Source organism: Asterias amurensis, chromosome 2, assembly GCF_032118995.1.
Source record: "Asterias amurensis chromosome 2, ASM3211899v1".
Lineage (NCBI taxonomy): Eukaryota > Metazoa > Echinodermata > Asteroidea > Forcipulatida > Asteriidae > Asterias > Asterias amurensis.
Window position 1 is genome coordinate 16676991 of NC_092649.1, and position 211419 is coordinate 16888409.

General features: G+C 38.5%; 1 protein-coding gene across 2 annotated transcripts; it reads right to left on the bottom strand.

Moving 5' to 3' along the window:
- Positions 1-267: 267 nt before the first annotated feature.
- On the bottom strand, positions 268-208222 carry LOC139953379 (E3 ubiquitin-protein ligase PDZRN3-like). Of its 2 annotated transcripts, XM_071952891.1 has the most exons (10): positions 207361-208222; positions 202733-202813; positions 193881-193976; positions 44768-45018; positions 43904-44042; positions 40582-40674; positions 28288-28350; positions 25287-25385; positions 14986-15105; positions 268-6784 (listed from the first exon to the last, which is right to left on the bottom strand). In XM_071952891.1, exons 1-10 carry the CDS (start codon positions 208063-208065, stop codon positions 5036-5038), a joined length of 3396 nt encoding a protein of 1131 aa, XP_071808992.1. In that variant the 5' UTR covers positions 208066-208222; the 3' UTR covers positions 268-5035. The 2 variants fall into 2 exon arrangements, with proteins under 2 accessions (XP_071808992.1, XP_071809000.1); XM_071952899.1 differs by lacking the exons at positions 193881-193976; positions 202733-202813; positions 207361-208222 and adding an exon at positions 70546-71340.
- Between the last annotated feature and the right edge of the window lie 3197 nt (positions 208223-211419).

Below are 211419 nucleotides of genomic sequence, written 5' to 3' on the forward strand. Positions count from 1 at the left end.
ATGAAATTGGGACCCAGCTCTTTCGAAATGTCCTTCTGGTTGATTCATTCCAAGTTCCACACAAAGAAACACAATAACCCAAACCAAAATGTCGAATTCCGTGGTTGTTGGACGATAACAGCTCATCCAAACTTCCAAAATGGCGCACACAAAGACCAAAGCCCAAACACGTTTCTTCCCAGTCGGCAAAAAAGTGCCATGTCTGGCAATCAAATACAACCCCCCCCCCAAAAAAAAAACACACTTCAGCCAGAGTAATTTCTCGTTCATATCTGGTATTATTTATTTTGTGAAGTTTATATACAAACAATACAGGGCTTGTTTCATAATAATAAGAAGAACTTATGGCCACTGTGTAGTTTTGTGTTGTATTTTGACAATACTTTTTCTTTACAGTGCTTTTCCATAGTTTTTCTACAGTCATTTACATCACATACATTTTTTATACAAGTGCTTTATTGACTTGGTAAGGGATGGATTGGAGTTGGAGGAAGGAGTGGGTGAATGAGGCTGGAGGGAGAGGCTACAATTTGCAGTGATAAGGTGTCTATATTTAAATACCAAAGCTGAACCATAGACAGCAAGTACACATCAACAACAGCTTGACTGAACTTCATACATAGTTATTGACTTTATTTTCTGCCCCCCAAGTATTACCAACACACTGGAAGTAAAGGGTAAAGTGAATAGACCATTATCATCATGCTGCCATCTTGGTCATGATCCTTGTATCCAACAACATCAATGAATGCTAATATTCTGTGTACAAAAAGGAACCAGACTGTTTCTCCTTCCAGCCTCGGTTTGGTTACATTGAGTTGAACGGATAAAAAGATCAAGATGGCGGCAGCATGATGAAGGTCTATAGCTTGCAGGCAATCATACAGGCACATTGCAGGTATTTTTTTTTTTACCAAACAGTTACAACACTGTTTCAGAATATTCTAAACAAACAGGTATTTTTGGAGGATAATACCTATGTAGAATTATTTGTTTTTGAGAAATAAGACAAATCCCATTCATAAAAAAATTGAAATTTCAAATCAATGACTAAACAACATCAGCTGTTGATAGAAGTAAAGTCACAAAGATATTATTACCCAATAGAAACGAGTAAATTTATGAAGTGACAGAATGTCAAAGAATGCAATTTTTTATTTAGGAAATATAAATGAGTACCTGAAAGCTCAACTGGGTGCGAGTGATGTTCCTATACAAGGAACAAGTTTTTTAACTCATCAATTAATCAAATTTTTGACATTAACCTTTAACTGGTTAAACACCCGAACCTTGTGGAGACTTAGGACATGTCTGAAACAGCGACTTCGGCTACAGCTACGGCTAGATCAGCCTGTTACAATGTTTAAGAATAGGCAGATGCGCAGTAGAATTACCATAGATGCCGTTTCGGACACGGCCTAATATACCAATAAGTGTAGATATCTGCAGCCAATGTAAAAGCTTCACTTTTCAGACAGAATGCACTAGGCTCGCACATGTACTGCCCTTATGTAACTGTGGGTTAAAACATCTACAACAATTACAGAAGCTGTAACACATGTATATAAATATGGCATATAATTCCAGGTTTGTTATTTATGTTTGTTCGAATTTAACTTTTTATTTTTGTCACACTAAAACAAAGCTGTAAATTCAGTTTCACTTCAACGTGATAATGCATAGTACTATATCAAATACTCTGTCAACTGGGTCTTTTAGTGAAACTTTTTGAAAGCATTATAGCTTTGGCCATTGCCCTTTCCCATAATATAGCACCAGAGTTGATTCTGTGGAAACAGAATGTCGTCACACAAAGATACCAGCAGTATGTGAGCCAGATCAAGACAGCCCTGCTCATCTCTACAAACTAAAATATCATCAGGCCCTTCAATAACTTTAATAGATCTGCAAAGACAAAACAAAACTAACCAGTGATAAATGTTGTTGAAGACTTTTAAAACCAAAACAAGGGTTAAACCCAATGGTTGAACTCAAGTGGACTTGCAAAAGAAAAAACTAATTCCAAATATCTGGAATCGGTTATTGTTGATGTTATTCTTTTAAAGTCGAATTTACTTTGAAATTTAGCATATTTATGCTGACCTGGTTCTTATCTCATAAAGCAATGCTAAGCAAGTTTTTCACTAAGCAAAAACCTTAAGGGCACCTGTCACAACAATGTTAAATATATGGCATTTTTTGTGGTACCGGTTTCTGTGGTTAGTGAATGTTTGTGCTTAGCTGCATTATAAAGTCTTGCTAAGTATACAAGCAATATAGGATTTGAGGCATTGCATGGTGAGGTATCAATGTATATTATAAGAACAACTCTACCAGGCATGTAGATACACACATGGTGTTACCGCAAACCAAATATACATTTATACAAGCAATGTTGTTAGGCAAAACATACTTTTCATTAGAATTCAGGTTTTCTTTGCCTTTTCTTTTATTCATTTAATTTAGTTTTTGTTGCTTTGCAGATCTATGAAAATTGGTCCATGAATGTTTACATTTCAAAAAAGGCTCAACTTATTAAACCATATACTTAAATACAGAGATAGCTCATAATATATTTCTTATGTGGTTTACTTACAATTTACAATTTACAGAGAATGCTTGACAACAATGCAAGCATTAGTTCTTTTGAAATAAGTGAAATTGTTTACATAAAATATCACAATGTTAACGGACAAAATAACAGACAATAGCTTGAATAGTAGCAGCTTTCATTCAAGTCAAACTTTGATTGGTGTCAAGTCTTCCCTAAAAAAAACTTAACAATGTAGATATAAATTTCAAATTCTGAAACCAGAGGGAAACTCGTTGAGTCACCATTTACTTGGCAATTGTACAAAAAAACAGACTCAGTTTCAAAACCGGTCATAATGAACAAACCTTTGTTTGAAGTGCAGATGAAGAATTTAGAAAAGGTACTTAGATAATTTATAATTTGTGAAAGAATGATATCATAAATAAAAATAACAATAGAAACAATTTGATGCTTAAAAGAAATCTTTCTTCAAATCCACAATTCCGATTGACCATGTTTACTTCATCAATGTCAAATTGCTGCATCACAAGCTAAACAAGCATTTGGAAACATTTAACCTACAAATCAATGTCTTCAGCAGTATTGTAAAAGAACTCCCAACACTATTTCCTCTCTTCAGGAGTTTTATTATGAAGTGTTTGTACGGAGCACCCCCCCCCCAAAAAAAAAAAAGAACGGGTAACGAAGGGAATTTATCCAAATGATATTTTTCATGAAACTAATTTACCATGTAGAAACCGTTCAAAAAGACACGACCATGAACTGATTTCATGACTCTGCATATATCACACACAAATTTGTGAAGAGCAGAAACAAATTGTTGATAATTTGAAGAAGTTAAGTAACAGCTACTTCTCAACAATACTTTGACAATGGGCCATAGGGACAACTTAAGGGCATTGTGGATAATTAAGTTATGGAGAGCAAATATTTGAGATCAATTTTGTGTGCGAATTACAAGAAGCGTTTGATCTGTCCGCCACTTTAACACTAAACAAAAATCAACTTGGCCGCCTCCGTTTCCGCACTCCATTTTCCCAAACGAATGTTTGCATATAAATGACAACATACAAACTTGTGTGAATTTCTCGTATCAATTTCAGTTTAAATGCATCCAAGAGCTTCTCTGTCGATCCCCTCAACAGACTACTTGACTTTGCCTCATAAACAAACACAACAATGTTGATTTGATCATCAAGCTATTTGCCTTATGCCATTCAACGCTTTCTGTTTAAAACGAGAATCATTTCCCCTTGCTTCATGGATCAACTGACTTAAAATAGCTCTTGTAACGGAAAGACAGCATGGAAAGGCAGCACATATGGCCTGTACCAGGAAAAGGAGAACAGATAAACCATGGGGGGGGGGGGGCAATCATTCCAATGTCATGATGGCAGAGCCTAACTTTGGTATTTTAAAGCTGTTTGGTTGCGGGAGAAAGATCATAAGTTTATCGTAAAGGAATGCAAGTCTTGTGGGAGGCCAAGCAGAGCCCCTTGAGAAAGTTCCCTTCAGATAAACACAAGATTGATAGTATCTTGTCAAAGCATAAGAACCAGAGGTATTTCATCAGATAAAGTCCAAACAAAATTCATTGAACATTCGTGGTGTCCGTCTGAGATAGTCTATATTCTTTCCGGAAAAATACCATTCCCTGCATGACATACTTATCTAGGTGTTTGAAGTTTCCTACCATTGATATTCGTCTTTTGAAACAAAGTTCTTTCTTGTCCCCCTTTTTCCGGTTTTACAGATACCTTGCGTACAGACATTCTCTAAACTTATACTTACTCCAAATATTGTAAAGTTGTGCTGAACCAGCTTGAGAACTTTTATCTCTGTTTCTGGGTCCCAAAACAGTTTTGTAAAATATTGTTAGAAACATTCCCATAATATTTCATTTGGCAATCCATAATGAATAGTTGGTCTTTCAAATTGTCTGCAATTTTTGTGGTGACTATAGCGGTGAGTTTCTTCAAAGTAATAGCTTAGACTGGAATACAAAGCTAAACTTGTACTTAAAAAAACACCCAAAATGAACAGAGATGCAAGTAATGAAAATGAAATGGAAAAATAAAATGAAGAAATAAAATAACAATAAATAAATAAATGCATTACAGAGCAACCCTGTTTGCATTTACACTTTTCCTCCGTGAGAGGCATCCAACATAAGATCAGTTTTATTCCTCCAAAACTGGCAAGAGTGAGGAAGGAGAAAAGACCATTCGTCTTAATTAAAATGATAGTGATAATAAAAAACAATAATAATAATAATAACCCCATATTATTTACAAGTATCTAGACCAGCATTACATACTGCTGATTAGCAGCATGACAAACACATCACAACCGCTATGTGATCACATCAACATTTTCTTTTTGCACTTTAAGTAATAAATATCTTATTTTGGCTTCATCACTTGTTTTTGTTATTATGCTGTAAATTGCGTTTAAAAAAAGAGAGGGTATATTATTAAGGTGTCATACTGTTGTGACGTTAAGGAGAGGGTTACTACAGAATGTTTTAGCAGTTTCTGGGCTGACTCTCGTACCGTGAACAAGCATCTCTTCAACTGTAGTGAAGTCGTCGAGCATCATTTTGCGAGCGCTTTTCTTCCTCAGCATCTTGCGTTGGCTTAGTTCTACAATGTTCGGTTCTTTCTTGCCATCCTCTTCCATTTGCTCCTGTAGGCATTCCATGCGGGACTGCATCATGTACTCGCGCCGAAGACGCTGGTCCCGAGCTCTCTCTAGATGTCGCTTACGGTCCTCTTTGCTCCAGTACTTGCCCAGTTTCATCTCACTCACCGCCTCGTCGTCCGTCGTCAGCCCGCCACGTTCCTCCTGGATCTTATTCGCACGATCCTTCAGGATCTTACCTCTGGTGTTCTTTTTTGTGATGTAGCGTGTCCCGTCGCTTCTGATCTTCACCTTCCACTCGTCGCGGTTGATGATTTTCTTGTTGGGTTGACTGGTACCGAGGGAGTTCTCCTCATTCTGGTTCACCAGATGTAGATAGCTGCGATAGTGTTTGGCATGGCTTGGGATGGACATGATGGACTGGCATGAGTGCAGCTTCTGGTTAGGGCCCAGAGATTCTAGGCTCTTCTTGAGTTGCAGGTTCTGCTGTTGAAGCTTCCAGTTCTGGGTGATGAGATGAGCTGCTGCCTCTTCCTGTTGCAGGAAGTATGGATTGCGGTGTACAAACTGCTGTGAACGCATGTGAGGATTGGTTGCTGGTCGCCGCTGGTACGGTATTGATGGATGCGGGGGTGGGGTTTGCCTAACAGGACAGTCTTTCCTACTTGTTGCTACTTTCACTGGACTTGTCTTTTCTTTACTAGATCCCGATGAGCTTGAGCTCTTTGATCGGTCTCTTGAACCGGAAGAAGACTTGCTCCTACTAGGGCTGCCAGGGACTGTGCGTGGAGCACGATGCTGTCTTGTTGAACCTGAAGAGCTCGATGTCATGGTTTTGGTGTCTTGTTCATGGGGGCTGATCTGAGGGAGGTGAGTATCAGAGTTTCTTAGGGAATCCAGACCAAGGTCAGTTGGTCTGTGTGTCGGACTACCAACCTGTCCGTTCTCAACAATCATTTCCAGTTTCCTGGACTCCTGCTCACAACCGTGGTACTCTGGTTCCTCCGGGCTACCCTGTGGCTTTCCGTTGGGTATCAGACCCTTCTGCCCATTTTGTTGCGTCACCCATACATTACTCTTTGAGGCATCCCTGTGGTTTGTGCCCTCATCCTGATCACTGGCCCCAGAGCGATTGCGGCTGGTGCGACTGAGTGAATCACCACTCAGACTGGTAGTCTCCATCGAGTCTGATCCCAGCCTCATCACTTTGGACTCCTTCCCCCTCATACTCTCGTCCGTGTCACTCCTCATGTGCTTATCGCATTTGCTCTCGAGAGCGGCCTGAAATTTCATACAGTCTTCCAGGGAGATCTCATGCCCTGGGAACTCTGGGTCTCCAACACCGTTTGATATGAAGCTGTCGTTGCTGTACCTCAGGTCTCTGCTGCCTAGGCTCGGCTGCTGCGCTGGGTATTTCTGATGTGTGCTGCTACAGTCATCGGGGATGTTCTCCTGCCCGGAGCTTTCATCGTTGCGGACGCTCTCGTCTGTAGCGCGGCCAACCCCGCTGTCCTTTTCATGGTGGAGGGAAGTTGTTTCAGTGGTTCCTGTTGTGTCTGTTTTGCTGTCGTCATCAAGTTGTGTGCTGTCCTGCAAGGAGAAAAGAAAAAAACAGAAAGGAAAAATAAATGAACTGATTTCAATTTGTATGTTAAACATCATCAAAATGTCTATTCAAAACCAGAACTGGAAACAATGCAAACTTCAACTTATCACACATTAACATTATGTAACCATCACTGATTGAGTTGCTTTTTAAGAATAAGACAAATGTTGCACTGCATGTAAATAAAGCTCTTTACAAAACAGTACAAGGAAGATATTCTGAAATATTTTTTTAAGACTGAATTCAACCTTTGACAAGTTGATTTCATAATCAATTTTCTTCAGTAATTTGCTTTTTTAATTTTATTTAACAGAAAACAAATAATAAAAGGAGATCTGCTGTACATAAATACAAAGAAGAACACCTTTCTCAGTGGCTCACAAGAATCTCATTTTTATCTGACAAGGACTAGTCCAAGAAATTAGGATTTTGTTATATAATGAACTCCTACTTCTACATAAAGGTATTGGTTTATTATTATTTCCTTTCCATTTCGCAGGCAGTTCCCACCTGTCCCCAACGGAGCCAGTTCTCCTTCCCAAAGTTTGCACAAACTTCACAAGAATCATTTTTTCCACACACCATGACAAAGACACCCACTCAACACTATTGACGCAGCCTCAGAAACACTACTATCAATTGCAAATTGCTGCCTAAGTGAAGCGCTTTACGGTTGCTGTGTGCATGCTCTGTGGCGGCCACAGCACGGTGTTCTTTTGAGGACTGTGTGTTTGACATTGTGCAGTACGAGCAATCGGTTTGTTTTGTCAAGCATTGTAGCCGTGATGTCTACCACGCTCGCTGCGCCACTTTATTTAGTTTACACTGAAAACCAATATTTACACCACCCTTTAAAAAAAAAAAAATTCTCTCCTTGAATGGATCCAATCCTTGTTTCAAACTGTTTTCAACACCCCTTTTTCTCGAAATAACACAATTAAAGGGATCAACCAAATGTACACAAAATATATTCAATTGTCTACGCGGTGGCATTGACCTAGGATCATGGGTTATGTGTATTACAAGATCTGTTTTTACAAAGCCTACACAAATTAAAAACACAATATATGTGTCATTATTACAGCGGGTTATGGCCGAGCGGTTAAAAGCACCGAACTCAAGTTCCTGTGTTTCTAATCCGCAGAGTGGGTTCACGTCAGGACACTTGTGTCCCCGAGCAAGATACTTTAGCATAATTGCTTTGTCCTTCGAATGGGACATTTAAGCGATAGGTCCTGTGTACTAGTATTGGTAAAATACCCAGAAAACTATTTTGGAAGAGTAGGGGTTAGCCCCAGTGTTTCTGTTCCACATAGCAAGCACCCCTGTTTACAGGTTTCCTCAGGATTGCGAGCTCAATTAAGTTCACTTATGAGGCATCCTTAGATTTGTTAACAGAAATATATGCCAACATCAATGTATATATTCAGCTTCACTTAACTGGTACACTAGAGAAAAGGGGTCAGTTTCCAAAAGTGGTCAGTATTTCTATGGGACTATTTTAAAAGAGAGCAACAGCCTCTGTGATCTCCATGTAACCAAAGCCTAGCAAGAAAGACAAAAATATCCTAACCCAACAACCACTGGCTGGTAATCCATCTTGTTGATGTATCATCACTACACACATGTTGACTAGAGGCAGCAGCTACTAAAACAGGGATACCGGTGAAGAAATGAGCACTATTGATGGAGAATCGGTCCGCAGTATTATGGCCCTCTCTCTGACTGATGCGTTTAGTAATGAGCCATGTCAGAGTGAGATCTACATTTCATGAGCAAAACGCTCCTTGATTGACTAAGGCAACTCCGTGGTCGTTTCCTTCACAACAAAATCATGGGCTGGAGAAAGTAATTAGCTTTACATTGTGATCTTGTTCTGTGTGGCACCAACTTGTTCATTTGTTCACCAAACGGCCGGGTACACAACATCAATTCTGTGGTGTTTGTTTTTGAGGAGGAAAAAAAGCGGACTTGGAGATGCAGCTAGGTCAAAGTGAATGGGAGTGTAAATTAAACAGGCACGCATAGCGGAAACCCATCCATCTTTAAATGTATGGGAAGCTTGTACCCACTCCATCTCAGAAACGGTCTAGGATTCCCCTACTCAAACTAACCCATCTCTGGATACACAGACAGTCTGGTTCCGGTGATGAGAAAATATCTGTCTTCTGGATGTTTATAGTGAGTCACTGTTTACTCTCTCCAAAAAAACCTCTTATTTTCTTTGGTTCTTCTCACCATCCTCCTGGGGACAAGATGGCTGACCGATTTCTGCTCTTCGATCATTAGAAACCCCTTTCTTCAAGTTGGTCACACTGGTGACAAATTAACTGGGGATCCATGTTTTCAACGCCATTGGAGGATGAAGCCTTTTCACTGTGGATTGCCAGAAATGTTTGATTTTTTTCAAGTTGGGTGCATTTCCAGACTAATGTATATCCAGACCTTTTGTCTATTCAACACAAAATCTTTGGAAAGTTCATTGGAGGGCAAAATCAATAGGTCCAATTCTGATCCTGAATCACATCTGATTCTTCCCCTGTGTCCAGGTTTAGTAGGTGTGTTTATTGTAGTGTAAAAAGCTCACACTATGATGGTGTAAAAGCTTCATAACCAACAAATTGGGGGAGGGAGGTGAAGTGACGAAGAAGAAAAGCTGTAAAGGCAAGCTCTGCTTGTGTTGCTTGTTAACCATGATAGTTATTTAACAATCTTCCACAGCCAATGACATGCAAATTGTATGGGTATATGACTTGAAACCTGAACCCGAAACCCACAAAACTTGTACAAAGACAAATTTTAAAAGTTGGCTACTGTAAGACTTAAGCTCCAGTACAGTTTTTGTTTTGATTTTATATTTTGATGACTTGCCAAGCTGGACCAGTCAGTTTGATAACCCACCAGCATATTCACTGGTCCAAACGAGTGGTTTCTTTTTAACATTAACATGATGGCCTTTAACAAGTAAAGGTTAATTGCTGGAAACGTTGAACTAGCCAGAGAAAATATTTGTACTGGTCTGTTCGCTCTTTTGTTTACTAGTGTTTGGCCAGTGGACCACTTGAGAGAGGGCAGCATCTACTAAATGGTCTTGCATCCCGCCTTCATCCTATGCTGTCTCAATGCCTTAATGAAGTGATGATCCAAACCTGGTGACAGCCTGGATCCCCTTTCTGGGATCAACCCTGCCTTGATGCGATTCCCAATAAATACCTTTATGTGTCATCGCACCGCGACCTGCTTGTATGAGACATGATGTCGTGTCAGATGGCAACCGGTTAGAAAAATAGAGGACAGTGCACCGGCTAATGATTGGTACACTTGTCTTTGGTTACATTTCCCAGCCAGACAGATACAAATCATGAATTTCAACCATAGATGTAAAGAGTTTTTTGAAGAAGAGAAAAAATGTGACTTCTTTGTAATTTGTACCAGAACAATAATGGCTATCTCATATGTCTGAGAAAATAATTACAAAATTCCTTTCCCACAAACAAATTTGGTACAAATTGTCTGTGCCATTTTTCAAATAAGACGGTCTACTACAGTTTTACAAGAAAGTAATCAAACTGGATATGCACACGCATAGGATAGGCACTTTTGCTTGTCACAATTTCTTTTGGTGTATAAAAACAAAAGTAAAGTTGGTTTTAAATTTTGGAGGAAAAAACAGAAGGTGACTAAGGTAATTATTACTGGTAACCAGCTTCAAGAACCCTGCAAAAACTACTAGAACCAGGAGTAACTTCCTCATGCTGAACTACAGATATGAAAATTTAAGAGTAAAGAGAAAAACTGTGAGCTTCCATAGTTTTACCCTTTTTAAATAAAAAGGGCTGTCCAGTGAGGGTCTGTATATCATGACTGACTGCTGCAGTCACCTTTTTGTCAGCTCTCCATAAACTAATATTGCACATAATGTATCAGCCAGCATAACCAACTCCATTTAAAGCCATTGGACACTTTCGGAACAGAAAAAAAATTTAAGTTCACAGATTTACAAATAACTTACAGGGTTTACAGAAGGTAATGGTGAAAGACTTCTCATAAAATATTATTCCATGATATGCTTTACTTTTTGAGAAAACATTAAAACAATATCAATTCTCGATATCGAGAATCACGGATTTATTTTAAACACATGTCATGACACGGCAAAACATGCGGAAACAAGGGTGGGTTTTCCCGTTATTTTCTCCCGACTCCGATGACCGATTGTTCCTAAATTTTCACAGGTTTGTTATTTTATATATAAGTTGTGATACACGAAGTGTGGGCCTTGGATAATACTGTTTACCGAAAGAGTCCAATGGCTTTAAAACCCTTTTATGAAAAGCTGTCCATACAAACACATGTTCATTTTACTCAAATGCAGCTTCCAGTATAATTAAACAATTACAACATTGATGTTGTGTTGAACCAGAGCAGGGCACGAAAAAAAAGACATCCAGCTGCCAACGCATTTAGGTAGATATTTCTTGCACATAATACACTTCAAATCCTGTATAATTGGGACAGATGTACAGTGTAAACCACCCGGGATAACAAAAGAAGCCTCATTAGCTCTAATCTACAATATTATTTCCGGACAATGAAGATGATTATTTATTTAATTAGAATGACAGATTAGCATGTCACTAGTGATGAAGATGAATAATTGGGGATGGTGAGATTACTCGGTACAAACCAAACATCAATCAATCCTTTAGAACTCTGCAGAGTTCTCACAAGCCTGACGATGACTAGAGATAGTCAGTTCTTAAATTGGTCTCAACCTTTCGACTAGCTTGCTCTGAGCAAGCTAGTCGAAAGGTTAAGACCAATTTACGAACTGACTCCGTGGTAGTACAGTTAATTACAATCCTATGAGCATAAGTAGTAGTCCCAGACTATTTTCTATACCATCCGCCCGGGTAATAGTTAAAAAAGCAGGACAGTTCAGAACTGAAAAGCCTCCCAAACCCCCAAACATCTACTCCGCGGTAGTAGAATAAAGCAAGACAGTTCTGTTCTGAACAAACTCTACCTGGCAAGTAGATACACACGTGGTGTTACCGCAAACCAAATATATATTGATACCTCACCATGCAACGCCTCAAATCCTACATATTCATGATGCAATAAAATTTGTTTGAGAAAATGTAATGTCTCTTGATATATCCAGAATACTAAAAACTAGTTCAGTTGATAGTAGTCTTTAAAAAAACCTTAATACAAAATATTGAAATGAAAAGAAATTTCTTGTTGTTGTGTCTCCTTGGATTATTTGAAATATTAGTAGATAAGTCTGACTGACAAACTGCATGACACACATCTTGCGTCAAACATTGATGGGCCATAATCCGCAATGTTTCAAGTGGATGACTCAATTCAGTCAGACCTTGAACAGAAAAATATATGTGGCTGTCCTTGTGATAACAATCAGATAAAAGAGCAGAATGTTTGTCTCTTTGGTTTTTGACTTCAAGGTTTTCCCCGCCGATTGCTGTTTTTATTTACATATTTTGTTTGTGGCAGCTTTATAGACAACGCAACCCATATATATCAAGGTCTGATTGCTATCTTATGATGTCAACAACAGATTCAAAATGTCATACTCTAGTGCTGTGGCCTCTGCCTTTAATGTAAATTTTCAAAGTTTTCTGTAGTAGAGCTCCGTCCGCAATGTTGTGCACAATGTTTGCGCGGACTTGTGCGTGTATGCGCATGCAGGGTTCTGATAATGCTCTATTTTAGGTTGTCCGGGGCCTTCTACTTAAAGTATAGCAACAGATATCTGATCTTGTGTAATCGAAGGAGCAGATCGATGAAAATTGCTTGAGTTCTCATTAGGGCTGGGATGCACTCATCAGGTGCTGATGTTATAATGGTATTCCAATATGATCAGCCCAGCATTGTTGAGCGAAAAACCGGCTCGCAATGTTCAGCGGCGGGCGTTGGCAGCGGTGGGCACTATATCTATGCAAATCATACCCAATGGATCATTGAGAAGTCATAATTCTTTTGACAGTGGGCACTAATTTGCTGGCAGACACAGTAATGAGTTTTTAAGATATAGCACGGGTAGACTTTAAGTGGAGGGACTGACGATACTGTTCAATTAGGGATGTTGGACTCGTGTGCCGACAAAGAAGGCGGAATAAGTTTGAAATTGCGGACAATGATAACAATTATCCTCCCGACAAATACAATTTGATACCAGTATCAAATGAGTCATGAAAGGCTTGGTCTGATCATCATCATCAAAAACGGCAAAATGCATTATCCAGAAAAAAGGAGATAGTTTAAGTTGTAACTAGGTCAGGCCTGTATGCCTCGTTTTTGAAAGGCCAAGGGCACCAAGGCATCTTCACCTTGGTAAAGGCTCCCTAGGACATTAATTAAGGAAATTGTCAATTTCTAATGGAGCATTTCAAGGGCACCAAGGCAATGAATGGCCAGGGGGCATGGAGGCAGTCGGGCCTGTATCAGACCTGTATATAATCTGATACCAAACAAACCGACAAATCCATTATTTTATATTTTCCCATTTGCATTTTGGCTAGATGTTCATTGTTGTCAGAAACTAAAATTTTGCATACTTGTAGTTCATCAATTTAATAAATTGATTGGACAGTTTGGTCACTAATTCTTTGAGTTTTTAAAGATTTCTACCTAAATTTACTGTAAGGTTATCATCAAGGTCATAAAAAGGATATACACAAATATAAACATTACATTTCTGCCACTCTTTTTTTCAAGTAAAACAAACATTTAGCTCTGTGCTGGCCCCACTGAAAAATTCTCCATAAACATGTCTTCCCTCTGGTCACGATTTACTGTTGTCATTTTCTTCCTTCACTTTTTTCAACTTCTTTTTTTCTTCACTTGTGAATCAGCAAAGAACGGGGATGAATCAACAACGCAATTTGCAGGCAACAGTTTGAATTTCAAGCGTATCCACAGCAACCCTGCTGTTAATTACTCCCCTGCGGGATGCAGCCTCTCAGAAAAAAAAATTGGCCAGAATTGGCGGAGCACATGATTTCCCAAATGTCAATTCCAAATGTCCTACACCGAATTCTTCCCCGAAAAAAAGGGAACAAAAAACAATTCGTGTGGCTATAATTGGAGATATCTAGTTTCGTCCAGGAAGGCAAGAGCTGCAAACACAGCCGCGTGGAATCAACAAGCATTTTCTACTAGATGAAAAAAGAGCGAGCAGAAAAAAATAAAAAAGGAACCTGAGAGAGGGGAACAGAATATGAATACACAAACAAAAAAATGGCAGCCACACAATTTCTGTAGCAGATTGTTACATCGCCGCATTGTCCACCAAAAAGCCCACTGGCAACTGCCAGGGAAACTAGAGCCGCATTTATTTAAACCTGTCTGTTCAGGATTCTGGCGATTGCCATGATAAAAAGGGCCTGAAGGGCTTTAGAAGCACTGAAAGCTTACCGTCCCTCCAAATGTAGCCGTGATATTTAGAGATACACGTACACCGGAGATATATAAGAGACTTATGGAGATATTCTCTGCAGATACGGAGCAGTGTAGAGGGAGGTCGTGTGAACCTCTAAGAACCTTTAAGGAAAGGCTCTTACTCTTACTTATAATTATAAGCTACTTGAGGAGTTTTTCATTACTGCTTATAAGACCAGCAGGAACTCGAGACGACATATTTTGTGGATAATTGGCTTGCCTTTGGGTTTAAAGCAGATTGTGTTTCAAGAAATTTAATGACGGATGATATGGTTGTAATTCTTTTCAAGAATTTACTAAGAGGGCTTCACGGAATCAAGTCAAATAATTGATGTGGATGTTGATTTTTTAACATGAATTTAATGCTACTTTGTTAAAGAGAAATTGTCTCTAAAAAAATGCACAACAATTAACAGTACTTCATGATTAGAGATGGTAAACCACCATGCTTATCAAAACAAATAACCAGCCAGAAATTGCAATAAAGTTTGTGATTACAAAAACAGTTGCAGATAGTAAACAGTGCAAACAAGTCTCAGTCAATTTATAAAAACAATCAAATGAGGTTTCAAAAATAATGTCACCCCTTTTCTCTATCAGTGTGGTTACAAATGTTGTGTCTTTTACCTCCAAATGTTATCATTTTGATATATGTTTCTGACCGGTGTCGTTGTGTCTTTCCTTAATAATAAACAATAATTTTATTGTTATTTATACTTACATGTTCTGCTAGTAAGCAAGACGTAAACTGCATGGCCTCTTGGTGTGTTTGTTCAAGCATGTCTAGCTGTATGTCCTCCAGTAAGGAGTTCTCGTCAAAAAGACACTCGTCATACTGTAGCTAAAAAAAAAAAAACAGAAAGAAGTTTTGAGTTATGACATGTAAATGTGGCTGGCAGCAATGTCATTTAAATACTTAATTTATCCTTTATCGCCCTCTCCCCACCCTTACTCTCTTAATGTAAAAGAGTGAAAAAACACTTGTTTTGTCCGCTATCAACTCTTGCAAAGAGCCATATGGCGGACAACTCTTTTAAGAGTGAAAGATGGGTACTTTCAACTCGATTTTAAGTGAAGTTCGTTCCAATTTCACTCAAAAAGAGTGACACAGGTTGACTTTCACTCTCAAAAGAGCAAAACTGACACCACTCGGACAAGAGAGTGAAATTTTCACTCTTTTACATTATTAGAGAGTACCATTCCCTCACCATACCCTCCCTCCCCCACCATACCCAACCCATACCTTCACCACACCCTCACACAACCCTACCAGCGCCCCAACCTCACCCAATCACCCCTCAAAACATCAAACCAAACTTTCTCCAGTATGAGAAGCTTTCCAACTGTTGGAACATCAGAGGGGAATATATCAAACTCTCTCTATAAATCAAAGTTAATTACTTGCATGATACAGAGTTGTTACACACACCTGCAATGTTTCTATCACAAGTAGGCACTGGATATAATCAGAACAACATGGTAATATTTCTCGTTTTGAAGTTGTTATCTATCATAGCAGTGACATTTGGGGTGGGGGGAGGGTATGTGATGATTCTCAGCCCTGGCGTGCCGTGGGAGAATGCTTTTGAACCACCTGTACACCTTGGTGCTTCTTGAGTCACTCCGAGTGTGGGAAGTGATTGATGTGTTATGAAGAAAACCACACACAGAAAAGTGGTATTTTTAGGATTGTTTTCTCTTCTGTTGTGGGGTAAGGGGGAAGGGTGGGGAGTGGGTTTGGGGGCGTGGCATGGGGCGTGGCATGAGGAGGGGCATCCCCTACAGGAAGCATGTTTGAGCAACAATTTTGTTTTATTAACAATTTGTTGTTTGAGAGAACTAGAGAAAAAGGATGTGTATGTTTGATGTGTAGACCCCAGAAAACGAGTCAACGATTACCCCAGAAAACGAGTCAACGATTGCTTATTATTAAGGTAGAAATGGTGGGGGTTTGAGGTCTCTTTTAAAATGTGAATGAGAATGTTGGCCACAAAATTTTTGTCAAGAACTGACTCAAAGTGTACAAAAAAATAGTTCACCATGTACATGTATGATTTTGATTAATAAATCCGATACTACTGGCCACTCGACCTAATGGTTCCCCCTACACTACCATCTGCCCCTGATAATCTCTAGAGACTCCAAAACAATTTTTGTCACACTTTGTCCAATTGACCTTAAACAAGTCACAAGTCAGCAAGTCAGGTCAGAGTTCAGCCCTAATCAACTGACCCAGGGTTTCTAAACACATTTGATGACAGACATAATAAAAAACCTTGCTTTAGTTATGCTGTGTTTCTAACAACAACCCCCCCCCCCAAAAAAAACCAAAAAAACAACAACAATACTTCAGGTATACAGGTTTGATTCATTGAGAAAATGCTTTGTATGTCAAAACTAGAGTGAGAAAAATAGTCTCTAACTTAAAGTCTTGCTTGGTTTAAGTTGAACTTGCAGGGTTCACAACTTAATTGTGTTTTTTTTTTTTTCTCTTTTTTTTTTTCAAAAACAAGTTGTACAGCTTTACCGGTGCTTTCTATTTGCAACAGCAGCGCGGCGCCTCACAGCCACCCAACTCATCCACAACAATGACTGAAAAACATATCAGTTGCAAACTTCCGCCGCAAAAACATCTCACCGCCCTAAAAATATAACCTCACTTTCATTGAGAAGATTAAGAGGGAAAACAGGGCTGATAGTGTTAACCTGTTCAAAAGCTTAAGAAAAATCTTTTTTTAAATTTTAATTTTCAACAGGAAAATCAAAGAAGAAATTCTGTCTGAGGTAGAGGATTATAGACTTGACATTTTGATTGTCAGTTTTTTATGGTGAGCTGAAACCTTGTAAGGTATCATAATATCACATCCTTTTGTGGAGGTAAATCCATAACCGAGGCTCCAGGATTCTGTAAAAAAAAGTCTCCCCACTCAATGGCACAAGACTATCTGCGCTACAGTTTCAGAGTGTAACATGAGACCGTTCCGCTATCAATCCTCGATAGTTATTAGAGGTGTTTATTAAACGGGGGATGCTTTATAAGATAGACGCTATCAGTTTCTCGCACGGCTGCTACCTGTTCACCATCTCTTGTATATCGGCTAGGGAAATCCTATTAACAGATCGCTGACAGTATCGGGGCTGGCTGGCTTTAAGTTCAACGACATCCCCTTCTACTGCTGCTATACTTAGGGAGTTTTTGTTTACACAAACTGTAATTACTTGATGTTCAATTTTGATTTTTTTTTCTTTTCCCCCCTCAACCCAGGAAATATCAACTTTCATAGGGTATGGGGTCGCCAGGATTGAGCTGTTGATACAGGGAGCGTATTCTGTGATTATGTGATGCGTAAAATGTAATTAGGTTTTTATAGGTTTGACTAATGGCATGTTCTCGGTGGATAATTTGTGTTTGTTACGAGCATGAACTGATGTACACATTTGGTGTTTTTTTTTTTGCTTCACGGTACAAGGTCTAATCCACATACACCTTACCGCATTTTTTTTTTTTTTACAGCATTGGGCAAAAGGAAACAAATTATAATGTACTAAAAATGAATTTTTTTTTCTCAGAACAAACTATAAAATGTAAAATAATCAGCAACAAATAACTAATTTAGTCTTCAGAGTGAATCTACAATTGTTTGAATTAAAAAATGAAACTAGCTCCAAACGACTTCCTGACCGCTTTGATCTTTTGAATAAATAATTTTTTTTTTGCGAGCGGTACAAATCTGATGTCTGTTAACAAACCACAATGATTTCCATCTCCCACAAATGTTGACTGAACTAATACATTATGCAAGTAAAATGCAAAAATAAAATCGAAGACGTTTTTGACAAAAATCCTTGGGAAAATCCAAACAGTATCCGATAGCAATTTGTTCTACCATGTGCACCAACATTGGATCTGATCATATTTTGGTTTAAGTAGTAAAAGCCAGACTAAGTAGGTTTCAATGTCACCTTATCTCCCCAAACACACTGCCAATTTTAAGGGTTTTATCTCTGCTAGTTTAAAGAAAACAAAATCAATCCATCCAAGCATCAAATAAAAACACAGTAAAAAAGAAAACGCTGTTTTTTTCCCCCCACTCCATGTTCCTTTTTTGTTATCCTGCCACAATGACTCATCCCAACATGTGACTCAAGGTTTCTTGGATTTTGGAACATTATTAGCAATTTGAAGTTTCCTGTTCCGCAGAGCAGTGTTTTTTCTCTGAGCGACACAAAGTGCAATTTTATCCAATTAATTAGGCTCCTGTATGACGTCAATAAAGCCACACTACTTCTCTCTCATGTACCCCATCTTGCGATTGTTTTGTTGTTTCACTAACGAGAAGACTGATTACAAGCTACCAAAGGTTTTATTTCTTTTCCAGCTGATATTGTGATGGCTTTGTAGAACATGACTGCTGTCTAAATGTTAATCCGATTGGATTTTGTAATTCAGAGAAAATTAATATGTCACACAGGACTACATCTGTCTGATGAAGATTTAACACAAGGAAATATTTCTAATTATTTTAGTACTTCAAAAGAACACTTTTCATGTACAGCAGTTGTGCAGAACTTAATACAGTCAAGTATACTCTTAGAACTTAAACTCAAAAGGGGCCTACAAGGCTTAAAAAGATGTGTCAATCAGTTTAGTATTCTACACCTTGTGCAAGATATTATTACCAACATTTGAAAAAAAAATATTGAATAAAAAATGTTAATAATTATTTGTGAAGATTAGTTTGTTAATAAAATACAAACAAATACTCAAGAACCTCAACATTTAATTGAATAAAGTACAATGGGTTATTCATCCATGAACCATCATGAAAGTGAAATATGACAGTATATATTTTGTTTGCAGGAATACATGTCACAGAACTGAGTTACACCAAAACAGGTCACTATTATTACCAGTATATGAATTTGTACAAAACATACAAAACATACGGAACCTAAAGGAAAATGTCTGCAGCTTGTCTAAGTCAACACTTGTACTCATCATCAAGTACCGACACACAATATTAAACCCATGGAGAAAACGGACCAACCAATTCCCTGACCAGATAAAACATAAATAAAAGGACTAGATCTAAACTGGAAAATACAAATGAAAAAACCTAAAAGCTCCCGATTTCTACATGGTTCCCAATTACCTGTCCAATTCCACTTATCCAATCACACTAGTGAGAAGCGAACCATCAGATCAGGAGCCTACACCAATAAGCTTTGCATCGCGACAGTGGCGCCTTTGGAAATGAAAACATGATTGCCAAACGAAAAGAAAAAAAACCGTGGGGGTCAAGAAACGCTCTTCTGCGACAGTTTACGCCTCCGGCAAGAATGTACGGCACATTCTCTCTGGAGGCTTGAGGTATCATCAGTCCCTAGGATTGGCACACCTGTACAAAGAAGCTCAGCATTCACATCCAGAAGGCTGACATTAACAGTCGATATATTAACACAGTCGCAGAGGATGATGATTCAAGATATAATGAAGTGTGGCTAATTATCTGAAATACTGATTGATGATTTCTGATCGAAATGTTTGCTTGGTATCGAGGTCTGTAATGGTTTCGAAGTTTATCCTGGAAACTATCGGTAATTACTCAAAATAATTGTTAGCATAAAAACTTACTTGGTAACGAGCAATAGAGAGCTGTTGATAGTATAAAACATTGTGAGAAACAGCTCCCTCTGAAGTAATACAGTTTTACAGAAAGAAGTAATTTCTCACTAAAATATTTGAATTGAATTCGATACCTCAGCTGAGGTCTCGAACTCAAGCATCTGGAAGCACACAAGTTGTGCGACAAGGGTGTTTTTTCTTCCATTATTCTCTCGCAACTTAAACGACCAATTGATTTCAAATTTTCACAGGTTTGTTATTTTATGCATATGTTGAGATACACACTTGTCTTTGACAACTGCCAAAGGTGTCCAGTGCCTTAAAACTGTTTCTGTCAAATGCTCCTAAGATAAAATTCTAAGATTAATCATATTGATGGTGCCCTCATGGAGCAAGAGTCAAAATCATTTAGCAGTTGATAAAAATGAGCATTTTATATACAGACATCTATTTAAATGTAGGCTCTCTGGGAAATTATGTTTCTAGGCATCTGTAAAATGCTCTTGGCAATCTTCTTGGACAGTGTTACCATGGTAATTGGAAGTTTGAGAGAAACCTGTTTCACTCGAATCATCATCAGATAACATGTTTAGCCACATTTTCCTCGCAGCCCCATTTTTAAAAGCTGCATATTTTGATCTGTTTTCCCCCATATTTTGTTCATCTAACAAATACTTTAGGGAGAGGCTGATTTGGTTTTACTAAAATTACCTTAAAAAAAGAAGCAGATTTTTAGGAAAAATGTTCAATGGAGAAACTCTCTGTGTCTATTATTGTTTTCTTATAAATGTACAGAAAGTGCCTGCAAACCAACAACAACAGCGTGGAGTTTATTATAATAATTGCATTCAGCGTATCATGTGTTATTGCCTAGTACTACAATCGTACCTTGAAATCTACTCAGAGTTCAGGAAAAAAAAGAAAAAAAAGAAAAAAAAAACGATACAAGGGATCGGAAGTGGATAAAGAGCTGAAGCAAAGTGGGCATAATAAAAAAACGAATAAAGTATCTTAGCGACGAGGGAGGACAAATAGAAGAGACAGAAACGGCCTCAGAATCCCATCATGTGGAAACTGATTCCCCCACTCTTTGATCAAAGCGTCGCACATGAGACGTCAGCTTAACTCACAAATAAGCCGATATCTGGGAATCGTATAGTAATTCAGATGCCGATGCCTCAGTGCAAGTTTTCCTTGCATGCTTGCATGCATGGCCACGGGGCGGGTAGCTAAGGTCAACGGCGGCATACCGTCCCACATCAAAGGAGCCCCTAATGAAGATCTATCAAAGGGATAGAGAACATTATTGGCAAAGCTCAGGCTAAAAAAAAATCTCTGCAGTGGCAGTGAGTTTCATTAAATGATGTGAACATGTACAAGACGAGAAAAAGCTTTTTGTGCGACATACACAAGCTGAGAGACTCACCATCACGTCGTTTTATAATTCATGGACATAAAAGGAAAAAGCTCCGTATTAATTAAGTTTAGCTATACACTCGTATCTCTCGAAGATAAGTACTCTCAAACAAAAGAGAATTCTTTAGTGTATTGTCGCTTGAACACAACAGCCTTCCCTTTTTTTCCTACAGTCGATGACAATCGTCTAAACCGTACAACAGAAATAACAAAGGAACATGAATTTCTTTAGCATTTCCTGAATAGGTGACAAAGGAACATGAATTTCTTTAGCATTTCCTGAATAGGTGAGCTGTATGCTTTTATTTCACCACTTCCATTTCAAGAGTTGCGGGGATACCTTTTCCAAGAGAGAGAGACAGAGAGAGAGAGGGAAAAGTCTTTTCGCATCCATCTAATAACGATATGGCTGAATGGAGTCTTCCGAACATCCGAGGAAGATTCGTTTAGCCTGACCGCATCATCAAGCCATTGCTCTTGAACGACAAGGCCAACTTTTGATGTAAATAACTTGGGTCGGGCGTTAATGGAGTGTTCGGGGAAAGAGGTAGGGGACAGCGGGAGGGAGAACTAGTTGAGCGCTTAATGCTACATCCTTCCAAAGTCATTTGTTACACTTGCCTTGATCCGATGGAAGTTGGGATGAGACTTGAATGCCCGGCTAATGTGAGACCCGTCTTAAAGAGGGATACGTGCATTTAAATCTCTTTCCAATGCCGTAATTCAGGTAGAAAATTGCAGAGATTTGAAGGTATACATGTACAGATTAGCCAATGAAATGCTCTGTCTAAGCTCGCCCGCTGACTCAAGTTTCCTTTCAGTGCCCAATTTCAGCAAACCTGTAAGCACAACAACTTACTAAGAACAGAATACTCTTGCTGAGCAAAATTAGGTTACCGACCAAAATACTGTTCCCTTAATGTTGCTGTGACTGGTTTCCAACTCATTTCATGCTTAGCAAAGAATTTTGCCAAGCAGAATTTTCTGCTTGACAGCTTTACAAAATTTGGCCCTGGTGTGAGCCAATGAGATTGTTGCTTTTCTTTCAGCCAGTTATTCTCAAAGGAATGTGAAAATCAAATTTTCTGTACACCATTGGTTAAAACTTTGAAAAGTCACAGATGTTTCAATGATGGTTGTCTTTTTGATGATGATGAATATTTTGATACCCTACTCCATCTGGCAGGTTGTCACTTTCAAGAAATTTAGTAGAAGACGAACTTGAACTTGACTCTCTGTTGCATTGACAAGTTGTTTGGTAATCGTTTCAGGACTGTAAAAGAGATACTGATATGAGAGAACTTTGGAGGAGCTGTAAGAAATACAACAAAACAAAAATCCCAACTTGACGGAAATGACTTTTCAAAATGAATCTCCTGGTTAATTTTAAAATGACTCCAGATGGGGATTAAACATGGCACACTTCAGGAGAGGGGAATGGACGCAAAATATTTGATTTAACCCAAACTGACAATTGGAACTTAAAAGATGCACAATCCTCTAAATATAACAGCCGTTTCGATCTTATTTAGGAATTCACCGGAAACAAACTTGCAATCTTAAAGACCCAACTGATCGAGGAGTGCTTATTTTAACAAACAGATCACACACAATCATTCTTATTATTATCTGTTTTTGACATCATTAGAAAGCATTTCAATGATGAGCATTTCCCAAATCAACAAACTGACAATTTTATCTCAAGAACTCTTGAGAATTTAAGATTTGTGAATTAAACATCACTGACAATCCATAAGATGTCATTGCTATGAACTGAAAGATAAATACTTTTTTTCTTTCTTTTCTTATAAGTTCTGATGATGTATTTAAAGAGGAAAGTAACCAAGATGCTTGTTTAACTTTGGAATATCAATCAGTCGAAGTGTCCTTGCGATTTGGCTACTTATCCACTATCTCATATCAGTCAGTATCTTTTAAATACTTCCAGGCCTGAAACTTCACAGAGGCAACAAAGGCGATTGCCACCATACCCCCTATCATTGCCTTGGTGCCCTTGAAATGCTCCAGTAGAAATTTACAATTTCCTCATAGGGTGCCCTTTACCAAGGAGAAAAACCTTGGTGCCCTTGCCCTTTCAAAAACCAAGCATACAGGACTGTACTTGCCTGGCCTCAAACCATCTTTAATTAGTTTAGCTTCATATTTATATCATAGAGCAAGGACTTTTATAAGCAGAACTAAATCCATCAAATTCTGGAAAATTGGGGGTTTGTAGATTTTTGTGCTGGTCTGGATTTTTTAATGTTATATTGAATAATTTAACTACAACTGTTGTAATTCAAAAATATGATGTTGTGTTGATAATATTTATTAAAACTTAATATATTTATTTAAAACTTAACAAACATTACAGCAGTTGTCAATCTTTTTTGAACAAAAAAATCCTCATGACAAAAAAAACAAAAATGCCTACTATTCGTAAGGTTCTTTTAGTGTGTTTTTGAAATGTTCTCCGGATAATAATAGCAAGCTTTGCAAATTGAAGAGGTTAGTGTCCCTTGATGCAGGCTTTCCATCTTACAAAAGATCTTCTCCTTGATTTGCATCTACGGATGTGAAGTTAGTAAGTGCGCTACCCTGTCTTATTAGCTCTCTGTAATGTTCTCCCAGTCGATTGTTATCAGCCAAAAGAGAAAATGGAACTACAAAATATTCCCCTCTCGTTGAAAGTGCAGTGGCGATCCCTTGATAGTTGAGTGAAACTATTCAACCTCTAATGTCTAGGGATCCCGAACAAAAATTACATCTAAGCGTATTGGCGAGTTGTATAGTTTTCATTCAGCAGTGATAGTAATTTCGCGTGTTTTGTTTTTGAGGTATGAATGACTTATTTCCCAGTGAAACGACACTGTAAAAACATTCCCTCTATAATCAACTGATAATTTTTGTTCAACGACATCGAGCCAACGAGTGTTTCTCTCAGGTTAATGCCCATCCATGTTCATTAACTCTTCCTCCTTTATTTTTGTAGAAAATAAAAAAACAACAACCGTGGTCTCTTTTCTCTTTCTTGACTGTTTACCAGAAGCACCAAGCTTCATTGAACACGGTCGTTTGATGCTGCCGACAAAAGCATTCTGCAGCCAAGCGACTGATTCTTTCGGAACAGCGATTGATTACCGACCAAACGAGGCACTTCCCTCGTAGGAGATGCAGTCTTGCTGAAGATGATCTTCATTCCAACCCCCCCCCCCTCAACAAACCCCTACTCTAAAAATGAACATGTAGCAACTAGACGGTTGGATGACTCTCCCCTCACCGTACCATCAAGGACGTATCCTCTTGAGCTTTGTATTCAGGACGTAGCAAACATCTTTTGAAGTCGCAAGACGCGCTGTCTTTGAACTCGCTCTCTCTCTCTCTATTTCTCTTTTAATAAATGTTGGGAAGGAAGGGATGCCGACTATTTGGCATCCCCCCATCTTGATTGCTATCTCCTTGAATTTCGGACTCATTTGCAATCAGCTGTAAACTGCTGACCCTTTTTTTTATCTGTTAATTTTCCCCAATCTGCTTTCTGGATTGGTGACCCACTTTTTGAGTTCATTTTCAGAAGGGAACTTTGGGGAAGTTTTCATTCGTTTGTTTGTAATGGAAACCTTTCTGAAAGAAATGCTCAGGTTTTAGAAGAACTTTTCCCTTCCAAGAATAAAGTCTTTCAATGCATTGCATGTGTACAAAAAATAAGTCTAGATGTTACAGCCCAATAGACCCCTTGCATGCACGTCACACGCGGCGACTGTGCCAAGCTCACCATGTTGGTGGTCAATAGGTTTACTAGTAAGCGCAGCGTCGCCTAAAATGCGTACTTCACTGAATAATGCACAATGACATTGCCCACCAATATGCCACATCCAAGATTTATTTTGATGTTGACGTCAGGTGAATTGAGTCAATAGACAAAAGGTAGTAACACAGTGAGATTTGGTCAAAGGTATCAAAATAAAATGGTGACTTACTTGCAACTGCGATCTACAGACTATTATTGAGGTAGTATCAGACTTCTGTGCAAATAATGACAAGGCTTGGTCGTTGTTGAGTACATCTTCACCATTGATCTGTAAAGAAAAAGAAAAAAATGAAAAAAACTCAACATCCATGAACTCCGACCTTGGTGATAAATGAGATTTTTTTGAAATATTTAAATAAATGAAACAGCAGACTGCATACTCAGAGTAAACATTTTGAAAAACCAATCGAAACGATTTGATTATGACAAATGAAAAAACTATGATTGAAATGATGTTTTTTCATATATGACTGGTTTCCTGAAGAAGAAAAAATCAGTAAACATTTGATAACATTTTTTTGTAGGTTGATTTTTTGTTGGTACAGTGTATGCTCAGTGCAGGCCAGCTAACACAAAGTGAAACCTATAGAACAAGAAGCATATTCCTGCAAGTCGTTGTTTAGAAGATACTTAAAAAGTACACCATACGCAGAAATCGTGTCCCGTTGCAAAGCGAATTAAACTGAATCTTTGTGCACCATATAGGAATTTCAACTTCTCGCTGAAAGGATTTTGCATCTCAACATTCTTTTATTGCCATTACTCCAGAGTGCACAAGTCTGGGAATGCATCCACTAGGAACACAGTTCTCTTATTCTGGAGGAGTTCCAGGGAACGATGTCATCCAGCAATTATGCATAGCAAAATATTTTGACCGAAAAGATTTTGTGCACACTGAATGCTAATATTGAGTAGCCAAAAATGTTTTTTTTTGAGCAGCAACTGACACATTTTGCTTAGCATTTTACTCTGCTTTACATGAAAAATCGTTCACCGAGTTCACCTGAAAGTTAAGGCTTGTAAGCAGAGGGTTTCGCTCAAATTAGGTTTTTTATTATTATTGCTTCATTTCAATTTCTTTTCACTAAAGCTAGTATCTAAGTCACAAAGTTCTGAGCAAGCGTGTCCAGGGCCCAATTTCATAGAGCTGCTAAGCACAAAAATTTGCTGAGCATGAAATTTCTTCTTTGATAAAAACAGGATTACCAACCAAATATCCACTTGATTTTCAGGATAAGCAAACAGCTGAGTACTGGTAACAAGCAATATGTAACAAAAGGAAATTTGGTTGGTAATCCTGTTTTTATCAAAGCAAAAGTTTCATGCTTAGCAAAATTTTGTGCTAAGCAGTTCTATGTAATTGGGCCCAGATTGGAAAAGCCTTGAAAACACTGAATACATGATGCAAAAGTTGAATGGTTTGTGTGAGTATGGCCACTTCTCATATGGTTACATAAAAGCTTTCATTTAGTTATGCGACAAACAGGCAGAAACAGTTTTCTTCAGTTCGAAAAATTTCAGTTTGAGATTCACTTAAAATTGTATGAGACATTCTAGTAACATTACTCATACCACTTTGCTAATTGTAAACAGTATGTAAAATATTGAAGAAGTTGTCCGGAAGAATTTCAAAAACCTCAAAGAACTTTGCTATTGAATGTGATGAATGAAAAATTCCAACATGACATTATTTCTTGAAAACAATCACTGGACTGGGGGATAAACGTGTACGTCTTAAACAAAGCAATAAATTGACTTTTTCTGTTTAATCCAAGCAAGCGCAGCCGTCTTTGTGGACTTTGATAAACTAGCCCCCAACCAGGCAGACAAAGACCTGATCCACAATCGGGGAAGCTCTCATTAATCTTCCATTCAGTATTTTTTACCCCAAAACAACAAAGCCTCGGTGGCTTTGCCTAGAGTGTCTTAACGTAAAAACTCAAGTAGTATAAATGAGGCGATATAGAGCATTCATCTCTAGAACTGTTTTTCTTAGGTCTGTTTGACTTTGGCTGAACTTTGGAATTTTCCCCCACATTTTCAGTCCGTCCGTCTAATTTTGTGGACTTAACGAATGATTCTGTCATTGATTCAACCAACAATGTCATAATGCGTGCGAATGACTTGAGTCACTATTTATTTAAGAGTCATCCATTTGAGGTTTTGTTTGTTAATGCGTACCTAACAGCCAGGCTTTTATAGTAGGGGATCTCTATGTGATCATGTTTGTTCCTAATTAACTGCTCAGGATGGTATAGGACAACACGGTATCACCACGGAGGGACCGGGGGTTGCTACGTGCTTCTGCCAGTAATGCTTGGCCTAAATCAAATTATTGCACAGCTTACATAATGCGTTTGTTACACAAGCAATGAGCAAAAACCCAGATTTACTGCTCAAATACTACAACCAGTATCACGATCACAAGGTGTGGTATTTCTGACTTGAGATGTATTTTTGACAACCATTTTCTTTTCTAGTGCAATAATGTTTGAACAATGACTAGCTTTATTCAGTTATGATGCGTTTCTTTCATTGTTGTGCTTTGAAAAATACTTCTTTGAATCTCTTTGAAAAGATTACAAAATAATTTATTGCGACACACATTTGAGAAGTTCATTGGAACAGCAAAAATTAACATCTTTTGAATGGTTTCGATCCCCACTGGTAAAACATAGGATTCTAACTGCATATAGCCACCAAGATAGCTCAATGGTCTTGCGGTAGTTAAGAAACCTGCTCTAGCAATGCAAAGGTTGCAGCTTCGAATCCCACCTGAGTGATTTGCCTGTGGATTTTGAATTCACACAGCTCGGGAAAGTATACAGTGCTTCATCTGTTCCTTGCTCTATGTTACAAAACATCAGTGTTTAAGGGTAAACAACAATTTATATTCTTTGGAAAGGTTATGAAAAACTTAACCTGACCTGGGGTCGATTTCACAAAGAGTTAGGACTAAGTTAGTCTTAACTTAGGAGATACCAAAAACTAAGGCTAGTCCCAACTGGAGATAAGACTATCCTTAACTCTTTCTGAAATCCACCCCAGAGCGAATAGAAATAAACCAATGTTAAATGAACATTCAACCATTGAAAGACCTCTAACCTCTGACCTGACCCCTGGCTTGACCCAATTCCCTGAATTCTTTTGACCTTATGACCTTTACTTACTTGTAGTATCTGGTCCCCTGCTCTGATTCTGCCATCATCACCTGCTATGCTGTTGGGATCAACCTGCAGCAAACACAAAGAACAAAAGGACACAGTAAATACCACAAGTTTTCAAGAAACAGAGAAAACAAACACACCCTTGCTTCAGTCACCGTGGTCAGACTGCAGGACTTCACTCACAAGGTTGTGGGTTTGAATCCCTCAGCTAACCGCTGACTTCACAATGACTAGAATAAATATTGTTGTCTAGTTACTGAATCTCACTTTCTTGATTTGTGCAATTCATAATCTTAGACGTTAAACCGATGTTTGTATGATGAGAGAGATTGGCTGTTGCCAGCTTGGTGTTTATATCCCCTTGTGGGAGTGCCGAGTTCCCTTGATGGAAGATTATCTAAACAAACTAACAATCAGGTGGATTTTGCAGGATTCTTGATGTTCTGCAATATATTGACACTGAAAAAAATTACTTAACAAATTTAACATCACGATTCTTCAATTAAACAAAACTCAAGCTTCAAAAGAAAAGTCTGCCAAGTAATAAATTTGGACAGCAAGATATACAACAGATCATTTCTCAGCCCACCGATAGAATGGAAATTAATAAGGCAAACATGTTGTTGAATAAAGACGAAGATCAGAACGTATGGTTACACTCTGTGTAGGGGTGTTTGCATGGAATGATTAAGTATGGTTAGCCACTTGAGAGCTTCAGGAAGAATGGAGCCCAAGGAATGATGGCTCAACTCAAGGCGTAGTTCACGATATTAATCAGAGTGATTAGACACACATTTAATCATGTGGTCTCAACTACATGGTAAACAAAAAAAAACAGCACATTGAACCCGAGAATGATCACAAGTTTGTTTGGTTTTGGTTAAAGGCGCTTCATTGACATACATACTTGGTAATGTATTTATACTTTCAGGAAAGTCACTTCCTTGGTTTTCTTTTTTTCTTTTTAGGAAGAGCATTTTTTTTTTTTCCCCTTTCCTTCCTCTGCTGTTGTTTTTAACAATCATACAGAGTTTGATTGTAAATGCTGTCTTAGTTTTGAAACCTTCTTCCAAAGTTCCCTAATAAAACCTGCAGAGAAGCAAGCTATCCCAGACTCACCAGAAAACTTGACGCTCAATTCATTGTGTGTGTGTGGAAGTTTTTTTCTCTTAGTGCAGTTCATAATTGTTGCTATATATCACCACTTATGTCTCCAACCGTAAACAGGCCGGACGGATGAAACCCATTATCAGATTGTAACACTTCAAATAATTGACAATTTGAGAAGATTACATTATAACCCTAATGTTACAAACAACATGAACTATGAATGCATTTATAAAATGTGGCAGCACTATATTTCAGTCCTTTCATTATAGCACGCAGCACCCATTTGTCATATTTGCAGTAAAGTGTTCGCATCGGCACCAGTACAGCTTCATCCCTGTGGACCCACACACTCCATTTTTTTTTTCCTTCGCCCTTCCTCTCTGCTCTTTATATCGAGCTGAGATTTGGCCAAATTGAAATAGTGCGGAAGATGATTTATGGCAATGGAGCTGTTTCCATGGCTCATTACACCTGGCTATCAGAGACTGGAGGTGTTGAAGCTAGCAGTGTGCCTCAATCATAACCCTTAAAATCAGACTTGTAGATTGAGTTACACGCATTGCACAGAGAGAGCTTAGCACACCCCTGCCAGTACAAAGGGTTTGTATGTTTATAACATTTTACACAGGCTGGTATTCGTTACCACGATTGCCCGCAGGGAATTTATGATGATTGAACTTGTAGGTTTATTATTAAGTTTTCTTTTTTTGGCTATTTGTTTTCAATTAAAAAAATGCATAACTGTGTAAGGACAACCACTTATGGAGAAAAAAAATTCCTGTTACAAGAATGGGAAACGCTTCTTGTGAAATTTCCATCCATTAAAAAATTGTTGTTATATTTTTTCTTGCTTTTTAGTTCCAAGATGAAGGCATGCTCTTTGAAAGAAACATTTCCAAAGAAGCAGGTTACCATTTTGGGGATAAGGCCATAGTTCCATGTGCACGTGTTCAATGACTCTTAAATGTAATTTTAAATATTGAAAACATAGTTTGACACATTTTTGCTTTGTATCATCATAGTTCCATGTGTACGTGTTCAATAAGTCTTAAATGTAATTTCAAATATTGAAAACATAGTTTGACGCATTTTTGCTGCGTATCATCACCTCACCATCTCCACGCACGCTAGGCTAACCAAAGTATTGACACAAGCACTACACAATGTTCACAAGTATCGACCACTTTCCTTATTCATCTATAAAATGATGCCGTGTGGATGCAACCCCCATATCAGCTCCTGGAAGCAGGTGGTGAAACAACCAATCAGGGCAATAAGAGAAAATCACCTGTAACTATTCACTGCGGTATTGACTCTCAAACTGCCTTCAGGTGAATCCATGACAACATTGGCATCCCTAGTCTAATTCAATTTCTCCTCTGTAGCCCAAGCCTTAACATCCTTCCGGCCTTGTAGTCGTACCTCTCCCCAAACCAGTAATTGCACCGCATTGTCCGTTGATGAAACAGCCCAGGGATTCACAACTTCGCCTTCCTGACTCTTCCATCTCATTTTTATCTCCCCTCCTTTCCTTATTTAAAGACGAGATTGGATTTACTGCAAACCTCCCTACTACTACTGTATCCCAACAACTCTTCTTAGTCATTTACCTTCCAGTTCATTGGCACCAAACCAGACTGACTCAAAAACTGATGCGGACTGGATACACAAAATGGCCTCAGGGTGCAAGCAAGAAACATTCAAGACAACATTCAAATAACAAATACGTCAACTATCTTGTACTGATTTGTTTTCTTTTTCTTGACGTATTAAGACAATCTTCCCTGACTTCATGCGATAAATTGAAACTTCTCTAAAAGGGTTCATGATGTGTTCTAAATGAGTTCTGAATGATTCAATACAGTGCCCTTTTTGTTGAAGTGAATATGCAAAATTCTCTTTCTTAAAGACACTGGACACCTTTTGTAGTTGTCAAAGACCAGTCTTCTCACTTGGTGTATCCCAACATGCTTTAAAGACATTGGACACTATTGGTAACTGTCAAAGACTAGTCTTCACAGTTGGCGTATCTCAACATATATATGCATAAAATAACAAACCTGTGAAAATTTCAGTTTAATCGGTCGTCGAAGTTGCGAAATATTAATGAGAGAAAAATCACCCTTGTCTCACCATGGTCACACGAAGTTGTGTGCTTTCATGCTTGATTTTGAGACCTCAAATTCTAAATCTGAGGTCTTGAAATCAAATTCGTGAAAAACTACTTCTTTCTCGAAAACTACATCACTTCAGAGGGAGCTGTTTCTCTCAATGTTTTATACTATCAAACATTCCCCATTACTCGTAATCAAGAAAGGTTTTATGCTAATAATTATTTTAAATAGTTACCAATAGTGTCCACTGTCTTTAACTTAATTAGTTTTTCAGTACATCCCTCCACAAAGGGTATCACTAAGGCACGCTGCCAAAGGTAGCACACTCCTTTACCAGCACAACCAGCCATTTTTGAGATACACATCAGAATCACAAGCCTCCCGATCTCTCAACAGCCCCCACCCCCACCCCCCCCCCCAATCTATTCATTCTTAACACTTCCACTTCATTAGCAGCACACCTACGGCTGACCCAAGCACCCCCCTATGTGCAATGCAAAGAAAGGCCTCAGGGCAGACAACGGGGATGGCTGGGGACCTGGGACAGAGAATGATTTCTCAATTCCACCTATCCTCTGGTCTTCTGGTTTAGAGCCCAACAGATTAAAAACTAATAACATTTTGTGGAGGATCTCAGGTGGAATTCGGTGATGGAGATTGGAATTGGTCAACGCTGGCCGGTCCTCCTTGTTTGATTTCCTGGGGGTGTGTGAGCGTAAATTGTGCCAATTGAATAATTTGAGGGATGTTTTTATTTGTTTGGGGCTTGCCCGGACACTCACTGTTTCATCAGTAATTGGACGCCACAATTCAGGACACATGTTGCCTAATATTACACCTATATTTCAGGCCGAAAACAACATTTCAGATGAGACGAAAAAATGGCACAGCTTGCATGCTTGTCAAAAACAAATTAAGTGGACATTATTCATCTGAAAAAATGTATATAATTATTTCCTCTTCTTTTATTAGAGAATAGGTGCTTGTAAACAAATATTTCACTGAAGCTACCAAAGCGGTAAGCAAATACCTTATGTGCAGAAATTTGTCTTCTGGCTAAACATATTTTCAAATACCTTTACTATTTTTCTCAAAACAAACGGCATGTTAACAAAACTCCCAACCCAACAAAACGATACTGAAAACATCTCTTCAAAACCTGCATCGACAAAACTGGAGAAGATATCCCAATCGAAAAGTCACTCCTTAAATACCCCCTCAAGACTGTTACCGGATAGTCCTCAATAGTTAAGGTAGAAACACGCGACACGAGAAAGTCAGTGTGTTCCATTTCCTTCTGAGCAGAGTGAAAGGACACGGTCCGCCCCGGAGCACCTCCCAAAACCATCCTCAGATTTATCTAATTACACTTTTCTGCCCTGCAACCCTCGATTGCAAAATGCTGGGCTTCTTTCTCCTGGATGCCTTCCGTACACACTTCGGGATTCATTTTCTTTACGAAGCGCCGATTTATGATTTCATTAGAGGGGAGTTTGTTCCTCTCTTGGTCTTTCTTAGAGGCAAACAGCCAGTCCGGAAGGGAAGGAGAGAAAAAACGCAACATATCTTGTGTTGATTTTAAAAACGTTTATTTGGTTATTTTGGCAGGGAGATTTCTAGTTTGATTTCATTCTTTTAACAATCCACTTACAGCGCAAACAGTCTTTAGGTGCAGCAGCAACTGGGCATTTCAAAAAGATCATAAAGTAGATATGTTATTACTACTGTGCCATTAAAAGACTTACGGTAGATAAATTAACCCAAATTTTAGTGCTATCTAGACATCGAGAAGCTGTATGAGAAAGCTGACAACAATTCCATCTTGCAATCAGGGAGATCTTGTACAACAATCAGGGAATTTTAAGAATTACATTCAACATAAAAGAGGTGGGGGGGGGAGATTTTCAAATGTGTTCAACAAAACCTGGGGTCGATTTCACAAAACTCTTCCTAACTTAGGACTAGTCCTAGGCAATGCTAAGAGATAGGACTAGTCCTAAGTTAGGATGAGTTACTTAAGACCAGTCCTATCTCTTAGCATTGCCTAGGACTAGTCCTAAGTTAGGAAGAGTTTTGTGAAATCGACCCCTGGAGAGATTGGTTTATTTTCTATCTGCAGAAACGGGAAGGGTTTGCCGCTTTGGATGGTAAGAGTTAGAAAGGGCATCCATGCTGGTCACAGTGTCTGCTAAACAGAGGGCCCAATTTCTAAGAGCTGCTTAAGCAGAATTCCCTGCTTAGCAGAAATGAGCAGGATACCAGTCACAAATTGTACATGTGACATGGCATTTTGGCTGGTAACCTGGTAAGCATAATGCTGCTGTGCTTAGCTACTTTTAGTGCTTAAGCAGCTCTATGAAATTGGGCACTGGTGTATGCTTCCTAGCTTTAAGGCCCTATTCGAAACCACAGGCTCGGCTGGAGCTCCAGCTTGGAATCCATCCACCTAATGAAGTCCCTAAAGGAAAGTGCACGTCTTCTAAATATCTGATGTCTTCTAAATATCTGATAACGCCTAACCCAAGCCCAAATCATGGTTTAAAAAAGTTCCTATAAAACTGACCATTTCCAAAACACAGCTGTTTTGTTTTTCGTTTTTTTTTCATCAGACAGCGAGAAAGTCCTTTATTTCAACAGGTGATTCAGTACTACTGAAATAAACTTGATTGATATTCAGCCAAGACAATGACACGGTGTGATTAATCTTATACTGCCGGCCAGCAAACACGCTTTGTGATTTTCAATTCACTCTCTCCTTGCACCAGAATTGATGTGAAGTTGCTGCATTATCTATCTGCATCAAATGATTCATTACAGGTGTGCTGGATTTCTGTGAATCACAGCAAATGTCACCTTTTTGAAAAAAATTCAAAATCAAAGGGACAGTTGGTATAAGCAGCTTTGAAAATTGTACTCATGCAGAATGAAGGACACAATACTGAGAGGCATTTGATAATGAATGATCTTGTCTTTTCAATTATTCAATTGCATTTGATGCAAAATATGTTTGCACTGAGTTTTACTGCTCACTACTATTCCACACTGCTAGGCAGAAGCATGTTCTGTGAATTATGCGTCAACTAATTCAGGTATTTCACTACATGTATAGTCATCTAAAGGCACTGGACACATTTGATAATTTTCATTCAAAGACCAGTATTCTCACTTGGTGTGTATCCCAACATATGCATAAAAACTAATCTGTGAAAATTGAATTTCAATTGGTCACCAAAGTTGCAAGAGAATAATGAAAGGAAACAAACGCCCTTGTTGTACAAATTTGAGTAATTACCTACAGTGTCCAAGGCTTTTAATAATCTTTTATTGTGAGAATTAGGTTAATTTCGCTGAGAGAATTTAAAAATTGGAAAAAACCTCAACCGATTACAACAGTTATAAAAGCTTGGTTTGATAGTTGAATATTTAACGGCTGTATAATTGTGCCTCAATGTGTTCGTAAACCACCAAACCACACCCCCCTCAAAATGATGATTCAACCATCGAGATGAATTCTCAATCGTTCAGTCTGGTGCTAGAATCGATGCCTTTCCCCCAGACTCGAGAACCCAAATGCCTAAAGGCAACCATAAGCAGATGTTACCCCGAATGGCCCAAGCTCGATTCCGCACAAAGTAGCGATCCCTCACAAACTCACACATTGAGTATACCGGACGATACATCAATCCTGATGAGTCAATCCATTCCAAGCATTGGATCTGAATGCAATGCAGCTACCTTTTAACATAGTTTGGCGAGGGTCATCAATCTGTTTAGTCACATACCTTTTTTATCCAGTAGTTTTGTTTTTGCTTTTCCCATAAAATAAAGCACCGCCGTCAAGATAGCAACAACTGCAGCTTATTTTGGCCTTTTTGTGTTATAGTCTTGATAGATTGTGTTTGTTTTCAGACCTGTATGTTTCGTTTTTGAAAGGGCAAGGGCAGCAAGGCCTTTTCTTTTCGGTAAAGGGCACTCTATGACTAAGTTTTAATTTTAATTTTACTATAGCATTTCAAGGGCACCAAGACATTGATCGGGGGCATATAGGTAATCACCTCTCTTGCCTCCGTAGTATCAGGCCTGTGTTTAAATTAAAAAAAAAAACACTGTGAACTAGTTTTTTTTTTTTTTCCATTGCTAAATGATGAGCAAACATTGAAATAATTAAGGACTCTAGTGTAAAACATGACGGAATGAAACAGCTCTTCACACGATCTTCTTTGGAAGTGTTTTCATCAAACGTTAAGACAATTTCTCAAGGAACGTTCCCTTCTTTTTCCTTATGTGAAAAGGCTTAAAAGGCAGTGGACAATGTTGGCAATTGTTAAAGACTAGCCTTCACAGTTGGTGTATCTCAACATATGCATAAAAAAACAAACCTGTGAAAATTTGAGCTCAGTCAGTCATCGAACTTGCGAGATAATAATGAAAGAAAAAACACCCTTGTCACACAAAGTTGTGTCGTTTAGATGGTTGATTTCGATACCTCAAGTTCTAAACCCGAGGTCTTAAAATCAAATTCGTTGAAAATTACTTCTTTCTCGAAAACTATGGCACATCAGAGGGAGCCGTGTTTTATACCATCAACCTCTCCCATTACTCGTCACCAAGAAAGGTTTTATGCTGATAATTATTTTGAGTAATTACCAATAGTGTCCACTGCCTTTAAGACAATTTCTCAAGGAATGTTCCCTTCTTTTTCCTTCATGTGAAAAGGCATAATGAATAAAAAAAAAAATGAAATACTTTTAAATGTTTTATGGGGGAGGGGGTCCAACGTGACAAAGAAATTGAACTTGGCCATTCTAAATCTGTACATCTCTACATACCCTGCAAGGTTTAATGAGGACAATGAAATGTTTTAAAGGTTTTTGGGGGGGTCACAGTGTGAAAAAACAAACTGAACTTGGCACTTCTACATCTGTACATCTGTGCCTCCCTGCTGAAGGCTCAATAAGATATCCATTCAGTAAGAGGCGCTGTCAATTCTGAATGCTGAGGTACAATGTAACCCTGTGGTTACTGCCATCCAGGGTCAATAACGCTCAACCTCCCAAATGTCTCTAGTAAGCCTCTAAATCCCCTCAAATAAGACATTTCCACCATTAACACTGACCCCTGTGGTACCCAAGAATGTTCCTACATCAACTAACCCTGCCATTGGGGGCTCGGAAGGACTTAAAGTCTACATCTACTGGTTGGTATCTTGGCCCTCGGGCCCTGGCTGAGCTCCTGCATCAAACCAATGGAGGAAGGAAAATACAGCTCTTCTGTTCTATTTCATAGAATCGTGACACAATCCTCGTCCGAGGTCTACTGTGCACGCCCTCTATGTCGGCTGTTGACAATGAGTACCAATCAAATACAATGTGACATGCACGTTCATTGCCAATGGTACCAAACTATCTAGGGTTGTTACTTGGTCATTTGTACACGACCTAGTTAGTCAACTCCCTGTGTGCCTGTCAAGATGCTGATGAAACTGAGGCTAACCGAAGAACAGACTGGTACCTTTACACATAGACTACCTGATGACCATACTGGCACACAGGGAGCCTATCCACACTTTTTTTCTATAATGGAGAATGCTGGATTTTTTTCTCAGGGAAGACAACCTCATATTGGAAGTAAATAGGGAACAAATAAGGTCAAATTAACCCCCATTTCCCACTCGGCATGTATACCCAATCCAACACTGTGGGGGCGAGGATGGAGAAACTAAAGGGGTTAGGGTTGAAACAAGATGCTTCAGTAAAAACCACAAAAATTCACTACTAAAATCTTCATCTTACCAAGTCTCCTTTAACATTTTCATTAATCATTTCATATTTTGTAAATTGGAAAGGCAAAGATAATTGTATCAATACATACACAACAAGTCTTTCCTAAAAACGGAAGAAAGCGAATGGTTGTCCTCATCAATTCCGACTCATTTATCAACAACAAAAAGAAGGCTTGATAATTCACTTCCTGCTCCCCTAACCTGAATACCGACCTCGCCTCCTTCAAATTTTAATTGCAAAGAAACGACCCCAGAAAGAAAAGCACTTGGGGAAAATTGCTATCCAGGGACACAGAAGCTGTAATTAATAATCGAGTGTGGTTTATGCGTTATGTGTAATTATTGAAGACCCTCGCTGGTTTGTACAATCTGTACACGAGCAGGATGATAGTGTTGGAGTGCATGCCAAGGTATTCAATGTAGTAGTTAAAACTCATCATATTAAAGGTACTTGACACCTTTGGTAATAGTCAAAGACCAGTATTCTCATTTGGTGTATCTCAACATATGCATAACAAATTTGTATAAATTTGGGCTCAATTGATCGCCAAAGTTGCAAGAGAATAATGAACGAACAAACACCCTTGTTGCACAAACTTAAGCATTTCGGATGCATAACAAAGACTTCAGGCCTTACTTGAGTGAGAAATGACCTCTTACTAAAAAAATACGTTACTTCAGAGGGAGCATATACTCTTACACTATCAACAGCTCTCCGTTGCTCGTTACCAAATAAGTTTCGATGCTATAACTATTTTAAGTAATTACCAATCGTGTCCAGTGCCTTTAAAAGGAGGGTTGTTTGTTTGAAGTGTGAATACAAAAAAAACATAAAAAATTCAGAAGGAAGATGTTGTTCCCTTTAAAGCAAAAGCAATTAAGTAGTGTGTGTATTGGTCAGGATAATGGCCGCTGATCACCAGGCTCCTGTCAGAAGGCGAGATTGAGTTAACTGCAGGTGTCCAGTGCTGATATTGGGGCCACCGATATTCAGGGATTAATAAGAGGCAAATTAGATCAAGTCTTGTGGTGAGACCTGTAAGCTGGGTACAAGGTTGGCATACCCGACCCATAACTCAATAGCGAAAGTACATTCAAAACGATTGCAAAAGGGAATGACAACTACAACTGCTATGAAACTGAATCCGATCTCCATCTCAACAAAATATAGTTCCCTGAAAAATTAATTTCCCCCCTAAAAACGTTGACGAAAACAAGTCTTGAATGGGAAGATCTTGTTCATGTCCAATTTCATTTGTATACCAATCCGGCGCAGAATGAAGCCCGAAGATTACCTGTCATATCCGACTGGAGTAAAATGCAATTTCCATTTCAAGTGATTCAGATTTCCATAGCGATGGGCGGACAGGTAGACCGAGGGGGGGGGGGGGGGGCTTTCTTCTCTTTATTAAATGCGGATTACCTAGGTAACTAGATCGTTCCAGCGCCCTTCCCATTCCTTCCCTCAAAAAAAAACCACACAACGAAGAAACACCATAGCATATCAAGCAATCTGGCAATGGATGATGCAAAACCTGACTTGGCAACCTGCTGCCGACCCCTTGTGTAAGACAATGCCGTCAAATCCCGCTCTGATCCGCAGCATCTTTCGTCTGCAATCAGTTAAGGATAAAGAACTCTTTACCTGTCGACCGACCGCAGCTTCTCTCTTGTCAATTGCAATACTTCTCTCCTCCGCTCCCCTCCTCCTTGTGGAAACAGAATTCCTCCGTGAAGTAATCTCAAGAATATAATGCGTACCATCATCATTTCTTTTAGGATAATCTAGCGGGCGGGGGAGATTCACTCAGTATGCATGAAACACGAGATGGGGGAAGGGGGTGGGGAGAGAGAATGTATACCTGAATTCATCAACAGGGTTTTATGGCGTTTTGGGACAAATGGAATTCTATAGCTAGGTTAAGCTTGATGCATAAATGCGGACAACAAGTGATGTCATAGACCAAGCATAGTCATCCCAAGTAATCAAAATGCCTCCATTTCAAAAGATGTTCGGCCGAGGTCTCTGTTTCACTAGATTTAACAGCAATTCCAAAGTTGGGAATCAAGACAGTTGGAAAGAAACAAACAACCCTCTTGTTTAAAAAAAATATCAACAAGATTAAAGACAGGATTCTGGTGTGCATTCTATGGTCTCCATCACATACTCTTATAAAGACATATTACTACACTTTGGGTGAAAATTGGGGAGAAATTTGTCAAGTTGTAAAAAGAAAATGATCTCAGCCGTCATCGGCCATCTTGAGACCTGTGCATGTTTGAAAAATCTTCACCTATTGAAAAATTACATAACAATGTTGAATTGTTTTTATTTAGTTGAATACAATGATAAACTCCTTATGGCAGTCTATCCATCCTTGAAAGCCACACTGAAAGGGAAGGTACACGTTTGGTAATTACTCAAAACAAATATTAACTTAAAATCTGAACGAGCATTGGAGAGCTGTTGATGGTATAAAACATTGTGAGAAACGGCTCCCTCTGAATAATAACAATAATAATAATAATAATAATAATAGTATGAATAATGAAGTAGCATAGATTTTGAGAAAGAGGTAATTTCTCACTAAAATAATGAAAGACTTCTAGCCTGAAGTCTTTTATTCCTATCTAAAAGCACACAAACTTCGATGACCAATTTAGCTCAAATTTTGGCAGGTTTGTTATTTTATGCTTATGTTGGGATACACCAAGTGAGAAGACTGGTCTTTGACAATTACCAAACGTGTACCTTCCCTTTAAAGGACAAATGGTTGGAATTGCACAACAACCCAAGGAAAAAGAGGGATTAGGAGCACGAATTCCAGTACCTTCTCTCCCTCTTTGTACAAAAAAAAACCCAAAGCGTAGCATGTTAGTTGAATGTCTGTGCACTCTACACAATGGACTGTCCACATAAACATACATGACAGCTGTCCAACAGACTGCAAAAATAAAGGGCACTCAGAAGTTATTCCGGACATTAAACAAAATGACCGCCGAAAGCCAGTCTGGAAAAGTTTCGCGGCATATGGCCACATCTGACGTCAAGTGGTTAAAAAGCTCAGAAAAAGTTCATAGAACTGTGACTGGAAAATAAATAAAAATAAGGCTTGATAAACACAGTTTTATGATATGGGATTTGAGGCATTGCATGGTGAGGTATCAATATATATTTGGTTTGCGGTAACACCATGTGTGTATCTACTAGCCAGGTAGATTTTATTCTTTCAAGAACTGTCTTGCTATATGCTCTACTTTTCAGGTTTTATGATAACTTGTAAAACGTACCTCACTGATGATGACCCCAGCGTCCTCTTCTCTAAAACAACAAAGTGTCAAACCCAGTTTGGTTCCATCACTGCCTCTCGTTAATGTAATATCCTGCGTGATGAAAGATAATAACAACATGAAAATAACACATTGGACAAAGAGCCAGACAACAGATTTTTTTTTATCACATTTTGCCTATCTTAAAGAGTAGAAGTTTTTAAATTCATTCGTGAATCATGACACCATTAAAAAATATGGTTGGAGCTATAGGCCGTATCCGAATTGGCGTCTTCGGCTACAGCTACGGCTGTTGCTAAGGGTGTCCTACACTTCAACGCATGATGACGCCGTAGCCGTAGCTGTAGTGGCCAATTCATATACTGCCTTACAAACATCTTCTTTCTTTCTCTAAGAACTGCAACTACACAAGATTTTAAGGATAAATTCCCTGATTAAAGTAACAGTTCAAACCCTGGTTTTCAGTACAGCCTAGAATTATTTTATTATTAGCTTCCAACTGTGAGTCACAACTAATTTCACATTCACATTGTAGAAGTACCAATCGGTCTTTAATTATGAATGTTGATGAGAATAACATGTATTGACGTCACGGATCACTCTTGACATTTTCATCATAAAACTGCGTTTTTAAATCACACACTTTACAAAAAAATGAAGAAACTTTGTTCATGTTTCAAAATCGAGGTGAGGAAGTTCCTATATTCAGAGGCCATGGTAAGACCGGTACCAATTGAGAATGGTGAATAGTCTTTCTAATTGACCACTTGCATTCAATTGAACTTCACCATTGATTGCATATTGTGGCATCCGGCATGCGAGCAATATCGTCCGCCAACAACAACAGATGCACTTCAATGAATTTTTTTCTTTCTGATTGAGCATTGTACGCTAGAGATGTTTTGCATCTCGTGGTTTTTTTTTCTCTGCTTCTTACTGGTTTGCATAATTGCATAGATTCTGAAAAGCATTCAACTGAAATTTAATGCAATTTTCAATCTTTCGCTTCGTTTTTTTGTGTTGTGTACTTTCAGCCATCGCCATGGTGATCACCATGGAGATGACATCCTGAGAAAAGAAGAGGAAAAAAAAATCAAACGTGCATACAATGATCACACACTAGCACTCACTTTACACACCTTGCTGATATAATAAACCTTGGCTGAAAAAAAAATCTTTATGACATCGCTGCCGTGCTTGCTGCGGCAAGTTAAGGCAGCAGCCAGTAATAAAAGCTGGCAACGACAGAAACTTAAACGCCGTGAAAATATATGACAACTATCAAAACTGGCAGAGTGGAAAGCAGAGTCTTACAACCGAGGCTCTGAAAATGCCTTTTAGTCTAGGACCTTAAGGGAAAAAAAGGTAATTCTGATATTGAGTATGCTCCTTTTAATAAAGGGAAGCTGAAATGTAGGATCAGAATGAATTTAAAGGTATAAAAATAAGCAGTTGAAGATCAAAAAGAGTTCAGCACCAGTCTTCCTGTAAATTAATTTTCCTCACAACACATTGCAGTGACACCAAATGCAGAAGTCAATATAAAATCAAAAAAGGTTCCTGATTTTGCCATAACAAAACCTCAAATTCGGAGTATCTGCACACTTTAAAAAGTCAAATTGAAGACTTTTCAGACCCTTTTAGTGATACCTTAACACAAACTTAAGCCTAAAAATAAGTGAACAAAAAAGCAGGGGAGAAACAGGTACACCCACACACTCTTTTTTTTAAATACAAGTATCGTAATTCGGTTCTTTACCAGCGGATGTAACAATTCATTACACACTTCATCAATTTCTTACGAACTCAAATAACAAAATTTATTATACTTTTCAATGCTTCTTAAGGATCTGTAGAAACCCTGAAATTACTGTGAAAACAAGTCTATTGGAATTGGCGTACTTTTCTCAAAACTAGTACTGCAACTTCCCTTTATAACAGCAGATTTTATTTTATATTCTACTCATTACGAATGCTGAGCACTCTCCCATATTGAGTTTCTTTTTCCAAATTGAGCTTCAATCTACATCTAAGAGTCCAATTTGAGTCGAGTTGGACGAGGGCACGTAGACCGTAATTCCCTTCCCTGACCACAATTTTCTCTCAGGTTCAGTTTTAAAGCTCTTTGGTACATCAGCCTCTTACGAATTCACTCAGTTTTTTTTTTATTGTAAGTGCACCATCAGACATTTCAGTCATGTTTGAGCAGGACTGCTAAACTGATTTCAACAACAGCCCACTCGGTTATTTTCTTCCTCTTGGAAATTATGACTTGAGATGGGTGAGCACGGGGATTGGAAGAGAAAGCTGTGCAAGCAGTATCATGTCAAGTAATTTTATCTAGACGTAGGGAAAATTACTAACAGGCTGTTTTATGAGAAGTGTGTGATTTGGTTATCTCTTAAAACATGGGAGCAGCACAAACATTCTTGGAGCCAGTCCAATGAATTGTCCTCTTTAACCCTCAACTCAAAAGTGTAAGTAAAGGGTTCACTTTGGACTCTTTATTTCTCCCCTGTGTCAGCACTTTTCCTCTTTCAAATAAATTTGAATGCTCAAGAAGAAATGTGTTTAAATCATGAAACCAAGGGGGAAAATGAGAAACCACACTCCTGAATTAAAGGGTCTATGTAACTTTTGTAGGACAAAAAACACAATGTCCACAGATTTACACTAAGCTTACACAGTTTGAAGATAATGATAGTAGAAAGCTTCCCTGAAAATATTACGTGCTGAGGTGCTGGAGTTTTTGGGAAATGAGTAGTAAAACAATGTCATTATTTTAATCAGTTACAAACGTATTTTCATGACATTGTTTTACTCTTTTCTCATAAACGACAGCACTTCAGTAAGTAATATTTGAAGGGAAGCTTTCCACTATCATTATCTTCAAACCCTGTAAGTTTAATGTAAATCTAAGGACATTTTGAAAAAGTACCCAAATCCTTCAAACAGAAACCTTGCTAAGGTTATTAAAAAACAACTTTGACAAAGTTTCTCAAAAACCAAGCCCTGCCGTCGATATTACCAAAGTCTTCTTAATTTAGGATAAGTCCTAGGACTTGGGATAAGTTAAGTTGGGTATCCAAAGATGTAGGACAAATTGAACCCATCCTAAGTTAGGACAGGTTAATCGTCCTAACTCGAGATAGGATTAATCCTAGCGTTTCGGCTGCTGGAATTGCTTTTGTTCCTCACTCTCTAGCTACCACTTTCCCTGGACAGACGTGTTCTCTGTATGAGTTTAGAGGCTTTTGCATGAGGCGCTTTCCAAATGTCTTTTATTATTATCATTATTATACAAACTTCAAAGAAAACTCACCTCATACTCCATTTCATAAGCTTTGTCCATTCCGTCCTCATCTATGATGGGAATGTCCAAATTGTCCATAGCGTTCAGGTCATGCATGAGGTCGTCGTCAATGACTGTCATTTGCTCCTGTGGGGATATCTCACAAAGCCTGTGGAGATAACAAACGATATTGTATAAACAATAGATTATTATATATCGCTGCGGTACCCGCTGCCAAAACATAGAATTCAAACTGCATCTAGCCACCGGGCAATCTCGGTAGTCTAGTTGGTAAGACACTGCTCTAGAATTGCAAGGGTCATGGGTTCGAATCCCACCCAAGTAATATGCCTGTGATATTTTTTCACAGGGCTCAGGAAAGTACTGAGTATACAGTGCTAACACACATCGGTGTATGGGTAAAAATCCACATTGATATTGTACAAGAATAAACTCTATAATAATAGTAAACTAGCGGATACCACCACGTGTAAATCTCTTTTGAGGGAGTGTTGGCTCTGAAAAGAGATGGTTTGGTCTTGACGTTTTGTACAGTTTCTTGAAGTTTGGAAGTTTCGTACAGTATGCTCGTCCTCTTGAGAAAGTTGTATTCACATTGTACATGTGTATTACTCCAATATGGATACACCTTTTTCTGGTGCCCTGATTACCATAAATGAATTGCAATGGTACCTAAAAAAAAATTGAACTTTCTGCCTCTTCTAGGAGAGTTTGCAGCTCTGTATTAAGAAGTGTGCAGTGTGGATTGAACAGATTATACACATTAGTTGGAGATTCACACACACAAGTTTATTCCACAATACAAATTTGCACAAGAAAGAAAAGAACAGTGAAATTATAAAAGATGACGAAATTCATAAAATTCGAACTGACCCGTCGATGACGATTCCGCCATTACTGGTATCCAGTGGGCTTGGGCATCTCTGTAGGACCTTCCACAATAAGTCTTCACTCTGTAGATCTGTCTGTGTGCCGACGTTACATAGTGTGGCGCAGTCTTTGTCCCCCGTCGCCTTGTTCCTAGTCGCCCTCCGTAGGACCTGGACGATGATGGGCTCATCGGCGTTCTTGAAGGCCTCCACCGCTTCTTCATGAGTTGCCTTCGAGAGGTCCACGCCGTTTACCTGCAGGAAAGACAAATCATATTTGAATTGTTTAATATGTTTTAATTTTTAAAAGAGAAGTAAACAAGAACAAAAGTATGCCGCCAGAAGAGAAAGAGATGAATGTAATCCACGAGAACCAAGTGCCAAATCTATCGATGGGAAATATAACCTTAAACAATTTACGTAATGGGTGATTTTTTTGCGGAGGACCTACTTCGTGATGGCATTCATTTCCATCTCCGCCATGAAAAAACCAAAGAGGAAAAACAATAAAAACAAAAGCACATTCAACTTCAAAAAACATTCAACTTCAAAAAACAAAAAACACAAGCACTGTTAAGTGTTTTCGTGTTTGGAAATGGGCATGATTTAAATGCCACTAAAAGCTGAAATGGGTGAATGGTAAACATCACTTTAATGGAAGTAACAAGCTCGCACACACAAAATTACTACAAATGCAAGGAATTTAGAACCGTTCTTTCATCATTAATTTATACTTTAAGGAAACAAAATGACTGAAGTACTGCCTGCCCTGGCAAGGCCATGTTAATATGAGGGGGTTACATTTCATATCCAGGCAACAGTTTAAGAGATGGCAATTTGAAAGCTTTTACACCGGTTTCCCGCTCATAGCAACCAGCAAAGTAAAGTCACTGACAGAGTCTTGAGGTATGTGTTAATGGGGCAAGTGGGAGGGGTCACCGGGGAAACAAATGCAGACACTTGTGCCGAGAAAAGAAAGCACTTGTCATCAAGTTTTGTTTATATGCTAGCAATTGCAGGTAATTAATAACAGTTTGTAGTCGGCAATGGACTGCAAGGATGGACAAAAAAGCAAGTTACCAGGGTCTTATTTTAGCCCTTTTGATTAGGCATGATATTTGGTCCTTTTTGGGAAAAAAAAGTAGGACTGTTTTATCCAGTACAGGATCTAACCTACACACAGGTTGTATAGGCTTTAACAAACTTTTCAGGCCTTATTATTAAACCATTTTGCTGATTTTGCAAAAAGAAATCGGAAAACAGACTGAAGTAGGAAGAATATCAGGCCTGTTTTATACAGCAGGACATTCCAGGGAATGTCTGATAGGCCTTCTTATGCACATTATAACTAGCAAATTCCCAGGGCCTAATTTCATAATAGCCTGTACAATTTCTTTTGCTAAGCACTGAATAGTATTGCTTAACATAAAGAGGTAACATGCCAAAAGTACATTAAGTTTACATTGTTTGTGGCTGGTGCCCCACTCAATTTTTGCTTAGCAAAGAAATTTGTCAAGCAATATTTTCTGCTAAGCACCTTTATGAAATTGGACCCAGGTAATGGCTGTTCCATGGGACTTGGTTACTTCAGCTAACAAAATGAGATAACAAAATGTAAGAAACATACATGGGACAGTGGTGAGCTAAAAAAAATGCTACTCTAACATAACATGAAACAAATATTTTGATTTGGTATGTTGCCTAATCACCATAGAAGTGAAAAGAAAAAACCCCATGGCAACATTAAACTTGATTATAACAAGACGGTGTGGAGAGAAATACTAATTGCTGCAGGCAAAACACATCACGCTTCTCTTCACTACTGAAACATGGCAAATTAATCATGTAATAATATTTGCGCACTCGCCACACACCTCGTTAACCATCACAAGTCATGTACGCGAAAAAATGTAGCCAGGCGCACCTGTTAATGTACACACAAACATCACAATGAGCCATGTCCCATGAGGTAATTCCCACGAGGTAGTTCCGAATGTACCGAAGTGTAACATTCACAAGAACAGCTCCAAATGATACATCAATGAGGTTTGTTTCTTGATACAGATTGATGTCACCCTATAGGTTGTCTGTTGTGACATTAGTTTTCTTTATATCAATAAATTGTGTGCTTCCCGGGGAGCGCTAAATTTAATTTACGATCCTGATATGATGAACTGCGCGATTTGAGATGAGTTAAAACGGTCTCAATGTGAAACACAGGTGAGATTGTTCGAAAAAGAAAAATCTTGAAACTCCGAGATGAAGTCCCTGAATTTACAGGAAGTTTTATTTCAGAGATTAACAGACCCTACAAGGATGTATCGTTTCAAACAAGGCCTAATTTGATAGAGCTGCAAAAGATAGAATATTGCTTAATAAGTTCATGCTTAGCAGAAATGATCAGAATACCAATGGTCACAAATTGTACACGTGACATGGGATTTTGGCTGGTCAACCCGTTTTGGTCAGCATAATTTTGCTGTGCTTAGCTACTTTTTGTGCTTAAGCAGCTCTATGAAATTTGGCCCACATCATCAGTAGGCCTAGGTTGTTTATAATTTCATCTCAGTGAGGTGGAATTTTGCTGCTTCAAAGAGAATCAAAAAGGTGAAGAAAATCAATGACAAATCCTGACAAATCTTATGTCTGAATGAATCATGCACAAATTTTGACCAAGACTGAACACACTTTATACCTCCAGGTACACAGTGGTTTCCCACTCTCTCTTTCTAGTCGACCGAGGTCCGAATCAATGGTCTAAATTCAACCCCATCTTCCCCGAATGAAAAACTCTACCCTTATATAAGCGGTCATAATAATTCATTTATATTGTACGCATGGAATAATCTTTAAGTTGGTCGACGAACTTTATATTAAATATGCATTCATACTACATTAAGCACACAGAAGTTAAACAATTCACGCGCACATCCGGGACGAGAGAAAGATAGAAAAAAAAACGTATCTGTTTTTACAAAGACCTACTTTATCGTGATAGTTCAAGCCTGCCCTGTAGTTAGTTTAGAAGGCAACATCATTTTCTATATATCCTTTCTCTCTTCATCAAACGAACCATCATATCTTGTTAATTTCAAAGTCACAAATCACAATGTCTGCAAGGGTCCAGACAACAATAGACCCTCCATCTAAACGAGTTCTCGTCAGAACAAAAATGAAACTGTTTGAATTTTGTTTTTTTACATTTTAAGGTCCTGGAGGGTTCAAATCAGGTGTGATTTAGGTCAGAGGAATATTAGTTTCATAGCGTAACTAAAGGCACCTCTAATCTTCTAGGCACCTTGGTGTCCACAGTCATTCCAAATGAATAGAAATATTGTTAGTGGGGATTATCGCCGTCCGGCCTCGGCAGCGAATGTGGATTTACGTGAAGATCCCTCCAAGCTATTTATCTACAATGGATCAAAGTCGGGTGAAATTCCTCCCGCGTTTTCCTTCTCAAAAGGGAGTGTTGTTCCTTTTGATGTGTTCAGACATTATGTCTGGTTGAAATATTGAATGTATATATTTGGTAAAACATTAATTCCCAATTTGTGGTCATCCAGAAACTGGAGCAAGAGAACTGCCACAGGAAATTATCAAAATTTATAGTACAATTTTCCATGTGTATTCCATTTCCTCACGTCTGTATCTAAATGCTTTGAGGTTCTTTCTTTTGCAAGAACCTAAGTAAAGTAGAAGGAGTGTTAGCTTTCACAGGATTGTTTGTTAAAAGATGGGTATACCTTTTGTATTAACTCAAAAATTAAAAAACTTACTTGGTAAAGAGCAGTAGAAAGCTCTTAAAACATTGATAGAAACGACATCCTTTGCAGTAGAGAAACAGGTAATATTTTCCAACCAAATTTTTACTCTTTTCAGGCATCTGAAAACAATGGTTGATTTTTTCTTTCATTCTTTTTTCTTGCAACTTCAATGACCAATTAATTGAACCCAAACTTTACAGGTTTGCTACTTTATGCATATGTTGGGATACACAAATTATTGCAGGTGTAGCCAATTCAGGCATTAATTGATTAATCAACGGTTACGTGTTCCACAATTTTGTTTATATTTTTATTACAACATTATCTCTCCTCTTTCATACTAAAAATATCTCAGCTCATCATTTGAATAAAACCTTGATTCAAAGAACAGTTGCAATGCCCTTCAAGCAACATTCTCACCCCCCCCCCCAACTATGAAAGTCACAGACACACCCCACACCACCCGAATAATACCTTAAGACCACTTCAATAAAATAATCGGCTCTCATTTTCTCTTTTCCCTTCCCCCTCCGACAAGAAGCGAGGGAGCGCTTTCGTCAGGAAGTCATTACCATTCATACGGGAAAATCTGGCTATTGATTGGCCGCCCTGGGGGTGGTAACGTAAGCCGAGCTGTGGATGGCATATCAGCTGTAGCATGCATTCATTCAGTGTTTTTCCATATTTTTTCTGTGGGCAAGCTTTCAATTTGATGGTGGTTATTTTTCTAAAATATGGTCCAGAATGAGAAAAGTTCTGACTTTTTTACGAGGAAACTAAAAAAGAGAGCATCTGCGATTTCCCACTCCCATAAATGACAAATGTCAGACACATTTATAACATAATTGTGTGCACAGAACTTACAGCAAGCATGACGGATTCACTCTTTCTGCCCAGCATCAATTCAAAGCAAATATCGCAGAAGACATTTTACAAGTTCAACGTCATCATTTTTATTTGGTTCCATGAATCACACACAGAGCTTTGATATCAAAACAAAATAGGAACCAGACCGATTTCCAGCCAGCCGCTATTTCAACCCATCACACTATGATTGGGGAGAAAAATATCAGCTTTGTGGTGATTCCAACTCAGTCATACTTCAATTGTATATACGCAGATACTTTCAATACAACGAAATATCAACTAACATTAAAATTTACAGCATACTATAAATATTGAGACAATTTTGGATCGCAGATATAACTGACGTATCAAAAACAATATTTGCGCCAATTCTCTTGCTCTCCATTTTTGAATCTCTCTACCCGTCCTAATATCCACACGGATCAAGTTTGCTACAAATATTGAACATCGTTCTCCTTCATTACTGCAGCAGTTTACTGACTGACTGCATTTGGTCATAAAAAAAAAACCCTTGTCTGATTGTTTTGAGCCATCTGTGGCAATGCATATCAATAGCCCATTCCACGCAATTTTGTCGTGCAAATATAACCAGCATTTACGGCGATGTGTGCTCTCCCCACACCGCAAACTCCAGCCCTCCAATATATCCTCGCCAGTCTTTTTATTTTAAATCTCGCCTCCCGAGATGAGAAAACTGGGGGGGGGGGGGGGGGGTGACGACCGACGACATACACACACACCACACGACTCACGATTGGCAAATTAACAGTGTAATCACACGGGTAACAATTTATGACACGAACGCTGCTTCATACAGCTACGGTCGTCAAAATTTTGCCAGCAATGCATCAACATGTGACAAGGAAAAGGAGGGGAGTGGGGAGGGGGGGGGGGTGGCATTGTTGAATTCAGAACGTTATGTCTCCATATCACAACAGAGCCCCTGAGTTCTTCAACAGGAGGAGAGATGGCACAGTGTTTACTGTACGCAAAGTGGGGACAGCTAGATTGGTTATCATAGCATGGACTGGAAACACACGCACAACATACAGAGGGCGGAGGGTGGATATTACTGACGTACATTATTGTCAACACGCTCTGATTATTGCCTCCACTTGCATGCCATCAAATTCTCCTTGACAGTTACTCATCACTTGACAAAGTGCTTATATGAGAGAAAAATGTTCGTGGGGGAGAGACCTGTTCGCATCTGGATTAGAGTTGTAGACTTGCAATTTAGAGAGGTATTGCAGCGACAGAAACAACTACACAGACATTTTATGTGCATACAGAAACATGCATTTGATCACACATTCTAGATTTTCATCCATGTGGGGACATCTTTCATTCTTTCTTTTGTCTCCTGTATGTTTTGCTCTTGATATCCGTAAGGTAACAATATGAAATCACAGAATTTTGAATAACTAAAATATACACTCAATCAAAACTATCATCACACGAAGTTAAGCAAACATGCCACTTTATAATTGCAAAAAAGAGAGGACATGACACTTAAATTTTGTACAGTATTTTTCAGTTTTCTATGGCACTGTTTTGAACAGAAATAGAGGAAATCAGCTGGTCAGCTAAAAAGTTGCATGCCTGTAAGTTAATAACAAGACAAACAAGCAATTTGTTGACAAGCAGAAAAGAAGAGCTGCTCATTCTGAGTCTTGCTAATGCATTTTATATAGCTCAAGTACGTGAGTTGCAAAAAGATCGAGGGCAAGAGACGAAAATAATATAAAAAACTAAGGAAGGTTAGAAATGCAATTTGTCCGCCACAATCAGCCCCATATAAAGAGAGATAGAAACAGACTCTCTCTCAAGGCCAGATGTAAAAGCTGCTGGGAGATTGCAATGCCATGGATAGAAAGAAGCTGTGATGGAACTAATAATACTCCAACAATGGTTCAAATCATAATAATGTTTGAGATGTCATGCATTGTGTTTCTTATGGTTGCCTTGGGAACGGGACTAAGTAATGGGTAGTTGTTGTGTTATTTACAGACTCTGCAAGGACGAGATAATAGCAGGGAAATTTTCACTACAAGTTAGAAGTCCAGTGAGTTCAGCACTGTGTACAAAGATTATTTAAAATCCCCAACAAAATACAATAAAAATAAATAAAAAAATATATATATATATATTTTTTTTTTAAGAAACAATTTTGTTCTTCATGAATCATTACAGAAAAAATTGGAACAAATGGTGAAACAATTGTTTACCTTACAAAAAAAAGAAAATTGTAAACGAAGAACAAAAATAACTCTTTTTATGAATGGAATATATGGAGGGGAAATGCTTTTAGATGAACAAAATGAGCACAAAGGCTCAGTGTCTTTTTACTAGGTAAACGTATCCACAAGTTGAAAACCATAAGAGAAATTTAAGAGATGTTTAATTTGCATCAGGGATAAAGAGACATGACAATTATTTTGTTAGTGGCAGGGTGTCATTCTTCCCATCAGCTAAGTGTCTAATCTGCCATTCCGAGCACTGACTACCAACACAACACAAATCACCCTCTCAGTTTAAATGAGAAATGTTACGTCAATACAAAGATCAATAGGACCGTCTGGTAACCCCACAATAAATTGTTTTCTATTATGGATATGTTCTTTCCCCTTCTAATTTTATTACAATTGAGAGAAAATAAATGTGGTCACGGCGCATATTAAAACGAGTACACCGATCGATTCTGTAAAGGTTGTTACACTATGGAAGTAGTGTCATTTTGCATAGCAAAATATTAAGACTGGAAAGTTTAGTGCACCCTGAATGCTACAGTTGAGTACTTGAAAAATAGCAACAGAGACATTTTGCAGAGCAATGCTCTGCTTCATGAGGGAAATCGTCACTGCTATATATTTAGAGTAGGTGAAACACAATCCTAAGCACCAAAATTTCATAAAACTCAAGTGGAAAGATAAAATGCCACACTTTCAAGCTTCAATCAATGAAATAACAGCTTGTACGTGTCAGAATTTCTCCAAGCTGTCAGGAATATCCCGTTTGACCTTAAATAAGATTGGTTAGAAAGTCGGCTTTGGTGTTTGATGCTGGAGACAGTTTCATGGCACGAAGCAAGTGCCGTTGCAAGAGATACTTCAGTGCGTGCACAACGTGTGCGTATGTGCGTGAGCCATTGACTGTAGCTGGACTGGAAAAACACTTCAGTATTAGTTCTATTTAACAGTTTGTGAAGTTTGGATGTGGATACCTAAATGAATCCAAACATATCACAAATTGAAGGGAGACGAAATTACTCTAAATATACTTTGCCATTATACTTTGCCATATATGCAACTCTGTAATTGCAAAAATAAGACGCAGAGGCCAGGTAAACAGTTACACACACCTATGTTCCAACACCCCTAGTGTATTTTCCTATTCCTTACCCTAGAGTGTAAATCACAAAGCTTTCTACCCCTCCCCCCACCGCAACTATGTAGTATATGGAGTATCAAACAAAAGTTTGCAGCGTGTTTTTTTTGTTTTTTTTTGTTTTTCCCCATGCAAGTAAAGTGAACGATTTCTCTTGTTTAGCAGAGCAAAATGCTATGAAAAATGTGTCGGTTGTTACTAAAAAAATTACCATTTGCTACACAATATAAGCATTCATTGTGCACAAAATCTGCTCAGTCTAAATATTTTGCTTAGCAAAACTGCCGAAAAAGAAATCTTTCCCTGAAGTATCATGTTTGTCGAGACCATGATACCAGGTGATGCTGAAAGTCGCGAGTCTGTAACATCAAGGCCTACTAAAATCTTGTCAAGCGTCTAATGCAATTGAGCTCAAGTTGCTCTATTCTTGTAGCTATTAACAGTATTGTTTTGTTATGTGTGGTGTACATGGTAGAATAAGCCCCCCTCCGCCACGCTTGCCACAACTGTTAAAATATTCCCAATATTTCACAATTTCTCCGCTGACCCCGTTAAAGTTCATTATAATTCTAAACTTACCAACCTATTGTTCGACAGTGTCTTTAATAGATTCCCCACTATGTGTGGTTTGTGATTAAGTGCCAATGAATTAAAACCCTTTCACCTCTAAACTGCCCAAACTATTAGGCACATTCCAGAACTTCATGACATGATTGAGCTGATCGCAATTCTCTTCCAGAACAGTTAAACAATTTTGTTTAAAAACCTCAGGCCTCCAGCGCTATCAAATTGTCCTGACAATGTCAATTACTATAGCATTTTTCTATGTGTGATTCATGACCTTACGCCAGAAATAAATATATAAAAAAAAACTCAAAATGTACCAAGCTGAACTGACCGGCCAACAAAAGACTCCTCAAGTAACTCCACAACAAAAAACCTGTCTCTTTGTCAGTTTTTTTTTCTCTCACGGTTTGATCCTAAACAAACGTCGGGTTCTTTTTTTCACCCGTGTACAATTCCAGTCTTAATCTAACCACAACAACACAGAGAGATTTTCTTGTACCCAAGCTGAGTTCTATAGAATCGCCAGCTTTGATCTCCCCGCTCAATCTTTGTCAGAAACTTCTGAGTAAACGTCAATACAGGTTTTTGTTTTTTCCTTATGTTTTTTTTTTCTCCTCCCGGTTGCCAAGTCCAAATAGACGCTTGATCTGACCTTGTGTTATAAGGTGTCAATCCAGGTTGACAATATAATCTGTGGTTGTGTTTGAGCGACCGTATGGGTATAAAAGTGCGATAGGAGGAAGGGCAGCTACCAAGATTGGGAGTGTAGTTTGGGTTTTGATGCCACATTGGGGTAGAAGTGACTGTGGTTTTTAAATTAACTTGAAGCCATGTTCACTTTCCTGTCAGTTTGTCAAAAGAACTTCACATCAATATTATACCAGTCAAGAATTAGGCTGAGAACAATATGTGACAGTAAAGGCTCAAATTTTGAAAAGTGTCCATTTGAGAGGTTTTTTTTTTTATGTGAAATTTACTGAACAATATCAACCTCACACAGATCGTTTTAATGGCACAGTCTCTTTTTGTTGTAAATAGTTTTAAAGCCATTGGACCCTTTCGGTACAGAAAAAAAAAAAAAAGTTCACAGATTTACAAATAATTCACAGGGTTTACAGAAGGTAATGGTGAAAGACTTCTCTTGAAATATTAGTCCATGAAATGCTTTACTTTTTGAGAAAACGGTAAAACAATATAAATTCTCGTTAACGAGAATTACGGATTTGTTATAAACACATGTCATGACACGGCGAAACGCGCGAAAACAGGAGTAAGTTTTCCCGTTATTTTCTCCCGACTTTGATGTCCGATTGAGCCTTGATTTCCACAGGTTTGTTATTTGATATAGAAGTTGTGATACACGAAGTGTGGGCCTTGGACAATACTGTTTACCGAAAGGGTCCAATGGCTTTAACAAGAAGAAAAATACACATCTTACTTTATGTGAGTGTGTATGTTAAAATTACTTACAAGTAATTTCTAGTCACCTTATTTCAATGCTCAGATCATGCAGTATTTTTTCACTGTGTGAAAGCATGTGTGAACAATGGCACAATGGACTGTGTTTTCCATTACTTGCCCATTGAAAAATGGATAAAATTGTAACAGTGATGCAAGTAAATTTGCCGTTGAAAACGCCATCTTGCCATGAAAAAGTCGGGCCAATTGAATGCATGCGAACCATGGTTCAGTTGACAAACGACAACAAGATAGTAATTCCATCAGCACTCATTCATAAAAAGATAAAACGAGTTGGTAAACAAAATTGGGTTCATCAGTTGAGTGACTTCCATTCGGCACAAAATAGAAATCTCAGTGAACTCTTCCGAATGTTATGTCAATACCAGAGACGATCAATCCTACTTTTGAGTGTAATCCACTCAACCATCTGTTAGAATTTGTCAAGGTGCAAGTAAGTATGGAAAGTAAGGCTATGGGTATTGGCTACAGCTACAGCTGACAATGTTGCTAAGGGTATTGGCTACATATTCAGCTGGCAATGTTGCTATGGATATTAGCTACAGCTTCAGCTGGCAATGTTGCTAAGGGTATTGGCTACAGCTTCAGCTGACAATGTTGCTATGGGTTATGGCTTCAGCTACAGTTGGCAATGTTGCTATGGGTCTTGGCTAACAGCTGCCGCTGTTGCCATGGGTATTGGCTACAGCTTCAGCTGGCAATGTTGCTATGGGTATTGGCTTCAGCTACAGTTGGCAATGTTGCTATGGGTCTTGGCTAACAGCTGCCACTGTTGCTAGGGGTATTGGCTACAGCTACATCAGTTGCTATGCCAATCTACGCTTCAATGTATGTTGGCTTGATGATCACGTCACAAGCTGTAGCCACCAAGTCAGCCACAACCTTTTCTAGTTTTCAAGAAATCTTTGACATTTGACAGATTTTATTGAAAGACAGAATCCCATATTGAAAATCTTAAAATAGAAGTAACTTTTCATTGCACTTTTAACCTCTGGACATTGTTTTGTTTTCTGGTGTTTTTTAAGCTTACTTTCAGCATTATTTACATTTGGTTTCAAGTTCAAGCAAAATGTTCAGACAGATAATGACGATGAGGTTATAACTTTAACTCATGTATGTCAAAACACTCCCTATGTCTAATAATGTAAAACCGTATGGTTTATTTAACAAGTACAATCTTTCCTTACAAAGCGATTTCAACTGGAGCTTGAAATAGAACCAGCTTGGAAAATTAACGGCATGGGAGTATCTTTAATCATTACGTAGAGAAAGGTGGTCCTTTCTCTACGCTTCACTGGCACTTGGCTAGGTAATGATGATCACAATAATGATCGTTTAGGGTTTTGGCAACAATGATCACTCATGCATCGTACATACATTGGGATGCAACAGGGAGGGTAGACAGTTTGGTTTGCCAACCCCACGGCTACCAGCTGCTGATGAGTTCTTCTCCTCATCATCATTATCCACGCTTTTACAAATTAGAGAGAAGCGAAATATGAAGCCAAACGCAGGAAACATTATTTTGTTACCTACCATAATATGATAACCATTCATCCATGCATCAGTAAAGACTATTACTACAGAAATTAAGTGGCAATGACACATTTTATGGCCTTTGTTAAAAACAGTGTAATATGTGTGCAGATGGATTAGTCATCGACGACTTCAAATAAAATTGTTGGGGAGAACTGGGGTTTTTTGCCTTCTTTTTTTTCGGCAAAAGCAATTATTGGATCAGCTACAGGTGTCATCATGATGCCATTGGTACAACAGTAAAAGAAATAAAGAAATAAAACAATACATTACTATTGTACAAAGACATAATATTTATATTGTTGATTTTCCTGAAATGCTCCAACTAAATATTCATTACAGCAGGGTTTCAATAAACGTATACATTTTACTCCAAAGAATACGACTGAGTGGAAACATTTCAGCCAAACATTTAGAAAACAACTTGTTATCCTTGAACAACAACCCCAGCTTCCCTAAGCCAGACTGTATTGAGCAATACCCTGTCCCCTGATGGAAGCATTCACTCCTAATTCTTAGTGACAAGTTAAGCCTCTGACGGCATCCCAAGCCTGTTGTGCCTAATGTGTTAATCTACGGTGTTAGTCGTCTCCTTGATCCATCCAATCCATCCATCATCAGCATCGTCCTCATATCTTAACTTCCTTCCTTGATTCCTCCTTAAGACCCTCACCTTGACGACCGATGTCCTACTGGGAGAGGACAATTGGTGCTTTCAAGTAAAGACATGGCCCTCCTACAGGGTGACTTCAAAACCTCCCCAACTGGCAAACTGGACCTTATTGAGGAAGTAGTTACAACACCCAGCTTCCACATTGAAGGGGTTTGTATACTGTGTGGTGTACAAACTGACCAGGGCCCAATTTCATAAAGCTTGTAGGCACACAAACTTGCTAAGTACAGAAAAGTATTGCTTAGCAGAAACAGGTTACCAGCCAAGAGCACACCGACCAGGGCCCAATTTAATAAAGCTTGTAAGTACACAAACTTGCTAAGCACAGAAAAGTATTGCTAAGCAAAAAAAGGTTCCAGCCGAGATTACATGAAGTATACATTGTTATGACTGGTGCCCCGCCCCACTCAATTGTTGTTAAGCAAAGAAATTTGTATTAATTAAGTATTAAAACAGTATTAATTTCTGCTTAACAGCTTTATGAAATTGGGCCCGGATGAGAAATTTTATGAGGCCAGGGGTAAAAAATCTGAAACCATGCTCCAAAATTTAGGAAGTACGTTGATGACATTTCTACCTTTTGATAATCTCTGGAGTAAATTTCAAGGAGATTTCGGAAAACTGTATTCACATCTCGAAAGAAGCAGATAAAAGTCTTGCACATATCGAAACATTGGCTCTGTTAAACTTTGTGACTGATCACTTCAAAATATAACAATCGTACAAACCCAAGGCTACCCTAAATATTCAAAAATATGCAACCCTCTCTCACAGATAAACTCAGCAATATATATTTCTTTCACTAAGAAGTGTGGAGCATGCAATTTCTAACCCCAAGTACTTCTTGAAGTTCCGCAGTCTATTTTCACCACCATTTGGTGAACTATTGTGACCCTGCCATGGAGCTTTGACAACACTCAGTCTAGGAGATATTTTATGACCAATGTTCACACTTACAAATGAAGTGACCCTCGGGTTATCCGCGACCCCAATGCTCTATAGTATGACAGGGGTCACGTATTTTTCAAGTCTTTATTACTGAAAATTATAGCTGGTAGTAAAATGTAGGTCTATGGTGTATATTGCTAGGTGTATCTGTAAGGAATAAAATGCTGTAGAGGTGCAGCTCAAAATATACTTAATAGTATAACATTTTTAGAATATAAATAGTTTGTATACAAAGTTATCCAGGGAATAGGGAATGCTTTTTAATATTTCTCCTTAGAATAGTTTATAGCTTATATTACTTTGGAACAATGTAGGCCTACAATTTTCCCTTATCAACAAAAAAAAGCACATTGTATAAAACTTCACATACATAGCGATTTTGATAGACAGAAACCAAACTCTAATAAAGCTATTACTATGTATAATAATAACCATAACTTTCCCATAAAGTGAGACATTCACACCAATGCTGTTAAACAACCAGCCCTCGCCTACGATTCCTCTGGGCCAACGACAACTCCCCCCCCCCCCCCCCACACACACACACACACACGACAACTAGAGCTTTAGCCGATATTACATTAATTAGCAATCCCTGCAGGTAAACATGTCCCAAGGCGGATCGATAGCAAGACATCGTTTCAACTAATTCCATTAAGATTCCAACTTCGTGTTTGTCCCAAGTAAATACACCCTGAATAGTCAACACACTTCCACTTTGCTGTCAGTATTAGCAGTTTGACAAGGAGAAAAAACGCAGCGGTCCGAAATATTTTTTTCCCCGCACATGAAGTTTTTTTAAAAAAACTGCAACTAAACGTATCTGCGTGACTGGCATCCCTCCACATGAACTTGCTCGTTGAAGTGCTTGCACAAAAGATTAAATTTAATAGAGATACTGAACATGCCCTTGGGTCCAGACCAAAAACAAATAATGTGGAGTTTTCAGGGAAACTTGAAGGAATGTCTTTCTACAAGCGTGGAGACGAGGGGGGGGGCACACCAGCTGACAATTTGGAGAGCAATAAATGCGCAAAAATGCTTCCAATAATGCATGAGACTTGGCAGTTCGGTCTCAACATTCCTGACAGTGACTCAGTTTAAAGTGTTGGGTTGCACTTAACAGGTCATCTTCCTTGCTTGAAATTACAAATTTCGCCCCGGATTCTTGGGCCGAATCGGTTAAAAGTATAAATAAAAAGAAAAAAAAGCAGGAGGCAGACGGACTGGCGCCAGCACAGGAAGACAGGTGAATATATGCATGTCTCTCTCTGCAAACCCGCACAGTGGCAGGCGATGATGGTGGCGGGCGGCAGGCGCAAACATGCAGATTGTAATGGGCAGCTGTGTTGTGGTCATTGGAACAGCTTTTAGACTCGGGGAGCTGGCTGTGTCAGCTTGCGTTTCAGTAGCGGGTCAATGAGAAGGTTTTTTTTTTCCCCTTGAAGGACCTTCAATATATTATAAAGGCAGCAAAGCTTATGGGCCTTGCCTTGTGTACTTGGACTACTCCAGAGGAAATGTACTTAGTATTCAGACCATTGGGTTGAGGATATGCGTGTTCACATTGCTTCAAGAACGCAGGGTCTTGCTCGCTGCTGGTTTGATTTCGATTTGAAGACGCAGAGAGAACATTCCTGAGGATGTTTTGGTTCACCTAGAGAGATTCTCTCATATTAAGGATCATTTCTTTATGCCTAAAGGAATGAAAGTAAAGATAGGGGGTCGTTTTTTAAATTCAGAGATGAATATCTTATATATATATATATCATTTTATTATTTATGTTGCAGGATGATATGTTCGCAAAGAAAGTTAAATCAGAGTTGCTGTCAATTTTCAGTAAAAAAAAATAAAAAAAAAATACGAAATACAAAAAAAAAAAATACAAAACCGGGCAGATGAAACAAAACACACAAAAACTGATCAAAAACTCTCCATCCGCAAACAAAATTGATATTGGCGGGAAACCCAAAGCTCTTCTGATGATCCAGCTCCCAATACAGCACTGTACCAATCCAGCCATGACTACACAATTTACCAACTTAATCATTATTGACTTAAAGCGAACAGCAACTGCCTAACGTTGTCCTCTTTCACTTTGGACTTTTCAAAAGACAGTAATTTCTATCCAGGGGCATCTTCAATTGGCGTGAATTCTTTTTTGATTGTGATAAAGCATACACTAGGCACGACCTGATTTCTGCTGGCGAGGTTCCATGGCGATGGCAAAATTTCTTGGGGATAGTAAGTGAGTGGAAAAAGAAATCAAAAACTCATAAACGTCGACATCTAGTGGAGGGATGAGCTGAGACACTGGAAAATAATGTTCCACGTTGAATGTTCTATGTGTCAAGTAATAATACATTTTCATGATATGTTGAAGTGAAAAAGCATTTCTTAACCTGTTTCAAGAAAATGAAATCAAGAACATGTATATATAAACCCTTAAAAAAAACTAATCTTTTTAAGATTATCACATTTGAAAATCAAATCATAAATCACTATAAATTTTAGTATACTGATATCCATTGCTTCAAGGTGAGGCAGAAAGGAGTTAGTATACCCAGAAAACAAAAATCAAGAAAATGTATATGCCCTGTGAAAACTGACATTTTAAGAGTTATCACATTTGAAATTCATGTCGTAACGATCACTTTAATGATGTCTATTGCTTCAAGGCGGAGCAGAAAGGAGTCTTATTTCTCAATAAAAAACAACCCCTCATGTTGCATTTCTTTTGGTTTTTTCTTGAACAGTGTTCCCATGACTCATTTTCACATCATCTATCCATCTATTTCAAGAATCCCATATGTCTTTTCAACAGCCTTGGTTAGTCATTAAACCATCCCCAAAATGATGTTTATAAATCAAGGTATCACATCATAAACATACTTTTTCTCATTTCCTGGCTGTGCCATTAGGCCCCATTGCAGACGTGTCATTCCCCATTTGGACAACAGGTGTTTGTTCCACAGTGAAATGTCACCTATAGAATCTCACACTATATCAGTTTGCATTTAGATGATGCATAATTTTCATATTTTTAGCCAGCAAACACCTGTGTAATAGTGCAGAAAGAAATAATGCAAAATAAAGAAGTTGGCAACCTTCCATTTTATCAGTTCATCGTTGACAAAATAGAATATTATCATCAGAGAATTCTGGGTTTTATTTTTTAGTACAAAAGACAGGAAGTTAAAATCTTGGTTAATATTAATTTGTCTTCTCTAAAAAGAAACCTTCAACTGTAGAAACTCTACATCAGTCAAATGTATAAACCTGACATAGGTATTTTTTTAAAGGACTATTTTTACAAAGTTATTGCGGCACAAAGGGACATAATCTCAAAGTACACATGACACCTTGAGCAACCAAGCATGGCTGTGAAAACCTTTTTTTCATAACTCCCAAACACAAGTGAATCTGTTTTTTAATAACACTATTGAGCCAAAAGTGCAACTCTAGCCAAAACAAGTTTCCAATTGTATTCTCGTAAAAAATAAACAGGCGGTATTTTTCTTTGTAACGATTGTAACCTAATATTTATTTTAAACACCTCAGGCTAGTGAGTGTTCATGGACCATTCATAAAAGTTAAATGCATTTCTAGATTCCGAATATGGTATTTGATTTTGAAGTACACAGAACTTGCTTAAAAATGTTCCATAGCAATAGGATATGTTTGAATATGAATCAAGCTCAATGATAATTTCACTAGCCATCCGTGGCGTGTTATGCCCGAGTGGTCAACTGGACTCACGCTCTGGTGTTTCTGATCAGCCGAGTATGGGTTCGAATCCCGATCTTGATACTCGTGTCCTGCATTGGACGTAAAATGATACTTCCTGTGTGTTGTGTAAGGCATGTAGAAGCAGTGAACGACTTTCCTTGTATTGTAGAGCAAATTTCCTACGTAAAAATCTGATACTCAAAACCATTCAGTGTGCACAAAAACAAGTTAAAAGGCTAGATATTTTGCTATGAAAAATTGCAGGACGAAATCATTCCCTGAAAAGAACTCGGTACACTTCTGCTACCAAGGTTCACCTCAGTGTTTATGGTGTGGTTGGCTTCAAACTATTAAGCCTATACAGTGCTATTATATGTAAATATATGGGTCTTAAAATTCTAACAAAGTTCAGCATTCCTTGTAGTAACTAATACTATTATTATCATGCTCCAACACTCTCTGAAACTTGCGATAAAACACACAAGAGTTTAGATGCATTGTTCCAGTATTTCAATGAAAGTACAAAAACAAGGTCTTGAGAAAAAAACAGGTCTCTGATTTTGTGAAACTGGCAAGAAATATGGATTAAAGCAATCAGTACAAATTTAGAGTACCCCACAAATTTTAATGAGTGTCTCATGTCTAACCAAGCTTGTACAATCATATAAAGGGTGGTCTTTGCCTATCCGGGCCCGATTTCATAGAGCTGCTAAGCACAAAAATTGGCTTAGCATGAAACTTAATCTTTGATAAAAACAGGATTACCAACCAAATTTCCACTTGATTTTCAGGATTACAGCTGAACACCAGTAACAAGCAATATGCAACAAACAGAAATTTGGTTGGTAATCCTGTTTTTATCAAGGCAGAAATTTCATCCTAAGCAAATTTTTGTGCTTAGCAGCTCTATGAAATTGGGTCCTGGTCTAGACATTGATTCATTGCTTTCATGATCAAAGGCAACCCAAGAAAAGGGACACAGCAAATGGCTAGCGACACTCCGAGGGAGTGATGTAAGAAACGATCTAACCCATTTCAGCCACCGCAGTAGCTTCCTGACGCTTGAGGCTGGACAAAAGATCTCACAGCTTGACCCAAGACTAGAAACTGAAAATGGACTAAATATTTATACAGGCCTTACAGGGATTCAGTGATGACCCAATGGAAAAAAAAGAAGAAGAGGTAACTGATGAAGTGGCGACAGAGAAAAATACAGCCATCAACGATAAATGCTTCTAGGAAATTACCATGGGATAAAAATTAAGACTGATTTTTATTCACCTTATTATAAGCTTTGGGAGCTTTTGGGAGCTGTGAAAATGGAGCAGTTCTGGTGGCAATATTTTAAAAGCATGAGTTGATTATAAAAGAACCTCATGATGCTAAATATCTTATTTTGGTCTCCCGGGCAAGGCTTTCAGGTTTCTTTTCCTTCCTCCCTCTCCCAAAAGCCTCTTGAAAAACAGCACTTTTGCATGATTATCGTATCTAGGTTAAAGGAATCAAGTAATCTGTGTTATCGTAGCCTTTCAATTTGCCTGAATATATTAAAGCAGTGTCAGAAAATTCTGCCTGCATTTTTATTTCTATTGAAAAAAAAAGAAATTAAAAAATTAAATTAATACACAATAACAAGTTGGCCTACTTTGTTATTCTACACAGAGGAATATTCACAATTAATTTTACTGCATGCAAACAAATAAATAAAGGCCAGCCTGAGTTTCGACCCTAGCAGTGCCTTCCTCGAAGGCTAACGACTATGCTAGGGTAGAAACGTCAGACAATTTAGTATTTGTTGCATTTAAAACCAAAGATTATTTTGGTTGGTAAGCAGTTTGCAACAGCTAATTCTAATTTCATTTGTTTTTCCCATTACAACCTGGGTTTAAGACTCATTAAACTTCTTGAAAATAACCACCACCCATGGAAAAAGAAGAGAAAAAAGAGAAAAAAAGATGGTCCGAAATGATGCTCAAGCAACCCAGTGGTTATTTGTACAATTCATTGGTACCAGGTACGCATCTAATGAAACCAGCATGTCACCTCTATATCTCTCACCATATGGGATCAACCAACCCAACCCCCATCATCAACCACCCTCCACTTCCAAAGTTGTTAAAGTTAATCAAATCTCTTATTGCCGAACCTCTCAAAAATCTAATACAATAGTTACAACTTTCCATGATTTGCTCTACACATGTGGTGGTCGAGGAATGGGTAAAGTAATGAAATGGCCTCCGAATGAGGAGTGGGTTGTTTCTTACCATTACCCCTTCTAATACAGAGTTTCAATCAGTCACCTTGGGACAGACGACATTCTACTTTGGAATTGGAAAGCAACAGGGGGTTATTGTACTCTCTCCGTCCAATCCAAAAATATGGGAAAAGGATTTGCTTTGTTCTGGTCCATTTGCATGGAATTCTACTTTAACCGTAGACAGTTTAACAGGTTCCCTTTGTAAAACATTATAATATAACTCCTGCAATATTATTTATATGGTGCTACCATCCATTTACACATGTGCAGGGTTACAACAAGTACGTGTTTTATCATTTATTTCACTACATTGTTAGACTGAACAGTGTGAAGCATTCACACTTAGCAACTTCATCTTAATGTGCAAGTTACGTCTACTGTCGTCGTACTTTTATTTGTTAATTTTTTATGACCAGGTCTAGCACATAACTAAAATATGACATCACCTTTTCCGTATCTGTTTGAAGTTGTACTGTACGCCGCCAACTCGCAACACACTAAATGTTAGTAAAACTGTGTACATTTTTATTTCTTTTCATGGCATTTACGAACAGAGGTTTCTAAAGTATTAGATGAAACTTGCTCCTGGGCTTTTTGGGGGGGCTTTCTAGGGGGGTATCGAAAAGAGAGGAAAAAACCCACAAGTGATTAAACCCGTTCTCTTTAATCACTGGGTTGAATACAGTTGTGCTTTACGTCACCATCTCTAAACACAATGTCACTAAAACTGTGTACATTTTTATTTCTTTTCATGGCAGTTTATGAACATAAACTTTAGAGGATCTTTAAAGTTCAGAAACTTGATCCTGTGCTTTTTTTATTCCAGTTTTTGTTTTCATCTTTTTTTTCCCCCAAGTTCCCCCCCTTTTTTTAGGGGGGGGGGGGGGAGTATCGAAAAAGGGATAAAAACCCACACATGATTAAACCTGTTCCCTCGAATCACTAGCTGGAAATACTGATGTTTCGAGTCAAGCTCTGGCAGCTTTCATTCCCAGATTGATCAGTCACAGTCAGTAACTTTTCTGGCTTCCATGTTACTTAGCGTAAAAGGTCAGGGCTAATGGAAGATTTAATCGAAACCGTTGAATCCCCCGGTAGAATTATAGAGAGGGGCCAACAGTGACTGACTTTGTGAAATCAAGCTCACAAAATGAAAACAACTCCCTCTGGGCTTTTGAGTGACATTAGTAGAAGGGAATTGTTAAAGTACCTGATGAAGAAACTGAACCACTCTGGAGGTAGAACCTTTTAATACTGATTGACTCCCCATTTACAAATGTATAAAGACCCTTTCTCGTGTTGAAGTCAATTTTGTGAAGTTAGAGACGCACAGCATTTAATTGAAGTCACAATTCCCCATGCATTTTTCATTAAAGATTAAGCGATTTGACCTTGCTCTGACCTATGCAATGAAACAAAGATAATACTTTAAAATAGTCTTTAATCTCACCCCAATAAGAACACTTTGACAAGGCCAGTAAAAAAAACACCAGTTGGTCGTCTTGTTTTTTTGTTTATTTGTTTGTTTGTTTGTTTGTTTGTTTGTTTGTTTGTTTGTTTGTTTGTTTGTTTGTTTGTTTGTTTGTTTGTTTGTTTGTTTGTTTGTTTGTTTGTTTGTTTGTTCGTTCGTTTGTTTGTGGATTTTTTCAAGGAGGAAAGAGGCAGACAAGAAATAGTGCCAAAATGTAGCAAAAATTCATGAAGGCCTACATTTAATTTTAGTCTAAACTAAGTATTTTTTGGAGGACAACAAGTCTTTTTCCTTCCCCCCCCCCCCCTCCAATTTTAACATCTTCTTTATGAACAAAAAAAGGATGAGGGTTAGGGAATACAAACTGATGAACTATCTTTTAAAATGATGTGGCTTTAAAAAAAAGGAGGATAAGGGTTAGGGAATACCAACTGGTGAACAAAAAGGAGAAAAAGGTAGTGCACATCCTTATTAGAATCTCTGGTATCGTCATATAGACCAAGATTGCATACAAAACAAAATCACCTCAGGATTATCTCCTACCCTCTATATTTCCTTACTACGACAGACCTTATTATAGATTTGCGAAATGATGGCAACAAGTTAAGTAGAAATGCAGACCGGAGTGAAATACAGCCACTGGTATGATTTTACAACCACCGTCCAACCTTGAAGACCATTTAGAATACGAGTCAATGATTTTGACATGCTTCTCAAAATACAAATACCATATCACTGGGGAGTATCTGTTTCAACAGGTTGCTGCTGAGATCAGAAAAATCGCTAAGCAAAGACAAATCTTGACTTGCAGATTGTGTAAGCAGAATATAGTTGCAGTGGAATGTAGTGCACAACTTTGATATGCTTCCATGAACAAACACCTATAACTTCTCTTCGAGTTATCGTTAAGGACTTAAAACTAGGCCATACTTCTTGTAAAACGTTTTTGGTGTTTAGAGGGGCTGGCAACTGCGAGTAACAACTCGACAAATTTTCCTCAAAAAGTGTGAACACCCGAAAAAGGTAAACTTAGTCTGGGAAAAAAGTGCAGGGAAAATCTAATAAATGGCCTAGTGTTTAGTAATATAATATTGATCTACACAGCACAGACTGTGTCAAGCCCTCCATGGACTCTTTGCATTCAAGGGCAACGCCAGATTCAATAACACTTTGATCAAATCTCATTTCAACATGTCAGGTTTTTTATACACTAATGTGTAACAGGTCCTGACAGCTTCTTGATGGAGAGGGACATAAGTGTCAAGGTGAATTTACACACACACTCTACAACAAAAAAAGAACTTCTGGAAAGTTAAGTTCCTGAAATGATTATGGGTTTTTATAAGTACAAGTCTTTCAAACTATTATCTCCCTCTAAAATGCCCTACTCCTTGTTAACTTTAGACTAGTAATTAATATGTTGACAAAAATAAATTTTGCATTGTTTGACATTGAACTGTTCCTGTGGTGTAACACGTGGAACTTTGTTAGGCAACCCAACTGAGAGAGGGGATGGGTCTGTACAGTGATGGGGGGGGGATTAAAAAATAACAGCCAAAATTTAAAGCTCTTCAAAAGATCCTTTTACCGCCATCGCTGAACTCAATCAATGGAAATGTGCATGCACATACGCGCTGCGCACAGCTCACAGGTATTCATTGACCTCAGAGAGGGCGCTGTCTTGAGCTGAGACATCATACGCAAGAGGTCTACATTGTCAGATATATATCATGACATTTATCTTCACATATCCAAACAACCACACAAGACAGAGCCAGCACGCTCGGCAAACATTCCAACATTATGCGATATCGGACAATTGTCTTTTAATAGCTCATGCGCATACAAGCACTGGATCAATTCAACTATTTCCTCCCTGGTAATTAGCAGGTCGTTAACGTCCCGGCATCCCCACTTGGTTGCGTCATTTCTTTTATCAAGGCTGCCTCGCCAGACTGAGTACTTTCAACGTGTCATCGATTTCTTCATGTGATTTCCCACTCAGTAGTAAACGGCTGCTAATTAAGCTATTTTTCAATCACCCACTGCAAGGTGGACAGTGATGTAATCTCTTAGTCTTGGTATCTGATGGGATAGTGGGACTATGCTAATCACGTAAGACGCTGTATTATCTACTCTCGTCTCAATCCTTCCATGTCTTCTGTACTTTCTGTAATCTTATAAAATTCCCTTTCTCTATGGGACATTTCACTCGAAACCTTTTATTTTTTTTTAAAAATCTGAATTGATGTGTGAATATTAAGCCATGCCGAATTCATAGCTCCAGCTTTTGCTAAGGCGTCCTTTTTACTAAATGCATATTCATGACTATGGCTGTTGCTAAGGGTGATGCTATAGCCACCCTATCATTCAGGGCATGTTCACGGCTGTGACTGTTTCTAAGGGTGCTGCTGTTGGCATCCTATTATTTAATACATGTTCATGTCTGTGGCTGTTGCTAAAGGTGCTGTTATAGGCATACTATCATTCAATGCATGTTTACGGCTATGGCTGTTTCTAAGGGTGGTGCTCTTGGCATCCCATAATTCAATGCATGTTCATGGGAGTCATGGCTACGGCTGTTGCCAAGGGTGGTGCTAATGTTCATGTGATGTGAAAGCCAGAGCCACAACTGCTAATTCAGATACAGCCATAATCACTCATCAAACATTCTATATCGTATGATATTGTATACAAAACTGAATACCAACAAACAGCAATTTGGGGATACATTACACAACAATTTCCTTTCCTTTCTTAGTATATAATTGGTCTTTGATCCAACTTGACATCTAATTTACAATTGCATTAATTTCAGCCCTTTCTAGACCTTTTCAAAGTCAAATAGCAGTTTTCTTATCACCCTGGAGTTGGGAAACTACCAGACCTTATCTCTACTGCATTAGAAAAGAAAAAAAGTTGGAAACAAGTTCTAGCAGATTCTTAGCAATCCGAAGAAAGTTTCTGGTTTCTAAAGATAAACCACCTCGTATTTTTCCTTGACAAACACATTCCTTCTGCTGAAACTTATCTTTGCAGCTGCCGTTTCGGTGCTTAATTAGAAATCGTAGTCTGGCGTTGTCTCGTTAGGAAACGTCTCGTGTCCTGATAACGACAAATTCCAAAACCGAGGACAGATAGGAAACAAGTTCACAGGTTCCCCTGAAGAAAACCTTATTTGGAATTATGGTTCTATGATAAATAAGGCCAAGTAAAAAGGTCTACAAGTTGATCGTCCAGGTTTTTCAAAAAAGAGGAGAATGAGGGATTTTTTATTTTTTATTTCTTTCAAAGTTGGTCGCCAAGCATTTTAATAGCTGACAACAGTTCTTCAGTTTAAAGTCACCACCTACTTTATGTAGTTTCAAGTTCTCAAATGATAAGTAAGTTCAATGAGAAATACACAGAAAATTTGTCTTTTTGAAGAAAAAAAAGTTAAATAAAAAAAGATAAAAAAAAGATGCGGCCTCAAAAAAGGATCAGGGAGAGGACAATCAACTGGTTTTTTTTAAGTGCATGTAATTCAGTACTCCCTATGATAAAAAAGTAGGTCTTGGTATCACACCTTTCACAGCTGACCGTTTGGTTGGTAAGCAGTTTGCAACAGATAATTACTCAAAATAACTTTTAGCATAAAAACTTACTAGGTAACAAGCAATGGAGAGCTGTTGATAGTGTAAAACATTGTGAGAAACAGCTCCCTCTGAAGTAACAGAATTTTCGAGACAGAAGTAATTTTCCACAAATTTGATTTTGAGACCTCACATTTAGATTTTGAGGTTTCAAAATCAAGCATCTGAAAGCACACAACTTCGTGTGGCAAGGGTGTTTTTTTCTTCCATTATTATCTCGCAACTTTGACAACCAATTGAGTTCAAATTTTCACAAGTTGTTTCTTTATGCATAGGTTGAGATACAACAAGTGGGAAGACTTTTGAAGGTCTTTGACAGTTACCAAAGGTGTCCAGTGGCTTTAACACAAGATTCAAGACAACACCTGTATTTGTACACAATACATGGCAATCTCTAATTATGTAAACATAATCAGCAATAAAATGCATGATTCTTAATGTACAAATACATGTTTATTGTTCCTCCACCACCACAACGGTGTAACCTTGGAAAGTACAGTCAGTGAGCACGGCCCATTGGTGAATAGGGGGGGTGTCAAACACAGGGCCATCATGTGTGTTGTTATTCCGTGGCAGTGACCCAAAACATTGACAATATATCAATTCTTAAATGCCAACCCTCCGGGCAACGAGAAGGGTGGGATTACTGCTTCAAAAAAGGTAAACATTCTGACTGCATTCCTCGCTGTGCATTCCGTTTTCCACATTCTTTTGGTTCTATTTTGTCACTTTTTTTTTAAAAACTGAAGTTTGCTGTTGAACTGAGAAGAACAAACAACTGAACTTCAGTTAAGAGTGGCTTTATGATAAAGTACACTCTCGGTCACAGGTTTTGGAATGTTACAATTTATTTAATGTGAAAGTCGACAGGACTATTCAATAATACTAAAAAATGTGATTTGTATGGTAAAGCACCATGCAACCCTTTCAACTCGATACTGTGGGGTCAAACATACCTGAACAACTTTCTAGTGACTGCTATTCACATTGACTGTTATTCAAAAATGTACCACTCTGGAACCGGCTTCATCGAGAAATGAGCAAAACAAATGTCACAAAAATAATTTCAGTTTCAAGCTTTAACATGTAAAAACAGATTATCAAGTTATGGTATTTTACCATAAAAACTGGTTAATATGTTTTACATGTTAAAATAATTTTCGTCTCACCGAGACTAAAAATACTTTTTGACTTGTTTAACTCATTTCTCAAAAAACTACAGCACCTCAGCAAGTAAAATTTCAAGGGAAGCTTTCTACCATCACTATCTTTCAAACTGAGTAAGTTTAATGTAAATCTGTGGACATTAAGTTTTGTGTAACAAAAAAACAAAAGAATTACCCAAATCCTTTAATGTGAGATTCCACCTGACTATTCATTAATACTAAAGACAGTCTCACAGGCTATCCAAAATGAGGAAAACATCACATTTATAGAAAAGATAATAATCATAATACATATTGATACGTACATTGAGTATGATGAAATCCATGGCTGCAAACGAGCCATAGGACAGGTCACCCTGAACCGGATCCGACTGAAGATCTTCGTCCTCGCTCATCGGTATATTTGTCGCTGTCGCCATAAGATTTGTCTGTTTTTTTTACTCCGACCCAAATTCCCGATCAAGCATTTCTCAACGTAGCGATGTAATAGAAGACCAACACAACTAACAGCCAGTCCTCGAAGGCTATTCACAGCAAATCAGGTACAGAAAGTAGCGTTAACTTCAAAAAGGATTGACACAGAATCCTGAGAGGGCAATAGACTAATGGGGGGGAGAAATTGCTCCCATTCATAAAGTTGCTTGTCACCGACGACGTCGTACTTGTAGACAGACCAACACAGCACATAAAAATGGATAAGGACCACCACAATTAAACCCCCAATGAAATGTAGCTCCACTCCACTGCACAACCCTAGCTCTCCTCTACTCAGATAGAAAGTGCCAAATTATGTGTAGATAATCGGCTCCACTTGAGGGGGTCAACACCAAGTGCCTGATGCAGACTCCAGCTATGTGCCCTGGTTAAGTGGTGGGCGATGTCAGTATTTACCAGGTGTTAAGATATGATTTGTGCTTGGGTAACCACGTTCCATGAGAGATGAGAAAAAGAGTAGAATCGACAGTCCGAGGTGCCAGATTTCCAAAAAATGCCAGACAGACCATTGACAGTCAAAATATGGAGCAAGTGAACAGAGCAACTGAAGTTACTGGTTTTCAAGTTCTAGCTTTTCTCACTCACCCATCTAGAGTTTATAAGCCAACCACCTGAGAAGCATTATGCAGACAGCCCACGTGCCAAGCTTTTTTCCATTTACTCAACTTATAAACTGCTATCTGGATCCATAGAGCTAAACTAAAGTCACTTTTCCCCATCTGCACACGGGCACTACTAGCCTTGGTTAATACACTATGAAAGAGAACTCCCAAAACACTTGCAGACCAATGATCACTCTTTATGTAAATGAACCACTCACCTGCCAGTCACCACTGACCAATCAGTGAGTAGAGTGGCTTCTGGGCTGTTCTACTTTGCTATAGGGTTCATAAATAATTCAGCAGTGTGTGGCTGTGCATATTACTAACTGTAGCTGCATGCATTGAGCACAACACACATCTTTTGTACAAGGTTGGCTTTCTACATTGAATATAACAAATTGGATTTAATTGTTGTCCATGAAATCCAAGATCAATCCCATTCAAAAAACATGTTTATATTTCTCCAATCAGGTGCTAAAAAAAACCCAAATAAACCAATCAAATAAAACCATCCTGTTCGTTATGTATCAAAGACTTCAAGGAAATTGCACATACATAAACAAAAAGGGACAATTAGTAACTAGACTGTTATCTTTGGCAGTATCACCGTTAAGTCAACCTATTATACAGCACTGATTAATTCTTATATCAACGATATTGTATCTGTGCATACATCATTAAAGGTTCCGACAGCTATTTATAAACGCTGTGTTTGAACATCGCATAAAACATGTGTGTCAATTAAAATGTATGCGTAAAAGAATAGTTGAGAAGTGTCTGATTGGTTTTTTTTCTTTCTAGGGAAGATATTGAAGTCAGGGAAAGTATCCAGTCATATATTTAATACAGTGACTGCTTTCCTATGGAGGAATGCAATTATGTCTGTTCTAAAAGCGGTGCTTACAAAACAGAGCCCATTGGCAGTGGAAAAAAAAAGTAGCACGATGACAGGGTTATTAATAATACGCCTTCAGCATCACGGCATGATGCTGTTATTGAAAAAAATAGACACAGCTATTTGTATCACTTGCTCAATGCATGTGACGGTGGCACATCGGACAACTATAGCCAATAGAAATTACTTTGATTAATTGTTAATTCATTACTTCATTTGCATCAAATTGCGTTTTGCCAGACAGTGTTTTTTTGATGAGCTTAATTTATGCATAGCTCGGTACACAAAAGAATGGAGTTGTGGTTCCCGTATCTTAAAAAAAAAAAGGCAAGAGAAGGGATGGCCTCAGGATTCATGTACTTTTTGATGTACCCTAATTCAGACCATTGTACATGCAATGTCAGGGCTACACAAACAACTTGTTAAGCACAGAAAAAAAGTTGTGCTTAACATAAATAGTTTCCAGCCAAAACTAAATCAAGTTTACAATGTTGTGACTGGTGCCCCACTCAATTTTTGCTCAGCAGAACAAAATTGCTAAGCGGTATGTCTGCCTTGTTACATCAACCACTAAGAATGCTCCCCTTCCTCCCATGTGACACATTAAGATTCAGCAAACCACGACCCAATTTCATAGAGCTGCTTAAGCACAAAAAACAGCTGAGCACAACAAATGAAGCTTATCAGAACAGGGTTACCAGCCAAACTACCATGTCACATGTACACTCTATGACTGGTATCCTTCTTATTTTTCCTAAGCAGAACATTGTTAAGCAATATTTTCTGCTTAAGCAACTCTATGAAATTGCACCCAGGTATTTAAAAAACAAACACGTCAAGAAGATTGTCCGAGAGCTCCAATAAAGTTTCTTCTCTGATAACAGCTGCTGACACTCCCCGAGAGCCCCACAGATACTTCCTGATGCTAACACAAGGATGCAGCCAAAACACACAGGGACCTAGAGTAGCATAAAATGTCTTTGCTTTGTACAACAGGGTAGTGAATTTGCCAGAAGGGGGGAGGGGGGCGACCTAGAAACAACACAACCCATACTAAAACCTTCCGGGGCTGCTCCTGGAAAGAATCACAGATGACAAGAAAAAGTAGAAGAAGAAGAAAAAAGAGTCGGTCCTTCACATTACGGATGCCCGAGTCACATTAGGTATGCATTTATTACCGTGTTCCTCTATGCGTAAAGCAGTAGAGCCAGGCAAACACAATTGTACTTTTATCACCGGTAAGATTACAATGTGAACATTTGCCAAAGCCTCGTAATTTATCTCCCTTTTTTTTTTCGTCGCCGGGTTTTCTTGCAACATGAGCCTAAAGTGCAGAGGGCCCCCCTTTCTAACAAGTACAGTTATAAGTAACGGAATGTTTGCACGCGGCAAATATAATATGAGAAGAAGATTTATCAAGTGTAGCTTGAGTCCGGATAAGTGTACAACGCAGAAACTGAAGAAGCCCAAGATGTTTGACTGTGTATCAGAGTTCAGCCACTGACCTAACTGAATAAGAAGACTTCCAATGTTTGGAGCTGCCTTCCATGTTGGGAAGAGAAAACATAAACTAATAACGGCACCTCTGGCAAACCATGGCCAACCAATTTAGCATGCAGGGTAATCCTAATGGTCTAACACACATGCATCGTTGGATATTACATGCACAGGAAAAGGTGACTTATGTGGTACGTACTTGTGCGCAGTTTCAGTTCATTTTACACACATACGTAATGCTTATGATAATTAAGTCAAAGCGCTGAGTCTACCACATCAGCATTCTAATCACAGCAGCACAATTGCTGCCACATAAGATTTGAAGATTTTTTTTTTTTTTTGCAGAAATTGTGACACAGCAAATCGTGGAATGAGCTTTGGCTCAAATAATAATGATGATCAATGGCAAATCTTTGCCACTGGTAACCAAGAAATGATTTTGCATTTATATCTATCGTCACTCCCTGCAGAGAAGAAAATCTGTAAATCGGATTACGTCTCCAGAAATTACCGATGGAAGTATCTTAAATTTATGGAATTCTTAAGAGAACGGCATCAATTATTTACTGTCAAGACATCTCTTTAAAGGCACTGGACACGTTTGGTAATTGTCAAAAACCAGTATTGTCACTTGGTGCATCCCAACATATGCATAAAATAACAAATCTGTGAAAATTTGGACTCCATTGGTCATCGAAGTTGCAAGAGACTAATGAAAGAAAGAAAACCCCTGTTGCACAAATTTGGCCTGAAGTCTTTTAAATATTTGAGTGACAAATAACCTCAAAAACTGCGCTACCTCAGAGGGAGCTGTTTCTCACAATGTTTTAAACTACCAACAGCTCTCCATTGCTCATTACCAAGTAAGTTGTTATGCTAACAAATATTTTGCGTATTACCAATAGTGTCCATTACATTTTAACCATCCAGGTCATCTTTGAGAAGCATTTTTGGAAACAGTCAATTCTTCATTTCCTACAAACAAATTTCATAATATGGGTAACATTTTGGAAAGCAAATGCACACCACACACCTCTTAAAAGCCGAACTGTTGTGGCAAGGTGGTTGTGAAGCCAGGAGTTTTGTTTTCATTGTGTACACTTTTTGTTTATCTATCAAGAAATGAACATTTTTGACATATATTAGAATTTCTAAGGGAGAATTTAAAAAGCATCTCAGAAATTCAATAGATTTGTTACTTTAGACTAATATTAAATAAGGGCAGCGATAGACAGTCAAATCTTCAGCATGGACCAAATAACTCAATATCCCATTTGCAATTGCAGAGAGCCAACAATTCTGTTCTTGCTTTCTTTCTTTTTTTCCCCTCTTCAGTCCAGGTCATATTTAAGCAGGCTTTCATTCCCTCTAATTTCTTGCGGGTTGCCATGACAACCTTCCAACCACAATGACAAAGGGGGAAGCTGGAGCTTGAATGGCTGGGAGATTTTACACACATTGAGAATGCCAAGGCCGAGACGTGATGAGGCTCTCCGACTTGTGCAATGTGATGGAAATTATTTTCTAAGGCACAAATTTCCTACATGTAGATGGCGATGAAATATCTCAGGCATATATAAAATATAGGGTCCCTATAGAGTCAAGTGCACCATGATATGTCCATATGTTGTATACTAACAATTGTTTAAAGGCAGTGGACACTATTGGTAATTAGTCAAAATAATTATTAGCATAAAACCTTACTTGGTGACGAGTAATAGGGAGATGTTGATAGTATAAAACATTGTGAGAAAAGGCTCCCTCTGAAGTAATGTAGTTTTCGAGAAGGTAGTAATTTTCCACGAATTTGATTTCGAGAGACTCAGATTTAGAATTTGTTTCCACAGCCTTTAAAGACACTAGACACTATTGGTACTTGTCAAAGAACAGTCATCTCACTTTTTGTATCTCAATTATGCATAAAATAACAAACCTGTGAAAATTTGAGCTCAAAATTGGTCGTTGAAGTTGCAAGAGAGTAATGGAAGAAAAAACGCCCCTGTCGCACAAGTTGTGTGCTTTTGGATGCTTGATTTTGATACCTCAAAATCTAGTTCTGAGGTTTCAAAATCAAATTCAAATATTTCAGTGAGAAATTACCTATTTCTCAAAAACTACATTACTTCAGAGCGCACTGCTTCAGGGGGAGTGATATTCAAAGAAATACTGACACTGTTTTCATACACAAGGGCAAATTCATTTTACATCACTACAGCCTAACGCTATGAATATTGGAGACCATTAATATCTGATTGTCTGTACCTCATTTCTCACAAGTTATAACACTGTTCAGAGATATTATAAATACATATATCATTAATAATTTCTACCATTCATCAGCATCCTGTCTTCTGGAATGAAAGGACAAAATCAAACATTTTACTCTTTTTTTTTTACCCCCTTGAAAACAACAACCAACTAACCAACCAGCGTCACAATTGACAGCTCCTTTAAATAATTCTGTCATTTTTCTCAGATTGTACATAACAGTGGTCATCTTTCGCGTTTAATATTTTATGTTTTTGCGCTCCCCTGGAGGCAAGAACAGAGTGTCTTGGCTTGAGATGATGGATGAGACATCATCTCACAGGTAAGAATCGGTTTAAAGATGCATGATCCACATCAGCTTTGATGACAGGTGGACAGAAAGACAGAGAGAGAGATGGGAGAAGGGTGCGGGAGAAGACAGGAGCTTGTGAGAACCCAAGATGGAGGAATACAAGCCAAAGGGATGAGTGGGAGGTTACTACGTAAGCCTGGCCGACTAGTGCGACTAGTGTCATAGTCGCGACTATCAATTCCTTAGTCTTAGACTAGTCGCGACTACCGTTTCTCAACTACTCAATCGTGTCAATCGTGCCATCACAACTACTACAAAAGATTGCCTTCATTGCCTTGGTGCCCTTGAAATGCTCAAGTAGAAATTTACAATTTCCTCATATGGGTGCCCTTTACAAGGAGAAATTGCCCTGGTGCCCTTGCCCTTACAGGCATGTTTACATAATTTTTACATAATTTTAAACTACCATCATAATTAATTTTGTATGCAACTGGATAAGGACCCGAACGTGGGTCTCTTGTACTTAAAAATTGTGTACTTAAAAATTCTGTATGAAAACACCACTCTTCAAATTTGCTGAGATCACGCTTTTAAGTGTGTCGAGGTTGTTCACAAATTGGTATGCCTTGCCAAACACTTACAGTGTTGGCCATCATGAAGCTATGCCAGGTCTAATAGTCAGTTCATACATACAACAAACACAATAGGGCACTCTCCAGTATTATACTCTATTTTATCAACACTCAGTTCCATTATTTGTGCACTTTGATTTGAGAATGAATTGTGAAATCAAACACAAACGACGAATGAAATGGAATGATTTGCACGACTGGAGAGCTCCATTGAGGACTGCATCATATAAAACCTTATTAATCCAGCCTTTATTAAGAACTTCCACTACTTATCCTACTCACCTCAGTCAGGGACAAAGTACAGTGGAATTCTTGAAAGGTACATCAAATTATAGAACTATGAATTGGGTTAGATTTAAGTGTGAATGGTTGATGGCATTCACAGTGCATGTATGACCTTTGAATTACAGTCGACAACGAAGACACAACTGGTTTTACTCAAGTAGGCAAAAAAATGTTACATTGTTAAAAAATTACATCTTTTACAGGCCTGTATGCTTTGTTTTTGAAAGGGCAAGGGCACCAAGGCATTTTCTCCTTTGTGGAGGGCACCCTATGATGACATTGTATATTTGTATTGTAGCATTTCAAGGGCACCAAGGCAATGATCAGGGGGCATGGAGGCAATCGCCTTTGTTGCCTCCATGTGAAGTATCAGGCCTGCTTTTAACCAACGGGAACTTGGGCCAACTTCTAGCTACACACAGAAAGCTTTGACGGATTTGAGACGAAATGCTACAATTGTCACAAGACCATTTCTTACATTTCATTCAATACTTACAGCTTTTAGAAATTGGACTCTTGTGAACAGAATGGTTACAAAGACATACATTGGTTTAACAAGATGTTAAAGAAGACATCATCAAACTATCTTACATGTAAAAGAATTTTTTTTTGGGGGGGGGGTTGATCAAAAAATTGACTAAAGTGGGATTCGAACCAACGATCTCCGGATTAACGTGCCGGCGCTCTACCAATTGAGCTATCTAGCCCTATATTGGCGGTGTCCCAACATAGGGCTAGATAGCTCAGTTGGTAGAGCGCCGGCACGTTAATCCGGAGGTCGTTGGTTCGAATCACACTCTGGTCAATTCTTTGTTCAACCCCAAAAATCATTTCATAATTTACCCAGTCAGTTTCCCTTGTGTGATAAAAGAAAACTTGTTGAGACTCACAATTATTTTTATACAAATAATAAAACAAATTCTTGCACGACGTAATCATTTAAGTTTAAAAAAAAAAAGACACTCAAGGTTTGTAAAATCACTTTTTGTTTGCACAATCATGCATACTTAAACAATGACTTCCCTTTAAAATGTGATGTCGCATCCGACAAATATTACCAAAAAAAGGAAACTAATACCTGTCAGCTCTTAGTGAACTAAATCATTAAAAACTACAAATTGGGGGCCATATCATTGCCACGATGGACATGGACGTGGTGTCACCTAAGATAGGTTTTAATTTCTGGATACAATTTGCCATCAATCATTTTGTAAATCAATACGTTTGGAGTCACCCCGAGGTGTTAGTGACGGGTTCACTGAACCGGGCTGTAAAGGAGGAACGGGTTAATGTGGGCAGGGGGGTTAAGGAATAAAACGATTGGATTAACAATAATTTGGGGAATAAATCAAACTGGGTTTTTTGATGCAAATTCAAGGGATGAATGATACATAATTTCTGTCGGATCGAATTATGTGATAACTTGATTAATTTGGGGGATAAATATTTTGTCCTTTACTAATATTTGTTTTCCATCTTTTTCCTGGTTAGCTGGGGGATGAAAGGGATTTCGAATGGATTTTATTGATGGTTGGCGACATTATAAACAACAGAAATGAACATCACCACTTGAGAACTGTGTGTACAGTGTGACTCAATGAGAACGGACCGCACCAGGATTTGATAACCGGTAGTCCGTCTCAGTGATGGGAGGACTCCCAGCAGTCAAGCCTATGTAAACCAGTGAACACAATGAGGAAGTCTCGTATAATATAGGTTTACCCAGCCAGTGGGCTTTGCAAAGACACTAACACCCGACAATATCTCCTGGCCAAATTGGGCTCCAAACAATGTCAACCCTGGTTTCTTTGATGGTGATCATGCTCCACAAATTTACACACGGCTTTTATTACAAGTGCGGAGTTTGAATGGGATGAAATGAAAACCACTGGATCTATCTCTGTCAAAAAAACACAGGGAAAAAAACACGGAACGGAATTGAAGTCGGAGAATGAAGAATTGTTAAAGGCAGTGGACACTATTGGTAGTTGCTCAAAATAATTATTACGAATAAAACCCAACTTGGTAACAAGTAATGGGGAGAGGTTGGTAGTAAATGAGAAACGGCTCCCTCTGAAGTATTGTAGTTTTTCCCTCTGAAGTATTGTAGTTTTCAAGAAAGAAGTAATTTTCCACGAATTTGATTTTGAGACCTCCGATTTAGTATTTGAGGTCTCGAAACCAAGCAACTGAAAACACACAACTTCATGTGACAAGGGTGTTTTTTCTTTCATTATTATCTCGCAACTTCGATGACTGATTAAGCTCAAATTTTCACAGGCTTGTTATTTTATGCATATGTTGGGATACAGCAAGTGAGAAGACAGATCTTTGACAATTACCAATAGTGTCCAGTGTCTTTAAGTTCCACTTCTTCTCAATGGATGTAGTGAAAGAGATGGGATCCGCAGCGAGGGATGGTTTAATGACTCGGAGGCTTTGCTCTTTAAAATTGACCGAATCAGATGCGAGCTTGTAACATGACCTTAAAGTCTTTGTTTAGCGTCTTCGCTGTATCAAATCACAGACCCTAAAGGCAAACTGTGTACAATACATGTACATGGGCCTCACTGTTTAAGAGGACAAGACTACTTGATTGAAGACAACACGGCCGCTTCTCTTATGAAAACAAATTGCTTTAAAAAGAAGAAAACAATTTCTTTTATGCGAGTCCAATTCAAACTGTATGCAAATTGCAAAAGTGAGGTGAAGTTCACTGCATGGAACAAAGAGAAATCATCATGACTAGTGTTTGATAATAATTCGCTCTGTATTTATGAGTTCAAATTTGCCTTTGTGAGAAGTCCCGCCATCCAAACATTGAAAACAATCAAATCGAATCGGAATAAAAACACACCCTTTTGTCCCTTCCTACAAGGTGGTTTCACAAAAATTTCATCCTACTCCGACTGACCACAATTCTGTTTCGGAGGATTGGCCATGCATATTGACTTGTACAATGAATCATGGGTGAAAAGCAGTCAGGAACTCCACAACAAGGAACAGCCGAAAAAAAACGGTCGTTTGCTCAAGAATACGGTGTAAGTTGACTTAGCAATCGGACACCACACAAATGGCCAGTCGGCTCTTTTTCCATGAATCTTTTAATGGTGGTCTTTTTTTCTTTTGGCGTGCCCTTTGTACTGGGTGGCTTTCCACATCAAGCTGAAAAGGGAAAAGTGTTTCCGCCGAGTTGCCTTTGAAGTGGAGACCTGAGCATTGAGTAATAGTCAAGGACTTGAATAACATGAACATGGTCAGCGGAGACCTGAAAAGAATGAACTTTAACCATGAAACATAAAACCTGCCAGAATTTAAAGGCTGAACCATAAACACACAATTATAATGATGAAACAATTTATTGCATAAAAGTTGACCGGTATTTTGATCAAATTTGTGTGCTTACGAAATAATTGAATTGCTTTTTAAAAACACAAATAAATGGCCCTTTTTAAAGAAATAAAAACAGAAATCCACTCTCCAAAAACCAAAACCATTTAGAAACATCAAGACAAATGTCATAAATCTATAACCAGACACCAAACCGCAACAAATGAGTTGACTAGTTGATGTTTTTTGACAACTGCTCCTTTTCTTGTCAAAGCTTTATTTTCCAGTCGATAGATTCTAACATTCCCCCTTTATCATAGATCGAGGCACCGATCAATTATTCCCACGAATTGATCGCTGCCCAAGTCTGTTAAAAAAAAAAAAAAAAAGGATTCCAACCAAAAAATGCAACCGACAAAAATACAAATAAAAAGGATAGAAAAAACTACATACAAACGTACATGCCAGCCTGAAGCCTGAACACTATAAGCCTTTCCTTAAATGTCAATGGCTCAGTTTGCAACTCTATGCTATAATGAAGGGACAAGGAAAGACAGGAAGGGGGAAAAAAGAAAAAAAAAAAAACCTTCTCAACTAAACCAAGAAAATGGATCAGAGCCACTGGCATCAGAAGCATTGGACTGGAATTCCAATATCATTTTGCCATGAGCTGGCAAAGCCTTGAGGCGGCTCAGAACTGCCCATTTAACTTCAATTACCAGCAAAGTTCTCTTTTCATATTCATGATGGCAGAACGTGCCTGGCAAAGGCCAGAATTCTTCTTTTCTTTTTGGCTCGGCCGTTTTTTTTCTTCTTCTTTCTTCCTCTCTAACCGAGCCTGCGTGTGCCTGAGCGAACACAGCTCAAGCTCTTTAAGAAACACCGTCTTCCCTTTCTGTTTTCAGTTGGATAATTTCAAGTCTTTGGAATCGAGAGGTTATAAATTGAATGTTTAATAATTAATGAAGAAGAAAATTAAACTAACACCGAGCATTTCAAAAGGTATTAACTATGTCATCCAGCACGCAAAATGTACCAGTGAAAAAGGACACATTGCAGTATATTTGTTTTTAATAGAGACAACAAATATAATGACATGCAATTCTCTTATTGTGAATTTTTGTTATTTATTAGTCTCTGCATTTTTGGGTTGTTTTAAAATCTTCCTGTATACATATTTGGCAGATCTATTCATGGAAACATTTACATTTAAAATTTTAAAAACCTGCGTGTATCTGGTTAACTATACCTTACTGAAAAATTAGACTCAAAAAATAAACCTGAATACAAAAACAACCCAGATGCAAGAACAATTTAGAACAAAATAACAATTCCAGAAAAGCGCACTTAAGAAATAAATGTAAGTCATCATTGCAACTGGGCCAGATCCCACTCTGAGAGTTTTAAATCATTTTTTTCTGGTTCAAAGCTATAATATTTCTCCCCTGAATGACATGGTCAAACTGATAAAGTGGCAATAAATTCCTGGATCATTGACTCCTTGGGTCAAGTGAGATCATTGCAGATGAGCGCATACGTTCAGATTGTCATCTTACATCTAAGTCAAGATCTTCTTCAGTATATGGTCAGACTTGTTGAGGACTTTAAAAATGCTGGTCGGTGCTGATGAACATAATTGTTATGGACAGTAGAGGGCAATGCCATTTCATTTTGCAAAGGGCACTTCCATTTGGGAACCGATCTATGTGAAAACTCTGAAGGGGCACCGTGGCCAAGACTAGGGCAACAGATAACATGGGCTCCTGGGCCTCTGTATAATTCTAGGCCAGCTAAGGCCACATGAAAAAAAACCTGTTGATCGTCCTTTTTTTGCGGATGGGGGAGGGAGGGAGGTGTTTTTATTATAGTTTTTTTTTTTAGTTTTGTTGACATGCCAAATATGAAATCGAGAATAAAGAAATCATCACAATCAGAAAATATCAGCTGAAAAGGTTGTTTTTTATAATAAAACTAACTTAAAAAAATTACAAATGGGGTCGGGGTTTTGAATGGTCGAGCGGGGACAATCTTTTTGTTTTTATGTGGCCTCATTGGAAATAACTTTGATCAGAATTGAAGGTAGAGAAACAGGATTCTTGTAAACATTGAAAGTTAATAAAAAATAAGGGATGAGAGCGTATACCAAATTTACTATGTTCACTATCCTACATCACAGACAATTTGAGGTGGAATATTTTTTCTACATTCAATCGAAAGTCCTACTTTACGTGTATTGCAGGCTTGATTAGAATTGGGTTCAATGAACTCTGGTTGATGCATCTCCTTTCTTAACACGTCTTGCCTATAGAGAGAGGATTTTAATAACCATATTCCTAATCAAGCCCTGTCCTATTACTCAATCTCTCGTAATAATTCAAGTTTGATACAAAGATTTGTCCAAATTATCCAGAAGGCAGACTTCTGTCAGGTGAAATATATCCCACAGGTCAAACACCTCACTTAAAAAACCAAAAACAAAATCCTTTCAAAAATGCAGCGTCAATTTACTGCTTATCGTTTCATGGCAATCTTTATCAGATATTTCCCTCCAAAAAAAGCTTCATCAAAAGAATCTTGGCTCCGACATCATTTTGTAATCTCCCCTCTCTACATGACTAGATTCCACCAGCAGCAGGCAACGGTTTCCCGCCAAAAAACAGAAAAGCTTTTTCAGGAGGGCTCCCCACTATTAGCATTTTATCTTCCTGTCGGCATCTCCACTGTAAAGAACTGACCTACTAATTTAGAATCCATTTACGCTGCCAGCCAGCCAGCCACATTTTATATATATATTTTTAATATAGCACAGCAACATTAGGCGGAATCTCGGCTCGCTCGGCGTTATTGGTGAATAGCTTTCGACTGTCACAATGAATACAGCTGATGTGCAAATTGGTTTGAAATTTTTAACAGGTAGTGTTTATCTGTCGATGATGAATAGTAATGACTTAATGTACTGGAATTCTTTGTGGGAAAAAAAGTAAAGGAGGGAAGTAGGAAAAGAGATAAATTTACTGGAAAAGGAACGACGCATCAGTAAATCCAGATGTGAAAAACAGGAAACTATGTGTGACAATTTTTAATACGCAGTTAGGTCATTATCTGCAACAGTGTAACCAGAAGTGCTGAGTATTGAGGTTTGTATTTTTAAGGTATTCTAATATTGCGCAGTTTTACTTAGAAACCAATCAACTGGGAAAAAACCCAAGTAGGATCTTATTATGGATCGGGTTTTGTTTCTTATTAATTATATTTATGGACACTTTTGTGCTCCAATTCTATTGTGCACATATAGATGGGTTGCAATACGCGTCATTGACCGACATATTTGATAAATTTGACACATGAAAGAGGCACGAGAGTCACGCACAGCGCGTACACACGTGCACTATTCACGTGTAAAATATATCAAATAGGGCGATCAATGACGCGTATTGCAACCCATCTTTACATGTAGTCAACCTCGTTCTCATGGGTGTGCCAATCTCAACCTCTTCCCCCAAGAGCTTGCGTTTTTTTTTTTTTGTGTGTATTTTACTTTAGTTACTAAAAATAAAACGACACACTTAAGCTAATGTGAGTGTGGGGGATGTTGGCACACCTCTTGTACCTTTTGCGTTCAAAGTGCAAGTTAGTTTTTACAAGCTTGGGCGGAAAAGCAGTCACTTTCAGGAGCCTACATCAGGAAACTGACTTTCTTTTTTTTTTTTCAATGCCAAATAATTAAAACAGAAGGGGAGAAAAATCTATACACGAGGTTATTTCTCTCCGATGAAAAATTCCCAAGACGTCTAAATTTAATTCAATTTTTTTTTAAAGATAACAAAACATTGATGGTGGGAGGTTGTTAAACTCCAGTAACTGAGAACATTAATGCAACACTTTCAGAGGAGGAAAAGGATGATATTAAAGATAGCTGTTTTTTATTCTAGTATGGGGCCATTATATGGGATAGACTTTCCAGAGGTGAAACCGGATCGCTCATAACGAGACATTTTATCAAATTTGTCTGAAAGATTTTTTCTCAAACTCTTGAGGTTAGCTCAGACTGTTATGATAAGTGGTCAATTTGTTAATTAAGTTTGAAGACTCTTACCTGTTGTTTGTACGTCAGTGGATTGGAGAGAAGCCAGACGGGTTGGATCAAGTTGACAAATCATGAAAGAAAGAGAGAATAAAAATAATAAAAACATGAATACTTTTACTCATTTCTAGAAAGGACATCAAAGATGTGGATAATAAATGAAAAGGTAATACTACAAAAAAGAATCAAACTGCTGGCACTTGAAACTATTGGTAATTACCAAAACAATAGTTAGCATAAAAACTTACTCGGCTACAAGCAATCGTGAGCTGTGTTGGTTTGATAGTAAAAACATTGTGAGAAATGGCTCCCCCTGAAGTAACATGGTTTTGGGGAAAGAGGTCATTTCTAAATAAAAATAAAAAACATTAAAATACTTCAGGCCAGAAGCCTTTTTAATGTGTGCAACAACGATGGTTTATCTTTCACTACTCTCTTGCATCTTTGATGACTAACCGAGTCTCAATTTTTGTATGCATATGTTTGGATACACCAAGTGAGAATACTAGTCTTTTACAATTACCAAACGTGTTCAGTGCCTTTGTATTGAGCACAACTTGATGTACTCTATTATTCCAAAGTAGCTCCTAACCTTGTCTCAGATAAAAATATAAAAAAATTATAATAACAAATTCATCGCTCAAAACAGAAACATCTGCTAGTAATTAACGGAGCTGTCACTTTTCTGAGGATTTTCCGGGGATTTTCTAAGCCATCCATCTGAATCTAAGGGCAAAATCCAATTTTCATTTTGGGAAGGAAGGTGTTGAAATCCCGGAGGCAAAATCAAAAGGTCTACCCTCCATATTCTTTTTTTTTCTTTTTGAATTAAAACAATAACAGGTACCCGACCAACACATGATACGACTGAGACATGAATGTGTTGCTCCCTATATGAAGGACTGCTGTTAAAACCGGGCGTTATGAAAGCATCTCACGGCTATGCCCGGTTTGACATCTGCTGTCTACTTTGTCTGAGAATTGGCAAAATTAAAACAATAACAGGTACCCGACCAACACATGATATGACTGAGACACGAATGTGTTGCTCCCTTGCTAGAAAAGGACTGCAGTTAAACCCGGCCGTTATGTTTTTAGCATCTCACGGCTATACCCGTTTGGCATCTGCGGTCTACTTTGTCTGAGAATTGGCGAAATTTCACACGCTTTTGAGGACGGGAACACTTGACCTTCACACAGTGGCCAATGTCAATTTAATGGTCGACAGGAGCTTTAATTTTGCCATCAACACATGTCTACCTTTAAAGGGAAGTTGTATCAGTGTTTTATGGAGGAGAAAATTCATTATAACCATCAAGCTGATTTAAAATATACAAAATAAACATTACCTTTATAGGATTTGGGTGACTTGTTTTACTCATTTCTCAAAAACTACAGCACCTCAGCAAGTGATATGTTAAGGGAAGCTTTCTACCAACATTGTCTTCAAACTGTGTGAGTTTAATGTAAATCTGTGGACATTGTGTTTTGTTTCCTACAAAAAGTACCCAGACCCTTTAAGTGGTGTTTATGGTTACATGTTTTGTAGTGAAATAAGTCATCAAAAGGAAACACCATTTCATGTAAACAGAGTTTACTATCACAGAGAAAGGCCAAACTTATAGCAACCTTATTGAAATATTTATTGTGTTTTCCTATTTCTGACTTAATAGAAGGGAATTTATGCCGCAGACTGCCTCTCCCAGGCTGGCCCACCCTCATGACCCTTGACCCCTACTCTCTCTCTCTTCTATGAGAGAGACAAACACTAAGATGTTTGCCAAATACACAATTTCCTTCAAGACATCAATACATCCGGCTTTGCATCTTCATCTGGGGAGACGAAGAAAAGTCTTCATGGAGGAATAATCTCGGGGAGTGCAGGTGGTTTGGGATCGATGGATTCACTCAGAGCCGGAGACGGGCGAAGACAGCTGAAGGATTCTGAGGGATGGCTTCAGTGATTTGAAGTAGCATTTATTTAATATGTTTTCCAGCATGTCCGATGTCATTCTGTTGATTTTTTTGGTCATCCTATTATATGTAATTCGGCACATTTTCATTTATTAGTTCAGAGGAGGGTCTGAGGGTGGTCATGTGATGAATTCAATTTAGCACACCTTGAAAGAGTTTCCACATCAGATAATCTTAGAAGGGGGCAAAAATACCTGCCAGCATATTCAGATTTATTTTTTACTTCCACAGAAAATGTAGGCCTTCGAGAATGGAAATAGTCTGATCCCATTTTTTAAAGTGAATCAGCATTTATACATACTAGTGAGTATACAGGGAACCTGACAAAGATGCCTACTGCAAGATAGAGTTTTAAAGTCTTCATCTACTCTACATCAGATAGTAATAGAAGGGGAAAATATAGCTGCCATATTTCATTTTTTGCTTCCATACAAAATGTACACCACCGTGATGTTGTTGAATGAGGAAATAGTCTGTTCCCATTTTTGGATGCGAATCAGCATCTATACATACTAGTGGGTATACAGGGAACCTGACAAAGACGCCTAGACCGCAAGATAGAGTTTTTAAAATCTACTCTACATCTCTGAATCTATTCCCCTCTTGACTCCTCCACACATTATATCTACAATCTCTCTGGATACATACGGAGAGAACGACGAGCTAATCTAATAGAGTCCGCACTCACTGAACAAATGTTGGGCCAAATGGGAGAAAAATTACGCCGGTTTGTTCAAGGCACTGTTTCCATCTCCCGAGAATGAAGAAACTAGCAAATTTGATACAGGCTTGTCGTGACTCACTGGTTTAAGGAGAGAGACGTCTTCAAATAAAATCTGCATCTACGATGTGACCCAGGGGAAGATTTGTTATCAGGGTGTGTGCTTGGCCTTCTTCCAGGTTCCACTTCCTCTAATATGCACATTTATTTTCCCCACTAACAGTTACATATTAAGGAAATATCTAGAAAAACACATGCCTTGAAATGTGACTATAAATTGGGTAATAACAGAGGCAAACAGCAGTTCCATGTTTTGTAATATTATAATGCTTTTGAAATATTTGTTTCACTCTTAGAGAACATTTTGGGATGTTTACCGTCCATTCACAATAGACCGTGCAAGTCTCGCGCACAATGGAACATTTTTCATGTACATTGCTTTACTGATTAATTGAAAAAAACTTGTGCGCTTTATTACTGAGTCTCAATGTTCGAATAACTGAAGACTTCCAAAGTCTGTTTAAGTCTATGGTAACTAACTTCTTATTTTCTGTTGTTCTCCCTAAAACTCTTAAGCACCACTCCCAAGCGAAGCCATCAGAATATATATTTGTTATTTATCCTTACTATTCAACATCAACAAATATTAAAAAACAAATCCCACCTTGTCAAAACATTCGCAGCATATGAAATACCATATCTGCATCAAACCCATTTTCCAATAATCAAAAATAAACAAATCGTTCCAACAATACAACAGGCAAAGTAAGCACGTCCATATAAAAGAGAATTCACTCACTGGAACAAATCAATGTATCGCGTCACAAATCAGATTAACTCTTATAATAAGAATGTCAGAGCAATTTCCACTGCAGAGATGCGCTGACCCGTGATGTCATAAAATGAACATACTTCATTTCCGGTTTCTCTGGCGTACCCCCCCCCCCCTCTCTTTCTCAATCCTTAGGAGTCAATATCATAAAAGGTCTACAATCTAACAGTAAGCAGTTATTGAGTCTCAAGGACAATGGAGCTCCCCCAATTAGGGATTAGCCCTAATGTCTGGATCAATAATCAGCCATTGCTTCCCTTCATAATCCTATTAAATGTACTTCACAGAGGGAGAGGAGAGGGGGGGCGCGAGCCTTGCTTTTTTTTTCAAATCATCAGGATCTGAAATAGCTGGTTCAACCTCGCAGATCAATACAGACAGAGTGCACAACCTCAGTGCAGTACACTCCAACATGGAAGAAGAGTTCAGGATATTCCTCCTTCTGTCCATTTTATCTGTTAAGTTTCTTTCTTCTGTGATATTTATTGAGCAGACTGGTGACTTGTCTATTAAAGGCACTTGACACTATTGATAATAACGGTTAGCATAAAAATTGACTTAGTAACGAGCAATTGAGAGCTGTTGATAGTATTTTTCTTCCATTATACTCTCGCAACTTTGACGACCAATCGAGTTCAAATTTTCACAGGTTTGTTATTTTATGCATATGTTGAGATACACCAAGTGAAAAGACTGGCATTTTAACAATTACCACTAGATTCCAGTGCCTTTAAGTGCCAGTGCCTTTAAGGTTGTAGCATGGTATATTGGAACTGAACAAACATCACATATCTTTTTATGAAAATATGGAATATATTATCCTCTTAAGCCATGTCAACCAAAAAGACTTTCCTCAATAAATATCTTCTTTTTTTTCTTCAAAATAAATTTGCCACGTCCATCTCTTATTTTCTTGCAACTTAGATAACCAATTAAGCCCAAATTTTCACAGGTTTGTTATTCAATGCATGTTGGGATACACCAAGTGAGGATACTCATTTTGTGACAAGTACCAACAGTGTCCCCAACCTTTAACGCTGATTGTTTTATTGTACTGTTTGCCTGTTTCTAAATTTGCACAACCATGAACTAAGTATCACACCCCATTGATCAGATCTGAACAGTCAATGACTGAAGTGCAAACATCATCACCACATCGGAATCAACACCCTGCCTGTCTGTCATGAAGTAAAATTATTATCTTGTTTGGTTACAAGGCTATGGTGTGCTCTGGGGACTTCATTGGCCTTGCCCTGGTTCCAGGGTTAGATTTGACATCATTTCAAATAAAGGACATGATGGGTCTTTATTAATATCATCACAACTGTGCCACCGCAACTGGCGTCGTCGTCGCAGCCTCGTCGCCGTCATTATCATAATCATCATCATCATCATCATCATCATCATCATCATGATCTCAATTCTCAATGTCCTTTTAATGTTATAACTTTTTCCCAACACATACTTATGTAATCATTCAACTCACATGGGAATAAAATCCAGTCAATGCTGTGTGAGTCATTTATACATACCACTCAAATGTGGGAACATTTACGCAAAGTTTGTCCGCATTTGCGGTATAATTATATAGTGCAAAAGTTTGCTATACAGCCACGTCATTTAGACCAACCAAAACAAAATGTAGAAAAACATTCAATGGGCGATGCCATTTATGCAATACATAGTTGTCACATTATGTGAATTTGCCATCTCTGCGTGTAAAAAGCTATCAGTAATACTAGGTACACCGCAGGGCACAGAGTGGTATCAAGCTCATCATTATCTGAGAACCCAGGCCTTGAATTTCATCTTCGAGAGGACAAGGCCATTTTCATCTTTGCAAAGGGCATTTCCATAATAAGTCTATGAAAACCTTTTGGGCACCAATGCCAAGATCTATATCCGGCTTCATAAGTTCACGAACAAAAACATGAGATTGCCTTTTCTGATTTTTCACCCCCCTCAAAATAAACTCATCCATGCAATTGTACAACCTTGGGTGGAGCAGTGCGTGGATTAGGGTTGTCCGTTGAGTACAATGTGAGCAAATCCCTTCTATTACCCACCACAATGTCAGGCAGACAGTATTTTAATGCAATCATTCTTCTCATATTTACCTTGGTGGTCTGTGGGTGGTTGAAGAAAACGAAAAACAGCCCCAGTCAACCTTCATCTTAATGAAATCTCAGTGAAATACTCGGCCAAAAGGATTAAGGAACAAATATTTTCTTTAAAGTTAACGGCCGGGCAGGCATGATGGTAATGTTTCATTTGGCGTAAATGTGTCTGCGAGTCGACCATGAGAGATGTAGAAAAAAAAGAAGAAAAAAAGGGCTTATCAAATCACAACACTGCTGGCTCTGTCCAATTGTATTCTTTCAAATTGAGATAACCATCATGCTTACTTAGGTCTTTCAGATTTTCTCTTTTTAGTATTTCATTGGTAGATCATTAATATACCCAAGGGTGAGTACAAAAGGTTTGTTTTCTCAATTTAAAGATTCTCTGTAGAACCATTACATGCGCCTGTCCCATCTGCCATTTTGCGAGTATGAACAAAGGAACTTACTCCCAAAATGGCAGAAACGGTAGACGCGCATTCAGCTGAAGATAGTGACCGTAAGGGCAGTAATCATTACCAAGTGTCTCAGCTTACGCCATACAGTTTAATGGAACAAACCCATTGCCGAAGTCGCAGGACGGTTTTAAGCTTCGTTTTTAAAAGGGCAAGGGCAACCAAGGAACTTTCTCCTTAGTAAAGGGCACCCTATGAGGAAAATTGTTAATTTCTATTGGAGCATTTCAAGCGCACCGAGGCAATGACCAGGGGCATGTAGGCAATCACCTCCATTGCCTCCGTGAAGAATCAGGCCTGTTAGTCGTATCATAGAGCACAGAGGATCGAAATGGAAGTATAATGAAAACCAGAGAGTTACAAGCCCACTCTATGTATGAACAAACCTCTACCAATCTATCCCTTCCACCCCCATACACCCCTCCCACCGAGCCTCAGCAGTGTCTATTGTCCGCTCCGTTCCTCATCACACAATTAACACTAATGACAATCCGTCTGAGTTTAATGAAGCCCAATGGTATTCTGTATGGATCAAGGCTCCGCACAGTTGCACTGGACTAACACAGGAAAACCACCCACGGGTTGGGTCTGGTCAGCCACCGGACTCCTGGGGACTTTTTCTTTTTGATGTGACAAATGTAAGCTTTGTCTACAAGCATCTCCAAATCCATGTAATCCCCTTAGCCTGTTTATACTGTTTTAAAGCGGATCAATGATTGAGCTGATCTGAAGATCCTCTCTTAATCTAAAACCTGAAAAGAGATTTTCATCTTGTACACACTGTTTTCATGAAAGTACAAATCCATCAAAATAATCTTCAAAATATTTGTGTACACAATCTTGTTCCATTCTTTGTTTATTAGTTATGACTGCTGAATTTTTTTTTTAGATATCAGATCTATCACAATTTTTTTTTCTTTCTCCTCAACAGCTTTTTGAAATTTCATCAAGACAAAATAACCAATAATCATCTTTTCCTATAGATTATGAAAAGAATGGTCGGGGGTTTGGGTGGTGTACATAGATTGCAACTAGGTCACTCGGCTAGAAAGACCCTCAAATGGTCAACTTGACCAACCAAGCACTGAGAGAACAACCTTCTAGGAGTGGCAGAGAGTTCAACATCCTACATTTGACCAGCTGTGGTCACTCGCTGCTTAATGATGCAAAAGTGAGTGAGTATCAAGAGTGTACATGTACCTCTGTCTAGTTCAAGTCTCACTCACCTCTTAATTTCTTGATGTGAACAAATTTCATTTTGATCTTAAAGTCAATCTTTATCATGATAAAGTCACTCCAAATAATTTGTTGGTGAAATCATTATCTTTGATATAACCATTGCCACCAAAAAACCAAAACCAAAATCTTGTCAATAAAGACTATTCAATAGGAGACTTTCCAACGTTAAGTGGCAGCAGACTTACCGGGTAAATTTCCATTGTTTACGTAGTTCTGAACATGCGCATACTTCTGAGAACAATGGATTTACCCGGTAAGTCTGCTGCCCTCGTCCAAGAAAGTCTCCTATTGGTAAATGATACCTTTATAACAAAATATGGACACTTAAACCTGGTCTGTAATAGCTTAAGGCAACACCCTGTGCAGTCATTATGCAGTCTTTACTTCATACAAAATAAATTGAACAATTGAATTTGTTTTGTTGTAAATACAAAATGGAAACGCAGAAATGAAAAACTACACAGTACGTACTTAAGAGACTGAACAAACAGCGGACCAGTTTCCATTAATTGTCCATTTCCTACCTAACACTGGTACATCTTATCACCCCTCCCCTTGTGCCCAACCCCCTCCCTTAGGCCAAACCCCCTCCCCACATCCCATGTTATTTACCAAATAGGTAAATTACCAAATAGGTAAATAAGTAGCACAAGGTTGCAGCACTTTCATAGTGAACTATGAAAAGTCTTGAACCAGATGAGTAAAGCTAATAAAACTCCAGCAACAAGTCGTTTAACAAGCCATAAACAGTTTATTGCTGTTTTCCTAATATGCTTTGGCCTTAAGCTGTATGGTCATGTCTGATTCATCCAAATCCATCGGAACAGACCTACCATCAGACATGTATGCATCGATCTTGAAAGGGCAAGGGCACCAAGGCATTTTCTCCTTTGTAAAGGAGGAAATTGTAAATTTCTACCGGAGCATTTCAAGGGCAACAAGGCGATGACTGCATCCACAGAATGGAACATCCCTTCTTTCATAAAAAGCCGCTAAACCACAGACCAATTTAAAAAAGAAATTCTGAAAGCACATCTCTTCCCTGTTTAAACTTTTCTCTTTTTCTCATTCTTTTCGAACATTGTGTATGTAGCTTCTCGGATAAGATTTTGTTGTTTATTGTGCATTTTCAGTTTTTGTAAGCGCTGTGATATAGTTTTATGGGGAGTGTTTCTAAATACCTGTTATTGTTATTATTAATGACCTTGGGGTGTGGAGGCAATCGTCTTCTTTGCCTCTGTAAAGTATCAAGCCTGTACCATTAACTATAGGCATGACATTGAGATTACTTCCTTTTTCAAACAATTTTGGAGCAAAAAAATGTGTTATTGGCAAATCTACTCCTATCAAGCAATGCTATAAGCTACATGTCATTTAAACTAAGATTTCCTCTACGATTTTTCGTTTGTTTCAAATAATATTTCCTTTGCGATTGTTTACATTGAAGCCAAAATGCTTAATGTGTAGTGGCTAGGAAATAGAGGGAGGGTGCAAATTCATGATAGCGTGTCAATATCTTGCGAAGGATTTCAGTCTGAAACACCACAGCCAGCATACCTGCTAAATACAGAATAGGTCATTCAGCATGCTATTAAGAAGTCTGCAAACATGTGGTTATCATAGCCCAGTTAGTCCAGTACCATCAACAACAAGGAGTTTGTCACCTTTGTAAAGGAGTTCAATTAAACATTTTATTTTATTTTAAGAATTTCAGTTGAAGATGCTGGTTCTTTTTTTTAATGAATCTCCTTAACATTCCAGCAGAAGAGTCATAAACTTGTTGTAGATTTTCAACATTCCTCCCACCAGATAAACAAAACAATAGATAAATGTAACACTTGCACTTTTTGACTCAGAGTCAAATTTGTATTTCAATTACCGACCAGGTGCATTGCTGCATACCACACCACAGTACAGCTATTCATAGATTCAGGCTCAGATTCAACCTCACACAAGTGTCTCAGATACTTCAAAAGAAGTTCAAACGTTACTTCCTTAGTTCTTCCTCATCTAGGTAGAGACTCTTCTTCAAATTGAAAACAAAATAACTAAAGATTTTTGTTTGTCTAAAAGGTCACAGACTTGGAGACTTCTGTGTATGAAAAGCTACCTTCTGCTCAATAAACTCTCTAAAAACAGAATTGAGCAGCCTTTGATTTCTAAGATCTGTTCTATACAAGAGGGAGCGAGATGGCGACACTGTGACTAGAGTCCGTCGTATAAGAACCCAGTCGAGAAGAGCAGCAACATCTCAATAACGCTCCCTTGATTCTTGATCCCATTCGTGCATTTATACATCAGACACTGACGTCAAAGGCAGTCACAATTTCAAACCCGATCTATCCCTATACGTATTATAGATATTACACATTCTGTTGGTCTACAAATTCTTTTCTGATAATCTTCATTATTGTTTCGAGAAGCTTTTTGGATTTGTTGTCATGATAAGTTGATTAGTTACTATGTTTTTAACGTGGACAAATAAATAAATCTATCTAAAATCTAAGTAAATATATAATTGAGTTATAACTTTAAGCAAGATTATCTCAGTGTTTGAATCGTATGAATCTATCAGAAGAAACTTGTGCCATTTTCCAACCTGTACCCAATCAGCTTTTAATTTCAAAGTACTGCATTGTTTGGACAAGAGTTCAAACTAAACTGTTTTAATTCTTTCTAAGAAGATAGAACTGTATATAATATGCAGTACAGTTATACTTTAATATTTATATAATGCCCACCTCTGACCATCATCTCTTTCACACCATTTGGAAATACAGAATGAAAAACTAAACCGATTCTTTAAATTCTTTCTAAAAAGATGAAATTGACCTTTTAATATTTCCCAGGTACATTGATAATCACAAACACTAGACAAAATTGATCATTTATATTTAAAAAAAAGTTGAGACTCTCTACCTTGTCTTTAAGTTGGGGACTTTTTCACAGCACAAAATAGTCATCAACATGAATGTACGCTATAATTAGATCAATGACCTCTCGCGTACGAGGAGAAACAAGCTAAGCGTTTAGCGTTTCAATAACAGAACTATACCTGACCACTTGGGAATGGTCTGGGCGGCATAAAGACTGACGACAGAAGCAAGAGAAGACGCCAGAGTGAGATCTCCTACTTCTTCCTCCCCCTTGTCCACCTTCGACCATCATCTCTCTTTCATGCAGTTTGTTTCCCAACAATGGGAATATTTCTCAAGCTTCTTTTTTTTTTTTCCTTTGTTTTTTTTCCCCATCCCAATATCATTAGGTTTCAGAAGTTGCAATAACAAACAATTACAATTATCCCTTTACATAATGAAGACTCTTTAACAAGAAACACTAGTGACGTTTTCATGACGTTTTCATAAAATCAGCAATTTTTTTTCTCTTCACATTTTGAGGTTGTTCATGCAATTGTACAAAATCCATGACAGTAGACCCTAAAAAAATTAAACCAAGCTTACAATCCTAGCGCTGGAACTTCTAGATCACAGAACGGAGTAAGCATGGAATGCAAAAAATATCCAACACACACAGTTTTACTAATGACATGTGCATTCGTGCATGGTTGGCAGCCCGTACTTGTCTCTGTCTTTTGGGTAGCTCTTCAAGTATCTATCAAGACTTTACGGAGGAGAGTCAAGTGAAATTTCCTTCTTAACATTCAGACCGCGGGAAGCCATCGGCCTTAGGGGAGGGTATCTTTAGAAGTTATGCCTGCGTCTCATGTCCGCACGGAGAGAGTGTCTGTGACTCAAAGAGGGTCACTTGAGAGGGACGAAATCTAGTCAGATGGTTTCATCATCTGTCCTGATGAATATTCATGACTTTCGACCGCCCAGGAGTGTGTAGTGAATCATTGTGTGTCTTACACAGGCTAATTTGAATGCCATGAGGAACTATTACAAAACGTAGCTCAACCCTAGGTTAGGATTTTGGCTGCTCCTTTGGAGGAGTTAGTTTTTGTTAGATTAAGACTCCATTTTATTAATGCAGTATGTTTAAGGGAACTGTTTATTGCTTTGATTATATGAATATTCATGACTTTCGATCACCCATTGTGTTTCTAACAAACGGGCTAATTTGAATACCATGAGGAATTAGTATAACTGTAACCGGCATGACAAATAGCTATCTAAATACAGCGGGTAACGATCTATACTTTATAGTTCTTGTTGGGATGACGACAGATGTTTTTTCACCACGTTCATGTTCTCAATAATTATTGCGACGATTGCTTTCATTAATATCATCATGAGACATGGTAAAAATTTGTTTTTAGATTGAATAAATATTAATCACTTTACATGTAGGATCCGGTCATTAAATCCAATACAATCCTACAAATGAATCATTTGCATCTGAGGAAACATAATGGAAATATACCATTGCAGAACAGATTAATAAAGCAAGCAATGCATCAATCTCTATATCTAATGCAGAGACAAATAGCAAATGAAAATGATAGGCAAATTTTCAAAATGTCAGCCAAAAAAAACCTTGAGTTTTGAATTTTTAAGGGTAGGTATTCACATAAACAGCAGCGTCAAACTAAGCTTCGAATTCTAGGTTGATTTTGTTCTAATGGAAAAGAGGAAACAACCATTAGAAGTACATCAACTAAAAGTACACCATACATGTTGACACTATGTTAACCGTTCCGTTGAGTCATACTTATTATGTGTTAAATTACACCATGCCTGACAATCAATGCACATCCGCCAATGTAACTTAAATTACCAAATTTTGTTAAGCAAAATCCATACAAATCTCACATACAAATTGGGTATTATCATTCCAATAACAAACCCCCAAAATACTGAGTCATCACATCAACTTGAAGAAAAAAAAACCTGAACCAAGACGGAGGAAGGAAACAAGAAATCTAACAAAGGCGGACTTATCGGCCGCAGGGAAAATAACATCTTTGTAATCCAGGTGAGAGCGATGGAACTTCAGGAGTAGTAGCCAAGCCACCTGACGGTCATGGAGCCATGCAGCTTCTCAAGAGGACAACACGCAATAGAAACTCGTGCCTATCCATGTTTAATTACAACACATGTCGGCGACACGTTTTTTTTCTTGTGTTCGTTTTTCCTTTTTTTTTTTCTTCAGATCACTGTATTATGTCCAGTGCTTGTAGGCAAGATGGGACACGGCTGGCAACAGTTTGAAGAAAGAAAATAGTCTCTTTACAAATCGTCAAGGGATAAGCAACAGTGGCTTCGGAGAAGGCGAGAAAATGACGGAATTCAAAACATGTTTTATACATGTCTCGTCACCTGGGATGTTATCTTCTCTCTTCTTCAGGTCTCTTAATATCGGTTACGAAAATAGTAGCGGAGCCTGCTCTTAGGAAATCGTCTGTGATACGCTTGATTCAAATTCCCCGTGTTTACTTTGCCGAATGAGCCGTCGTGCGTTTGTTTCTAGAATTTCAGATTGGGATTGGGGGCTAATGAGTTGCCACGGTTATTGTCGTTCTCGTGGCCTTAGTGTTTTTTCTTTGAAATACTCAGAGAAACATGAGCTAAACACTCCAGAAGAGGATCGTTTTCACCTGGGAAGTCTGTTTATCTTACGCTACATCGCCACCTGAACTTAAGTAACATTAGAGTTCTTCCCAAATCAGTTCCTTAGGTGTCATTTTGAGAAGTATAAGAAGAAATTTCCAACCGCCCCTACTCCCGACAAAAAAAACAATAAAAAACTAGAAAACACATCAGAGGCAATGTTGTATATGCTTGTATTGCAGTCTGTCAAAACATGTGCTGGGAGTGTCCAAGAGCAGGAACAATTAAGAATAGATTGACTTTCACAAAACATACTTTTAACTGAATCGCAGTACTTCAAAACTACCTGAAATAATAATATTATTATAATAATGGGAAACTTGTGTAGCGCCGGTATCCGCCGCAAGCGGCGCTCATGGCGCTGCTCTACTAAAAAACAACCATTAAGCAATACAAGTAGCATAACAAAATAAGAAAAATAAACTTAACAAAATGCTTCTCTATGTAGGTGAGTTGTAGATGAGAGCATAGAAGTGAGCATCCAGATTATTAGTGCAAGGCTTACTACCACAATTTATCTGTCTTGAATCATGACTGCTCTTAGTGGCAACCTCGTGACCATGGACAGCGCCGTATCGATACCTCTCATCACTAACCCCTGGCAGGGAAGCACTGAAAAGTAACTGCTCTGCCTGCACACTTGTTGCAACTTCCGAGTGTTTAAAAATGCATGGTTTTTGATGCAAAACACTTCAAATGAGTCACATTTTTACGTGGTCACCCTAAACTGCATACAGTATGATGTACCACAAGTTTTTAAACAAAAGAACGAGAGAAGACCAGTTGCTCAATGACTTAATGCCTCTTTTGACAGCACGCTCTACGTAGTCTCTATCACAGAGCGGATCAACCACAGGACTAAGTAACAAATATTTGGATATTTCCAAGTCACACGTAACATAACAACAACATAACAATTAAAATTTATAAGGCGCTATTCCATCAAGATCATAGCGCACTAGAAAGAAATTAACATGGAAAAAGGTGAGTCTTCAGGACTTTATGAAAAGCAGATATGGTATTAGATTCCCTAATGGCAGTTGGGAGATCGTTCCAAATCATGGGCCCAGCCACACTGAAAGCCTTCTGACCTAAAACTTTGTTTGCTCGGGGAACATTAAAGCGAGTGATGTCAAGTGTGGACCGAAGAAATCGTGGAGGAGTGTAATGTGACAGTAAAGTTGTAATATAATGAGGTGTAGTTTTGTTAAAGCCTTTAAAAACGAGAAGAGCAATCTTAAAATGGATTCGTTCTCAAATTGGTAGCCAATGAAGTCCAGGGGTTATAAATCGAGCAAGGCATTCTTGAAATGAAACAAAAATGGTGCGTGGCGAGATGTGCACCCGTGGGAACGAGGTTGTTCTGCAGGTCAACCCTAACCCCTCCTCTGACTGGAATCGACTTTGAACCATCAGTATCACAGTAATGCATTCAAACCTGTAGTTGTTATGAAAACAAACACATATCAGTGAAGGTGTTTGAACACGTGTATTCAAAAAGAAATTTGGACCACTTTGGTCCCAAGTTGGTTCCACGCTTTAACGCGTGAAGAAGTTCTCCATATTGCTTAGTGATGCATCTATACAAATCTAAACTAAACATCCATGATAAAACATCCAATAATATCTGGCATTTCAAGGTGTCAAACGCTTCAGGTAAAACTTGTTCAGTTTGCTTTCGGCAAACTGAACAAGCGGAAGCACACCTTAAACAGCCCTCCTGCTTTATAACAACACGTCCTGACTTTCTCTTTACAAGCGGCGGCATAGTTGAATGATTTTGAATCACAATCAGACGGTGTTGTTTTTGCATCAGGAATGAAACAGGAATACAAACCAAAAACCACAAGATCCTATGCATAAATGGAAATAAGGGAGATTCATTACTTTGGAAGTCAACTCCAGGCTATACGATCCTCTGATGGAATTAAAGGATTGGAATTCAAATGCTATGAATTTTGAATGGCAATCTAATGACATTTTGAAGTTTACATTTCATTTGTGAATCAAAACTGGGTGTGTTTTTTTCCTTCTTTCTACTGAGAAAGTTCCCTAGGCCTCTTATACGAAATGCTTAATTATGTCATTGAACTGAAGAATAAGCAAAAGCAAAGAGATTTCCCTTTTTCCTCCTTGGTTTAACATCATTCATTATTCAATACACCCAGAGGAAATTACATTTAAATAAATATTTGATTTTGGTCTGCAAAAACAGCTACAGGTCTATATCTATGAATTTCTGAAATAGGATTTGAAAAAGGAATAGAACACAGAGGCTTAGAGTTTGGACAAAAACCAATGAGGTTTGCTTAGTGTACATGAAACCAAAATTTAGAATGCTTAATGCTACCCTCGCACAAGAACCTTTCACCAACCGCATCTCTTTCTGCAATAGACCTTTACCATGGTGCAGCCATCTTAAATTTCCCCCATTGATATCAATGTAATCAAACCAGCCGTCGATTTCACAAAGAGTTAGGACTCGTCTTATCTCGAGTTAGGACGAGTAACTCGTCCTAACTTAGGATTAATCTTAAGGTCTGCATGCTACAGTGCAGGGTTGGGACTCGTCCTAAGTCCTAAGATTAGTCTTAAGTTAAGAAGAGTTTTGTGAAATCGACGGCTGGGCTGGAAGAAAAAAAATAGTCTGGTTCCTATTTGCAAAATAATTACTAGCATTCATTATTGTTATTCAATACAAGGAACATGACAAAGATAAAGGCAGCATGATAATGGTCTATCAGACACCAACCCTCAGAAATATGAGAAACGTTTCACGCATAAATCGTTTAAAATATTTTTGGGTTAAATTTTTTCAAAACCCTCTTCAGGGAAAGGGAATCCTTTGTCAAAATAGTATGTACTATCAACAGCTGCAGTGCTTCTCACAAAGTTGGTTTTTATGGTAATAAATTTGTGGAGTATTTACATATCTATGACTCCACTTTTACATCTATCTCTACCGAGTCTCTAGTTGAAGGCGTGCACTGCAGTTAGAGAGGCCAGTGCCAGGCACACTTTTAGTTAATTGTTTTCAACCATTAATGGTTTAAAGGCACTGGACACTTTTGGTAATTACTCAAAATAATTGTTAGCTTAAAAACTTACTTGGTAACGAGTAATGGAGAGCTGTTGATAGCATAACACATTGTGAAAACTGGCTCCCTCTAAAGTAACAAAGTTTTTGAGAAAGAGGTAATATCTCACTCAAATGTCAACAAACTTCAGGCCTGAAGTCCTTTTTTAGGCATCTGAAAGCACACAATTATTCTCTTGCAACTTCGATGACCAACTGAGTCCAAATTTTCATAGGTTTGTTACTTTTATGCAAAGATACACCAAGTGAGAATACTGGTTGGTCTTTAACTATTCCCAAAAGTTGTCCAGACTGTGCCTTTAACTGATAAACCAAAAAACAAGAAAACCAGCCGATAGTCTCCAAAGCTGCATGTTTATATAGTGGAACTAAACTATTCACAAAAATTCTTGTTCTATCTATACAAATTATTACCACCTGACACGGCTCACTTCATCTGCACTCATCCAAAACCTACCGCCCCTCAAATAGACCAACAGTACAGGCACCTCTACCACAATAGTCTGATTACAGATGAAGTGTTTGCAAACAATAATCAAAACTATAGAACGCCATCAATGAACCATGGAAGAGCACTCCTGCTGCTGGCTAAACTCTGCCCCCCCCCCCCCTTCCCTCTCCTTGGACAATACCACGAGAAGTTTGACAGGTGACAAACTGATGATTATTAAGTTACTCAAACATTCACTACAGAATGAATGAAAAAAAATCTTGTACGAGTTTTCTGTCAGCCAACAGGTTCATCTTAAGTTCAGAAATCTATTTCACTATGGAAATATTGATGTTGTGGTTGGGGGTAAAACGACGAGTGCATGAATATTTTTTTTGTATGAAAAACTGCATTCAACGCTAGCCCTATTTCATTGAAAAAATGTATATGACACCATGCCAATCTTCAAATATCACAAACCACTACCGTTCAATTACCATTCCAAGCCCATTTCCGATGATAAACTAGCACACACCGAGCAGCAGATCATATAGATAATTAATTCTTAACCTCATGTACAAAATTTCACTTGAAAGTTCCACCTCTTTATTTGCTTGCCCTTTTCGCCTTCCCACTCCTGTGTTTTCTTAAATCCCAAGGACAAAACTTATTAATTTTCACAAATGAAGCAAGTCCCTGTGACAACAAGAACTGAGGCTTGGCATAGAGGTGGCTGTTTGTGTACCGGTGTGGTGGTTTTACGATTCACTGAGTTAAAGACAATGGACACTATTGGTAATTGTCAAAGACCAGTCTTTTCACTAGGTGTATCTCAACATATGCATAAAATAACAAACCTGTGAAAATTTGAGCTCGATTGGTCGTCGGAGTTGCGAGACAACTATGAAAGAAAAAAATATGCTTGTCACATGAAGTTGTGTGCTTTCAGATGCTTGATTTCGAGACCTCAAATTCTAAATCCGAGGTCTCAAAATCAAATTTGAGGAAAATTACTCCTTTCTTGAAAACTACTCAACTTCAGAGGGAGCCGTTTCTCACAATGTTTTATACTATCAACCTCTCCCCATTACTCGTTACCAAGTAAGGTTTTATGCCGATAGTTATTTTGAGTAATTACCAATAGTGTCCACTGCCTTTAATGACAGTAGTAAGTTAGATTTCCTTCTATCAGGAAGTAACACAATGATAGTAGGCGTAATACCACAGAGAAAAGGACCAACATGCATGGTCAATGGTCAAGACAAAGACTATAGTATTGATACGAGATGAAATCACACAATAGACACAATGCAAAAAGTATAGTGGCTTTGTGTGAAGGTTTTCTCCATATTCCAACTCCGATATAATCTAATGTAAAGACATGAATGCACTTTTGTCAGAGTATAGAATACTCAGGCAGATGCTTTGGATGTTTAAGTTATAAGTCCGTATTCAGTATATCACTTTGACTTTGAATATTGATCGCACATTATGTTACAGTGGTTTTTTTTTATATAGTTCAAAGCAATGCAAAGAAACCTTAGTATAGGTTGCTTTCTTCATGCAACTGCAAAGCAATTTCAATTGCAAGTCAGGGAAATTGACTTTGTATTTAATTTCACATGATGAATCAGGCAGGCCCGAGTCTGGCAGTCATGATACAGACAGGTTCTGCAGCAATGAGGTTTTAGCCAAAGGTTTTTCTGGGGGCGGTCCGATTGGTGTCGTGGTATCTTTCCTTGCCTTTCACTTCTAGGACCCAGGTTCGAATCATGTTGAGGGCACTACATAATGTGGATTAGGTTTTCAGTCCCTAATGTCCATCTAATGTCCTTTATTATTGTCTGTTCATAAATTGTGGCATCAGGAGATTAACTCGATAGTAATTTAGTTTACTTTAAAAAAAAAAAATCCATCAGGAGTGCTACTTTTTGGTTTGTTCTCTCTCCTATTTGTATGTATATGTTTCTTTTACCGCTCTTATTTTCTGTACTTTGCATTTTTACCTGTGAAATAAATAAATAAATGAAAATGAAGACTGATTCTTCACATTGTCTCAGGACAGACTGTCTTCAGGTTATCCCCGACAGGTCATTGCACTCTCACGTCTTACAATGCATCATGTTTAGTGAGCAGACCACAGGGATTTCTTTCTCCATACAAAATCGTTCTCTCCAAAGGGAGATACATGTCTAGATGAAAACACTCAACGTAAAGCAAAACTCTCCTTTATTTGTTTAGTTGAGAATTCAAAGCTTCCAGCCCTTCATGATTTCTGCATCCCCTTCCCCATAGGCCAGTTTTTTATCCTTGTTTTTCCCTCGCTTCTCGATTGTTTATTTATCAAACAACTTGCAATGGGCGGCATCCTGTGTTGTAAAACAGGGAAGAAAAAAAACCTCTCTCATGAATAAAAAGTAAACCGCGAAAACTGCCCTCACCGAAAACTTAGCAAGATTGCAATTGTCTGGCATCATGTCTGGATTATCCGAATGTTAATATCTTTGTAGGTACCTCAGTGTTATTTGCAAGTTGTTGTTTGTATTTTTTTTTGCCATGGAGTAGCTGTGGTTACCAGCAAATACTCAAACTAATTGAGGTATCAGTGGGGATTAGGGTTGCCAATTTGGTGTGAGGAGTCAAGGCCGTGTCACAAACAGAGACAGTGCCTCCTAGCCTACTACAAATCCCTTTTTAAAGGCACTGGACACGTTTGGTAATTGTCAAAGACCAGTATTCTCACATGGTGTACCACAACACATGCATAAAATAATATACTGTGAAAATTTGGACTCAATTGGTCATCGCTGCTTGTTGCACAAATTTGTGTGCTTTTAGATGACTAAAAAAAGGCTTCAAGACTGAAACCTTTAAATATTTGGAGAGAAAATCTTTTGTTACTTCAGCAGCAGCCGTTTCTCACCTGGACTTGCAATCACAAGGTTGTGGGTTCAAATCCTACCAAGCTAACCGCTGATTTCACAAGGACTAGAATAAATCTTGTCGTCTAGTTACTGAATCACAATTTCTTGATTTGTGCAATTTATAATCATAGACGTTAAACCAATGTTTGTATGAGAGAGATTGACTGTTGCCAGCTTGGTGTTTATATCCCTTTGTGGGAGTTTGCCGAGGTTCCTTGATGGGAAGATCATTAATACAAACAAACATTGTTTTATACTATCGACAGCTCTCCGTTGCTCACTACCAGGTAAGTTTTTATGCTAACAATTATTTTGAGTAATTACCAATAGTGTCCATTCCCTTTAATGCTGAACACATTTCCCTTCCAATAGACATCCACTTCTACACCACGGATTTTCCATCATAAATCGCATTAGTTTTTGTGAACGAGAGCCAGAAGAAAGAGAAACCTTGCGTGTAGCTTAATTTCCTGTGTACTTCTTTCCAATAATGATAAGATGCCAGAAGTTTTTTTTAAATATCCAATTCACCCTTACAACGTGATAACATCTTAATACAAATTAGAATTCTAATAAATGAAAAACTCGTCCAGTGAACTAATTTCCAGCTGGGGTCGATCCTTTCAGCTAGCTGACAGCCACCATATTACTTCTCTGGGCCATTATGACAGACTCCCCTCCCACCCCTAAACAGATCCCTTTTAAGACTCTTTACAATGTCAGCCCTAATACATTCAGACCATCACTCACTCCCGATGAAACAAATTTTGTGATAATTATCACAGCCAAGAATGGCACTGGCGAATATGACCGACTCCCAACCACAAGTCCGTCCACCCCCCCCCCCCCCCCTTAAAGGCACTGGACACCTTCGTAATTGTCAAAACCAATATTCTCACTGGAGTATCCACACATACGCACAAATTAAAAAGTCTGAGAAAATTTGGGCTCAATTGGTCATCAAATTTGCTAGAAAATAATGAAAGAAAAAAAACACCCTTGTTGCATTACCTGGTGTGCTTTCAGATGCATAATTAAAGGCTTCATATTCAGCTGAAGTCTTTTATTATTCGAGTAAGAAATTACCTCTTTCACAAGAACTAAGTTACTTCAGAGAGAGCCGTTTCTCACAATGTTTTATACTATCAACAGCTCTTCATTGCTCATTACCATGTGAAGTTTTTTATGCTAAATAATTACTTAGAGTAATTACCAAACGTGTCCACTGCCTTTAAGAGAAAAAAAGAAAAGAAATGGAGTATAACATTCCCGTCGTGTACACCCGAGAGGTGAGTGGAATATGGTTGACAATGAGTTTGGGCCCAGAGGCAAGCAGTTAACAGCACCGTACAGCCCACATGCAAAGATACAGCAATTATGGCATTGGCGCCAGGGTTTTGTAGACAGGTAACCAAAATTGCTCTGTTATCACAGCCTGGGAGGGACATCTTAATATTATCGGAAACGGCGGAGACGAGAAGACCTTGATATGACAGGGCATCGTCAGATTTTTGTAACTATCAAAAGATAACAAAACATCTTATTGAACATTTTATCAAATTACATGCTCCAGAATTTTCAGGGGGGGGGGGAATTATGTTGAGTTTTAAAGCCTTTTAGCAAAATCTGTGATAGCAACAAATATTTCTTGCAGACCAAATACTGCTTTGAAATCCAGGTGCCTTCCAGTCAAGTCAACATACCATCAAATAAAAAACTGAGATAAACAAAAAGTGTGAAATCACATCTTTTTTCAGTTCATTGCAGCTTTCGGAAGGTGAAGTTGTATCTAGTAATCATAAAAATGGTTGTTAATGAAAAATAATATTATTAAGGGCAGAAAGTAGGAGACAAGATAGAAAGTTGTTTGCATCAATACATGTGGGCTAGTGAAAAAACTTGTGGGCGACCCAACATTTTGGTTGACTTGTCCGGCGAGCGAGTGAAACAACAAATTAAGGGAAACCCTTTGTAATGCCAGCAACCAGACCAATTACAACACTAGAAAACCAAAAGGAATAGGCTGAAACTAGTCATTATGATGCTATCACAGTTCAACACAGGACAATGATATCACAATTACTCACTGATCATCCACTAAAGCTAAAATGCCTAAACAGTTCCCTCTTGAATAACAAAGTTTCCGATACATATCTGGAGAAAACACCAAATTGCAGGGCACTTTTTGATGGCTTATACGGTCAAAGTCAGTGCAGGTTTTCCAAATGTGATATATCAATGATAAAAGAACTTGTAAACATTTGTCATCGGCAACAACTTGACTTCCAAAATCTATAAATGAAATATGTGACCACTTACCAATCCTCAAGAAACATTTCCTTTAAGGTTGTGTCTGTGATAGCAAATATTACTAGCATCAGTCCACAAATACAATCTTGCTGTGCTGACAACTTTTTGTAAACATCGGACTGGTCCCATTGATAATTCCTGATCTTTAAATAAAGGTGACATCATCTTTTAATGATGCACAGGTTGGTTTTATAATGCAATAAAGTTCTTCAAAATCTATAGGATTTGAATGACCGTATTATTAAAAAAAATCTGCAAATAAAATCACTGCAAACCAAACATAAATCAACTTCTTTTTCACCCCAAAAAGGCCAACAATATGTTTGGGTATCAAGGACTGCAAATGAGGCGTCCTCATTGATTAATCCGCTATAGTTAACAACTAAAATGATGGATAGCTTGTCATGTGCGTCTATAGCTTCTGGAAACTGGCCCGCAGCCATACCCTTTTTAAACCTCTGAAAAGATTTTCTGATCACTGAATTGATGAATAATTAAATATTTCCTGCTCCAGCAGACTGTATTGATTGATTGATTCTGAAGTACATTCATTTTAACAATTCAAAACCTTAAACAAATTATACATTTGCAAAAATGTCTATATAGATGTGTCTATACAAGTATTCAAAGGCAATGGTCATGAAAACACTGCACAAGCGACACCCCCCCCCCCCCATTACCTTTTCATAAAAATGCTTCACTTTCAGAGATACCGCCAGGTATTCATTCATAATTTTTTTTTAAATATAGAAACGACCATAAAAGGATCGATAGTACAGTTAAGCACAAAGGGAACACTGCTGAGAGATTCGCCATTCAAACCGACTTTTTCTTTTCCTTTCAAGACACTTATTATAATTCTAACGGATGAAATTTTCATGAGGCAAGGACTGACTCTTTGTGAAGGAATAACGCAAACTGACGAAATATTTTTTACCATCCTTAAATCACTGGCTTCGAGAACAAAAGGTTCAGGGTTGATAATCATCGGGGGAAAAATGATTAGTTTCAATCTGAAAGCTCACTGATTATTAATTTGGAACCAGCACCAATCTTCTTGTGAATTGTTTCCATGAGGACTCAGATTGAGATAAATACTGACATAGCATTTGGAAACGCCTGATTCACCAATGCTTTATGTAAATTTTAGTGAAACCTTGTTGAGCAGAATGTGAAGTAGAATGTATGGCTGGGAAATTGGAAACCCGAACATTGAAATAAATTAATCCCCCCCCCCCCACACCCTGACAAAAAAAATAACTGAAACAAAAAATAAGTGAAGAAAAAAAAACGCGAATGCTAAAATCTTTTGGATACAAATGTGGGTTTTTTAAGACAAACTTTCAAACTATACTATGACTGCAGTTCAACCCCTTTCAGAAACAAAACCAAACCGACAGTGGGGGGTTTACAAATAATATCAATGAAAACTCTGATGCTGATAGATGTAATGGTTGGTTCCTATGGCAACCGTTTCCATGGTAAGTAGCAGCCATTGTCTGTGGGAGAGCTATCTCCCAACGATCACTGACAAACCCCTTCATCTTATTATTAGGCAAACCAAGAAGGGAACCATTGGTCGGAAGGAAACTCATGAATTCTAAGCACGTTTTCACTAAGTGCATTGGACTGAGAGCGCTATTCACATCCCATGAATGTGGAATCTTTAATGTGAGGGGGTTATTACAAATAAATTAATACTCTCTCCGTCTCTGTCGCCCTCTCTCTCTCTCTCTTGAAACAAAAAAAGCATAACAAGTTGTCTTCTGAAATACAGAATTAAAGTACCTATATTTCTCAGACTGCTGCTAGAACATGGCGAGTCTACTACACAGGATGTGCTTGAAATAATAACCAATAATTAGACAGCGATCTGGTATACTGTCAGACCTGTATGCTTCATATTTGAAAGGGCAGGGACACCAAGGCATTTTCTCCTTGATAAAGGGCACCCTATGAGGAAATTGTTAATTGCTACTGGAGCATTTCAAGGGCACCAAGGCAATGACCAGGGGGCATGGAGGCATGTTTTGTACAACAAGCAGTTGTCCCCTTGCTCAATGGTAAAACTATCTACCCTCAAACCCAACTGGACACTTGCCCCAAAAAAGGGAATTTCTAAAAAAGAATACAAAAGGAATTCCCTATTTCTCTAGAATACAAAAATAACATTGTACAAGATAAGTTGGCTCCATCCAAGTAGAAAAAAATACACACATTCAGATGCAATGGTGAACCTACAATATTTCTTAAACCTTTCATCCTTTCATACTAAACATCCTTTGTCCTCGCCACTTTACTCCTATTGGTTCATAGCCACCAATTGTTTCTGAAATAAAACTTTGATTGGCTGTTATTTTCCCGCTTCTTTCTGGATCCTTCCCTTAATTCCTTTCCCCTCTCTTTTTCAATAAATGGATATGTATTTGTTTGTACTTGTTTTATGCCTCTGAAGAAGGTCCGGTTTGGATCGAAAGCTAAGGCCATCTACCCTATTCATTATATTTCTTAAACCTTGATATAAAAATCAAATTGTACCTGATAAGTTGGCTCTACCTAAGTAGACAAAATACACACATTCCGATGCAATGGTGAATCCTTCCTTTAATATTTCTGAATTCAACCTTCCTAGCAGGACCCCAACCCCCCTTCTCCAACAATACTCCCTGGGGGTACTGGATTATTACTGGACCATAAAAGTAGCATAGCCAAGGCAATGGATTTCCTTCTTTTTCAATCAAGCAACAAAAAAATCAACACCCTAAAACTGAACATCAGCTTCTCCAAGCATCTTCACGAAGGGAAAGAAAAACACCCTCTGTTGGTACTCCTTGGGTAAGATGTTTGTGCAGGATGCTGCCAACATCAATAAGAAAGAGACGCCGTTTTATGGGATCTTTTAAAGTGGAGTGAGGTAGAGGAGGACTGCGGAGAGGATGACGAGGACCCACGCTGGTACTCTGTCCATTAGCCGGTCCGCAGCTGAATCAATTGACCATCAACCGTGCAGACTGTGACTGACTGACCAGTGGAATGGGGACAAGGGGCTTGTTCAAACATTACGAACCTGCCGTTAAACTGACTATAGTTAAGAGATGGATATGTAAAGCATATTGAGACGTTATTGTGAAATGCGCTATATAAGAAGTGTTATTATAGAGAAAGGGATTGGTTATCCTTGGCTGTCATAATGTACTGCATTATGAAACAGGTACCTGTGCACCATTGGTTATTACTTGATGGCAAAATTTATTCCTGACGTCCAGTTTTCAATAATCACATTGTGCAACCAAGCTGTATCAGTCTGAGTGAACAACAATTAATGGTTTGTGTTTTTTCCATATGTTCACTAGTATTGCAATTTAAGCAACAGTGATCGAGGATGGGGCTTTCAATATTTGACAATTCTTTAGAGTCTACATCACAGCCAGTGACAAAAGCTATTTTCTAGACAGCATGTTATATATATTTCTGGGCTTTAATAAGCAGAAAGTTTTCAGATTTATACAATTCAAATTGTTTCCGCATTTGCTGATGCCAATAAGCTACCTATAAACTAACCTGTGAACATTATATTATACTTGGGTTGTTACATTTTGTTTTTTAAATGGAGAACATTTTGGACAGGACTGCGTAAAAAGTTTTTACATGAACCAAATTTTGTCCCATCCTGGTTTATCTATCACAAGCCAATTTCTGCAACCAGTGAAGTCAAACGCAGTAAACTGCACATTCATGCATTCCTAAAAGGAACCATTCAGTTTGCACTCCAATGCCTTCTATGGGAAAAATCCAAAGTCAGTTCTTGCAGTCAACCAATCAAAAAAACAGTCATCATATCAAATTTATAATCTGTAAAAAAACAAACTATGAAAAAAAATTGATGTACGCCTACATACTTACTTTTAGGTTATAGCACTTAGTGACTCGTCTCCATCCAACTCTATCCAATGACGCATTCATGAAAAGATCATCCTATAAGGACACGTCCCCTCATTTTGCAATTTCATTAAAAGAAATTATTCATTAAAATCGATGGCTTAAGAATAAATGAGGCAGACTCAAGGTCATATAAGGACACACATGAGAGACGCTGGGGGCACCACTGCGTGTATGGACCGGTAACACATTCAGAAGCCATTTTGCCATGCGTCAAATTAAGCATGCAATTTGGGTATTAACTTAAAACGTGGTAACGCCAAAACGGGACTAATGACTTAATTGCTTTAATGAACAGACTATGAAGTTTAATGGCCGCTCTAGTCATCTGGAAGATAACCCTAAAAAAAAATCCGAAGCAAGAGAGGGTAAAATAGATAATGGGAAAGGGATGAACCTATAGAATTTACGCTGTACGGTGTAAATCAAGCAAATGAACTATGAAAATTATCGTTCACTAAAAATGACTAAAGTATGACTAAACAGCCATCGAGGTCGAATTACATACAAATAAAACAAAGCAAACAATAAAAGTACTTGATGAATTGCAAACTTAAAAGTACAAAGACATGCTGGTACATGTAGCTGATAAACAATTTGCATATTAATTATCTGCCGTACAAAATATACCTGCTTTTTAATACAACACATATGCTGCGCAAATAGTAATCAGCTTCAAACAGAGTATAAAACTACTAATTTCAATATGAGGTCAGTGAGACAAGGAATTGAGCTTGCTTCTCTAAATGCTTGCTTTTAAATCATTGCTTATATTGTTATTTTTTGAAATATCGATTTGATTTCTTGGTGCCAGTTACTGTATAGTAGCATCGCATTTTTGTACACATCAACCATGAAACATTTCTTTTGGAAAATACAACATGGACAGAATGGAGCGTTAAGCACATTATCCAAACCTTGAAGTAAAATGTAGCAGGGATTTTTACACAATCAACAACTGCAGGCCGCATTGCTGTCACAAGAAACAAACACCCATCCTTCCGTTGTTTCTCTCTACCTATCCACATCAGACTTTATAAAACCCTGGTCAAGACAAGCCGGACTATAAATATTTTGAGGGGACAGGCCATGGGCACCTCAAGCCAGACTGCTACTTCCCAAAGATGTCAATTTAGTATTTCAATATCTTTTATATTTTTATGGAAGGGTCAGGTCGTCACCTGTTTCCATAACCTGGCAACACGTTTCCAATCGTTGAGGAACTTGGCCCCGTAATGCTGAGCTGTTTCTCTCTCAGCCACTGTCAAGATGGCCCGAGGGTGGCATTGACACAGCCGACGCAAACCTTATTGGATTGTTTCCCATCCCAATTAAAATGCAACTTTCCCGTCCAGGTGAATACACCGTACTGATAAATTACAATGTCGCCCCCTTGTTGAGAAGTGCTGACGGGAAATTGCCTCCGCCCAAGCTCGTAGTGTGACTTGCACACATCGGTGTTACACCCTTAAAGGGTTTGGGTGGGTTTTTTTTTAGGACACAAAACACAACTGTCCACAGGTTTACATTAAACTTTCCCGGTTTAAAGATAGTGATGGTAGAGAGCTTCCTTACAATATTACTTGCTGAGGTGATGTAGTTTTTGTGAAATGAGTAAAACAATTTCACACAAATAATTTTCATCTCAGTGAGACGAAAATTATTTTTAGCATGTACAACAGATGTACGCGACTCTTCTGAAAATATTGGTCAGTGATTTTCACTTTTTTTTTCTCTTAAACTTGACAAATTTTGAAGCTGAAACTTCTACAGGTAAATTATATTACATACATATTCATTCACAATGAGTAGGGATTCATGTCATGGCCAAAAACTTGATGAAGATCTACAAAAGGTTGATCTATCAAAACCCTTTAAAGATATATTTTGTAAACGAATATTTACAGATTGTGCTGTCTCAGAATAAAACTTCTTTTTCTTATAAGTTTCTCAAATCTGGGTCAAATGTGCCTAAAATCAGATCAAGCATCTTTAACTGAATTATCATCATACAACCACAGTTATCTTTTATTATCTACACACTGTTACTGACACATCACCATGTATCCATATACCTATTTCTGACTATTGTCACTGTCTGACTGACTGACAGATTTACAGCTTGTTTTTTATAGACTCAACACAACATTGCACCTTGCCATTATGCCATATCAGAGTGTATGTCTGGGTTGTTGACCGAGTTTACTCTTTTTAGTTGTTGATACACTCCAAATCCTCCACTCTGATGGCGGACACTCGTTTTTACAAAATAGCAGGGGAAATTTGTACATGTAGCTCAGAGTGTTTATACTCAATCATGGATTATTATTTTATGTATGTATTTTTTTTTTTTTTTTAGTAAACACCACTAAACACACTGTCAAGTTCATTATGAATAAAGCTCTCCTCGTTGATAAAATGACATCAGAATTATGGCCTATACCAACAGGTTGAACCAACAGGTTTTAGCACAACAGTAACACAAACTCAAGAGAAAAACCTAACACATAATGCAACGCTAAAATTATAAACACTTTGAATCCAAACCTTCGGCATAAACTGTAATGAAAAACTGGTTACAACGATCTGAAAACAGGAATGTGAGTAGGCCATGAGTAGCCCAACTATCCATGAAAAAAGAAGAAAAGAGAAAACCGGGCAAGAAAAAAGAGAAAAAGATAATATTCACATAGGCCTATTTTTGGACACAGAAAGTGAAGAAAAAAGGAGAAAATCAGCGTAAAAGAGTAAGTCTCACAAGCCTGTTAAAATCTCAACTTGATGTACTCTGTCAATTGATTTACCTTCGCTCAGTCACAGGGTGAGAGAGAGAACATTGTATGTAACCTCTTCTATTCCGAGCTGTTTTATTTAAAGGGTTTTTTTCTGAGGTGCACTCATTCAGTGCTATCATCAGTGCTCCCATACCCTTTAGTTCATGCTTTGTTTACAGTGCACTCTCATCTTCTGGGACTTGTTAAAGCCTTGAACCCTGTTGGGGCGGCAGACATCAAAAGTGAAAAAGGGGGAGGGCATGAGAGGGGACCCAGACTTGTGAAGTGAGGTCTAACAGTCCAGTCATTTGACAATGTCATGTGTGGTTAGTTGTACCAGCTGAGCTCTTTTTGATCTAGATGCGGCAAGTTCACTGGTTCATGGATTATTCAGGTAGAGGGGGGTGTGGGGGCCTCAAAGACCAATCAGTCTTGTTTCAGATTGAATTTGTGGAAACAATTCAAAGCTTCTTTAAAACGTCAGAAGCACTGACAAGGCCCTACATCAAATACTTAAAAATATCTTCCCTACAAACATTTCCACAGAAACATCTGGCCTGATACTTCATGGAGGCAATACGAAAGCGATTGCCTCCATGCCCCCTGGTCATTGCCTTGGTGCCCTTGAAATGCTCCAGTAAAAATTTCATAATTCCCGCATAGGGTGCCTTTTTACCACAGAGAAAATGCCTATGTGCCCTTGCCCTTTCAAAACTGAAGCATAAAGGCCTGAAAGATTATTCCAGGGCAGAAAAGCTAGAGCACAATTGGGCAACGACAAGCAGTTGCAAACTCTTTCAATTCTGTCCTTCAGATTGCAGTCCTAAGAAACACAGACTGCACAAGTAACCAAGATGAAGCCCAAGAAACCATCTAGTTGCTTCATTCTTAACACAAGGGGGCTCACTTCCTTTTACAGTCGAGTGAGGAAGGGTTGGTCCATTCATGGCGGAGGTAGGTCCATGGGAATATTTGAATAACAATCAGAACTTGTATTCTGTGACAGCCACTTGACATCTGGTTGTATTTATCAATAATATGCAAATGAGTGGAATTGTTTACATATTGATGCAGCAATACTGTCCATACTTTATGTATTAAGTCATCCGGGAGACCATCTCACATTGATGGAACAATATAACACGAAGCTAAGAATGCGGAAGACACAGCAACCTCTTCTTGATCTCCTTGTGAGGGCGCCCCACTGTGGCGACGTCATGCGCAAAAGGTCTTTATAGAAAGGAGGAGTGCACATTTTTCTTTAAGCACCATGCACAACCTCGTATGGAAATTAATTCTTGGTCGGGGCAAGTCAATCTTTCATCACAATTTCCAAAAAGGGCACCAAGACAAAGCCGTTGGGCAATTGCATGAGTTTATGGCCTTGAATTCAGAGCCTACACGATGATTGAAACTGTAAGCAGTGAAACAATGGGAAAACAAACTTTTTAAAAAATTAAAAAATTGAAAAACACCAAAATAAAATAAATTGAATAAATCATTTTTAAAAAGAGAGAATTAAACAAAAACACATTCCACACCATGCCAAGCAACTGATGCAGCCTCATTAGTTCCACTACCAACTTCCAACTAATGTTTGCATTTACATTTCTAAACACCCTAATCTGTCGGCAATCTCCTTTATTGCATTATCAGCACACTACAAAGGTGTCGGCTTCACCTTGCAAGTACAATACCGTTATAAATGCTTTGAGTCATCTGAGATTATGTTGAAGTGGTCTCTTATCGGACCCATCAAAACATCGTGAATATTCATCAGTGCTCATCATCCATGCAGTGTTCCTTGAAACTTAATTGTTATCTCTGAACTGTGTTATTAGTATCGTTAGTCCCTTTGCCTTCTTCGTTCTACCGTTACTTAGACTAATTATTGGTATTGGTTCTTAATTCTTAACTTGGAGCTGCCTCTCTCCCCGTCAACTTTGTTTAAATTTTGTATGTTAATTTACCGTAACAGTTAATTTTTATTCCACAATTTAGTGCAGTTTATCCTGTTTTGTTTGTACTGTTGTAACCAGCACAAATGTTCCGTTGAATTGAATATGAATATTAACAAAAAGGGATTGTCTACCAAATAATTGAATATTCATGGCGTAATTTCTTATTACTTCTAAGATAAGAAGCAAATGCATTGAGTCATCTGTGACTATGTTGAAGTGGTCTCTTATCCGACTCATCAAAACATTGTGAATATTCAACATCCATGCATTATTCTTGGTATGAATATTTGTATGTTACAAAAATGCATTGTCCACATAGTAATTGAATATTCATAGCAGAATGGCTTATTATCTCTAAGATGAGAAACAAATAACTTGATTTTTTTAGTCCATCTTGACCCCCCCCCCCCCCTTTGTTCTCTGGAGCAGTTACCAAAATATGTACACTGTGCTGGTCGGTTTAGATATCCTGATGCCAAAGCATATAAAATCCTCCATTCCCCAAAACAAACCTCCGACACCAGTGCTATTTTAAGAAAATGTGAAAGCTTATACGCCAACCACTCCGTCTCCCATCATCCCCACTCCACAACAATGCGCCCAAGATAAATATTGTCTGCCCCTAGTACAACATCATCTGGTGTCATCCTGGTCTCCCTAAGTCACGAGGGACTCTTCCACGCAACGAGAAAGAGATGCCCCTAACCCCTGGCTTGTCTATTTTATCTCTCTCTCCCCCTCTCTCTTTCCACCCCTTGCAGGAAACTTGATCCCCAGGTGTTTGACTGAGTATTTGGGTGGGTTCCTTTGTTAGAGGACAATGACACATCTTGGAGTGTATCCTCTGGTTCGTGTTACGTACTTGTGCGCCTCGTGGCACCGCTGATTATGTTTAATGGCGCGGCTGGCATATACGCGGTATGTTGCTTGGGCGCAGAACAAAAACCAGCGGTGAACGACCCATTGTTATGTCGTCCGATAACGAGCTTACGTAGCATAAAAGGAATCCGCTGGTGTAAATGGTTTAATATGAAGCGTATGATGATGATGAAAATACTTTTGAAAATGCTTGACGAGGAACTATGAATAATTGATTTGGTAATAGTTTTCATCAACGATCCTGATTTGAAATTTAATTAATACTTTAATATAAGAATATTGACTAGGATCTACTAAGTCAATATTCATACTCCGTTTAAGATTAAACCAGCCAGAGTCAGCAGAAACTAAATCACACCAGAGCAAATAATAATAATGCAAAAAATGTTGAAACCTGAACAAGAGAGGGCGCTATGATGCCAAGAATACTCAAGGAAGGATCTGACTCTATAAAAAAGATCAGTTTTCTGAAGAATATTAAATAAATAGCATTGTTTTGCCATGAGTAACACAACTCACTGTAATTGTGTAATTTGTACCCCCAAAAAAGTTAATTCAAATAAATAAAATCTCAAAAAAAGATGATTCCTGTGATTGAAATAGGTTTGTTTACGGACATGATACAGAAGCATCAGCTAAACCCTCTATGGTTAAAGGCAGTGGACACTATTGGTAATTACTCAAAATAGTTATTATCATAAAACCTTTCTTGATTACGAGTAATGGGGAGAGGTTGATAGTATAAAACATTGTGAGAAACAGCTCCCTCTGAAGTGACGTAGTTAAATGAGAAAGAAGTAATTTTTCACAAATTTGATTTTGAGACCTCAGATTTACAATTTGAGGTCTCAAAATCAAGCATCTGAAAGTGTGACCATGGTGCGACAAGGGTGTTTTTTTTTTCTTTCATTAATATCTCGCAACCTCGACGACCGGTTGAGCTCAAATTTTCACAGGTTTGTTATTTTATGCATATGTTGAGATACAGCAACTGTGAAGGCTAGTCTTTGACAAGTACCAATAGTGTCCAGTGTCTTTAAACCAGGGTTGAACACAATATTATTACAAAGAGTTAATTTGATCTACTCACTTATCTTGCCCATTTTCCTGTTTTGTTGTATTATTTTATGACTTGCTTTACATGTAAACGTCTTCCGACCCCTATAGTGAGCTTTAAGATCAGTGACTTCACAAAACACTGTTGCCCTGTGTACCTACCCACAGGGCAACTACATACAAGACAAGCAAAATAGTTGTCGCCATTGTTTGGACAACCCTGACCATTTCAGAGAGCAGTAGTAGAAGGTCAACACAAATACTGGGAAACTGTCATGGGATGTTTGGACAAGATGTGAACTAAGGAATCGGTGCTATTTCCACTCAGATCTTGATCAGGATCTATCCGACTCTATTTATTAGAACCACAATCGGGGAAAACTGTGAATGACAATATTATTAGCGTGATAACAAAGGGATGACTATGCACAGTAGAAATGTAGGATGGTCAACCGCAGGTTCATTGCATTACTGACCGTTATAACAAGTCCTTTCCAAGTTCCATCAACAAATCCACCCCCCCCCCCCCAAGAAAATAATTTTAAAAAATAAAAAATTGAAGGGTAAATAAGAGAAAGTCGGTTTATAAAGGTGTTTGGTTGTGACAGCTTCCTTCGTCTAACTTAATTGAAAGTTGAGTGACTTCATGATATGTAGTCCTTAAAGAAAGTTTGTGGATAGGAACCGATTACATTTTCAATATAGGGGGGGCATAAGTGTTTAGGGAAAAACAAAATTACAAAAACCTCAGTCAGCGAAAATTGTAATTGAACACAAAGAACAACGTTACAGAAAAATACCTACAAACACATTGTTCATATTTTTCTGGACAAAAGGTGACAAGCTAGCCCAAAAATAACACAGGTAACCCCATGACATTTCAGCTGCTGATTTCTTTCTGCTAAGCGAAACTTCTCTTTTACATTCAGCAGCTTATTAACACAGGTAATAACACCAGTGGCATTTCAGCTGCTGATTGCTTTCTGCTAAGCGAAACTTCTCTTTTGCATTCAGCAGCTTCATATAAAATAAGCCCCAGACATCTTAAGAAGTTGACAGGGACATCTTGAATGTCAGTGACCTCGGCCCTCAGTGAAGGAGCCTTTTATATAAAAAAAACCTCGCCTCCTTGAAACATCCAGTCTTTTTGAGGTCATGGTGACTGTAATCCTATCTCCCTAAAACCCAAGGCAGGGCTTCACATCTGGCTGCATTGCCAGATAATTTTAAAGGGAAGATTCTACTACAATTTGATTTGTTTTCCCAGGTCGAAATTCCAGTTGAACCTAGTTAAACTGGGTTAAACTGGAACTAGTTGAAACCAGTTGATAAACTAGTTAAACACATTTAAAACCAGTTGGTTTAATATGGAAAATGGACAGAGACCAACTGGTTTATAATTTCAACCTAGTTGAACACAGTTAAACCTAGTCCAAACCAGTTGGTTAATATGGAAAATGGACGAGTTTGATCATTATCCAGTTGAACCAGTTGACCCCAGTTAACTAGGTTCAACTGGAATTTTGACCTGGGTTTTCTTGACAAGAATATATCATATAAAATTCTCCAATCAGTTTCTCAAAGTAACAAAATAATGCTAAAATACATCATATCGAATTCCCCAATAAATTTCTCAAAGTATCAAAATAACACTAGAAACAGGATTACGACTAGCGTTAAAGACACTGGACACTATTGGTAATTGTCAAAGACAGTTTTCTCACTTGGTGTATTTCAACACATGCATAAAATAACAAACCTGTGAAAAATTTAGCTCAAATGTCGTCGAAGTTGCGAGAGACTTATGGAAGAAAAAACTCCCTTTTTGCACAAGTTGTGTGCTTTCAGATGCTTGATTTTGAGACCTCAAAATCTAATTCTGAGGTCTTGAAATCAAATTCAAACAATTTATTTAAGGAGGAATTGCTTCTTTCTCAAAAACTACGTTACTTCAGAGGGAGCTGTTTCTCACACTGTTTTACACTATCAACAACTCTCCATTACTCTTTACCAAGTAAGGTTTTATGCTAACTAATTATTTTCAGTAGTTAACACTAGTGTCCAGTGCCTTTTAGTAAAATGCATAAAAGTTTATCACAAAGTAGAGGTTTATGATTTAATTGTTGCTTGATGTGTTTTCCATATTTTGTCCTCTTTTAGTAATTCGTTTGTTTGTTTGTGAGTGCATATAATTATGCTTGCGGAGAAGCGTGAGCTCAGATTCAAATTTTGGGCATCAAAACTGCTATACGTTTTTACATAACTTCATAACTTCATAGTGAAACGTTTCTCTATCGGACGCCGCTGTAGGCATCTTCAAACCAAAAGTTGTTATTGCCATTAATTTTAAAAAGTGATTACAAAACCCTTCCCTTTTAGACGCATCTTGAAATAATTGAAAATGTCTGATACTTAACCACATCACTTCAAAGTGAAACGTTTCTCAAAATGCTTTATACTATTGGAAGCTGCTGTATGCTTCCAACCAAAAGTTCTTATTGTAATAACAATAACCTACACCTTCCTTTTAAAGGGTCTATGTACTTTTTCCTAACACAAAACACAATGTCCACCGATTTACATTAAACTTACACAGTTTGAAAATTATGATAGTAGAAAGCTTCCCTTGAAATTTAACTTACTGAGGTGCTGTAGTTTTTTTTTAGAAATGAGTAAAAACAAATAGTTTTCGTCTCAGTTTTAACATGTAAAAACGTATTAACCAGTTATGCTATGGTTTTGGTATAATATCATAACTGGTTAATGGGATTTTACATGCTAAAATAATTTTCGTCTTCCTGAGACGAAAATTATTTTGTGACTAGTATTACTTATTTCTCAAAAACTACACAACCTCAGTTAGTAATATTTGAAGGGAAGCTTTCCACTGTCTTTATCTTCAAACCCTGTAAGTTTAATGTAAATCTGTGGACATTTTGAAAAAGTACCCGAATCCTTTAAGAGGCATCTTGCAATAATTGTAAATGTCTGATTTGTAGAATTCCTGGCTAGCACTCTCACAGCTCGCTCTGGACTCTGGAGAATCAACAGACCTCGTTTCTCCAGGTGCTGTGTGTCCCTATTGATCTTTATTGCATACGGATGTTTATTTGTTCTTGGGTTCAATGTCTTAAAGTCTATATGTCATTGATTCTTTTGTTAACCTCTCAAGTATTTCATTTCCGTTTTTATCATTAGACAGTTTCGGTCAGAAAGAAATGTCCATGCTCCATTTGGGAGCAGTGTGGGAACAAGACATAGCAAACATGTTTAGGCGTTTCTGATAGCGGAGATAAACTTTCTCTTTAAAGGGAAGGTACACGTTTGGTAATTACTCAAAACAAATATTCACTTAAAACTGACTTGTTGACGAGCATTGGAGAGCTGTTGATAGTATAAAACATTGTGGGAAACGGCTCCCTCTGAAGGAGCATAGATTTTGAAATAGAAGTAATTTCTCACTAAAATAATAAAAGACTTCTAGCTAGAAGTCTTTTATTCCTATCTGAAAGCACACAAATTGGTCTAACAAGGGTGTTTTTTCTTTCATCATTTTCTCCCAACTCCGATGACCAATTGAGCTCAAATTTTCAAAGGTTTAATATTTTATGCGTATGTTGAGACACACCCAGTGAGAACACTGGTCTTTGACACTAACAAATAGTGTACCTTTCCTTTAAAGCAGAATTACAGCTGGTTACTTCAACAGTGAGGCCGTATCCGAATTGCCGGCTAACGCTACGGCTTTGACTGTTGCTAAGTGTGTTGCTAAGGCTGTCCAATACTTAAATGCATGATGACTCGGAAATCAAGACGTAGCCATAGCCGAAGTCGCAAATTCGGACACAGACTGAGAATCAATTTGAAGTAAATTATCTTTGGATGGTGAGGGCAGTATACCAATTCACCAAGTAGTACATGCAGCAGTAGTCTCAGTGCAAGACGTCCCTTTCTGGTTATCTACGACCAATACAAATCTGTGATCCGCCCTATCATGAATTGCTGACAATAGAGGGCGATATCACTCCAAGAACCGCTATCACAGAATAGGGACGTCTTGCATCAAGACATGCAGTGACGTCTCGGTACTTTTAGTCTGTTGTATATCCAATTTGCTGTGTAACTCCATTTGAAAGTATACACATGTATAAATCGCTGATGTGATTGCCTTAACTTTATAATGTTGAAGTCTCTAAAAATGATCTATAGGCAAGTAAGAACGACGCAGCATTTCTGGGGGCTTTGCAAGTGCTAGAACTACTAAAGGAATATGTTGTAGAATATCAACAAGATAAATCATTTCAGAAATTTCAACAAATCACATCAAATTGCATTGCTTTTTGCAGGGTTTCTTTCTCTACATGATTATGCGTGGATGTTAAACTGAAACAATGAATGCACATTTGTTTTTGTGTTGCATTTTTAGCAAAAGACTCACTTACCTGTTTTGTTGAAGTTGTTGTAGAAGAAACATCGATGAAGCAGATGAAAAATAGAGGTTGAATATGAAATAAAAAGAAAAATGAGAAATACATTAAAATCACATTTATTAAAGAACTTAAAAACAGGCAGTCACAACAGGAGCCTTGGTTGTTTGAAATTATAGTAGCAGTGAACGATTTCCCTTGTAAAGCAGAGCAATTTTCTACACAAAATGTATCAGTTGCTATTCAAAACACACCATTTGCTACTCAATATTAGCATTCAACGCAATCAGTGTGTAGCCAGTACTCTTTGATAATCACCTACTTCTGTTTGAAAACACTATAGTCCCTTTTTACACTACTTTGTGGACAGTTAGTTTATGGGACAATTTATTTGACCTATTCACACTTGGAACCCTGGCAAACTCCTGGGAAATACCTACCCTTCTTTGGGAGTAGGGTTTCACTCTTCCTTGGGAGTAGGGTTTCCCCAGGTAACCTAAGGGTTAGCATCAGTGTGCACAAAAAAACTTACGCCTAATTTTGATAGAAAAATTGCTGGCCGAAATCATTCCCTGAGTTAGAGCTTAGAGGTCAGAGCAATTAGACCATAGCACAGGTTGTTATGCTGCAGGTGCAACTTGTTTCTCCCTCTCTTTCAGCAATTTAAGTAAGCAATTATTGACCTGTTGAAAACTTACTTGATAATTGTGCTGTAAATGGGGACACTGCTGGGGATGTTTAGTCTGGCTACAGGGGTAATGGGGAGGTGCTATTACTTTGGGCATTGGTTGGAGAGGAACCTTGGAGGTGTGTTTCAAGGGGGGGGGACCTTGGAGTTTTAGGAGTTGTTGTTTGAAAGGGAGGGCTGTTTTTGTTTCGGATGGGGACAAATTTACAAAAATAATTTGGTTTTGAGTTACACAGAGTAACATGTTTTACATGCAATTAGTTAGATCCAAAACGTTAACACTATAATTTTATTTTAATTGTTATTATTTTGGGGTGAAGCAAATAATTATTTTGAAAGGCAGATGTAGTACAGGACTGTATTAAGCCCTTTTCACACTAGCGAGTCAATTCAAATACCAGGGAAGTTTCCGGGAATTTTACACCTCATTGCCACCTAATGTTTTTCTCACACTACATGCGATATTCCTCAGAAAAAAATTACACACTCAAGACTCTAACCCCTAGGTTACATGGGGGAAACCCTACTCCCAAGCAAGGGTAGTTATTTCCCAGGAGTTTGCCACGGTTCCAAGTGTGAGTAGGTCAAATAAATTGTCCCAGAAATTGTCCACAAAATGTAAGTAGTGTGAAAAGGACCATAGTGTTTTTGAACAGAAGTCGGTGATTTTCATTGAGTACTGGCAAGTAAATTACACAAACGGGGCATCTCTAGTTGTAGCATTAGTTGAGCTTAATTCACATCACATCTGCTATTGTAACGCCATTGTGTTACCATTAATCTCCGACCCCTTTCTTCTCAAATCCCTCCCTTTCTTCTCAAATCCCTCCCTTTCTCTGCCTGTTGATTTGTCTACGTTCCACGCAAGATTATCTCTCCTAACTGGTAGGCGGACATCTTAAAAGTTCTAAACCAAATGGATTCATTATCGGTGATCTTTGTCACCCAACACTGACGCGCCATTGTTGGGCCCTCCTTTGAGGGTATTTAGCCGTGCCGCTTGAGTGTCGTGATGTTGTAAACAACATTTAGAGTCTGACAAAGGTGGCATTCAGCAAAAGTGTTGCTTCTACCTCCGATCTTTGTCCACTAAGAACTAAAACCCAAGTAGAAACTGTTATGGGAGTGTTGAGTACATCATTGTTTGATAAAGAATTGCCTCGCAGGACACAATTCCCCCCACAAACAAAAATTGAAAGGTTTGATTATCTAACCGTTAGAGCCCTGTTATTTTGTCCGAAGTGTTCACAACAAGTAAGAAAGAAAGACTTCTTGTTGAGAGTCCTTGGTAATTTAAACAGTGGTCTGCTGGCCAGTTAAAAATAGCTCTCCCTGTGATTCTCCTAGCTAAATTTATTGTTTTCCAGAGCTTCATTCAAATCATTGACTCAAATTGCTTCAAAACTTTATGTTACATAAAAACAGTATAAAAAACTTTTTTCTTTACAGCTGTGAAAAAGCAAAAGGAAATGGTGACATGGCAAACTTACTGGTCTTTCAATTACTATTACTAACCAAAAATAACGACGGGCAAGCCCATCTAATTAAGTACAAATATCACTTTGAAATTCCTTCGAACTTGGGGAGTTGTCTAGGCCTACATCAAACTATCACAATACATAACCATGGAATGCTTCTAAGAATATTTGACAGGAGAAAACCTGAACGGTGGCTTTTTATCCTGTTAAGTGAATACTGCCCCACCAAGGTGGGTGGTGCCGGGCAGACAGTGCCAGACGGGCCTGCCCAGAACTAAGAAATTTCGTCCAGCACGCTAAGCAACATACAATGTGCTGCCTAGCACAGATTTCCCCCAGATTGCACTTCAGCAATGATGGCCTCCATATGTAAACATAAAATACTTTTTTGAACCCCTCGCCCAGCTACAACACTGGTCAAAAAGTGTCATTACAAAAAAAAGTGTGGTTGTATGCTCAGTTGAATACAAATAGAAAACATGGTTGTTGCAGGTCGACTCATTGCCTTTATGTTTAACCATAGAGAAAGTCCTTTCTCTATGGTTAACCATACAACTTTGTGAATGGTTCTGAAAGTGTAGTCAAATTGAAAGACTTGTAAACAGAAAGCAAGGACCCAACTAAGGTGGAGTATGTGAAGGTCTGTGGTTTAAACCTCATTAACCTCAAATCAATTAAACCGTTCAGTGGATAATCAGGTCTCAATTTGAGCTCATTTTGTGGTGGCATAACAAGGTGGTTGAATCTCACGAACCTAACCTATGACCAGCTTTAGAAACAATTCTCTTTTTTTTTTTAACTCTCTGTTTCTACCCCCCAAAACAGGCAGACATGAAAGGAGCCAATGTTGATGTCTGTGGTGATATGTGGTTAATCTGTTTGTCCCCTTCGGCTGGATGGGACAATGGACAAAAGTAGGGTCTCGTGTTTAATAGAAGGGAGGGTACAACATTGGTATACCACATGATTTGGAAATTATCAAATTAGCTAGTTGAGAGCTCACAGGTGGTAAAAGTTTGTGTATGGGACAGGTCATCAGGATCGCAGAAAGTTTCTGACATATTTTTTGTGCACCATTGTAAATAGCAGCTCACCAGATTCAAATAAACCCTAACCCTTGCGGAACACAAAGCAAATCACATAAAAAAATAAAAATGGTAGGGACCAAGCAAAACTGCTGTAGAATGTTCATTACTTTTTGAAAACTAAAAACATGAAATGTGCGAAATACATGATAAATGTCTGGGACTGGGAGCCCAGCCAGTGTTAAAATTGTTTTTTGAGAGCAAAAGGGTTTAAAGTTTTCCAATGGTGCCATCCCTACTTTAGGAAAAGGGTCAAAATAAGGAGAAATCTTCTCACCCCCAAGAGGTACCCAAAACCACCCATTCCAACATTACCCATCATTACTTAGTATCATCAATACTTAGTATATAGCGACATCTCACTCTAGCAATCTCTCCCACAAGATCCTGTGAGCAACCTGGAAAATGTTGACAACTCTGGACAGCCTCTCTCCAATGTATTAACAAATAGATCAGCTCTACATCATCATCAGGCATCGACAGCCTGGGAATTCTGCAAAGAGATACCTCTCAGATGGTCTCACGAACCCTGATACTGAAGAATTAAAGGGGATGACTGTTATTGGGCCTGAGCAACTAGTGACATTTACTACTTGGTTAAGTCAGGCTTCAGTGGGACTTTGACACTAGTCGCACAGGCCTAATGACTGTTTTAATGTTTAATGAGGGGTTTGTTTTCATCTTCAAGACAGGCGCAAATATTTTTTTTGTTCACGTCTCTGGTCTCCAAAATATCAAGCCTACAACTATCCCCAGATGAAGCCCTACCTGTAAAATTATAACTTTCAAAAAAATCCATCTTGACATGTTTGTGGTTCGAAGTAAAGTTACAAGTTGCATCTAACCCGCTAACCGCTTGCCAGGCCTAATGATTCCAGATGCACTGGAGATGATTGACCCAATGCCCCCTGGTCATTACCTTGGTGCCCTTAAAATGCTCCAGTAAAATTGTACAATTTCCTCATAGGGTGCCCTTTACCAAGATGAACTTTGCCTTGGTGCCCTTGCCCTTTCAAAAATAAAAAACGAAATATACAAGCCTGCACTTCAAAATATTCATTCAGAAAAAAATATCTCTTAAACGATACATGGAAGGAAGCTTTAATCTCCACATGCCCCTTTAAAAAATCCTTCTCGCTCAGCTTTCCCCCCTCTCTGTGGGACAGCACACATTTCCAGTGAAGTGCAACACTTGGGTCAAGCAACGAATAATCATTAAGAACTCTGTTGTGTCTCCCTCTTGCATTGAATGATGGACAACAAGTGTTGGGTTGATAAGCTCCGAGACTTGTAAAGTTATATCATAGAGCTAGAACCCCAGTGGACACATCTCAGACCCAGGCCTAATGGCTGCTGGATGTCACTGCACTGCACATTCAGTCATTAAAATCGTCCCGGAGGAGGAGGGACAGCTGGGTTGATTAGTGAGAGCAGTTCAATCCAGTTCAGCTCCATTTAGTACAGTTGCTGGCTGGTTGGTTGGTTATGGAATCTCACCGATGTAGTCAAAGACGGAGATACAGTATGTAGGCAATTAGGTCCAACACACACAGACTCATCATGTGGTGATGGGCAAATTGAAAGAAGCAGCTCCATTTTCTTTATATGCCCAGCTGCAGCTACAGAGTTATCTGGGTGTTCTGTGGCCAGTAGATCCCTCCAGGTCTAAAAACCGACAGTGACAATAATTGTGTCATTTTGTGCACATCCAAATCCCTGTTCATGGTGCAGGCCTGTATGCTACGCTCTATTGAAAGGGCAAAGGCACAAAGGCATTTATTTTCTCCTTGCTAAAGGGCAACTATGAGAAATTTGTAAGATTCTACTGAACATATCAAGGGCACCAAGGCAATGACCAGGAAGCATTGAGAATATTGCATTCAGTGCCACTATGAAGTATCAGGTCTGATGGCGGTTTTCTCCTCCGTGATTCTTTTCCCTTCACTTTTTCATATTGGTTCTTTATCGCTAGTGCATTTTTTTTTAAAACATGCTGCAAAAAAAACATACAGTTTTTGATACGAACAATTGACACATTCTACCCTAGTACCATGTTGTACACATGTGTGTAAAAAAGAAGACATTAAATCTGCGCAAACACAGAATCAATATGCAGATGTCACACACATGAACGAAAACCCAAAACCAAAAGTACAATCCCACGGCATTCAAGATTTATAACTCAACCCCAACCCTATTGCGCCTGTTTTGTTTTGGTCCCGTATAAAACAGAGACGCATCCATAGGGAAAAGGATTCTAAACACTTGCTCCTACAAAAATCACCTATATCATTAATACGGCACGTTCCCTCCAGTGGTTTATAGAGTGGTGCGTTTGAAAACAATTTACGAGTTGTCCGGAGAACGAAACAAAACAAAATTGAAAATGAAACATGAGGAATTCCAGCGGGATTCCAGCGGGATTGCAGTTTGTTTCCTGTGGGTTGAATTCTTCTATCCTCAATAGACTCACACCTGCACTGTGTCACACTTACCAACAATGAAACTGAAATACTGTCGTCAAATGCATCAGGGCTACCAATCAAAATGGGTGTTGTTTTTTCAATCAGCAAAGTTGAGAAAAGATATTTTCTTTATTATGTTACTATAACTTTAACTATTACAACTTCCTATTATACTTTATCCTGCACATAACTCAATACGATTTATTTAGTCTTTTAAATTGGGGTAGAGAATTTGAAGATTTAGAAGTACTGCTTCTACAGGGCCCAATTTTTATGGCTCTGCTTACCGTGGAATTCCGCGTTTACAGAAGCTTAATTTCTGCAGATGAAGAGCCTGCACTTGGTTTGTCTTGAAAACCTACATGTGTTATAATCCCAAAGTTGTTATCAGCCCTTCTTCAGGTTTACCAGACCAATGGCTGGTAAACTCTTTGCCCCTGTTTTGGACCATGGACACTGGTTGGATTGAGATCACGGAGCACTTTAAAGTGGGCAATCAGACCACCAATAACCCCATGGGTCTCATCTAGTCAATGGAAACCAAGACTATACAACCATACAGTCTCTGCTTAATCTCTCGGCACTTCCATGGTGTGGCTACTACACTAGCTACATGTCCAGAAATCATGGTGAAAATATGGTTCTCTATTTCTCAAAACAAACTTTGGGGGGGGGGAGGGCGTCAATGTTTTAAGGACAAATTATAGATGAGATGTTGATGGAGAGAGGTTGAGGTCAATGGAGCTTGAGCTGGGTTTTTCAACAAATCAAAGAATCAATCTGGTTTATTCTTTACTGGGAAAAGTCACTTTATTCACATACAAGTTGTCTGCCACGAGGTAGGCCTATAACATTTTGAAAGGGGAAATAGCAACAAACCATGTCACAGTTACAGCAAAGTTTATACAAAAATATTCTATGAGGAGTGTCAAAAGTTATATCCAACTTTCAACCTGAGCTGTCAAACAAACTCTAAATACAAGAATTCTGCAATTCCAAAATGCGACTGAATTCGTCAAGGTGTACTGCACTTTCAGTAGGCAGACCACCAAACTAAACAAGTACGGCTAAAGTACACTTCACACCAAGGAGTCATAAATAGATAGACCATACCTCTTGTCTGGAGTAAACACTCCAACACCCATCCAACGGTGTCAAACCCAACAAGTAACGACCTAATGTGTTTGCTGAACATAACCATTCGCTGATATCGTACCTTTGAGTCTGCCGATCCCAAAACACCACCTGAGCTAACTAAAAATCTGAAGCCACTACCCTCCCTTACCACTTAAACAATACATTTACCAATTTGGCCGGGTGGTAATCGACGGGGTGGTAATCGACGGAGTGGTGCAACTATGTACACCCTGGCAATCAGTTCTCATTTAGAGTTTGGATGAAAGTGCCGCATATATAAGGAGTGTCGCTTAAACAATGCAGTGGTTAGCTGCTGTGGTGATTAGTCCATGTTTGGGGATGTGCGTCAAGCAGCTATGTTTACAGTAAGAAGATGAATGCACGGCGAGGCACGCCGCGGCATGACTTTAAAAGTTACATACATGAGGATCTCCAAGATCAATTCAGCAGAGATTCCCAAACAACACAATGAGCTGAGCTTCTCTGTCCACATTCAGCAACTGTATAAACACATGATGAACATCAAACCCATGTTCTTTTCACTGTTGTCTATTTAAGGGGTAAGCGTACTCCCTTGTAGTGTGCCGCATCCCCTGTGGTTGTGCTCCATCGGCTAGGCTACCCAGCTATTAGCAACGGCTTGCCTTAATGGCTGATGGAAATGTCATTTGGGTCTGGCTATATCAGCAGCTGATTAGCGCTCAAGTGTAAATTGCTTTTTATCTGGGGGGTGGATGGTAGGTAGTCGAAACCATTCATATAACACGCTGACAAATCCCGCATTACGGAAGCAAATATGATGACAAATGCCTTGAGCATGTGTGGAAATCGCACAGGATGTTTGAAAATGATTCTTTATTGAAAATCACTTCAACAGTTGAGAACAAACTTCTCAAAGAAATCTACGCAGAATCAGTTTTTTGGGGCCGTATTTTGTACAAATATACTAATATTCTAGGACTGAGTAACATAAATTGTATCATTTAAATGATTTTAATTATCATCAATGTAAAAGTTTACCATATCATCAGAGAATGTTTTAGGCTATGCATATCATGTTCACAATGTGTGTGTTCTTTTCTCCAAAATCTCAAGTTATGAAAATCTCAGAGTGCAGGAATGTGAATCATTTACTGAAAGCTGGATTCAGTGTCCTCAAAAAGGGAACCACACAAACAATCAACAGGTAGAATTTCAACACAGAATGACCCCGAGATCAGGGCCAAATTTCATGGCTCTGCTTACTGTAAAAAAAGAAAAAAAAGAATCAGCACTTACGTACGTAAGCAGGGAATTCCATGCTTACACCAAGCTTATTTCACGCATTAGCAGGGAATTTTTACTTAAGCATGCGTGTACTCCAGGTTTCTAGACAATCTTCCCTTATTACACAGCAATAGAAATTTGGCCCTTGCACGTAAGCTGAGAAAGGTGATCTTAAGCACAGAATTTGGCGGTTAGCAGAGCCATGACATGGAGGGGTGTTCAGACCACAGGGTCTAATGATCAGCTCAGCATGGTCAACCAATCAGACAAATTCAATTTGTTCCTTAAATCAACAATGAAACCCAAATTACTTGCTGACCTCCGAGCAATTTTTGATGGGTATATTAAAATGATTCGGACTTGACGCTTGGGGTTAACCCCCTCAGCTGGATCAGGGCACTCTTCCTTAAAGGGTCTGGTACGACACAAAACACAATGTCAACAGATTTACACTTAACTTGCATGGTTTGAAGATATTAATGGTTGAGAGCTTCCCTTAAAATATTACTTGCTGAGGTGCTGTAGTTTTTGAGAAAATGAGTAAAACAATGTCCAAAATTAAAATTGTCCTGTTGGCGGAAATTATTTTAGCATGTACAACATATTTCTGCGACTCTCCTGAAAACATTTTCCCTCAAAAACTCGACAACTAGGACATGTTAATTATATTACATAGGCCTACATCTTCATTTACAGTACAGTGAGTAGGGATTCATGTCATGGCCAATCACTTGATCTACAAAAGGTATCAAAACCTGTTTGAATAACGGTAATGTTCACAGCAAAAACATAGAAAGGTTTTGAAACAAAACATTGTCTTCTCTCAAAAAACTCCAATAGTAAGACCATTATGTTCAGAACCATACGAGAAAATCTCAGGAAGACTTAACCCTTCCTGAATTCAATTCACACAATTAATGGGGGGCAAATGTTTGAGAGTAATCGATTTTGAGCCAGGGTCTTTAATTCTTTCAATACCTGCTGGTCACAAGAGGGTTTCAAACTCTTTCGATAATGCGTCCACATCACAAGGGAGTGCTCAGGAGTAGTTTCTTGCAGACAGTAGGTCTGGGAGTTGCCTGGCCTTCTCAGTGACCCAAGAAAAAAAACATTTGTATCTTTCAAGACTTTCATATCAAAGTCAATTTCAAGATTTTCCTCTCTAAACCTTTCATTACCTCAGCTAATTATTCCCTGTTTCCCCTGCACGCCTGCTGAACAAATCCTGTCACTTTGATATAAGGTCCTTCATTCAATTCTTACGATTACAAGACGCTATGGGTATTGCAGGAGAAACAAAATAAGTTCAATTTGCAAGAGGACAATCTAACAATCTTGAGAAATACTTGACCTAGAAGTGCTTTAAATATTCAAACAAAAAAAAGGACAAAAACTGCCTCCGCAGATGTAAAACAATGCTGTGGAAAACGCAGAGCTACATCTGCGCATTGCACAGGTTAAGCCAATATTTTACCTCTAGCCGAGGACACCCTTCTCATATGACATCATGTACAAAAGGTATATTATATTTAATCACAGTTTCACTTGATAAAATATTCAGAATAAACTGTTTGTGCTGGTAACCCTGTGTAAAATATAATAGCAAAATGTAAACAAATATGCATTGTTTTTCCAGAAGTTCCCATAACTTTCATTGTTAATGTACAAATTCATTTAAAAACTATAAATTCATTTAGAATCTGAAAATTTTATCAAAAACTAAACAAGAACTTATACTTTTGAGTTGAAAGCTTAGACAAACATTCATGGAGAAACCTCTTCACTTTAATAATAAGTGTAGTTGTGCATGAGAGCTGACAATAAATTGTTGTTTAGAAATGTCTGCCTCTGAGCAGAGAGCTTGAACAACTTCAACGTCCCACAGGGGACATTTTGAGCTTTAGGATGGTAGATGAAATCTCACTTAACAGTAGTTGAACCCAAAATGAATGCTCACTTTCGTCCAATTCAGCATCATTGCCTAGAGGCAATGTCTTGACTTCAATGCTCCAGGGAGAGCGTCTAGCTATAGAGGGAGGGAACAGAGTGGGATCAGGGTTGTCAGAAACAACCCTTTATATATCATAGACCATGGATAGACGCAATGCTTGAAAACACATGCCCATCAAAGCCCTCCTGTTATCTGGCATGACATTTGGTCCTTCAAAAAAAGTAGGAACATGGTATCATATAGAAAGCCTGACCCACATGTACACATAGTGTAGGCTGTTAAAGCCATTGGACACTTTCGGTACAGAAAAAAAAAAAAGTTCACAGATTTACAAATAATTTACAGGGTTTACAGAAGGTTATGGTGAAAGACTTCTCTTGAAATATTATTCCATGAAATGTTTTACTTTTTGAAATATTATTCCATGAAATGTTTTACTTTTTGAGAATTACGGATTTATTTTAAACACATGTCATGACACGGCGAAACGTGCAGAAACCAAGGGTGGGTTTTCCCGTTATTTTCTCCCGACTCCGATGACCGATTGAGCCTAAATTTTCACAGGTTTGCTATTTTATACATAAGTTGTGATACACGAAGTGTGGGACGATGGCTTTAAAAACTTTTGGGCTATTTAACCACATTAAATCTGACTTATTTGGCATCATTTAATGCCGGAAAAAATTAAAGGAAAAATAACCGAGCAGCTGTACTTTATGATTTACACACTCTATACTGTAAAATGTTGTACCGAAGCCACCGGTACTTGTTTGTTTTGTTTAAGAGTAAATGCACCCATGATGCATCGATGTACATTTAGTTTTTTAATGGAAGGGTGTTGAAACGACACCCAACTAAAATAATTACAGTCCAAGTGTTTTCACTCACAAAGCTGTCACCATTTTGTTTAACCGGTAACCAACACCCGGGCCCCTGTAAACCCACAGCTCCGATGTCTTGAGACCGGTACCCCACTTCAAGAACTTTCTAGCTGAGGGCTATTTATTCCTGTACACACTACGGGGGAAGAAAGTCTTTAGTTATGTCAGTTATGCGTGTTATATTAACTCATTGTTATGATGACGGTGACACTGGGTTGAACTTGAACTCTGTTTGAACAGTAACTGTAAATTTGTTTGGGGAAAAACTGTGCAATAAAGGACCCAGCAGCAAAGCATACTTAGGCCGTATTCGAATTGGTGTCTTCGGCTACAGCTACGGCTGTTGCTAAGGGTGTTGCTAAGGATGTCCTATACCTAAACGCATGATGACGCGGATATCCAGCCGTAGCCGTAGCCGTAGCTGTAGTGGCCAAATTGGACACGGTTTTATTGAGTTTTAGTAGGGGTGTCTACCTTCACAAAAGGGAACCGGGCGTTTTGACAGAGCGAAGACATCCTCAACTTCTTTAGTGTACAAAAGCCATTGCTACAAGTCCAAACAATGCGAGAACAAAAAAAGGCCCTTGATTTACCAGGTCAGTAAACATACAAGATGGATGTGGATAAAAGCATATCAATCAAGAACCTCAGGATCTGACCACTAGAGGGGGTGATATTGAAGTATCCTTTAGTACATAGATTTTTTCGCAAATACTCATTACGCAAGCGCTCACTGTTAAATGAGATGCATGCTGGTCTAGCTAGGGATGCTAGACCAGCATGCACCTCATTCACGCATAATGCATGGGTACCGAGGTCTATTACAATCAGCATAAAATACTCTGCAACACCAGATGACACTGTTGTGGAGTTAGTAGTAAACAAGTAGTTATTTTGAGCAAATTAAATTCAGTAGACAACAGTGCATTATCTGTTGGTTTGTCAACAACGAAGGAAAACCCTCTTACCAGTAAAAAAAAAAGAATTACGAGTGTACACTTTCCAATCAATGTTGTAAAACAGGATAGCCTGTCTACGTTTTCAACCCAACCAAACAGAATGACAGATATTTCCTTCTACAACACTGTATGTTTTTATTTGTTATATAGGCCTACACATATCTGCCTTCAAAAATGCTATGCTCGTTTTTATCAGCTTGCTGGACTACACCCCCCCCCCCCTTTAAGCTCCAGCCGAGCATCCTGCATTCCTTCAAGAACCCTACTGCTTTCACAAACCATCTCACTATATTCAGTTTCCAAGTAGTATTTTCATTTCAAATTCTTAATGCAATATTTATCTAGACCCAAGGGTCTGGGGGTTTATTTTTAGAGGGGAACCGTTGCTTCTTTGTTTTTTGGTTCTCAGGGCAAAACCTCTTAAGTACAGGACGGTGGTTGCATGCGCTGCTGAAAGGTTTTGGCGCATGCAACGCATGCATTATTATCATTATTATCATTTGTACATATTTGAAGTATAGGTTTTTTGTTTTGATTGTGCAATGCAAGGTATGTCTAGCACTTGGAGAAAAGTACATTTTCATGTAATTTAAAACCTCTATAATCATGTAATTTAAAAGCTCAACATCATTTGATATTTATTACGAATCACAGAGGTATTAATTATTCATCTTGAGGGCAATGTGGTATAAAACAATCCACAGAAAGATGTTAAGGTTTTAAAGATATAATTTATAATTCCAGAAGAAAACATAAACGCCTAAAATAATCCATGTAACACACAGGGAAGTCACAATAACAAAACGAAATCTACATAAAATAGAAGATTTCAAGCTTCCATAATAATTTTTTAAAAACTTTAAAATTCTGTAATTTATGGCAATCAAGTCCAAACAAAATCAGACGTCAGAGGGAACCAAGGGAACCAACCCCGATGAAAAATCAGAAAAATAAGATCTTTGTGAAATCAATAAAAACTACGGGAAATATGAGCAGAGGGACAGGGTGGGCAAGCAATCTTGGTTGGTTATGTCATTGTTTGCACAGTTGTGGTTTGACAGCAGGTATAGGGGCTTGTATGTAAACATGGGCCCTGGCTCATGCTGGGTGTAGGAGCATATGGGGGTCGGTCTACTTGGGAACTTCAGGATGTTTGCTGCTGGAGAACAAATGGTAGAAAAATACACCAACATCACAGTGTAAAATCAAACTGAGAAACAAGAATGTATAACATTGCGCAAAACAACTAGAAATAAAACAACACATTTACCTTAGAAAGTTCCATCAGAGAAAAATCAATGAGTTTATTGGACATGTGGGTGTCTCTCTACTTAGGAACTTTGAATGTTTGCTGCTGGAGAACTAACAGCAGAAAAACACGCCAACATCACAGTGTAAAGAAACCAAACTGAGGAACAAAAATGTATGTGTAAATGTGCACAACAAGAAATAAAACACATTTACTTTTGAAAGTTTCATCACAGAAATAGTAATTACCCAGCAGGCACAAGTTGGTCATAGTAACGTTAAACCGACGTCACATCCCGACGTCGGATGACGGTCGGCTCATGGTTCTATGTGAAAGTTTGTAGGACGTCTGTTACCGACCATTACCGACGTCTGTTACCGACCATGATACAACGTAATTTTTCCGACCACAAACCGACGTCGACAGACGGTCAATAAATAAACGTCATTTAGACGTCGGCAAATTTCCCAAAATATGACGTCAAATCCCGACGTCGGATGATGGTCGGTTCATGGTTCTATGTGAAAGTTTGTAGGACGTCTATTATCGACCATGATACAACGTAATTTTTCCGACCACAAACCGACGTCGGCATATTGTCAATTAATGACATCGTTTAGACATCATTGGAATACCCCAAACCTGACGTTACATTATCTACGTTCATTATTTATTAGTTAATTGATTTTTAATTATTAACATTATCAATTAATACAATGCATACTCACATTCAATCTGCTTGATCTCCCTTCGTTGACCTCTAGTCACCGCACCTATTATACTATTCAATGGTACTGCATGTGTATATATACCGATCGGTTTCAAGAATTTTGCATTCATGGGTGTTATAGATTGTAATTAAAACTTTGTAGTTTTAATTAATATTTTGGAAATAAGCTGTCAAATTTAGTTCACACATTTAAGTTATTACAAAATCTATTGATATTTAACACATGCAAAACAAAACATGTGTTTGTAGTATCTAATTACCGCTTAATTTGTTGTATAATTGTTGCAGTATGTAACCACATCTAAGTCTGACCTCAAAATTTGCATAATATGCAAATGATGTCGTGACGGTAAATTGCCGTCACTAGCTAACCATAATATGACGAAATACTGATGTACATATTATGACGTCATAATAACGTCACAGGTTGACCAAAATATAATGACGCTACAAATTGGTTATGATACAAACAATAATATGACGTTTGTTTATGGTCGGCTTATGGTAATACAATTATGGTTACAAAGGGACATACAAACGACGTCTATGCAACGTCTGCTCAATGACGTTACTATCTGGTTAAAATACAAACATTAATGCGACGTCTTATTATGGTCAGACTGTTGTAATAAAACGATGGTTAGACTATGACAATAAAATTACGTCTAAGCAACGTCTGATCAATGACGTTACTATTAAGTTATAAATCTACCTAAAATGTAACGTTCATTTTCGGTTACATTTTAGTTATTATAGTCATGACCATCTTACGACGTCCATACGACGTTATTAATTTACGTTTGATTCTTGTCGCCAATCTGACGTTGTATTTTAGTCACTTTTTGGTAATCTGACGTCGCGACTCAAAATCAACCATAATATGACGTCAGAAAGACGTCGTGTGCCTGCTGGGTAGTTTATCGGACATGTGAGGGTCTCTACTTGGGAACGTTGGATGTTTGCTGGAGAACAAACGGGCAGATAAACACATCAACATCACAACACATCAACATCACAATGTAAAGAAACCAAGACTGAGGGCACAAGAATGTGTGTGACAGAGTGAACAACAAGAAATAAATCAACAAATTCACTTTCAGAAAGTTTCATCACAGATTTTTGTTATGCCCAGGCGGCTCAAAGGGCTTGTTATTGTTTTTAAAGACAGATTTCTTATTTAATTTGTTCTGTAGTCCCCACAGCCAAGAATGGTCACAACTTAATTGCCACAATTTTCAAACTTTATTTCCGTTCCGCTCTCAACCTGTCATCACACCATAAACCGCAAAATCACAAACACTTCTACTCGACAAAATTCACAAATTGGCGACCGCAACAAGTTTCACACCATCTCTCTTAGTTTCTTCAACTCTTGGGACGAATTCTGTTCCTCTAGTCACCAAGAGTTTACAGGAAGAAAACAAAAATAATAAAAACACTGTCCGACAACGAACTCACGCAATTTCCTAATAACAAAGCATTACTTCGACCTTGAGTTTAAAGGGGGGGGAATTTTTCAGCTAACCTTAAATGACAGGAAAAGAGTTACTTATGCAGTAACACCCAGAGGTGTGTCCTCAGGTACGAAAATATCTCGCGATTCGCTTCACGTATTATAACATCTGAAAAAGTGCCAACATAAACAGTCCATGTTACAGGGAGACCATCCAAGTAGAAGGGATAGGCCTTGGTCAGACAAAACAAGCGGCCCCTTTGAATGATGTCATTGAATCCGGATGTCTAGAGACACATCTTTTGTTGAGTGTACATTGCCAACAATGTACAACTGTCCCCAAGAAACAAACCTCAAAGATGGGACCAAAACGCTCTCTTGTATCATAGAGCTCTATGCATAGAGCAAGTCATTGCTCTGCGCTAGATATACACCAGGAAACATTGATCATCTTGGTTTGTGGGTAAACAGTGACACAACCTTCAGCCGAACAGCTTGTTGTAGCTATTGTGTTTTCCTCGCTCCTTTTATCAAAATCGCTGGACTTTGTTTTGCCTCGTTGAAATTGTCATGGTAGCAAGGGGCCTTGAATCGAACTGTTTTTAAGGAAACGGTTGCCCCTCACGAAAGTGAAACTTTTTACTGTCAAACAACACTTTGCAGAACAGATTACATAGCACTCATTTCTTGTGGCTTTAGATACCCACACCGCCTGAAACCTCAACAACAATTTTTGACAATTCAACTTGTAAGTTGTATAGGCCTAGGCCTAAAACTGACAATTGATGTAACTAGCATTAGCTTATCACCCTTTGTCAGTACCGCAAACAAAACAGAAAACCAACATTGTTGCCCCCTCCCCTCCCCTCCCCTGAAATCAAGACAGAAAACCAACATTGTTGCCCCCTCCCCAAAAAGATGGTGCTACAGTGACTTTATTAAATGAGAAATCTAGGCCTGTATGCTTCCGTTTTTGAAAGGGCAAGGGCACCAAGGCATTTTCCCCTTGGTAAAGGGCACTCGATGCAGAAATTGTAAATTTCTAAAGGAGCATTTCAAGGGCACCAAGGCAAAATGACCTGGGGGCACGGAGGCAATTGCCTTCGTTGCGTCCGTGATGTATCTGGCCTGGAAATCCATGATTGGAACCTGGATTTGTAAAATCATTCCTGTCAGTACAGTAGTCTCTTTCTCGAGAAGCTGTCACCATGATGCAAAGTTTTTTGTTTTTTGTTTATTAAATACTGGTGAGTCCAAGCAACATGCTGTTTAACTGGTCCATAATCACGCTCAATTTTTTTTTCATTATGAACGAATCATCCCACCACATTTAGATTGCTAGTGTTCTAAGACCTATGTCCAGAGGCAGCAGTGAACTGTGTTCCACTCCACTGACAAAGCAACAACACAAATATTGCCCTAGTTTTTGTGTGAAGTTTCTACAGACACTAAAATTAGGTCAGCTCAGCTCCCTGTTCAGTAATTATTTGGGTTAGTGGGTGCTCCTGTTTGACCCACCCACTGACCTCTCCCTGTCATTTCAACCTCACTTGACACATCTTGTTTTCTCAACGGCAGCCCAGTCACAGAAAGGAAGTGAAAACTCAATTCCAATTTGGACAAAATGGGACAGGAGAGAGGGGGGAAGACATTTAGAAAGTGTGATTATTTAGGGCATTCAATCTGTCAATCTGTTTGAAGAAGAAAAAAACTTGGGATTGACAAGTTCACCTCAATGTTACAAAAGGTGACAGAAAACTCACTTGGTTGGTGTGGGTAGCCTATATCCTTATGATTGGATGCATTCTTAAAGACCTTGTAATCAAACTTCACACAACAACGCAAATAGAGTAATGCTATCCTACGTGTCCAAATTTAGTTTGTGTACGACTACTGAAACTCTGTGGTTAGGTTGACAGGAGAAGGCACAACAATGAACAATTATGATTGAGAATTTTTGAAAGGGCACACGTAGTACGAAAGCAAAGTTCTTTCCCTGAGCACAGAAGTTTGAAAGTCGTTGAAATCCATAGAATAGATACCGAATTGGGTTATAAATGAATTTGTTTTCTTTTTGATTAACTTGCTTGATTAGATCCCCATAAAGAAGAAATGAACATTCCGGAAGAACTGTAATAATAATAAAGTAAACTGTACTTGGGCCAAACTCGACTCCAAACATGGTGACCATGGGTATGTCCAATGTTAGAAATACCTTTGTGCCATCCAGGCCGATCCTGGGCAGCTTTAACAGCTTGATCATGTTGTAGGCCAATGGTGTCGAGGTTCTCTATTAGCTGTAATGAATGGTTTTGAATCTCTTAAACAATTGACAAATCAACTGTACCCCAGTCATCTTTGTTTTGTCTTTGTAAAGTGGAGAGGGCTCATGGTCTTGGTACCGCTGAGCTTTGAGTCTCTTCTTTCTAAAATTTATACCAGAAACAATTGACAAATCAACTGTACCCCAGTCATCTTTTTTTTGTCTTTGTAAAGTGGAGAGGGCTCATGGTCTTGGTACCGCTGAGCTTTGAGTCTCTTCTTTCTAAAATTTATACCAGAAACAATTGACAAATCAACTGTACCCCAGTCATCTTTTTTTTGTCTTTGTAAAGTGGAGAGGGCTCATGGTCTTGGTACCGCTGGGCTTTGAGTCTCTTCTTTCTAAAATTTATACCAGAAACAATTGACAAATCAACTGTACCCCAGTCATCTTTGTTTTGTCTTTGTAAAGTGGAGAGGGCTCATGGTCTTGGTACCGCTGAGCTTTGAGTCTCTTCTTTCTAAAATTTATACCAGAAACAATTGACAAATCAACTGTACCCCAGTCATCGTTTTTTTTGTCTTTGTTAAGTGGAGAGGGCTCATGGTCTTGGTACCGCTGGGCTTTGAGTTTCTTCTTTCTAAAATTTATACCAGAAACAATTGACAAATCAACTGTACCCTAGTCATCTTTGTTTTGTCTTTGTAAAGTGGAGAGGGCTCATGGTCTTGGTACCGCTGGGCTTTGAGTTTCTTCTTTCTAAAATTTATACCAGAAACAATTGACAAATCAACTGTACCCTAGTCATCTTTGTTTTGTCTTTGTTAAGTGGAGAGGGCTCATGGTCTTGGTACCGCTGGGCTTTGAGTTTCTTCTTTCTAAAATTTATACCAGAAACAATTGACAAATCAACTGTACCCTAGTCATCTTTGTTTTGTCTTTGTAAAGTGGAGAGGGCTCATGGTCTTGGTACCGCTGGGCTTTGAGTCTCTTCTTTCTAAAATTTATACCAGAAACAATTGACAAATCAACTGTACCCCAGTCATCTTTGTTTTGTCTTTGTAAAGTGGAGAGGGCTCATGGTCTTGGTACCGCTGGGCTTTGAGTCTCTTCTTTCTAAAATTTATACCAGAAACAATTGACAAATCAACTGTACCCCAGTCATCTTTGTTTTGTCTTTGTAAAGTGGAGAGGGCTCATGGTCTTGGCACCGCTGAGCCAAGGGTGGTGACTCATAGACCTAACCACCATTGTTTTGGTATTGACTGAGTGGCTTGGTGATCACTATGGGGAGTTTATCATCAGACCACTGGGCACTATGTGACAGACAGCTGACACAATATTGGATGCAATACAGAGCAATGGCCTCATCTAAAAAGATGATAGTATTATTAATGGTTGGTAACCGCCTCCCCACCCCCCCCCCCCCCCGACCCCATCTTAAACACAGCTACGTTGTTGGGCATTGGACCAAACATTGAGGGCACTGTACTCGGGAAGATTAAAACAAAACAATTAGTGTATATGCTACAAGACTGGACTGAAATTCTGAATGAAGTCAGCCATAGTGACTGTCATGAATATGGGGAAATGGAAAAATGACGACATTGATTTAAATCCACTAGGTGTTTGAGACTATTTGACAAAGAAAGCTGAGACGGTCAGTTGAGATCTGAAAAACCAAGAGCTGTCATGCATCACCCATCATTGGGGAAAGAGGTCGAGTACCGAGTAACTTCAAGGATGTCTTGACTCGCTGGTCCACGAGTCAGCTGTACAGTGACTCAACTTGATGTGATTCACAGTCATAAAATAAACTTGACTCACGCGGCAAGACTTGAGAAGAGAGTCTTCGCTCGTAGACCTCTCACAAATCGGAGTTGACCGAGGGTTTAGCTTCAACATCGATTCTCTCGCGTCAGCTTTCAAGCCAGACTAAGGGGCAATGTCCTGACGGCTCCTACCTCACCACGCTCTCCTATATAAAACGCTTGTAGTTCAACAACAGCCGTGTACAGTTTTTGTGTCTGGTCTCCAAAGGAGAGAGAGAGAGAAGAAAAAAAGTTTTCTACGCTTTGTTCGACTCTCTGCCCAAAAGCTGGGAAAAACAAGTGACTGTTGAACTGCTTAACGATCCCAGGAGGGGGGACAGGACACCAATGTCTGCATTTTCATTTCAACTCCTGAAAGTTTGCCTTTAATCTTTGGGGAAATTCAGTCGGGGTGGGAGCAATGTCCTTATAGACAGATTTTTACCTGTGTGTGTGTGTTGTAGGGTATATTTTTTTTCCTCCAGCAGTATTGGGCCCTTATATGCCAGGGCATTGGCCGCTATAATCTTCAGCAAACGCTTCTTTCTGTATGGTGGGGTGAAACTCAAGAACGCTGTGTAAATGGGGATCAGGGTTACGGTGTTTTCTCCTCCAGTTCAGATAAAAGAGCAGACGTAAACTCACGTAACCTCTGCCCACTCGAACACAAGTAAAATCCGGTCCTGTGCCAACCATACTTTCTTTGACGGTAAAAATTTGATTAACTTATTATGACACTAACAACTATTATGGAGTGAACTACTTTCTGCAACTTGTTTTATTTGTTCATTGGAGAGCAATATGCAGCTACATGAATTGTGAAATGTCACAATGTAATCAAGTTATAAATACATGAGTGACAGATTTGGTTTATAAGTGCTTATTACAGCTCAACCATACTCTCATTGAGATTCACTGTAAAAAGCTACAAGTCACTTCAGCTTGTGGCAGAGTCCCACATACAGACTAGAGCAGTCCTGTTTTGATGCCCTCCAGGCCCCTAAAATGTTGTCCACTCTCTGTTTTTAGCTCTCAGTACAAATAAACATCCCGCTGATCCTATTATTTTTCCTCCATGTTCCTTGGTCCTTAATGGCATACAGTTTAGCCTGCAGTGTTCCCTTTTTTTTTGTATAGTGTTAACGAGACAGAGGGGGGTTCGGTGGCATGGTCTACAGATGACCTCTGCTTTTTGACCATCTGTCCAGTTTCTTAGAGCAACTGTCCTTTTGTAGGAGCATAGAGCTAGGACCTAGCCTAGCCGCTCTCTGGTAGGAGTTTACGACAGGGTCAGCTAGAGACCTTGCTTTGTGCTTACTCACACTGCTTCTCTGAAAGAGGGGGTACCACTATGGACGCTAAGGTATGGTAAGGGGGTCATCACCCTTATGGCCAGCACTAAGATCCTTGGTTCTTCCCCTGTCAACCATTTCTCTTTCATAAGACTTGATGCATACCCACGGCTCAATTTCATAGAGCTGCTTAAGCAGAAAACAATGCTTATTAAAGGTGTTCTGCTTAGCCAAAATAACCAGGATACTAGTCACAATGTGTACATGTGACATGGTATTTTGGCTGGTAACCTTATATCTGGTAAGCATAACTTTGTTGTGTTTAGCTACTTTTTGTGCTGATAAGCAGCTCTATACAATTTGCACCCAGGCCTCAAAACAAAGTTTGTATTGGAACCTTGCTGGGATGCCCTCTGCAAGTTTCCAAAACAAACTTACATTTTCCCCGTAGTAGAAGTGCCCCTTAACCAGAGGAAAATTGCTGAGCCCCTTTCATTCAAGAGCAAAGTTCAAGGCCTGCATATCTACATCACCCACTATGATTGAGAGAAGGGGAAAAGGGGAATAATTTCAATGGCAACTCCTGTTGAAGACTTTGGGGATTTTTTTTCTCTGTTCAGTTTGTTCAAAGGGGAGAACAGTTCTATCAGAGTGTCACGTTTAGCCCGCGAGGAGTAAGGGGACGCATGGACAAATATACCCGACAGGTTTGTCAATGGCGGACGCGTTGAGTCAGTTCAGTACAATTGTACAAAACAGGAGAGGGGCAAGTGGAAATGTTCACTTTGTCCCGTCGAGAGGAAAGGTACATTGATGTTTGCATGAACTTTGTCTCTATGGGGACTACTGATCGCACACCTCAAAGTTCCATAGAAACCAAACCAAGGGACTTGAGCGCAGCGCAAGTGTCAAGCATTGTTGTTACAAGAACAAACTGTCCTTTTGTGATAATGGGGAGTTACTTTTGTTAAGATAATCTATTTTTATAGGCAGGGTGCAAATTAGTGACATGCTCCCCCACATACATGTACTGAGAATGAGGTCAGAACAGCTACGTAACATTATTAAAGATCATTCGACTCTCTTGAACTTATAGTTTCATTCATCATATTAAATACACCGTTGAGAAAACTATTTCTACAGTAACTTAGAAAAAATGTTATTTTGATTTTGTTACAGCTGGGCCCAATTTCATACAGCTTTAAAGCTAAGCACAACAAAACTATGCTTACCAACCAAACTACCATGTCACATGTCCCATTTGTGATTGGTATCCTGCTCATTTCCGCTTAGCAGAGAGTTGTTAAGCAATATTTTCTGCTTAAGCCGCTCTATGAAACTGGCCCTGATCACATCTGGTACATATGATTTCAGGGTTATGGTAAGTTCATCATGCTCTTTCGACTTTACATGTACAGTAAAATAATTATCGTAAATGCATTTGGCACATAACGCAAGTCAAAGTAAGATATGAACCCTAAAGCATGCATATCAGACTCAGAAAAGCAGATACTCGTTCCCAATTCAAGACTCACCTCAAAACATATCTATTTCGGAAAACAATAGCCTTCAAACTTTTGGTTGTCTAGTGTCATTTTGTATTAGCAGAGTTCTTGTTTTTGTGCGCCAGTAGTGTCATCATTGACAGACATGGCGTACTATAAATGTTCAACATTATTATTATTATTTTTATTATTAAACAGGCATTTCAAAGGCTACTCACATTACACAATAACGACAGGTATCTAAATTCTGTTCTTCTGTATACTCCCCAGGGAGCTGAGAAAGATTAAAGGCATGTTATTGGCCCAATGACTAGGGCACTAAATAATAAGCGCATTGAGACAGTTATTGTGGAATATGCGCTATATAAGAACTTATTACAATTATAAAACTTGAATTTCTAATATGCAGACTTCCGACTCACGACCTTACCCCCACCAAATAACTACATGTACTGACTCATAGGTTCAGTACAAAACATGGCTAGAAGCAACCCCCACCCCCCTTCAAACACATCATGTACTTGTACACATGTATGATAGAAGTTCAATGATGACTGAGCGTCAATCACTGTAAGCCATTAATTTCTGATTGTGTTGGCGGCTCCATTGGCTGGGCCGGCTGGCACCTGGAGTCCCTCTGAAAGGCTTAGCAACCAGTCTACAAAACTGAAAGACATCAAAAACCTCCCACGGCAACCGCTGATACCAGTGGAGATTTTTTTTTTTTTTGGGGGGGGGGGGGTTGGGTTTACAATGGCAGGCTGGTAGCATGATCAGTCTACATACACATCAGTAGACCAAAGACCAGTGGTGTTGTTTGATCAGCGTCTACACATTGGACACACTCAGGCCTGATATTTCACGCAGGAAACAAAGGCAATTGCCTCCATGCATGCCCCTGGTCATTGCCTTGGTGCCCTTCAAATGCTCCATTAGAAATGGTGCCCTTTACTTTACTTTACTAAAGAGAAAATACCTCGGTGCCTTTGCCCTTTCAAAATCAAAGCACACAGGCTTGCATACTGCAGTAATAACTGCTACAGTTTGCTCGGACGGACGGCAAGTTCTTTATGTTATCACAAGCCGCCCTGCACCCTATTCAATGTGTTATCTGCTTTGCACTTCTATCACACAGTGCTATCACAAGTTCACAACTTTGGAGTGTAAATTTGTACAGCTACTGGCAAAGTGTTAAGTTGTTTCCAAGACCACCTTTCATGTGACGAAACACTCCCAAACATCTTTTGTTGTGGTCCCCCCCCCCCAAAAAAAAAAAAATGACGAAAAACTCAGCACTTGCCTTTTGAATTTGACAGTTTAAGGACTCCTTAATAGCGAGATATAACTTCTAAAGTATGTTATAGTACACAGCGGAAAAATGCTAGAAATAACAACATTGCAGGTGTGACACATCAGGTGTCGAAAGTACCTGAGTCACATGGGTTATTAAGGCTTCACTCCACCCATGATCCCACCTTTAGGTTGTCAAAGTTCCCCACCGTTTACTCCCCAGCTGCGATCTGCACTGGTAACTTTACACGAGTCAGGCAACCTCAACTGTTGGCAAACGGTGCATGTTGAATGTACTTTCACATTCCAGAATGTCAATTCAGATACAATAACAGAACCTCCTCTGCCAAAAGATTCTGAGATAGCAAAAGAAGTACGCACGGGGTAATGTGTACTTAGCATTTTGCAAATCAATACTTGTAGACTAAAGGTACGGACTTATTTAAGGGAAATAAAATCGGTTACAAAGTTTTTGTCTTCTTTCAAAAGTCAAGTTTTCTAGTATGTGACGGCTCACTTCACTGATAAATCTGTGAAATATAAAACATCCTAAAAAATAACTCTGTAAGAACTGCATTTATCTTTGAAAACAAAATGTGTAATGTCTTACACTAATAGTTTACAAATGAAACTAAAATCAGCCTGAACTCCCAATTTCTTTAACTCCCCACTTCCATTCAGGACTGAAGTTAAGAAAACGATCTTCCTAAAAAAGAAGTAATGTACAAAACTAACAGTAGGATTCATTTGAAAAAAGCAAATCACATGTAGTGTTAATGGTTTCCTCTGGTGGTAGCCTTCACAAATTGAAACCAGACCCCTAGTTGAGACGAACTCTAAAGCAGAGCTACTTTAGCTCAAAATTGAGTCCATAAACTAAAGGGATAGAAAAGTTAAATTGGTGGGAGTTGGTGTCAATTTATATTTTTAAACCTATAGCAGTCTAGGTACTCTACTACAGGAGGGTTATACCTCCTTTGGATGCTACCTCCTATTTTACCTTAGTTATTGCATTTTTCATTACTATTACAACTGTTGTTATTTAATGTATTTTTCGAGTTGTGCAAACAAACAAACACCTTGCATGCGCCCAAAGAGTGAATTTTGTGTTCACCCAATTCGACTAATTATCATCCGCTATACCTTTTCCCTTTTTATTTGTGCTTTCTTCTTCTCTTCCTTTTCCCCCTGTTAACTCAAATCTTCACTCCAGAATGCAGCAAAGCATTGTCAGATTTAATTTAACCGAGTGTTTACAGATAACCCCCTTTTCAAGGTTCATCCTTTTTTAGTGATTCTTTTCGGGAGTTCCAAGCACCTCCCGACAAAAGACGTCAGCAAACCATAGCGATGAATGCAACGGGGGGCTATGTACTACAAGGGTGTACCCTATTCATGGGGGAGATGTCTCTTTATGAACGAAGCCCTATGTCTGCTAACAAGATTGCTGGACTGATAATAGCCAGAATTTCTTTCTGAAATGCAACTGGGGTGGATTTCACAAAGAGTTAGTACTAGTTAGGACGAGTTACTAGTCCTAACTTAGGAGTAGCTGTAAGTTTTTGATATCTCTTAGGACTAGTCCTAAGTTAGGACAAGTCCTAACTGTTTGTGAAATCGACCCCTGGTTTATCATTGCACATAAACACCGTATTAGCAGGAGCTATGCATTCAAAAGCATTGAGCATGTAAGGCTGTGTCTGAATTTGCGGCTAGGGCTACGGCTTATTTTCTGTGTCATCCTGCGTTGAAGTATAGGACATCATTAGCAACACCCTTAGCAACAGCCGTAGCTGTAGCCGAACATTATTGTATACAATTCAATGAAAATTAAAGTTTAAAAAAAGATTTGAAACTAGACTGGTAGCCACGTACAATTCAGCATCAAAAGAAACAAATTTGTGCAGTTTTTGTAGCTTTGCTGTAAATTTGTTCTTCACATCGAAAATACAGTCAAAGGAGTTGGTTGAGGTATTTTGCAGAAGATCCGACTAGAATAAACAATTTTCAAGCCTAAAAATAAATGAACCTTCCTCTAATGCGACATCCCAATCAACTTCTCAACATTTTACTTACTTTCCACATACACCACCTTTCCAAACAGGGCCCAATTTTGTAAAGCTGTTAAGCAGAAAATGCTGCTTGGCAAATTTCTTTCCTCAGCAAAAATCGGCTGGTAACCTGTTTATTTTAAGCAATTCTTTTCTGTGCTTTGCTTATTTGTGTGCTTACAGGCTTTATGAAAATGGTCCTCCGCCAGTCTACACACTCTGGGAACGATTTCATCTGACAATTTTGCAGGGCAAAATGTTTCGATTGAAAAGATTTTTGGCACGGTAATATTGAGTCGCAAATGGTGATTTTTGAGTAGCAACCGACACATTTTGCGTTGCATTATGCTCTGCTATACAAGGGAAATCGTTCACTGACACTGTAATTGCAGTACAGCCACAAGCTTTTTTTTTTCCTTTAATTATTTAGATCTTAGAAAGGTGCACTCCCGCGATTGAAATCTTTGTGGATGACACAAAATAAAAATAGCCTGCGAGACGCACACGCCACAGGCATTTTTTATTTAAGACCCATGCGCATGAATGGAAAGAGAACAAAAACCTTAAATGAAAATGTGTGACATACATGTACATACAGTTGCCGCAGGGCCCCCACATTTATCACCCTTTTCTCTTTTTTTTTTCTTCTTCTTTTTCAAAGCAGAATTAGTTTAAGTGGGAAAATTGCAAACACAACAAGAGCAAATGCTTGCCATAGCAGCTATAGTGATGCCTTCGGCAGCACGTGTGGCGCATGTCTCCAATATAATATGCCACTCTCAGTCTTTCTCCCTTGTGATATTACATTCCAATAATGCTGCATTAGCCCTAGTTTCATTTCACCCGGGGCAGTCCGCATCAGGTTTCCTCTTTCCTCGGTCTTCTTTTTTCTTTTCTTTTTTTTTTTCTTTTTCTTTTTTTAATATGGCAGACTGGGATTTGTCGTGGGACAAATTTGCACGTAGAGAAATCATTTTAGTATCAATACCTTTGTCTAATAGATTATCAGTTTCACTAAGGTCATTGTGTTTCCACAAAATAAAGGTTCCTCTGTGGAAAAGGTTCCTCTGTGGGGAAACTGAATTGCAAACACCTTCAAAGATCTTTAAATAAAGATCTGAATTTAAATAAATAAATAAATAAATAAATAATTGCTGGTGTTTACATGTTTTTTGTACTATCCTCACCAATTTAACTGAAGGTTCTATAAGGAATGAGCCTTTTTGAGACATGGTGGCCACTATAGGAGTGCACTGTTTGGTTCGGGAGTATACAGATAAAATGTACCCAAACCTAATGTAATGGTGCTATAGTATTGTGTCCACCATATCTCAAAATGCTTTTTTGCTTTTTTGGTCCTAACAAAAACAAAACTCTCTTTAAAGTGGTATTGGGTACAGTTGACAGCAAAACAAACCCCACTATGCAAAGAGAGTTTGCCTTACCAATGAATATCTAAATTACCGATTATTTATTTTAAAAAACTTCAAGAGCCTACACACAAGACCCTCAACTGGTTAATTTCATTTCTGAAAAGCCCGGTTCCATGTACATCTGCATCCCAACAGAATACATGAATAATTATCTTAAGGGACTCCTTAATAAGACTACGGTCTCCCTACTCACATGGACAACTCTCTCAATATATTCAACCCCCCCCCCCCCACCCTTCTCACCATCATTCATCAATGTAACGTGACTCTTGCCGTATATTGCCCTGACAATTTGAAATGCTGATTTGCCCAAAAAGAATTTTCAAGCAGTATTACTTTCCACTATTAGTGAAAATGTTTTGCTTGGCACAACACTGCGCTGTCAGTCTTCAGTTACACTCCGCTAAGGGCCTGCGCCACGTCCGTGGACCCCCATATGTCAATCTGGCGTGATTTTGAACGACAGTCAGGGATTCCAATCGAGAGAGAGATTCGGTAACATTCTTCAGAATTGATAAATTTCCATCACGATTAAGTTTTCTTTCTTTTCTCTTCACAAACTCGCTCGTTGAAGACATGATGATTGTTCCTTGAGGCATGACTGCTCAAGTTGCAAAATTTATGAGTGATCATTTCATGCCGTTTTGCTCACCGCCGACAACAAAGTTGCTACACTAATGCTCGCCGCCGACTACAAGTTGCTACACTAATGACTTGACTTGGGGTTTTCATTATCCGACTCCTGGTGACTCATATAGGGAAAACAATCGCACACATAAATACCACAATTTTCAAGCTCCTTGGTGATTGATTAACTCGCTGTGATATATTTCTTATTAATTTTTAAATGCTCAGGACAAACTGAAATGTTTTGAGACTATAATTTTTTTATTAGGGTTCAAGGTTTGGGTACATGTCCGAAAGGTTGGGGGGGGGGGTAAAAGTGATTAAAGCCATTCCTTTCTTTTTACTTGAACGCTTAGGGCCTATGTACGGAAAATAACAAACTAAGTACATCAATGAATTCCTGATTGTTAATTTTTTTTACCGATAAGGAAATTTGGTAAAAAAGTACACTGCTATATATAAGGAACTTCAACCATATCTTTCATTTTGAAGTTACCTCTTTATCTCTATTAAACTAAAGTACAGATCCTCCGATCCTTATACCATCATGTTTAGGACATCACACGTTTCTTTTTAATCATTCAACTTTTTCAACAAACATACAAAATCTGCAAAACACATTTTCGAGGTTTCAAAACGCGCCAAACATTTTTGAGCAATTCCCAGACAAGGACGTACTATTTCTCTCATTTGACTGTTACACCACAACAGTTCAAACGTCATTATCAACTTTCTATTTTGGAGCTTTAACATCCAGCAATCTAAGCTATGCATTCCCAATTTACCGCATCCACATGGACACCGTCTCGGACCGGCCACAGTAGCCAGAGTAATTCCTCCCCACATCTTCCAATCAAAATGTCTCTCCAAGAACCCAAGAGAACAAGCAGTGGAAAATCCAAGCTTAAAGGCACTGGAGAGTTGTGGTAACTACTCAAAAACAATTATTAGTATCAAAAACTTACTTGGTATCGAGCAATGGAGAACTGCTATGTTATAAAACTGAGATAGTTAGTATAAAACAGTGTGAGTAACGGCTCCCTCTGAAGTAACTTAGTTTTTGACAAAGAGGTAATTTCTCACTCACAATATTTAAAGAATTCAGCTGAGGTCTTTTATTATGCATCTGAAAGCACACAAGTTTGTGCAACATGGGTTTTTCTTTCATTATTCTCTTGCAACCTTGATGACCAAATGAGCCCAAATTTTTTTTCGCAGGTTTGTTTTATGCTTGGGATACACCATGGAGGTGGATACACCAAGTGAGAATACTTGTCTTTGACAATTACCAAACGCATCCAGTACCTTTAAAAGTAATTCTCAGCGAGTATCACAAGTCCGTAACTTGATAAATTTGTTCACAGTCACAAGGGAGAAAAACAGGGTTGATAAGGGAGTCTGATGGAGGAGGGGGGGGGGGGTGGGGCAAGGGGATAGAGATCTGTGGTTTGCTTAGAGATAGTGTTCTATTCTGATCAAATGTTTGTGCAACCTGGAATTTTAACCAAAAGTGGGGTCAGTTGATTGTGGAATTTGCTTTCTGGGAATTGCAAGATATGGAGTTTGAATTGTCTACTTGATAACTTTATAGCGCACAGATATTGCAGGGATACCAAGAAAGTAATGGAACATTTGTTTATCTGAAATACTCGCCATATAAGTAGGTAACAATCCTCCACAGAAATATTAAAGTCTGAAACGCTGTAATCTTTGAGAGAATTTCTTTTCAGAGGGGAAATTCCAAACGGGATTTCTCATCAAATATGACATTTTAGACAGAAATATTTCAAGGGGTGTTTTCTACTATCATCATCATTAGACCTTGTAAGTTTTATGCAAATCTGTGATCTTAGACGAGTGTTTTGGTTTTTTTTTTCCAATTCTTTATGTTCCTTTAACATTACAATGTGATATTAAAAACATACCTTCGCCAATTGAAATAAACTTAAGAGAAGAGAGAAAAAATTGTACACTCCGCTCATTCCAAACGGATCAAAACACCACAGCTGGAGACCATTACTGTAGGCACTCAAGGTTAATCAAACACTGAATGAAATTCAAACCATTCATTGTTTTGTCCTTCAGCAGGTAAAATCTCTACACAAGGGGGATGTTATGGGAACACCTGACTCCCTGAAATACACACACCCCGTTAGTCGACCTGGTCAAATGTCAAATCTAAGGCTTCTTTCTTCTCCCAATTGTTTGGACTTCAGTGGGGTTTTTTTTTTGGCGATGTCCCAACTGGTTGTTTTATTGATTGTATTCCTCATCCAGTGCTGTACTCCATGTGTGTTTTTTAAATTCCTACTTGTATTTGTCTTAATATTTTTACTATTTATTTCTTATTACTGACCTTAAATCAAATTCAATGTGGCCTGTTGGCCATGAAATATGATGTTGTTAATAAAATGAACTGCAATTAAAAATGAAATTGGTTTGCATACAAAATTAAATGAGGACATACTTGGTGTGCCACACCACCCGGATCCCTTTTGTTAAAGTCCTCTGATTTGGGCCAAAAGACAAGCTGAGCACAGATAATTTATGTTTTGGGTTTTAATTTTTATGATTTTTTTTTTTATTTACTTAATTGAGACTTTCTTCTCTTACATCTCATAAAGAAGTAAAACAATAAATATGATGATCTTTTAGGGAATGTTAAAATAACCAGGGGGAAACCTATTGATATTTTAAAATGTTTAAAGGGAGGGTAGAGTGTAACCAACCACAGAAAAAAACAAAATATTAATGTGTTTTCTGGACACAAGACCCTCTTTATGTAATGACAGAATTTTTTTAAGGGTGGGAGAGGGGTTATGATTTTTATCTCTAACGAAACTCCTATAACAGTTAAGTATTACAGATTCCTTCGAAGGCGATTCAAACAAAGAACATCTCTAGTACCACCTTTAACTCCGCATCAGACCCTCACATCACTCCAGCGGCATTCTACCAATATACCACAATTCCAGGTCAATAAAGTCTGGGGTTTCTAAATCATGCTTTGGGCAGCATTCAAGTTCAGTTTGGTCTACTGGAAGACAATCGATCTGTGGAGTAAGCATTGGGGGCTTAAAGCTGGCTCTCCAAGCAGGAAGATCCCCTACCGTGCTGACATATGGCACAACTGTAGGAAAAGCCAATGAGCAGTCCGATAATTTGTCAGGTCATTCGGGTCACGATGGCCCCTGCTTCTGTGTATTTATAATAATCCCTATTTTGGGGACAAAGCAGGGAATGGTTTCCCTTTGTATGGCAGAGCAGAATGCTACACAAAATGTGTCAGTTGCTTCTCAAAAATCACCATTTGTTACTCAGTATTGGCGTTCATTGTGCAGTCTAATTTGTTTATTATGCAAAAGTGCAATTTTGAGGCCTGTTTGGTGGATCATTATATTCTACATGTAAATAATCTATCTAACCAAATGCATTTCATAACAACCGGTTTCAAACGCTTTTCAAAGACCAACTCGCCCAATCCAAGGCAATGTGTTCCTTTAATACAATTGCTTGTAATTTATAATTTATGTTGCTAATCTGCTACAAAACAAATCATTGATTTTTAAGACACCACTTTCTTCCTCAAAACACCATTGTTGTACTTCATCACTCTGATGAGTTTACCATATGATAAAGAAATAATGGTGCTGTATGTAAGATGGATTGCCAACTCAGCCATGTAATATCCTAGATGTTTCTTTGCCAAACAACCAGCCAAAACCATCCCCCATTATCCCCTCTTAAACCCCTACAAAGAAGCTTACGGTACAAAAAAACTTCTCTAAGATTAGAAACGTCATCTAACAGCCTACGAATGACGGACGTCTATTTTAGCATTTTAAATCTTTAATATCAATGGGTCTGGGCTTATCACGAGAATTTAAGGGTTGCCAAGATATGGGAATTCCTTGCATTGCTGGTTCCCAAATTTAGATAAAACAACATGTTTACATTTCAGTATACACATACATGCACATGTTTAACACGTTTAGCAACATGTAGGGCCTATAGGCTCTATCTTCGACAGGAGTTTCTTCTGTCCTTATTGTGTAATTCCTTTGAATAGTTTTAATCTTAATTTCACGAATTGCCTTTTGTTTTTTTCATTACTAGAAATTGGTTAGGCTGAGTCTGAACTGGCCAGCTTCAGCTACGGCTTCGGCTATTGCTAAGGATAATGCTTTAGGCATCCTATAGTCTTTGTGTATAGATTATCTATACATCCTATACATATGTTCACGTGACAACAAGCCGCAGCCACATACAATAGATGGTTTTGCCCACGGCGTCATGACCACCATCTTTGTACAATAATAAAAAATATAAAAAAATAAAAAAGGACTTTGTGCTGTGCACGACTCTAAGCCAATGATAGCCTTTCATGTGTGCACGTTTCATCAAAGATGGCAGCCAATGCAAGGGGTCTATACAGACATAATTTTTAAACTCATTCAGTCAATCAGATTTCTGATATATCTTTGATCCACGAAAACTGTGACATTGCTCTTTTCGTGTCTGACCATACAATATCGACGGCTTGATAAAAGATAAGATGACAAACATTGGGAGCTTCTCTAACAAGCATTTTTTCCAAGAGTGTCCTTCATAATTCAATGCACGGGGCATGTATGAGAACAAAATTCCCAATGTGTGTGTTTGTTTATAATTAAGCCTCCCCCCATCCCAAATTACTGCTCAGGATAACAACATAGGACAAGATTATCCATCCTTGAAAAGCCAGGATTACTCAAAGTGTCTGTAATCCTTCTTAGCTAGAGCACATTAGGAGATGATCCGTCTGCAAGGAACCCCCCCCCCTTCCCGCCCCAACACCTCCCCCTGTAAACCACTGATAGCTTTTAAGATCCATATCCCATCCCGAATACAAAAAGGTCCCCTAAACACCAACCCCCAGTACAGGAATCTCATGGAATGCAGACCTCCCCTTCATAATGACCCATTTAACAAAGTCCGCCCCTCTCGCCACCACTTTTAATCACCACATAAGAAGGTGCCTTTCTCCCCAGCTGGTCCCCATAGAGGCGAACACCGCCTCTGATCCGATCCAACTAATTCAAATCTTGACTAATGCCCCCATTCGTGACTCCTCCGACAAAAGGACTTATCTTGTCTGGAAAATAACTATGTGGTAGCCCATAGAAATAACTGTTATCGCTAGAGAAAATAACTGTTTGTCGGCTACGGGATGTACAGCGAGGGAAGGGGGGTTAAAAACACCCTCTGACCAGCAAGGAACTGTGACACTTTTGTAGAATGGACAAATGAAATAGTTGTTGTTCAATGGGGAGGCAGACAGCACTCATGTTTCACAACCGTTACAAGACTTCCACGAGAGGGACATTTTATTCATTAAAAAAAAAGAGTGGAGAAAATGGACTGGTTATTTTTGTTGTTCTCTTCCTTGAGTTGTTTTGACTATTTACAAGTTGCTTTAGGAGGTCTCTGATGATAAGCTGAGGATTTTTTTACAGGCTTCTGTTAAAGGCCAGTATAAATAGAGGACGGAATATGTTAACTGCCGAGTGCAGAGTGCTGACTTTCTAACAACATGATTGTGCAACCGTTAATTATAGTGGCTGACTCTCAACTGCTGCAATAACAGAAAACTATCATGAATAAAGTGCAAGGGCCAGCAAAAAAAAAATAAAAAAAATACAAATTAAATTCAAGCCGCTTTTCCTATTTAATCCGCTTTTCATTTTGCTTTAGTTAGGTATGTATAAACCAGGCGTCAATGTTTAACGACTATTCCCAATACAAAGTTCACATACACGTGTAAAGTAATGTTTATGTGATTCAACTTATCATCACTTGTCAAAATCCTGTACTTTCATATGGCTTTCCGTTTTAAATCGTTATCATCTCCTTACATTATCCAATTCACAAATGAGAAATCCAATTGTGTAGAGACTTAGGACCCATGCACAAGGTATGATTTTTCTCAAGGACACCTCTGGTAGGTTAATTTTCTCACGGGAATACCGTCTTCATCTCGGCTTGTTGTCCGGCGTGGTAACATTACTCAGCGATATTGTTTCATATCTACCGTATTAATCATACAGTGTTATGATTAGCCTTAACTGTTTTTCCAGCTGGCTGTAGTGGGAAAAACCACACACAGCTCGCACAATGTATGACCCCTTGGAAATCATGTAGTACGGTATCTTGAGAGATCCAGAGTTTAAGGGAGGAGGGGCGACCGCTTAATATTGTATTGCAGTCCTCACAGTTATCATAATGGACTGTTATCGTTTATGAAAATGCTGCTGAATGGCTGACAATTTATAGATGCGAGGGTTTAGTGGGCCACAGGACACACATTGTGTCACAAATCTCTTTCCAGTTCTGAATATCTTTTATACCAATACCCCCACTCCCTAAGACCACCCCCACTCCCTAAGACCAGTCTCCCCAAACCCCACTCTTCCATGGTGGCTGTTGGTCATCCACACTCACCCTTCCCCACCCATCCCCATTCCCTCAACCTGCCCAAAACCTGTCTCCCCAATACCTGCTCTATCACAGTGGCTGTTGGTCATCAACATTCACCCTCAACCAAGCCACCCCTACCCATTCCCCCCCCCTCAACCTTCCCAAGACCAGTCTACCCAAGCACCACCCCCCCCCCCTCAATCAAAGTGCCCCACCCATACCCTCTCCCTTCCAAAGCACCTCCACGATCGTCCCTCTCCTCTGTCTGGCTATGGGTCAACACTTTTTAATGGTCAACATCAGGTCACATTAAAATTCCCAATGTTTATAGGTGAGAGTAATTGCATTGGAATCTTAATGCTTGCAAAAACATTGGCTGTCTAGGGACTTGTCCTCCCCTACACAACCACAGAGGACAAAAGCAAGAGACTCTAATTACTTCACACAAGAATATCATGCTTACTTGAAACAGATGAAGAATGGTAAGCAGAAACACAGAGCCCAATTTCATGAAGCTAGTTTTAAACATCACAGTTTGCTAAGCACAGACTAATCTTGCTAACTAAAGGAGCAACTGGTTACCAGCCTTACCTCCAAAGTGTTTACATTGTTGTGACTGGTGCCCGGCTGTACTGTAAGCAAGGTTTTCTGCTTAAATAGCTTTGTGACATTCAGCCCTGGTAAGCAGCTTAGATGCCAACAGACTGATGTAATTGGTTACCAGCTCATTTCCGCTTGACATTTACATCTCTTCCCAGGTCAAAATTCCAGTTGAACCTAGTTAAACTGGGTTTAACTGGAACTAGTTGAAAACCAGTTGATAAACTAGTTAAACACAGTTAAAACCAGTTGGTTTAATATGGAAAATGGACAGAAACAAACTGGTTTAAAATTTAAACCTAGTTGAACACAGTTCAACCTAGTCCAAACCAGTTGGTTAATATGGAAAATGGACAAGTTTGGTCACTATCCAGTTGAACCAGTTGACCCTAGTTAGTTAACTGGGTTCAACTGGAATTTTGACCTGGGTTATCAGTGGTATTCGTTCCCTTTTAGTTTCTGGTGCTTATTGTTGGATTTGGATATTGACCAGAAAAGTTACTGTGCATGTAATTTTTGATATTAACAGTGGTGTTACTAACCTACCTGTACAAAACTAATTAGTTAATTAAATATTGTTTTCCTCTTATTCGATAGGGGGTTGCTTTCCAAGAGCTCAAGGGCAGATGTATAAACCAAAATCACTTACCTGGTTTATCCAAAGATAAGAACAAATGATGATCACAACATCAAAGAAAGACATGAAAAGAAAAGAATATAAAAACACATTTTACACACTTCTATTTGCTTGTTGTTTTTGTTTTTTATAGTGCTATTTTATTTTTGTATTGCAACTCATCATTGTTTGTATTCCACCAGTCCTGTAAATGTGTGTTTTTTAATATCTTTTTTTAATTCTTCCTTAAATTTTCTTAATGTTTTTGCTATTTAATTATTGTAAGTCATGTGCAATTTGGCCTGTGTGATTCCAATAAAATGAACTGAAATTAAATGAAATGAAATGGAAAACATTGGGATAAATTGATTGCGTCAGAGTTTATCTTCAATCAAACTTAGGTATCATGAACAGCTGGACGAAGTATGACGTCATACGATACATTCTGTCAATACAACAGCCTAGCACTTTGTAAACATAACCTTAGTAGTGTTGGTAGCTAGGCTATACACAAGATTTAAATTATCAAATTTATCCTGAAATTAAATTCTTGTTATGTAACTGACAGAACACCTTGAGTAAATATCAGCAGGTTTATTAATAGCACTCGGGGGGAAAAATATCTTTTCGATCTACAAGCTGGATTAATGTTTGTAATGAAAAATGCACACAAATATTGCATGTCAAACAAGGAAAAGGTCAATACAAAATGTATACAAGACAGCCCAAGTACAGTGAAATGTTATAGTGCTGCTGATTGCATGTAAAACGAAACGGCACAGGACTCTACTAGTTTTTAAGGCACTGGAAACCGTTGGTAATTGTCAAAGACCAATATTCTCACCTGGGGTGGATTTCACAAAGGTAGTCCTAACTTAGGACTAGTCCTAGGCAATGCTAAGAGATAGGACCAGTCCTAAGTTAGGATGAGTAACTGGTCCTAACTTAGGACTGGTCCTATCTCTTAGCATTGCCTAGGACTTGTCCTAAGTTAGGACTACCTTTGTGAAATACACCCCTGGTCAACTATCCCATCATTAGCACAATAAAACAAATCTGTGAAAAATTTGAACTCAATGAGAAAAACACACACCCTTTTGCACAAATTTGTGTGCTTTCAGATGCCTCAAAAAGGCATCAAGCTGAAGTCTTTTCACATTTGAGTGAGAAATTACCTCTTTCTCAAAAACTATGTTACTTCAGAGGGAGCTGTTTCCCACAACAGCTCTCCATTGCTTGATACCGAAAACGTTTTATGGTAAAAATTATTTTGAGAAATTACCTATACTAGTGTCCAGTGCCCTACTGATCATGTTTTTGGTAAACGTTATACACATTTTTGTTGACTGTAAAAGAAGAAATATTTATAATAATTTTGACAGTAATTTCACCCACAGTTTTTATTCAATCGTCTCCGTCCCAAATGAAAAAATAAACAAGTCCAGCACCAGCCAAAACTTGTTTATACATTTCCAACATTCCTGAGGGTAAACTGCTCTATGCAGAGTGAAGAGAATGGCAGTAGTCTCCAGTGAAATAAAACAGCGATGGCTCGGGATGTCTCCAGAGTAGCGTGTGGATAAAAACTACCTCAATTTAATGCGTTAACATCTTGCAATTGCCTTGTAGACAAGTAGAAATTATGACCAGGGGCAATATACAAGAGATACCCATCATAACTTTGACTTGGGGATGCCCGGGTATGTTTACTGTAGCAATCTATGTATTATCTTGAATATGACACGTCTTGTACATTTGTTTGTACAAAGGTATGTAACACATTCTCAGTTGATTTAGTTATTATTATGTACATTGAAATCCAATATCAGACTGGGAATTTTTGAACACAACATTTTTAAGCCCCATGTATGATTTTACTATTAATATTAATATTCATATTTATAGTTATGTATGATTTTGTTTAACATTTGACTAGAGACGATGTGACCTCTGACGTCACACGAAAACCATAACATGATTCGCGCGCATACCGCCGGGCAAAATCTTTGTGTTTTGGCAGCCAGCTAAAAAGTGTATGCAATCTTACCATGACTACGTGTCTTTTTGCCCGGCGAAATTTTGCCCGGTGAAACATGGCATATACAGTGTTTTTTTCAACAGAGGGCGGTTTGAATGTAAACATAGATCTCTTTGCCTTGAACATTGAAGAAGAATACAGTGATTCAACCAGTTCACAGTGATAGGCTACTGGCAGGCCTGCCGTCGATTTCACCAAACTCTTCCTAACTTGGGATTAATCATAGGACTTAGGACGAGTTCAGTTCCGTATCCGAAGACGTTAGGACAAATTGATTCCATCCTAACTCGAGCACTTTGTGAAATCGGCTGCAGGTACCATTCCAAGTGTATTTGGTTTGGTCGCGCAGTGTCGTAGAGCAATCAAACCCAGGCAAAAATAAAGGAAAGGATTTTGTAGAGTTGGGGGGATTTCTTTTGTTGTTAAGATTCTGCATCTCCACTTTGCCAACCATACTATCTTATTTCAATCATGTTTTTACAGATGATTTCATGAGTAATGTTCACAAAATGATGTAGTTCTGAGTCAATGTGGAAAAAAATAAAGTCTTTTTTATTTTTAAGTATTTCATTTAAATTCATTCCACTGCTTGTTGTCGTCACACTGTCCAAAACCAAATCCCACACAATTCTCTTCAACAAGACAAACCCTAAACCCTTATAAAATTGCACATTATACCCATCCTATAAAAAACAAAAATCTGCCTGTCAAATAATTTCAAATGATCCTTGAAAAACAACCTGCCTCCAGAGATAAAGACCATCCCTTAATGCATGAAGACCAGACTCCCCATCGCTAGATGTCACACCTCCTCCCGAGGAATTTCAAGCATGAGGAGCCCCTAACCTTGTCAAAGCCAAGGCCAGTTGGCCAGGCTCGGGTACGAATCCCCACACCAAACCCCTCGAACCAACGCAAACAAGAATCCAATACGGAGGCAACATCAATACATGGTGTCAGATCCCACTCAAACACACCTGCATTATTATAGCGTTTGTGCCAGAATACACGTATTTTCCTTAGCGTTTGTCACAACGAAGTTGCTTTCAAGGTGTATAATCAGGCGCGCACTGATCAACTTGAAACACGCAGCTGTGCCATTTTTGCCTCTTTCTCTTTTACTTCTCCAATCTATAGAAGTTTACAGAACCAAAATTAATATTCTTTATCCCCGATGCAAATTTAACATCTACTATATCCTTCGCTCTACAAACAAACTTTATGTAACTGTCCCTAAAACAAACACTTCCATCGGCGTTCATGCTTTTTCTGTATCCGCAACCACACTCTGGAACTCTCTTCCTTTACATATCCAAGCTACAACGTCTCTGGACATTTTTAAAACTCTGCTTAAAACCCACCTATTCAAAATTTCTTATGATTAACTTTCTGTCTGTTTTTAACCATTTATTTTTGCCAACACGTTTATGTAATTCAACATTTTTATTCAATGTACCCTTATTTCTTTCCAAGCTTCGTAATTTGTATTTTTGTTTTTGTTTTGTTACTCTCTTTGTTTGTTTTATGCGCCTCGGAATAAGTTTAGTCTTAGATAGATGGCGCTTTATGTTTTAATAATTATTATTATTATTATTACCTGCTGCCAAAACAGGATTCGAACTGCCTCTAGCTACCAGGCGATCTCGGTAGTCTAGTTGGTAAGACACTGCTCTATAATTGCAAGGGTCGTGGGTTTCGAATCCCACCCGAGTAAAAATGCCGGTGAATTTTTTTTTCACAGGACTCGAGAAAGTATTGAGTATACAGTGCTAACACACATCGGTGTATGGGTAAAAACCAAAATTAATATTCTGAAGAAGTTTGTTTTTCTCTATAGCAAGATGAGGAGCCAATTAAAGGCTAGATTCAAAAGAACGTTTGGGTGTGAAACTGGCACCCATGATTTCTGAAAGTCCCAAACAGAAGCTTTGAGCGAAAACGACTGAAAGCAAATCAAAGGCTGTTTCTAAAGATGTTGGGCATTGAAACCAGTATTGGGCACAATGAAAGCTGTTTCACAACTTAAGGCCTAGTTATCGTGAAGGGAGTGTTACTTGAGAATGCTGTTACTACACTTGTCAAGTAACTAAACACTTTGTCAAGTTCTTGTAAGAGAAGCTGAAAAGATGCTCTTTTCGGAATAGACTGAATGTTGATATTTCAAGTGTGTGCTGAATCCCCAATCCCAGCACTATACATACAAAATGTTGTTAACTGTGTACTATTTGTACACAGAAGATTATAAATCAAAAGAACAAATTATTTTTGATAGTCATTTTTGCTGCCTGTTCTGCTGAATATTTAGTTTTATAAAAATAAAATAAAAAGCTCTGCAGTCATGAAACAGCAGTTGGGTTAAAGTTGAGTCTTTCAGAGTGGTCTGGGCTGTGTCTGGAACAGCATCTTGTGTGCGGTTGTCAAGTTGCCATGGTGATAAACTCAAGAGGTTCAAGGAGATTGCTGGACCAGAGGGCATGAGTGAGTAAATAAACAAAACTCCCACAATTCAAAGATGAAATAAGAAAACCTGGGGAATTTTTGTTCTCTTCTAAATAACTTAACTTTTGTTAAGTTTTTCCAAGTTACTAGTTAGCATTAGGCCCCTTTTTTTGTTTATGATTCATGGTTAAAGTGGATTTATTTACAATTCTTGGATAAATAGTATGATCAAGTACGTAATATACCAGAGGGTCGACTGTACTCAAATGGAAGGGGAAGCAGACAAGGAGATTGCTGGACCAGAGGGCATGAGTGAGTAAATAAACAAAACTCCCACAATTCAAAGATGAAATAAGAAAACCTGGGGAATTTTTGTTCTCTTCCAAATAACTTAACTTTTGTTAAGTTTTTCCAAGTTACTAGTTAGCATTAGGCCCCTTTTTTTGTTTATGATTCATGGTTAAAGTGGATTTATTTACAATTCTTGGATAAATAGTATGATCAAGTACGTAATATACCAGAGGGTCGACTGTACTCAAATGGAAGGGGAAGCAGAAGAAGAATTAAGAAAACATGGGGTTCAAGTTATCTCTCTTACAGAAATATTTTCAACTTTTTACTGTTCAATGCGTTGTGCATTTCTTCACAACTATAACTACAAAAAACATATACAAACAGTAGAAATTGCAAGAACTTGTTTAAATTGACAAGAAAATAGAAATGATATCTTTAAAATTCGGCGCAGACCAATGAAATCTGCAAAAATCATTCAACTCCAGACGATTGCTCCTGAATTGTCGTCGTAGCATGAAAAGTATCTTCATAGCATGATAGGAGTCAGGTGCTGGCAGAGTATTTAAACCATTGGAGAAACTGAGCTGGCATTAATAGATGGCAGATGTTTCTACAACTGACCTATTAAACTCCAATGGAGGACTCCCGGCAAAGCAAAGCGAAGAAATTAAACATCAGGCATGACATAGACCCATTGAAGAGAGGGCAGACATCTTTTGCTTGGATACCAGAATTCATAAAAAGGCATAAACTAAAGGAGAAGTGGACCATAAACCATGTCCAAGAATGTGTGTCTGTCACAGAAGAATCTGCTGAATTCCGTTTAGCACTGGCTGATGATTGCCCTGGCAGACTCGGTACAGACGTGTACAAATTATCAACTGTCAAGAGAAACCATTCTGAAGGGTGTACTGGTGGATGCTGGGGTATAGTGTGACACAGACTTTCAGAATTTTTAGTTTGGCAATTGTCAAAGACCAGGGGTCGATTTCACAAAGAGTTAGGACTAGTCCTAACTTAGGACTAGTCCTACGAGATATACAAATTGCATGGATAGTCCTAAGTTAGGATGAGTATGTGGTCCTAACTCGAGATAAGACTAGTTGAGAACTGTCGAGAATTTCTCTCCAGGTTAAATCTCATGGTTGAGAATTTCTCTCCAGGTTAAATCTCATGGTTGATAATTTCTCTTCAGGAGAATTCTCATGGTTGAGACTACAAGCAGTCCATCATCAAGACCTATTCAACCCTGATGGCAACTGTTAGTCAGTACAATAGAACCATGTGTGTGGTGAGCAAAACTTCCAACAGGAGGAGGAAAAAAATAACTGTAACAAGAAAGAAGACATTGATGGCTGGCTGCAAATTCCATCATCCAGACCTCAATAAAATCATCCAGGAGATGAAGAGCATATCTATCTACCAATGACAAGCAGGACATGCATGAATGCCCTGCGGTAATGATGAATGGGTCCACCATGGACAGGCATCTGGTCTGGAACCCCCAGTAGAGGCCCAAGCCTCACATCCATGGCCAGACATTAGTATACAAAGTTTCCATCAGCGGCACCGCTTGCTGGAAGAGAAAATTCTTTCCACATCTGTTATTATCAAAAGCACTTTTTATAGGACATCTCTGAAAGGGGAGTAGGGGGGGGGGGAGATTTGAAATGAAATTTGAGCGCAGAGCGATGCTGGAAGAGTTGTGGAAATTGGCTGGGATCAGTATGAGTGTGCTCTATTTATGACTTATGATTGCCGCGGATTATGGGATTTGGGGGAAAATGTACTGGGATGCTAGGATGGAATGTCAACCTTTTCATCTTTTTTTATTAACTAGATCATTTTTAAAGGTATTTTCATTACATGTGATTCACCTGGGGGTAGATTTTTAATTACTTACAGAGAAAGTTTAAATATCTGAAATAATTTGATGATTCAATACAGGTATTTTTTATTAATAATAATAAACTGCACCAAGAACTGCACTTATATTCTCACAGAAATATCTCAAAGCGCTTCCCGAATCCTTATTTTTAAGTATTGTGTTATAATTGTGTAGTAATTTGGATGCTTTGAACCTAGGTACAGGCATGAGAATGGGTGATGATAAAAAAAAAGGAAAAAATTCAGTTGATTGGAAATGTCAATATTCCATCATTTTTGTGTGCGAAGCACACAACACGAGCGCGCAGCGCGAAGTCCCTTACGGCCGGGGTCCAGGGCCCGCTTAAGGGCCCTGGGAGCTCTGGCTATTTTAGAAGCTCTGTGGTGGTCTCTAATGCATTTCTGGCACCTATTTTTCCAGGTAGAAGTGAGCTACTTTTGTGTGATTTTTCCTTTTTTATTTTTTTATAATAGGTTTAAGGGAAAATAAAATGTAAAGCTCACACAATTCAAACAATTTTGGGTTCGCCTGCGATTTTATTACAATTCCGGAAAAAGAAAGGAACAAAAAAAAAAAAAAATTATCCCTTATTTCTGCTCTTGAAAATGCTTTTTTTCTCACCAACAACCATTTTTATAGGTTCTTGATTTGAAATTCGGTTGTGTAAAAGAAATTCTTTTGCAGTTAAATGTTTGTGATTTTAACGATCCGTCGGCGACGCACATTTTAAAATATATATAGGCCTATATACTTGGCGAGAGCGATGTGTTTTTGAGAAAGAGGTTGTTATTCAGCATAGGGTATAACTGGAACGAGGTTGAGATTAGACCCCAACATAGAAATAGAACCAATGAAGAAAGCACGTCGTCCGGACGCACAGTGTGTTCGCTGGTTCCCAATATATCTTTCGCTGTTGTGAGGCAATAACAGGTACCAGTTTCCCATGGCCTGCCGGCGATCTCAGATTCGTGCCGCGCCGCTCATTGGTTCGTGTACAAACCTGCACGTACACAGTACACATGGTGCAAACACGTGCATTGTTTTTTTCAGTAGACTTTCAAAAGTCTCCACACGTGTTATCTTTGCTGCAGCAGCAAGCGCATTACACGCAAACATTATTGAACCGTACCACTATAAACGAACCAAGGAATGCGGCAAGTTTATACATCGGTCGCTGCTGCTCCATTATGCATGCGCGATGCCAGGAAGACCACAAGCCGTAAACTGAGCCAGTTGCTGGTGGCAATTTATTGTTTAGGTGCTGTTTTTTCATGAACGCGTACGTGTGGATCCGCGATAAGAACAATTACAAAGGTAAACTGGACATTGTCTGACTAAAGAAGAGGGATTAGAGAAATCCAAATGTATACCCCCCAAAACCTACCCCCCGAATTTTATAGCAAATTCACATTGAACTCGGAGACCACATATTTTGAAGTGAAAAATCCGGAATTCCGGAAAAATCCGGAAGATTCTCATGCCTGTAGGTATTCACCTGCACTTTTTAATTACCTTGCAGCCTCTTCAAATACCACAGCACCTTTAAATGTATTTGTTCTGGCAGAATTGCTCTTGACAGATAACAAATTGACTTCTCTAAAAACTTCTCTTTAAACAACAGCATCCTACATCCAAAAGGCATTCTACTTGAAACAGTAACTGGAAAAATAGATGGGGGTAAGCCTCGGAAGAGATGGGAAAACGACATCATCGCTAACAGCAACTTCTACCTGGAACACCGCAGAGCGTAAGATAGGCAAGAGTGGAGAGCGAAAATTCAAGTAGCCAACGTCCTACGGGATATGGTGCAAGATTGATTGATAAACTACGGGAGCTTTGTACTGATTCCAAGGCCAGTCCGCAGTGCGCAAGTCTCTGCTAAAATCAGCAAGTCACATCCCTATATTGGTTCGATCCAAACTTGATCAAGCTTGGTGGCGATACAACAAAAAATCCAGCTACAATCAGAGGGTGTGATTTTTCCCGTTACATGTTGTCACACACCCTTGGCACGCTGCAATTGTTCAATGTCCACCGGACAGCTAGTTAGCTCGACGGGTTGTCTTTTCCCTACCACCACATCTGATCGACCCGGCAACGGCTGTGCAGCGTGTTGATTTTTGCCACCCTCTTTTGTTGAATTTCGACAAGAGGTGTGAAGAAAAAAAGGTGTTAAAAATGTAACAATGGAGCGCGATTGACAGGAAAAAAAAGAGAGAAAATGCTATGAAATAAGAGTTTAAAGAAACTTTAGTTGGATTACTTTCCAGTGAGAGAGAGTGCTTGTTATAAGCTGAGTTTCAGTTTGCTTTATTTACATACAGCACGCATCTGGTTAGGAAAAATATACAAAAAGTCTTCACGTCTACGTAAACTTGTCGATTTATTTGAGGTGTACAGTCATTTCTAAAAATTATGTTACGTGAAAGTGTTACGTCAAAGTGTGTTACCAGGCTTTCTGCTTCTTCTAACCCGTACACTCTAGCTTTGGTTGAGATGTAGAACAAAGAGCCATTTTAATATCTTTTTCATTCCATGCACTGCATCTGTATAGAACTCCTTGCCTGGTGCATGTTTCCCTCCATCCCACCATCTAAACTGTTTTAAGAGGAACACCAGTTCCTAATTTCAGCTCCCCTGAGTTATTATCATCTTTAATATTTTCTTTGAGAAGCCTCAGACCAAGAGTGGTTCTGAGGGTCTGGGATCAACTTGCGCAAATTGTTTTTATTAAAACCTAAACAACACAAAGACTGCTGCAAATATTATTAATGCAAGTAAGTTAGCTATAGGTCCTTGCTCTATGGCTTTCCATAGGAGTGACTGATGAACATCATTCAAAAAGCCCCTGGAGCAGCAGATAAATAAATACAACTACGATTTAAAAACAACAAGAACCTCGTCCATTATCCTTATTGAAGACTTTGCCCAAGGGCAACTAAAATTTTAAAAACCCCGCCCACTTTCCAAAATGTTTTGACCGTACCAAGCTGATCAGAACACGCTCGCGACTGACAAAAGCACAATCTGAAAATGTGTCCGTCCCCCACTCTCCCCTGCAAAGCCCCACCAAATTGGATTTGCTCACACCTTTTACAGGATTTTAGATGACAAACCAAGCATGAAATGCTCTATTCCTGTCACAAGTAATAAAAAAGGATGGGTTCTTTTTGCCGGAGCTCTGGATCCCCCAAGCTTAAACTGGTGGAAACCGGTCCGGGCTGGTTCCACCATGCACTTTAGAATGAAAAGGTAATTAAATTTCTCCCGGATTGCAGAGACAGATCATGATTTGCAGTCAGTTAATTTGATTGGTAAAAAGACATGGTATTTGTCTGCAAAGTCTGCATCTTACTGTTTTGTTCACTCGTCTTTGATTCAATTTATACGATTATACAATTTTGAGGTGCAGAGATGAAATTAAGAAGAGCATAAGCCAGGTAATTTTCCCTTGATTTGAATAATTTGATTTTTAAGTCGAGTTTCTAACACTTTGTAGATGTTGAATTGCTCATCGAGACTTCGTTTCAATACTACGTAAAAACTAAAATAAATTCTTATCAGCAAGTAAGAAAACTACTCTATTGTTCAAACACAAAAACATTAAACTTACATGGGTATGGCAATTTTCTTAAAGATGTTACATATTATAAGAAATTTACCATTCTTGAAAAATATTCCGGTAATGAGTATTTGTTGTGTATGTAATTGTAATGAATTGTTTTTTTATTCAGTAAATAAACTTGAACGTTTTTTAGTGCACCCAGGGAATTTTTTTTGTTCACTTTTTACTTGTTAACTGTGATGATATCAATAAAATAAAATTGAATTGAATACTTCTTGTGCAAACAAAGCACTACAACTATCCCCCGCAAATCAGCAAAAAGACTTCTTGACACCTCCTTTGACTTGACGAGAAACATAATGCTCTCCAGAGCTGCAGAAAATATTCCTTCCCCATTTCACCGGGAGAATATTTCCTCCCCTCTTCACCAGAGACACCTGCTCTGAATGATTCCCGGGAGATGCCAGACAATGTTACAGACCTGTCACCATCACTTATCACACTTGACTTACTTTCTCGTTTCCTCCTCCCGCTATATACCAGCCATCATCCAACCTCCTTTAATCCATTGTCTTCCACAGGAGAGACAGAAACATGGGTGAGAGGAAAAAAGACCTTTTGTTTACAACGCTTCAGGGTATCTCCTGCAATATCGCGAGCATATTGTCCCTTAAGTGCTCCAAGCCCACTGGCAAAACATTTCTATATCTGCAGTTTGGTATTATTTAATTTTGTTCAATAACAAAGGTTTTGTGCCCATTTTTTATTTTTTTTATTTTTTTATAGCGATCCCGGAGTTGACTCACCAATGGGGAGATTAGGAAGATTTTTATCACAAGAGTAAAATCCACCACTTAAAGACAGTGCGCGTACAGAGCGAGGGCAGCCTGTAGGGATGGTTTGCTTGATGTATGTTTCGCAGTCACTGAGCCATATCCCCTTGCAGACAAGACTGTGACACTGAGGTGTCAATGGAAACTTTGGGGAATACTTAACTTGAACATTACTGCACAAGGAACGGAGATAGCACCACATTTATCTCAACTATTTCTTAATGGACACCTGTTCCCTACTCTAATATTGCACATTAATTAATTTACCTTCCAATATGCTGACTGCACATCAAATGTTTCACTGTCACACCATTTCCTCATTATAAGAATCTTGGTGATACAATTTATTGTTGTTACTGACACAACAACACGTAATTTTGAGATTTTCACACAATAAGCTGACATTGTACACAAATTGTTTGCTGTCAATAAACTAATCAAAGGTCTTCGATTACAAAAAAATAATACAAATGTGGTAAGCACTGCATACTTTACTTTTCAAGTCCTGCAGAAACACCACATCCTACTTAGGTGGGACTTGAACCCAGAATCCCCAACATTGTAGAGCAGGTGTCATCATTTAGTGAATTACATACTTTCTTTTTTACACTATTGCATTCCAAACCAACAACGCATGTGAATGCATGGGGGCATTGTTTAATATTGACATCTAGGTTAATTTCTGTAAATGCCTAATGGGGTTGCTATTTACATTCCTTATTATTAAAATTTCTCTTTGTTTAGTACCTATTGTTAATCAAATTCACCAATAACTAAAAGTGCAAGCTGTCAGTCAATTTCATAGTGTCTTAAAGTTCTCAAAGCATCTCAGAACCGGAGTCCAAAAGCCACTGCACTACCACAACCAGCGAAGTAGTCATTAAGACAACCACCCCTAAACACCAACTACCAATCGAAACGGCACGGAGAGGCCTCGCCTCGTGATGATACAACAATGCCGAAATGAAATCACGACTATGACTAATATTAACCCTGCACTCAAAGCCCCTCAGGCTTAAAAAATCAAAGGCGTACCACGCTAACTCAAAGAACGAGACATTCCCAACATTGGGATGTGGGATCAGTTCAGTCGTAAAGGACCCTATTACGCCCCCCCCCCCCCTCTCTCTCTTCAACTTGGTGATCCATCAAGAGACCTTGTCGGAACCAGCAATCTATTGGAGCTGAAATACAGGGGGGGGGGGGGTCAGTCGAGCATTATGTATTGCTGATCCGATGCACGCCACAGCGGTTTGGCTGCAAACAAAAGAAATCTGTCCCAAGTTATCTGGCGATTACAATGTAGTGAAAGAGTGGAAGACGAATGAGACAAGAGAGGGGGATGTCTGAGGAAGGACAAGGGAGGGGGAGGTGTCGGGATAATGATCTTTGTGTTCGCTACGGTTACGCTGTACATTATTGTTAACATGTAAAGTGCAATTGCTGGCTTACTGGCACTGAAGAAAAGATAACTGTGTGCGATGTCATTGTAAGGATGCATGGACAGATACTGTTAACATTGTTTTATCATCCTCCATCTACAGTTGGTGGTTTAACCCCAACACAAGTGCCTCCTTGCTCTGTGGTTGCCCTTATCTTGGCCCTAGTTCACCTTTGTTCCCTGAAGGTGCCCCTTTGCTCTGTGGTTGCCCTTATGGAAAGGCCTTTATTAAAGGCAGTGGACACTATTGGTAATTACTCAAATTAATTATTAGCATAAAACCTTTCTTGATGACGAGTAATGGGGAGAGGTTGATGATATAAAACATTGTGAGAAACGGCTCCCTCTGAAGTGCCATAGTTTTGGAGAAAGAAGTAATTTTCCACGAATTTGATTTCGAGACCTCAGATTTAGAACTTGAGGTCTTGAAATCAACCATCTAAACGCACACAACTTCGTGTGACAAGGGTGTTTCTTTCTTTCATTATTATCTCGCAAGTTCGATGACCGATTGAGCTCAAATTTTCACAGGTTTTTTATTTTATGCAGTTGTTGAGATACACCAACTGTGAAGGCTGGTCTTTGACAACTACCATTAGTGTCCACTGCCTTTAACTCCAGCACAAGTGCCTCCTTGCTATGTGGTTGCCCTTATCTTGGCCCTAGTTCACCTTTGTTCCCTGAAGGTGCGTGCCCCTTTGTTCCATGATTGAAGGCCTTTATTAAAAAAGGGATTTGAATTCTAGGCATGTGGTACACTGTATAAGGTGTCAGTCCCTAACCAATTTTTTACCCACCCCCTTAGTTAACATTTTCAGGTTTACATACAAAAATATTACACATTCACCGTACAGTGTTAAAAGTGCATAAATCAATCTTCTGAGCGAAATAATGCGATGACGCTTCCGAATTATGAGCAAAATGCGATTTCAATTACATACAATATTGGGTAGCGGCTAGACATCAGCTCTACCGTACAGAAAATAAATTGAATTTTGTCACCAGTGAAGACCAAAAAAAAAAACCTAGCTTAGCGATGATGCGATAAGGGCTGTCCTACGTAATTTTGTTTGGCTTTGGTGAATTATCCTGGACCTGATCGGTGGAGAGATAAGGCCTGGTGAAGGAGGGGTGCTAAAGAATTGGCTGACGTTAACGTCTGGACCCGTGTACACTAACAGAAACTGAACACCAGAAACTCAAAGATAAGCATCAGAATGCACACCCGGTTAATAATGGCACCGGGGAAATAATGATATTAGCGTCAGATAAAGTCAGAGTAATTTCAAGAGTTAGCACCGAGTTATTATTGTATTGTCCCGCAGCTATGTGCAATGCGAAAAATTGCAACAATAGAAAGCAGCGTGAGTGTGCTTGTGTTATGGTTTAAGTCTACATGTTAAGTCGCTTTCAACGTGGTGTGATCAGGGCCCAATTTCATAGAGCTGCTAAGCACAAACATTTTCTAAGTATGGAATTACTTCCTTGATAAAAACACGATTACCAATCAAATTTCCACATGATTTCAAAGCCATCTAAAAAAAAAAAATCATTTTTTCTCATATTTTTTTCTCCACCTTTTACTGGCGCTAATTTGTTGGATGTGTAATCATATAAAAAAAATATTTTAAAATAGAAATAGATTTGTCCCAAGGAAATAGGTTTTACATTTCTTTTTCTTTTTTGTTTTTTCTGTTACTTTACTATTTTATTGGATGTGTAATCAAAACATTATATATATATATTTATATATAGAAGTAGACTTGTCCCACGGAAGTAAGTTTTAACTTTTTACAATCTGGCATCTTGTCAAATCTGATGGTCAAGTACTAAATTTGTCCACTCTTGAAAATGGAATGTTGTGTCTTGCTCTGCGGTTGTGTGTACTATTCCTATCTGAGTCACACTTCACCCCTCCCCCAATAATAAAATACACTATAAAGTAAAAAGCCAGCATGCTTGCCATTGCTATGTAAGCAAAAAGAAGCCAACAGAACAAGTGGATTTCAGGGAAGGCTAAATCCAATCTCAAACACATTTGTCCAGAATCCACTTTTGTCTGTAACCCCACCCCCCCCCCCCCCCAACAACCCCCAGGCCTGTCTGCGAGCAGTTACTCTCTCAACCAGACAACCTTTGTCTCCGGAAAGTTGCTCCTTTCTCTATGGTCTACTACAGGGTACTTGAGGTCTTGGTAAACATGCTAGAGCAAGGATCTCAAGCTTTAGAGAGGATACAATACCATGATTAAAGCCCCTTTCACATGAGATAAATTTAGCAAGGGTCCCTTGATAAATTGTAGCATGGCTGTAAACTTTAACAAAATGTACCTTGTGTGAAAGGACAACACTTTTTTTCTTCTGTCCAAGTTCTTTGCAAAATCTTGTCAAACATTGCTACATTTAACAACATGCTAATACTAAGCAAGGGACCCCAGTTAAATTGCTGTCGTGTGAACAGCACGTTAGAACAAGGGCATGGATGCGTTTCTTTTACTAGAATCCTGGTTATTGGGAAAGGGGCGTTTGTCTTGTGGATGAAGAGAAAACATTCCATCCGCAATGATCAAATGTAATTGTGTTTAAAGACAGTGGACACTATTGGTAATTGTCAAAGACCAGTCTTCACACTTGGTGTATCTCAACATATGCCTAACTAACCTGTGAAAATTTAAGCTCAATCGGTCGTCGAAGTTGCGAGATAATAATGAAAGAAAAAAACACCCTTGTCACATGAAGTTTTGTGCTTTCTGATGCTTGATTTCGAGACCTCAAATTCTAAACATGAGGTCTCGAAATCAAATTCGTGGAAAATTACTTCTATCTCGAAAACTACGTCACTTCAGAGGGAGCTGTTTCTCACAATGTTTTATACTATCAACCTCTCCCCATTACTTGTAATCAAGAAAGGTTTTATGATGATAATTATTTTGAGTAATTACCAATAGTGTCCACTGCCTTTAAAGGCACTGGACACTATTGGTGATTACTCAAAATAATTGTGAGCATAAAAACTTACTTGGTAATGAGCAATGGAGAGCTGTTGATAGTATAAAACATTGTGAGAAACGCAAAATTTGAGTGGGGTTACTAGTCACAACAATGTAAACCTAATTGAATTTTGGCTGGTATCCTATTTCTGTTAAGCAATACTTTTCTGTGCTCAGCAAGTTTTTGAGCTTACAAGCTTTATGAAATTTGGCCCTGGTCAATACAATGCAAGACAGACACCAAAGAAAGAAAAAACTCAAAGGAGGAAACAACCATGTTCAGAAATTAATTGGGCCAGTGGTCTCAACAAACTTAAGCCCCTTGACAAAAAAATAGAGACGCCGACCACAAACAAGTTGAAAATAAAGTGTCAACATGTCTGGAAGCTCAGTGGTATTATTTAACTTCTTTGACCACAAAACGCAAGTCACTACTGTCATCTTGATAGTCTCTCATTGTAGTCTCTTAAAGAGACTGCTACAGCCCCCAACAAAAGTGAAAGCTCCTAGTTGAGGTTGCTGCCTTGCATTGGAATGCCAGATAATGCCAGACCAGCAAAAACAAAATTGGTGAATCAATTCGAGGTGTGGACTTTATAACTGACACAAATATTGAAAATTTCATTCAAAATGTTTTCGATTTGATTTTTTTTTTTTTTTTTTTTTGGAAGGGGGTGCTACAGGTATCTTAGCTTTTATTTGATATCAATTTAATTGCTTATTATGAAATAAGTAGCAGCATCACAAAATTCAAACAAACGTAGCAAGAAAATGCTTTTTGACGTGATGGGGTTTTCAAACTTAAAGACAGTAGGCCCTGTACAGCCCTGTCTTTCACTGGCTACAACCATTCGTACATAGGAACCGTTTACTGCAGAAGTGTGCAGACAGCCTACTTCTTAATACCATTCTCCATCTAAAACTAAAAAAAAATCATATCGAAACACCCTCTCCCTGTAAAAACCCCCACCCTCACCACACCACCAACACCCACTGACAACTAGTACTTGTATTTGCACAATACAAGAATTCTTATGTTTACCCATGTACCTTTTTCAAACAAGCCGGTCACCATTTCACAGAATTCTAAAACCATGTCACAAGGAGACAAAATAAACGCAGACAGAGCCTATAGAGAGTGAAGGACATCCAGTGTGATGATCATGCTCAACCATTCAAACCAAAAAACCAGCCACTGTACTTTTTCTTTCTAGGACGGGGCACACCCTACCCTTAATACTGACATCCAAGTCCAATCACTAATCTTTCTGGCAAAGTGAAGCACAAGTTCTTGAGCACAAAAATGCACTTTTTGAATGGGGTCCAATTTGCCTGTGCATCGAACCAGAGTGTTTGGGTGAGAAAGGGGGAGTGGGGTGAGAGAGGGAGTCATCCACAAATGCGTGCATTAGTCGCGCTGAGAGAAACCCATTGGGGCAGGGGTTCATAAGCGGTGCAAAATAATGGGAAGTTCAATGGAGCGTGATGTGACAAGCCTCTATAACTGCTGATTGATTGGTGAATTTCTTTTGTTATATTTCACAAGATGGTAAGGAATGACTAAGCCCACCAACTTCTTCTGCTCAATTGATGGTCCAGCGAACCAATTTTTCTCAGCGGACTTTTATTCCGTTCTCTCTTCAAATTCAATAAACTCATTTAATTTTGCTGTCACAGTCTGTTTGACTCCCTGTAGGAACACAGGTAGGCAGGACAGATATAGCGTTCTTTCTAGAGTTTGGGTATTCTCAATATTTCATCAATTGAATTTGTTTATGTATCACACTTTCCTAAAGAGATGTTATTTAGTTATTAAACCAATTGTTGGTAACCATACATGGACTTAAAATGAAATGTGGTTTTAATGTGATTGCCCCATTTTCAAAAGTACACGTCCATGTGCACATAGACTCTTTATCCATTGAAGAACCACGGCCAAGTCTTTGCTTTGGGAGCTTGTCTAAACTACTCATGAATGTACATGAATAGGACTGGCAAATTTACCTATTTATACCAGGACCGAGGACAGCAAAATAAAAGAAACACAAAGCAAAAATGAGATTCAAGACTTAAAGGCAGTGGCCACTATTGGTAATTACTCAAAATAATTATCAGCATAAAACCTCATTTGGTAACGAGTAATGGGGAGAGGTTGATAGTATAAAACATTGTGAGAAATGGCTCCCTCTGAAGTGATGTAGTTTTCGAGAAAGAAGTAATTTTCCACGACTTTGATTTTGAGACCTCAAGTTTAGAATTTGAGGTCTCGAAATCAAGCATCTGAAAGCAAACAATTTCGTGTGACAAGGGTTTTTTTTTCTTTCATAGTTATCTCGCAACTCCGACGACCAATCGAGCTCAAATTTTCACAGGTTTGTTATTTTATGCACAATGTTGAGATACACCAAGTGAGAAGACTGGTCTTTGACAATTACCAATAGTGTCCACTGCCTTTAAGAATTTTGACTGTGGTCAAACTAAAAACACGATGTAAGCCTCACCACAGTCATATAAGTAATATCTATTCTAGAACAGTTTATGAAAATCCAATCCCCACCAAAGGCTGAAACAGCATACCCATTAGCCAAAATGTATTGATAATATAAAAAAAATCAAAACATTGCAGTAATTTCTGAAAAAATACCTAGGGTTTCGTCTGAACACTGAAGAGAGAAAACTCAAGCTCCTTTTTTTATACAAATAAACAGCCAACAAATTTGACTCCGCATCGCAGCATAATATTGATCACAAAGTTCCGCGTAATGCTTAAAAATAACACCGTTTCTTGAAAGGATGAATATTTGCAGATAATAAATTGCAGGTGGTGGCATTCGTTAAGCACCTGACTAAACATCCCCTGCATAAAAGCTACTGTTAGATTTGTTGTGTACAAAAACAGCCGCCTGCCCGCCCGCCCTCCCCCGCCGTTGTGTACCGACCGCCCTGCCGCTAAGTCAGTCCATGTTTCAACTTGTGATGCCAATGTCCTGCCCATTATTCTTGAATGAACGAACACTGCTTTATCAGGCAAACACACACATTTTGCCCAGACAAACAGCGGGTCGGCAGGATCAAAGCGAGGGGTTGCCTTGTTATCGCAGAGGACCCCACTACAACCATCGAGGAGGCACACGTTGTATCAACGCTATGTTTTAAGCTGCATAGGTCCAGAGTGCAACAGAGGTGTGTGTTTTGCTACAAATGACAAGACAGGGTGTACACAAGCGTGAATTCAACCTTGGGCAATTGGCAGTGACAGAGAGGGATGAACAATAATATTAACCATCACTTGTTTTGTCTTCTTCCATCCGTTTTCGCGGATGGATGATTTTTTCCCCTCCCTTTCTTTTTATCGATCGTCGCTCGTTATCTTTGCACTCTCCACGTCTGCGGCGATACATCATGGAGAATAATTCATGAGAATGACGAATCGTAACAGTGGAAAGGCTATTTCAAGTGGGTTTTTTTGGTTGTTATATTTTAACACAAAAGAAATCAAAATAGAGTTGAGATTTGTTTTTCAAATCATAGCCTGAAGCTGCTAAGCCATTTAGTTTGCAGTGTACAGAAATGTGCTGCCATTTTTAAAGACTAGAGGTCTTTGACTCTTTGTATGCTTCAGTTATCTAAGCGCTTTGGCCGCGTGCCCAGAAGAAGGACGTAACGAAAAGTTACTGGAGAAATGGCATGTTAATGCTTTTTGTTTTGTTTTTTATCCCGGGGATAATGGTTTCACAAAATCATACATCGAATCGTTACAATATACATATGAAAGAAGAGAAAGCAAGACACTGCGTTTTAAAAGAGAATTAACATTTTGAACATTAATCTTGGCAAAAAAAACAGACAAGAAATCCCATTTATGATAGAAACTGGCCAACTTATTGTTACAAGTATACAGTATATACATGTAGTGTTTAAAAGTTTTCTGCCATTCATTAGTCATCAAAGTAAGGTTAAACTCCGCATGGAAATGGGAAAACCTTTGTTTGGGGTAATTAAAATTGTGACAGTACTGCCACAATTTGGTTGTTTTTTTTATTGCATGCAAAATGTGTTTCAGCGATAAAGTTCAGACACCTTTCTGTGATCAATTGCTCAAACTGTGGAACAGGGTCCCACTCTTCTGGAAGGATAAAAGAATGCCAAAAGACTAACAAGAAGCTTATATATGAAAAAGAATTATTTCTCAAGAATTTCCTGCTCATGTGTAGAACATTCTCAATTCCTACAGAAGAAACAACAAAATGGGGTAACAACAGGCCTGTATGCTTCCTTTTAGAAAGGGCCAGGGAAAGGAAAGGGCAAGGGCACCAAGGCTTTTCCTCATTGGTAAATAGCACCAGGCTATAAGGTTATTGTTAATTTCTATTGGAACATTTTAAGGGCATGAAGGCATTGACCAGGGGGCGTGGAGGCAATCGCCTTTGTTGCCTCCATGAAGTATCAGGCCTGCAAACAACAAGGAGTCAATCCAACCTCCAGTGATCCAAACCTCTCGACACCAACTTGCCCCCAACAAGAGTTCATACACACTCTCTAATAATCAACCGCTCCAATTGCAGTCAATTCTGCATGAAGAAGACAATGCCGATGAACAGTGGGTGGTACCCATGGGACACAGTGCAATGACACAACCCTGTGACTCTCCCACAAGCGCCCCTTGCACTACTACTCCGATCAAAAACTTGACGCTCCAGTCGTCCACCGATGGTCCTACTCATCCGGAAAACTGGATTTCAGCATCCCCCTGGTGGATTATAACGCCGGAGTGGGGAGAGAGAGGCAATACACAACAAACGCATCCTTAGAAAATTCCTGTTTCAACTTTGGCGCCTTTGTTGGTTTTCTCACCAGAACATGGCACCTTTGAACTTGTCCTTTGTATCGATATCGGATTAGGGCTCTTTTGTTCAAAGAGTTAAGAATGGCGTTAAGTGCAGACCAACTCTGATCACAAAATGTATGTACTTTGTGTGAACTCAACCTTTTCGCAAGACGAAGCAGCAAAGGTCTTACTTTTTCGCTAATTTGGGGTGTTTCGTCTTTATACAAAGTGTAAACCTGTTTGTTCAACATGGAATACCACACCAGATTTTAAAAATAATTCCATCAATTCTGGCAGAAATCATTCCAGGATTTTGCCAATTATGCGATACCTGAATGCTTTCTCATTCAGAGTATATTATTGCTAGTCACAAAATTTTTTAGGCATCAGCCAAATATTCCTTAATTATTCTTTAATTATTCTAAGTGTATATAGCTTCATTTAAGTCAAGATATTGGGAGAAGGGGGAGGAGTCCTGTACTCGAGCGCAACCCTAAGAAATCACAGAGGTAGCTGTACAAAATTAACATAATCAGAGATGCACATGAACACTAATGCCACACCATGATGTGGAAACTTGACAATATCTCTGCCAGCACACCAACAGATTTTCCACAGGGGGGGGCCTCAATGAAATTGTCTTCAACTATTTTTTATTTTATTTTTATAAATAATAATTCAAAATAAAAAGAAGAATTTTTAAAGGAGACAAAACAGCAGATCTCAGCTTCAGGAAATTTCAGTCATAAAGTCTGCAACCTCCAGGCAACAAAATCTTGGAACGTCTCAGTCACATCTCAGTAAAGTTATTGATTTTTCCCTTTTAATTCAATTTATCTCAGTGACGAGTGTCAGGCCAGACGCGCGTACAACTTGATGAAGTACAACTTGAGAGAAGGGGGGTTGCCCCTCCAACCCTTAAGATTCTCGATTGTAATTATTCTGTGTATTACGACGCAAATGGAGTAGCCAAACGTGTCGGTGGTAGAAAATTTGACACAAGAGTTTCGGTGAAAGGGCAGGCAAGGACGAAATGAATAAATGCATGTAAGAGGTGAAAAATAAACAAGAAAATGTGGGTGAAATAATACCAGGTGAAGTAGCCTACTAGTCCAGCCTGGTTCTTGTATGTAAATTATCTACAAGCTGGCTCGGTGAATCTGAAACTCAAAGGATTTGGGTACTATTTAAAAATTTCCACAGATTTACATTACACATACAGGGTTTGAAGATAATGATAGTAGAAAGCTTCCCTTCAAATATTACTTTGGTGCTGTAATTTCTAAGAAATGAGTAAAACAAGTCACAAATTAATTTTTTGTCTCAGTGAGACGAAAATTATTTTAGCATGTAAAAACCTTGTGACATTGTTTAACTCATTTCTCAAAACCTACAGCACCTTAGATATAATATTTCATGGGAAGCTTTCTACTATCATTATCTTCAAAATGTGTAAGTTTAATGTAAATCTGTTGACATTGTTTTTTTTGTTTGTTAGAAACTTAAGGTAGTCAGCACACTAACGTTTTATGTATTTTCTTTTACCGATGTGTATTCCCGATGATTTCTTTGGGGACATGGCACACAGTCTTCATTATAATACATCAAAATGTTTCAAATCAAATTAACTGCAACTCATTCAATTTGAGGGAGCCTCAGTAATTTGACTTGTCAATTGTGATACAGTTAGAGTAATAAAATTAAAAAACCGGTCCTCACCGCGTCTGGTCTACTCTTTCACACACATCCTTCTTATTTTATCACCCTGTACCGCCAACAATTGTAATACCAGTATAATAATGACGATACCGAACAATTTTGGGAGTGTTAAATGTCTCTTTAGATGTGCAACGGGTCCCCTCAGGATAAAAGTCGGGGCGAAGGGCGGAGAACACAAAGCCGAAGCCGAGAGAGAAACGGACCCCACGGGGGGAGAGAAAGACTCTGGGTATTCCTTATCATCAGGCGTGAATCATTTGGAGTTGCCTTTTGGAATCCCCGCAAAGGTTGAGTCATAATCGAGGCCCGGTCAATACTGGCTGGAGGGCGACTGTCAGTATTCCACCGCCTCGCCCTCCCTTGAGAAGCTTGCCCTGGAATTGATGTTGTTTTCACTAATGCTGAAAAATGTGCACGGTTTTGGAATCCAAAAAAAAAAGCTGCTCACAATGAATTTTCCACATTGAATGTTTGTGAAGAGATATTCAGATCTGTTAACAACATTGCATTGGTATCGTTTTTCTTGTTCATAAATTTCCTCTCGAAATGATTTGGGGAAAAAGTCAATTATTTGATTTGAATACACACTAGGTTTAAATACAAATTTACAAAAAGACCTATGTAATGCTCTGTACAATTTACACCTTTTATCAAAGCATAATTATGGTACGAACTAAAGACAAATAAGTCTTTGTTCCATAAACTCATTCTGAACAAATGACCATTTACAAAGTGAAGGTACTCACACACTAATACTTAGCAGGCATGATATTTGACCCTTGAAAAATATTCTAAAATCTTGTTAAGTACAAGAAGGACTGACATACAGGATACAGCTTTTGATTAATAATGGTTGTACATATTTGATGTGACCAAAAAAATAGATTCAAAGAAATCATTTTTAAATAGTAAGAAAATCACACCTGCCCCAAACCAGAACAAAAATTGTTTAAAAACTCTCACAGGTACAGATACTTCATGAAGGCAACAAAGGCAAGTGCCTCCATGCCCCCTGGTGCCCTTGAAATGCCCCAGTAAAAATTTACAATTTCTTCATAGGGTGCCCTTTTTAACAAGGAGAAAATGCCTTGGTGCCCGTGCCCTTTCAAAAATGCATACAGGCCTGCACTGCAGGTAGAAACTGTCTTTCCTAAGATACTGCTTGAATAAATTTCTGTATGAAATATAAATACATGGACCCCCCTCAATGTATGGTTGCCATTAATTCTTCCAGACCCAAGAAATCACAAGCTTCAAGCTGTCCCAGGTTCAAAAACGAAGCATACAATCCTGCATCATGTACATGTGACCATAGAAAACCACCCGAACACTGTCTTTTCTAAAGCCACTAGTCTAAAGTCAATACTATATCTGTCCCTAGCAATGGATGTCAACGACCTCTCCTGATAAAAAAAAAAAGACAGATTCCCACCTTTGATAAGAGAGGAGACCGAACCATCACAACCTATTACACCTGTTAAAATCACAAACAAAAATACGCACCGAATTATCGGGCAGCGCCTGCGAAAACAGAACAAAAGGCATTTCAGAGAGACGGCGTTTATTTAACCTTCTCAATTGCAATAAACCGGCTGGACACCCCTTCCATATAGAATGATTTTCTCGTAAAGCGGACACCCATTAGGTGCATTCTTGAATATTTTTACACTATGAGACCTGGGACTAATTGCTGGTACATGCTGCTGGAATCAGCCCACCCAGATGGCATGATGAGACCATTATTGATGATTTGACATACTTACCTGTCATCTTGTTTGAAATACTTAAAAGGCGGGAGGTGCAATATTTAGATTTCTTATTCCTACGCCCCATGAACCCTTTCCAACTTCAACAGGTTTTTTTTTTAAGTCACTAGGCTTAATTTTAAAGATAAAAAAAAACTAAAAATTCAAGTCTCAAAAAGCAAACTTCAAAAAAAGTTTGAAAAGAGATAACCTTAGTAACTTCCATTAAAGCTCAATTGATGTCGATTAGGAATTTTGTTTCTGTTTTGGAAATGCCATTTCCGAAGGCAATTGCCTCCATGCCCCCTGGTCTTTGCGTCAATGCCCTTGAAATGATCCAGTATACATGTAGGGTGCCCTTAATCACTTATGAGACAAATGCCTTGGTGCCCTTGCCCTTACAAAAAAAACGAAGCACACAGGCCAAAAATAATCTTGATCCATTGTTGAAGAACACCGAGCCACTTATGTATCGGATATCTTTAGGAGTGATGCAGAGCTACCAACATCTTGCAATCAGGGAAAGTAATAGGGAAGAGGTCTCCATAGTCAGGGAGTTTTTCAAGTTAAAGGAACACGTTGCCTTGGATCGGTCGAGTTGGTCTTTGAAAAGCGTTCTGTAACCGTTTGTTGTAAAATGTATATGGTTAGAAAGATATTGTAAAAGTAGAATACAATGATCTACACAAATATGCCTCAAAACTGCGTGGTTTTCTTTTTACCCTGTCGACTAACACGGTCGGCCATTTATGGGAGTCAAAATTTTGACTCCCATAAATGGCCGACCGTGATAGTTCGCGACGTAAAAGGAAAACCGTGCAATTTCGAGTGATACTTGTGTGGATCATTATATTCTACTTTTAAAACATCTTTCTAACCATATGCATTTCATAACAAACGGTTTCAAACGCTTTTAATAGACCAATTCGTCCGATCCAAGGCAATGTGTTCCTTTAATTGTTCATCAGAACGTGGAAAGATTGGTTTAGTTACAGGGAACTTTCTGCAGAATCAGGAAAAGTTGGCAGCTCTGGTGATGTAATGTTGAACGATTGAAACTAATCCAGGCAAAGTTGTACACAAATGCCTGTGGCATGCTAGACACAGCAGTATACACATTCCATAATGCCTTACCAGTCATCGCATCAATAATCGGTCCATGTTCTTTTCTCTAAAGAAAATATTTGCATTGAAAGTGGTACAGTTCCAAAACACGTTTAAAGTGAAGGTGGTGAGAGATTTTATTATTTTAAGAATTTCCCTCAAAATTCTTTTTGTTTAAAAAGGAACATTTTACTGAATTGGTTTTTGCTAACAAAACCGTTGCTGGCAGTGTAAGCACTTTATGTAATCCACCATATTCATAAAATGACAAACCTGTAGAAGTTTGAGACCAATCAGTCATCTAGGTCACATGAAAATAGTGGTGAAAAATTGCATGACATTGATTCAAAAAGAAAATGAATAAAATGCTCACTGAGTGATCAACTCCAAACCGGACTTTAGTTTTATTTAATTCTCATCAAATATGACATTTCAGACAGAAATATTTCAAGGGATGTATTCTACTATCGATCATCATCATGAGACAGTGTAAGTTTTATATAAATCTGTGATCTTAGACAATTTTTTTCTTACCAATTCTGTAATATTTCTTTAACCATGGATGTGAACTGAATGAGTCTTTTTATTTTTAGTGGGTCAGGAATCATTCTTAGAAAGGAGAATGAATCAACATTTTAAAGTAATTACACTTTGCCTTGAAAGTCCAGACCTTTTTGTGTAGATGGTCTATTCTCCTTTACCATTCAACCCACTCTTCACTCCTGTGGTTGGAAGGACTATGGTTTGTGGGGGCTTCTTTTTTTTTTCCCAGGAGTGGCATAAGATAAACAGGTAAGGCCCTACACCACAGGTAAATGCAATTAACATTCCAGGATGACACACCTTTTACTACGAAAACGAAACCTTGTTATAACAACCTCCTGCAAGATAGTGACCACATTCGACATAAGAAACAATCTGGTGATAGAGAGGAAAAGGGACTTTGTTGGGTTCAGAAGTCTCTTTTCAAGAAGCTTTTCTTGAATTCAAGACATGTCCTAAACTACCAAGTGGATTTTTTCACTCGGCTGAAAAATTTCTTTCGTGAGATGTTCAACACTTCGACTAGATCTTGTTAACTTTAAAGCTTCCAAATAAGACTTACTTTTATTTTTTTCAAATTAGTTTGTACAATTGGTCTAATAAGCTTCCACTGGGAACAAGGTTCAAAACTTTGGCTTTATTAACGGAAATTTGCGTTTGTTTTTATATAGGATTCGAACTGTCTCTAGCTTAATACCAGGCAATCTCAGTAGTCTAGTTGGTAAGACACTGCTCTAGAATCGCAAGGGTCGTGGGGTCGAATCCCACCCGAGTAACATGCCTGTGATATTTTTTCAAAGGACTCGGGAAAGTACTGAGTATACAGTGCTTACGCACATCGGCAAATGGGTAAAAATTAATATTGTTTTTACTTGTGAGTAAACTCTCAAATGTTGAGACATCTCTCTTACACAGAAACCGGAGATTAGGGGAACATGTTGCCCTACTATGGTAGATAAATTCTTGTCTTCAATTATTTCAATGCACATGTTCAATCTACCCTCCATGTTGCAGTACACTGTGTCTAGCCCTCCATACAAGAGAAACCTTCTTTTTCTGAATAGACCCTACACTAAGTACTTCCCCACAACTGATGTCCAGACAAAGAATTAAGTCACAGTCTTCCTGGGACTGGATGAAGTGGACCTAAACCTGTTTGTCCACTTGACCAGCACCAAAGATAAACAACTTGAAGAAAATAATTATATGTGTACTGTACACAGGCTTTCATGTGGGGTCTGGTTGGTACACAATGTGAATTGGGGGCATTTAAAGGGATGGTGGTCCTATGGGTCATGTATAGACTGTAGTAGCAAAGGTCACTCGGGATAAACAGGAACAATCTTACGAGGACATTTCAGTTTATACAATAAGAAGGGCAAATAGATGTATAAACGTGCACAAATTTACACAAACTCACGCATGCTTAGTGAAAGTTGTACACACCTTAGGTAAGAGTCTTGAGTACACATAACATGTGTGCCAGTATTCAAGGTTAGGAAGTGAGATTCTCGTTTGGGGAATGTTTCCTGTCCAGAAAAAAATCTTGAAAATTAAACTTTATTTCCTTGTATTTTGTATTACTCTCTGCCCCATTCTGTTCTTAAAAATCATTACTTTATTCATATAGTGCCAAAAGTCCTGACGAAACAAGCTCTAAGGTGCAACATCTCAACTTTAACTGCCCTACTGTTTGACTTGGGCTCAACGGGCTTTACTGCAGACTAGCGTTCTCAAACCTTTCTTCAATTCGTGCTCAAATGAAGAAAATGTCTCCATGCACCAAAAGGGAAACTATATCTTCTTTATCATAAAAATTCTCGAAACTATAAATCAAACAGGCTGCTATGAAACCTCCTACCTAATGACCTGCAATGGCCACAGAGGGTTTTTGTTCACATAACATGTTCCCACTATATAACTGTACTCAAATTTTGCAGGCTCTTCCCATCTACATGTTTAACAATCAACCACTTCACTTTATCGCACTCTAACACATTAAAAACCCATTAAGCCTTCCTCCTTATCATCAATTTGTAGCTTACTGCCCACCCCTAACCGACCCCCAAGCCACCTATTCAAAACCCTATACCCATCTTTCTGGAGTTTGATTGTTTGCAAAATGTTCCTTAACGTATGACTCTGATTGGCCAGTGAAGCACCCCATCATAGAACCCAAAAAATGACTTTTGGACTTGGACGAGCGCAACCTTTCATCAGTAAGACCTCCAAAATCAAATCAAAACTTATCTTCGGATAGGAACAAGGCAGTGACCCATACACTGTGACCCCTGTACTTTTCGGTGCCTTTGAGGTTGCGCTCTTACATGGAGGCTCACGATTGGGTCAATATTGACATTTCTGCATATTGAATACACAATACACCTGCGGTCATAGACTAGGATCAGTCAATGCTGCCCTGGATTCATTACAATAATATTAAGAGAAAATCAGACAAAACTTGACGGGCAACAATAATTTATCAATTTAAGAATTCAAATAACAGACAAATTTTGAGGGCAGACCAAAAGACCAAACAATGATGACAGTGACACAAAATGTCCTTCTTGCACAAAAAATGAGCTAAGTTACTCCAGAACCCAATATGCTAGGTTGCATATGTAACTTTTTTAGTTACTATAGAGTAAAAATATTAAAAGATTGTCATTATTGTTTAACAAACAATCAATTTTAAGCAGTAGAACATAGGCCTATGTGTAATATCAGCAATATTGCAGACCAAATAATTTGACTGGTTATCACCCCACCTTTGAATAATTCAATTGTTTCTTTCTGTAGTGATGGAGACCTAGTTTGATCATTAACTACAGTCTGCACTTATCCATGCACTTGATATGTGGCTTCTACTACATTACATAGTGAGTTTAGCAAACATTATCCGACACCACAATAGAGAACCATAGCACTCATCCATATAATTTATCAACTCAAACCAGTACAAAGCATCGTATCACTTTGTATTGATACAAAACGGGTTAAGCGTGTTGGGCGGCGGGGATGGGTGGGATAGTTTGATATAATTATTCAGACCAGTATGCTTCGTTTTTTGAAAGGGCAAGGGCACCAAGGCATTTTTGAATGGTAAAACTGAGATCTAAAAAAAAGGGGAAATCAGCTGATCCAAGGAATAGTAAAATCTGACTTTTCCATTTCACTCAGCTTCACCTCTAGAACATCAAAAGGAAATAGTTCAGATTTTACCTCGTGATTATATATTCTACGAAAATGCACTCAAATGCATCCAATATTTTAATATTGTACACTGAATTTAATAGAAATGATGATTTTAATTTGATCCACTGCCAAGTCAAAGAGTAACTTCAAGAGTAGCTTTTACGGGACATGAAGATATTACTCGTACAAAAAAAGGTAAAATAAACAGGAGTATCTCAGGATATTCAATCAACTAAAAGACCCACTTGTTAGGTTATCACTCATTACCAATAAAAAGGCCTCAGCCAATGTCAAGACAAACGCAAATTGGGGCACGGGGCCACCGAGAATAAATCAAACATCCTGCGGTGTCAATGAGACTGGCGTCAAACCCAAACCCTTCAATAAAATATCTCGCATGAAACTCTCTCTCTCTCTCTTTACAAATCATCAGTTGATAATTAATTTTGGGAAAAAGAATAAAAAAATGAAATTACACTAAGCAGTTGTCCGAGGCTGAGTAGGTGAAATTTAATTAATGCACGGCTAAGACGGAGCGTTGACGACTGACTGACTGGTTGGGGGAGACCATTCAGTCATGATATTTTTATAAGACGGTGTTTTGTCCGCAGAATGATGAGAGTTGACGTTTTCCTCTCTCATTGTCACTACCTCTAGACCAGAGTGCTCCAGACGTTTATCGTCCTCATCAAGTGCTCTCCGTCTCCATCAACGATCAAACTCTGCTCTCTCCTATATAATTGTTTGCGTTTTATCAGGAAGAGTTGTAAATTATTTGTTAAAACACAGTTTAACTGTTTTCTTTGGCTGTTACTACCGTATATTTTTTATAATACGAGTAAGCCACCCAGGAGTACGAGCCATGGTACCAAAAAACACATTAAATATGATTCAGAAGCTTCGTTATATTGGCCAAACCACTATAAAATAAAAGGGATCAAATAGCATGCAACTTTTTACAGGCACTATATGCTGCATCAAATCAAACAGGACCTCTGAGACAATTCTTATAACCTTCATCAATAAGAAATTATATATACAAAAATGGTATCTAATATTTCCATCCAGCCAGACGTGTCAAAATGTCAACAGCCAAACCCACTCCCAAGCTCGGCAGGTGCTGATTCGCCCAGGGGGCAGGGAACCCAGAAACACCTTTTCTGAAAAGGCAGGTTCAAAAGCCTTGTAACACAATCACGCTGAGCTATGTAGATTGAGACCATTGCCAGTGGTGCTCCGCCGGTGCACAATTTCATAGCCCTGCTTTTAAAATACATGCTAAGCAACACAAACTTATGCTAAACAGAATAATGGTTACCAGCCAAAATACCAGGTCAAATGTACAATTTGTGACTGGTATCCTGCTCATTATTGCTTAGCAGGGATTTCTTAAGCAGTTCTTATTGCTTTTAAAAGCAGCTCTATGAAATTGGAGCCTGATGGAAAAGAGAGACACTGTGTCATGTAGCTTGGCAGCACCCATGGACAGGGAAGGGGAAAAGGCAATACTTTCCCCAGTGTCTACAGCGGGGTCTAGGGATTTGAATATGGGTTGGGTAATAATAATTGATGATGATAAACCAATCAGGATATTATCAGGTTTACTTTTCTGCTTTAGCGTGCATTTTGGTTTTAGCAATCCAGACAACGTCACAGGCAAAATGTGAACAATCAAGATTATATATAAAATTTCAAATCCTCTGTAATCTTCAAAGATATTGATACCTCTTGATGGGAGTCTAAATTTCTGCTGAAAGTTTGAAGGTTTAAATTTCATGACAAAATATCATGACAAAATAAAATAGTTAGTTTCTGGAAAAATAATTTTTTCCTAAGTGTCTTCATCATTTTCCATTGTAAACCAACAAACAACCACACACGGGCACAGGAGCCCTCTCCACAACAAACAACAAAATTCAAGTACAACTACATTTACATCAATGCTCAGCGCGCTGTGAGATGCGATTTTGGAAGCACAAAGAAGAAAAAAAGTACAACACTTGACCGTGCCACCTTCGCTATGTACCCAACCTGTTCCCTAAGGGGTTTGGACTCAAGTCGACTACAATTCGTTAATACACCTTGCACTTCAGTACTAGTATTAGCAGAACGCTTTACCTCAACCACTTAAAAGCTTTCCCCCCGATGCCTTCCCGTTCTCACTAAATTTCTCAACCCGCTTCATGTTTCTAACTGGAGATTATGAAAATGATATCATCTAATTGTGGCGTATCGAGTCCTAAAATTTGGATAAATGAGCCCATTTAAGAGAAACTGTGGGAATGAAGTGATAAATGACTATCATGGGTATGTCATTTTGGGTTTCAATCTGTCTAAAGAATACTCATTTATCACCTGCCCATCGTTGCTTCTTTGTCCATTTGCTGTAAATTAACCAGTTATATTTCCAGATATATATATTTAGTTTGCGGTAACACCATGTGTGTATCTACTTGCCGGGTAGTTTGTTCTCCGAGAGCTGTCTTTTTATATTCTACTACCGCGGAGTAGATTTATCGCATTGTTCGGGAGATGTTGTGCAATATAAGCCTACACATGTACTCAAACATAAGAAGCAGTCAGTGCACTAAGGTCAAACCTAAAGAAATCTGGGTTTTTAATTTGTTCCGAAAGAATGTTTCCAACAAACCCACAAGATTTCTAAGACATAGCAGCGTTCTTAATACAGTAAGATTAGTGAATAATAAAAAAGTGAAGTAAAATTAGTTCATCATTAAAGACACTGGACACTATTGGTAATTGTCAAAGACTAGCCTTCACACTTGGTGTATCTCAACATATGCCTAAAATAACAAACCTGTGAAAATTTGAGCTCAATCGGTTGTCGAAGATGCGAGACAATAATGAAACAAAAAAACACCCTAGTCACATGAAGTCGTGTGCGTTCAGATGCTTGATTTCGAGACCTCAAGTTCTAAACTTGAGGTCTTGAAATCAAATTCGTGGAAAATTACTTCTTTCTCGCAAACTATGTCACTTCAGAGGGAGCCGTTTCTCACAATGTTTTATACCATCAACCTCTCTCCATTACTCGTCACCAATTAAGGTTTTATGATGATAATTATTTTGAGTAATTACCAATAGTGTCCACTGCCTTTAAAGGAAAATATCTGTGAAAAAAAGACGTCTTTGAAATTACTGTTTATAAACAAAATATCAAATTCACAAAAGCAATCAAATAATTCATCAATCTATTTACACAAGCATTACTCCATCTTAAAAAAAAAAAAAAACCATGACCCAGACACTCTTTTGGAGTATTTTTCCAGTTGTTGAATCGAAGCAAACTCAATGCATTGTACTTATAAGCACTCGCAGTTACAACCACACTTAATTCAACAACAAAAATCTTGTTGGGTAATAAAACCTTGTCACCTCGCCACATCTCAGAACCCAATAATCAGATTCTAATGTAACCCTCTGAAAAACTGATACATTTCATCAGCCCCTCAAGCACTAACATGTTCAACTAAATAGGGTTTACAATTTTTCATCAAGCAGCTACAGAAAAAGAACGAAATAAGAGTTCCCCCGTTCAAGCCACCGTTGCACTTCCACAAAATACTTTTTTTTTTTCTTTTCTTTTCAGTGACTTTTCAAGCCTGGTCAAGTGTGAGGGATTTTCTCTCCCCATTCAAGTAGGATTAGCAGAGAACTTTTGGTGTGTTCCGCCAGCAAAACAAACACGGCGAGCGAAAAAAGCCCTACGTGTGAAATATCACCGTGATATACTTATTATGGCTTGTTTTCATATAACATCTGGATATTACAGCCCCACAGTGATGTACTAATGTATGGGGTATGTTTCTTAAAGAAGTATTTTCACAGGTGTAGAAGACTTTTCAAAATATAGTACAAGAAAAACTGAAGTGGAAATGTACTTCCTGAGTTAAAGTGCATTGAGGGTGCAGTAATCAGTGGGAAAACACATGTGGGCCCCCGACTTATTTGGAAGAGCATTCCAAACTCCGGAGAATCTGTGAAAAATAAGAAGATCAAGCATGTCTTATACCAATAAGGAATGACACTGATGGGGAAAAAACAACACTTTTTAATTTTTACATCGAATCAAAATAACTTCAAATTATTGATAGCATGAGTAGCCTACAAATAGAGCTCAGCGTGTATTTCTATTAACAAAAATAAATTACTCCCTTGACCCTAAACTTGAAAAGGTTTTGAGAAATGAAATAATAACAAGAGCCACAACAGAATGGGGCGTGTAATGTACACGTTATTTCGCCTGGGTGTGATGACTGGCCTCTAGACTTGTAAGCCATCTCATTGTACACTACCATTAAACAGGAAGCACTATTGTGCGTTAATTATTGCACTAAGCTACCTGTACAGAGAACACTCCAGCCCCATTGTAAGACTTCAGGTTCAATTCCTGGCCAGGTATTCAAACGCTTCAGGCGAGGGGCATGCCAAAATGAACACCCTGAATGGCTCCCTAACGACTGATGACTAATTCCCATCCAATGAAATGACGCACATGTACACTGTGGAGTAACCTTTTTTTTCTTGGGATTCCGTTCAACTGGAAGGGTGTTAATAGTAACTGATTTCACTCAGATACAGAAACACAAGAGGAAATCATAAGAGATTAGAGAACATGCTGTAACAACAGAAGAGGTTTCTAAGCATGTAAGGCATGCTCCTAAGTAGTCTGTGGAGAAGCAAATTACTCACAGGGTTTTGACTAACCAAAATCTATGAAAGACATTCTCGGAAAAAAAGCCAGTATCTAAGAATTGTCTACTTCAGATTGAAGCTCTTCTTCAACTAAAAAAGCCAATTGATTATAAAGTATCCTCGCTGGCACAATTTTGCTCGAAGTCAGTAAACCCATGGTGAACCCGACAGATGGGCCGACACATGTGACACAAATTGAACAAAATTCTCACACAGTCCAGAATAAAGCATTATTTAACGATCCCGGTTTGAGCTTTGAAAAATAAGGGCACAACATGTTCCACCATTTTCACCAGTTAAGTGATGAGAGCATTTATCAACAACTGCCACCCAAACACAAACTACAAAACAAGTATCAGACTGAAAAGAGAGAAGAGAGAAGGTGGGGATCTCTGGATCTCGACACCAATCAGCCTCAATTTACCAACTGTCCAATATAAACAAATGTAGTTTGCTGTCGGCAGGTACAGCTGACTTCAAAGACAGGGGGAACAAGCACTTGACATGGAGGTGACAGAGCGCTGGCATGGCAAGGAAAGCTCTCACAATCCTCTCAAGGTGCCGCAAGAGGCTTAACTGCCCAACTCCTCTCTCACCCCGCTGCTCTGTGATCTCCACACACACACACACACACTCCATAAAAAAAGACCCCAATGTGTTAAAGAAAAATACTCGGGACACCCTCTGGGTAATGTTTGTACAGGGGGAATTTTGCCAAAGGGGTACATCACCTACGTAACCCCCCTCTGAAAAATACTGGGTCCTGGACGGCGACCCTGCCCACTGTGGGATGAAATTACTGAGCTAACAGAAAGTGACTTAAGTTGTTTTCTTCGGTGGAGCACAATTCCCGCAGCATAACAACCCGGACAATAAATAATGCTGGTTTTTTAACCTCGCTCCCTCTCTCACAAACACAGCCATTATTTACCAATAAGAACTATTTGTTTCCTTATCCATGGTTTAAATAAAAAGCTTCCATTACACTTACTAACCGGGCTTGTTTATACAAGCAATGGTCTTTACCCTTCTTTCTAAACCAATCCAATTACACACAAACTGGACTTCTCTTTCACACTTTTTGGAAGTGACTGAAACAGTATCGCTGTCAAAGAACTTTTCCAAGAAAAGTGTCTGAAATGGAAGTGGCACTCTGTGACAGCATGGATTCAAGGCCGAAGATGAAATGACAATGACATGCAATTTTTTGTTCAACTGAATCTATGCTGTAAACACACACCTAACAAAAGGGGGGACTAAAACTCTCTGATTTGCTAAGCACAAGTAAGGATTGTTTACGTAGAGTAAAACTGGTTACCAAACCTGAATGCCATGTGATAGCAACTGTTTTATGACTGCTCTCTACCAAGTGTTGCTTGGCAAATCAGTTGTCTCGGTAATAATTACAGCTCAATGACCCAATAATTTAGGGCTGCCGCTAAACTCAAAGTTCCCCCCCCCCCAAATAAAAAAAAAAAAAAAAAAAAAATAGTCTAATAATAAGCTAAAATATAAATAACATACATTAATAAAAAACTAATTATAAATACATTTTCATCACCAAATCTCGTGAGTTAGTATAGTAAAAAGAGAAATTCTTAAACATAATTTTCTTGAAATAATTTGAGTGCAGGGAAAAAAACAACACTCCGGATACCCCCTTCTTAACCTAAGGGTAATGCCAAAGCACACAGTACTGCCAACACAGCATACATATATTCATAATGATGTTGGGCATTTTTTAAAGCATGGAAGGGATTACTGGTTTGCAGAGTCTACAATTTCAAGGAGTGGACAAAGAAACAGGAGGTTGACCCAAGGGGTAAGGTTATTCCAGTCTTTGAGAAAGCAGTCTTTGGGAAAGCGATGGTTTCCAGAGTGTGATGTGAATACAGCTTTAGGGATCTCGTCTGCCTTGGTGTTAATTGTTAGGGCATATTAGCATACAGGCACTGAATAATAAATAATACACAACAACATCTTGTAAACCCTTAGAAGGTGCTACACAATTACGTCTCAGCATTAATAACTTCAATAACCTTTCTTTTTTTGAAAAAAATGTATTTAAATACTAAAGCACATTGAGTATCTTGTTGGTAGATATGTGGGCTATAGACATTAAAATACCTTGTTATTAATATTTTTATCCAAACATGGGTGGGCAGAAGATCTTACAATGTTTTCAATGATAAAGAGAAAAAGACACTTTGTAAGAGAGTGTAAGAAAGTACATTTTTGCCTAGATACTTGTTTGTACAGAATAATTTTACAAACGAGCCAGGAAGTATCTCAACATTTTTCCATAAAAACCCTGGGGTCGATTTCGTCTTATCTTGAGTTAGGATGAGTAACTCATCCTAACTTAGGGATTAATCTTAAGGTCTGCATTCTACAGTGCAGGGTTGGGACTCGTCATAAGTCCAAAGATAAGTCTTAAGTTAGGAAGAGTTTTGTGAAATCGACGGCAGGCCTGATGCTTCAAGAATGCAACAAAGGCAATTGCCTCCATGCCCCCTGGTCATTGCCTCAATGCCCTTGAAATGGCTCCAGTAGAAATGAACAATTTCCTCATAAATGGGGTGCCCTTTATTACCAAGGAGAAAATGACTTGGGTGCCCTTGCCCTTTCAATACTGAAGCATAATGGCAATTTATGAAAAAAAGACCAGTACAAATACCACTAAATAATTCTGCCTTGACTCTTTTGAACAGTCAATCGACATATAATCCCATTAATTTTATTGGGGCCAGTCCATCATGACAGATCCAAATTCAAGTCAATTGGCCCAAATGGCCCCGTTTGCAAACAACTTCCTGTTGAATCTTGTCAAGTACTCTCTGCAAATTATGTGGGCATTAAAGGCACTGGACACCCTTTGGTTAAAATCATCAAAAACCAGTCTTCTCACTTGGTGTATCCCAACATTTTTTTTGTATGCATAAAATAACAAATCTGTGAACAGTTGGACTCAGTTGGTCCACGAAGTTGCAAGAATTTTGTGTGCTTTCAGATGCCTATAAATGTCTTCAGGCCTGAAGTGTTTTAATATTTGAGTGAGAAATTACCTCTTTCTCAAAAACTATGTTACTTCAGAGGGAGCTGTTTCTCACAATGTTTTATACTATCAACAGCTCTCCATTGCTCAAGTAAGTATTTACGCTAACATTTAAATTTTGAGTTACTACCAATAGTGTCCGTGCCTCTAAGCCATGGGTCTCTGTCAAGCAAACCTTCAATTAGCACATGGATCACTGTGAGGACTCGTATGTCACCACCCCTGCACTTTCCTGGGTTTCCCCCTCAACATGATCTTGCATTAAGGGCCAGGGCCCATTGAGGCCGCAGTCTATAGTTATATTGGGTCATTTATTGTTCTACACCGCTGTATGAATAGGGAGCTTTTAATCAGCGCTAAATGCAGAGTGAGTGATATGAACTTGATAGCGTAAACTTACTCTCTTTTGTTTGGGCTGCGATACAGATGCATGCATAATTTGATCCCTTTGTTTGTTTTTACACATTGGGTGACTGCTTGGAACGGGATATTTTCGAACAAGGATTAAGGGTACATTCCTACCCCCCCCCCCCCCCCCGACAATAAGACCATGGCCCAATTTCATAGAGCTGCATAAGCAGAAATAAAATTGCTCAAAAATTTCTTGCATAGCAGAAATGAGCAGAATACCAGTCAAAAATTGTACACCTGACACAGTAGATCGGCTGGTAACCTTTTTTTCTGGTAATTACCATTTTGTCCATATTTTGTTTTAGATTGTTCCTTTCACTACACATACCCCTGCCAATTAGAAAACAGTAAGATGCAAAACTGAAAACCTTCAACTCAAGACAGTTAAGACGAAATAAAACAAAAATAAATGAAAATTGTAAAGCACTGAATGGGCCGATTTTGTCAGTGTCTTATTTCTTACCTTAATGACGCGGTCGTGTAACCTCAGCTGAGACTTGTCCGCTGGTCCGTCCTCGATGATCCTTGATACTATAATGCCCTCAGACAATCCCTCAACCTGAAACAAAAAATATAAATTAATGTATGAGTGTATTTTATCTTCTTCACCCTCAACCCCAAGAAAAGGGTGAATAAGAGGCTTGGAGCTAGAGATGAGAAGTGAAGAGTTTTTATTACATATCTTTAGCTTTCAATTAAAACTTCTTCATATTCTGTGCACAAGGTTTGGTGGAAAACAGCAGTAAAAAAGATTTAATCACAGGCAGGGGTGAGATTCGTTACTAACGAAAAAGTCTGAAACTTGGATACAAATTAAAAGGTGATGCCATTTCTATCCTTTGGTAACCCCTGAGGTTATAGATTCGAAGAAGCTTTTGGAAACAGTATCCAAAGCTCTTGAGAAGTAGACCAATGAGCAGGATTTCTTTATTTGTGGAAAAAATATTGTCTGATTTTCTTCACCAGGTCGACATAAAAAGTCTCAATTCAGCCAAAAGTCTGAACAATCTCATCGCTGACACATGTGCACAAAGGGTATATTTTGATTTAACTAAATCAAAACTTGGATTGAGAGTAAGTGGAGCGATATTCGGGAAGTGTTTCATACAGAAATTTTTTTTAAATATTTGAGTTCTGCATAAAACTTTTCTCAAATTGTGTATTCCACTTAAAGCCATTGGACCCTTTCGGTACAGGAAAAAAAAAAAAAGTTCACAGATTTACAAATAATTTACAGGGTTTACAGAAGGTAATGGTGAAAGACTTCTCTTGAAATATTAGTCCATGAAATGCTTTACTTTTTGAGAAAACGGTAAAACAATATAAATTCTTGTTAACGAGAATTACGGATTTGTTATAAACACATATCATGACACGGCGAAACACGCGAAAACAGGAGTGGGTTTTCCCGTTATTTTCTCCCGACTCCGATGTCCGATTGAGCCTAAATTTCCACAGGATTGTTATTTTATATATAAGTTGTGATACACGAAGTGTGGGACTTGGACAATACCGTTTACCGAAAGTGTATAATGGCTTTAATAGAGTATTCTTCCTGCGTGGTAATAACTGCTCCAGATTTGTTGCAATTTCTCAAAGACATTACTGAATTTCGAATAGAACTTTTCACAAGTTAGTTTTGTTGTATATATTATTCATATTTATAAAGGATTAAAACAATAGAACGCTTCAAAAAAACCAAGGCTACACCCTCCCTTTAAATTAAGGAGTCACAAGCGCACAAAAACATTTATTAACTCAACATCTTCAACAACAAGTTGGTAGCATTCCTAATAGCTGTGTCCCGACTTTGTGCGACATCTGGCATTGTGTGGGTTTCAAATAGAGCCATTTAAATAAATTAATAACACACCACGCATAGGGTTTTTATTATTGTATTGTACATCATTGCCCTCTGTATGATGTGGATAATATTGCTAGTCATCTGGGTTTTGGGCCAATCGTCATGCACCCAATATGGTAATAGCATCTGGGCCTGCGGAGAGGAGTGTCTTATAATGGACCGAGACTATTTACGTCAAGCGTTTCATGTAACCGACAGCTTCAAGTACCTCGCATACAGATGAATAGTGCAACTGCAAGGTTCTGATGTTGTGAGGAGAATATGGGAACTTCATGCACATTGGTCTAAAATTTGTATCGCAGAGTAAACTCCTCTGCGTTTTATCAACATCGAACGCAGTAATCCTTCCATTTAAAGCCATTATACACTTTCGGTACAGAAAAATAAAAAAAAAGAGCCATTATACACTTTCACAGATTTACACAAGTTCACAGATTTACAAATAACTTACAGGGTTTACAGAAGGTAATGGTGAAAGACTTCTTTTGAAATATTATTCCATGAAATGCTTTACTTTTTGAGAAAACATTAAAACAATATCAATTCTCGATAGCGAGAATTACGAATTTGTTTTGAACACGTGTCATGACACGAGGAAACGTGCGGAAACAAGGGAGGGTTTTCCCGTTATTTTCTCCAGACTCTGGTGACCGATTGAGCCTAAATTTTCACAGGTTTGTTATTTTATATAGAAGTTGTGATACACGAAGTGTGGGCCTTGGACAATACTGTTTACCGAAAGTGTCCAATGGCTTTAACTTCCTTTTCTTTTTTCTCTTCAACTACCTATGTTTTTATTTTGTGATGACATGTCAACGATTATTGTGTGGATTACTTTATTTTTCTTCAATTCATTCTCTTCAATTCAACAAATGTTTAACAGTCATATTCCACAAAAATAATAGAGCAGATGGCAATGTACTCCAATTGTTGCACGCTTACCGATAAGAGCACTGAATCATTTCACTGCAGATTAGTCAAGTTCACCAAGATCATAAATGATGATATATCTACGAGTCTGACGTTGAACATTCCAAAATGTGCATAAACAACACTCAAAAACGCCACAGCCAGCGTTATGACATACATGTGTTGCAGCAATGCAAGAACCCATAATATATTTTACACAGTGTGGGCAAACACTACCGTTGATTGTCACAATCCAATTGTCCGTGTAAACATGTTTTCTGTCTGCTGGATCTAGTCCATATTTGGGTTGTCAGATCTCAAGATGCGAAGAGTCAAAAAACGTTTGATTTATTTGCTTTTATGTGAAATTATTTGCACTTACAATACAAAAAGTGGATCAATCTTGATCAAGTTAGTGTACATTGGGTCACTTAATGTGTGCAATGCATTTTTTTAAAATTGTGCATCATATGATCCAGGTATGCTTCATTTTTGAAAAGGGCAAAGGCACCAAGGCATTTTCTCGTTGGTTAAGGACATTGTAAATTTCTACTGGAGCACTTCAAGGGCACCAAGGCAATGACTAAGGGGCATGGAAGCAGTCGCCTTGGTTGCCTCTTTGAGGTATCAGGCCTGATGTAACAGCATTGAAATAAATGTTACTGAACAACTGAATGATGATCATTTAGAGTAATACATAAGGAACAAATACCCATGGATGCACCGGATAGCAAAAGGCCCTTGCAGCTTTGTCAGGCAGCTCGTCACTACAAGAATCTCTGCGCCATTTTATTAGTGTAAAATCACACAGCTAAAGCCAAGAGTGCACACAGACGTATCTCAAACCATTGACTGCTTCATGAGTGCAAGCAGACCACATTATTTTGTATCCAATAGTTGCAATATATCTTTTGAAGATTTATTTTTGTGATTTGTTTAAATACTCATTTCTCTGAAACTACAGCAGCTCAGCAAGTAATATTTTAAGGGACGCTTTCTACCATCATTATTTTTAAACTGTGCTAGTTTAATGTTCATCTGTGGACATTGTGTTTTGTGTCCTACAAAACGTACCAAGGCCCTTTAATGTAATTTACCTGTAACAAGCTTGTGACAGAGGAGTTTGTGTAGTAAATGTACACATAGATAGCCAATGAATCACCTAGATTGTTGACCCCAGTCAATATCCTGGGTGTTGTGATTTTACCTTGAATTAACCCAGAGAGTCACAATAACTGGATCTGTGTCGCCTCACTTGGCATAAGGTCACTAGTCTTCCACATTCATTTGTCAAATCTTTCAAAATCTTAAAGGAGGAGTCCTTATTCAGTACATTTGTCAACTATCAAAGGCACTTGAGACAATATGGGCATCTGTGATAATCTTCATATTGTTGTTTCACTAGTTTTTTTTTAAACCAGATTTACTACAAATTTCAGGTGTTTTGAAACCACACATAACAGTACTAAAAATTTCAGAATAGTATATTTTCCTCCAGATGACAATAAACTGTTGTCAGTAAAAAGGAACACTGATACAGAAAACCCCCTGTCTGAAATGAGCTTTGATTTCATTTTAGAACAGGTTTTTTTATAAAAACAAAAATAGTTTAGAAAATTATTTGAAAAATATATCTTGCCTGCAGAGTGCAGCTTAACATAACAGAAATAACATTGGATTCCTTCAAAATGATAACAATGACTTTGTATTGGTTCATTCACATTCCTATCATGACCCTTAGGCCAAACTACCGGACTATATTAGAATGTAAAAAATATTGTAGGCCTATAGGAATACCAATCTCACAATGATTTACATTAATTCACTGACATCAGGAATTTCCACAAGATTGTTTGTGTCCTGATAATGTTAATAGTTGCTACTTTCACAAGAAATTCCAATTCTGTAATAAAGTCACTGAAATCATTATACCACCAGAATTTGGATATCTGGGGTAATTATTACCCAACTTATTATAGGCAGTAGGCCCTAACCTGAAACTACCCTTAACTTTACAACATCTTAAAGGAGTGTAGTTTTCAAAACTTTACAACATCTTAAAGGAGTGTAGTTTTCAAACTGTAAACCCTACTTTTATTTACTGAAGGCCTCTCACTTTAAAACGAACCATTCTGCACACAACTACAAAGATCCTAATTGAAATAAATTGTAGTCTTTCTTAAGCTAATTGAAATAAGTCTTATTCAGTCTTAAGCATAGTAGAAGATGAAAACAGACTTCCTCCACTTTGGTGGGGCTTCCAGAGTTGTTTACACCTTTCCTGTTTGTGTGTTGAAGACAAAGTGTGGGGGGGGTGGAATGGCTCTGTACGTCAATGATGTACAGAGGTTTATCAGTATCCACAGTCAATGAACTCGCCATCGTTGGAAGTGTAGCCCTAGTACAAAGGGTGGACCTAAATGAGCTGAAATAATGTCGCAACTTAGAGGGTTTATTTAGGTCAGTTTTGTCAACATCTTCAGTTACTCTATGTCAAGATTTCATCAAGCAGTTCCTTTTCAATTTTCTCACCGACAGCACCCCTCCCCTGTCCCAAACAAACACCACACTCTGCTGGGTGAGTGTTAGTACAGTGAAGGCAAAATAAACTTTACTTGAGGGTGATTTTATTTTTTAATTTGGTTAAAAGGCAGGATAACTGTTACAGGCTTGTGTAGGGCAACCAGGCATTTTCTCCTTGGTACAGGGCACCCTATGAGGCAACCGCCCTCAATGCCTCTGTGAAGTATCGGGCCTGCTATTAAAAATCAAAGGCAACAAAGCATTTACATTCTTTTGTATTTATGCGATATTATGAGCTTTATAAGTCCTGTCTGCAGGAAAAACACAGCAACCTCCTGGGTGGAATTCAAACCAAAATGGTATTCATTCTTGGCAAAAACAAGATTTCTTATTTGATTATCTTTGACGTAATAGATGTTTGTAAATATTGTTTGGGCACTGGCCTGGTGACCAGTCTTTTTTCTTTGTCTTTTTCTTCCACTCTGTGTTTTTTTAACAAGTGTTCTGCGCCTCTGATCATTTTGTATGTAAGGGGCGAAATATAAATTTTAATTATTATTATTATTATTTTTTGTATATTTAATGCTGAGAATTGGTTGTTCATTATCATTCAAACTCTCAACAAATCAGGAAAAGTTTGATAAGTTTAATCTTCTTCGACCCACTGGGACATTAATCTCAATGTTGTTTTCAACTTTTGTTGTTGTCTTTTCTTGAGTTAAGAAAAAACAGTTTTAAAAACACCCTTTCCCCTGTTAAAATTATATTTAATGATTTCCTTTTGAAGCATAAACCAAACTACTATATAAATCATTATTGAATAGTACTGATCATAAATACATTGTCTACAACAGGGAATTTTTCCAACACTACGCTACATGGTACAAAACTAATACAAGATACTTGACCGTTTTAAAATTCTACCTAAATGATTTTGCAAAATAATTGTTGATGAACACATACATTGGCGTACATCAATATTAGTCAGAAACCTCCCATGAGTTTAATAAATTAAATGTTTTGGCCAGTGGTGACACATCAAGCACAATATGTACATAGGCGTCTCTAATCCATGAGAAAAGAGATTAACAACTGCTGTCTAAACAAAACCAGCGTAAACACGAGTCAAGAGAGTTAAGTCACCGACTAAAAAGAAAAAAACTCAACACACAATAAAAGCGTCTCAAGGATTCTTGGCCGAGATTTTTTTAACAGAATATTGAACCAGCTGTTTTTTGTGGGCAGGAAAAGACAAAAGAGCAAGTTTCAAAGCCAAAAGAAGGTATTGTTACGCTATGTACTCTAGTGGGTTCTCAGTGTGTTAAATACAACAATGGCTGCCATCTTGAATTCAGCTACACCTTCGGGGCATGGATCAGGGTCCTCTAGTAGGGGGTGGGGCGTTGGGAATTAGGGACTTTTGAGGGGCAGGATTAAAAAGAAGTTGTCTTAAATAGAGTTAATCATACTACATTGTGATAACTTGGTCAATCTTTAAGGGAGGGATAAGTGATCTTTTCCTTCCAGGATCTGTTCAAAATTCAAGAGGTTGGAATCCCTCGTTAATGCCCATCAACACCTCAACAGCAAAACATCTACACATCTTGTAGGGTACCATGGTATTGTTACTTGAGGAATGAACGACCCGTGTTTACAAGGTTTTTTTTTAAGTAGGGGAAGGGTTGACAGTGCACTTTGGGGAGAAGGAGGCTTTGTCCAGAGAAACTCTGCTGTAGGCCCAACTACTCTACATTGTGGAACATTACTGTGTAATAATAATAAGCAGTTCTTGTATAGCGCATGTGGAGGTACAACAGAGTCTCTATGCCCTTCTGAAATTAAAAAGATGGATTTTAAGCTTAGGCCTACATTATTTAAAGGCAGTGGACACTATTGGTAATTTACTCAAAATAATTATCAGCATAAACCCTTACTTGGTAACAAGTAATGGGGAGAGGTTAATAGTAAAAAACATTGTGAGAAATGGCTCCCTCTGAAGTGAGGTAGTTTTTGAGAAAGAAGTAATTTTCCACGAATTTGATTTCGAGACTTCAAGTTTAGAATTTGAGGTCTTGAAATCAAGCATCTGAAAGCACACAACTTCGTGTGACAAGGGTGTTTTTTCTTCTTTCATAGTTATTTCGCAACTCCAACGACCAATTGAGCTCAAATTTTCACAGGCTTGTTATTTTATGCATATGTTGAGATACACTAAGTGAGAAGACTGGTCTTTGACAATTACCAATAGTGTCCAGTGTCTTTAAATGAAACATGTACGTGATGCAGGTTTGATACTTCATTCTTGGTTGGGCAAGTATTCCTCCATGGGGCAAGGGGGAAGTGTAGGGCCTTAACTGTTTGACAGACATGGTGGTGACATTTTATAAAAGGGGCACCATGCATTGCAATTAATTCTAAATTTATGTTATTGGATAAGAGTTGTGGTTTGTGTCCTACTTATGTGTAGGTCTACATGCTCTGCTTTATGCACACCATGGCTGTTTATGAAAAGATACTCTGGGTTATTTCAGTTAATTAGGAGGATTTTGTGGAGCCTCTTTTTTAAAGAATTTAAGTAAATTCAACAAGAAGAAGCTACGGTTGATGTAAGGCAAATTTGTATTCACTTATTAAAATCACATTCACAATTATTCTGAAGAAATTGGTCTATTAATGAGTATTCTTTTTTAAGAATTGGGATGCAATGAACTGAGGCAATTGTTATTATTGCTGTCACTATTGCCGTTGTTTTTTTCCAAAACACAATCTCTGTTTGGTATAAACTCTAGCAAAGTCTTGAATTCTTAATCTACAGACAGAAATCAAATTCCTGAGATGGTGTTCCTATGCTTCTTTGTCTGCGAAGAGTATACAAAGAATGACCATTTTGCCACAATGTACAGTACAGGTCATACCATGGTCTGGTAATAGCATAGAGGGTTACCCACAACAAGTATTAATTTATGGTATGTTTACTTTACTACAAGGTTCTCAAGGGCATGTACACTGTGCACAATGTCCACACTAATCCTGCCTAATGTATGAATGTGTCGGGGATCAGTCCAGAAACAGAGAAAAGGACAACATGCTGATGCTGTGCACTGTAGCCTGCATTGTAGGGTTGCAATCCCCCCCCCCCCTTTGTGCTGGTTTATTTCGGGCAAAGACTACAACAGTACCTTGCTAAAGAATTAAGAACTGGACCACCTAGCTATAATGAAGTCATAATTTCAAGTTGAGGCTAGAAATTTTACACTCTACAGTATTGAACAAGAGATACAAACAATAATTAATGAGATTTCCCCCACCTTCTCAAGGAATCTCATGGCGCCACTGTTTTAAAACAAGGGTGTGTGTGACGGGTTGATTTCAGGCTGCACATTTGGGCACTCGCCTTGCCTTTAAACTTCCATGTGAACGTTTTTGATCCTAACAAATTGGAAGCCATTTTCTTTCAATAATTTTGAAAATTTGACACCCTACTTCTACCAGGTCCGCACAGGCTAATATAGGATGTTTCATTTTTGAAAGGGCAAGGCACCAAGGCATTTTCTCCATGGTAAAGGGCACTTTATGAAGAAATTGTACAATTCTACTGAAGCATTTCAAGGCAAATAAGGCAATGACCAGGGGCATGGAGGCAATCTTCTAGGTCCTCACAGGCCTATGTTTCGTTTTTGAAAGGGCAAGGGCACCAGGGCATTTTCTCTTTAGTAAAGAGCACCCAATGAGGAAATTCTACTGTCGTGCGCATTTTAAGGGCAATAATGCAATGACCAGGGGGCATGGAGACAATCACCTTCATTGCCTCAGAATTAAAACATTTAGAACAGAACGATGAAAAATGCAAAAGTCAAAATTAGGAATTCTTCCCAAATTCCACGTATAGCAATGTTACAAGCATTATCATATGATACAAAGTGGCCAGCATTTTACAAGCAGACTCTTGTGTGACTTTAGGCACTCGCACTACTGCCACGGACTTTAATACCATCAATCACTAACACACTACTACCTACCCGATTGCCACCAATGATATTCAATCCTAGGCTGTTATTTTCACGACAGAGTTGTAAGGTGAGTGACAGTTCCTCGCATGGCTGTAGAGAAGGAAAGGGAAAAGAGAGACGTTGCTTTAGAATCATCTTTATACATAGTGCTGTTATTATATTCAAAGCATAAAATATTCACACTCAATTGTTAATATGACAATGTTGATTTTTTTGTTTTACTTCAAAACCAAATTTGTCAGAAAACTTAACGACAAAATATAATTATAATATGCTACTCTATTGTGTGCAAAATAAGCTTTTTTTTATGGCCTAAAATACCAGTCACCACAGTGTTCAGAATACCATTTGTCTTCAATCTATAATCAAAGACTGCTTCCCGGTTCCCAGCCCACTTCATAAGGTTTTTATAGTGGGTGGTTTACCCCCAACTATTTATACATTCATTCACCCCCACCCCCAAATATGTCAACCTTAACTTTTAAAAAGAAACGTGCCAATATTTCAAAATCGTGATTTTTTTAAGATGACTCCATGCAGTATGTGGCATTACTCAAACATTCCTGGTTTTAGTGAAAGGTTTTGTTTTCCAACTCTACCATCACAGCCACCATGCTCGCTGGTTTTATATTAAAGGCTTCGATTCCCACACCAGGCCTTCTGCCGGCTGACCGACAACAAATTTGCCGGCCCAGCAGGGATCTTTTGATACGTGTGCGAAATATTTAAAGCAAAATTAATTGCCGTGCCGGGGCAACTGTTGGTCTCAGTACTTCGGCATTTAAAGACCTGGCAATGTGTTTGACTGCTTGTGCACACATCACCAAAGCCAAGGAATAAAGAATGACTTCTTGCCACTTTATGGAATGACTGTGCATGTACTAAAATAATGTAGTTTGAAATACTGGTCTGGGGTGAAGTGTGCAAGAATAAAAACATCTTTAAGGCTTTTGCCTTTTTTTAATTATTAAATTGAATGACCTTTGTGGACCAGCAGTGATGACAATTTAAGAACAAAATAAAAAAGAAAGTTTAAAGATGCTATGTCAGATTTTTGGCCGATTTGACCCAAAAGTTTTGATTTAAAATTAAAGGTATTTTGATGGGGGTCGAGAAAGTTACAAGCTTTCATTTGAGCCATTGCTCGAAAAAGTCCGCCAATTATTAGTAGCATTGAAATAAAGTACTCAAAATTAGTTTTTGCTGCAGGATCCTGACAATATATCACGTGACCAATTCTTATGTGTTTTATAAGAAACGTTTTAAATTTTTGTCATGGTTCCTGACCATTAAAAGTAAAGTTAAACTTTTTTTCGTTAGAGCGGGTGATACTCTCTGAAATACCATTCACTAAAGAAAATCTATTTTTTAATGTTTTGGGGCCAAAAATCTGACACAACATCTTTAACAACTCTTTGTATTTCTATATTTTGTAGTAAACCATTACACTGTGCTATGTAAAGAAATAGACCAGTAGTCTTCAAAATGTACACTCTAAATGTAAAAGAGTGAAAAACACCACTCTTTACATTTCGAGTTGTCCCTCATATGGCTCTTTAAGTGGTTATATCACTCTTTCAGAGCGGTTTCACTGCAGGACAGAGTGAAAAATCACTCAAAAAGATGCAAACTTCAATCTAAAAGAGTGGAGTACCACTCGAAAAAGAGTTGTCCCTCATATGGCTCTTCAAAGAGTGCTTTTTCACTCTTTTGCATTTAGAGAGTATAGCTCTGCATACCTTGCAGGGAAAAACATACTGAATGCTGGAGCGCCATTGAGCGCCACTGAGTGACAGATTTGAGCGCTATATATAAAGCCACTAATGGAATCCAGAAATACAAGCAGCACTGTGACATTGCTCAGTTGATTTGTGTTAAGAGATGATGAAGAAGTCAGGCTTTTTCGTTTGTTTTAGGGGGGGGGGGAGCAAAACCTCAATGGTTGAAATTATTTTATAGGCCTAATTCGAATATTATGTGTTAATCATGAAAAGCGCTGTAACAAAAATAATGAATTTTGATTATTGTATTTTGTTTTAGAGTAATATTTTTGGAGTGAACATGTTTTTAAGGATTAGTGTTGTTGCCAACCAAACACTCATATTCAGTGTATTTGGTTTCTATGTGGGTTTTATCTTTCCACATTCCACACTTGAATAATTGCAACATTGTCTGACCATGGTTCTGACCATAGAGCAAGGACCACTGACCCAGACCCCTTCCAAACCGACCTTATCAGTGCTGACCAATCAAAAATATTTGCTCTCTTCAATAGTTGGCTTATTTTTTCAAACAAGTTTTTTTTTTCTCAACTGTGGTTTACCCCTATAGGATCAAATAATAAATGGAGCCATCCAAAAAAAGGGGTACATCTTAAAACGTTTGCCTTTATATTATCACAGGATTGACACTGTAAACAAAGCTTGTTTGCTAGACCACAATGAAGCGGTCCCACAAAAGAACCTTACCTGACAAAAAAACATTCCTGTCCAATCAGACAGGCTTTCTTCACAAGGTGTTTGCCCTGTCCTGCTCTGTTTGTATCTTTTGTGCATTATAAACAAGATCAATGTGGAAAGATTGAGGCGGTTTAACTGCTGGTTGGGATGGAGAGAGGGTGGGGGGGGGGGGTAGGAGTTCAGAGCCCACACTCAACTATAGCAATTGGTGTCAGAGAGGCTAGACAAACCAAATTGTTTCGTCCCTAGCTCTTCTGTTGTCGAGATTTTTTTGGTTTGGTCAAGCTAAAAACAGCGGAAGTCCTTGGGACCTCACATGGATGTACTGTTTTGGGGACACAAACAACCAAGGGTGTCTATACCCACCAACCAGTGTATATTAGTAGGGTTCCCAAAACCTTCCAGACCCCAAATTGGGGGAAGTTGTTGTGGACTACCAGACACCCCATGGTGAACATTTCATCCTCCAGGGGGTGATCGAGAACTGATTCATGGGGATTGTGGCCAGCCACCAGACTGTCTTTTCAAACAACCACATTTTGATAAAGAAGCAGACATTTTCAATGGAACCTGGAATGCAAGGCTAGCCCTTTTTTTTCTTCAATAACATTGATTTATTTTGAATCAGCAGACTTTGTTGGGTAGGACAGTGGGCACCTACTTAACATTTCAACACTGGAAGTGTTTATTTTAACCAATTTAGAAACAAAAACAACACTCACTTTGAGTGCTATGATTGAGGAAAAAGCTTCACTGAATTAAGTTAGCTATTCGACAGAATGAGTCGCTAGAGTAAACAATGCACATCTCTAGCCTTCCACCACTTGTATTTTGTAAGTTGTGACATTCCAACCCGTTTCTATGGTTTACTGCCTATCAAATTTTTACGACAGCTTAATTCTCTCTTGTTGACATCTTATTTACTATGTTTTCATATAATTTTCATATATTTTATAGTTTTTGTTGTAGCATCTTACTTATTTCATTGACTCTTTTTAATAACAAAAGGAGGGACTTCCATCATGGAACTCTGGTAGCAGAGTGGTAGATTTATTTTCCCCTTTTTATATTGGTGTTTTGAAAAGATTTTCTTCACAACAAGGCAATTTTATTATTGATTTCATGACCTAAACTGTGTATGCACACACATGACCAATCAAGTTGAATGAAATAGCACTGTACTCAAGAAAAGAGTTATCAACCATACTACCTTACCAGCGGACCACTTCAGTCCACAAACTAAAGTGGCAGTGTTTTTTAATTGCTTCATACACCAGTCATTAATATCTTGTTGGTCTATTCCCAAGCAAAGCAAGTGCTTGATATACACAAGATATTAATGTTAAGTTAATCAAGATTGTAAACATAATTTGATACTAGACACTTGACAGAGCACTTCATGGTTTTAATATTAATAATTAATACCAACCTGCGCAATCATTAAAAAATCATGGAGGTCTTTGAAACTATGTTTACCTTTGATGTTATTACAAAAGTAAATTACTCGAGAACCATTTCAAGAGTTATTTTTCACAATCACGGCAGTCAGCCAGGTTTTAATGAGGGTTTTTCACTGACCATTCATTAGCACACTATTTGAAAATTTACGTACTATGAATCATAAATCATCAACAATTTAAAGATGCCATGTCAGATTTTTGGTCCCAAACATTAAAAAATAGATTTTTTTGAGTGAATGGTATTTCAAAGAGTGTCACCCGCTCTAACGAAAAAAAGTTTAACTTTTTACTTTTAATGGTCAGGAACCATGACAAAAATTTAAAACGTTTCTTATAAAACACATAAGAATTGGTCACGTGATATATTGTCAGGATCCCGACAAAAACTAATTTTGAGCACTTTATTTCACTGCTACTAATAATTGGCGGACTTTTTCGAGCAATGGCTCAAATGAAAGCTTGTAACTTTCTCAACCCCCATCAAAATACCTATTGAATTTTAAATCAAAATATTTGGGTAAAATCGGCCAAAAATCTGAGATAGCATCTTTAAAATATATATAAAGATAACAAAGTGACTTGATACTATTTTATGTCACATAAAAAGTTGTTTGTGTTGTATCACTACACTAAACTTGTTAAATAACAAAGCCGGAGCAATATCACAAATACAATACTTAAAATTATAATTTAACAAAAAACAGAATATATACTTTACCCTATCATAAACGGCGAGGGCCGACATATATTCCAATTCTGCTTTGCACTCGTTCAGCTTTTTCTGAAAACGTAGCGCTTGCATGTGATTCTCATTTTGCAAACATGCAATCTGCGCAAGAAGAGATTTCTCACGCTTCCCAAACCTCATGGTGGTTTTCTTAAGACTGTGATCCTGGTTTGATATTTTCGTCTGCAGGTTTGAGGTGTGTGTATGAAGGGCTTTCAAGCAGCTATGGTCCGCCACGGCGTTGTGCTGTAGGACCAGGCTGCAACCCTGCTCACAGCGTCCAACCGCCCGGTACTCGCACTGTTTCGTCTCGTGCTGAACCTGGTCCTTGATGTTTACAACAACTTCGCAACCTTTATTGGTACAAGTTACCGGTGCGAAGTCACAATCTTCCAAGTGTGGGGAGAGCATTTGGATCTTGACAACTTCTTGGCAGCCTCGGATGTGATTGTCACAGCGTATCTCCAACTTCAGGATGAGGTTCCTCAGTGGTAGAACGTTGTTCAACTCTTTGGTGGAGAACTTATCGCACTTGAGCGGGCAGCTACCGTGTTGAACAACCCAGGGCAGGACGCAATTTCCGCAGAAGACGTGGCCGCACGGGGTAGCAAGTGGATTCTCCAGAACGGCCAGGCAAATACTACATTTGAAATCCTCGTCCACCGCCTTCGTAAAACGGTCCAGATCGAAACCCATGACTTTAAATTAGTATCCGTTGCTACAGTAAAAAGATGAGTAGTAAAGAAAGCGTAAAGAAACTATCCTAGCGTGCGTTAATCGAGTAGCATAATATTCTCGTGGCATAGCATTACCACATGTGTTATGATGGACGATGATTCTTCTCCCAACATGATGTACACACACTGCATGTGCACGTTGGATATGAATGGGGCGGTGCTTTCTTTTGTTCAACGGTACAGTTCCAATGGTCGTGATTACACGGCTGTTGTATGAACAGTAGAAGCGATACGAGCACGTCTACGATTACTCATAAACTTTGTAAAATTTTATCAAAGTGACCAAATGCTGTAAAATAAATAATACGATCAGTTTTATGTCAATGTTTTAATGTTTTCAAAATGGCCCATTTTTTCCCTCTGCATCTGATTAGTGCAAGAAGGCACTTTAAGACAAATTGAACATGAATCAGCCGTGGGGAAAAAACACGATATCGCATCACACGCTCTGTCACCCACAAAAACTTCTTTGATGCTGATTGGTCAATACTGCCAAAGTTAGCGGTCCTTTTGATGTGATGATTACCGGTCGCCCCCGACTCTAATTATGCACCCTGGGTCCCGGCAAAAAGGAGGCTTCAAAAATAAACAACTTGTCAAACTTTGAAAAAGCGGTCTTTTCGAGAGAGTTAGAATTTCTCGAAAAGAACTGCCGGCCGAGTACATCTCAAAGTTTGGGTTGATTCTTCTTCAAAATAGAAATCGTGGTTTAATCTTGTTTGTTGACACAAGTTTTTGGTCTGTGTGTGCCGACTCTCCCTGGCTATGGGCCGCACAGAGCAGGGCAGTGACCCAGTCGTGACATCGGGACCCCCTTTTCCTCTTCCGTTCGCAACTTTGTTTTTCTGCACATCAGAATTGCCATTCTTAACAAAAATTCCTGATGTTTTTTTAAAAGGATTTCCTTATTTTAATGGATTGAAAAGCTCTGCCTCGCGTTTTTGATCGTTGTTAGAAAGTTCCTTTATTTGGGCTTGCTCTGAGGTTTTCTGATATCCATTTTAAAAAAATTCCCTTCTAAAGTTTTAGTTCGTATTAGTAATTGATATCGTTTTCTTCATTACATTGTACAATGTTCAAATGCTCGCTCAGTCAAAGGAGTCCCGTTATGAAATGAGCTGGTTATATAATTATTATAAAGCTTCGATTATGAGTTTCGGGCGTTGTGTTGTTATGAGGAAAAAAAACTTATTTCATATTGTTTGTAACCGCCGTTGCATTTCAAACCTCACCGGTCATATCATGTTTACAGAGCAAGGACACGTCTTTGCTTTGTGGTTATATCATTTTGTTTTGGCTGACTTGCAATCCTTACTCTGTGTTTGAGAATTTGAACTTCCAAAAAGTACGCCAGAATGCCTAAAATTATGCACTTACGCATTGCTCAACGCACAGAGAGCAGCATAACGGCTAGTTTGTGGACATAGTGCGAGGGTTCTGTGGAACTTGCATTTGAAACAACAGACAGGGCTCAATTATGCTTGCCAGAACAATTTCTTCGCTAAGCAAACATTGATTTGGACACCAGCCACAACAATGCAAACTTAATGTAATTTGGGCTGGTAACCTGATTCTGCTAAGCAATATTATTCTGTGTTTAGCGAGTGTTTGTTGTGCTTACATGCTTCATGGAATTAGGCCCTGGTGAGATGAGCTGAAACCGTGTCTGTCTTGAAAAATATGTGTATCGGTGATCACTGCTCTCACGTGACTCATTCGATATCGGGGGGGGGGGGGGCAACTGCCATCTTGCGAGACTATTAGGGTCCCGACTACCGAATGCTGAAGTCTCGAGGGAGCCGAAGCAGTCTGGCAAGAACATAACAGCAGCAAATGTCGCAATATTCGCGTGTAAGAGCTTTTGGACTATCACAGTCAAAACAACCAAGTCCATTCCTGTTTTACAATCTACTTTTGTCTGGATTCCCGCTTAGTACGCGCTCACAATGTGTAAAGGTCTACCCCCTCTGTTCGCCACAAGAGGGCTCAAGTCATCATCAATAGTAAGGTTGTGAGAAACGGCTCCCTCTGAAGTAATTCACGTAGTTTTTGAGAAAGAGGTAATTTCTCACTCAAATAATAAATAACTTCATCAGCTGAAGCATTTTATTATGCATCTGAAAGTACTCAAAGGTTTTTTTTTCTTTCAATATTTTGTTCATGCAACTTCGATGATCAATTGAGCCCTAAACTATTTTTCACTAGTTTGTTATTTTTTGTTTTTGATAAACCAAGAGAGAATACTGGTCTCTGACAATTACCAAACGTGTCCAGTGTCTTTAATTTAAAAACTTCGGGGCGTTAGTGTCTTAGAGCACGTTCCCATCTGCCTGGAGCTCAGACCCAGACACGGCGGCTAAAATCGATCGGTTTACAGCTCTCAAAACCCCAATGAAAGACCCATGCGTATTATAACTTGATTACACTAATTCGGAAACAAAGAAATCTGTCCATGGTTATTGTGCTATGTTGTGTCAAGCTATTTGCATAATAAGAGCTCGGGTATGTTTTATTGTTTTGATGGCACACGTGTGACCTATACATTAATCACAATAGCTAGAACCTAACACATCAACACGACCCACTATTATAATCATGCGTGTTTATTAATTTTAAAAGGTGTTAATGCAGGAAGCAATTACGTTTATGTTACAGGAAACAAGCTAGGTGTATTTCTTGATTAAAATGGACGCGAATGATGAGCTATAGGAGTTTGCACTTAAGTGTTGCCAGTTCTTAGAGGCATTGGACATGTTTGGTAATTTTGTCAAAACCAGTCTCAACCTCACCTGGTGTATCCCAACATGCATAACATAACAAATCTGAACATTTTGGCTCATGCATCTTCGATGACCATGGTCTTCGAAGTTTTAAGAGAATAATGTAAAAGAAAACCACCCTTGCTGCACAAATTTGTATGTTTAAATAACTTAAGATCACTCGTTGGTCTTCATTCCTGCCATAAAGACAACGAAGTGGATTTAGCTCTTTCACAGCGATCAAATTTTCCCCTAAAACAGACAGCTGATAAGGGCAACAAAAAAGGAACGATGAACGTGTTTTTTTCAAAATGGCCGCCCGACACTTTTTTTTAAAAACACAAACCGCTGGGCTATTTTTAAAAAAATTGCTGAGATCGTTCAAATAAAGTTTTTTTTTTCGTAAAAAACAAATAATTGTCAATAAAAAAGAGGAGGAGGCGTCCTCTAAAGAGAAAGCGGGTGGGGATGCTTAACATGTCTTTATTTGGCATAAAAGCACAATAATTTACAAAGCCTTCAATTTAGTAATGAATTCATACTGCTTACTCACA

Coding starts and splice junctions, on each gene's coding strand:
- LOC139953379 (XM_071952891.1), bottom strand. CDS start 208,065: ATGGGTTTCGATCTGGACCGTTTTACGAAGGCGGTGGACGAGGATTTC. Junction 202,814..207,360: donor CCCTCGCCGTTTATGATAGG/GTAAAGTATATA, acceptor CCTTCTCTACAG/CCATGCGAGGAACTGTCACT. Junction 193,977..202,732: donor ATATCATTGGTGGCAATCGG/GTAGGTAGTAGT, acceptor TTTTTGTTTCAG/GTTGAGGGATTGTCTGAGGG.